This window comes from Hirundo rustica, chromosome 4, assembly GCF_015227805.2.
Source record: "Hirundo rustica isolate bHirRus1 chromosome 4, bHirRus1.pri.v3, whole genome shotgun sequence".
Lineage (NCBI taxonomy): Eukaryota > Metazoa > Chordata > Aves > Passeriformes > Hirundinidae > Hirundo > Hirundo rustica.
Window position 1 is genome coordinate 3,514,678 of NC_053453.1, and position 254,651 is coordinate 3,769,328.

The following is a 254,651-nucleotide window of genomic DNA, read 5'->3' on the forward strand; positions in this document are numbered from 1 at the left end:
GCTCTCTCCTCAGCAGTCTTCCTGACAGGTGATTACTTTGCAATAAAGATTTAGGATAAAACAAATGTTGAGTTGCTGGTGACACCCTCCTTTTCTCCCTCCAGCATTTCAAGTCTGGGTTCATTATCACCTCTTTAATTGGGTAATTATAATAGAGCTGACAATCACTTGGTGCCATCCAACAGCATTTTTGATCTCACCTCTTTTTTTTTTTTTTTAATGTGTATATATAATTATTGTTATGTGTATTTATATATATCTATATATATAGTTAAATGTGTATATAAGAGAAGAACCTTTAAACTTCTTATCCTTTGTCACACCCTTTCCAAGAACACCAGGGAGCCCAAAATCCCTGGATGAGTGCAGAGCTAGGAATGACCCAGTCCCCAGCCAACCCTGAACCCAAGCAGCACCATGGCACTCAGGCACAGATCATCAAAGAAAGGAAGATGAGAGGGGCTCGAGGCGAACAACATTTAACAAATCCAGTGGAGAATGTTCAGCCTGTCGCCAAGACCAGCCCAGGATTAGCTACAGCTCCTTCCAGCTTGGATATGTTTAAAGGGATGTGGTGGATCACTTCACCAGTCTCACCATGGGAAAAGGAAAAGCAGCAAGATGAGGAAGCTCTTGCTAGCAGACTCTTGGTCCCAGGAGTGAGTAATATTAATAGACTGCCTGCAATCTATTAGGAAAAGGAATTAATTAGTATCTTTAGATGAGTTTGTTGTGTGTTTGTTTAATTATGCACACAGGGAAAAAAAAAAAAATACCATCTGCCCTTCTGAAAAAGAATAAAAATGCAATCACACAGGAGCAGATGCCCAAAGAAGGCAAGTGGAACTGTAGCACACACAAAGCTGATGGCAACAGAATCCTTAAGCATCGCTCCATTTCCTGTAAGCACATTTCAAGCGGCCAAAACTTTCTTCTGAGTCCCCAGAGAGATAATTTTATTGAAGAGAACTTTTTCCTGTGATGCAGGAAAATCTATCAATGCTAGAAAATGGTCTGTTTTGGTAACAGAGCAGTCCATTTGGGATAAGCTCTGCAACCCTTGTAATCACAGAAGAACTGAAGCTGGATGAGGGCGTCTATTCCAACTCTGCCCTGTTCAGAGCAGAGTCAGCTACCACAGGTTTGCCCTATTCCAGGTCCAGTAGTTCTTTGAATATTTCCAAAAATGAATACTCAGCCTCTCTGGATAAACTGTTTCAGTGTTTGATCACCCTGACAACAAAAACCCCCACATTTCTTATGTTCTAACAACTTCATGTTTTCCAGTTTGTGTCCCTTGTCTCTTGTCCAGTCACTGGGCAACTCTGAGGAAAACTGAGCTCCAACTTCTTCATTCCCCTCCTCACAGGTTTATACACACTGATGAGATCCTGCTGAGGTTTCTCTCCTCCAGGCTTCTTTTTTTGGCAGAGGCTGTAAACTCTTAATCATCTGCCTGACCCTTCAGTGGCTCTGTGGCTGTTCCTTCCCAGGTGCAGGACTCCACACTCACTTCTGTTGAATTTCACAGCTTGCCCCGCTGACCATTTTTACAGCCTATCAAGATACTTAAGAAAGTAACACAGCTTTCACATGCATCAATCACTTCTTGATGTTTTTCATCACCTGCAGACTTGATGAAAGTAGTCCCTGTCCCATCAGCCAGGTCATTGATAAGGAAGTAACTGTGGTTTCAGTCCTGGCCTCTGCTGCTCACCCTTTGTGCCTGATCTCCAGCCAATCCTCACATCACAGACTGGGACCCTCTGAGTCCAGCATTTCACTTAGTTTTTGACCGAACTCACTGTCCACTTGTCTAACTTATATTTCACCAGCATGAAAAAGAGGATGTTTTGGTAAACAGTGTCAAAAGCCTTGTTAAATGATGCAAATAATCCCTGCTCTTCTCTCTCCCATTGACTAATTATTTCTGTGTAGAAAGCTTTGATCAGACACAATTTCACCTTCATGAATCCATGCTGACTTCTCTCAAGTGCTTTATTGTCTTTAGACATCTGGAAATGGCTTCTAGAAGGACTTGAAAGCAGGATATTTCCTCACAGTCTTCTCTGGTGGACACAAAGTGTTGAAAATTCCTGTGTCAACAGAAATCCAAGGGAAAACTTAGTTCAAGCTTTTCCTCAAACCACTGATGCTTCAACAGTTTCTTTCCCAGGATGACCCAGATCTCTGTCCCTCCATGGGAACCTTTATGGTTCATAAACAAAGCCTCAAACAGTCGTGTTCAACCTGAAATGTAGGAATGGTGACACCCCACCTCTGGAATTATTCAAGGCCAGGTTGGACAGGGCTTGGAGCAACCTGGTTTAGTGGAAGCTGTCCCTGCCCATGGAAGCTCCTGGAACTAAATAATCTTTAGGGTCCTTTACAACCCCAGTCATTTCATGATTTTATGGCACTCATCTTGTTTGAGCCTACAGCAGAAAACCACTGGGTGCTGAGATCCCCATTTTATTTCACTGCTATTTTAAATGGATTTTAGAATTATGATACACACCACAGAAAGGGTTGCTATATATATTTAATGTGCATCATTTATGAAGAGACAATTCCTTAAGGCTATATGGAGACATAGAGGGGCATGTATAAATATGTATGGGTTTAACAAAAAAGAGCTGGAAGGTCTGGACTCAAACAATCTATGCTCCAAAAATGTCTGTTTTAAACAATGAAACAACAGCGGCAGCATTTGTCTTTGTTTTAGGATCATGCTGAGTGGCTTAACTGTGCCAGATGGATTGTTCATGTCTTACGAGTGAAAAGAAATGTCTGTGAGCTCACCCAAACTTGAATTTCCCTCGCTGAGACACTTCTGACATGAAAATAATGAAGATGCTGAGATGAAAGTAACTTACAGGACATTTATGCGATTTCATACTAGATGTACAAAGAATAAACCAGACAGGGTGTCACAGGAGATAGCAGCGAGGAAGAGATGGAAGAGAAAGAATATATGGAATCTGTACAGCCGCTGCAGGAACATTCAGGGTGGGAGCCACGTTATTTACCGCTGCATCATGTGTCCAGAAAGGAAGGGTTCCCAGAAAGGAATCACAGTCCCCCAGGGTCACACTTGCTGCTTTATCCCCTGCTCTGTGCTGCAGTCCTCTGCAGGTATTGGAGAAAGGGGTATTTTATTTCAGCCCAAGATTTCTTATGAACAGCTAAGTGAAACTGAAAAATGTCCCTTCATGGCAAATCCCTGAGATATTTCTCGTCTGTGCTTTTTCCCGGCACCAGGACAAAAGAAATGTGTGCGTTTCTTCTTTACAGAATGGACGAGGGAGCGACAAAGAAATTCAATTTGGAAAGGTCAAAACACAACAGATGTCAAATGCTCTTTTTGACATTTTCAGCTGAAGAGAAATGTTTCGACATGCCTGAAATCAAAACCTTTCCATTTGGGTTGCTGAAAGGTTTTGTTTAGAGCCATGTCAACATCCAACTTTTTTTTCTCACAGCAGCACGTGGTCTTGTGGGAGCTGTAGTTAAAACAGAAACAGTCACATTTCCCCCACTCTCCTAGAGCAGGCTTCCTGCTCATAATAATTACATGCTAATTACTAGTTAATGTAATGTCCATGACAAACCACATTGCCTGGCTGGTGGGAAGTCAGCACATCTCCTTAGAGGAAGCACAATCCTCTGAGGAGATTATTTTATTGGTGAAAATGGGGCTAAAACTACCAGTCCCATCAGGATGTACAGCATCAGGAAAATGCAGTTTAATACGTAGCTAAGGTGTTTCCAAAAGAAGCACATTATGAGCAGCCCAAAAGGAAAATGCAAGTATTTAACAAAATTCCCAAAATGTTTCCTTAAAAATGTAAGTATATATAGAAAAGTTTTTAGACTGAAAAGGTCTTGTTCATCTGTCATTAGAAAGTCTGGGCCCCATCCTGGTGAGCCACAGCCCCCACAATTGTAATGTAGAATAAAGCTCAGTGTTTGCAGGAGAGAGTTTTAAGAGGGACAGAACATTATTATTATTATTATTATTATTATTATTATTATTATTATTATTATTATTATTATTATTATAAATAACAACAACAACAACTCACAAAATTTAACTTTGCCACATAATGGAATATATTATTTAACAGCCCTCCTACACAGAAAAATAATATTACAAAAAACTCTAAACCATAAATCACCCCAGAGCTGACTCCAGCCTGAATGACATTATAAAATGTAGATTTGTGAGGGGTCAGTAATCCTCAAAAACTCCCAGGTACTTCCTTAGCCCTAAATGAAGAGATCCTTCAGCAGATATTGGGGTGGAAGGTAACAGCCACTCTGCATCAGCAAAGATGCTCACTGGATTTTTCAGGTGCGATTTTATTTGCAAGTACAATTACTACTCTAGCCGCAGGGACATAATCCAGGGATGGAATCCTTTAGCCAGGATCAAGGAATCCTAACTAGGGTCTAGAGTTAGCCCCATCTTTGACACTGACCTATTCTGGAAACATTCTCTGAGCTGCAATAGGACCTCAAAAGCCCTCAAAATCCCGAGAATGCTTAGCCCCATAACAGGACACAGATGCTCACAAAATGCCCCTTGATTTCCAAACACCACTTGTAGATAGTGGAATGATCCAGAACCTCATTTCCTATCTTCTCCTAGGGACATTTATTCCCTGCTTTAAGGTCTTCTGGGTGGAAGATGATGAATGGATAATAAGAAATATAATTAGCATCAGGATTTTTGGAAGCAATGGGAACACCACAGTTCTGGCTGCAGTTTTGGCCCCAGCATGAGAGAAATGCCCCTTCCAGGGAATTTCAGGAAGGCAAATGGAAAACTGTCAGTCAAAAGAGACAGTGAAATAATTTCTCCTTTCCTTTCCTTTCCTTTCCTTTCCTTTCCTTTCCTTTCCTTTCCTTTCCTTTCCTTTCCTTTCCTTTCCTTTCCTTTCCTTTCCTTGCCTTTCCTTTCCTTTCCTTTTCCTTTTCTTTTCCTTTCCTTTCCTTTTCCTTTCCTTTCCTTTCCTTTCCTTTCCTTCCACTTGTGGATGCTGCTTGAGTAATATGAGACACACATAAATATAAAATAAATTACAGGAATGTAAAATCACATCCAGAACACAGCTGCTTTCAAGGAGAAAACTGATATTGCTTTGTTTGTGTTGGTGCTCTCCAAAGGACAGATGAATATTTAGGTGGAGCATAGAAAAAGGAGCAGAAAAAGGAAATAAATGTGTAAGAGCTGAGGGAAACACAAAGCGTGGGACATATATAGAGTTTATTTATGGATTTATTCATGTTATATGTAGAATAAAGAGCTACAGGTAACAACAGAGGACAACTGAGCGAGTGAATGTGATGATGTAAGAGCACACATCCTTGAAGGTTCACCTACTAATTTATAGTAAAATCCTTACAATGAGTATTTTTCTGCATTATGATCCTATCAATTGCTGTTTTTTTGGAAAGAAAAGATCTGGAGTGAGGTAGGCAAGAGAAGACACACGCTGAAAAGATAAATACAAATAAATTCCCTTTTCCTAGCAGCTTGTCTTTCACATTGGCAAACAGAGGAATAAGATGCTGCACAAATATCTGCAATTACAGGAATATTACAGGGCAGGTTCTGAGTGAGCCCAGGAGCCTCTTACAAGCCTCACTAATGCACTTGGTTGTCCAGATCCTGTCATGGGGAGAAAACTCCGCTTGGATGTCTTGACCCCTGGGTATCAGAGTTTGCTCTTCAAAATATGCTACCAACAGTGTAAAATAAGGGAATTTTCACTGAAACTACAGTAACTATGGTGATTTGCACCAGACTTGGGATGGGTTTATCAAAGCCTCTTTTTCTCATCATGTTGCCTGTGGGCTGGAATAATTGACTGGTATATTTTCTTTTTAGGTTTTTGTATGAGGTGATTATAGTGTAGCCTCAAATTCCCATGTTCACTCAACACATTATTATAATGTTACTAACATTAACTTTGCTTTCCAATAGACCAGATGGGGTAATAAACAAAACCCCCAGCATTTAATGTAGGCAAACACAACTTTTCCTCCTGTCCTTTCATTCTGTGGAGTTTTCCACGCCTTCAAGTACACTTGGATTTACTTACAAGAATGATACTGCCATTCTGGCAATAGGAATTATCTGGCCTCCATTTGTGAGTTGGGTCTTTCCAGATTAGCCATGATTTTCTAGAATCACAAACTAGTTTGGGTTGGAAGGGGCCTTAAAAATCATCTCATTTCAACCCCCTGCCACTGTCCCAGATTGCTCCAATCCCCATCCATCCTGGCCTTGGACATTTCCAGGGATGGGGCAGCCACAGCTTCTCTGGGCAACCTGTGCCTCACCACCCTCACAGTCAAGAAATTCTTTTGAATATCCAATATAAACTACTCCCATGTCTCCATTTTGATACTCAGACAACTATTAATTATTGTTTGCGGGGTACCTTGTCTTTCAGACAGCTTGAATTTTACGTGTGCACTGAAAAGCTGATAAGAGCATAAGGGGGTTGAAAATCTATACCTGAGAGCTAGAAACACCAAGGCTGGTGTAGGACAGAGGGAAGGAAAGAGAAATGATCTTATGTATCACAGAAGCCTCTCTACCAGCTACATACCTCTAATTTTATAATAGATGAAGTTCAGACAAAAACTCATGTGTCCTCAGACATTATCAGGATTTCCAGCACTGGTACTTCTTCCCAAACTTGGAGATCCATGAAAAAATCGTATCAGTTTCTGGTGGAATCAAATGGCCTTCTTGAATATTGAGCTAAATCAAGGTGTTGCTGAAGACAGGAGAAGATTTTTTCAAGGAGTTCGGGAAAGGCTTTTAAATGTGACGACTTTTTCTGAGCAATTCTGTGCAGCAGCTGGAGCTGTCACTTTGTCATGCAGAGGGGTTGCAAGGACAAACCTGTTCAGAACAACACAGGCATCTGCTGGAATGGTTTATGAGTGCACAGCCTTGAGCAGAGGTGAGGAAAAGTGATTTTATCCTTTCAGAGCTTTGGCTGTAACAATTTCAAGTGGACTGTTGCTTCTCTGAAACAAAGAAACAAAAAAATATCCCTGCAACTACTTTTTAAGATGATTCAGATTTTTTCATTCTATTTATCCTGTTAGGTATGAAAAGATGTAAACTTTCAGCTCTTGTGCTTGGAGTTTTGTTATGTTTTCTTGTTACACAGAAATTAATCTCCCCTTGATGTTTTTGCATGCTTTCAAAAGCTCATTAAAAATTATAAGGAACAAATTGGGTGGAAAAATGAACAGCTGATGAATCATCCTTTTCTTTGTCAATCTGAGAAGACTGAACAAAACTAACCTGTTTAATTAAACTCTTTCAGAATTTTGGATAGAATGGACAGAAACTTTGTCTTGATTGCAGTTTGAGGGCATGTCCTTGCATACACATACATAAGATACACACTTTAAACACCTTAGAGACGGGTCCTTTGGAAGGAAAGCATAATGAGTGTTTGGAAAGTTTGTGGACCTCCTAAAGAGAATGCAACTGCAGCTACTGCAGCTTTACTGAAACCAGAGACACAACCTCAAATGGAAAATAATTCTACTGCCTTGCACAAAGGATGACATTGCCTTGTGCTAAATATGATATTAATAGGGTTCATCAAACCCTAGGCAAGATTATGTAACCAAGCTATCACCATGATGGAATAAAACATAACTCCAAAGACATAGTTAGACTGTCCACAGATTTGCCCAACAAATGATAAAAAGAAGTCAGTAAAAAAATTTTAGAAGGGAATATATCTTGAAGGAGATAATATGCCAGGGAGAGCACTCATGCCTTCCCTTTGCCTCCAGGAAGTCCTTTCTCCTTTCCAGAAAATTCTAGAGTAGATTTCCAACAAGGGATATTTTTTGCTGGGTATTTTAAGCACTGTAATAGTTACCATCAGAATTTTTATCACGCTTTTGTGAATATCCTCAGGATAATTTCCCAGACTCTCTGCATCTCTGCACAGCTGAGGTCCAACATTTTCCAACTGGATCATGTTTTGTGGCCACTATCAGAGCAATGGAATGGGCTGAACAGTTTCAAAACTATGGAAGGAAACCTCTGTACACCTTCAGTAATGAGCTAGAAGCTGCTTAACTTCTTAAAATTAAATAGTAATTTAAATAATTTAAAATAATAATTAACTAATTAAACCCCAGAGCTGTGAGGAGTGTTTGACTTGGATTGCAGGGAAAGGCATAATTTGCCCAATAGTCAATTGGCTGTTCCATTATGTTCCTAATTCCAGCTATTTCCTCTCTTTACTTAACTTGCCTTTGTGATTATAGATTAAATTACTGAGATGTTTATATAACTTAGGACTCCCCTCAAAATTTAATGTATGTAAACATATCTTTAGGGGTAGGCAATAAACAACTGAGAGAATAAACCCATCAGTCACACCATCATAGGCTGCAACACCTCTTCTTGCGGAGCCCATATGTACTAAGGAGGTAAAATCATGTAACAAAAATATGAAAATCCTAATCCAAAGTCATTGTAATGGGCTTCAAATGAGATTCAAAGGCTTTTTGTGGGATTTAATTCTTACATCCCTAGGAAAAGTTCAAGCCTGAAGTAATGCAAAACTCCAAAGGAAATACATAGAATATTTTTTATGTTTTGCATTTGGTTTTAAAGAAGATTAATTTATACCCCTATCTGACCATCTAGCCACCAGCGTCATCCAGCCCTCACATCAGTGAAGAATTCCTTCCTAACATCTGGTCTAAATCTACCTTTCTTCACCTAAAAACCATTAATGAATGATCTCAGGTTCTCCCCATTAAAGTCACTGGCCATATTTGGTCCTCTTCCCTCCCAGCACCTGCCTGAGTAGGAGTAAGCTGAAATTAAACCCTGGTTCACTAAGAACCAAGCCAGACTCACCAATGGAAGATCCGTCTCAGAAAAGAAGTTTCACATCCCCAGCCCTGCCCACACTCTGAGCTGTCCACAACATATCAAAGTCTTGGCAACAGCACTACTCAAACCAGATCCCGTGTGTTTTTCTCTGCTTCTTTCCCTCAGAATAAGGCTGTCCATGGCAAGTGCCACGATATGGGAGAACACAAGGAGAACAGAGTAATTTGGGAAGCGTTTGTTTTTTTGGGCTTTACGACGACGTTTGCAAAACCGCTTCTGACAAGCTCCTCTTCTGCAAGCCTTGTACCCTGCTCCATGAGCTGGCAGCATGATGGAGAGCTCCCATTATCACATCCAGCACAGCGAGAGTTGCTGTTCTCTATCCAGGCCCAGGAGCAGCTATTCCTCGTGATATATTAGTGGGAATGCCAGGAAATGCAACACTGTCATCCTCCGACAGGGAGGACTGCCGCGCTTGCTGGGGCAATCGAGAATAGATGGGGGGAGTGTGCGTATTCAAACAATAAAATCTGCACAAGTAAATCATCTCTTATTGCTCCACACATCTTCTCTGGGGCTGCTTCCTCTTTCTTAAGCAGTGAATCCTCCCTGGTAATGCTGATTTTCTCTCCGCTGTTCCAGGTGGGTTAATGTCATCTATCCAGCTGGAGCTGAAATGAAAAATGCTGAATGTTCCCCCCTCCCCATGACACACCTCCATCCCCCATCCATGTTTATTTCTTGGGATACTTTTTCAAACTAAGACTATGGGAAGGAGTGAAGGAGAGAAATGGACACTATCCATGAAATGGGAACTGGACAAAACCGCATCTCAGCTGTTCCCAGCCAAAGGAATTTTTCAGCAGTTGTCATTATTTTTGTTCTGGAGTGATGTTTCTGGGGTGGAAGCTATTTCTCTTCATCCTTTTGGTCCGTGTTGTCATCCACCATGGAGGAAGTTGCTAAGGTTTGGTGCCACATTTTGTGTTTACTAGGACTGGGAACATCAGGAAAAATATTCTGTCCTCACCACCCACAGTTCATGGTTTCATACATTGCATGGTTACTGCATTATTCATAACAATAATAATAACAGTAATAATAGTAATAACAGTAATAATAACAATAATAATAATACCTTCTATAGTTCTAGCACTATTCAAAGAAGTTTTGTGATCTCAGTTTAACATATGAGGAACCTGAGGTGGTAAATCACAATTTCTTGGTTGTACCAAGGAAAAACTAAATTCCGGACCTTTGCAGACTGGTCCAATTTATAGTCCACCAATTCCTATTGTGTCTTCTGGAGAAACAGCTGCAACTGGATGGTTTTGGTAGTGCCTTCCTGATATGAATATCCATTTTTTTAGGAAACTTGGCAAAGTTTAGGGCAAGGTGCTGAACTATACTTGCTTAGGTTATAAAGGACAAGTAAAAAGGACTAAAAAATGTGAGTTTTCCTCTCCCTGGAATATAGTTTCCCATACATACAGGGAGGTATACTGCAGTAAGGCACGTGCACAGCCTGCTTTGGAGAGCATCTATGCACTGCCCTTCACACCAGCTGATCCTATTCTAATCCATTCATTTGATCATTGCCCTCATTAAACTGGCAAAGTGTGTTGTTTGGAAAATTTCCCATTTAAAACTGTCTCCTTTCAGGTTTTTCAGATTGATTAAATCTTGCTTGTTGTCAGTTATTCCATCTCACACTCTCCTGAGAGCGTGAAACAGGATAATGATGTCCTGACGTGCCTTACAGCCATACAAAGTCTTTCTCTGTTTTCAAATTTATTTTTTTTTCCCATGTTATTTACCTGAATATTAAGGATCTTTGCCTGGGAGCTGACAGATGAAGAACCTTATCTGTGTCCCATTTGCTAAGGTGCTTATATTTGCTGCTTACAGTATTTTAAGCTACTTTAATACATTCACCACAGTTTGTGATGAATGCAATGTAATCAGCAGAAGCTAATAGGAAACTTGAATTTAGTGTCCCACTTTGTCCAGGTAGCAGGGAATGGGCTGAATAGTTCTCAGAAACTCCTTTACTTGGGGTGCAGGGTGTAGTCAGAGGTTGCTTCAGGCTTCACTGAGATTTGGGCATGCAAAACTACATTACCTGTCCAGCCTCTGTGTTTGCACATTGGGAGGGCTGGCAAGATGGGCTGTGGACTCCAGGGCCTTCTTAGGAAAGAGCTCCCTATGACTTTGTTCCAACCCAAACACAGACCCCACTCTGCCTCCCCAGCTGGAGAACTATCTTCTTGGAAGTTCAGCCGTGCCAAAGTGGGATAGTGGTGGGGACAAAGGGACATATTTTATTGGGGAGCACTGGGGAATGGATTGGGAAGAGGATACTGAGGCAGGTGGGGATAAAGAAGCAAGGAGCAGAGCTCAGCCAAGGCTGGAGCCCACAAATGTAATGATTAACAAAGAATTTAGGACATAAATTGATTACAGTGGTGAGAAATAAATGCTTATTTCCCAGTCTCATACAGGAAGGAGCCAACTATAAAGATGTTTATTTAGGTCTTGCCTGTCATTTTCTGTGTCAACAAGATCCAGAGCTGTCCCTTCTCCAGTTCCCCATTCCCTTTCTTCTCTTTTGACTGATGACCTTTGCTTCCAGCCCTGTAAAAGCCACTAGTGCCTAAATTTCTTGCCTTTGGGCAACAAACACCCAAGTGTTTGTTAGGCCTCACAATTGCTGTGGTGCCCCACTGCAAAGCTGGAATGAACTCCTGAAACTTTTCCTCCAGGGATCTGCCAGAACCTCCCGGGGGAGGAGGACACAGACAAAACTTCAGAGCTTGTTGCTTATGTACTGCAGGCAGAATGGATTCAGCCCAGTGGATTTCACAGATTTCAGGAATTGTAGGAACACTGAAGAATGCAGGGTCAGAGAGATCTCTCTGGGATACCCCTGAAAGCACACTTGCCTGAAGACAAATGCTTTTTTCTTTTTCACCTACTGAGATCAGACAGGTGTTTTCTCTGCCTCTTTACCACTCCAGCCTGGCTTAACACCTTTCTATCTTCTTAATTAAAAAATATGGTCCTGTCCCTGTTAAAGGCCTTGCAGACCCTGGAGTTATTGTATCACAATGATCAACAATAGCAACCGGGTTTGGAAAAAAATATTAAAAAAGGATATTTAGTGAGTTTGTTGAGATCTATCACCCAGGACCAGCGACACATCTGCACATTGCGTCAAAAGTGAAAAAAATGCAAAATATTTTCTTTTCAACATCATCTAAGCAGTATTCCAGCATGCAAGAATGATGGGGAAAAAAAATACCCATCCACAGCACATTAACAGAGTACACGAGGAAGCACAGGGAGAGGAGAGAAGGAATAAGGGGAAAGAAGGAGTAGGAGAATGGGGAGAACAGCAGGGTTTACAAGTCCTTTTAGTACTTGACTATCTGGAGGCCTGTTCACTGTTACACAAGGGGCTCTTGCCCATCTCCCTCTACCCCTCCTGGATGTCCCACCAATGTGTCCCACCTTCGCTGATGGTCACAGCCTCCAGCTGAGCTGGCACAACCAAACACCTGCCCATCTCAGCTGCCCCATTTTATGCACGGCCTCCAGCTTCTCACAAAGGTGAGTTTCTCTTGGAATCACATCTGGGCTGTGAATGAGCATTGCTGGGACAGGAGCATATGTTTGTTCCAGCTGCCTCTGCTGCAGGAGCAGGACCTGGGAAGGAGACAGCAAACATTTGGGAGGAGCTGGTGGTGTCACGGCTCTTTGCTCAGCAAATGCCAGTCAAATATCCAAGATAATCAATGGTCAGAAGTGGTTAGGCCCCAGTGGTACCCACTGCTCTGGACGTGCATTTGTATCACCCCATGACAGGTCAGTGTTTTGTCCTTCCCCTGGCAACCCAGCACTGGCTCTGCTCTCACTGAGTATTTCCAGGTACAGCCTCACCTGAAAGTTGTAGAGATCACAGGTGCCTGATGCTCCTGGGGTTGGTTTTGACACCAAAGGTGTTGTCATTGCTTAAATATGTTTGTTACTCCTCTTATTCACAACTTCTTTATAATTTTTATTACCTATATTGTCATTTTTGCCACTTTACTGGGATTTTCCAGCTCTCTGGAGACAGACCTTGGTTAAACATGCACCTTCAGCTCAGAAGTCTCAGTAGCATCAATTGCTCAATCAGGCTGCAAACATTAATTGTTTCAGTTCTTTACCTCCTTTCAGACCACATGGGCCATACATGTGAGGAGCCTATCTGCCCAAGTGACTCTGTACAACGAGATATTTGATAGGCAATAATTTCACACTTACTCAGAATTCATACTGTCACTGTGCAAAGACAAATTTCTCCCATCTCATCATAAAAACAATTCAGTTTAAATCTGACTGGATGGGTTTAGAGTAGATGGATTAGGTCCTGCAGTGAAACTGGACAGGAAGACAACCCAGTTACCAGATTAACTGCCTTTCTCTTCTAAATAGAACCAAATACACCCATACAAAGTAGGAGAGGCATTGTTAAAAATCTTCTATTTTTATGGATAGGAATGAATTTTTATGGAGCTGATAATGCAGATAGAACACACAACTAGCCTAGTCAAAATGAAAGATGAATACAAATTGCAAATCAGCTCCTGAGCTATAAAAATTGGTGTAACCTTCTCAGCAATAACTGATTGTTTAGAAGGCTCAAATAGAGTCACAGTGATGTTTCTTCCAGCCTTATTAAGCATCATAGTTGTCATATTAAACCAATGATGTATGAGTATTTGCTTATTGTAATGAGTTCTGGAGACGGTAGCTGGAGCAGCAATACAAAAAACCTCAGGCTGAAGATTTTGGATATCTTTGTCTCACTCCCTGAAGAAAATATTTCTCTCTTTTATTTCACTAACATCAAAGACTGCCTCAACCCCTGATACAGGCAGAACTCCTCCCAAAGCTAAATCTCTGGGATCTAATGCCCCTTCCCCCTCAATGGACTGTAAATATAGCTCCAGATGGATCTGATGTTCTTCTGTATTTTCGCTTCCCTGGGAGCAAAGGGAAATTAATATTCCTTTGTATATGGTAGGCTAGAGGATCCCAGATGGCTATCCAAGCTTTAGCAAAATTCTCCTGGGAAATAAATTTGGAGGTGTTTAGCAGCCATGCTGTTTGGAGGTCAGATTCTTTCAGCAGGGTGAGCTTTGGAGGAATTTAGGGCAGAGTGAAATGGGGCATTCCAGGCTCAACTAAGAGAGGTTCAAAGGGAGGAAAAAAAAGACCTGTGCTGTCAAAGAAATATTGGAGAAGCCTTTAGGGAGGAAAGGCAGCCAGGTGATTATCTGATATTCATGGGTTTGGTCAGCTCTGGAGAAAGTCCTCTTGCAGGGTAGCAGCACACCAAGGAGGTGCTTGATGTCCTCATGGTCAGATTCGTGGCTGTGGCAGGAAGTGTTGTAATGACATCTCTGGTAGCCATCAATTTCTATCTTCCAGGAGCTCTGTCAAAAGGAATCAGGATGGGAGGCACACTGAGCTTCCCCCTGCCCAGTGTTTGAACTAATAGTGGGAGAATCAAAAAGCCTGGTAATTTCTTTAGGAAATTTATGTTCAACATTCCTTGGTCTCCACCCATGGGCACACATAAAAATTTATTTTGTCCTTTGTAAAAGCCTTGCTAAAGCTTCCCCTTAAGTTTTTCTCCTCTGGCTGAACAACTCCAGCTCTTTCTCTTGTTCTTGCAGACCATGCACATCACACTGATGATCAGGATCTCTCCTGCCCCTGGGAACACTCCCTATGTTCTTTGAAGGCAAAACCAGGCATGGGATGCCATGGGGACAGACAGGAGAATGACTTCCATTGTCTTGCAGGCTATTTCCCAGGCAAGCTGTTGGAAAGAGAACAAGCACATATATTCTCAACTTGTTCTCCTTATATTATGTAAATATTGGCTTGCTCTGCTCTGGAAAGGAAGTTGAAGTCAAACTGAATTATCAGCATTTCCTTGTTTCTCCCTTTTTTCATTTTAGCAGCCAGGCACTTTTTGTCCTTCCCTAATCTTCTGGATTCACATCATTACAGGAGATATTTAAGTCCTCTATCATGCTCAAGACAAATCCCTTTGCCTCAAAATGCATTCCACCTGCACAGGCAAAGACAAGGGGTGCTAATTCAAGTTGTAGACTCAAACATAATCTGGTCTTCCTTTTCCAGTGCTTGTCTTGGCAGCTAAAACCACGTTTACAGGGCTGTTGTGTCATTATTAGAAGAGCTGCAGCCATGAGCTGAATTAAAGATTTGCAAAGCTGGTACGTTTATTCCGTACATTTTGCAGATGGGGTCTTTGTCCTCAGGGAGATAAGTGGTTGCCAGGATTATATAGGTTTCATCTATACAGTGTTTGGGATTTGTCCAAGGAACAGACTGTGGTCCCCAGGCCATGTGGTGGAAGCTGCTTTATGTCTGCATTGTTCAAGTATCAGCAGACTTTGGAGCTCAAGGTGTGTCATTGCAGGAGGGTTTCAGAGCTCTTCCTGCTGTTTTTCATGCCTAGAGAACATGCAGCTGCTCCCAGCCCACTGGGGAAAATTTGAGGATTGCTGGAACAGTCTCAGAAGGCAAAAATGGCCCAAGGAAGCAACATCTTGTGCAACTTGAGTGCACGCTGTATGTGAAATATGGATTTCAGCATGAGTTATTTTCTAGTCTGTGTCATTCATTTCCAACCAGGAAAGGAATAATTTCACACTGGAGTCAAAACTGGGTTGAGTTAACATACACACAGTTACAGTTGTCATGCTAAACGAGGCAGTGTTCATGCTGCATTAAATAGGATAACACACTTCCTGAGTGGAGAAGGGAGAGTGGGACACTCTTCCCTTTTCAAATGCTTCCCAATCCAACAGGCATTTCAGAGATATCTGGAGTAGTTAAATTTGTCACGGTGTGACAGCATCCTGCTGTCAGATAAACACCAACTCAGGCACTGCCAGGATGTCAGGGAGCTGTTAATGGATGCCAGGAGCTGCTCTCTGAAGTCACTCCCAGTGAAGTTGTTCTGGGGGTGGTCCTGAGCAAGGCTGGGAGCTGGACTCGATGATCCTGGTGGGTCCCTTCCAGCCCAGGATGTTCTGTGACTCTGTGACTTGCAGGTTGAGGGAGGGGATTCTGTCCCTCTGTCCCACTCAGGTGAGACCCCAGCTGCAGAGCTGTCTCCAGCCCTGGGGCCCAACAGCAGAAGGACCTGGAGCTGCTGTAGAAGATCCAGAGGAGTCCATGGAGATGCTCCAAAGGCTGGAGTCCCTCTGCTCTGGAGCCAGGCTGGGAGAGCTGGAGGTGTCCAGCCTGGAGAAGAGAAGGCTCCAGGGAGAACTTCGAGCAGTTTCCAGTACCTCAAAAGGCTTCAGGAGAGCTGTAGAGGGACTTGGGACAAAGAAATGTAATTATGGAACAAGAGGGAATGGCTTTAAACTGACAGAGGGAAGGGCTGGACCAGATAATAGGAAGAAATTGTTCTCTGTGAGGGTGGTGAGGCCCTGGAACAGTTGCCCAGAGAAGTCTTGGCTGCCCCTGGATCCCTGGAAGTGTCCAAGGCCAGGCTGGATGGGGGTTGGAGCAACCTGGGACAGTGGAAAGTGTTCATGGCAGGGGATTGAAACAAGATGATCCTTAGGATCCCTTCCAACCCAAACCATTCTGAATTCTACGATTCTGTGAATGTACATCTTGCCCTGAAAACCCCCATACACTTAAACACACCTGGAAAAAAACAAGATTTGTTTTGTTGATGTTCCATTTCAGCTTTGCTCAGTGAAGACTTTTCAGGTATCATAACAGACTTCATGAGCAGTCATTGTGTATTCCTGGGTGAAAATGGGCAGCACACGGTAGAACTCTTCATTATGTGTTTCACAAAACTGGGTTTGCAGTGTTGTATTGCTGCAGTGATTGTTCCACAGAATGAGAAAAAATTGATCCTACTTACCTACTTCTTGACCACCTAACAATGCAGTGTATTTTACATGCAAGCAGCCATAAACCAGATTAAAGATAACATGAACTTGCATTTGAGTTTCAAACCCCTCACCGGAGATTATCTCAGAGGGAATTTCCATGACTCAAAGCACCAACAAGACTCAAAACATCACAACCTCAGTCAGCCTCCTGAAATAAATTTCTGGCTTAAGAAACTGTATTATTTAAAAATAATGAAACACAAGGTTTTATTTCTGTATATTCACAGCCAGGTGCTCCAGGTTCCCACTTTTCAGCTATTTCCTGTAACAAGAAGGAACAAGGAAGATAGAAAGAAGCAACTCTCTTATAATTTCAAGACTTGGAATTTACCAGAGAAAAAAAAAGGCCTCACCAAATTCTATGGTTCTGCAACATACCTCTGGGAATTACCAAGATCATGTCAGACAGGCAGAGCAGAGAGTTCTTGCTGCCACCCTCCCTGGAAAATATTGATTTTAAAAGTGAGCCGAGCCTTTGTGAAGGCCCAGATACATGCAAGTTGGATTATCTAGACAATTAACAGAGTTGCTACATTAAAATCGAGTCACCACCTGCTCCCCTAGAGTCACCAGAGGAAAGGAGCACCTCTGAAATGCACAGTGTAATTCCCTGAAATCCAAATCAAGCCCAAGGGGCTGTGTTTCTCTCTGGTGGTTTCATAGCAGGGGTTTCAATCTCTTCTTTGAGTGCCAGACCCTGGAGGTATTTAACACTGGAGATGAAGACCCTGAGGAGCAAATTGAGTGCAGGTTGGGTTTCCCTAATTATCTTTTTAGGCTCCCTAGAATGGTTTAGAGGTGGCCAGGCTCCTCCCTGACAGGGTGCCCAGGATAATTAGCCATGCCTGCATTCATTGCTGCAGGGTTATCTGGGATGAATCCCGAGATGGTTGCTCCCAAAAGGAAGCTCACTCTGACACTTCCCAGGGAGACCCTGTATGGGAAAATTTACACATTTTTGGATGCTCTTCAGCCATGATGCTTCTTTCCAGACACTGTAGAGCCAGGAAGCCTGGAGCCAAGGAGAGGCTTCCAGGCTGGATTGTGAATGTTTAAGATGATTTTGACATCGACTGAGAGGTGTAGATGAGTCATGACAAAGGGATGCTCACGTATCAGTGGTGAGAGAAGAGGTCAGTAGCTGTCTTGGACGTCATCTAGAAGACAAAGTGAGAGTGCATAAGGGCAGAAGACGTTTCTTGGTTGGGTTGAAATAGGCCAGATTATAGCTAAAATTGGGAAAATCACTTTTTGCCAGGTTGTGTCTGGAGGAAATAAACCATCAGGGGGAAGGGAAGGGAAGGGAAGGGAAGGGAAGGGAAGGGAAGGGAAGGGAAGGGAAGGGAAGGGAAGGGAAGAATTCTATTGATAAGCATGGTAAAAATCTTGATAGCATTGACCCTTCAGAGTCTGGCCTTGAAGACTGGAATCTCTTCAGTGTTGGTGAGATGTTTCCCTGTGCAATGCCTGGGAGCTGTCACTTCAGTGACAGCTGCAGTGCTCCTGCAACAATGGACTGAAGGCCAGGGAGAGCATTTTTACCCTCAAAGCTTGCTGGGTTCATCTCTTCTAAATACAGAAGTTTCCTGGAGGGGAAAAAATGTCATGAGTTCAGTCATGTGCTTTTTATTTTTTTAATAAACCAAGGCTAAAAAGATAGTAGGACCTGGTAAGGAAAGAAGTTGTGAGACCTGACAGCTTAATTCTTGCCATAACTAGAACCCAGCAAAATTTTTAAAACCGTCTGCTTTTGTTAATTAAGTGCAATTTTTTCAAAGGCAATTGGTATAAATATGCTCACAGGCTAATAGGCCTTTCTCGTGTTTTACTACCTCAGCAAAAAGGTGGAAGAGCTTTCCAAAGTTCTCCAAAATTACTGAAAACCTAACTTTTTCATTCAAAAGGTCACAAACAGCCTTTCAGTTCCTCTTGGAGAGGGTCTGACCTGCCTGAAATAAAAGCATGGGGACCATGAAACTTCACCTAAGAAATGCTATTAGCTTCTCTCTGACATGTCAATAATCCCCTTCTGAAGCAATTTAAATAAAAATATTCTTTTAAAAGTCAAAAGAGTAAAAAAGCCATAAGGTAATATAGAGAGTAATTTGGGTTTATTTTTCAGGTTGTATCTGCAAACCTTTTGTTGTTGCATAAACCTTAGGGTATGAGTCAGATTTATCTATTGACTTTGATACTGGCTATTGGGTTGGTATTTATATATTGGCTTGGGTGTGTGGGAACAGGTTTATCTTCAGCAATGCCATTTCTTTTTGGTTTTTAATGGAAGATGCTCTTTGTTAAGATGAAAAAAAATAGGTGGATATGAGAATTTTTCTAGACTGGAAAAGTAAATATTTTGACATGCACTCACTTTTGAGAAGTACGCACCTCTAGCTGGAGTAGCTGTGGCAGCCTCTTTGGAGGGCAACACCTCCCAGTTGTCAGTCTGTTCAATTGCTCTTGAGTTTTATAGTAGAGATTAAAACAGGGGTTTGGGAGAAGAGGTTCTGTAAAGCAAAATCACTGCAACCAGCCCCATTTCTGCTCTGGGGCAGAGAGGGGATGGAAAGTAGAGAAAAGACAATCGACTCTGCAGCCCTGGCAAGGGAGGGGGGAATTAAACTGACTTTAGACAACCAAAATATTCTTTTTTTTTTTTTTCCCGATCTATTTCCCAGAAGCATAAAGCACGGTAGATGAGAGAAAAACGCTTTTCTAGCTAGTTTAATCCAAGCACAACACCTGGAAGTTTCTCTTGACAGCTCGTGTTACACCACAACTGCTACTGAAGGCTGATTCTGAAATCCTTTCCTTTCCATTTTTGTGTCCCATCATCAACAGCACAATTTGCTTTTTTATCACCTCAAATGTTCTACAGTGCAAGTGTACATTCATCCATGAGATCAGCACAGCCCGGCAGGATTATAAAGTCTGTCCAAACTCTTTTGCAACTACTCATATTTAAGGAGAGGCAGGTGGGGGTTGTGTTTTGATTTGCAAACTCTTGGATGCAGCAATTGATTTAATAGTTTAATAATTAATCAGAGAGGGAAGACTGAAGGCATTTGTAAAGGGCTGATGGGAAATCAATGGCAAGAAGAGCACGTTGCTGCTCAGAAATAAGGAGTGCATCAGACTGGTCTGGGAAAAACAATCCTGTGAATATTTAGAGAGGCTGGAAATATTCAGTCTCATGTAGAAAAGGGCTTTGGCTTTTACCTTTGCAAGCAGAAGCTGCTGAAAAGACCTCTGGTTTTGTGGGGTGAAAAGAGGAGGACATTTGGCTCTCCAGTGCCCTGCTGCTGTTCATGGAGGGGAGGCATGGCAAGGCTGATCCTCTCCCATGATTTTCTCTCCCTGTTTCTTGTGCTTGGTACCCTGAGAGACAGTTCGTTCCCAGGGACCCCATAAAGCAGATTTTGTTAGTAGAGAAAGTTCATTATAACTTCAGGAAAAAGCCTCTGCACTGCCTTTTTGGGTAGAACTCACAATCAAATATCCCTGAACTAAATTTCTGCTGCCTAATCCATTGTGATTGGGGAAGAGATTATTAATGAATTTAATTGAAGAAAAACCCAATGCCAAATAAGAAACACAAAGGAAATGCTTTTATAATGTGCTCTGATTTCTCCTTTGCCCAGAGAAAATGTGTTTATCTGACTCATCTGAGCATCTTCAGCTGCCTCTTGGCAAGTGAATTTGACTACAGTTAAATAATTTTATTCCTTTATTTTACAGGTTTGCTTCTAGTTGCACTTTTTAGAGTTAAACACCAGCCAATTAATAGAACATGGGAAGCACCTCCCTGGATTCATTGTCATTTGAATAAGACACCCAGCAGTCCATACACTAAAAAAAAAAAAAAAAAAAAAAAGAGCACCAAATTGTTAATTGATTTTTAAAGGAGAATTATGATGTTTTTAACAAACCACTTATCTTGCTAAGCATTTCTAGGGTAGTGTATCTTCCCCTGAAATGGCTGTTCCACAATGTGAGTCCCTAATTGCTTATAAAGCACACTGTTTATTGAGTATTAGCTCTGGCATAGTTGTTCATTACAGGAGTGCATCGCTTAGTGCTTGTAAACAGCCATCCAACTTAAATATGCCCTGCCTTGTCTCTTACCCTCCGATGAGCACACGCTCTCCCTCCCTAAGTTTGCAGCGGGAAGGGAGGGAAAAGTATTAGCAGAGATGTGGAGAGCTGGAGGAGGTTGCCTGGTAACTGTGAGGAAAGGATCTGACTCGGGAGCGCATTGACTATTTATTATCTCCCGTGCTCTGCCTACAATTAACAGGTCAGTGACCCAAGGAAACATTTCAGATGAAGTCAAACCATCAGCTGGACAAATGTGACTCAAGTACTGCTGTGTGCTGGACCTGTGCAGGAGGGATGAATCAGTGGCACACTGGTCCTGCAGCCTCCTGGTCCTGGGCCACGTGCTGTGTTATCGTCGTGAGATATGAAGCCTTCAGCTCGTGTGATCTACAGGCGGCAAGGATGCATCTGCCTTCCTGTTCCATGGGGATTTGTCACTCCTTTTCCTGGGATGGGTGGTATTTTCAGCTGTAGGGAGGAAAATGCCAGCAGAGAGAGAAGACAAGGGCATAGATATACTGACATCATTTAGTTATAGCTCATTTTTCAGACCTAGAATGACTTCTCCAATTTGCTGCTCCTGTGAGGAGTGAAGAGACAGATTTATCGTCTCCTAGTCTCCTCTGCAAAGCTGAAGCAGGCAGGTAGGAGGATGGCCGAGTCTGACACTCAGCTTCTGATTTCCTCTTCCCCATAAAGTTACAAAACCTTTTCCTGTCAACAGAGCTGCCTGGGCTGTAGGAGTAGCTGAAGAAATGTTTTCTGGCTTTGACTGAAACTGGTGAGCAGCGGGATGGGATTTGCTGAGTGAACAACTCTTGTACTCAGGTTTTATTGCACTCTTTGGCTGGTTTTCTTGATCTCAGGATTCAACTTGCACTGGTTTTGTGGTGTTTTTATCAGTGACCATGTCCTAAGACTCTTCACAAAGGAATGCAACAAGATTTGGGGGTTGGCCTCTTCCCATTGGCAGATAGAGACAGAACAAGAGGAAATGGCCTCGAGTTTCCCCAGGGGAGGTTCAGGTTGGATATTAGACAAAATTTCTTCACTGGAAGAATGGTTAAGCATTGGAACAGGCTCCACAGGGAGGTGGTGGGATTACCACAAGTGGAAGTGTTCAAAACACAAATGTATGCAACACTTTGTGGTATGTTTTCGTGGGCCTGGTGGTATTTGGTCAAAAGTTGGATTTGATCTTGGAGGACTTTTCAAGCTTTAATGATTCTGTGATTCCAGGAGATCAATCCCTAGTTGTATCCCCAGACAAAGAGGGTCTTGGAGGACTCGACAGTGGAGTATAATTTTGCATCTTAGCATCTCTGTGCTTCTTTCAAATACAATTTCTCCATTCTTCTGTCCAATGAAGCCGTTACAACATTTTATTGGGGAAAGGAGAATTATATGAGACTGGCATGTCAGATCCGGGTTTAAAGGTATCCAAGTGAGGTTTGCACAGAGATCTCTGCTGTTTGAGATCTAGCCAAATCTTTGCCGATGAGCTGGATGAATTCTTAATGTTTCATCTGTCTTGTCATCCTATTCTAATGCAAGATTTCTCCCTGCCTAGTCTCTCAGACACTTTATTTTGTTAGCAGCAGAACACAGTATCGTGCTCCTTTGCAGTATTCTCAAGGGCTTTATGAATCCTCAAAAAGACCTTTAAAATTAGAAATTACCAGCCATCTTTGTATCACCAAAGCTATGTAACAGTCAATTTCATAACCGTTTGAAATCAAACACTGTTGCCCCACTTAATGCCATGATTTGGATAAGTTGATTTCTAAGGGAGCTCAGGAAGCTGCAGCAACTTTCTTTTAAGTGAAAGTCGCTTTGAAGGAGACCATTTGGGATTTCAAATGGCCTTAAATGGAAAAATCCAAATCCACAGTAAAACTAAACGGGAAGGTCTCTGGAGACGGTGTGCTTCAGTGAGCTTCACTCACTAAGCTTATTAAGAAAAATGTCAGCAAATACGACACTGAAAAATCCACAGTGTATTTCTGCTACCATCAAAAATGTTACAGTCCGAGACTACACTGCTCTATATTTGTATCAACTGGTTAATTAAATTACACAGCATTAGTTTAACTCACTGGGAAAAGATTTTCCTTTGTTACAAATATCTGAGTTAAATGCTGTGACTGCACCGCAGAAAATGCAAGATTACACAATTTATAAATATAGTTAGATACATAAATAGATATTTAATTTCAGTTATATATAATTTTTACAGTTATCACTGTTCCAGAGCAACAAGCTGTGCTAAACCACATCTCACAGAAGATACAATTCTTGATGTTGAAGTATTGTCAACGTAAGTTTAAGCACCTCATTAAAGTGAAAAAACCAAGTGTTTGACTGTGTACTCTCAAGCTCCCATATTTGTAAATATTCTAGTATTTATTCACATCTTTTTAACATTCTAAAAATTAATTAAATGCCTATTTGTTGATCTGGAAAGGATTGCAGGTTAGGTTGAGTATGAAATCAGCCTGGAGTGGTCACACCTTTCTTGATCATGATTCCTGTACCTACAACCAAACTACATGTCTAGACTAGTTTTACAGTCAGTGGGGTGCTGCACTTTTAGGAAGATCATTCATCTGTAAAATAATTGTCTACAATCAGTCCCATGGATTTTAAAAATGAATATTTGTGTCCATTGGCCCTACTGGGAGCTGGAGGTTTACAGCTCAAATGCTGTGCTGCAACCTGTATAGGTGGAATTAATCTAACACACAAGGATTGCATATCTGATCAGCGGAGTTCTAACCTATGTCATCTGCAGCCACTGAAAAACAAAGGGTTCTTCACAGACAATCAAGTTACCATCTGCTGATAGAACCCTAAGTTGTTGCCTTGGAGGTTTAGGCCTGGAAGAAGAAAAGTAATAGAAGAAAGTGAGGAGTGGTGCTCCTTTGCGCACTCTGGCCCTTATGCAACTGATTCCTGCACCTGTGCTGACAGAATCACCAAAAGCTTTTGAAGCAGAACTCAGAAAACTTCAAGAATCTGGGTAGTTGAAAACATCCAGAATAATTTATCCTCATTGTTTCTTCCACCCACACTTCTTGTCTCGAGCACTTCTCTCTTGACTCTGTGTTGCTTGAGCCCTGCTGTCATGTTTCCTTCTGAAGACATAAATTGCTCCTGATTAAAATCTTCAACAAGATCATGAGACAGGTAAGGAAGGACCTTTTAGACCAGTTTGGTTGCATTCAACCCAGTAGAATTATCTATCACCTCCACTTGTGTAAGAGCGAAGTGTGTAAGAGAGTGTGCTGGCTTGAAGGCAAAACCAGTGAGAGACTCCAAGTCAGAAAAAAAACAATTTAATAGGAGAAAAAAAAAAAAAAAAGTAAAATAAAATAAAATAAAACACATGCAATGGTACAAAAGATCACTGACAGAGTCAGAATACAACCTGAAACCGTGGTGGTAGCAGTCCAGATGAAGTGGTCTTGTTGAAGCAGTGTTCCTGCAGAAAGGTCTGGTAGCTCTTGTCCTCTGGGAATCCAGTGGGTAAGGCTGCCTGTGCTGTCCCAAATCCCAGATTCTATCCAGGTGGGAATGCTTGGCTCCTCCCCCTGGGCGGAGCATCTCACAATGGGCTGATATCATTTTATCAGTTTTGCAATGGGTCCTTGATTGCCCATTAAACAGAGATAACTCCCAGAGGGAGTTATCTATGAGTCATGGGGCAGGGCAATGATGGGCCATTAACAGAAGATAGTCTGGAGGCAGGGGGCAAGTGAAACAGTGCACAACTTAGTTTCAACATTTCATGTAGATGGTGATAGAATACATACTTTGGGCACATCTTACATTGTAACCCAGGACAGAGAGGTTGAGAAATACGTTCTGTGGATTATCTTAGGTTGAAAGACACTCTGATTGGGCTAGTATAACTTGGATAACATTAGTGCAATTACCGTGATCTGCACAATCACTGTTGGATGAGCAGATAATTATCAGCAGAAAAATTAATTACAGGGATCTATTTGAGCTGTGGTCATAATAAACACCACCATGTGATTAAAACACCCATAACCTCAACAAGATGGATTGGGATGGGCTGCAGGTGCCTACAGATGAAATAGATTGTAATTATCTTCTTCCTAAATGTCATTTGGTAGAGTGCCTGTGGCTCTACTGAGAAGTTCTTAAAGCCACTCTAAATATCATGAGCCCATGAAGTTTTTTGGTAAGCAAAGGAAGATCTTTGAGTGCTGTGGTAATACAGGTTGGGTTGTGCTATATTTGCCTATATCTTACCTTGGGTGATCTTTAAGGTCCCTTCCAACCAAACTATCCTGCTAAACCCATGATAAACCTGTTAAACCTATGATTCTACTTTCACCAGAAGAGCATGGGAGTTAAACCACAGATTTGGGGTTTTGTCTTATCATTTCCCCTCGAAAATGGCCAGTCCAAGCCATTCCTGAAATCCTGTCTGGATTAATTTTCACTGAGAGAACAATAATGGAGGTTTCTTCATCTGGACTGGTCACCTATCCTCTTTTCTGAGTGGAGGCAAAGAGAGTTTGTGCATGCCTCATTTCCTCCTAAACTGACCATCCAAAACAGTTCATACCTGAGGAGTATTTGACTCCTTCATGAGCCATAAAAGAGGGTGCCATTTCATCTCTACATTCACGTTCTATTTCAGTGCATGGCAGGACGGCAGTACAACCTTTTTAGTAAAATCCTTTCAGTGCAATATCCTTTTCCAGCACAGTCAGGTGAACAGCACAGAGTTACCAGATCCAAACAAGCTTTTCTCAAACCAATCCCTCTCTTCTGCAAGGCCTTGCTCATGCAATGGGGGCTTCAGCCAAGACTCTCCTTCTTTTGCCTCCTAAGGAGTGGCTGAAATAACTTGTTTAGTGAGTCTGCTGTCAAAATTGTGCTTTGATCTGCCTGTGCTTTACTCTGCAGTGTTTGCATGGATGTAATCAATTTGTAAGAAGGTAATCATGCTGCTTTGCTTCTTTTCCTAAGCCTGCAGTAGATAAATGTATTAACACTGCGATAACAATCTTGGAGCCGCTTCTAATCCAGTATTAACTCTCCCAGTGACCTGTTAGCTGTATTATTCATCATTTTCAAAGGAGGATATTGGAGCCCAGATTACCATTACTTTGCTTAAATCTGGACACACATCATTGAAAAAAGCAGGAGATGGGTCAGGGGAGTTAGTCACAGGATGACAAGGAATGGTGGGGTGAACACAAAAGAAGACAATCCTCACACACAGGGACAGAAAGCAACCAACCAAATAACCCAACCCCAAACTCACCCAACAGAGGTCCATTTTTAAATTACCTCAGAAGCTGTAGAAAGGAAAAATTGGTAGAGCCATCCAGAACCCAGCTTACCCCACCTGAAATGTTGTCCCTACGCATTCATTCAGATGTAAAGCCAGAAGAAAAACCTTTCTATTTACAAAGAGTAGCTTTTGTAAACACACTTTTCTAGTGATGGCTATTTTATTGTCTGACTGATGCACTGTGGGGAGCATAATTTTAAGTTTTCCTGTAGGCTACTTTTTTTATTTTACAGCCAGATGTCACAATAAAATTGTATAAGAAGAAATGATACAAATAAGATGCCAAATTGAGAAAAAATGATCAGCTCAGGGAGAAGGAAAACACATTTCAGTCTTCAAAACATCAGCAGAAACTCTTATAGTTCCATTATAAAAATAGATTACATTTTTAATGTAAAGGTCTGATATGCTCTGTAATATTATATTGTCCTGCATAGAGTTATTTTGTGAAAAATCTCTATTATAAATATTCTCTTGCTAAATCTTTTCCACTGTACCTTATAAATACATGAAATCTATTTGCAGCTCAGTTTTGGTTACCACTTTGATGCATTTTGAGGAAAAGCACCGTAAGGGTTGATCATTGTCCATCATATTTGAGGGGTGACTTTTATGTGTTTACCACATATTTTGATAAAGGGGGCCCCAAGGGCAGCTGAATTACTGAAATTCTGCTGAAGTGAGAGCATTAAGAAGGTGCAGTGTTTTTGGCTTAGTATGTGATATTTATATTGCTTAGGATATTTAAATCCCTTAAGGTGGGTTTTTTTGTAATCCAGCTGTGAGGTGGAAGACCAGGATTCAATTTCCTGGACCTGCAGGAATTTGTAATCACATTCATCCTTTTTAATGGAAAGCCTGAAGTACAGCACAGGGAGAAGTGTTGCTCTCTCTTCTTGGAGCCATACAATGCATCTTGAAATTTGTTCGAGGGAAGCAAACATAAAAATTACATAGGTTGCTATGTTGGGGAACTTTTTTCCTGGAGCCCTGGGCCACCATGAAAACCGAGTCTGATGCTTTTTTATGCAATATTTATATTCTCCTACCTGATTGTAGAAAAACCTGTGAGAGGAAACTACTGGAGAAGGGATTGTCTCTTGTGCTCAGGAGTCCCTGCCCTCTAGGCCACATCTCCAGCCCCTCTCCAGAGAATGTTTGAACATATTGTACAAAGCAGAGAGAATCAGACCATAGAATTACAGAATTCTTTGGGTTGGAAGGGGCCTTTAAAGGCCAGCTAGTCCAACCCTACGATGCAGATGCAGAACATCAGCAATCATTCATGGTGCTCTATGTCCTTGAAGGTCTTTTCCAAACCTAATGATGCTACGATTTACATCCTCCCAGGCAGAGAGAGGTAGTGAACAACATCTGAGATTTTGCAGTCTCCAAAAACTGAGCTTCTCCCTTCCCCAGTTGACAAAAACCACCTCAGTCTACTCTCCTATTGTCATAAATTATCAAAATATAAATGAACCACTTGAATGGAACCTTTCTGCTAATTCACAGGGAAGTTGTGTTAGGTGTCCCCCAAACCTCTTTTTTATTTTTAATTAATACGGGAAAAAATTATTATTCCCGTCTTGAGTTGAACTGGATGTTTGCATTATCTTTTATTTTGAGGGTGGACAAGGGGTAGCCCTCATACAGTTTTTCATTTTGCATAGCCAACAGGATCAGGCACGTGCTGTGAGTTTATAAACCAAAGCAATGTCATAGTGAGTTCTGCATGAAAACCTGTTCTGAGAGAGCAAGAACACATTCCACTCAATAAAAGAATAATAAAGTGTCAGGTAGGAAATAAATATTGAAACGCATTTCCCACCAGGGAAATCTCTTTTCAGTAACTAATTTAGATGGAGAATAAAACAAAAAGGCCCCATATCTCAACCTTGGCAATAACCTGTCACCAAGCACTACTCACCTCTTGTCTCTGCTCAGACCTGACGCCTGCACAGGAAGAAGAAGTGACAACTGCTTTGCTGTCTGCCTTTATAAATCAAATCAAATCATATAAATCATGAATGAAAGGAGTTCTTGCAAAATAATAACAGTGCATTAGGGTCCCTTGGACATTCTTGAGCAGCAAGGACAAGGTTTTTCCTCTCAGTGCTGTCAGTAATAATGTGAGATGCCACAGGTGAAGGGATTGCTTTGGAATTCCGTCAAGAAATTAAACTGCTTCCATGGTGAAGGAAAAGACTTTTGGTTTCTGGTGGTGGTTTTCTTGTTTAAATTTCTCTGGAGATTAAAACTGAGGCTGGGTGAACAATGCAGAAGGGATGGCAAGGTGTTAACATGTTGGGTTCTTGTGGTGGCGTGGGCTGCAGACCATAACAAGATGAGTGATATTTGACTTCCGGGCAAGTTGAAGCTGTGAAGTGATCTCCAGGCCCCACACAGACTGTTCCCAGTGTTCCCTGTGTCTCTGCCCATCCTGGCTTCACCGTGTGCTCCGTCTCAGGGACCAAGTCCCCACCGTGTCCCTGCCTCTTCTCTGCACCACCTCCCGTGGTGACTTTGTGGGTCTGGCTGGCACAGGTGCATCTGTAGGGTTACACACATCCTGGGGGTGCATCCCCCACCTGGGATGGGCTGCTTTTGCAACCTTTCCCTGGAAAACCAGATGTTGCCCCTCTGTGATCGCAGGGAAAGTTCACAACACTTTTTTTTTTTTTTTTTTTTTTTTTTTTTCTGGAAGCAAAAAAAGGGGAGAGGGAGAGCAGAAGAGCAGAACAATGCCTCCACAGCAAATGGAAGGAAAACATTAACAGGAAAAAAAAAGGAAAAGTACAAAGAAGAGAAAGCCAGCAAGGATCACTGTTCCTGCCTGCAAAAAGCCCAGGTCTGAGTTGTCCCCACTCTGCAACATATTTCCTTCGCCCCTGACTACCTGAAGTAAAGAACTAAGACCTTGTCACAGTCCTTCCCTGATGTCACCTGTCAATGTGCAGAATCCAGAAGATTAGAGTGACTCTTTCCTAAAGGCTTGAAAGGGAATTTCCCTTTAAACTCCAATACCTACTCTCCCAGATGCTCTGTAACCTCTTCCTCCATCAGACCCCTTGGATAACCTCTCCCAACTCCTCTGGCGCCTGTTTCTCTTTGCTGTGCTCCACAACTCAGTGCAGGCACAAGGCTGCTGTTCTCACAGAGAGCTCCAGGATTGGCTGTGCCCTCCTGGGATGCTGGAGATGGCCCCTATGGGGCTGGTGTGGCACAGGACAGACAGGAGAAGTTCATTTTTGGGGCAGCACTGATAGTGGTTGGTACATTCTTCCACACTTGAATATTCTGTTTTCTGTATTTTCCTTAAAATATTAATATAGATGTTCATATATCCATAAATATTAATATCTTTCTACCTTAATAAAAATATTAATATGCTTATAAAATAGCTTCTTGCAGATGATACATGCCTGAGTTTCCACAGACAAAGATCAAAGCTCATCCATCCAGTATGAGATAACATATATTTCTACAGCCTGAAAAACAGCCTCAAAAAATTAAGGTGCTCTGAAAAGGGAGGAGAATAAGAAGGAAAGCAATTTCACTGCACAGGTAACATCAGTCCAGAAATGTCTATGACTGTAGGTGGAAACACCTACACTGGAAGTAGTTACAGATATGCTGTTGGCTACCATTGGAAATAGGGAATTGGAAACAAGCCATTATTATCTCACTGATTTTAAACATTTGAACTAGTGCAGAAGAAATCATTCTATTGGAAATGTAGTTTTTTAAAAAAAGTCCAAATATCCCTATCAAGAAAGAAATGTCCTGTCCATTCCCAAATTCCCAAAGTCCCAGTGGTAATGCACAGCAAGAACTGCTCTCACCACCCTCACCCACACCTGGGGTGAGAGATTTCTTCATCTCATTTTTGTTTTGCTCTGCAATCTCATCAATATCTCCTTTTCAGTCCCAGGGATAAGGAAACCTGTCTTCCTGCTACACCTGTAAAGCATGATGTAATTTTATGTGAATGATGCATTAAAATAAATAACTGTGTGTTCCTGTGTCTAAGGGTCTCCAGCCCAGAAAATAAATTGCCCATCTCACTTTACAGCTTTACCATTGGCACCTTGAAGAAGTAGCTCATTAACAAGCGAAGGAGGATGCAGAAAGGGGGGAAATCCAATTTCTAGCTTGCAGTATTTTGCTAAAAACGTTGATAACAATTTCTACTATTAGTCTCTGTCAGAAATGCCAGAGTCATTACTGAGCTGGTGTGGCCACAGGGCACTCTGCATCACAGCTCACTGTGGAGTCTGAATAAACATTACAAAGCATTAAAAAACTGCCTGTGCTTGAAAGTTTTCAAGTCATTAGAGAAATACTCCACTCTGTTGGTAGCAGGTGGTTGAGCTGAAAGGAAATCTCATGTTCTGCTTTCCATTTCTGAGCTAAATCAGCGTGGTTTTGTTGTTGTCCCAGCCTGCCTCTGTGCAGGTGGGGCTGACTGACACACCTGAGTGTCTGATCTGCCCCCTCTGAGCACATCCACTTTGGCGTGGGAATTCAACAGCTTTCTCCACCAGGAGCTCAGGACTTGGATGTGAAGACAGAAGAGTGCTTGGCTGGCATCCACTGAGATGCCAATCCAGATCAAAATTCTTGCTGTCCCAAAGCACAAATTGCGATCTGTGAGTGGCTGCCTGTGCCTCCATCAGGACCACGTACTTGAGAGGAGCAGGATAACACCTTTGAAAATGTTCCCACTATTTCAGACAAAGCACGGACTATCCTGAGTTGGAAGGGATCCACAAGGATCATTGAGTCCAACTCCTGGTCCTGCACAGACACCCAACAATCCCACCATGATCCTTTTTCTGCCTTTTGTGTGGTTTAAAATCCTAGAGTTCAAATTCCCCAAGGATTTTCATAGGAGCTGGGTACTGAAGGGACACTGTGAATCTGGGTTTACATGTTCCAGAGCACAAAAGTACCCATCAGCTGCAGCACCCAAGAGGCTTGAGAGTCTTTACTGCTGACTCTCTTCTGTGTAAGTGAGGCAATGATTCACCTTTTGGCCATACTGCAAGGATTAGTTAATGTTTGGGGAAGCGTTTTAATGATATGAAGTGTGGTAAAAATGCTAAGCATTATTATTGTTCCACTTTGTCTTCCACTTAAATATAAAGAGGGATTGCACAGCTACTTCCCAAGTGTCTCCCAAGGGTGTTTCTAAAGCAATTATGTTGGCTGACACTTTCCAGCCTCAGAAAATGGAAACGATTCAGAAGCTGACCAATCAGCCCCTTTACCAGTAGATGAATCTAACGACTTCAAAGCTATTCATTAAGCAGTACTATGAATTGATTACATAAATTAACATGCTGCTGACAAGGCAGGGAAGGGAGGAGAAGACAGCAGAGGAGGCCGACATAACACATCCCTCATTTGGCAAAGACACTGGTTATTAGGAGCCCAGAGCTAATGAAAGAGACAGATCCATTAGGCACGTGTCGCTGGAGGGGATTGATTGCTCCCCCTGAAAAAGGGCTGCTTCCCTTTCTACTGGAGGATTATATTTGTTCTGGCTTGTTGATCCAGGGACAACCATCACATTTAACAAAAAACCCCTGTAGTTTGTAAAGAGAGGGAAGGGAGATGATCAACTTGCATCAAAACCGTCATTGAAATCTTGCAAGCCCAAGCACTGCAAAGCGGGTGAGTTTGGTTGTTAAAAGGGAAGATGTGTGAGGAGGATTTCCTGTCTGAAGCACCTGTGCTTGGGAGAATTACAGTCAGAACTACTGGGAACAGGAAGTTTTTCAATGGAAACTTTGAATGACAAAATCTGACTGGCACAGAACCCTGCCTTCAAAGAAAACTACTTGTCCAGGTCTAGCACAATGCAGTTTATTGCATGGTGCCCTAAGTTCAGTAATTTTGGACCTAAGGCGGGTCAACCATGAACTGTCAACATCATCTCTCCAGGCAAAGCCAGCATCACTTCACAGTGCAATTGCCTCCCATGAAAACCTCAGAAGGATTAAATAAAATGGTCTGATTTCAATGTTTTATCCTATTTCTACATTCAGGACTCTCTGAACAGTCCTGACAGTATCTCCCTGTTTAGTTTAGCCCAGAACACGTCTGTGTAACTCTAACTATAGGCATATCTTTGTATTTTTTGTCAGAAGTAGGTTTTTCATCCACTGGAGTTGCTTCTGGCTCTGCTTTAGGGGAAGATGAGTTGAGTCATGATTTGAGTTATCTCTAATTAGAAGGGCACAAGTGTGTTGTTCAGCCCTTCAGACCCTCAAGTATATGCTTAAATTAAGCACATGTTGAAGAGCTCTTCTGAACGAGGAGCCTGAGCAAACTCGAGCTGAATTTTCTGCTGCATGTTGAAATTGCTGCAATCTATTATTCCAAATGCAGCCTGGGCAATGAAACCAAACAAAATCTCCTGGAAAAGGAAACTCTTAAGCAAAACTAACGTTCTGCAGACTCTGCTCAGGGAGTTTGATGCTGCTGTTTGTCTGCAGGAACAAACACCTTGTCATTTGGTGACTGATGTTTGTTAAAATATTTTGTTCTCTTTAAAGAAGGAATTGATCTTCTTCAGAGAAGGAATTACTCGGCAGTTTCATTACCAAAGAGGCAGGAATCGTGGACGTGACATCCATTCAGATGTCTTCCAAATTTGCAGGGAAACATTGTGATTTAAAAAGAAAACCTGTTACAATCTGGAGAGCAAACGTCCCCAGAGTTCCGGATGGCTTGCTGGTTTCTGCTGGAGGAAAACCTGGGTTTGATGGATCACCAAGAAAATCCATTATGGCAACTGAATGCTGATGGCAGCTGCACCAATTTAGAACAACTGACTTCTCGTGTTGCAGTAAAGAATTCAGCAAGATCAGGAACTACCAGAGCATCATTAAATCTGGATATTTAATGGGGCAGCTTTGTGCAACAACTGAACTTCAGAGAGGATTTTTCTGTCCTTCACCATCGAAGTAATTTGGCAGATTTGTTATTAACCAAGGAAAAAAAACCCAACTAGGATAGAATATCTTGCTAACTCAAGCTACCTCGGGGTTACACAGAGCCTGCTGCATTATGCAGTTGTTCCTTTGCATATTTCATTGGCTCTGGGGAAATATTAAAATATGTAATTTCCATATTGCCAGATTATCGTACACTCTCCAGTGATTGTTCTCTCTATTTTTTATAATCTGTCAATTTTCACACTATTTAAAAAGACAATTTGAGTGCCTTAATGCCAGGAAAAATCTTACAGGGTATTTTCTTTCTTTTTCTTTCCTCAGCCTAGGACAGGCTATTTTTAGGACTAGACACCTTTCATTACCATTCATTGAGCACTTTGCCTTGCCATTGCAGATAAACACTGAGCTTAACATTTTTTGGCCTTAAAAATAAAATAAAATAAAATAAAATAAAATTTTGAATCTGCTTCCAGGAAGTTTTTTGGTAAATATCATGTCACTGTGGAGTGCCACATTAATAGAGAGTGTGAAATACAAGTGTGAAGTCTACGATATATCTATACCCTGTGCTTTTATATGTCATAATATTTAGTTATCCACAGCTAAGGAACTCACAAGATTCTTGAAGTGAAGTAAGCAACACTTTGCACATTTTACAGACAAGGAGCTGGAAAAAATACATGAAATAGATGCAGTAGCTGGCAGGAGGTGAGGCAGCTTCTCAAGTGCAGCTCCTGGTATTGATTTGCCATCTTCCTGTCCCATGAACAGCCCCGTGCCTCCAGATTTGACTAAAATATGAATGAAATAATAAGGCTGGATGAGGTAAAAGGCTTGAGAAGGGGAGATGGAAAGCTTGTCAACAGATACTTTTTGCACAATAATTAATTGTGGGAATGAAAAATAGATTTTTCAGTTCCTTTTCGAGTCTCAGTGTCAATATTTGCTCCAGATGAATTGCCCTTAAATTTATTTGCACAAGAACATGCTGTTGGGAGGCAGAACAACAGGAGTGGGTGTCCTGAAGATCTGTTTTGGTGGGTTCTGCCCAATCCCTGGAAATGTTTAAAGCAAGGTTGGGTGAGCCTTGGAGCTACCTGAGCAAGTGGAAGGTGTCCCTGCCCATTTCAGGGAGGTGGAATGAGGGGATCTTCAAGGTCCCTTTCAACCCAAACCATTCTGTGATTCTATGAAAATAATAGCAAAATACTCATCATATTGTGGAAGAAATTGAACAATGAAGTGCCCCTCTGGAATGGCTGAAAATACATGGCAAGGTCAGAAGCTCTGAGCAACCTTCTAAACAAAGCTCAGTGGAAAACTCACCCTCCTCCTGCTATGGAGGAAAAAAAGTTGTAGAGCCAGAGAACAATACACCCATCCAAGCTCTTTCAAGGTTGCATTAGCTCCTAATGGAAACTTTGCAGAGGGAGCAGGCAGCAATTAACAATTAACAGCAATTAACAATTATTCCTTCAACTTGCTGGAAAAGGGAGACAATTAAAGTCTCTTACGCTGTCCTTGTTTTTGTCCCTCTCTACCTCGGGAATTGCATTATCAGGGAATCATTTTATTTAGCCAAGTACCTGTTTTGGCTTGTGGTAAATAGTTGCTCCCTTAGGGACAGTTTTGTAGAAGTGCCTGAAGATACAGCTGAGTACTCTCCTTTCAGGTTGTTGGGAAAGGAAGAGGGAATTCTCATTTGAAAATCATAAGGGTTTTTTTTGCTGTTGTTGTTGTTGTTGTTTTAATGGAGCAAAAATATAGTGAGCCAAGTTTCTAACTGAAAATTGTGGATAACTGAGCTGTGTAAGACACAACTCTCCTGCTCTGCATGTGGTGAGAAGAAATGTCTGCCCTTGTCCTTAGGACTCTGGTAACTCCTGTTCCTGATTCCAGTGTAAATCCATGTGCAAATGAAGGAGATGATGCTTCCTTCCTTTCCCTCCCAAGTGCTTCCTCCTCCCCTCACCAAAACACTGATTGAAAAGCTTGTACATCCAGGTAGACAGATTGGGAAAATGAGCCAGATGAGAGCTTTTCAATGTGGGATAATCTTTAACCAGATCAATTTCCCAATTGCCAAAATACTGATGTGAGCATGAGGGAGAAAGGAGGAGGAACACAGAGAAGGGATGGGACCACTCAGTGAAGCAGGAATTGCTCTCTCTAAAGCCACAGAGTAACCTTGGCTTGTGGGTTAAGAGCATTAAATTCCTCCTTGTTTCCTTTGAGCCACAAACCTATATCTAGGCTGTTATGACAAGTAGATAAAGCACAGAAGTTGATACTAATTCCTCCTCCTGTAACTTCTTCACACCTCTCTGCTCAGAATCTACCAACCAGTTTCCATCCAGGACTGGCTGACTGAGGAAGAGATATTGTGGAATAATACAGCGTGACTCACTAATACTGATCTGTGAATGCAAGAGATCCCCCGTAATTAATCATTTAGAAACAGGCCATTAATACTCAAAGGCTGCAATTTATACAACTTCTGTCAGATTTGTTATCCAGATCAGAGGATAAAAGATAGGGGTTGCAAGGATCTGAGGAGGAAGCAGCCCACAAATCTTCACTGCAAGCTCAGCAGTGAGAAAAGCAGCATTAAACTGTTCATCCATCTCAGAGGAGCTGCCTGGACCAGGGTGGTTATCACCCCACACATCCCTTCAGAGACACAAACAACAAAGGGAGTGTGGATCTTGGTTCTCCCAGAAAGGCTAAAGGAAGTCTCCATGTCTGGAAGTATTTCAGTGCCTGTGAATGCAGCTGGTAGAGACAGGGAAGCTGCAGAGGCAGAAATCTGGGTGGGACGTGAATGAGCTGACACAAGGTAAGTGTTTATCACTACCTGAGAGAACCTCAAAATGCCACTTCTGCTGCTCTAAGAGGGTGTGACTTTTCCTTGGCTTTGCCTTCCCATTCATGTCTTGGATGCCCTGGGGTATCACAATCCCCAGCCTTGGCTGGAGTCAGGTGGGAAACTCTCTGCCCAGGCACCTGAAAATTAAGAAACACTTAAAATATTATTGCTCTGCTCTGCATTGGTGGCTGCAACCCTCAGGTGCCCTGATCAGCTCAGAATTCCCTGTTCTCAGCTCATATAAGACAAACCTGTTCTGACTCCTCTCTGGAGTCAGTAGGAGTGAGATTTCTCCAGAAAAATGTACGATGCTGGATCCTCAAACCTTTTTTCTCTACAGTCCCATCAGCCAGGCTTGCCTGCTCTTTTCTGCTCCTCGCCACATCCTAAAACCAGGGTGGTGACAGAATCACAGAATGGTTTGGGTTGGAAGGAACCTTAAAGATCATCCTGTTCCAACCCTCCTGGAAATGGACACCTTCCACAAGTGTCACCACTTGGTGAAATACCTAAAAGAGGCACTACTGGGCTGCAGGCTGGGATATCCACTCTCTAAATTCAAGATTTCCACCAGTATTTAATCTGCATTGTAAGGTGGCTTCTAGGAAACATCTTATGACCATTTCTTTCCATCTTTGTCATTTTTCTGAAATGTCAGTGAATTCTATCATTATTCCAAAATTTAAAGTCTCTTTTTGCCCACTTCTAAAAATTACCCAAATATCCAGTTATCTGAACCAAACCTGTCCTCACATGCCTGTCAATAACACTAATAAAAAATTAATCTAATGCTTTTTTGCTTCACATCTCTAATGCCCTATCAGTAAAAAATTAAAGATAGATTTGTCTGAAATAAGTTATAATTGAGAATGTCTTTTCCTATTCTACATGAAGGAACTCATCTTCAAAGCAATCTGCACGAATCCCATTAGCAGCAATAACAGAATTTGTGCAAGTAACTCCCCAAACAGCACTTTGAACATTAAGCCCTTTACTTAACTCAATATCAGATAAAAAACACGATCTAAGGCAATGCAAAGACTGGATATTCTGGTTTGCATTTCACAATGGAGACTCTCACACACAGAGATACATGCAGGCACATTGATGCCACAGCTTAACAACTGCAAATGAAAACAGAAAAGCTGCTTCATATTAAAGGAATTAAACTGGGGACATGGAAAAAAAAAAAAAAAAAAAAAAAAAGAAAAGAAAAAAAGGAGTAAAGAAAAAGGCCCCCAGCATCAACCTCAAATAGCAACTTCATTCCCAGAAGAGAAGTAAGAGAGAGAACCTTCTTTGAGACATGCAGACAGAGTCTTTCCCTCCATCATCTCATCCTTAACAAATATTTGGGCTAGAACTGGTTCTTTTCTACCCTGCCCTCCCACACACAAATGCAGTGTACTCCCATAAAAATCCAGATATCACCAGAAATGCCATGACTAAGGTACCACCCAGTCACCCTCTTAGGGACACTGTGTTCTGAAGCACTTGAAGGACAGGGAAGGTTAGACATTGACTTTTTAATTGTACTAGAGACCCTGGATCAGGGAGCAGGAGGAAACAGATTCCCAATTTTTCACTGCAACACTGGATGATGTGCAGAATCATCCTGGCTTGCCTCAGTGGTTCATGTGGTAAGAGAGGACAGCAGGACTTCCCCACTGAAAAAGGATGTATGAATTTGTTCCAAGTTCTTGGTTGAAGATACTCTCATTAATGTATTTATCACTTGTACTAATAGAGGTTAAAAATTAAGTCAAGCTCCAAGGCACCAGAAGTTGTAGATACTGAGCAGAAAACAAAAAAAAAAAAAAAAAAAAACAAAAACAAAAAAAAAAAAAAAAAAAAACCCCAAACAAAAAAAAACAGAACAAAACAAAACAAAACAAAACAAAACAAAACAAAAAAAAAAAAAAAAAAAAAAAAAAAGAGGGTTTTTCCCTCAATGAAATGTTATTTCAGGGCTTCAATTTAGGCTTAAATAGATCTTTGGAGGCAGAGAAGTCCTTAGATGGTCCAGGTTTCTGTTCTTCTGTGCTTCTCTCTACTGTATTCATGACAGAGCACAAAAACAAGGTGTCAAAGCCTGGCGCTCAGGAGCAGGGCACTGGGTGGCTGTGGCTGGGGACCCACTGTGCTCAATCCCTCCTTGGCCAGGGAAAGCCCTGCTGTGGAGGCTCTGAGTAGAAAACTGCACTGGTAAAATGCAATTAAGGTCAACCCTATACCCAGGAGCTCAGCAGAGCTTGCAGTTTTCCTGTGCAAACCTGAAGTTTCACAGCTTGGATGTTCGAGGTCCTTCCAGCCATGAACAACAGTGAATTTCAGAGGAATGTTTGCATTTTGATGTGGTGATCTCCCCCAGCACACTCTTCCCTAGAGAAAAGTGTGATCTCACCTTAAACCAGTGGGAACACAGTCCCTGATTCCTGCAAAAGGTCCCCAGGTCTCAGTGACAAGTGCATGAAAGTGATGGTAACACTTCCTTCCCCTAAAAAGTTTCTTTTGCTGGGTGTCATCACAGGAGGCTGCTGATTGCCTAGGCAGGGAATATCTCCTGGGAGCCCTGCACGTGTGGGAGGGAGGTTTATGGACACAGGCTCTTCCTTTTACATGTCCAACAGATCTTCCTTCCTTCCTTCCTTCCTTCCTTCCTTCCTTCCTTCCTTCCTTCCTTCCTTCCTTCCTTCCTTCCTTCCTTCCTTCCTTCCTTCCTTCCTTCCTTCCTTCCTTCCTTCCTTCCTTCCTTCCTTCCTTCCTTCCTTCCTTCCTTCCTTCCTTCCTTCCTTCCTCCCTTCCTCCCTTCCTCCCTCCATCCCTCCAGTCCCTGTTCCCTGGGAGCAGAGCCCGACCCCCCCGGCTGTCCCCTCCTGTCAGGGAGTTGTGCAGAGCCACAAGGTTCCCCCTGAGCCTCCTTTTCTCCAGCCTGAGCCCCATTCCCAGCTCCTTCAGCCACACCTGGTGCTCCAGACCCTTCCCAGCTCCATTCCCCTCCTCTGCTGTCACCTCCATCATGAGCTCTGTCTCCCCACCTCAGGACAGAAATGATAAACCCCAGTTGCTTCCTTGAAATCTAATCCATCTCAACCATGAATTTTCTGCTTTTACTTTTATTAATTGCTACATTAATCACCAGTCAGACTGAGCTCCTCAAAATGAAAAGGGCCATTCCATGGCAACATCAGCTCTGTGGTTTTGCCTGGGAGTATCACGCTCCATCATCCAAATGCCATCACTTTTTTGTTTTACATGCTGTGAAAATGCTGGGAAAAGGCTTGTTGCTGGAGGACTTATTTTGACACCCGTCTGAAGGTCAGGTTAAACAAATGCCAAATAGGAACAAGATTTGTCTAATTGGTCCTGCTTTGCAGAGGGGAAACAGTCAACCTGACACCTCGATGTGTCCTGCAGCACTATTTTCTTCTCTGGTTTTAAGATTTTTATGACATATTAGAGAAGACAGCATAATTACAACTTCGGCTGAGATGTAGTTATAAAATCGACTTACAGTAATTGAGTACAGACACTACAGCAAGAGGTTTATCAGTCTTAAGTAAATATTGTAGCAGTAGAGGGACTTGGAGAATCATTAAATTTCACAGAAAGGCATGAATCTTGAAATTAAAAAAGCAATAAAACTGCTCTCAACAGCTGCAGTAGAAACAACAACATGGTTATTAAAAACAATAATTATTTGCCTTGAAAGTCTGTCTAGAAACCTTGGGAGTGAAATATAACTGCTTGCTTGTTTTGTTCATTCTGCATGCAGGAAAGGAAGATGGTGTTTCCTCAGAGACCTGAAAATGTAACTTTTGCTTTGGTTGGTGTTTTTTTACAGGATGGTTGACTACATGTTGGTGGTCATACTTCCACTTATATGACTGCTTGATTGTGTCAACAAACCAGATCAAGTATCTAAGAAATCTTTCACAAATTAATCACACATGAAAAATACTAAAAAAATGGATGTGTCTTCAAAATCTTGGCCTGTGATACCAGAAGCAAAACTGGTTGTTAGGTATTTTTTCCCTGAGGAAATGATATATGGCATCCATATTTCATGTGTAGGTCATTAATTCCGAGGAACTCAGTTGGAGTATCTTGACAGTGTTTTACTAAAATCACTCCATATTCTCCAAAAATTAGCTCTTTCAGAGCTCTGAGTCTTGCCTGAGCTGGGGCAGAAACTTAAAACCCAAGTGTCCAACCTTTGCATTACTTTTAAATGACGATGTAATGAGCTATGGGGAGATATATGGATTTATTTTCACCTCTGGATCCTGCAGAATATCACAAACCATTCAAGCTTTTGATATTTTGGTTTTATGTCACCATCAGATTCACCTCAGAATTATTTCCTTTGATAAATCCTTCCAATTCTCTACTTCAGCTTTCAGTGAGCTCTTCTCTGGTCCAGCAGGACATTTGTCAACACTCAGCAGCACTCACTGGTCTGATGCTTTATTCCCAAGGCTGTCTGGACAGGTCACTTCACTCTGACCACCTGCCCTTTTGTCCCTCCCAACACCTGGGCTTTAGTACAGTGTCATAAGGAGTCAGACCACAGGATTATCATCCCAACACTTGCTGACATTGTGAAATAACAATTTTTCAACGGCTTGATTCTTTTTAAAGTCACCCTACCCCCATTTTCCTGCCCATGGTTGTGTTTTTGCCTGATAGAAAACAGCCAGTCTTGATGAAATTGGAGAAACGTTGGAACACGGAGGGAGAAATTTTGTTTCTCCCCTTTTGCTGTATCCACAAGAGGTATCTAAATAGGATTGATGGAGGAAAACCAGAAAGAGCCATGCAAACACTCGTTAGCCAGTTCTGTGGACTCTGTGCTCAGTTTTTCCCATGCACACATCATGGATGCTGTCGGGGTGTGCACCACCCTGCTTCCACTGAGGCAGAGGGGATGGGTGAGGAGACCAGAGACAAATGCTTGGTAGCCAAGCCAGCCCAACAGAGACGTTTCAGAGCAGGACTCAGGATGCCATTGAAAGGTCTGAAAGGTGTCAGGACTTGCAAAGCTGGAATTTAAGCTCAGCACAGCCTTTAAGTGCAGGGAAAATGTCACACGAGACACGTAACTCACATAAGGTTTATGTCTGGCAAAGCAGGTACGTTTGAAGCCCACCCTTTGGAATTCACAGCTATTTTTCCCCACTGCAGAATGGCTTCTCCCATCTTCACTGGCTGCTGTGCACCTGGGGAAGTTTTTTTTTGTGTCTCCCCACTCCATGTGCTGCGGCCCTGCTGTAACTCTCGTCCTGCCATCATCAACACCCTCAGTCATTACACCCTCCTTTGCCTGCTGCTCACTGAATTATTTTCATTCCTGTCTTTCACCCTGCTCCCATCACTTTCTTAAAATGTCCTTGGATGCTGTTGTGTCTCCCCACCACCCACCACCTTTCTTGCTTCATATCCTGCTTCTGGGAAGAACTTCAAGATGCATAAACCCAAACTTGGCACCTACGGAGGGCTGAGCCAGGGAGGCCGTGTTGTACCTCTGGAAGTTTGGAGGCTCAGTGAAGGCAAAACTGATCCAGGTAGCTTAGACACAAAGATAATCAAAACACAAGAAAACCCTACCCTGTCAAACAAACAAAAAAAACTACCCTGGAGAGACATATGACTTATTGTTACTTTATTAACAACGTGGCTTACAACTGTTTCAAGTAAAAAGGGATTTCATTCTGAATAAAAATTAAAATATAACTCTGAATATAGATCTTCACTTATTTACATGGAAACATATATACAGAATAGAATCTTACAGCAAACTGACAACATGCCCTTGGCCCTGGGAACTTTAAAAAGTAAAAACACCAGCATTGATTGATTTATATGTATATATATATATACACATACATATACACGCACATATATATACATATATATATATACACACATATGTATCAACACACCAAAGGGATTATGTACACAAACCTCGAGTCAAAACCTTCAGTACAAACTGGAATGCAAAACAATTCAAAGTTTTCCAACATGCACCACCACGAACGGAGCGTAACTGCTGGTTGTGGAGCCAGTTCCTGTTGTTCCACGAGAGACAGGAGGGTTCAAGTGCTTGCCTTGTCCTACACGAGGCACATGAAAAGACTCAACTCCCCTCCAAGGCTGCACTTGGGACTTTCACCTCCCTTGGACCACAGAGGACACCCCTGCCTGTCCACAGGGAAGTGTCACGGTACCATTCCCCACGTGAGTGTTTTCCAGAAAGCAGGTCCCTGAAGGGGAAGGCTGCTGGAACAACTTGGCAAATCCCTGACCAGGTTTGGCAGAACAGGGATTGGGAAATGGAACGCACACATTTACGATCTATAAATTGCAGACACTTATATGTCCATAATCTCCAGTGAGGCTGGAGCAACAAGAAGCAGGTGGGGTGGCCTGGGAATGAGCATTTTCATCCTGTCACATCACAACACAGAGCAGAGTGTTTTGTATCTCCACAACCTGAACTCAGGGCAATTTCACCTTTTCCTGTGGCAAAGAGCTCAAGTTTTAGCCTGGTATTTCCTACAGAGGTCTGGAAGGTGCAAGAGGAGAGTCTTCAGCCCCCAAAACCCAGAAGACACACAGGAGTTGGGTACAAAGAGGAAAGACCGATTTTCCCTCCTATCCAGCCAAGGAGCCTAGAGACATCTGTGAGCCAGATTTCTCTATCTCCACTGGGAAAACAAAATTAAAACCTTTCAGCATTGTGGCTCTGAGTCTATTGCCAGCTTCTTTCCCTCCTCTCACCTGGCCCCTGCTGGGACTCAAAAACCATCTCTGCTGTGAAAAAGAAAAGCTTTCAGGAATGATGCTCACAGACCCCAGCTGTGCTTCTGTTCTGAGACGTCCCTCTCCACAAACAACTCAAGCCCACAACCACAGTCTCTCTCCTCTTGAAGCTCTCTCTCCCCTCTCCCATATCCTCAGCAGTGATCAAGACTTTTTCACTGCAAAAATTAACACAATAGACTAAAAAAAGAGAACGGCCACAAGTGTTTCTAACTACGACCCAGGTTTCTGCAGTTCATGTGACTTCTGCATGGCACCAAATCACTGCAAAACCACTCTTTTTCTGCAGGACAGCTGACATTTAAAGCACTGCTGGGCTATAAAACCCTCATCTTTGATGACTGGCTCATATTCTACATTAACAGCCATTAACACCATTTACACTTCTTGCTGGAGTATTGTACCAAAGAATAAATGAGACCATTAAAGGCTTCTGTTCCTTTATTGGGAGTTCATGAGCACCTAAGGACACAAACCCTCTCCTGCAATGTCTGGCAGAGTGCAGCTGCATTTCTGCCTGCTAGGAGAAGGAGGCATTTAAATTTTCTGTTAATTAAGTGCACACTCTGACTTCTATGTGCGAGAAATTGGTGAAGAACTGGTCCCATAGCCCACACATCTATGAGGGCCCTAATACTAACCTCAGTTATTTCTGGATCAAATCCTGAGTTAAGAGATTCCTTTAGTTCTGCGTCAGCTGATGTGATATAGAATATTACTGAGGAGAAAATATACATGCATCCACATTTTGAAAGTATTTTTACATAAATATATTGTATAAAACATCTCCAAAACACCCAGGATTGTGGGTGAAGGAATATTTGTTTAATGTATCCAAGTTAAAAAGTGTACAATCATAAGAAAAAAACAACCAAATCCTCATATTCAAGATGTTGCAGATTACAGAAAATATTTCCTGGAATAAGAAATCAGCTTTGCAATCCCAAGCAATGGAAAATACAGTGTGAGCAACATCTTAGCACCAAAATGGAGCCCTTGGGACTGTATTTATCCACGCATAATAAAGCTGGTTTCAATGTTGTTCAGTTGCAGCATGTTGTTCTCCTTTGGCACTTGAATTTGGAAATGAGAGGAACAATCTGAGTTCACCATTTTCCAGATGCACTGCACCAGGAAAACACAAAGTATTTGAAGTGCCTTGATTGTACGGTGCTTCTGAAACACTGAGATGGCACAGCAGCTCTGCCAAATTCCATCCCGTGTCCTGAAATGACCAAGGCAGGCTTTAAGGTGTCTAAATGTTGGTTATGGCAGCCCAACATTGCCTGGTTTGCCTCCAAAAGGCTCAGATGGGGACACCACACAACTGGGACTGCAACAGGCTCAAAGTTAAAGCCAAGGAATGCTGACTTTCCAGTTTAAGGCAAATTAGCTGTTTGCCCAGAGTAAAATAAAGGAGCTTAGGTACCCCACTGAGAAACTTTTTTAAATCCTAGCAGGCATCCAAATACCTCTGTCAGGGTGGGTCAGGCCATCTCAGCTAGGACATGCATCTACTGGATACTCCACTAAGGACAGAGTGTGCCTGAGTTTTGGTGTTTTCTGAGGGCACACGGCATTTTTGGGAGGTTTCTACACCCTGCAGGATCAAACTATCAAGGGTTATGGAACATGGATAACACAAAAGAGCTGGAAGCTGTAAAATCCTCCTCAGATCTGAGAAGCCTTCATGCCTCTGGGAGGTAGGAAGAAGCAGGGTTTGGTCATCCTGGCAGCTGTGTTTGTGAGCTGAGAAAGGAAGAAAAAACCCTGAAACCAAAGATCACTTTTCTTGAAGAGTATCCATGACAGCAGGAGGAAGACAGGACAAGCAACGAGAGAATCATGGACATTCCTTAAATTAATGCCTTAATCCAATTTCAGAGATAGATGCTTTGGGCCTGAAAAGTGGGAATTGGCTGATTCTGTCAAGGTAAGGGTTGTGAAGGGAGCAGGGACCTGCCCATGGATCTGTTCAGTTCAGCTCCAAAGAAGCTAGCGCAGATAAAGATGATCAGGCACCATACACTCTTCAGCCCCCTATTTTTGTTCCAAAAACGCCCATCTTTGGTCCTATGCCTGAAGAGAGTCCAATAACACCTGCACAGCCTTGCTGTGTGAACAAAGTGGTCTGGGTCAGTGTGCTGAAGGTCAGCATCCAACAGCCCAGAAACAACAGCAGGGCTGCTCCCCTGCCCTTGGCAATGGCCTTGGGTAATCAGGATTTCAGCACTTCACAGCAACGGCCTTTTGCAGCTGACAACACAATGAACTTCAGGCCTGGATGCCAAATTCAGAACAGGGAGGGGAGATGTGGCTTCATCACTGTCATTAGTGCATCTGTGAAACTGCAGCAGCTCTGCACTTAACTTAGAATCAGTCAGGTCTGGAATAAAAAAATCCCACAAATTTACAGTGGTTTACACTTCTGCATTGCAAAGTAAAGTGGTATTTCACTCTAGCAAGATTGATTTCCATCATCTCCTTTGAAGCACATTTCTCCAAAGCTTTACTGATGTTCCAGAATTGAAACAACAGCCAAGCAAGAGTAATTATTTCCTTTCGATCTGTGCTCAATCTGAGCATATTGTCCAGTTAAACTCCACACCACCCGTTCTCCACTTGAGTAAGAAACGGCCCAAGAAGTTCAGCTCCAGCTTTTCTGGAAAGCAATCAATGCAACAGACAAGTGTACCTCAATTCCATACATTTTCCCAACCTGCAGACTAAAGAAGAACAGTAAAGCATTTACCACTCAAGATAATTTTACCATAAAGATTTCAGGTTATCAGCTTCTCTGAGAGGACAGAAAGTAATAAATGAGGCAACACTGAAGAACAATAAAGTGAAAGACAAGTAGTGAGGAGAGAGAAACCTGTGGAAATAAAAGAGCTGGCGCAAGATAAAATGAAAACTTTTTTGTTGTTAATAGCTGAGTTTTGAATATGATGTAACTTCCCTGAACAACCAGAAAAGATTCCCATGTTCTTGGCTCAATGCTTCACCCATTCCCTGGCTGGCTGGCACTAGAGCTGGTTGCTCTCAGAGTCTGTGTGTGTCTGCTCCGCAGTCATGCCTCCACAAGGAATTAGCTGCCATAGGAATATCTACAGTTACAAGGCTGATGGAGACAAAAAATGACATTTTTGCAGTGTGCCCCAGAAGGCATTAAATGTCTCTGACAAATCCCAGAGGCCAGAGACTCTAAGAACATCAGTGCAGCAGCAGAAGCTGGATTTGACAAGTAAGGGATCAGTGCTGGAGTGCTGTTTAGCAAACAGCCTTTCTGCTTCCCTTCCTTGGAATGTCCTCATGCACCAGTTCTTGTGACAGAATCCTCCCAGGAGCTGTCTCCTGCTGACAGATGTAACACCAGGACGGGCTGAAGTGAGGAGGAGCTGGGAGAAGCAGCCTCCCTGATTTTCTTAGCTGTCCTCTCACTTTGCTGGGTGCAATCCTTCCATCTTCAGCGGCCAAACACTGAGCAACACTTTTAGGGGACTCTGAGAGGGATCCAAAGTAGTTATCAAATCAGTTGCGCTGACACATTTCCCTGCTACTGTCAGTAGGAAATCCAGTCTAAACCGCTGGGTTTTAATATCTGCCCCACTATAGAACCCTGCTCCTCAACTTCTGAAGAACAAAATCCCACCATTTGATGCAAAGACAACTAATACTGCCTTGAACTGGTTAAAACTTGAACAAGATCTTCAGAACAAAGCAACAGCTGAGAACAGATCCAGTCCTGCTCATCTCCCAAGTAAGAACATTTCTGATGAAGTCTCAGCATCTCGTCCAGCCTGCAGCAGTTGCACCTGTCCCACTCCTCAGTGACAAATCAGGAAACTTGCTGAAAAACAAGCTAGGAATTCCCAAGTGATGCATGGCAGAGTCAAATGCTTCTTGCCTAAAACACCCTCTGGGCAAGATCTGGATGTATTCCACAGAAGGTCCCGCTCTTCTCCAAAGAATGTAAGAAGGAAACCAATGAAGGAGAATGCAGCAGCTGCAGCCTGGTGTTGATCAGTAGGTTCTTCTGAGAACAGGGGTCAGCAGCAGTCCCTGATCCCAGTCTGCTGTCACCATATGGCTCAAAGACAGGTCTTTGAATTGACTTGGATTTAAGAGTTAAGATTCTGCCTAAAAAAGCCTTCATTTTCCTGTACAAGAATGGAGCATTGTACAGATCCCATCACAGAGATATTCATCTGATTGTGCAGAGCCAGGGTTGCTCAGGATGTGCTGCTGCTCCATCAGGTCCTGTGTCACCCCTGTCAGTCCACTGCAACTTTGTCTGATTCCACAGAGACCATGGGTTGAGTCCCCTTCCAAAATTCATTCAGGAATAACCATTATATTCCTGGTGTAACACTTTTTCCTTTTGTAAAACCAGAGAGGTGGGAGAAAAAAAAAAACAGCAAAACATTGATCACCAAGATCAAACTTGCAGTTTAACCCTGGTAATGCTACAAATGATGACTTGCATTTCAATATGAAAGAAGAGTGTCAGAGTTGTCCAAAAGAAATATTCATGTCCAGAAATTGTCCTGGACAAACCACGATCACCTGGAAACATCTGACCCTTCTCCTTGGGAATGTGTCTGCCACTGGTGGGTTTGGTTTGGTGACAAAACACCTCATCTGTGCTGGCCTTGCACCACTGAGCAACGGGTTGGAGAGGCTCGTGAGGACAGAAGCCAGCAGTCTTTCCATGTGCTTTACAAGAAGAGAAAAGTTAGTTCCATTTGTAGCTCGTTTTCTTTTTGTGTTTTTCTTCCCCCTACGGATTAATTCCCAGTGCTTCCAATTCCACTTGTTCTCGGAAAACAAAAAAGGTATGGGGGAAGAAAACTCCTTGAAAAGCTGAAATGGTAAAAAAAGACAGGGAAACAAGGAGGGGGACAGGAAGGAATGGAGGAGTGCAGTCAGTTGGCATATTGTGCATAGAAAGCAACTTTTACTCGCTCGATCTGGTGGCACAGTTTGATGGCTGGACCCAGCTTCAGCTCCATGCACTCCTGCACCGTGGGCAGTGTCAGCAACAGGAGGGCCTGGCCATCGATGTCCTAGGGAAAGAAACACGGGGAAAATGTTTTTTTTTTTCATGGACTCTGGAGGGCAGAATGCAGTAGTAAGTTTGGAGGAACAAGAAGGGGAGTTTGCCCTAAAAATTAAGTTCTTTTACCCTCTTCTTTTTTCTCCCACTTTGACACTGCCCATCTCCTTTTCCTGAGATACAACATGGCTTCTCAGAAGTTGTCTAGTGTCTCTTCATAGGTTCTCACCTTAACCCCCAGCTTGGGAAAAGCCTCCCAGCTGCTGAAATGAAGAATCACCTAAAGAACCTCTGCAGAGTCCACAGAGATCTGTTCAGTCCCATTTCATGCCTGAGGAACCGAAAGAAGGGGCAGAATGCAGAGAGACACCAGAAGGCACAGGAGGGACCTGAATGGAGAAACTGGTGCTGGTCCCACTGCCAAGTCAGACCTTTTCCCCACCACCTTTGGCCCACAATTTGCTTAGCCCTTGCAATCTCTAATGTCCCACAATCCCAGAATAGTGCAGGCTGGAAAGGACCTCTGCAGGTCACATCTTTGCCTCAAGCATAACTCCATCAACCAGTATCCCGGATGAGCAATTTTACTGGGAACTCCTGTTGGATTTACAATTCTCTTCTTAATGAACAGCTCAAGTTCTCTTCAATCTTTAATGCACTGAGATGATCAGGCCACAAAACTGCTTTTTACCCTTTAGGGAAGATGAGAGTCTATGCACAGCAAATCACAGCCAACCTAAGCTCCCCAGGACAGCCCTGATTAGGCAGCATTGAACACAAGGAGGATTTAGACACTTGAAGTGCTGCTTTGTCCACAGCTCAGGTCCATCCTCCACTGGAGGCTGATGGCACAGATCGTTGCACCAGGGCTTCATAAGGAAAAGCTCCACTCATCTGTGTTTCATTCAAACCCCTGTAAAACTCTCTGGAAACGGAGAGACAGCATTGGCTTCCAAACCCTGGTGTTGTTCCAGGCTGGTTAACAAATGGTTGGAGCTCGCTGTGACACAGCAACTGCAGCACCCTGCTCTGGAGAGTTTCACTCGTTCCAGACTCACTCTCCACCTTCTCCCAGACCCAGCAGCTGGAGTCATCCATGGCGAAGAACCAGAGACAGTTCAATGAGCAGCTGGCCACACCACTGACTAATTAACCACACTTGCTTCTTCCTAACTACAGCTCGTTAGTGCTGCCCTTTTACCCTCAGCAGTGGCTGCTACTCATTAGCCAAGGAATGGCTCTTTCCACATAAATTTTACACACTCACACTAGCTTGAGATGAAGAACACTGGCTTCTGCTTCTGCAAACCTATCTGCTTAATGGGGAGAAGACTGGTTTCTCCTAAATTTACGTCATCCAAGGCATGACTGGCAGATGTTCAGAGGAACGCAGTTAGGAATTAGGTGTCTACACAGTTGGGACATCTAGGTGTTAATGGTAAAATTCAGACAGCCAGTTTGGGTTTCAAGCGGCATTTTTCTGCTTGCCAGGGCAGTATTTAAGAACAGGGTGGAACCTATGTGGCCAGGAGAAAGCCTGGTATGTACCAGGTAACCACGACCTGTTTTTACACTGAGGTTCCTACCTATAGGACATCGGTATGGCATGGGTTTTATTGAGGGCTATTGAGTTTCTGGACTCCCTGAGGATCTGGGCAAGGCTCTGACTCAAATTTCTAAGGGTTTTCATGCCTTGCCAAAACTGGTGTTGTAACCGGGTCTGACGGATCTGAAGTCTGGTCATGATCTCTTTATCAAACCCCCAAGCCCAGCCAGCAAGGTGGGATGTACTTTAACACAAACAGGCACCACAGACACAGAGGCACAAGTGACAAAAGGACTTCTACCTGCTCCTGAAATATTTTGGCAAGGGGTGCACAGTCGGTGAGTTTAATAAACCTCACGACATCAGTCACAGTCCACTCCAGCGGGTTACTGTCCAGGACGAGTTTCTCTTCCTCTTCTTGCTTAATTTCCTGCGAAGAAAAGAAATAAGAAAGGCCTTCATAAAGCGAACTACCTCCTGTGGAGAATCAAGGCAGGGTGTGGATACTGAAAGCGAGAGATCAGGCAGCAACAGCAGAGTCTGAGCCTGTGTGAAATCAAATCACGTAACTTTCTCACATTGGCCTGAGAAACTGGGAGGAGGAATCAAATACAATCCTTGGAAGGTGGAAAACCGTCAAGGTGGTGTTTTTTCTAACATGCTGTTTACTTGTAAAAAACAGTCAAGGGGTGTTGTTCTGAATGTCCATTCCTGTCTCTTTCTCTGAACTGTCTATATAAAGGAGTACTGAAAAATAAAGATCACTCTTTTGTCCTGGAGAATGGAAAGTCAGTGTGTCGTTATTACCGCCACTCCTAATCAATAACAGCAGGGGTGCCCTCCTCAGACCAGCAAGGCGTTGAAGGTTATTTTAGGAGGAATTCTGCTATGAAATGGGACACACTCACTTCCTTGGCTGACGTGCCCTTCTCTGCCTCGCTGCAGGACTGGGGCTGGGGCCTGCGGCTCCGCCGGGCTCTCTCCGTGGGAGGAGGCCTGTCCGGCTCGGTGCTGCTCCGCAGGGTGACCGCTCGCCGCGGTCTGGCCGAGGGCACCTCGGCCGAGGACGTGTCCGTCTGGTCATCGCGCAGCTCCGAGCTCGTCTCCTCGCTCCCCGTCTCGTCCTCCATGGCATCCGGCTCCTCATCCTCACTCTCCTGCACAGACAAACAGCATCCAGGAGGTGGACAGAGCAGCAAAGCCAAAGACACAAGGTCAAACCGCATTCCCATGGCCATGCTAGTCTGGGGTAACATTTATTTTAACCGAAGGTCTTGTGTTACAACACAAGATGTAACCAAAAGTATGTATTCTGTTACCATCTGTTGAACTGGCTGGGGAGGTGATTTTCTCTTCTAGGACCCATTCCTCCTGACTCTGGGGCACAGGGGGCCGGTGTCTTCTGTTCATGGGCCAGCTGTTTAAACCAGGTGGGGCAGTGCTCTTACCTCTTCCAGGACCCATCCTCCCTCCAGATGGACATCTCCTGCTAATAGGCCATCGAGGCTCACTGCATGGCTGATACAATTCCATCATCCCACTGGGAGATGCTCCACCCAGGGGGAGGAGCCAAGCATTCCTACCTGGATAAAACCTGAGATTCACAACACCAGGACAGCTTGTTTCCACTGGATTCCCAGAGGAAGACTGGACCCATCTCACCACTGGAGAGGTGGTGTTTTCAGAGTTTTGAGAGGAAAACTACACCCTTCTACAGAATCATCTCTGCTCCAACAGAACCACATCTGTCACTCCAGGAGGACTTAACTGGATTGCTACCAACACCCTGACCAACAGGGTGCTAGGTTGTATTTCGACTCTGTCAGTGTTTTTTCTGTTTGTTTGCTTTTTTTTTTTACTACTACATTTTTATTTTTAATATTCTTGGGAAAGAACTGTTATTCTTATTCCCATATCTTTGCTTGAAAGCCCCTTAATTTCAAAATTATTATAGTTGGGAGGAAGGGGGTTTACATTCTCCATTCCAAGGGAAGCTCCAGCTCTCCCTGGCAGACACCTGTCTTTTCCAGACTAAGACACTGAATTACCTCATTTTCATTACAGCACCAAGTGAATTAGCCCACGGTTTAGGTTTGTTACAAAACGCAAAAGAAAAAAAAAAAGCGGCAGGAAATTATTTTTCTCCTCCCAGCTGGAGGTCAACAGCAATAATTCATCTGGCATGAAATGTTCCTCTCTTGGGCTGGTATCTCCAAACTTGTGATGCTGCAGATGCGCAGGAGGAGAAATGGAAAGTACTAAGAGGATTAAATGAAATTCAGGTTGACTGAGTTGAAATAAAATCAGAAACAGGCTTGACTTTAAACTTTCACATTGCTTCAGATTGGTTTGGCTGTTATTGGTAATGAAAAAAGGGAAATTTTGGCACCTTTCAAAAATGTCAAGATGTTCAGGACAGCACTCTTTTAGTGACATTTCTGCAGAACGCAGGACAGAGGATTTCAGCCAGATTTCCCTGCTTTCAGCCCGACACTGAACAGCTGGAGGTGAAGCCCAAAGTTTTATTTAAAGTATTATACCAGATTATTGTTATTTCTGTCACAAAGGGCTTACAAGCACTCACCAACTTATGGAAACTGTGCATTTTGAACTTTATATACGTATTAACTTGCCCAAATTACTTTGACAGCTTATCTCTGATACAAGTGTGAGCAGGCACTCAAAGCCATATGTCCAGGTCTTGAGTGAGAGAGCAATTTAGACAAAGATGAACTGGCTGAAAGGTTGAAAAACTTGACTAATGGTTGATTTAGGCTTAACACAAGTTTAAGTTCCTTTGAAGCAGGTATAATGTAAGGAAATGAAGCAAAACTACACCTAAATGAGGACCAAGCCATGAGGATGCAGGCAATCAACTGAAAGCTGAATAAAATAACCTACTCTAGCTGAAGTAGAGAGAATTTAAGTAAATCAATTTTATTTCACATTGCACAAAGCAGCAATCACTGGCACTCAGCTAAGGAAGTGAAACCACACAAGAGCTCTGTTACTGCCACCATGGGAAAAGTCCCCAGAAAACAGCCCACACAGAACCAAGTCTATTCCAGGTTTAATTTGGACGTGAATCTTTGCTGAGGCTCAGACCCTGTTTTATCACATAGCAAACTGGAAAGACTGAGCCCCCAAATTCCATGTATTTGTGACTCAAAGCACTTGCTTGCATGCTAAGGCCTGATGTTGCGAGCCAAAAATATCAGGAATAGTTAATGAAAAAAAATAAAATTCCTTGAAACCACAATGGCTGTGAGCTATTATTATTTATTACAATACTTGGAGATCTTAGACGGATCACAGAGCTCCTTCACTCTGCTAAATGCTGTGCAAAGCATCCAACAGGCTCATTTGCCTGCCTTTAAGGAAGAAAATAAAATAAAGAGATATTAAGCAGCATGTCAGGCAGTGAGCATTGGGAAGGTGGGAGCAAAAGATCTGCTTGCTACCTCTGAAATGGACAAGGCAAAAATCCCCAATGTGCCCCAATGAAACCAGTCTGACCTTAGAACAGAGCAGCAAGGAAGGATCTAAAATAGAAACTGTAAGTATTCAGGTGTGCTGATAAGCCCCCCAAAAGGAAAATGCAGAATGGGGGACAAGAAGAAGGCACCAAAGAGTTTTTGCTGATTTATCCCAGTGCGACACAAACCTCTGCAGAGCCTGCAGCATTTGAATCCACAGCTGATGATCTCCTTTTCTTCTGTACAAAGATGGATTTCCGCCTCTTCCTGCGTCTGGCTGGCTTGACATGGCCACTTTTCATGTTGTTATTTTCCCCAATTGGTGGCTTAATGATTTTTTTCCTCTTCCCATAATAATAAGCTGGAGAAATGAAGCACAATGCCCATTAAAAACTTTAAACACCCAAAGAAGGGAACCTTGGCTTGCTCCTTCCTCCTTGCTCCAGGTTCAAGACTGTACTCTAAGTGCAATTTAAACTTTAAAATACATTGATTTGGAAAAAAAAAATGTACACCATTAATAGGTCATGTTGGACTAGCACAGTGTGTTACAGCTCTTACGCATCCAGATTTATTGATGAAGACTTCAGAATTTAACAATGTGTTTAGGCAGAACTGAGCACTTATTTGGAGGGAAAGAGGCCAACAAGTTCCAGACTTGATCCAATGCAGTTCTGTGTGAAGTAACAGTCTCAGACACCCTTCCACTTGCTGAAGTTTTCAGCAGAGAGGAGAGAGGACCAACTATCCTCAACTGTTTACAAAGGAATTGGTTTTTATTACTTTCAACTATTTTGTGGCCCAGGTTGAAATTAAGGATGTGAGAGTCCTCTGACCTTACGTTAAATGTTTGTATTAAGTGCCTTTTGACACACTCCGGGGATGAAAGACACTCTGTCCTTGACCAGCAAGGGCATCCCAGGACAATTAAAGCAGCACTTGGTATCCATGCCAAAATTCATAACTGAACTGAGCCTTTCAGCCAATCTATGGAGTTGTGATCAAAAATAAAAAATTATCATCACATAAACCATCAACTTTGAGATGAGACAACCTCAGCTGGAGCTCCCCCAGCTGCCCTCCTCCAGCTTTCCATCTGCTACCAGTGGGAGCCAGGACTCCAGCTCAGGTGTAGACTTCTACAGAAACCCATCCCCAGAGATCTCAGTATCCCCCTGAGCATGCTCCTCCTACTCTGGCACCAAATTCAAGAGAATTGCTTTAGATCAATTATGCTGCTTTTTGAAACCTTTGTGCAAGAAGGACAACACCACTTCCACTTTCCTGACCTGTTCAAGAGCCAGTAATACCTGTAATATTGTCAACAAAAAGCACTGAACACTAACACCACCTTCCTGAACAGGCAGGGTCATGTTTAAATATTAAACCCTCTGAGTAGAGAGCCAGTGTTCTCAAACCTTCCAGCACCTCAGCACTGTGGTTCTGGCCTGTGCTGGTGTGTATGCCAGGAACTCTTTATCAAGAGGATTCATCTCACCTAAAAAAGCTGTCTCAGATGTAGCAAGTTAAAATCTCAGCTTCCCACTCCAGGTTCCTTTTACATGCTCCTTTTGTTAACTTTAGATACAAAGAGAAGTGAAGACATCCAAAAAGTCATGATGTTCAAACAGATGTATTTGGACAGAGTGGGAGGGACAGTTTTCTGGTAGAGGAGGATTCTAAGGGAACCTGTGGTGGCCTCAGGATTAAATAACTGCTCTTACATGAGATGAATCCTCATGAGTATTAACATATCACACAACTCCTGTTCTTCGCCACATGTTCTCTCCCACTTCTCTGGTTCCCAGCCAGCACCAAGAGGCATTTTTCCAATACTCACTGTATTTGGTTTTGGTGTGGATGGAGCAGTTCTCAGGGCAGACTTCAGCCACCAGCACAGGGCTGAAGAGGTTGGGGCAGCACTCGAGCTTGGCACAGACCCTCCTGCAGAAATCTGCCACCTGGTCCGACGTCCGCACGATCTTCACGGTCGCCCTGTACGTCTTCCCTCTGTACCTAGGGAGGAGCACAGGACCTCACGTCACCCATCCAGCAAAATCCTGTGGTGCTACAGACCAGACTCCCCTCTGCCAGGGAGAAATCCTCCCCAGGGACTTTTGTAAGCGTGTCTCTATTGAGAATGCGGGCAGAATAGGTGTACTTTTTATAGTGACTCCATTTCAGATGGACTCAAGGAAGAAAAGGCTTAAATAAAATGAAGGTGCGGACCTAATTTGGGAAGGAATCTATGGGCACACTGGATGTATCTGTAGATATGGCAAGAGAAGGGAAAAAAAATCTCAGTAGGCTTGGTGAGGATACTACACAGGACAGCAAGCCCTTATTGTGAACTGATGCAAAGTTTTTGGGAGAGGGATGCAGTCTCTCTTCATATATTGATCCATGATCAGATGCTTATACACCCTGAAGAGCTTTCTGGCCACCTCCCTGTGTTTAAACTGAACTCCCTAAGACCCCAGTGCACTTTTGGTTTTCTCCACAGCCATCTCTCCTGCTCCCGTATCATGTTCCAGTTCCCAACAATCCCCATCATGGTGCCAGCTGTGGCTATGAGGACACACTCACTGTGAATAAGTGTCTGGGTGAAACAATAATTTCTGCTACCCTGGGACCAGATGATTTCCCCACTTTGAGATGTGGGCGCTACAAAACCTGAGGAACTCATCAGGAGTCGCTGGAGTTATTTAACAGGGTTGCAGCAACAGGCCCTAAAAACTGATTCCTACAGGGAATGCCTGGAGCAGAAACCCGCAATGAAAGGTTTGTCTTAAATTTGCTACACCACTGGAACATTTATTTTGGTGTTTCATATGAACTCTTCTTGAGCGATAAATGGATGAGAAAGATACAGTTACATCCCTGCTGTACTACATTGTAGATGTGAAACCCTGGAAAACCAATTATCCCTGTAATTTATTAAACAGCAGCAGCAAGCTGTTGCAAACAGTGAGATAAGGTTTTAAAAACATCTCTTACGCATCCTGAGGAATGCAACATGAGAGACAACTACGCCAGAGCCCAGTGCTGGCATTACAAACGTGCTCAGAGTCGGGAAAAGTAACACACAACAGAAGAAAAAGAGGGAACAATAGTGGAAAAAAGATTATTGGATGGGAGGCAAGTAAAGAAAAAGATATAGGCACCAGGAAAAATGAAACAAAGCATTTGTCAGTGTATGAAGATCTGCAGTTTCCTAGCAGCTGCTGATAGATATGGGAGAGGAAGAGAAGGAGGTGGTGAAATAAAGATGTGACCAGAGAGTTAAAACATTCAGACAGCTCTTTCTGAAAAAAAGGGGTGTGGGAAAAGGATTTGAAACTGTGGCACATGAAGTGTTATAATGGGGAAACCCAAATAAAACTTGGCTCTGAGAACAGTCCAGTCCAAACATCCTCCGGTCGCAATCCAAATTATCACCTCAGCATAAAACCTAAATGAGCATTCCTGCAAGGTGCCAGGCTCTGATACGCCATTTTGTGCCAAGACAATCCTGAATTCATTCACCTGAATTCATGAATGACTCAATGAGCCAATTTTTCACACACCCTGAAAGACCTGGACAGATGATGTAAAAGGGAAAAGCATTCCTTCCAGGTACAGAGCACTGTTATGATCCCAGCTTCCCTATGAAACAGCTGCAGAGGCGGGCTGGCTGAGGAGGGTTTGGCAATACCTAATACCAAAACCACCAAATGCCGCAGGCATTTAAACACATCTACTTATAAAAGCTTTATATTTCTTTTCAATGTGTTTGAAAAGACTCCTGCACTTATTACTTCTCCAGGAGCCATTAAAGTTTAATGACAGCCTGGATCGTTGGGCCATGAGTCTGTGACAGGCTGCAGGATTTCACTGCGCTGCTTTCACCTGGACACAAATAACTCTGCTTGGACTAAACCAGCACTTCCAGACAAGCACCAGCCTCAAGGGTCTCCACAGTGGAAGAATCATGGCACAGGCAGCACCTGTACCTACACCTCATGTGCCTATACCTCATTTTATGTCTGGATGCATCTGAATTTAACTCACATTTATTTGTCCTTGTTCTGACTTTCACCACTAGGATGAAAAGACTGCATCTGGTTTTGTTTCCCTGCAAAAGCATTCTAATCAACTTGCCTCTTGATCTTCCTTCTTAGAAGCTAAGAAAGCTGCCTGATGGGTGTTATTCAAGGATGGCTGACTTTTTCTAACTGTGTGCTTCCTATTGTGTTTGGCTGCCCAGGCAGGACCCATTGTACTATAGTGCCTGCTGAAAGGAAAAGATGAAACTACGAAAATGAACAACTGTCTGATTTCATAGTCTGCTTTGAATGCAACACACATTTTAATTAACAGAGAGGATGGCAAAATGGAGGTCTCCATGACTGCAGCAATCAGTCTCAACAACCTAAGGTGTTGGTACTGGCCACAGCAGTATTTTTTACATCATTTTGGTCTTGGCAGCACCTCTTTCAACTATAAACCAGGTTCTACTAATATTTTCCATACTCCTCACACACTAAAGATTTTTAACACAGGCTCCACCAAATGTAATCTGAGCTGTTCCTAGGACAGCCATGTGGAAGGAGCTCCTTTGTCGGAAAACCTTCTCCATTAGCATCTCTCAGGAAGTTACCAACTTCTGATGCTCTTATTTATGTTTTTATACCAGGGGTCCTACCTTCTCAAGCACTTGCCAGCAACAAGTATCTGCACGCACAGCATGGCAGCACTGGAGACTTGGAAAACTGCTGTGTCAAGGATATTATTTTTGGTTTTCTTAGGAATTGCTGCTCTTTTAAGAAAAAAAGGTTTTTCAGCTAAAATGAAAGGAATCTTTCTTTCCTCTTCCCCCTTCTCTGCCCTCAGATACCAACTTGGAGAAAACCTTAAGGCTGGAAGCATTTCCATGAAAAATACACTTGCTAATCCATGAGCAAAAATCTAAATGAATAGCACTTTGCAATAGAATTTATCTATTGAAGCTCCCTAAAATAGATTAGAGGTCCATGAGAACACAGTGCCTTCTAGAAGCTCCAGTTAGGGACTGCTGTGTGATGACACAAAAAGTCTTGCGCTGAAAAACTTCAAACAGCAAGAACATTGAGAACTTCCTTTTCAATAGTCCTGTTCTAAGGCATTCTGACAATTCTTGAGACTTATTTGAACAACTCAGAAGATAAAAGTCTCCATATCCTTTTCGGAGACTGAAAACTCCTTTCTCTTCTTTGCAAGAAATTTCTGTTTCTTCTTTCTACCTTAAAGTCTGCCAAACATAAGGAGTTAACTTCCTTCAAAGCTATTTAATCATCCAGTGGCATTTTGTACTCTTGAACACAGGATTCAGAAAAGGCACTGGAATGTTCTGGTTGTAAGGCATTGTCTCATTAGATTTCCATCTGATTACATAAATAAAAGTTTTAAGTTCCACTGATCCTAGTTTGGAGAACCTTGCTCAAAATGAACACAAATTGATTTCCACTGTTTCTTCCTCTATCACAAACCAGTTACTTCATCACATCAGGCACAACTCACCCTTTGCTTCTTGCCAGCCCCCTACTGGTCCAGCATGTTCTTGGAAATGGCTTCCAAGAGGATCTGGCTAATAACCTTTCCAGGAAAGTTAAGCTGACAGCCTGCAGTTACTTGGATCCTCCTTGCCCTTCCTAAGGAGGAGTGTGATAATTGCCTTTTTCCAAAAGTTAGGATTCTTCCCTCATCCTCATCAACTTCCAAACACGTCAGAGAGCAGCCTTCCAATGACATTGGCCAGCTCTCCCAGGCAGAGCTGGCTGCATCCCAAATGCTTCCATGCACTTGTGCACATTCAGTGTCCTTAGATTCTTTTCCACCCACTGTCGGTAACACTTCTCTCCCTCAAACACAATCAGGGCCCTGGGAAGCCTGAGAGCCAACCCTCGCTAGCAAAGGCTGAGGCAAAGAAGATTTCAAGCACCTCAGCCTCATCTATCGTAAGTTAAAGGCAGTCTTCTAAAGCAACTGCAGTGAAAAGGCTTTCTTTGAAATGCAGCCTCGTAAATAAGCAATGATGTCTGGCAGAGGGGTAAATATTCCTAGAGTTCAGCTAGTGGATTTGAGCAGTTCTTGGAATTTCATTTAATGAAGGAGTCCAGGAATACTCATCTTTATTATTTTGATCAACAGGGCTTCATACAAGACCCAGGAGATAACTTTGTGCACACACTGCTTTTGTTTATGTCCAAAGTCCTGCAAAAATGAGTAAATCCAAACAGCCCCATTATCAGCCTTTAGAAATGAAAACCCTTGAAAAGCACAGAGTCCCTTCAGCATTTTATGTAAAATTGGGAAGGCAAATCAAGATGTAGGCACTGAATTTCAGACCATCAAAACTATAACGGTTGAACGCCAACAGCTTCAACTGGCCCTCATGGGACCTCAGTAGGCTCAAGCCTGACATTTCTAACTCATCATCACCAATAAATCAGGTTTGACTCTTCTCACACGGAGCCAGCAGCGCTGATGGGGAACGCCTGCCATCCCACACTGCAAACACATCTCTCTGGACTATCTAAATTGTTTTATCTTCTTTGCAAGGTGAGTGCAATTGATTCCACAGTGGTCACTCATGACAGCAGAGTGAACTAAATGCAGGCTGCCCCAGGACTGAGATAATGCATTCCTGGCAGTGCAAAACCTTGCATTTGGGACAGTGGGAAAAGCAGCTTTCTCTTCAACAATCCCTTTGCTCTACCCTACTGCAGGCACTGCAAACAAACAGCACTGCCAAGATCCAAGGAGGTGCCGGTCCACATCAGAAAGAAGGCAGTGACACGATGTGTCCCATCACAGCTGGCTCTGGAACTGTCATCCTCAGCAACAGGCACCATCCAGAGCCCATGGAGCTGGAAGCTGCTTGTGGCAGGTCCCTGCTGCTCATTACAGGTGTCTGTTTAAGATTCTGGAGCACTGTCACACCTGGTGGAAGGTGTCATGTGCTGCCTGCATGTTCCATAGCATCTGGTTTCATGAATGTGTTTTCTTTTCTGCTCCTGAACAACCAAACACATTAAAACTTCTGGATGGAGCAACTCAAGCAAACTAAAGGAGGAAAAAAGAAGGAAGTCCTAGGGTAGCCAGAGAGTCTTGGGGCACATCAACCCTCTGCCACCCACTCTTAAAAGTACTCAAAATACCCACAGGGAAGCTGGCATGGGCACCAAGCACTGCTCTGTGAAGAGATCAGACGCAGAAGCCAGAGAGCTGCATGAACAAGGTGCTGTCCAGCCCCAAGAGCTTCGTCTCCCCAGGAGCCAGAGGGCAATGCCACACCGGAGGAGAATCCTTTGCTGATATCAGAAGGCACTTGAAAACTTGCTGTCTTGGCTCTGAGCCTGTGATGATCCATTCTGTGGATTAATAAAGCTGAAAGATGGAGCCTGACCCCCTGGAGAGCTGAGGTTGATGCCTGCTGGGGCAGCCAGCACACAGAAACATGTACATGGACTATGACTGGGGGGGCCAACATAAAATATTATCATGGATGGTCAGTTAAACATTTTCCACACTCTCTCCCATTAGAAATATGGGTTACAGCTGCCTTAAAAAATAGGTATTTCTGCTTTTGCACAAGGCAGATCCCCACACCCAAATCGGAAATCCCAACAGAATCCTCCTCAAGATACTGCTAGTAGGAAAACTGCCTGTAAGCTCAGTTCTTTGCTGGAGAGGATGTTAAGTAATACAGGGCATTACAACTTGATTTCACAACTGCTAAGTACCTGCAGGAGTGAATTATCTGATATTTGTCGCACAAGCTGTGGAATCCTGGAATCAAGGAAAACCAGGTCATGGACAAAGACCTGTTTTAAATGGAAATCTGCACGTGGGAGGCTGACTTTTAGACTTCCATTCACAGCATCTCCACTGGCAAACACAAAAGCCTGACATTCCACATGGTTGAAAGAAGCAAATTAAAAATAGGATGCTTCTAGTAGATTTTCACTTCAGTTTGCAATCCTCCTTCAGGAAAGCATTTTAAGCATAGGCAGAGCAGAAGTTTCTCAACTCCCTCCCTCAACCATGAGCTCTCTGCAATATCTGCATGGGCAAAGATCAAATACAGTAGCCATCAATAGTGATGTGTTTGGCAGCTATTCATATCAAATAACCAAGAGAAAATTGCTTTTCTTTGAAAAGGAGTTACAGAGTTCAGTACAAAGGGTGAGATTCACTGCATTTAACTACAGTACTTAAAAAGTCAAGGTGACCATTAGTCAACAAAGAGAGCTTTCTTCAAAGAATTATTTGTTGACATCCATCTTCAAGTGGGAAGAACTATTCTTCAGAAGGACTCTGAGAGAGTTCAGGTGAGAATCCCCTCTTTCACACAGACAATGGTTGTTGAAATACATCCTAAGTATAGTGCCCATTACATAAAGAAGACATAAACAGGTAGATTTTAATGCTGGAAGGAGGAATTCAGTATTCTTTGATGCTGTTTAGAAGAGAATTGAAGAATACGTTCTAGAAAAGCATCAAATCTTGATCTGAATCTCTAATCTGCTAGTATTTTGCCCTAATCACACTCCTGCTAAAAAATGTGTCCCTTCTAATTTGTTTGAACTTTTTTTGGTGCTATTCATTCTCACCAGTTTTTCCTGCATTAGCCTGACAGGCTCTAATTTAAAAGTAGCAATACTCCTCCATTTAGAAAGCCAGGAATTGAGTTCATTCAGTAATAGACAAGCTTATAAGAACAGCTTATCATAAAACTCAGGACTTGACTTCATCAAAAACTGGATGGCTGCTTGGAGAAAGACAATAGAAATGAACTGTTCAGGTGAATATTTCATTTCTGAAGTTGCTATGGAATGAGTCAAATAATTCAATGAAGCAAAACGATAACTAGAAAAGTAAAACTCTCACAATAGAAAAAAAAACCCCTTCTCTTACCTTTTTTTTTTTTTTTTTTTTTTTTTTTTTTCCCTAGTCAGTTCCCTTTCTGAAACCTCCCAAATAAAAGAACACACATTGAAGACTTACTTTGCTTTAAGCGTTTCCTCCTGGAAATTCCACTGAGGGTCTTCCACAAGCTGCAGTTCTCGTAAAACACTCCCTGGCTTGTAAGCTGCATTGATCACCATGCTGAGAACCTATGGGGAGATAAAACCAACAACAATGATGGGTTTAAAAGAAGTCCTTGACCACACTGAATATGGTCCCAGATGCTGCACAGGGAGAGGCTTGCAGGTGCTTCCTTCTGTCCTGGCTGCACAGGTTAAGTGCTGGATGCAAGGAGGAGGGGTGCAAGAATGGATCATTGTTTCCATGTTATAGGTAACACCTGAGACTGATAAGGTAACTGCATTAAATGCTGCTGTTTAACCCCAATAATCTGCTAACCAGTAATTTTGTCCTTGTGACAGACCCTCTCACCCAAAGCAGATTCCACAGACTGCATCCATCATGGACCAGTTTAATAAAAAAAACGAAAACAGAAATAGTTCTGAAGGCACAACTAGGTACAGATCATGTGCCCCACCACAGAGTGAACACCGAAGCGGAAATTCACACATTTCAGGTCAGCAATGTGTTTAAGAGCTTGAGAGCTGTGTGCCTTGACTGTATTAACAGAATAGTAATGAAGTCTCCACAAAAAGAGTTTGCAGGAGGCGTGCCTGGAACCCAGTGTGTGTCCACTCCGCACAAGAGAACACATGTGCCAATCCCTTTAATCCAAAGTCACTGAGAACAAAAATGATTCCCGCTATTGGCTCAGGAAACCCAAGCTTTAATAGCCTACACTTGGCGTAGGGAGATAAACACAAGGAAAACAAATCTCCGAACAGCACCAGACTGTGTGTTTGAACACTGCATTGAATGCACATGAATGATCCCACAGTGAGTCTGGATTGGTTTTCACCTAATTTAGCTCTTTACCTAACGCTTGTTCTTAGTTCCTTGGGGGCCTGCAAATGATTTCAGTATGATGAATATAAAGTTTATCCAGCACCCACGAATGCAGCTCATCAGAAATGAAAAAAAAACTAGGTCATACTGCAGTGACCAATGTGTTTATGTTTATTTGGTTGGTTTTTTCTGGGTTGTTTTTTTTTTCCCCTCTAAATCCAGCAACCTGAGGATTTGCTAGCTTTTTGAAAACCCTACAGGATTAATCATTTTCACGCAAGAGCTTCACTTAATGCTGCAGAGCACTCTGTAAAATGGCACTGGCTGGAGTTGCTTGGATAGGCTATCTGCTAGAAGCAAAATTTAATTTATCATTGGGCCCTTGGAAACATTACTCAAACCACTCTTCAAAAAAGTCCAATTAGAGACATCAAACACTGACAGAAGGTAGATTAAGATTGGATATGAGGAAGAAATTCTTCCTTGTGAGGGTGGTGAGGCCCTGGCACAGGGTGCCCAGAGAAGCTGTGGCTGCCCCTGGATCCCTGGACAGCTTGGATGGGGCTTGGAGCACCCTGGGACAGCGGAGGGTGTCCCTGCCCATGGCAGGGGGTGAAACTGGACGATCTTTATGGTTCCATCCCTGCAAACCATTTTAAAATGCTGTGAAAAGACAGTTTCTGAGTGAGCCCTCCCAGCTGCTGACCCACATCTACTGTTGTCGTTCTCTCCCCACACAAACTGAGGGGTACTGGCCCCTGACAGCTGATGTCAGGAAGCCAGAAGTGGGTTTTCAAAAACATCAAGTGCCTGGGGAGCTGCCACACTCGTTCAAAGCTTATCAGGTGCCTTGATCAGCAAATGCAAGGAGTTACTTAACCCTTATGCAGGAGTTTGTTGGGAAAGCTCTCCTTAAACACACTTCCATGCTCACCCTGCTGGCTGGTGAGACAATTGGTGCAGAAAGCATCTTGCTGACCAATTTCCACCAAGAGTGCCGCCCTGCCCCCTCACCAGTGTAATGGTGCTTGTAGGAGTTGTCAGAATAGCTGGGAAAAGAGCAAGAAAAGAAAACCCAACCCTGCAATACCAGTGTGGCCCTGTCTGGGCGTTCTCCCAGGCACCTAATCAACTCCAGCCCTGCACAGACACCCACAGTGCCAGGACTTTTCTCAAAGCTGGCTTGTCACCAGCAGGACTCTGTAAACTCCTAAACTCAGTTCAAAAAACAAAACAAAACAAAAAGACTGTTTTGTAAGAACACTCCCCTTTCAGGGAAGGAAAAAAAGAAATTAGAACCTCTGGCTTTTACTCTTCTTGTATCTCAAATGAGTCACTGGGTTTGGCATTTTACCCTACAGCAAAGGTCCGTCATCACAATAACTAGTGGTACTTTCTAGCAACTTCTAGCATCACTTCATATTACACTCTATTAAATGTAAACAAACAGATTTTTGGAAAAAAAAAAATTAACTGTGATTTAAACAAAACCAGTGAAGAAACCTAGACCAGATTCCAACTTTCTCTGGAGATGGAAACTTACATCAACCATTTCAGACTGGTCAAATGTCCTTTAGCTGGAGTGTGACCAGACTGAGATTTTGGCGGTTTAACTTCAGCCCTCTGCATCAGGAATCGTTTGGGTGCAGCCACCTGTGCCTTGGAGCACAGGAGGGGATTAGGCAAGCCCAGGCTTTCTGTTACCCATCAGTGAGGTTTTATTTTGATGCTGCTGACCTTTGGATTTTCAGAGCTGAGTGAGTTGGAGTCACACCAGTGAACACAATCATTCAGCACCTGCACCAGCCTCTGCCCAACCTCACAAGCACCTGATATTCATAAAGTTCTCCATGTCATGTATTTTCACATTCAGAGGGGCCCTTTTCTGAGTGTATCTGGTGTGCCTGATGCCACTGGGCACTTCAGTACTTTCCTTCCCATCACAGCTCTTTGGTGTTCACACACTTCCAATCTCCATCCCCCCTGAAACAGACTCAACACTGGATGAAGTTTTCTTAGAAGATATCCCTGAAAAGGTACAGCTAAAAATATGATCACAACTCCTGTTCAAGACCTCAATGATCAGCATTCTTATGAGGAGAAACTCCATTTCCCTCCTCTATCTGATATATAATCCCACACCTCCCATCTAACAAGAGATGCTAAATCCCAGGGTGGCCTCAAAGCAGGGCAGTAAACTGTTTTTTTGTTGGTTTTTTTTTTTTTTTTTAACTTGGAATACTGATGTGTCTATGGGACAAAGAGAGGAGAGCAAAAGAGTTACCTGGGATTCTTTCATTAGATGATCAAGGATCTAAAAGACATCTTTTGTCATAGTCCATTTTCTTTTTAAATGAAGAGCAAAGTGCCTTAAAATAGTAAGAGCAGTAAGCAATGAAACTAACTAATCTTTACAGCGTATTTCTCTAAGATATAGGGGGTTATAGATCACCTGGTGTCTTAAGAAGACACCTAGTTTTATTTTACAATGCTGCTGAGGGGTTCTCGGCATATATGAAGAACTGTTTGTGCTTCTTAGATATTCTGATCCCAGAACTAAAACTAAAGCTGACAATGTATTTATTTTAATTTAACTCCAAGTCAGCCGTTATTATACAGAACAGCTACCTTACAGTCACCACTTTTCAGCCCAGGTGCAATGTGTGGATGGCAGTAGCTGATGTCTCCATTGTATCTGGTTCCAAGTCTCAACTTGTTTTCCATGAAAATACCTCAGAAATGATACAAACTTTGCAACTGATGTAAAACAGCACGCATTTCCACCTCACTTGCCTCTTACAGTGAAAGAAACCACAATAAACCAGTGGTTCCAGCAGAAAACTTCCAGCAGCACTGGAAAAAATGAACAGCTAGGCTGTAGAAGTAAGTTTAGTACTACACTGCACAAGAGTTACTTGTTACTCACCAAAGACTTTGGGATTCAAGGGTACACACAGAGGACGATGCTTCACTGCATCAGTGGTAGAGGTAAGGACAAGACCTTGGGTGGAAAGGGCTGAGGAGCATCAGGAACTTCAACTGCACTGCAATTGTTACCTCCAACCTGCCCATGGTTCTCCAAGCTGCTGGAACCTCTCTCATCTCAGCAACAGCTACCAGTAATCAGATGTTATCTCCCCAACAGCAAAACCCTTAATGCTTTCTCTTCACTCCTCCCAGAATTTGGAACTGGTTCCCATGGCCAGAATGAACTTGAGTTTATGGCCGTAATAAGCCTGAATTTTTTCTGCAAAGTAACACAGACCAATTCTGGGCCACTGCCTTTGCCCTGCTCCTTGGGAAGCTGTTTATGTCTCCAAAATGAGATGTCCATGTCTCCATGACACTGTCATTTGCCTCTGTGTTGATGGCAACCCACATTAAAGTTGCTCCCAACCAAGAGAACTCCCCATTGTCCAAAAGCATCACCTCTCCCATCAAAACCCACCATGCAAAACCTGCTGCCCCCTCCTCCTGGCTTGCAGTTTTGCCTCATGGAAACCACTCCAGGACAATTTCAGGTGCACTGTTCACAAATTCTGGGTCTGGCAAGCCATGGCTCATACCTTCCTCTGAAATCCCCCCAAAAGAGAGCTGGGCCATACCTCCTTGAGGACCAGCACACACTTGCCAGGCCCCACTGACTGAGGTAGCTCTGCGATCCTGCCTTTGTTTAAATATGGACCTGAGAAGCAGCGGTGGTTGATGTAGAGCTGGGGGCAGCAGTATCTCCCATTGATGGTGCCTGCAAGGAGAAAGCAGCAGTGAGGCGCCTGTAGCACTTTTATACCCTAAATCAAGGGCACTTCTTCCTCCTAGATGTGGGAGAAAGGGGAGGAGAATAAAGGAGGCACAAAACTCTACCCTGCCATAGAGGATAGGGAAGTCTCTGCTATTCAAATTTGTCCAGCATGGGGAAAGGAAGTGTTTTTAGTAGTGACTAATTGGGCTGCAGACCCTGCTGAAAGGAAGACTGGGAAAGGATTTAATCCATGACATGAGCCAGGGCTCTTCCAGAACTCACACTGCAGAGGGACATGAGAGACTCACTGCAACCTGCCAGGAGAGGATGCAGGAGCTGAGCCTCAGAGACAGGGAATCAGCTCAGGGAGAACGTTCTCTCAGTGAAGAGCCTTAGAAACCCTTCTTCAGCTCCTGTCCAACCCCACAAGCCCTGCAGTGCCATTCCCTGACCCAGCACAGATCTGTAGAGCAGTTTTTCTCGTCTGGGCTAATTACTCTGGGCTCCTTTATAGTCCATGGAGAGAAATAGGAACTTCTAGATGTGGTTCATGTGCCTTCCAAGTGGTTATCCCCTTTTTTTGGTTATCATACCCCAAAAGATTCTGATTCTCCCCTTTTGACTGTAATGGGGTCTTGGCTGCCATGCCAACGTGTGTCCCACAGCCTGCTGAAATAAAGTGAGTTAAATCCTGTCCCTGCTGCTGGGTTTACACCATTAATTGAATGAATACAGCACTCAGAGCCCCCTGGCACTGCTAAAGGGAAGAGGAATCTGCCTTTAGCAGAAGCAGCAGCCACACCACACAGTCCTGACGTAACACATGGGATCCATCAGGTCCTGCTGTACCCAATTTCATCGGTGTCAATTAACAATGCACCCATTTCCACCAGAGAGAATTCACTAGCCTTAACATCATCATTTGAAATGGGCAAGCTCCAGGGGAACCCTGATAGCTCCAGCAAGACACGTGGAGAACCAGACCCTCACCTGCTGTACATCAGGTGGGTTCACTCCACCTTACACCCCCTGAGAATGTGGTTCCATCTCCCCACCCCTGGGACAACTCCCTGCCTTTCTGGGGTCCTCGCCTTACATACAGGACGTGGGTCTCTGAAATAAGGAGCCTTACCTGTTGTGTCTAGCTGAGGAACTGGGCAGAGGTCATGAGGTATTTTCTCAACAGGCACTGCGGATGGTAACCTGTTAAAGGAGAAACTGGGTGTATTTAATAGAGTATTTGGTGCATTTAATAGTGCAGACAGGACAAAGGGCCAGAACCAGTCCTCAGGCCAGACCAAAAGACACACCAGCAACAGCCTGGGAATGAGGAATGGAGATACCTCCAACACAATTCCATTTCCACATGGCTGATCACAGACCAAGGTACTGCAGATGAGGGAGCCAGATGCACCCCTTCTCCAAAAATATTCTCTGATGTGTCAGCTTTAGACCTCCAGGCTTCAAATATCCTCCCTTAAATTCAAGTTTCTACAAACAGCAAGAGGTAGACATGGAAATGCCCTCCTGGTACGTGTCCATCTTCCCTAAGCATCCCTTGCTGGCCATCAGACAGGGGCTGTACAGCCCCAACCAGTAAAAAATTGCTGTTACAGAGACTTTCTAATATGCTAACAAATATTTCAGACTTAAAAGAATCCTCTTGCTGGCTGTGCTGCAGTATCTGGGCACTAGCTACCAAGCCACACAGTTGCTGTGTATTATCCCCCCTGGAAGACCTGATGCATTCCTGTAAAAACACCACCTTAAATAACAAAAAATCCAAAACAACTTACTGTTTTTCTGGTTGCACAACTGCGATTCTCCTCTTCCTTCGCACTGCAAAAACGAAGCAGGGAAGATAAAATAGTTTTGTACCCTTCTGTCCTGTTAAGTGCCCCCAGAATGCATAAAAAGCTGTGTAAATACACTGACTATAAAACGACTTTGAACACAATGAAATGGTACTTAATTACTATCACCATATTTTCTTGGCATTTTTTAAGTAAGTCACTACATCATTAAAACCTACTTTAAGGATGTAATAATACATTTAATCTTTCCTCTGGAATGCTAATATTGTGTTTTATGGGATCAGCATAAAAGAAAAAAAAATAAAATGAAAACACAAATATTTTTCCATACAGAAACACATATGGATAAGATTACATTTTACAAGCATGATTACCTCCAGCATAATTTATCCCCAGCTATAAATTGTGATAAGGCTGCATAATGTTGCCATAGCAGTATTCTCCTAAATTAGGCTCTGGCTGCCTGATTTTTAACTTAAGCATATTTAACTCTTCTAAAGGGCTGATACATTTTAAAACTCGCCTTTCGGATATTAATTAATTTAAACAGTGAGGCCAATTTTTCACCTGGTGGCTTGAGATTGGATATGTTGGAACAGGAGAACAACACCAAGCCACCGTGCTCTCATGAACTGCCTTCAAATGCAAACAGAAAGGAAAGAAATTTGTCTTAATATGCACCGGAGGCAGGACAAAACACTGTGGGCTTAATTGTGCTGTGGGGAGATTTAAACTGAACGCTACGAAAATCTCTGAGCTGGCAAGGGCAGTGATATAAGGGACAGATACCCCGGGAAAGGGCAGAAACTCAATCACAGAATGGCAGCAACTATTTCTCCATTAAGATGGAGCAGATCCTGTTTTGGAAAAGGGCATCTGGATGCCCTCTGTATGTCCATTTCACCTGATATTTTATGGGGGTTTTTCTTCCAATTTGAGGTCTTTGTCCCTAATCCACTCAGCTGCCTGAGTGAACCTGGCTCAGCACAACAAAACCTGGTTTCCTCTGACAATCCCACTGACCAACAACCCCTCTGCAAACCCACAACCCACCGTGCAAACCCAAACCATGGAACAGCTTTCCCCAGTACAGACAACTCCATTTTTGGAGGGGCTGATCACAGAGACAAATATAAACGGCATTAATTCCAGTCTGGTCACTAATTAGATTTATTACCATTTATTACAGTACACTTCCAGCCTGGTTATTGGTCTGCTGGGTAGGTTGACAGTGTCAAAAATGGGATTATACACCTCAGGAAAAATCCCTGATATCTCCACTGATGTACCATCTGCACTGCTCAGGTCTCCATGTACTTACTAACAGCTTTGTGTGGTGGGGTGAGGTTGTAAGCATTTGCTTCACACCAGCCAACAGGGAAAATGTCCATAGACTCCACATCAACAATGTACTCTGGAGAGGGCATCTGAGAACCTATAAAAACAAATTTATAATGGGGCTTAGGCATGGGAACACCAAGCTCAGAGCCATCCAAGCATCCATCACGAGCTCAGGGAAGTGAATGATGGAACATGTAAAAATAAATCTGCTGCCCTGCACCAATATCAGTCACCATTTTATCTTCAGTTTTGCACAGACAGGGAGGATGGGGCTGCTGCACTTACTGAGCAACATGGTTCAGAGGAAAACCCCATTAAGAGCACTTTGAGGGTGTGCAGTGAAGCAGCCAAAAGCCAGGGAGGTTAAACATACTTAACTTCCCTCAACAAGATGGCCTGGCTGACCCCTGGATGTTTTGTAAAGTTGCTTAAGTGAGTTAGAAGGACTTGTTGAATGCTTGCTCTTAATGGTAAGAGCTTTTCCAGGGTGGTAGCTAATGTGAGAGAGGCTTTTATGCCCCAGTGCTTCCCTGAAGCTTTTTTGCGCAGCTCTGCCCTTGAGTCCCATTTTTTAAGGGTGAGAGGTGGCCGCTCTTCTGTCCAGAAGTGCCAAGAAATCTCTTAGGGTTCCCCACATGAAACAAGAGCTGATCACCCAACGGAAGAAAAGCAGTATAAAAATCCCAAGTGGGACACAAGCACCAAGGTCTCTGGCACGATGCTGACTCCAAAACTTCACCTGAAGTCTCCATTTAAAGCAATTATCTTCCAATTTGGTCATTATATCTCCTTTAGAAGGCAATATCCTGTGTTCATTTATGTGAGTCCCACACACAGAACCAAAGAATTATTTAGGTTGGTAAAGACCTACAAGATCGTCAAGCCCAACAATTAACCCACCACTGGCAAGCCCACCACTAACCCATGTCTCTCAACACCACGTCTACGTGACTTTTGAATGCTTCCAGGGACAGTTATTCCATCACTACCCCGGGAAGCCTGTTCCAGTGCTTGACCACCCCCTCAGTGAAGAATTTTTTTCCTACTTTTTTTCCCTAATTTACCAGATTTCCACTCAAAGTCCAATGAAGATATTCCTGCTGGCTTTTGAGTTCTTTCAAAAACAACTCTATGTCCTGAGTCAAGGCACCATTTAGCTACTCCAATTCAAGTTCAACTGCGCTGGCGCAGCTGGGCCAGCAACTTCACCTCCTCCCTCTGCCAATTTCACCCTAGGACAGACAGCTCCAGCACCAGCATGGGGTGATCTCCTAATAAAAGGGACCAAAGGACCAGCAGCTTTCCCTGCATCACCCTTGCCTTGGCATCTGTTAAAACATCTTTGCCTCCTGCTTAAGGCAGCAAGTGTTTGACTGTGCACAGCCAGATGACTACAGGGAGCTACCCACTAATGCATGTTCATCAAGGGCTTGTGGTGTAATTGAAACAGTAATTGAACTTTGCGATGGGAACAGCAGCGAGGCGGAGGTGCAGCATTTGGATCAGTAATAAACCTGCTGCTCCGAGAGCGTGAGGCTGCATGAAAAAACTGAAGGAGGCAGGGAAAGAGGTGCTGGTGATCACACTGCTGGAGGAAATAATGAAAAAAATGTATTCACAATGTCTGTGGAGATTCATGGATCTCCTCACAGTGTTTCTCTGAGCCCTTTATTGTGTTCATCACCGTCCATTGAAAACACAGTGTCTCTTTCACTGGGATATGGGATGAAGGCAGAGGGGAAGGACACAGCTCGCTGAATACAAGATTTCAGCAGCTGAAATTCCCTGAAAAACCATTTTCCTCCACGAGATAATACCACGTGGTCACTGCTCAGTTTGAACCTGATGAAAGCTCCGGTGGGGAGCTCCATTTTCACCTGACACCACAAACCCAAGCAAGGAGCCCACGTGACAACAGTGACTCAGTGGCAAGACATTCACACAGTGAGCAAGCCATGGATCAAGCCCTAAACAGAGCAAGAAATCAACACTGAAATGTCACCAGGTCTGGGAAAACCAATTACTTCATTATTGTAATGTTGTCCTTCTGACAAAACAGACTTGATTATCTTAGAGGTCCTTTCCAATCTTAATTATGCTACAATTCTAAATTATCATAAAGTAACCAGATCAAATGTACTTTCCTGCTTACAAGCAACAATAAATGAGACATGAAGGGTCTTTTCCAACCAAATCGGTTCAATGAACATTCTAGTTCTGAAGTTTACAGCTGCAGCCACCCTGAGGAGCAAGAAAGCAGCACAATGCCCATTCTCCTGCAACACCCTGCTCCTCTTGTAAGACATTCACAGCTACTCTGTCCTCCCTGGCACTGCTTCTGCCCTTTGGCAATTGATAACCTGACTTTCCACTTCCAACATCTTACTGCTTCCTTTGGCCTCATTCACAGGAGTGGAAAAATAGCTTTTGTGAGACTCATTAGTTTCATCTGTTGCGTTTTATGCCGCTCTCTTCTCAGAGCAAGAAATGTCCATGGGAATTGGGAGGTTAAAGGAAAAACAAGGAGACTGGAAACAGGGTGAGGAAAATGTCTGTGTCCTGCTATGAATCTTACAGGACGGGCAGAACAGAGCAGCAACTCCAGAAAACTGTAAAAGGGGAAATTACGGGAAACCTCTCTGGAGAAGTGATTAACCAAAGGGTTTTCCTCCAATTTCTGGGCTGTGCAGGGAGTGTGCATTATTACTTGTATAAATTCACACCAGAAAGCTTCAAGCTCTAAAATCTAAAATGAACCAGTAAAAATTAACAATGCAGATGATGAGTAATAAAGTAGCAGATAGCTCAGAGCATCCCATCAGTCCTGAGCTTCTCCTCCACCACGGGGGAACCGCTCTGCTGCTCATTAAATGCTCGCCCTCGAGTTTAGGGTTTTGCTACTGTACGAAGTGTGATTTATCACACAATGTTCCCTCACGTCTAATTCAGCCCTGCTTAACTCCTGTGTTCCTGGTTTATGGCTGCAGCCTGGGCTGTCAAACTGGGGAAACTGGGAAGGCAACAATGAGAGCTTCAGAGGCGCCTGTGATAAATGGTGGGACCTGAGGTCTTCACTGAGGGGCTCTCGCGGTAGCTGGGGAGCCTTGCTGCTTCCAGAATATAAATAATCAGTTAGAAACAACACTATATTAATTGAGTCAAAAAAAAAAAACCCATGCCACACTTCAAGGCACATATATTTTACAACTCTACAAGCAGGGGTTTTCTGGTTGTGTTTTTTTTTTTAATGCCTGCTTTTAGCATAACACTGTGCACACTGAAATGATGTATTCCTACAGCAGCAAAGAATTCTTTCTATTTTTGCAGTCTTTTGCATTTTTTCTGTTTACTACAGATCATTCAATTCCTGGTATTGAGATATAAACCAAGCTTAAAGCATCTATACATCAGAATTCAAAAGAAAGAAGATGCACACAGGGGTTTTTTATGGTAAGTTGTAAAAAAACATCCTTTAAGAAATTAAAAGAGTAAAAGGCAGGGAGAAAGAGATGAGGGAAGGAAGAAAGGTGGGAGTGTGTTGCCCTCTTCCTGCATCTATCCACATCTTTGGCATACACAAGGAAAGGCACCTGTTCATTTAAGAAAAGAAGTTGCCAAAACGGGTCAGATTCCTTGATCAGTTGGGTGTAAATACAACAAGAGCCTTAGTGAGAATGGCATTTCAAACAATTGTTGATCCCAGCAATTAAAACAATATTTGCCCTGTGTCCGCACCAGGTTGCAGATGAGGTGTTGCTACCTTGAGCTAGAAGGGAAACAATTATCTCAGAGTTAAAAACCCAAACCTGCCATTGCACACAGCTCTACCAAGAGCAAACACTGGGGAGGAACTATAATGCTTTGTGTTACCTGGCAATGTTTTCACCAGCTTTAAGAGCTTTGATTAGAGACCTCCCCTCCTGTACAAACTGTCAGGTTGGGAATCGCTGTAGAAGTCTCAGCTGCACAAATAAGGCAAACTTCTGTTCCTAGGATGAGTGTGTACGATGATGGCAGTTATTATCATGGTGATAAAGACCACGTGGATGGGAGGGTGGAGGAACTTGCAGCTCCCCCAGAGAAAGGACAGGTAAATGTAACTCCTCACGACACAGAGCTGGTCAACCCGTATAAAACTGAAAAGCTGGAGAGAGCAATTCTGTGCAGAGGATGAGGGATGAAATTAAGAGAGTGAGTGAGTGAAGCAGACAAACACAAGCAGCCTTTATAGCATGTACCTTCCAGGTGCAGCCACATCAACCTTCCTTTCACCGAGGTGATGGAAGCAACACAAATCTCTGCAGGGTTCCTGGGGTTCACTGCCTCCAGCTTCATGTTCTTGGTGAAGCCACGGCTGAAGGATGTCTGAAAGAGTCAAGAGACAAGGCTGAAACATGGCACTGCAGCACTGCACAACCTCAACCAGACTGTCTGCCGGGCAGCATGAATTCAGCATGGTTTGCTTTCCACTGGAAGGGCAGGATACCCTGAAGAATGCAAAGGCATCCAGAGTCAAATCAGAGCTGTGCTGGTGCAGCCCATGGTGAGGCAGCTGTGCCCCTGCAGCACATGGAGGTCTGCAGGGGAGCAGGGACCCACCTGCTGCCCCTGGAGGACTCCTGTCAGAGGAGATGGATACCCAAAGGAGGCTGTGACCCTGGAGAGAGGAGCCCCTGCTGGAGCAGGTTTGCTACAACACCCCTATGAAAAACCAGTGACAAAATGCATGCCATGTTCTAACACCCATATGAAAAAACAGTGACGAAATCCATGCCATGTTCTACCCCTATCCCTGACTCTTAGGAGACTGGGAGGAGGTTGCTCAACATCAGCTCCAAGTATGTTTGGATGTTTGCCAATGATGCGCTTCCTGTTAATGCGATACTACCCAGAGGGATCCAAGAACTCCTGTGCTTAAGCATTTCTCCCCTTGCTAGGAGAATTCTTATAAAGCAAAAAACCATCTTGCCTGAGACCAGAGAAACCTCTTCAGACATTCAGTCACCCAAGCAGACTGAAGCTGAAGATATTTGAGTAACAACTGCAAGTATACTTTCTTTCATGGAATTTTCACAGATGGGCCTCTGAGCAACCCAATCTAGTGGGTGGCAGCAGTGCCCATGGGATGGGGGGACTGGAATTAGACAGTCTTTCATGTCCCTTCCAACCCAAACCCTCCTATGATTCTGCTCTAAGCTCAATGAACAAGGCTTTCAGGTACACTGGCTGGGGTGTAGATGGATCCAGTTGTGCTCATTTCCACTGTTTCTTCCAATGTCCTCCTCCTGTCACTTATTCTCAGCTCCTTCCCAGTAACTCCCCCACCTCTATCCGTGAAAACCCACCCATGCAATACCTGTGTCCTTATCAGGGCTTCCCTTCCTTGGATTTCCCTCCCATCTGTTCCACCTGCTCTGCATCTCTCTGCACAGAGTAGCACAGAAAGGGTTCCCTCACCCTCTCGGATGAGATTTTTTGCTAATAATAATAACTGGGATGGGTAATAATTGCCACTGACTCAAAATAACACCAAGCCCTCATCCTGTGTGAGAAACTGGAAGCCAGGCTCAAATTCAACCCTTCTCCTATTGGTACAACACCAAGGACTATGGGCACTTCACCCTGAACAACTATTGAGAGCTCTTTGAGAGACTAAAAACTCATGGCTTTGGTCTCTTTTCCACCCAAGAACATGCTGCTACTCTCAAACACAGCTTGGACTGCCTCAAGCCTTGCTCAGCACACAGATCAGCTTCACCCTGAAAAAGCTGCTAATGGCCAGGGCTGGAGGAATGCAGGCTGAGTTTGTCTAAATGCCTTTTATGTTGCCTAACAAGGAAACGCCATTTATCATCACCCCGGCTCCTTTCATTGCAGTTCGGTGCTGGAGGCTCATTTATACAAAATCAATGGCAAAACAGTTAGGTGGAGTTTATTTTACTAAGCATTTGGGCACGTCAATCCATTTCATAACTGCCTCTCCTTGTTAAAAATCCCTCCTAGGGAAAACAGCTACAGCACCTCCGCTGCCAGAAGCACGTCTGGCTGCACGAGGTGGGAGATGCAAAAAAGCTTCCATCAAAGAGCCCCTCACAGCCACAAATCGAGCCAGGAGGCTGCACAAGGGACAACGGAGCAGCTCCCTCTAAAAAGAATCGTGTTATTAGGAGTGAAGGAATAAGAGACACATGTTCATCTGGTGAACACTTCCTTAAAAAAAAAGGACCAAAAAATGCTCAGACCTGACTTAATCTTAGAGGATATTATATGGAGACTTTTCTCAAGGCTGCCAGTGCTGACAGAAGAGATTCACTACTTGGCAAAACAAAAAGAGATATAAAGAAAAGGTGGGGATGCTTGCAGAAGAGAAATGCAAAAAGAGCCCCACTGTATTGGTGTGATGCAGCACCATCCAGCTTCCCTCAGGACTGCTGGAAATCATGGCTTTAAGTCCCTTCAGTAAGAGGGTCTTTACAGGGCAAAGAAATCCTTACTTTGGTTTGACTCCCAAGTCAGACTCTGCTCATGGCACAGATCCTCTGAGTTCGTCAACAAAAAATTCACCAATTCACTATCAAAGCTTCCAAGCCAGGCTGCCCCTGGGCCACCACAGAAGAGGAAGGCCGTGGAAAACCACACCTGGTGCCTGTCTCCATTCTGCTTTCCATGAACACCCCATCCCTCAGGCCTGTGACTTCTGAGCCCAGTGCAAAGCTGTACAGTTCCTACAGAAACCTGTGTGTCCATCATTCACACCCCCACTTTATTTTGCAAAGCCTTCTGTGCTGATTTTAGGTGCACCACTAACATTTAGGCACCAGGATCAGGAGTATTTTCAGTTATTGATGGGATCTCAACCTCCATCAGCTGATGGGCACATGAAGCACCAGGTTACTGGAAAAGGCAGAAGGCTAAATCTGCCTTTCCCCAAGTGATGAATACCTGTCAGATCAAGCCACACAGGAGTGTCATTGCCATAAAACAGCCTGCAAAAGATTATTGCAGAAGCTGTGAATCTTAACGGCATCCATCACTCTCATGTCACTGTTGCTGCATCAAGGAAGGACATGAACCAAGGACCAGAGCATCCATGAGGGTTAATCATCCTCTCATACATTTCCAACATTTAGAATTTTAATACATGTGGTTTGGTTAAATGTATCCCCTCTGAGATACAGAGAAAACACCTAAAATGTAAAATGGGGCAGGTAATATTATGCAATATCTTTACCTAAATTATCTTTAGTAGCACTTGAAATAATTGCAATAACCAGTTGAGATCCTTTTTGTGCTGTACAAAATCACAGAGGGGGTGAAGAGCAGGGTAATTACAGATAAAGCCAAGACTAAAATAATTTTTTTTCTCTTTTAGGGACGGACGTCTGGAACACTCTCCAGGTTCCTTCCTAAGGCAGCCTCATGGTGCTGTGGGGGAACCTCTCAAAGCCTTGCAGCACCTTTTTGGTGCAAGCTGTTTTGTTTCACATGGATGGACAGGAGCAAAAGGAAGAACTTACATTTCTAAAGCAAAGGTGAGGTGCTGCCTCAGCTCCACACTGCTTCTGATAGTCTGCCCAGTCAAAGTCCTGGCCAGAGTAACCTGCAGGAGGAGAAAACAAAAAGAGCCATCAGCCACCACTCACTCCCCACCACAGACAGAGGACAAAGCAGGCCCCAAGCAGATGAACATCTGTGCTTCAGCATCTCATCCTGCCTCAGTGACCTGCACAGAGTCAGCAGGACTCCTGCTCACACACTGAGAGAGCCAGTGGCTTCTCCAGCCTCCCCACACATGCCTCCTGCATTTCACTGCCAAGTCTCCATTGAGAAGTAGCAAGACATCATTATTTTCCCTTTTCCGTCAGCATCTTCCAACTTTTAACAAACCCTTAACTAATGAGAAGCTCCATTGTCCCAGATTTCTGCATGGGGCCAGTTATGGACTTCTTTCTGCTGCTTTTAGCTGTCTAAGAGATGGGGTTATGGAGCTGCACATTGGTTATTTGCTGGTCCCTGAGGAGTGGACAGGGAGAGGATCAGCACAATCAGAAGCTGATCCACCCTCTCTTCCAAAGCAGGAGATAAATTCTCCTCTCTTCATTCATGTACCCTCCCTGACTGACTCCACAGCAGCTCAGGGTGTGTGAGCTGAATCCCATCCCAGTGAGAATGCTACAGAAATCTGGAGCAGAGCAGGAAAATGAACGCAGATCTCCCAGCCTCAGCAAGCACATCATCCCTTCTGCCTCTGCTTCTAGGTAAAATAAAGGGGTTCCTTTATACGAGCATCCCTCAAGGAGTCCCATCACAGAAGGACAAATCAGACCTCTGCTCATCCACTATTCTTACTTTGAAATTTAGGCAATAAATTCTTAGGACAGAAATTTTGTTTGTTTGTTTGGGGTTTTGGGGTTTGTGTTTTTCATGGGTTTTTTTTGGTTTTTTTTTTGCCTGTCTCTTAGTCTCTATTTTTGCAGTGCTTGAAACCAGCGAGTGCTAATCCTGTCCAGGGGCCTGTGCATACTCTAATGCCATTACTGCAGAACTGCTCTTACTGGGAAGTTTCAGGAGTCACCCAAAGGCCGAATTCCCCCCTCAATCTCCATTCCTGGCATCTCAGCCGGGCCTCATTTCACAAAACATCCCTAAATGCTTTTTGCATTGACAGTCAAAAAGGGACACTCAAGATCAAATGCGAATGAATCATTTATGACAATGAAAATTGTGACTTTTTTTTTATAGGCACGGACTGGAATACTGAGTAAGCCCCTATCAGTCTGCCAGATCCCAAAGAAAGGAGGCAACATTTGAAAACAATGTGCCAAGCATCCTGCTAAGATCCAAGTATCTCAGATAAGATGATTTCTAATCCTAATAATTGCATTCATGACAAATTACTGAGATAAAGCCTTGAGCTAAGATGCCTGTCTCTGTGGGGCATTAACGTGCATAATAATTAAAAAACTAAACATGCACAGGGAAGGAAAAAAAGGGCAGTTACTTATAAAGAATGTTCTTTTTTCATACAAAAAAATATCCTTGCGCTGTCTTCTAACAATTTCAGCAACAGTATTTTCCTCACACTTCTTCTCGATCTCTTTTTTTATCTCCAATTTAAACCCCTCATGGATGGGTTTTGCATCTCCATTTTAAGCTGCTCAGATCTTGTCAGAGTGGACGGAAAAGGCCCATTAGAGGTGTTTTATTGAGGAACAAAAACTTGACTGTGCTGTCACCACACAACCACCCGTCAGCTCAGCCCTGCACCACTGGAATCACTGGAAGCTCTTTTCCTTTAGGCTTCAGCAGGAATGGAGCCCAGGAGGGCAGCTGGGGAGTTAAAAATAACTCACTGCAGCACCATAAGGAGGATTATGAGAGGGGAACACACAGGAATTGACTTCAAATAAGCCCTGACTTGTCTGTGGCCTTTTTCAGGGTGAGGCTGCACCTCCAGGGCTGTGTCCGGTTCTGGACATTCATGGCCAGAGACACTGAGGTCATGGAGGGTGTCCAGTGAAAGGAATGGAGCTGGGAAGGGTCTGGAGCCCCAGGAGCAGCTGAGGGAGCTGGGAAAGGGGCTCAGCCTGGAGAAAAGGGGGATCAGGGGGGACCTTGTGGCTCTGCACAACTCCCTGACAGGAGGGGACAGCCGGGGGAGTCGGGCTCTGCTCCCAGGGAACAGGAAGAGAGGGAACAGCCTCAGGCTGGCCCAGGGAAGGCTTAGATTGGATATTAGGAAGAATTTCTTCACTGAAAGGGTTGTCAGACTTTGGAATGGGCTGCCCAATGAAGTGGTGGAGCCCCCATCCCTGGAAGTTGTCAAGAAACAACTGGACACTCAGTGCTGGTTGACAAGGTGGTGATCAAAGGCTGGACTCGATGATCCAGCTTGACTGGAGGTCTTTTCCAACCTCACTGAGTCCCAGGTTCTGTGATTCTGCTCTCAGCTGCCTCCATCAGCACACGGCACTCACACCCTGCCAGGCTGGAAGGCTCAGCCCAAGTGACAGCACTGGGAGCTGTGTTTGCACAACTCAGCTGCTGGTCCTCAAACATACAACACCTTCACCATATCTGCTCCAGGCAGCCTAATCAGAAGCAAACATAACAATACAAACGTACTGGAGGTTTGGGAAGTGGCTTTTCCTTAGTAAGCTTTACAACTAGGAGTGTTATCAAAATGTTTTTTCCCCTACTTAATAGCTCATAAAACAATGATTGTTACTCTAAAGGAAAGTGGTCTATAAATCCTGCCCTAATAAATATAAACAGAGCTTGTTCAATGTTTATACAGTAGCAGCTAATGGGTATTCATTTTTGGCACTGTACAAGAAAACACTGCTCTCTATTTCGAGTAGCAAATATTTGCACCTCCTGTTCATGACCCATTTACTCTTTGTTTGTCTTCAATAAAGCCCTGATAGGCAAAAAGGCAAGAGAATGGATATCAGACAAATAAAGGACTCCAAACTCCAATACCCCACAACCTGGCACATTGTTCTGACAAGAAAACATCTGTTCATTTTGGGATCAGAAAACCTCTTTGTCAACCCTTAATTAACCAGGGGTTTGGATGCTTTTCACTTTCTGTCCGCTTTCTGATTTGGTTTATGGGTTTTTGTTGCGTTTGTGTTTATTTTCAAATAACTCATTCTAATAACTGATTTCATTTTAGTAACTCCAAGAACGTGTCTTCCAATAGAAAAGGTTTTAAGGTGCTAAACGTCAATTTGGACATGCAGCCCTTATACACAGTATAAAAAATAGAGCAACACATAGAATGCATCTATCTGCCACTGGCTTTATACCTTTTTAATACCTTGTCCCCAAGATTTCTGATCTCACAGCAGAAAACAAATTTGATTTTCACCAGGGGAATAAGGAGAGACTTCCTGCACTTTTTCAGGTGATCCAGGTGGATCCCAATAACATGAGATCATAGAACCACAGAATGGTTTGGGTTGGAAGGGGCCTAGAAGGTGACCCAGTTCCACCCCTCTGCCATGGGCAGGGACACCTCCCACTCGACCTGGACAAGGTGAAAAATATTCACATGACGGATGCTTCAGATATGCCTTAAAATGTTGGCATCTGAAAGACAGTTCACACACACTTGACCCATAAAATACCATCTCAGACAGGCTTTGTATCAGCATGGATTGGATATTTTTAAGCCTATGGTCTCCTTCAGTTAGTTATCCTGCCTGGGACAAGCTGCATGTGAATTTGGGCGGGAAAAGACCCAAAATAGTCAATTTACTTTCATTTAGCAACTTTTCTGGCCAGTTATCAGTGAGCGCTCACACAGGCATTATCATTACACCTGGGTTTCAGCAGGAGAGAGCCAAAGCCCCAGACAGAAGATTTATTCCAGCAGATGCAGCAGAGCAATCATGGACGCACCGCATGCAGCTGCACGCACAGGGCTCCAGGACTTTGGTGGGAATTTCAAATTACATGTGCTGAAGAAGCACTCTGGATATACATAAGAGGATTCTGAATCTGGTAGGGAATAACCCTTCCCCTCCCAGGGTTTGGCAGCATCGTGCTCTTTCCAAAATGAAGACTAAAATTCATACACAAACCTTAGCTTGATTTTTTTTTTTCTTTTTTTGAGGCATTTCTTTCTCCCAAGCAACACTGATTTTTGGCAACAGACCAACAACCCAGCCAGCTTCAAAAACCTGAAAATTCCAGGGAATCAACGCGTTTTGCAAGCAAAGAAATATAGCTAGGGCACCACAGGTGGTTGTCTGAATTTGGGAGTAATTAACAGCACTGCTACAAACTTGAGGAACAGCAGGGCTGGAGGCTGTTTCTCCTGGCTCTGACCTGAACACTGCTTGCAGTGTGCCCTGGGATTTGTTGAGACAGCCAAGGAAATCCCTCCACACAGCTGGGCAGGCAGCTGTTTTTAGCTCAGACATTCAGATTTAGGAGCTTTGCTTGGCCTCGGTGTTGTACCAAGGTGGATGAAACACTGTTTGCCACTAGAGTGATTGGATTTTTAATGCTCCTTTTGCTCTCCACACACACAAGGAACTGCTGGGATTCATGAGGATTTCACAAGCCTGGATCAGACCTCAAAGCACAGGGCCATCAATCTACCAGCAAGACACACTGGTTGAGTTGTTCATGGGCTGGTAAGAGCCAGAACACCCCCAGTCACCCCAGAGAACTACTCTGGCTTGAGATATTTCATCTGATGCCCTGGAGCAACCATCACCAGTTTTAAAAGCAATAATAACAAGCAAGTATCCCTCAGAGTAAACTCAAAAATCACTGAGAAGAAATACAAACCCTTGGGAGGTGTAAGATTGACTCCGTTTTTAAGGCACCACTGTATTGGCAAGATTCCCAAGGAATCTGCATGGCAAAGCATCGAAATTTTGCTGGGTTCAGGTCTCAAGTCATCAATGGTCACTTGTAAATAATGATTGTTAAAAACCTAAGGGGTGAAAAAGAGACCAAAATGAGGAGTTAGATTTGCCGCAATGTCAGATAACGTGGAAAGCTGAAACAGCCAAACCTGGGGATCAAACTACTGAAAACGATCTGCTCTCACCTAAAGCTTTTCATCAAACTGTTTCTGCCCAAGAGATCAAAGCCTGAGTTTTAAAGATGGGTGAAATGAAGCAATGGAAAGCACTGAGGTTCAGGGTCTCAAAGCTGAGCAGCGACTGGAGATGATCCTGAAGACCCCAGAGACATCCTCTCTCTTGCATTTGAGTGTGTGGATTAAATATCCAACTACCACCTCCATACAGGTGTTTTATTTCAAAAGGCTTCTCAGATGTGCAGGGAAAATAATAAGGATGGAGGGGAGACAAAGACAGAAGAGGGATCCTTTTTTTTTTTTTTGCATGTAAGTGGGAGATGAACATGCTCATTCCCACTGGTTTTAAGTACATGAAATCAGCTGGCAATGCTTGTGGGAAAGAAAGAATTAATTAGGAACATCCATGGATTTTAAACCTATTTCTTAATGTTCTCCAGCCACTTAAGTACTGCTCTTGGTTTGCTTTTTTTTCCTAAATGTGGTGGAAATCAGGGGTTTCCCAGTGAGGCTCTTTCCATCCTTTCTTTCTGAGCACTCACCTTGGTCACTGATGCAGGACAGATTTGAAATGGCTCCCTCATATTCACTGCCTCCAGCTTCATCCCCACAGTGAAGAAGTGGTTTCGCAAATCAGCATGGTCCTGTGGGAAGAGGAACACGTGGTAACACCAAGAAGGAGCCAATACATCTGAAAACCTACTTGAAAGGCGTCCACATGGGATTTGTCAGCTTAGCTGGTTCCATGTTCTTTCCATGCCAACCCAACCACAGAAAGAGAGGGGACAACCTCAGTCCTAGAGGACTCATCTACAGCACCAAGCCCATCATACCTAAAGCACAGGGTATGTCCATCTCAGCATCAGCATCCAACCAGACCTTGCTCCACAAGGAGACTGCGCTCACCAAAATGAGGACCTGGCTGAGAAACTGCTGCTTGAAAATCTCCCATGGGCAGAGCCTCTCCACCTCTGACAGCCACCACCCTCTGGGAGCAACTGAGAGCCCAGAGGCGCCAAGACTCAAACTGAAGCCCCCAAGGGTAATGCACAAGATGCTCAGCATGGCCCTGATTTACCCTGATGGATGTCCAGCACCTGCAAGGCACCAAAATAAGCAAGAGGGCTGGTCTCCAAGACAGCAAGATGGAAAAGCTTTTTTTTCTTTTCCAGCCAGGAGACTGGAAATGGATTAAGGCTTGGACAGTGAACTCAGACCCAAAATGTGGGCAACCAGAGAGCATGATGATAGGAAAACAGGCAGCTGTGCTCAAGGACATGCCCAACATAACACTTCCACCTGGGATAAAACCTGACTGCATACAGGCTACACACAGAGGGTTCCCCACAGCAGATCTGAGGATGCATGATGCAGTCCTGAAATTCAGAAGCAACCGAGATTCAACTCCCCTGTTTGCCACCAGTTTAGCATTTAACACCTAATTACTCCATCCCTTGTGACCGCTATGTAACAGTCACACCAGCTGCCACCCTAATTCCAGGGCAATTTTGTGTTCATTCAATAAAAATGTCCCACATTATTTCTAAACCACTAGTGCATTAGCCAATACAAGCATAAAAAGAGAGATGATGCTTTATTTAGCACACACTCACAGACTACTCCAAAATACACGCAGAAAGCTTGCTATCTAATAAGTGGTTAGCAACAACAATCCCATCTACATTCATTGCTACATGTGGTATTCTTGTTCTAAAATGATTTTCTATTGATCTGAAGTTGTGTTTCATTGTACTTTCTTTTCCCAAGAACTGTCTGCACTTGTAAGGGCTTAACAACTTCTATTTTGGGATCTCACATTCCAACTGCTGCTAGAGATAAGGATTTTTACAAGCTCCAACCACAGCTAAATGAATGGTTGTTTTCCTCTTACCAACCTGCAGTGTTACGGAGCCCTCTTCAGTGAGAACCAAAAAGCAGGAAAAAACAACCAATGGAACTATAATGAATTTTGTCTCAAAGCAGAAGAAAATACAGATGAGGAGACTGAGGAATATTTAAGAATAGTGGCCCAGAGACCAAAGAAACAATGGCTAAGGAAGGAGCAGACATCCAGGAGTTTGAGCATTCTCCTCGTAAGGGCATGCAATGATAGGATGAGGGAGAATGGTTTTAAGCTGAAAAAAGGCAGATTTAGATCAGGTATCAGCAACAAATTCTTTACTGTGAGTGTAGGGACTCCACAAATGGAGTCACTAGGGACAGGTTTCCATGAGAAGCTGTGGATGTCCATCCCTGGAAGTGTTCAAGGCCAGCAACCTGGGATAGTGGGAGGTGTCCCTGCCCGTGGCAGGGGAGTGGAAGGAGATGAGCTTTAAGGTCCTATCAAAACCTGCCACCTTTAATGCTGAAAAGGCTTCAGAGGGAAAAGATGATAGCTCCAAAGCTCCAATCTCACCAGCACTGAACTTCAAACCTCTAAAGGAAAAATTGCTGCCTCCTCCTGCCTGAGGATCCTCACTCCAAGCCTCTTACTCCTTGGGGCGAGGTTGTAAAGAAAAGGCAACTTTGCAAAATGTGCATCTGGAACCAGCATCTCCCCACAAACGTTCCATGATTCAACTCACGCTCGGATCCAGCCGCAATACATAATAAGCCAAGATCCACCAAAGTACTTAATCATGTTTATCTTTAAACACTCAAGTAGTTTAATCAACTTTTAAAGTGATTTGTTGATTGAGACCAAAATATACTGACACCAAACCGCACTGCTTCTCCTATTTATCTGAACGATTTTCTTTGGTGTTTCTCCTTCTATTTGTTTTGGCTTTTTTTAAAAGGGGAAAAATAATTAGACGGGGGGGAAAAGCACTAGTAATATTTGAAGGTATTTTATTTCAAAAGCACTGTGTACCTAGGGATCAAATCTCCCTTGTCATGCAGCAAAGCAAGTAAATATTTTCCCCATTAAATTAGCAGCAAGAATGAACTCACAAGGGGAGTTCATGGGATCTCAAGTATGTCTCCCTTCTGAGGGTCAAAATCCTCTTTGAAGCAGGAACATGCATTCCATTAGAGAAATGCTTTGGAAGTAAAAACCCTTTCTGTGTTAAATGTCATTTCTAAGATGGAAAAGCTTTCATGGAGAAAAAGCCTTTGTATTGTACCTCTCTGGAAAATGGTCAGGGTCTGTATATTCCATCTCTCTCGTATACTGCCTAAAGAGAACCATCAAAATTTACCCAATCAGCTTTATATTTCTGCAGCCACAAAAGGAAAGGAAAAAGATTCCTGATGCCATTCTCCAGTTCCAGTGCTGGAGCTGCCTCAGCCAGCAGGGAATTACTCAGGATTTGGCATATGCTCCTCTTCAAAACTCCAATTAATTTACATAATTTCTAAGAATAGGTTCCAGAGAAGTGATGGCAAAGCTTTTAATTAGTATTAGACTCAAAGTGATACACTGGATAATGAACTGCTCTCTCTTCCCTTTATTCACATTGACAGGAACGATGCTTGTTTAATAAAAGCAGCTACAAGGAAAGGACTGGAGGGGTGAGACTTTCTCCTGGTCCCTGCCAGTCTCTGCAGCTGAACAAAAGAAATGCCTGAAATGATAATGGGTGGCAGAATTCGACCCTTTGCTGCTATTTCACAGCATTCAATGCCACCAGCGAGGATGTCACCAGCCATTATTTTCTAGCAACTTCTCCGAGTGACTTTCAATTTCCTTTGAAATGGAGATCAGCAGGCAGAATAGTTTTGACCAGCTGGAGCATTTTAAAGCCTCATGCATGGTGGGCCTTTATTCCTACCGGCAGTCAGTGCTTCCCAGGAGCAGCCTCGCTGACCACACAAAGTCTGGGTTGGATATAAGGAAAAATTTCTACACTGAATGGGCTATCAAGCACTGGCACAGGCTGCCCAGGCAAGTGCTGGAGTCAGCACGCCTGGAGGGATTTAAATCCCATAAATGTGTAGATGTGGCATTTGGGGACACGGTTTAGTGGTGGGCTTGGCCATGCTGGGTTAACGATTGGACTCGATCTTGGAGGTATTTTCCAAGCTAAATGAGTCCACAATTCCGTGATTCTGTAATTTATATCAGTAGATTGCTTGTCTTGGGGTTCACGAGTCCTGAGAGGGCAATGGAAACACCCTCTGGCTGCTGAGGAGCAGTCAAGTAACCTGGACTGACAATCAACAAGGACGTGGGAGAGTCCCTTACAGCAAAGTCAAAAATCACGCCACAAAACATTCAACAAATTAACGTGGCACAGGGGCACCACAGCTGCTCACTCCAAGGGTCACAGTCTCTAACATGATGGATTACAGCTCATGGGTAATGACTGGAGCACTGCAAAACTCCTCAATGCACGTCTGTCACTCATAGTTCAAACCCACTGGCAACAGCCAGAGCTGTCAAAGCTCTCACTATAATCCCAAAAAAAGCAATTAAACCCAGCCCTACGCTCACAGCTTTAGAGCTGGGGGTGCATTTGCAAATGCACATGCTGTGACCCTCTGGTCCACCTGAAAGGCAGCCCTGCTTTTATATACATCTGCACCATGATTTCCACCTTTACATGGCTCGTGTTTCTGTAATTATTCCACAAAAATTACAGATGGGCTTTGCAACAGCTCACTGCATCCAGCATCACACCAGGGCTGGGGAACTGCAACATCTGGAGGTTAAGTAAAGAGTCAGCCACAGTGCTGGGAGCAGAAACAGGCTCCAAATTCCCAGCCTTCTTTCTTTAGGGTCTGAGATAGCCACGTAATTATCTCCCTCACAGCTAACAAGCAACCAGCAGTGCAGATTTCAGAAATGCAAGGTGACATGGCAGCCTCAATGTCACTCCAAAAGAGATCCACAAACAGATTTAGAAAAGCATTGCAACACTTAAGGATGTGCGCAAGCCTTAGGGAAGTACCAGTGGTGGGTGACATGCTTAAGTCCTGATAATTAACTCAGTAAGTTTAGTTTTAGGTGATGGACTCCGAAATTTCAAAATCATCACTGCCGTTTGCCCAACCTGGTTGCTAAATACCAGGTCAAAAACCGTAAATTCTGCTAAAAAAATGCCATTTGGGTGTAAATAAACCCAATTTTGTCCATGTCACAAGAGTGGAGCTCAGGTAATATTACAGTGTGCTGAGTAAAGCTGATTGAACAGGGGCACCTGGCTAAGCTGCTTTTGTCTGCGACACTCAGGGAAGCTGCACTCTGGGCTGGTTGCTCTATCTGTGTCCCCAAATCCAAGAAAGGGCATCACTTTCAGATTGTGAAATATCTATTTTTAAGCCCATACTGCTCAAGACCACAGGTACAATATTATTTTAAATGCAGCAGCTTACACAGTGTATAGAAAAGAGCAAAAGGCTCCCATTTGGGTCTAATTTTCAAATTTCAGGCTGATTTTCAAATATTCTTAAAAGTCATGGCTCTTTTGGTCCAGGACAGTCAAATTACAAAACTGCAACTTCATGCAAAATTCAAACAAAGTCTGAATGCTGAAAAGTTGCAAGGTTGAGAGGCTGATTAGAAACACAATAAATTATTGACCTGAGCCCCCTTTAACCGTAACAGTGTGAAATATCCTTGCCTTCAGTCCCATCTCTCCTGGTTTACCCTAATAGAGGACACACAGAAGCTGGCCCTATTTGGTATAACTGGGAACGTATTAGTTGATTTGGATTTTTGTTTTCAAAGATAATCACTTCCCCTCTGTGTTTTCTCTAACTTCTCCAAGAAACTGGCTGTTTCTAATAGTCTAATTTTAATCACAAAGCTCACGCGTGGGAACCAGTCACAAACACAGCAACAGCAGTGGTTAAACTGCCTCCACAGGAATCTGGCTCTTTTTTTTTTAATTGAGGGGGAAAAAAAAAAAAAAGGAAATAAAGAAAGAAACACTACCAAATGCAACCCTCTGCAGATGAATCAGTCTTGTTTGTGATTCATCAACTTCCTTTGCTAAACAGCAATTTTCCCTGAAGGTGCACTCTCTGCAGGGAGACAGAAATCTCCTGTAAGACCCAACACGTGCAAATTGTCCCCTTGTTCTGACGAGTGCCATCAGAGGAGGACCAAAATGTAGAGATGTGGGGTGGGATGACAAGGAAACGGTGCTGGGAGGGAGGTTTTAGAGACACCACGACCCCGAAGCAACAAGAGCCAGCTACAAACTGCACCTACTGCAAAGCCCCTTGAAAAACTGCAGACGCTTCTGCCGAGGACTGGATTCAGCCCTACGGATTTTAAGCTCCTCTTGTTGAATAAAAAATAGTTACCATAGAAACAGTAACATTGCAGAGTAGCCGGTCGAAATCCAAGCACACCTTCTCCGTATGGCTCGGGCCGCCGCAGATGGCATTAGGGCAAAGATCCCCTCCCACACAGCGCCTGCCTGGCTCTGCCTGGGTGCTGGAAGTATGGGCAGAGGTAAAAGGGATGGAGATTCGTCCACTTGGGGGGTTTTTTTGGCATGTTTGCTTTGGGCTTTTTAGCATCTCAGAGCCACAGCGCTTCACAAGCATTCGCCGGTGAGACTCAGCTGTGTCACACGCCCACGTCCCACTTCATGGGAGGTAAAGTCACAGAGAAAGGGGGGCACAGGCGGGAACAACTCAGAGTGAAACCAGCAGTGTCTCTGCTCACACCGCCTCAACACAGCCCCTCGACTGTGAGGAGGGACTGAGGCTGCCCTCCGTAACATCATGGCAGGAATCGTTACTGAGAAATCAATAGGAATTTGTAAGAGCAGAGAGGATCGGGAGCCAATTCAACGCACATTGTGAGCTGCAACCACCCTGAAAAACAGCTGCGGACCACAGCTGCTTTTGTTTTCTTTGAGGACATTAATTCATCTTTAGATAACAGTAGACTCATGGAATGGTTTGGGTTGGAAGAGACATTAATGATCATCTCATTCCAAAGCCTCTGCCAGGAACAGGAGCACCTTCCACTAGACCAGGTTGCTCCAAGCTCCATCCAACCTGGCCTTGAACACTTCCAGGGATGGGGCAGCCACAGCTTCTGGGCAACCTGTGCCAGGGCCTCACCAACCCCACAGGAAAGAATTTCTTGATAATATCTGATCTAAACCTTCCATTTTTCAGTTTTAAGCCATTCCTCCTTGCCCCATCACTACATGCCCTCACAAAATGTCCTAAAATGGGTGACTTTTGGGTATCATCCATCCCATACATGGGAGCAGATGCTGTTGCAGGTGAACATCAGCCCCTCTCAGTGGAAAACACTCCCCAGGGATGTGGAAGGCAGGAGCTCAGGATGTCACAAACTCCCTCACACCAAGCCTGGATGTAGTGATACAACTAAACCAGGCTCTTTTGCCGACCTCTCCCCGTCCTGAGAGACCCCCGCATGTAATGAAGAAAACTACACATGCCAGAGGGACGAGGAAGGCTGAGGGACCTGGCTCTCACTCATCCCATCTGCTTGGCTTGAATGGTCTTGAGCATTTCTCTCCCAACCATGACTTTCACATGGGGCTGCCAAAGAGAACCTGGGGGAACCTCAGACAGAGCTTGGCTTCACCCACCTCCTTGGATTACTCTCCCAACCCAAATCCTCACACAATCAGGAAGGAGCTGGAGAGGGTTTGAGCTGTTCAATGCTCACAGAGGCATCCCCAGGCTCCATCTCACCCTTTGGTGTCAGAGACAACCTTCCTCCATCCATGGTGTCCCTTGGCTCTTACAAAGATAAATGGCTTCAATGGAGCTGAGGCAGAAGCAGATCAAGAGGCAGCGGAACAACAGAGGGACTGGGAAGCCATGCACATCTCCCAGCCAAGCAAACAGCATCCATGGAAAGGGGCTGGCAAGCCCACGGATGGGGAAGAACAGATGGAGTATAAATAATCTGGCAGCCTGCAGACAACACGGCAACTCGCGGGTTATTAAAGCGCAGCGTGCAGAGCCAGGGCCAGCCAAGCCATCAGGGCATGAAGGAGCTCGGGACTGGGGTTTGGCTTCCAAGGGAAAGCAAAGGCACGCTCCTTTTAAGCTGCTGCATCAGCACGTGCCCATCAAATGAGGGGGGAAATGACAGAAAAATCCTGTTGGACTTCAAGGCTACTCATGCAGCCAGGTCAGGATTGAAAGTATCCCACGGGTTTCTTTAATTTAAACTCTTCCAGAATACAAAACACTGGAAGAAAACACTGTAAAACACCCACAATGTTTACTAAATTCTGAGAGATGTTGTTTCCTGTGGGGTTGTGGGTTTTTGTGTTTTGTTTTGTTTTTTTGTGGTTTTTTTGGTTTTTTGTTTGTTTGTTTGTTTTGTTTTTTTTTAAATCAAGGTGTTGTAGAAAATATCACTCTTACTCTCACTACTAAAATACACAGTTCATATAATGAAAAAAACAGTATTTTTTTGGTAGGAAGGAGTCCTTTTTAGTATTCGTCTACAGGCTTGTGAGTGTAGAACTAGAAGCACCACTCTGTCCTGAAGTTCAGGCGCAGCTCTTGCCTGGGTGGTGGATGGTCCCTCCATCTGTCTCCTTAGGAGAGTTCTGTCCCAACTGATTCCTTCCATGTCATTAGTTTTAGTATTAATTAACATGATTAACTGGTAACAGAAGACATCCAGAAGCTCCAGTCAGAAATAGGGGAACACTGGGCTGGGCATAACATAGAGGGGTTTTTTGCTAGAAAGATTTAGAAAACAAAAAACAACTTCAGGACTTTAAAAAATGGAAAACAACTTCAAGAAAGGAGGAGAGGAGGGTAGAGGAATGGGACCAAAGGCTATAAATCAGGAACTTCCACCTGTCTTAGATAACACTTCTCTCTCCCAGGTGCTCTTCAAGCAGTTTATCAGGGTTTGGTTTAGGGATGAGGCTGGTAACACCTCCATCCAAGCCATTCAGCAGGATTCCCTTCACAGGAATTGGGAACAGGATGCCAATATACAAAATCCATGGAAACATGATGAGCACCCCAAATCCTGGGGAGGATTTAGTTGCCCCAACAGACGTGTCTGAGGTGAGGATCCACAACATCTGCATGGGACCCACAGATGTGGCACAGGAGACTAGGAAAAGCAGAATGGGAGGTCAGAGAGGATATCCAGCATCTCCTCTCTGCCTCTCTCCAGGAAACTAAACCCACTCACCTCATACAAGCTGCTGGGCTCTAACTCTGAAATATGCACTGATTTGTAGTATTAGGGCTGTGTCTGGAGCACAGCTCCCTCTTAGAGAATACCAGCAACGCCAGCACTGAAGCAAACCACTGAAATTCTTCCATTTAACTTGAAATCAGGCCCCAGTAACCCTTTGACCATTTTTATTCACAACAAGCCCTGACCATTTTATCAGGTGTCCCCTGAAGCCCAAGCCATCATTTATGACCAGTACCAAACCAAGTGTAGGGGCATCCCAAGAGCACCCTGAAATCACAGCAGACACAGCAAAATACACACATCCTTGAGTTGTGGCCTTTTGGAAGGATTTGTGCTCCTAAGCCATTCAAACATCCTTGAAAACCCTGTCTGTATTTATTTTTCTTCAAGGATCAACATGTTTTCTGAAAAGCAGGGAACGACAAAATAGCAGGTGTGTTGCAAAAAGCTTTTGTGAGGAGGAAAATTTATTCCAGGATGTGCAGTTTGCAAAACACTATGTTTAGTAGCTGCATAATAGCAGCATTTTCTGGCAGTTAAACATCACATTCCTTCCTCAAAGGATCCTAAAGCATTTTACAAACACTTCCAACATATGGCCAAGTGTAAAACAGCACCAGAGGAAAAAAAATAAAAAAGAAAATCCTGTTTGCAGCCTTCTCCCTGATTTTTTGCAACCAGCTCCTGTGGTCTGGTCTCCTCTCCCTGGATGCCAAGAGGGGATCAGGGCTGTGCTTCTGCAAGGGGATTTTGGAGATGCTGCTGAAGACCACCACGTGCCAAGCTCAGCTCTGTCACACTTTTGAGCATTGTTAATTCAGGCTCAAACCCATGGTTTTTGAGTTCCAGGGCAGAACCCAACCCTGTGAAACCAAAAGTGAGGAGTTCTGACAGCAGCAAGGGGCTGACAGACCCCTGAGAGCAGCTACTTCTCACACAACAAACGCGGCTCTGCTCTGCCAGTGCCACCTCCTGGGGACAGCTTGATGGCACCACCGCGACACTTCCCTCAGTCATGCAGAACTCTAAGGACAACATGGATTTAAGCCATAATCCAGCCCAGGTCACATGCTCATGAAGAGCAAGTACATACCTACACCCTGCTCAGCCAGGGAATTCTGCAGGGAAATGTGGGAGAAACAGAATGTAACTGCTCAGTGTGCAGTTACCACGTCTGCCAAAGTAGACATTGTTCAGCTTTCCAGAAGATCTCTAAGAGTTGCCAGCTGTCAAACCTTGTGTTTTTTATCTAACACACGACAGCTACAATAGCAAGGAGCCCCAGGCACTGTGTAGAGACACTACTTCTGTGCTGGGTTTGTAAATAAAATTTAAAAAAAATACAATTAAAATGAAGTTATAAAAGACACCTTTGGATATGACACTCTTTGCTGGGATCTGGGATTCCACTTGCAGGCCCCACACGTAATCATTGGCTTTCTTTGCAAGATCAGTCGAGTTTACTCTCAAATAGTCTCCTAAATCCTTAACTCACATTTAAGTCATTACTAAAGGAAGACTTGCTCACGGGCACAGATGACATCTCGTGTTTCCCTCTTAATTAAGATGTACAAAATGGGGTTGGTTCACCCTAAATGGGCAGAACAAAGTCATGTCCACATACAAAGAATTTGTTCAGTCTCCTGCCTCCCCAGCACCAGAACCAGGGCTCAGACAGCACCAAACTCTGAATCCTGCTCATCAATGCTCACCTTCCACTTATGATAAACTAAGAATCCTACTGACCTAATCATGGACCTAAACACTGACATTTTTGCCACATTTGGCCCCAAAATAACTCTCCTCTTGGGCCATTCAAGCATTCCAAGGTTCTAGGAGGAACCTCTCTGCAAGCTCCAACCATGCAGCACGGCAACTGGGATTTGCTGAATTCAAATTTATGACCTGCATGCAGTAATTAAAATACGTGGGTATAAGTCTGGCACGCTGGGAAGAGGCAGCAACACAGCTGTTAGTTATAAACTTCTTTTTGAAAAGGATGTTTCATGAGCCTCATCAGAAACATTCTTCACTCTTTCAAATAGACAGGAATAAAATTTACACGTTAGACATTCTCTTTTGTAATTTAATCCCTACCCCACACAAAGCATTTTTGATCTTGGAGCTGCCAATGCAAACTTTTAATGGAGTTGGCAGACAGAAGCCTTGGATGAGATGAGTGGCGAGACCCAGAACTCTCTGCACACTACTTCCATCCCAACACAGGGCTCCTCAAGCCCACATCCGTGCCCAAGGCCAACACAAATCTTCCCCTTCTCCCAGCAGAGCAAAGCTCCCACACTACCGATGAGCCACTGCCTGGGCTTTTAGCAAAGTGTCCCCAAATTAACGCTGCTAATTTGAGCGCATCTCAGCTGGGCGAGGAGCCTGGATTCCTCATGGGAAGCTGCTGGCATGTCCCTGCAGGGAGGGTGAAGGTGGCACTGGGGTTTTTCCAACTAGAATGGGACATGCTAAGAGCCTTATTCCAGTTACAGAGGCATAAAATCATTTCAGTTAGAATAGCCCTCTAAGATCGAAGTCCAAACATCAACCCAGCACTTCCGAGTGGCACAACCATACATGAACTGCACCAATTCCATGGATGTTCTGGAGTATCCCAGGGTAGTGCTGCTTAAGGGCTGGCAAGGAACCCAGAGGGGCCTCAGCCTGGTGGTGGGGAGGGCAGCCTGGTGCACCAGGTCCCCAAGCAAGAGGTGACACCAGAGACATGGGGACACTGCTGTGCTCCCTGAGCATCCTCTCACTGCCCATCCCACTCCAGCCAGGATGTAACTGTTGGAAGCCAGCTGTAAATCAGGATTATCTAGAGCCAACATGGTGAACAGCAGAGCAGATTTACACCAGAAATTAAAGCCAGTGCCTCCAGGCTGAAGCACCAGAGTGAAAATTTTAAAAAAAATTTAAAAAAATAAGACGTTGGAACAAGATTTTTGCTCACTTCCACTACAGGTCCCTGAAGGAGGTTTCTCTACCTTGTGGCTTGTGATCAGGTGAAAACTTTGGTGCAAGGCTCACAGACATCTGTCCAGTTTGTGTCAACTTTTACATTCATAGCCTTACTTTTTCACAGTTGCGTATTATGTCTTTGCACACATCTAACAGAGTAAGACACATGAAAAATAACTGGAGAAATCCCCCCTGGTCACCCCCAGCCCCCAGAAAGCACCGACCTGGAAGTAAGTCCACACATAAAAAGCGTTTTATACAAACATACAACTTGTGACCTTCCATTGTTATGTTTTATAGCAAAGGCCTTTCCAGAAAAAGTTTAACATAAGCTGATAAAAATGGCATGATGTTTATTCATCACAGGTTCCACAAGTGAAGGAAAAGTATCTTTTACCTTGAACACTTCCATTGGAAGAGGAAAATTTGCTGCATCATTAAGGGATTTTTCCAGAGCGCATTTCCACTCAGTTATAGTCTTCAGAGAATAGATATCTAAAGAGATGGCAATAACAAAAAGAAAAAAGAACAACAAAACCAAGAGGTGACTGTTTGGAGATCAAAATTCTTAAGTTATATGAATGGACAGAGCAAGTGAAATGAACAGTGTCTATATTCCAAGCTGGATAAATTCAACACAAAAGCAACTAGCAGGGGCACACTGGAGGAAGATTGTGTTTTATATCCTGGAGTAAAACCCAGAAAAATTCACATCCTTCAAATACTGCTGAAGGAACGAGAACCATATCATCTCATTACTTGAAAACAGTAAAAAACCTCTCCTTTGATTTTCATTTCTCCTGAAAAATACCTGATGTTTCCTAGCTTGAGGAGCCTCAGGTCTTCAGCAAGTATTAGGCATATTTGAACAAAACAAAAATTATCATTATTAAGGCACCCGTTCATCAGAAAGCGTTTGGGGTTTGTTTGTTTTTTTTTTTTTAATTGCAGGGTTGGGGTGGGAAGAAACATTTCAGCTAAATATCTACTCAGACACATTTTTCAGCATCACACTCAAACCAGACCATCACACCAGAGCAAGGATTTACACTTGTGAATTTTCATCATTATACTTTTAGGCAACATCTTTGCGCAGTTTCACATTGCTTCCAGTGAGTTTCTTTACACAGGTTTAATATTATTAAATCATGATATTAACAAGCCCTTTATGGTTCAGTGCAGTGAAATGCCTATGAATCATCAAAGGGAACAATGTAGGAAACAATACTGTGACGAGGAACATTATATTGGATTTACTCCTGCCCTAGAAAACACATTGTTATCTTGCACGTAACAAGTTATTGCAGAACATTCATATCAAGGCCTCAAAGAGAGAAGATAGGTAGATAGATTGCAACAATTATTAAAATGGAAATGAACATTTGCTCGATAATAAACTCAAACCTTGATACGGAGTGAAGAGTGTGGAGCTTTCCTTTGGCCTGGCTTCCCACATTTACATCAAGGTTCAATTTGGCCCAATTCGCATTTAAATCCTGTACATCTAATAACCATATATATTTACTAGCTAGCAGAAGACTTACTGCTGTATCTTACAATTCTGAAGGAGGGAATAAAAAAATATGTGTTTAAAAAAAAAAAAAAAAGGACTTTTTTTTTTAACAAGCACTGTTTCCACCTAGCACTGATGGTACAAGAGAATTTTATGCTCTGAACTCAGTAGATTTAAGACCTTATCTAAACAGGATTTGCAGAATCACTCACTGAAGTGGATGTATTTATACTTCCACGATATCAAATCTCACTACTTCAGAACAGACGTCAAGGATATGCATATGAATTTAAACACACTTGAAGGGGAATGTTAACCTTTCAGGGCAGTATATTTAATTCCTCAGCTGGCTGGTTATTAATGGGAATATAGATTTCAAGTCTTTGTTTACAGCATGTGCAGCGGGCACAAGTGTTAAGAAATGCACTCTTTATCTAATTGTTCATTATTTTAGAGTTTTGTTGCCTCGCTTCTCCTTTGCTTGCAGGAATTCTGACCAGCATGAAGTGCAGGGAGGGGGACGACTCACCTTGTTTATTTCCTTTTTGGTTTAATTTACAGGGAAACACTCTAACCCAATATGACTTTGCCCCACGCTGCAGCCAGCCTGTTGTTCCAAGTCTTGAGTTCACAAAAACTGTGCCTGATGCTTCCCTGCCGGAAACACACCCTCATTTTCTATTGCAATGCCAGTGAAGCACAGGAAGGATGAAACTGGCATTTTGGGCAACTCTGGCCAAGTTTTGGGCAACTTTGGCCAAAATCAGTGAAAACAAGGAACAACTTCTCTGGGCAATGTTAATAAAATTCAAGATACAGAGGCAAATCCAGTGGTTTCAAGGGCCAGCAAGGAATATCATGTGCATATCTAATTAGTGGTGTCTCACTTGTGCTGGCAAGTGTTTGGACACTGAATTGCACGGTTAAAAGAGCATAAAGCATTTCATTTAAGTGCCAGGGCTGCAGGTAATTGAACAAAGTGTACTGTGTCAATTTGTATTAGGGTTCACAAGTAGTGAGCAATTAAAATGACTGGCAATTTGCCTTTAAATAGAAAGTAGCACAAAACGGGATGATCTCGTCCTGCATAAACAGCTGAGCTCAGGCCATCAGTGGCTCTGTGTCAAGCAGCCTGTGCCAATTTGCACTAGCAAGGAGGCTTATTCCAGACTCAGATATACATCTGAAGGGAAAAATAAGCTATAACCCCTTTGCTTCAGTTAAATGGGCTTGTGAGATACAGAGAGTCTGCTTGGAGAAGACAGCTGGGATGCTGTTTCAAATCATAGAATGGTTTGGGTTGGAAGGGACTTTAGATATCATCTAGTTCTGAGCCTCAAAGGACCCTCTTTCACATTAAGTTAGGATGCGGGTAGCTTCAGGAAAGAGACCCCTCCATCCAAAATATTGTTTGGGTCCATGGGATCTCCTTTATCTGAGATGCTCTGCATCCTGAAAGACTGACCTGGAAGTGAAACCTGGCAGGTGCCAGGGTTGGATCAAGAGGGAAACACCCCAGACACAGAGGGAAATAAAGCTCAGGGTGGGTATTTAGCATCCCAGTCGACGGCAGGCAAAGCACTGTCACAAGCTGAAGATGTAATGTATAAAAACACCCTTGTTTGATGGCAAGGGGACACGCAGCCTGATCTGGGAGCAGCTACACGTCCTCAGCATCTCTTCAGAGGAGATTCGTGACAGCTTTGATACACAGTCTAAGGCTGTTCCCTTTATCAATCAAGGAGTTGCCTTAACTGGCTTCAGATGTTTAAAATCTAGGAAAACCAGGTGTGTTCACTGGTTTCAATCCCTGTGAGCGAAAAAAACAGGCTTAGAAAGATGTCTCTTCATCTTAGCTATATTAGTTGTGTCTTAGCACCCTCTTTTCCCTGCTCATTATAAAGAGAGAGCAATTTCTCACGCAGAACTGTCTTTTGCTGCCTGCAGCATGGCAGGTGAATCTAATCCCTGATGTATAAAGAACAAGGTACTGCCCACAGAATCTCTCCTTCCTAAGAAGGTCCACACCAGGTTTTTCATACAACAGACATCTTCCTAGTCCAGATGCTCTTCCCTAAAGAAGTCACTAGGGGATGTACCCCTGACACATTCTCCAGGCCTCAGGTCCTTAGGAAACGACGTTTTTTGAGTTTGTGGTCTAATAACCTCATCCCTGAGTTTTGTTAGAGCTCTCTGCTGCCAGCATCTCATCCTCACAACTCACAACTGCTTCCCTGACTGCTCCAAGAATCCTTTTGCAGAGACTTTAATTGGAAGCAGATCCCATAAGACCAGCCACTTGGGTTTTTTTCTGTCTTCTTCCTCTCAGTTAATGTCTCATACACTTTATTAATTCATTGTGCCTCATGGACATGTCAGATGGCTGGACAAGAAGATCTTAAAAGTTTTTTTCCAGCCTTGATGATTCTGTGGCTCCGTGTTAGGTGGACATCAAATGATCAGGAGTGGAACAACCAACATTCCTGCCTCCAGAAACTCCTCAGATTTCCACTCCAGACCGGCTACTCCCTGCAGTGCAGAGCCTGACAGCTGGGTCAGAAGGGGGATAACTGAAAGACCACAGAAGCAGTGGTTGGGAGAGGATTTGGGCAAAAAAAAGAAGAGTTCAGACCTGAAGGTATTTTTTTTCTCAGCAAACTGCTACAAGGCTTAACTTTAGGAGATGTAAAATAATGAAAACCTATTTAAGTCAATATAGTTCAGGAAGATCTGGGCATTGAATCCATCAATAACAATGTTGACTAAAAAGTGAATGACCAGAGAAATGAAAGGAGAGGAAACAGCTGTCAGATGAAAACAGCTAAAAACAAGAGACAGAAATTTCAGAAATTAGATCAAGGAGAGGGAAGAAGAAAAGTAAACAGCTCCAGCAAATAAAGAGTCCAGCAACAAATTTAGAGAAAGACAACTGAAAAAAAATGAGAAGAAAGGCATGAGGGATGGGGAATCCACAGAGAATGAAGTACAACTGGATAAAAGGAGGAGAGAGTAGAAAGCAAATGGAATGAAAAAAGAGGAAGCACAAATTTCCTCTGGGCCATTTCTATAATCACCAAACCTATCCAGGCCAAGAGGGTTCAGAGATGGTCAATGAAAAAGTTGTTTCTCTGTAACACAAAGACTCTGTAAAATAGTAGTGGGTGATATTCATGCTCTCCAGCATTCACATCTAATTTAGAAGTGATGGGGAACATTGATTCCTACATACCAGTGAAGAAAAACACACGGTTCCAAAAAGCACTCAAGACCCAAGCTCCAGACAAACTTGGGAACACAAGATTTGAACATATTGGGGTCAACTCTCCTCATCAGGTGTGAGGGACAGAAGCCATGTCAGAAACACCTTCCCAGAGGAGGGGAATTTAATACTCATGGAAAAACTTCACCCACAGCACAAAGAAAATGAGGCACAGACTTGGACACGTTGTTAACCTACACAGGGGAAAGTGGATCAATCTGTGATGCCGGACTGGGTTAACTGCAGTCCCAATTCCTTTCCGTTTGAGCTGGTCTGAACACTAAACTGAACCCTAAAGAGCCTCTTCTCCAAGCTGTAATATCCTGGTCTTTCATATGGTCTGACAGACTTGCAAAGACTCCAACTGAACTTATTCAATAAGCAACAGAGTTGAGAAACTACTGACAAAGCAATGTGAATGCTGGAAAAGTTCAAACATGCAGCACAAGTACCTCAAAACATCAGTGAATGCCACAAAGGGAGACAATACTTCAAGGAGGTTCTTTACCTGCAGGTGGGTCCATTCTGTATTTATTCTCTTGACACCAACCGACTGGTCGAAGTCTGCAATCCAAGTAAAACAACCACTGGTCATAGGATTCAGTCTCCTCCAATCCCACATAGCGAAGGCGTAATCTTCCTCCAACATTTTCAACCACACTAACTATCCAGTACTGAAAGGGATTCTGGGAATCCTGCAGCTCTATTAAGGAATCAACTGTAATGAGGTCTACAGGGTTTTTTCCTCGCAGAGGCTGTTTGAATAGAAGCAAAACTCCTTATTTTAAACTTTATTTGAAGACTTCTCAAGGAAACAGATGACAGCAGAAGATTATTTTTGTTTTTCACACCATCATCCAAGCGATCAGCAAACAGTCTGTTCTTCTTCTATTTTACCCAATGTCTTCCAAGTGCAAATTCAGAAGTAAAACAGAAAACAACAGTTGTGCTAATTTCTCAACTGACATCATCAACAACAACAACAACAACAAAGAATAATAAAAGGTGGAACAGCTTGTAAGGCACATCCATTCAGGACGCTCCTGAACTACTCAAAGCCCAGTTGTATTGGAGGATTTCACACAAATTCTCATTGATTGCAGCTGATAAGAACCAACCACAGGACTGAACCCTAGTATTTACCTAAAAGGTAAATGCACTACTTTGTGCATGACCCAGAAATTTCACTCTGTGTGCTGATTTCTTTCACCAAAGATCAGCTTTATCCTATTGCTGCTGGCATGGAGAGCAAATTATCCCCCCAGGCATGGATGCATGAGCCTGTGGGGGTTATTCCCAAGCTCAAAGCCCACAGCAGGTTTGGATTCCAAGCCCAAGACACACAGGATTTGTTGGGTCAAGCCACTATGCCCAAGAAATCCCAGTGACTGAGGTTATCTGCTTCCCCGTGGTTATTTTCTGGGATCCCAGTATTGCAGCCATTTACACATGTGTGAAACTTTCCACCTGCAAGCACGGGCATTAAAAAACCATGAGATGCTCTGCAGAACAACCCCTTTGGGGCTCAGTGTTTTTATTTTGTGACTGTGAGTATCTCTGTGTTCTCAAGCTTTAACATAATGGTTCGATTTCCTATTTTTTATTAAGAACAATTTTGAATTCTTATGCAATGCCTCAGTTCCGGGGTTTTAAGAGCAGCATTAAAATGACCCCAAGACTTGGAAGCACTGGCCCCCAAAGGAGATGATAAGCAAAGGCAAACAACATTAAAAACAAAGACATTTTTTTTCCTGCGTGTTTGTCCCACTTTTACTTAATTAAACCATATAAACATCTCACATTACTTTTTAAAATATTAATTCTGTAAATCAAGAGTCAGTCCAGCATGGTTCTTTCTAACAGCGGCTACAAAACAAAATAAAGAGAAAGTCTTACTTTCCAAAAAGTTATTTTTCATACTGAATATTGAAAATACTCAAATTTTGAGATGCAACTGATTTTCACACATCTCTCTTAATCCAAAAAGCAGATGAGAGAATGAGAATATTGTTAAAAAATGCAATTAAAATTACCTAAAAGATTATCACATGTACAATTTTAAACAGCTTTATAATTAATAGATATTTCTTAGAACAATGTATTTGCCATAATAAGCTACTTTTCCATAGTGCAAGCTGCAAGCATCTGTATAATCTCTTCAAATATTACTTCATGGCAAAATGCAGTGTCAGAATTCAATAATACAACAGAAATCCACTTCAATGTGGATTTTTTCCCCTCTCATACAACTGCTTCATTGCAACAAAATATTCTTTAATATGAAATGATGGTGTAATGATTTAACTTATTATAATAAATCCCTGGCTGTATCAAAGTGAATATTGCTTCCCTGATTTGTGTGCTAAATTTTAAGCCAATGGGCTGTCACTTACCCCATGAGAACTGAATGACTAGGATTAATAATCGGCTTGCATGAAATATTAACATTTACCATAATGCAAGAACCCTTCACATGCATAGCTGGCATGTAAAAAAAAAAAAAAAAGGATTTAAAAAGTAGCACTACATATTGATTTAACAGTCTAACAACAATCTGCAGCACTCATGAACAGCAAATCTGTCAACAGGGGCCAACATACATTGTACGACACAGACAGCACTAAGCACACAGAACACCAGAAAAAGGGTCAGGAACTGTTTCAAGCCAACACAGTGTTTTTTCCTCTCTGCTTTTCTGCCTGGGGCTGCCTCTCTTCCCTGCCTGCAGAAAGGGGAGGTTTGGCACACACCAGAGATGGGGGCTGGACACCATCAGATTTCTGCATATGCCACCTGGGAGTAGTCCAGGAATGGAGATGCAGCAGGCCTGAGGATGTGGATTGCTTGGGGTCTGCAAAAGCTGTTTATCCCTCAGACTGGTGGAGAAAAAATCCCCTAATGGCACAATATTAATTCTCCCTGCCAGGTACATTCATGCTGCTTGGGCACGTGGAAAAAGGATGCAGCTGTGGACGGTGGAAGTGACCAGGGACAAATGATCAAAAGCGGTGCCTGGATGCACACTGGCTTCCCCAAAAGCCAAAGTGAGTGCTTTAACAAAGGTAAATTCCTGTATGCCCTCGCTCTCAGCCTAAATACAGAAGGACAAAGAATGAGGGGCGCTTGCAGGACCATCTGACTCCTCTCCAAATACCCCCACAGCACCCACGTGAGAGCAGGGCAGGCCCGGATACAAAAGCTGCCAGGGGTTCCAAGATGAAGCTGTGGGGTTTTTATCCAGGATCTCAAGGCACACTGAGGCTGTCCCAGGTGCAAGTCACCCCCGTGGATGTGCTGCACAGACAGGGCTCTTGGCTGAATGGGTGCATCTAAAAAATGGACCCTTCCGCTCTTTCGAGGCCACCTCACCCAACAACACGACTGCCGGATTTAGATGGAGGGAATGTCCCTGAGGGAGCACTTCCCATATAAAGATAAACCTGACAGTGCTCCCAATCAATCTACTAAACCTCCTCTCCAGCCTGTGCCACAGAATCACAGAATGGTTTGGGTTGGAAGGGACCTTTAAAGATCACCCAGCTCCAGCCCCATGCCATGGGCAGAGACACCTTCCACTGTCCCAGGGTGCTCCAAGCCCCATCCAACCTGGCTTTGAACACTGCCAGGGATGGGGCAGAGACGGACTGGCAGCTCAGGTCACCAGTCTGATGGATCTAAAGGGGCACTGAAGGGCTGAGTTCTCCCTTCTGTGGATCCCCTCCAGGCTCCCCTTTCTTCCCCTACCAGGCCTTTTTTGAGCACCCAACTTCCTAAAGAACTAAAAAGGCAAAAAAAAACTCCCCGTGACTGGTTCAGAAGCAGAGCCAGCAGAGTCCAGGCATCGCTGCATCGATTTTGGGGCAGGGCTGGCACACAGACACTGCAAGCACACAGTCCTGTGGGCCAGGAACACACACACACACCGAGGAAAGAGGAACTGCAATCTAATACATACACCTTCCAGCAAATTCGCAGGGGCCGTCCTGGCGCCGGTCAGATCCTGGATGAGAAACTCTGTCCAGTCCATGTATTTCTCCTTGATTGCTGGGGAAGGGAAGGGAAGAAAAGAAATGCTTAGCACAGCAGACTGCAGAGCCTGGCCACCTGTCTGCCACACAGTAGACCTGGTGTATTTATTAAGAGGAAATTCTTCATTATTAGAGGGATGAGGCACAAGGGTGCCCAGAGGAGCTGTGGCTGCCCTTGAATCCCTGGAAGTGTCCAAGGACATGCTGGACAGGACTTGGAGCAACCTGGGATAGTGGAATGTGGAAGGCGGCCCTGCTCATGGCAGGGGGTGGAATGAGATGATCTTTAAGTTCCTTCCAACCCCAACCATCCTCTGATTCAACCATTTTAGAAACAGCTCCTTGGGATTTACCAGCTCTAAAGTTTTGGATGAAACTGTGACTCAGACCAGGAAAAAAGCTGGTTTGTTGTCCAGATCTTTGGACAAACTGTGCACACGGTCAAATTCCAAAAAAAGGGAAGGTGTTGCTCCACTGTAGCCACTGACAATGATTTACAACATCGTGGCTTATCATCGCCATCTGTCCCATTCAGAATTGGCCACTGCTCGTGTAACCGCTCGTTTCCTGCTTATCACCTGGGCTCAGATGTGATTTATAAAGTCTCTTTGTACGTTCACTAATGACCTCTGGGAAAAAAAGAAGCTGTACAAACTTTCGATTCCTTGACAGGAGACCAGAAGCTCCAGGTGCTTTTCCAACAAAATAGAAAAATCAGCCCTGAGAACATCATACATCAGCTTCTGAGTCAATATACTAGCAAGAAGAAAGACTTAAAGTCCTTCCTTTATCAGGAACTTCTGTTTCATTTAGGAAAAAGATGAATAATTTCTGAGGTAAACACTGTGACTCAGTGTTACTTAAGACATGTATGCAGTTTTACAACATTTGAACTGAAATATATATAAAATTTTGCCTCTACGATTCACATTCCGGGTCACTTCTGGTTGAAATTGGTGGACACATAAAGGTAATAATTCATCAGATCTCAGCTTCAGAGAGAGAGATGCCTCTTCAAATGCACTGTGCAGTTACAACCAGAAATCCAGACATCAGACTTTGTTTCCTCCCCAAAATAATTTTACTCATATGTGAGTGAATCCTCAGGAATGCAGTTATGTTACTAACTTAGAAATACCTATAGGAGGGAAAAATCATAAGCCTTTGAAAATTTAAACATTTTGTCTGAATAAACAACTAAATATGCTGTTTGAAAACCGTTATCCCATGGTAATCCACAGGACTGGGCATGGATAAAGACACAAGCCATGCCCAGTGCACCTTACCTCAACCTCATTTCTGAGCCGTGCTCCTTCCCCGAAAGCCAGTTCTCCCAGCTTGAGCTATACATCCAGTTTAGGTAACTAAATTACTTTCAATGTGCATTTAAATGTATTTAAAACCATCAAACCTTGCACTGCTGGACTTGAGCCTCCATAAAACAGTGTTTGAACTTGCCTGGAACCATTCTAAGTCTTTTGCAGCACTGATTTTGCAGGATTCCCAGAAGATTTACGGCCTTTGCATTATTTAAGACGAAAGAACAGCCTGGGAAGAAATGGTTTAGCGATGACACTTTCTCTCTCAACACTCCTGCTGCGTACACCTCATCAGTTCCTGTCCACCTACCTCAGGATAAAGAAAACAAGCTGAATTCTGGCATCAAGGAGAGGATGGTAATTGTGGTAATGAATGAGACTGGAGTCCCTCTAGCTCAGACTTCTCCCTCTCCCCGAGAAGAGCATTGGGTGCAGCACAGAAAGGTGCAAGTTGAACTCGATTTTGGCTCATTCCCACAAAGTTGTCAGCCAAATTTCTGAATGCCAGAGCTTCACTACCAAGGAATGACAAATGTGATAAAAAGCACACAGTTTGAACTTTCAAAGCTGGCAGGAGTGGGGTGGGGGGGGGAGGGGGGGAAGAACAGGATTTTCAAAGTTGACAACAGATTAACAGATTTCAGGGGCTTCCACTTCCAGATGCCCAACTGGAGATGTCATAACGGTGCCTGATTCACAGATCTGGCTGGCTGTCAGTCAGTCTCCCTTTCACAGAGGAAAAAAACCACAAAATCCCCTGTTTTTTTTAATAGACTTGCACCCCACAGTTTGACATCTAAATAAACTGATGCCTCTCTCCCCATTCAGATCTGGATTAGAGGCTTCTGAAGCCCCAAAGTCCCAAGGTGACCTCTGTTTTTAGCCTAAACAGGTTCAGCTGAAAAAAAAAAAAAAATGAGCTACTATCAGTTTCTAGGTGGTTTCAGAGCCACCCTTCCCATACAAATCGAATTTCTAGTGTTTTCCTTTATTTTATTCTGCTTTTGTGGCATAGATGAAACGACTCTGAAAACCTGAGAGGCAATAAATTGCACTGGAAATTGTAGAAACAGGGATTTGTACCTTCCTCTGTGCCTACAGAGCACAATCAGCCTTCTCAGTTTTACAGTTCAAGTCACCCCAATGCAAATATTAATTTTTAGTAGTAATGAAGTGAATCTGAATGATCACGATGGCTGCAAAAGCCTTTGTGGACCAGGCAAAATGTTAAACAAATATATTCAAACTAAGGAAAATCTGCTGGTTAAATGAGAATAGCTGTAAGTGCAATGCATGGGTGCCCAACCTGAGCATCCCCCTCCAGAAATGCTGATGCACCTCTGGCATATCAGACTTAGCACCTGTGGACTGAAGCAGCGAACTTTCAATCACTATTTCCCATTTTCCCTCGTTAGCCATAGGAAAAGGCTCTGCTGAACCTCTCCTACTCCTGGACAGGCTGGGAGAATTCTGCCTTTTTTTCTTTTTTTTTTTTTTTTTGCAGCTGGCTGGCCAGCTGGTGGGAAAGGGAGGTGGCCAGGATAAAGAATCCTGCTCCGTGGTGACCTAAACTCCACTAGTATTCCTGTTTTCAAAGCATTTTTCCCTGCCTTAAATAAATTCAGTGAGTCAGGAGGGGTCCAGCCATGATTTCTTCACCTTTCAATAGATCCATTTTCCCAGAAGACCCCTGTGAACTTCAGATTGAGTTCATTCAGGACTAGGAGCACACAGAGGAAAATCCATCTGAATCCAGAGCACCACAGGAACACCTGAGAAAGATCCCACATTTCCCGAGGAGCAGATGTAAGGATGCACCAGTTCCTCAGTGATGGGCTGATGAAGGCTGAGCCACTCCCAACAGACCCCAGTGGAATTATCCACACCTGCAGAAGTAAAACCCAGGTCCTTGCAACTCACTAACCCCTTCCATGAAAAAATAATTAGTTCAGAGTTCACCTCTTAGTCTGGCAAATAACAGCAAATTCTTAAATGAGAAAGAAAAAAGAACCTTTCTAACATTAAGACTCGGGCTATAAAATTGCGTGACCCTTCCAGAGACCTGAACTCCACCAAAAATGGATCATATCCAATACCCCTCAAATTCTTCCCACTTTACTCAATTCACCTTGCCCAGAGCATATCTGACTCCCATTCCTCTCTTCCCTTCTGACCCACTGCTATTTCCTCACTTTTTCTTGTTGGTCTCGTTTTCCTAAGCTGCTCTTTGGACTCCAGGCTGCAGCTGGACCTGGCATCACCTGAGGAGCTGCTGCCAGCAGGGTCACTGGCTGAGTATTTATCATCGGGTTTTCCTGATTTTCCATCAGCTGCTCAAACCCAGCTGTTTTCCTTTGCTTTGTGTGTGCTGACCATGAAAACCACTGCAAGAGCAGCTGGAAATGCTGGAGCAGTGCAGAGCCCATCCCCTCCAGGACAGCAGCTTCATTCCCTGCAACCCTGTAAATCTCTGTGCCCTGCCTCAGCCTCTGCACATAATGGGTTCAGATTTATCTGCCCCTCTGGAGAAATAAGAGATTAAAAGCACATTCGCAGTCCCATGACAGCACTGAGGCACAGGAACTCCATTCAATGAATATGAGATACTATTATCACATTAGCAACTCTTGGGATTTTATCTAGTTTTCTAGTAGTTGCTGTTTTGCTGAGAGCCACTCCTCTCAGGTCATGGGTTTACATGGAAATTCTCATTTTCCTTTTTTTTTTTTTTTCTTTTTCCTTCAAGAACAGGACACTGCAAAGTGCAGGAAAAACCTTGAAACCTGAAATACTGACAAGACAATGGGAAGAACGTGGTTGGGTTTTTTTTACTTTCCATGACTGTTTTTCCCCCCCGAGGCAAAAACACTTTCCCCCCACTTGATTGGCAAAAACTACACTCAGGGATCTGAACTGCTACATTTGTTAAAATAAAGGAATGGTAGCATAAATAACTTACAGGCATGTAGCACCTAAAAATAAACTACTACCTGGAAACACCTCAGCATGCCCCATGGATACATGTGCCCAAATTATGCTCATTTTTGTCCATATCTAAATAAAAACAAACAAACAAACCAAACCAAACCAAACAAACAAACAAACAAAAAACAATAAAAAAACAACACTCTTCATGTTGGGTTTCTTTTTTTTTTTTAAATAACCCAGGATCACCAGCAACCTGTCAACACCCCTACTGGAGAATCTCCACTGGAACCCAACAACCTCTAAATTGCAGAGTTTTAATTTTCTCATATGTAAAGAACAGCATCTTAAACAGCTTTATAAAATGGTTTCAGATCTTTCAGATTAATCTGCTAAGTGACAACACTCTCAGTGTGGAAACTATTTCTATCATTAAAAATTTAACTCTTTCCTAGGACTGGAATGAACAAAAGTAGTTAACAAGGGGAATTATAGCTGGGCAAGACCCAGGCAATTCTTCTCCCTCCATTGTGAAATGAACTAGAATACCAGGATCTCATTAAAAGATTAATTTTCTAAACAAGTAACTCAGGATGTTCAAAATCTAATATAGACATACAAATTAGATATACATATACATATATATATATATATATAAGATACAAAAATCAGATATGTATTTAAGATACATTAAAGTAAAAGCTGCTGGTGCCAGAAAGAAATGCCCAGAGCTTGGAGAGAACGATTACAGATCAGCAGGAGAGCACCTGAAGGGCAAAACAAAGGAATTCCAGGCACTCCATCCAGCAGGGATGGGCGGCATTATAGTGGAGATCTGCTACATGTCACCCAGCCAGGATACTCTAAGGCTGGACAGGGCTTGGAGCATTCGAGGTCTAGTGGAAGGTGTCCCTGCTCATGGCAGGGAGGTGGAAAAAGATGATCTTTAAGGTCCCTTCCAACCCAAACCATTCTGTGACTCTGTGACAAGATATGCAGTTTTTTAAAAGCAAAACAGCATATTGCTGAACTATAGAAAGCTTACAATATTGACATTGTCTTTTAATTTTAAGGTTGTCACACATTAGATGCGGTATTTGTAAGTTATAAAAATATTAACATATAGATGTTGTAACTATGTTATAAAGGTCTAAAATGATGGAGTCTAAATGAGATGTCTTTATAGCAAAATAACATAGAATGCTAAAACAATTTGTTTAGACTTCACCCATCAAAACAATTTGTCAAAACTGACATGTTCTCACAAAATATTTCCATTTTGATAAAACAGCATTTTGACAGGAAACGGTTGAATCCCCACATTTTCATTCATCTTGCTGAACTATTTACATCCTTGTGAACCAGACTGGATGTGAAAACGGGATGGGGATTGAGTGCTGTCCCTAAGCAAAAGGCTCAGGCTGTTTCTGAACCCTCCCCAAGACCTTCAGGGCTGGGAACACACTACACTGCATACCTTACGAAGCCAGATCCCCTATTAGGAATTTCCAAAGTAAATTAAGTAAAACCAACATTTTTAAAAAAAAAAGACTTAGTGCTTTAATGGCATTTTTAAAATAAAAATTATTGTTTGCTTTGAATTCTTTTGTGCGCTCCCTGAAAAAAAGCCAAACGGGGCTAAAGACATCTTCAAACAAATTTCTTACTTAAAACTTCAGTCTTCTGTTCTCACAGCAGCAGAGTTCTGTGGTTTGAACTGGATCACAAAATAATGCAAATTCAGTCCAGAAAAGAAAAAAAAAGCGCATCAAAAGCTGTTGATCTGATTTCCTTGTGGTGTGGCCACAAATATCATGAGACCCCAACTTCAGAGCTCAGGCACTGCCTTCTGCACACTTATCTTAAATAAAGTGTTCAAGGAAAATATTACATAGAGAGGATTTTCATGGAAACCAGAAGTCATAAGCAACTTGTCCATCAAAGAATACAGGTGCTCAAAAGACACTTCTGGACCAGCAGTAGTCTGTTCATATGAGTTTGTATGAATTTACTCTATTCATGTGAATTTACAATGAACAGATGCTGGAAGGAAGTGTGAGGCTTGTAGGAGAATGTGTAACTCTTGTATTCTCTAAGTACATAATCCTTTAAGCAGCTGATTGATTTGTTTGCTCTCAATCATCTCACTTTTTAAAAAACAAAACTGAGTAAGTGCAAACGTCAAATTAAGATCTAGCCCATGTGAACTACCTAATTTAATAACAATATTCTGCATGTTTTCTAAATTTTCTTCAAGATATTTGGTGCCCTCTGTTTTTTCAGGCTGTCCAAACCACCCTGATCTCGTTTCTAAGAGAAGATGATGCTGCAGTTTCTATGGCCTTGACCCAAGAAAGGGCCAACACACAGACTTTAATCCTTGCACACCCAACTCTGCATGAAGAAGCACTCCTTGACTGGAAAAAGGAGAGAGAGAAAAAAAAAAAAAAAACAACCAAAAAAAACCCCAACAAAACAGAAAAAGGCAGGAACACACACTTTAGGTTCTCACCTGAATAACTCCCTTACAATTTTTTCTATTCAACTACACTGATTTTCAGTACAATGAGACTTTTATCCTTCCTGCTGTCATCCAGGGTTTCCAGAAATTTTATACTTACATACTCTGGGACAAAATAAGAAAGTTCATGAGCAAAAAGCTGCCTCACTGTCCACAGGACACTTTGCTTCCCAACATCCTCTGAGCCCTTCGCAGACATGCACACCATTCCCCCTGGGTTTCTCTAGTCCTTAATTAACTGCTATCTTTTTATCAATAAAAAAGCAGTGGGTGGTTTGGGAGTTGCTTTTTCATTTCTTAAAGCTTGCACTGGCTAAAAAAATCCAACCCAGCTGCAGGAAGTATGAGTGGAAGAGGTGGATGTGGGATGCTGTGGGAGAAAACCATCAGTGTTTGCAGACAGGGTGAGTGGATGCTATTATACTGATTTTTTGTTTTCTTTTAAATGATGCAAAATTTTGTAAAAATCCCCTCTATTAACCCACTGCAGCTCAGGAAGCTGAATAAGACACTTTGTCCTGGCAGAAAGGTCACCACCAACTACTGAAGTACTCCCATCCAGTAGATCAGCTGACTTCACCCTAAACACAACATTATGGGTACAGACATTCTTCTGAGATCCCAGTGCTGTGGATTTCTGCTTCCAAGTCAAACTGCCCAAGATCAGAGGAGAAATTTGCCCCATAGATCCCAACAGCACAGTGTGACACAAACCCAGATCAGCCTGCCCTGACTCCCTGAGCACCGAGCAGTAAATGATCTACTCATAACTACTGTGATTAATTACTTCCCTTCAGTCAAAGTCAATACTTGGCTTGTACTGAAGTATTTAAAATAAATTTTTTAAAGAGGAACAACAAGGAGAGGGGTGCTGATAATGGGAAGTGACTCTGCTCTGTCTTGGTGGTGTTAGTTATCAATTGCAATCAGATTATGTAGATAAGGAAGAGCAGCAAATCCATCAGCTCCACTTGCACTTGTCACATCCCTTTGTTTCAAGGCTTCACCCAAGTGTGATCAGCACCAGCCAGCCTGGAATCACCCAGACACAGCATTGCCCTCCCTCAGGATCTGGGAATGGGGGAAGAGGGGACAGATTCAGCTGGGATATGGCAAGAGGAGTAAGGAATTAATCCCTTCCTACCCTTCACCTTGCAGAGATGCAACCAATTCCTTCACCTGGTCCTTCAGCATAACAAAAAGTCACCTGTGGCCATCCAGCCTCAACAGGTTGGAATTTGAGGATGAAGCATTCAACTGTTTAGAGAATTTACCACCAATTTATAGCCTAAGTTATGGGTTGGGCTCAATGATCTTAGAGGTCTTTTCCAACCCAAACAATTCTACGAGTAATTTATATTTAACGTGTCTTTACACTGATTTCGCTTGGAACACAATTCAGCAATACTGTCACCTAGACTAAAACCTACCAAACCTACCAAAACCCATCCTTATTAACACCACCAAAAAACTGGGAAGAGAATGCAAAAATATCTTCTGGACATGACCATTTTTAAGTGGGTGTCCTGGCTACAGCATATTCACAAGCATAAAGCAATGAATCAATGCAACCTCTCACTGCTCTGAAGAGAGGGCAAATTCAGAAAGTCCTTGTTGTGGGGTGTAGCTCGGCTCACTCAGTCTCTCATCAGCCCCTCCTGCACTGGAATTCCACGTCCCAGGCCCTGGTGGGTCACAGGTGTGAGCTCCTGATGTTTTTCTGGGTTTTCAGTCCAGAGTAGGCTGATCAGTTCCAAGAAAAAGAAAAGCCACTGTCTGGGGAACTCCTCTGCCTCACATAGCTAAAAAAACAACTAACTGAAAGCAAAGGACAGTTCTCTCCCATTGTCTATGCTGTGGACAACACAGTCCAGGAGAAGAAAAACTGAAGGTCTTATCTGTTTTTGAATACAGCCACCTCAGACATTCCACCACTATTCCTGCTCCCCACCTTTTGCTCCCAGATGTAGTTTAAAAAGCACAGAACTCAATATCCAGCAAAAGCAGAACAGAAGATTGGGGATACAAGCAGAATAAATTCACCCTAGGACAACTAGTCAGTCATTTTCTCTCCTGTCTCTGCAGGCATGAATGAAAGTTGATTATTCTAATTTTGTTGCAGAATCCAACGTGGCAAAAATGGGCTGATTTTAGTCTGTTACCTCTGTGATAAATTAGGAAAAAACCTGAGGTGTACCTACAAAGCCAGAGTGCTTCACCCAGAGCAAGTGGTTTGTGCTCCTCCAAAATTCCTTACCTAAACAGAAACTGCACACTCTTTAAACACTGCAATAACACTGCTCTCTGCCCCATTCAATTCTAGGTACAAGGTACTTAAATTTCATTGTTGCCAACAACAGTCTTAGAAACAAATCAGCATTGGCTGACTTAAATGATCTTGGATGTGTACATAGAGCTCCTGAAAGGCATTTCTGAGAGCCGGGCAATGCCTGGATTTTGAAAGCTCTGCACACACCACATAACCATAGGGGTTCTCCCATCATTAGTATCAATGTCCATTAGGGTGATGGCTCACTGTGAAAATGAGCATCCAAACCCTGCAGCTCCTGGCACTTAACCCCAAGCCTCCACGCACATTCCCTGATTATTTTTTCCTTCCGTGTGCATTAAGCACCGTGCCCAGGGCTCAGAAGAGACGGACCACGAACACTGAGAGCTCCGACTCCCAATCTTCAGACCCAGGAGTCTTAATGAAGGCCTTGTCAAATCAGCAGTTTAGGAGCTTTCAGGGAAAGGAGGGGGGACCTGGTATTGTGACTGTAATTACTACATCAGTTTTTATCCCATAGAGAGAAAAAAATAATAACAATAAAATTGCAAGAGTACTGTTATCCAGGGAAAATCAGCATCTTAACCAAAGTGCTCAGAAGCAAAACCAGATTACAGAGCTCAGAGTGTGACTGTATTAGAAGTTATGAATTCACCTATATGAGACACAAGTACATACACCAGATTCCCTGCACTCAGCAAGCATTTGTATGCTTATTTCCTTCCAAATTGTAGCCCCTCTGGGTGAAAACCAAAAAAGTATTTAGCCATCTTGCCAGACAAAGAGATTTGCGACTGCAGGTGGGCAGAAATGCATAGACAAATGCAACCAAAAATAGTAAAATCTGGATTTAAAAGTTTTGAAAGCCATGGGGGAGGATATTTGTGCTGCTTGCCCAGCCATCAACCCTGGTAAAGACTTCCTGTAGCATTCCAAAGCTCCTTGTGTTCTAGTTCCACACCAGAAATGCAGAAGGAGGAAAAAAAAAACCCATGTCTACAAAGCAAAATGCTAAATTCCTAGATAAATCCCCATCCAAGTCAGAATCCCTAACCACAGCCAGAACTACCGCACGCCAGCTTGGTTCAGACCTGAATCAGTATTCCTGGGCACACACTGGCCCATGCCAACACCTGGAATGAACTGAGGTCTTTCACAGAATATTGCACTGCCCCAGGTGATGCCACACAGCGGAAGAAAGAACATCTGCAGGTTTCCTGAACACCAAACACGCTCCCCTTGGCTTGCACTGGCAATGGACACAAGAGGCAGCTCCATGGCCTGGATCTTTTGGGATCTCACAGACTGGACCCAAATATACTTTGTGGCATAACAACACCTGAAATTTATGGGCCGTTCCATCCAGGGATGTCACTGCAGTATAAATATCCTGCCAGGGCTCTGACCTCACACCTCCAAACTCCTTCCAATTATCCCCCACACTAAGTGCCTCTTCTCACTCCCAAATCCCACGGTCACTTTCTGAAGGATATTCTTTGGAGACAGCCCTGTAAAACACAACAAATTTACAGCAGCACAATGTTCTTACATATAAACCAGTTCACTGCACAATTATGTTTTTTTCTTTCCCCTGGTAGTGGCAACAGTCTACAGCAAATATCCACTACAAATAAAAGCATCAAAACATAGAAGATAAACAGAGGGATGTGACGTCCAAGAAATCCATTCTGATTAGGGGTTGGGATTTTGGGTTTTTCTTTTTTTTTTTCTAATTTTCTGTATTCTACAGAAAGAGGAGAATGAGTAGGGATGAAGCTTGCAGTTTATTGTATGCACTATATTGTTTAATAAACAACAGAGTAAACAACAATTGAAAAAAAAAAAAGGTACTAAAGTTTCGGTTAATGCTTAAAATTAAGGAGGAGTTTTTTTAGAATCACAGAATGGTTTAGATTGGAAGGGACATTAAAAATCTTGTTCCAACCCCCTATCATGGGCAGGGACACCTTCCACTAGACAAGGTTGATCCAAGCCCCATCCAGCCTGGTCCTGAACACTTCCAGGGATGGGGCAGCCATACCTTCTTTGGGCAGTGGGTTCCAAATTTTTTCCAATTTTTTTTCCTCTTTCCACCAGCAGCGGTTTCAAAGTAAAAAGCAAGCCATTACTACTTTCAGCTTGACACCCTCAACACAAAGATGCATCCCAGAGGCAAGAGGAAACTCTGGAAAACTCTGTCAGGATTCGGGGGAGGCTGGTGCCACTGTGCTTGAGTTAGTGAGGTACAAACAGCAAAGATGGACTTGTAAGGTCTAATTTAAGGATTGGCTTGTGACTCTCCCCAAATCTCACTGCTCACACCCAGAGCTTGGGACAACAATGGAAATCGAACCACTCCCATGACCCAGCACACTCTCAAATTATCATGGAAATAGCAAACAAGCCTCATTCACCACAACTCCAACTTCTGACACCCCAGGAAGCCGAAACATATGTTTAAAAAAAAAAAAAAAAAAAAAAAATTCAAACTCATTTCACAATTTACAGCGCGTTCTGTAATTAATCACATTTGTATTGCCAGCTCCTAATGACTGAATCCCGTTTAATCACTCTGGAGCCTCTCGGCTGTGTGATGTGAGCACCACAAATCAGAACCTGGAGGGCCTGATGAACATTCATCACGCATCCTTCCAGAAATTAATGGTACAGTCAAAGCACAGCCAGGCCCCATGAGGTGCCCAACATCCTATGCACAAAATGTAAATTCATAACCATCACCACAACACCATCAAAGAAATACTCCATCAAGGCTCATTTTGAGCTTGCTAAACATGTGTTTTCTTCACTTGGAAACAGAAAAGGGGCTTGAACTGTAAATCCCAGGATCAAAAACATCCCCTGAAACTCTGAAGAGTTTAAATCTCAATCGGAGATCAACGTGGAACATTACGCAAGGCAACATCTGAAATGCGAATAATAATGTGCTACAGGACCTGAAACGGGAGCAGCTTTTCCACAGTGCTCCAAATTTCCTTTAAATTGTAAAACTTTAGCTTCTCCCATCAACCTGGGATATTCTGACTGGAAATGAGATGCTCCAGTGAACCCAAATGCCTTCACTGCTAAACCAAATATTAGTGGAGAGCCAGGGTTCATTCAAATGGTTTGTGAGCCCTTATTCTCATCTTCATCATACAATGCTTCCTCCTAAGTTCTTCTGGCTTCTTTCTAAGTGAATTTAGATGCTCTGCATGAAGAGGCCTTCCCAACAGATCCACCTGCTGATATCCAGGTTGGAAAGGTTAAGGGCAACAGTAGAACTGCTGAAAGGAAAGCAGGAATCTATGGAAGAGGTAATTCCAGCAGTCAAAACATTCAGGGTGTAGATGCTTCTCATGGGCAGGGACTCCTCACTGACCTTCCCAGAGTTGTTTGGCACAGGAGAATTGCAGGATTTCCCCCCTCTCTAGCTTCTGTACTCATCACGGCAGAGCCTCTTCAGTAAAACTGGCACAACACACAGCAGGATGATTTCCTGAATCTGGAAAGGTTTTCCCTGGATATAATTAATCTTCTACATCAATTCCAGCACTTTAGCTACATTTTTACACCTAAAAACGCCGGCTTTCCCCTCGTTTCTTCATTCCCAAGTGACAGCGTGGGGAAAAGAGCTTTTTTTAGTGACAAACGCAGGAGGTGGATGCTCTGCCTCACAACACAAAATAAACCATCAATCAGGATGGGTTTCAGCATGTCCTTAAGCTCATTTGTGGGTCTGGGTTTTACTCCTTCTGTGACCAAAACCAAATGGAAGCGAGAGCATGCACACAGAGACATAAAAACAGATTATTCAGGAATTTGGAGCAAAAAGTTTTCAGTGTCATGCAGAAGGGCCAGAACTGACCCAGAATTGGACAGCTGGGTTAAAAGAATTGATTTTCAGTTGTCATCAGGGAAATGCTTCAAAGGACCATCCCTTAAACCTCCACACTGCGTTATCAGCCACCTCCACGGGCTCCAGGAGCATATGGTCTGCTTCAGGAATCCAGCCCCTTCCACGGTGACTGGGAGCCCACATTATCATGCATAATGAAGGAAAAATCAAGTGCAAGTCACAGCTGGCTCGGGATCATGCTGGTGCTTGCATCTGCCACTATCAGCTTCCCAAATTCACTCCGTGCCCGTTCCTCACAAATCCAAGGTGCACCTGAAGGAAAGCTCTGCTGAAGACATGGCACTGGACACGTTGGTTTGTCCTTGGCCTAAAAAAGCTCAGAAAATCCTCCCTCAGCTCAGGACTAAAAGACATAATTTAATCTTCAAACTGATCAAAAAAAGGTCCAGTGCAGAAAAGCGTACTTCAGCTTTGTCATGTTCTGGATCCAACCCCTTGTGCTACTCACCCTTCTCAGTTCCTAGCCACTGCACCAAAAAATCACTTCCTCCACTGCTATAAACACCAAAAACCCTGTCTAACTTAGAATATCAAAGACATAGGGTTTTTTAAATCTCCACAGATGTCTCCAATAGAGATTAATTAAGTTTGACCATGCTCTACCTATTATATCATTAACTACCTAAGTCTAGTCTTACAGTTGAGGTGGCATTTCCATTCCAGAACTCCTCTGGGGAAAATTACAGGAGACTGGGGAAGGGAAATAAAATGCAATTATCAAGAATGACTATTTAAAAATCTCTCAAACTAATAATTTTTAAAGAGTATTTTATTAAAAATGCATTCAGCCAGACATTAATTAAATTGACAATTATAAAAATGAGTGGTCTGCACCCACTGTTATGCTTTCAGGGTCAATCCTCCCATTTTTCTGTGGTTTCTGAGCTTTTTATCTCCACAGCTTCAGAGCAGAAGTCCAGGATATGGTGTGAGTGTGGAAGAACAACTGTGGATATTCACTGCTGGATATTCAAGGTGTGATCCCCAGAGTCATGAGCAAGGTGCACATGTCAGTGTTTGCTTGAATAATGACACTGTACTTTCCTCAGTGACAACACACCAAGCCTACAAATGGGACTGCAATTCTTCTGTTCAATATTGAACAGATTCTCAGCTTTTCTGCATTTTGTTTCATATTCTCATGGTCTGAACCAAGGAGCTGGATGATGTCAAACACTGGTTAAACACAGAGCAACATGGCCAGTAGTTCTTAAACTTATTTTTCTTTTTGAGGAGCCTCACAGAGGCTGATTATGAAATAATTTCCATCTTGGCACTTAAATGTATTGGGAAGAGGATTTTGCTGCTTCATTCAGTGGATGGAAGAACTTTTCTGCAAGAATTGTCAAAGGGAGATTTTTTCTGAAACGGTCTCAAAGGCACCATCCAAAAATCCACCTTGTTCCACTCGCTGATAAAGGAGGAAATCTCTACTTACAGAAAATTCTGCTGTGTGCTCACAGCCTTTTCCTGCAGTATTGCCTTGGAAATGCAGCTTCTCATTCACAGTCTCTGCCTCACGCTGCAATTACTCCTTTCCTGCCCTATCTCTGTCCCTCCAGCACAACCTGCACTAAACATCAGGCTCAAAACCAATGGTTTGGTCACGGTGGAGGCTGCAGACTGTGATCAGAATCATGAGCAACAGAAGGCAAAGCCATGGGGTCTCAGCTGCTCATCTCAAGTGCTCCAAGCATCCTGAACAGAGCCTGAGTCCCACTGAAATGAGCTTTCCTTGCAGGAGGGTCAGGGGCTGCCACAGAAATTGGTTCTGCCAACATTCTGGGCTGGATAAACCAGCTGCTGCAGCTCAGCATCACTCCCAAGGAGTTCTGCAGCACCAGTATTTGCTGAAGTTTAATGCTTTTGCTCTGCAATGGGCTTGAGCCTTGATCTATAGAGACAGAATCACATACACTGCCTAACAACACTACCCAAAAAATGGAACCCAGATCTGGGTGGGTTTGGACAAGCAAAACTCCCTCAGTTTCTAATACAACCTCTCTTCTAACACAAAGCCTTGTTCCTATGTAGCAGAAACCTCATGGGGCCACACTCCATCCAGCCAAGAGGGACAAATTTCAATTCCGAAAGTTGCCCACTATAAAATCAACTGATTCCACAGGAAAAAGAAAGAAAGAAAAAAAAAAAAAAAAAAAAAAAAAAAAAAGCACTCTTGCTCCTTCTCATGGCAAAAGCAGCTAAGAAATGCCTCATTCCAGGCAACACCAACCCCACCACTCCATGCAAGATGTGGGGTTCAGAGGATTCCCAGCTCATGCTGATGTCTTCCCGAAGTTACCCCTACCCCTCCAATCACCCTTGCTTTCATCTCCCTACTGTGCCTCATTTGCTTTTCACTTGCTGGTCCAGCTGTGAAAACATCAACTGGCTTCAGTCCTGCTGCTCCCAAGGAGAAATCACGTCCCCACGGATTTTTTTAGAAATTATTGCAAAAGACATGGAACACAGAGCTAACACATACCCTGATTTCCCCCTGGCCATTTGTCATGACTGCCAACCATAAAGAAACTTCACCAGCACACCCGAGCCCCAGCCTCACCAGGAGCCTGAGTTTGAAGAGCATTTCCATCTCCCTGCATAAATCTGAGATATTCAGTGCAGAAGCATCCAAGCCTCGCTGGCCATATGGGGCCAGACTCCAGAGCACTTTGGGCCAGTTCTAGTCCTTCAAGCAGCAGTGAACTGGGTGCTGAAGGCTTCCAAAACCTCAAAAAATCCTACTTGCTTGCAATCAGAAATGACCAGCACGCTCAAGTGATTTTCCAGCTGTATAATGACCTCAGCTGGAGCCCTGTAACCTCCAGCTGTGATGGTAGAGGATGGATGGCTCCTCAGGTTTTAGGAAAAGGAAAATTCAGGACTGTGCTCTCTGCCTTGAAAACCCAGATGCACCATAAGGGCAAGATGAAATGAATCATTCTCAGATATTCAAGCATCTTCCAAACAGCAGAACAGGTATCAGGAGAAAACAAACAGAACCGAGTACAGAGCTGTGTACAGAAATTAACTAATACCAAGCTTGACTGAAAAAGTTGATTAAATTAGTTTAATTTAAAAGCCCAAACAAACCCTGAAGGAGGTTCTTTGTTTATTGCTTTTTACCAACAGCAACTTTACAGAAGAAGCACCATGTGGGCATGAAATATTCATTCATTAAATCTTTCATAAAGCTCCACACTATTGGTTTCACTCAGGATATATTTATAACTTGTCAAAGTCCCCAAAAATCACTGCTTTTCTTTCTCCCCCTCCCCTCCAGACTGTTTATAGAAGGATTAGGCTTTCAGTTTTCATTGCAATATCCCTGATCCTCAGCTCCGCTGTTGCTTGTACACAAGGTACTGCTTCTTTAGTGAAAACAGGATTCATCGTTCAGCCTTCCCTGCACCACCCCAAATGAACCCTTTTACCATGCTGCAAACCATCCAGCTGCCATGGGAATGGCAGCATCACTTCTTTATGGAGGAAGGCAGCAGAACGTGGAGATAAAAGTCACAACAGAGAGTCCACCCAAGCGAGGGAAAAGCAGGCAGAGAGTGGATTCATTTCAGCAGGGCCATGTCTGAGTCACTGGCTTTCAAACCTCATCCATTGGAGAACCATTTCTTGAACCCTTCCTTGGCTGCCAGCCAACCTCCAGATTAAACCCATGCTCCGAGCTGGGTTAATAACACACTAGAGTAAACAGTGCTGCATTATCCTCAGTGTTAGCTGTAAAACTAAGTAATATTTTTTTTACAAGGTTTGCTGACTACACGGCTCAGTCCAGTACAGGAATGAGGACAGCCTTTAGTTATGGATGAAAAGTATTTTCCACCCAGAAATCTGCAAAAATACAGGATTTGCATTAGGACACAACTGCATCAGTGAAACTTTCAACCCTCTAAGGCCCTGCACTGATACCTAATGTAGGTGTAGGCCAAATCTTATTTTCCAAATTATCCTTAGCAATACTCTGCTCCGTGGAAGGTGTCCCTGCCCATTGCAGGGGGTAGAATGCGATGATCAGTAAGATCCCTTCCAACCCAAACCATTCTTGGGTTCCATGATAAAAAAAAAGCACCCTGATACAGATGCTGAACAGGCACGTGAGGTGCACTGCAAGGTCCTGAGCAGTTTTGGTGCCCACAGTCACTGCACACATCCTTGCCTCACTGGAGCATAGGCTGTCTGGTCAGGCTCCTCTTTCTCTTCCTCCATTTGTTTGTGAGCATAAATAAATATAAATACAGTATAAGCAGATGTCGTTGTCCCTGGAAACGAGGCTTGCTGGGCATGTTTCTGCTGAAACGGCTTCTTACTGGAAAATTAGGTTTTGATAAAAGTGTGTATATTTTCTTGCTTTTAATAAACAGAGCCCGCTTCATGTGCGAGCTCTGAGCTTTCTTTTTTTCCACTGGAAAACTAAACAATCTTGCACGGTTTCAGTTTTTCAAATGCCTGATCCTCAGCAAGGGCTGGGTTCCCCAGGCACAAGTGCATCTTGTGGGGCATCAGGGACAAGAATCTCAAGATGAACACACAAGGAGAGGCCAAAACCTCCTGAGACAAAACCAAATCCAGGCAAAAGGGCAAGGAGGGACCAGCACCCACTTCTGGGGTGCTGAGTCTGCTGCAACTCAAGACAGTTTTCGGGTGCTTAAACCCCAAGACAGCCATCCTGATGTTTTTGAGTGGAAAAACGCTGAAGGAAAGTACCGAAGGAAAATACTGGTGAGTACAAACCAGAGGCTTTGAATTTATGGCTTTATGAAGAGGAAAAAGGAACTTTCCTGAGCCAGTTCCACCAGATTCTCAAGAGAAGCACAAAGAGTGACCCCAGCTGATGAGACCTGGCCTCAGGGAAAACTCTCCCCTTAGCAGAGAGCTGCGAGTGCCCCAAGGCGACGTACCTGAGCCACAGATCCAAGGCTGCGAGTCTTGTGTACAATCCTAAAGACCACTCCTACTGCACTCCCAAAAGACTTCCAACAAAAAGACCTGTGTTTTACCAAACATTGGGTTTTCCCGTTGATTTTCTCCATCCCTCACAGGGGTCCCAGCCAGAGCCACAGCAGTGCACACCTCGCATTTCCCATTCAGGAAGTGTTTTCTTGCCTGCGTTTCAGAACTAAAACATCAGGATAAGTCATTTGCTCCCCACTCCACCTAATAAACCTGCCAGCATCTCATCCCTCCAAGGCTCTCTGAAGTTATGCCTCCAGACCTGAAAAATTATATTAGAAGGAAAACCAAACCAGAAAATGTTGACTTCAAGCACAGCAGACCTGGAGATAATCAAAACCCTCTGCATTTGATAGTCTGCAACTCAAACCTCTTGCAAAGCCTGACCTACTGGCTAGGCTATGCCACATTTACACAGTAGCTCAACAATTAATTAATTACATTCCCAAAAGACACGCGGGGGCCTGTCATGCTCAGTTTGCCCCCAAAGGGCCTCACTTGGCAATTCTAAGTCTTTTGAAAGTAACTAAAGCCAGTAGCACATGCAAAAGATTTGCAGTTTCACACAACAGTGAAAATACCATTTTCCCTATCAAGACAACATTATCCTGATGCCACAAAAGGCAGACTCTTGAATTTTCACATTCTGGGCTGAGAGATCTGAGTTACGCCAAGGAAGGGAAGGAAAAACTACCGAGGTTGCTTAATGAAAATGTTTTTCTCAAGAGCAAGTCTGCAAGGGGCTATGAGGGGCTGGGGGGAAATGCCAAGCCATGCCATGCTCCAGTGAATTGCAGCTCCTGGAAACTCCCAAGATACACCAGAGTCAACTGACTTGACTCCTACTACAGCAAATTTAAGCCAAAGCCAGCATTTTTACCTCCTCTCCTCCCCACTGCCGTCATCAGGAGAGCTAAGAAAAAAAAAAACAGCTATTTTTTTATATGCTCGTTAAGTATAATCTGCTAAATGTTCTATGCCAATGCATAAAGCTGCCTACTATGCTAATAGAATATTTAATTGACATTTATTTGCTGACTAGTTATTTATGCTAACGTCATCCCTGCATAATTAATAGTCTGCTAAAGTCGACTTGAAAAGCACACATAAAACACTGTACTCAGAGTCATTTGCAGCATTTAAAATAAAGAAATCCTGCCATCTATTTACATTAGGTTAGTCTAAACTCAGTTTTGATGGAATAATAGGATAAAGATTGGGCAGAGATTTTAAAAAACAGCCCTGTATACTGCTTTAGAAACATCCACAGGCTTTGACAGTGCAACCTGCCAAAGAAGATTTCCGAGTTTCATTTTACTTGGCTCGAGGGCCCAATTCTTAGCTGATGTAAAACAGCATAAGCTCAGTGAATGCCTACTTATTTTCTCCAGCCTCAAGCTCTTAAGAAGTAATATTTCAGGTGAAAGAGCTAAACTGGGGGCAGATCAGCTTTCCATACCAGGAAAAAAAGCCAAAGAAGTCCACCCTGCCCATCTGATCCCTCTACCTGTGCTGCAATCATAGTTCTGTAGGCACAGTTTAATTTTTACTTCCTCTGGGATGAGATTACCAGGGGGAACATGCCTTTATTAAAAAAAAAAAAAAAAACAAAAAACCAAAAACAACAACAACCAAAAAAACCCCAATATCCATGACTATTTTCTGAAAGGGAATCCCTGAACACCCTCATCCATTGTCAGAAACATTAATTCTGATCTCCCTGTCCATCTTTTAAGAACCTGCGGACAAGCTTTGCATTCAGCAAGACAGCTCCGATAACGACGCTGAAAACCAAGGGTATGGGCCACACCACCACCACCCTGAGCTGTGACCCAAAAAAAAGCCTTCTGTGTGCCTTGGAGTGACATCAAATCCACACCTGCAACACAGCAGACCATCTTCTGGCCATTCAGAACCCATTCAGAATCATCATGCAGTAAATCTTGACAAGGCCAAGCAGACCCATTTCTCTCCTCCTTTACACTAGTGACCTCAAAGACCGTGATTTTGCTCTGTGATAGATTCACGTGATATATAAAACCAGCCTAACAAAAACAGGAGTAAGTTGTCATTTGAAGGCAAACCAATATGCCGTGGCACAAGTTTTAACTCCCTTTTCAACTATATCCTGCCTAGAATCTGAACCAGCACTTGGAATCACAGTGAAAATTTCCCTCCTTTGGTCTACATCTCGGATAGGAGTCAATCTCACCTCAGAGAAACACGAAAACCCATCTCAGACAGTGACCAAATGATGGTGTTTGCCTTCACAGAAAGCCCAGGCAGGCAAAATACTTGAAGTCTACCCCTCTTAAAGGTGTATTTGATGATTAAACTTTATAAAGCCCATCACCGTGAAAGAGAAGGTTATTTCACCCCAGGATCAGACTCCTGAACTTTAATCCTGCTTGTATTGACACAACAGGGAACTAAAAGCTGCTTTCCTATACAGAATCATGGTGTGATTGATCATCTTGGTCACCAAGCCCAGGTACAGCCAGCGTTCCGAGGTTTTCCCATCCATACCAGTCCATGGCAAAATCAAAATATAGACCTGGCTCTCTCCCTGCTGCATTTCTTTCCACCTCCAGCCTCCCAGTCAGCACGGAAAGCAGACTCCAGCTCACAGATCTGCACGCAGAAATGCCCTGTTTGACTTTCCATCTGTCAGTAACATTAAAGCAGAGCCACTGCTGCAATTACAAGTGTACAAAACAATCCCGTCATCCGGTGTCTTTAGCTCATTCCAGGCTGCATTAGAACAGTGCCAGGAGAGACTGGGCCCTGTCAGCTCAGCTGTAAATCTGCAATCTGTACAAAAACCCCCGGGTGTCAATCACAGGGCGTCCCTGCTCTTTCACGATGCATAATTTAGCTACTACACTTGTCAGGTTCTCCACGCCGCTCCTGCGCCCGATGGTGGATGTATCCATGAACTCAACTGTCAGCAACACAGGAAAGCAGCACATGGAAATGAACAGGCTACAGGACACCTCTCTTCCTTTCACTAGTCAGGAAAGTTTAGTTAGGCTTCAATTTCTTTAATGCTCAGTGGGTAAAGCAGCCCAAGGGACGAAGGATGGCGACAAACAACTGCACTCTGAGGAGGAAGAGAGCGCCTGTGTAAGGCACAGGAGGCAATAAATGCTATTCTAGTTTCCATGCAGCGTGATACAACGGGGAAATTTTAACTAACTGATGGAAAACCTACTTCACATCCCACCTTTACAGTGCAGGAAACAAAGCCTCCCACACCACCCACAGCCCTGCCACTGCCAGTGAACTTTGAAGCAGGTTGTCCTTCCTCATATGAATTACAATTGCTGAAGGGCCTCATCAGGAAGGATGGAAATTTTACACTCAGCTACATCAGGCAGTAGCTATCCACTGCTTACACCACAGTTAATATGCAATAAAGAAGAAATCTCCGTCCCAGGACATGACATTAGAGCTGATCAGTGCCAAAGCTACAGACCATAAGGACAGCTTCACACTTGCCTCAGATAGTTCATGAATAAACATCCAACTCATTCAAATGAGTTCTATATTAACTAATTTAAATAATTTTCATTTTGCTTTGAATGGTAAACAGATCTATTCTGCCAGGATAGTTGAGTTTGCAATTCAAATTACACACCGATTTGTAATGAGAAAAATATAATTAATGGCAAAGCTTGAAGTAACTACAATTTTATTCCTTTGATTTCCTGTGGAGGAGGGGGTTGGGAGCGTGAAGCTCACAGGCACACGTGCACTCCCACCATCCTGCCATAAACCAAGACATTTTATTGCCACCTCAGGTATTCCTGATCTGGTGACTGCACCATCACGTCACAGGAGGACAGAACGTGACTTGACATTTTACTCACAGGCCACAGGCACCATGATGCAACTAACGTCACCCCATAAATAATAGTGCAGCAGTCTGTAAATTAATCAACTTCCTTCGATGTGGATCATAAACTACAATTATTTGGCAGCTGCCTCTTAAAAGCTCTGTGTGTGCTGGACTTTAAATCAAGTTCTATTGATCTGCTGAACTGAACCAGCCCATTTTGTTGCATCTCTCTCCAATCTAATGAAATTCTTTGTCCCATCACTCTACGATTCTTGTCTGGCATCACATTTACGAGATGAGCACCGATCAGTCCAACCTGACTCGTAAGCAGAAACAAAGCACTGTCCCAGTGCTGTCATTCTGGCTGTTAAACAAGTCCATTTTGGCAACTCTGCTTTTTAACCAAAGCCTTCAGCTCCTGATTAAAATCACAGCCTAATGACAGACAACCAGCCCCAGCAATGCTGTTTGCCTGGTCCAGCCAATAGATACACTCACTGTAATCAAGATGTGCAAACTGGGTCTGCCTTCAGAACCAGGTCCATGCAATTTAAAGCTGTTTTTTGTTTCTCCCAAAGGTTAGACTACAAAATAAAGTGCTATGCTAAAGATGTTTATAAAAATCTCCACAGAGTTCATCAAGAACATCAGTTTCTTTTTCCAATGCAAACGTCCTATGATTCTGTAAGTCCTGAAGGCTCAGATCCCCTTGGGCATTTTAGCCTAATTCTAAAATATGAGGCAAGCTCTTAAATGCTTTAATCTCTTTTGAAGTAACAACCCATGCATTTAATTTATTCCTTTTGAAAATTATACCATGACATATTCAACAAAGTTTATTCACTGAAAATGGGAGTGGGCGGGGGAAAATAAGCAAACAAAAAAACCCTCAAACTAACAGAGAGGTTGCCCACATTCAACAACCTGGTGTACACTTACATCACCCACCAGAGAAGAGTTGTAGGACACACTGCACACCTGCAGTCACTCAAACCAAGGCAATTCACACAGAGTGGCCACGACACAAAGGGCAAACTCCAACGGATCCATGAAAAGCAGTTGCCTCAGGTTATAAGGGAATTGTTATTTTCTATTATGACACTCAGTAAGTTCTCTTTCCCCCCTGACCCCCACATTTGAGATTTAGTCTGTAGCACTATACACCTTTCTGGTAACACTGATTGTAATCCAGATAATAAAATGTAGTTTAAGAGGCCAATAAAATAAAATACCTCACCCCTCTCACATCAGCTTGATTTACTGGTGCTAAGCCAAGAGATTTCTCAGCTGTATTTATCTTCAAGACTTCTTTTTTCTTTTAAGCAATCAATCCTGTGTTTATTCAAAACACACAGACCAGAACAAAAAGATAAGTTTAGCTCACAGTCGGGCATTTGCAAGGCAGGAAGGTCAGCTTTGATTCAAAGACTGTGTCTACAGCTCACTTCAGGGGGAAGTCAGGGAACACCTCCTCCAGGAGAATTCCCACGTGGCACACAACTGGCACATGCAGTTTTCAATGGCCACACGCAGCAGAAAGGGAACGAGTAACCTTCAGCAACAGAACCCTTAAATGAAGCTTTCCTTAAACGTATGCACAAGCTGGAGGCTGAATACTCATCTCTTCTTCCCCTGACCCAGAATAAATGGCATATATGGCAGGAAGACTTAGGAGCAACACTGACAATATGCCTCTGCTTGGAGCAATGTAGTAGCAAGGATACACCACAGCCGCTCTCTTGATACACACAGCCTATATATATATATTTACATTCTTATACACTGGGGATCAAATTGTATTATTAACAAACTGCTCCACATGGGCCACTCAGGAACTTACAACACCTCCATTCAGCTTTTGTGCACCCAAGAGCTGCCCATCAGCACACGGTCTAATCAATAATAACCAAATTCTGCCACCTTTAATCACATGGATCTGCCATCAGAATTAAAAGCTGCCAAGAGCCTGGCAGGTGGAAGGTTTTTAACTTCCAGGGCAAAACTTTTGAGTGCAAAGTCAGCTTCTGATTTTGGTTACACCCAAACTGATCTTGCTTATTTTAGTTTGTTCTCACTCTTGAATTTCACCCCTTCTTTCTACAAGAACAGGACAGTCTTCTCCCCGAAGTGAAAGTCACAGCATTACAGTTCAGCAGTAAGAAGACATCTCCCTGTGGAAGTGCCTTCTGTTGCTACCAACTAGGGCAAAAACGCCTTTGCGCTGGAGGCTGATGGGCAAACTGAATCCTGTGGGGACACGACCCTGCCCACATCACCCAACACCAGCTGAGGACCTGGAGTACCCATTCCAGACCAACCAGAAATCTGGAGGTGAACCCACAGCCCAACACCAGAGCAGGACCCGAACAAACCAGGCAGAACTCACCGTCTGGAGGCATCAGGACCTTGTTGTTCTGCGTGCACCAGCCCACAGGGTGCAGGTCTGCTGTCATCACGTCACACCAGAAGTCTGCCCTGCGGTCGTCCCCGTAGCCGCAGTAACGGAGCAGCAGGAGCTGCCCGCAGGTGGTGATGATCGTAGCCACCCAATACGTGTCTGGGTTGCTCTTGTTGGCCACTTCCAGTTTCATCCCTGGCTGGAAGCTGCTTTGGAGGCTGATTTCGACCTTGCAGAATGAGAAAGGCACAGTGTTACTTTTTGTGCTTTGCAGGGAGACCGACCCCACCCCCCTCCCCCCCCTTCCCTCCCCTGGAAATGCTGTCCTTGAAGAGCAGCCCTGGGATAGGACACGAGCTGATTGTGCTTCTTATCCAACCATCTCCTTCTCCATCTGTCTGGGCAGTTCCATTCCTGCTTCACTGGCTCATATCCCATCACGCAAGGTTCCAAAGAGCAGGAGTGGTACCTTCAGCTGTACTACACCCAAGAGAGGGCTGGCACTCATCTTCAACCCCTAAAAGTCACTAATGCCTCGGATACAGTCAGCATAGCTCAAATGAAGTTTCATTTCCCACTGCACAGCTCCACCAGGCAAAGCACAGGACACAAAAAGACAGGTATGAAACACCTCTAGGAAGGAGTTAAGCCCAACTACATTAATTAGTCACATAACGACACCAAAGCCCCTCTAGAGGCTTGACAAGCATCAAGGGCTAAATGCTGTACCAGGCAAACCAAGGAGAGAATTTCTACTTCACCCATCCTCAGCAGCTCAAGCCTCAACTAATTCCCCCTCCCAGCACCCTGGAAAATGAGGTATGACCTGTCACTGAGAAGAAGTAAATTGTCTGGGTGACTGTCCTGCCATCTGATGGAGATGTCACTTCCATTTATCTCAGCACTGACAGGCCACCTGTAACTTGCCTCAGGACACTGGAGATGCTAGAGCATCTCTTTTGGAACACTGCTGGCACTGCTGATGAACACCAGGGCCTGCTGTAGCACAAGGACCAGTGGGATGCCTCTAGTTGCTGTTGATAAAGAAGAGTTGGATGCCAGTGCACTGGTCAGGTGCCAGCCTTGTCGTCACAAAACCGTCCAAAATGCAACCTGTCACTCCTCAGGAGATGTTTAAGGACAGGTTACAGGTTTCTTAGAACCCTATCAGCTACTGAATCCAGACGGATCATAAATCTAGGTAAGCCTGTCTGATTGAGGTCCAGTTGAAATGGCAGCATTAAAGTGACTCTTTTACTTACAAAGATAAACATAACATGGTCTGCTTGGTCAACTGAGGATTTCACAGGCATGGGGATGCCAAGCTGCTGAGAAAACGCTCCTCTGGCCCATCAGCAGTAATCCCTCACTCATTCAACTCCAGCTTCCAACCCCAGGGCTGCTCAGCCAAACCCCTTTATCATTTATACTCCATGTGCCTTTCCTTGTGTGGGCACTTTCAGCAGAATCAATGCCCAGGGTCACAGAACCATTGAGAGGGACCTTTGGAGATGGCCTAACACTGAAGGTGATCTGTGACAGGCACTGCTTTACTTAGCACAAGACAGGATATCAGCAATGCTCAGAGTCCTCATAAATAACCCAGGGTACAGACTGGCCCATGTCCCAGCACAAACTGGATGCCCTGGCCTCCTCTCAGTACAGACTGGCAGCTGGAGCTCAAAGCATCTGAGCCTGATGCCTGCAGAATATGATTTATTTGTTGGTTTTCTCCCTGTGCTCACCATAACACTAACAAGGTGCTCCCAAAGCCAAGAGACTGGTGACTGGAAATCACATCAGGAGTAGAATCAGACAGATAATAAATAATACAGTCTTCTCTGGCAGTGTTCAGGGTTTTGGCCAGATTTTGAGGATCCAGTTTCAGATTGTTTCAGATTGGTCACCAAGGACTGTCCCCAGCACCCATTTGTCCCACATTAACATTCCCAGGATTGAGGTGCTGTGAGACACTGCAGTCAGCAGAATCAGCTGGGCACCTCCACACAACTGAAGACATCCTTAAGGGTTTCATGAAGCACAAAGCTTTCTACTCTGAGCCTGGAGCAGAAATCTTGGACAAGATGCTCTCTCCAAACAGCCGCTGGATCAGGAATAAACTCCAGAATAAGCACTGCCCTGCCAATCTCCAGTATAGAGAATTATGGTCCTTCACCTTGTAATACTGATATTAAAATGAAAACAAAATAGTGAATACATGACTGTACTGTTTTTTCAGATCTAGATAAAAGAGAGGATTTTTCATCTCTGCAGCTCTTTTAGCCCTACAAAATAAGTCACAAAATTACCAGGAGACAAAGGTGGTTTTGACCAGGTGATCTCCAGAGGTGCATTCAGATGCTGCTTGTGCTAACACAGAGCAGAGCACAGGCCTGTCACTACCACAGCTGTCTGCATGCTCCATGTTCGCCCAGGAAAAGCACCACCAGCCCAAATCCCTGCTTCCCACACTTCTGAGACAGCATCTCCAGGCAGGAGGCTGAGAGATTGTTCCATATGAGCCACACCGAACTCTAGTGCTGAGTGACTCCGCCAGTCAGTAAATCAGGCATTAAAAGGAGCTAAAAGGAGCTTTGGGGAAAATAAAGACACTCTTGGGAGATTTATCTCTACAGGCTGGCATGGAAAACAATGACTGTAGAGGGGAAAATAGGTGAAGAGAAAAAAATGAGCGCATTACAAGCAAAAAGAGAGCAACATGAGCCCTCAACAATGGAAAATTTGATGCTAAGGCAGAGGATAAGGGAGTGGCACAGAAACAGAACTCCAATCTGTGACTGCAAATATACCAAGGTCACTTAACACTGGCTGGGGGGCTATTCCCACTCAGGTTGTCCATGTGTGGAGGGTCAATTTCTGCCCAAAATGGTAAGACTCCACTATAGTTCTCCAGGGAGCCCCTGAAAACCAGAAGAGGGAATGTGTACAACACCCACAAGGCTCAGAGGAAGCACATACGTGTTTGAAGGAGGTGTGGGGAGCAGCACTGGCTCCTGTTTCCTCCAGGAACTCATCCCAGTTGAAGTCTGCATCCTCAATGCTGGAACCCTCATCTGCTCAAAAGGAAAAAAAAAAAAAAAATTAAAAAAAGAGAGAGAGAAAAACAGCCTAAAACACAGCCAAAGAAGGCAAAAGTTGTGTCAAAGAGTTCAGGGTGAGAATAGCAACCAGTATAAACATCAACAGAAGGGAAAACAGAAAGCTTGCTTTAAGGATCTGTGTTTTGACCAGCTCTTACCATGCTTTCAGCAGACTCTGGGGCTTTAACAGCCAACACTGAGACCAGAAATGACTCTGCTTCCATGGCAGTGGGGGCACAAACCTGTCATACACTGCAAAAGGCACTTGAGCTCTCTTATTTTGCATTTGATGACTCCCTGGCTGCAAGGAAGGTGGCTGCCTGCCCACTGTCACCAAGGTGCCATGTCCTTGTGCCCTCAAAGTGCATCCCCCAGCACTGTTAATTACAGCAGCGCCCCAGGGATAAATTACAAGATGCTTCTGTTGGTTGAGCTGTGTGCAGACCAAACACTCCAACCCCTGGGCTGAGCAAGACCCATTTTCACTCCTGCCACCCTTCTTCTCCTTCCTCAGCATCACCTCACCCACAAATCTCAGGTAATCCCCCCATGCCTCCCTCCTCCCCCAAGGCTACCGATGCTTTCCCCAAACCCCTCAGCACACCTCACTACACCCCCACTGCCTTCTTACTCCGTGCTCCCCCCTTCAGATTTGGGGCTCTGTATCCTCTCTCCCCCATCCACACCACTGCCCCACACAATCCCTCCCCACAGGAAGGGCTGGACATGACCACTCCTTCTTTTCTTCCTTTATAACCACACTGAGGCAGAGCCAAGGCCCCAAACAGCACACAGCAATAATTAAAAATAAATCTTCTTTCACTTACAGAAAATCAGCCAAATCTGATTGTTTTCATTTTGTTCCCAAGCAATCTTGCAGGCCCAGTTTCATCCCCAGAGCAAAAATATTTACAGTCCAGCAATGAGCTCTCTGCAATAAGCATTTATCAGGCAAACTCTGCAAGACCCTTTACCTGCCCAAACATTCATCAGTGTGGTCATGATGTAATTAAAGTGACTCATGACAAACTGAATTAAGAACCCTCCCCAGACAGTTTTATGAAGAAAAAGGCAGGGTTAATTTATTGCAATTATTGCTACAGGTCTCCAGTTTCCAGGACTAGAGAAAATTATGTTGTGCAAAGGGAATCTCTCATTATTAAAAGGGGAAGACACAATTTTTATTTGCTGCCTGTGGCACCAGACCCACGTAGGTGAGGGGGGGGGAAAAGGGGATCAGAAGAGGGGTTTTGAGACAGAGCTGGTGGAGGGTAAAGATGTGTCTGGGAGTTCAAGGCTGAGCTGTCAACACTGTTAAACACTTGCACACTGCTGCCATCAAGTCTGACTCCTTGCCCTAAACTCAAATCATCTTTTTAAATATGGAGACGCAAATCAACGTTTACTGCAGTGATAAAAAGGCTACCAGATGACTCTTCAACTCAGCAAGAAAGAACCCAATCCCATGATTACAATCCAAATACAGACAAATCCATCGCAGAACAAAGAATGGGCTTTGTTTTGATTTTTCCAATCCCTGCGAAAACCTTCAGGCACAGAACCTGGCTCTGCTTGAGACATCTGACCCAGAATGAGGGGTTTGTTCAACCTTGGCTGAATGATAAGCCACAACCACAAGGTAGGAGCTTGGTGGAAAAATTCTGTATCATGCAGGCAGGCAATTTAGACGAACAGGGATATTTTTCAGCCTTCATGCCTGCAACCCTGCAGAGTTAATGTTACAGAGAAAAGCCGTGTGCAGAGATTTCAAAGGCTGAGCCTCTAAAACCAAATATGTTAGTCCATCAGTAGATGGACAGATATGATTATCCATTCCAGGCTTAAAATTGCTTAAGCAACCTTTTACCCTGAGCACAACCAATCCCCATCCCACCAAAAGTCAGAAGCAGCTGACATGGAAAGCTGAAAGTGCATCACCCCCTGCGCCTCATCACTCCCTGCTCCTGCATCCACCTGAGTCTGTGGGGTTGGGATGGGCTGGTCCAACAATCCCAAGGGCATCTCCACCTCAGGACATGGACAGGACATTTGGAACAGGCTGCCCAGGGCAGCGCTGGAGTCACCATCCTTGAGGGGGATTTGAAAGACACACAGATGTGGCACGTGGGGACATGCCTTAGGGTGTGGCCTTGGCACTGCTGGGGGAATGATTGGACTCAAAGCTCTTAGAGGTCTTCTCCAACCTAAATAATTCTGTGATACTGTGACCTCCAGGTCAGCCCTGGGCTCTGTTCTCTCCTGGTCAGGCACTTCCATCTCAGAGCACGAGCCCTTTCCCTCAGCCATGGATGCTCTCAGTGTACTCTCAGCAGTTATTCCTGGTTTTCTCTAATCTGTGTGAGTCAAGGCAAGTGTCTCCTTCAGCACGTGTCTCCTTTTCCCCAGCCCTCCTCAGCAGTCTTATGGGAAAGATTCATTCCAGAGAGCAGTAGGAGCAGTAGGTTTTCAGTCAGTTCAGCGTAACTTCCAGCCCTTGCAAGAAGCAACGTCTCCAGGGTGATGCATAAACAGAGTCTTCTGCAGAACTTGGAAAAAGCTTTTTAACAAATATAAATAGATGCTAGTTATGAATGCATCAAGTCCTTCACAACCTTATTAACCCTGAGCTACTCTGCCATGGTCCAGCACAGAGACTCTCATTGGCAGGTTCTTTCACACGCTGCCCAAAAAACTCCCAATAGCACCTGTTTACAAAACACCACCCAGATCTCTCCTTTCTAAACCCAAATAAAGAGGCTTCAAGGCCTGGAAGTGAGGCAGAGTGAGAGCTGCAGCCTTCCCTCCCTGTCAGCTCATTCCTCTCTGACACTTCACCAGCCCAGCTCCTCTACCATGTTTTATCTGCAGACTTTATCAGGAAATTACTTTTACAAGGTCTGTAAAAATAATGTCAGAGTACTCATTTATCACAGCATCAGTGGTTTATTTTGCTTCGTTTCACCACAACGAATTCTGAAGGGACTGTATGTTTTCAAAATGGTTTTTTAACGGACTTTGTTCCCTGCTGGAATTCTGGCAGGGGGGCACCCAGAGCAGACCCAGAGTGGCAGAGGGGGTGAGACCAGCCCAAAGGACCCGACACCACCCACACATTCAACAGGGCTGCACACAAATGTCCTCATCCATCACAAAAACCCAAGTGCTCAGGAGCACGGGACACCCTGAGAGGTGATAAATCTGGCATTAAACCTATTTTACATACCAGCTCCCTTTCCAATTATTGGTACTTAGGTCCAGAGCCTTTTCTTAATGAAAGAGTCAAGGCTGGCTGGTTTACAATACGGTGATGTATAAACAAGCCCAGGATGGCAAATAAAATCAACAAGTCATTATCTGCGAGCCTCTCAATGGCTTTAAAGAGCTCATGCATTGACACTATAAAAATGCAACTGTTCCAGCTGTTAACAGCCCCCTGGGATGTTCAGCTATGGAAAAGAAAAGAGATAAAAGACCCAAACCCTGTGGTTCCAGAAACACAGATTTTTTTTTTTATTTTTTTTTTTTCCCTAGGCTACACAGTAGGAGAAAGTATTTAAGGCAAATTGCTTAGGCATCTTATTTGTAGCACCTAGATACACATAAATGACTTTTTGAGTGAATAGAGCACTGAAATTCTCCCACAACAGGAGTGGGGAGAGGGAGACACACACACACAGACACCTGAGCAACCTCTGGCACAGCCTTGGGAGAGCCATCCTTATCCTCACTGAAATTTAGGCATTGCAGGCCAGTTCTTCTCATTCCCAAAAAAAAAAAATGTCTATGGTTGGCCAATTGAATATCATCTTAGAGGTTCCTAGCTCTCTACCACAGATAAAAATAGATCCAGTTGTGACTGGATCAGCCCAGACACGTCCACTCTGGAAATCCAAGGATCTGGTGTCCAAGGAAACAGGAAAATCACTAAGCTGCTGCAAGAAGTGAGGAAGCTGAAGGCTGAGTGGTCAAAATTCTGACATGCTCAGGGAGAAGCAGGGAAAAGCTTGACTTCAGAAATAAAGTAGGTTAGGTCTAGCCATAATGCACATTTTCATCATATGACACAGTCTCCTCCTGCTAAGGCCGGATATGGGAAGTTAAAGCACCTGATTCCAGCAGAAATCACCAGAGGGTCGCATCTACTTTTCTTCATCTACCAAAGAACACCCAAATTTAGCACAGCAAATCCTCACACCTTCAGGAGCCCATCCCAGAGCGTTACAATCCAGTCGTGAGCACAAGGACAACATGTGACCAGTTCTCCTCTCCTGAGTGTTTGTGAAGCCCCCACACCTGAAACGCTCCAAAAAATAGCGAAGGAAAGAAGGGAGGAAGGGAGGAAGTCAAAACAAAGGAGAAATGCTGTAAAATTCTGAATTATTTGTTCTGTTTCTCTTAACCACAAAACTTCAACAGAATTAAAAAATGGTGGGGAAGCTGGGAGAACACAGTATGATGCCTTGGGAAAGGTTTTCCATGGCTGTTTGTTTAAATTTTGAATAGCTGATACATACCACAGATGAGGTCCAGAAGAAGAAAAGCTCCTGTTTCCTATCAATCATGGGACACAGTCCAATCCATAAGACTCAAAAAAAAAAGGCCTTGGAGCTGTACCACCATTCCCAGTGCCTCCCTGGCTCCCAGCTCTCCCTGTGAGGAGCTGCAGCAGTGACAAGGACTCGTGGGGGTGAAGACGAGCTCACCTGAATCAAACTGCTCCCCATCACCATTGGCCGGGCTGGGATCCTTCTCTGGGGAGAGGTGCTGGGTCTCTCTCATGCTGGCAATGAAGGATGCCCTTGTCTCCATGGCTCAGAGGAAGAGGCTCTGCCTTCCTAATTCATCCTGCAGCAACGAGGACAAAGTAAAAGGAAAACAAAACAAATCTATGAGCGATTTCTTCTACCTACAACAACCCATTCCCTCAGCTTTCCTGTCATCCCATCTTGATACAGCTGGAATGAAAGATCTTAGACATTCTCCCCAGCCTAAACATTCCACTCTCTGATGGTGACCCTTCCATCCTCCTCCTGTCTCCAGCCTGAAGCTGGGGTTGGATGAAAACCACAACAAAGGACCTTAGTGGCAATAATATCATAAGAGCAACAGCAAAAATAATAACAGAGAAGATAATAAGGTAATAAACATGATCCAGAGGCTTCACATCTCAAAGCTCTCTCCAGCTCCCACTGCCACCAACAGAGAGAGAAGGATGAGCCCACAAGACAGCACAGCCCATGCTAAAAAAAATCTCCACTATCATCCAGCCATTTCAGCCCTTGATTTCCAGCTTTCTGATGGCTAACACTGTGTGAGATGTATCTCACTCCACAAATATTCAAACTTCCAAAGGGGGAGATCTGTGATAATGAAACAGAGGAAACAATAAAGCAAAAATACTCAGAGAGATTGGAGTAACTCTTAGAAAACAAAATTGAGCAATGCAGATACCCTCATGAAATAGCGCTGGCTGCAACTGCTTTTTGAGTGAGGACCGACCTAAGGTAGCTGTACCAGTTTTAACATGCAGGGCAGTAAATACTGATTTTAAATTGGGTTGTGTTAGCAGAGGAGCTTGTTCTAGGAGTGACCGTAGTAAATTCGAAGTGGAATAAAAACACGCAGAAATGAAAAACAATATGAGGAAGGGCAGCCAGGCTGACCAGATCCTGCATCAGACACCAGACTAAATGAGAGCTGTATTTCCAGTCACACTAAGCCATCTCAGAAGCAATACCCCGAGATACACCTTTAGGAGTAGATTAAAAAGAACTCCAAAGTGAGCTTTTCAGTAAAACTCTGAGATGCCGATGAATAACAAGGTGTCAAAGGACGACTGAAAAAGAGAAACCAAGAGCTGGGGTTATGGGCACAGAGGGAACCAGCTACTCACACAAGATATGCTAAAGCAAAGACAGGCAGTAGGGAAGGCGTGTGTCCTGAATATCTGATGGGGAGGACTGGTCCTGCTTATTAGTGGAGCCTCCAAATCCTGTGTGACAGAGAGGACTGTGCTGGCAGCACCAGTGCCAAATGCTCTGTAAAATGTGTGACTAAAAGTAGTAAAGAAGTTTACTGACAGAAGCCAGGAAAAGCAGGATGTAATAAGACTGTAAAAATATATGGGATTTTTTCAACTTTTACTACTCTGGAGACATATTCTAGAAGACTAGATATGATGGTTATAAAATAGAAAGGAGGAGAGCGTTCTGCCGTGGATTTCTCACTTCCAGATTTTAAGGCCGCTCCTATGGTAATTTAAAGGAAGAAATGGACGTGTCTGAGCAGTTATATTAGAACTGAAGAAATGAGGAGCATGTCAAGTGTCTGATATCCATTAGCTGGACCATGGTAGGACTGTCTGCTGGAGCAACCACTGCTGCAATTAAAACCTGCAAAAACCACGGGTGTTTCACAAAAAAATCACTAGTGGAAGCAAATTACCAAGGCAGGTGATTCAAACCCCCACTGAAGGCTGTTCAGGCAAAGTTAGAAAATTTTGTTCCCCACCTCAAAGGAATCTGCTAATGAACGAGAAAAAAAAAAATTAAAAATGAAAATCATAAACCAGCTCAGAGCAATATGGTTGTTGGTCTCTTCACAAAGTGCTTGGCAGACTTTAAGTATTCCACAAATATGACCCTTTTCCCACTGCCACTACAGCACTTCATCTTTATTCTTTGTTGACATGAAACTTGCTAATGAATTAAGTGTATTATAGACTCCGAGTATTCTGAGTGCAGCTAACCTCAGAACATACACATCACTCATCCCCAGTGTATATTAAGTTTCAATTAACCATAAAACTAGAAGCAATCAGTTTACTGAAAGCCAAAGAAAAAAAAAACCACTTCTCCTTTGGTAGAGAACACTTCCATAAATATCATTAATAATATATTAGCTAAGTATCAGGACTTTACATCAGGCTTGTTAAATGTGAGAAGGAGGGGAGATTCCAGCTGAAGCTAAACCTTGGGTGGATGTGGCTATTTTAATTTTTGCCAGGGACCAGACAACGATGGAAGATAGCCTGGGTCTACTAAAAAGCTTCAAAGAGTGGAGAGAAACAGAGAATCAATTTAAACACAACAAATCCATCACCTTAAAGAGAGCTCAGGGGTAACAATATAAATACCAAGAAGAAACATAATCTTCTTGGTATTGTAGTTAAATCTTGTGACGCCTCTATGATGATGATAAAACAAAGTTATGAGCTGATAAAAAGCTGAAGGTGCCCAATCAGACAACAACAGTATTTGCTCCTTTTTTACACAGCCAAGCCCCAAATCTGCCACCAGACCCATGAGAGGGACTCAAACCCCCAGATCATGGAATTTCCCATCAGAAATGGAAAGTGGATGGGCAAATCAGCAGGAACCTGCCCAAGGTGTCTGCAACACAACTGGGACCCAGCTGGGACTGGGTTTGAGCCCACTTCAATTAAAAAGAGGGAAATACAGAATCTCTGAGGCACATTCAACATCATCATCAACATTTTGGGGGTTTTAAACTCGATTTTAATTTATTTTTTTGCTTAAACTATGGACAACTTGCCCATTTTGAAACGTCATGTCGAGAGCACCCACATCCCAAGAAAACTGGATCTATTAGAGGCCATTACTTGGCTTATTTTGGGAATAACAAGTTTACCAGTTATGGTAGGAGAGCACTTCGGTATTTTCCCAACACCACGTGACAACAAGACCAAACTCTTATGCAAACACCAGCTTCAAAATAGCTCTGAGCTTTAGTGTTGACATAACTAACTAGCAAAGAAAGCTGACACAGGGTACTAATTTTTCGCTTCTTATTAATTGCTGCTAATTAACACTTCAAACAGAGTCCCCAGCCATACTGTTAACAGTAGCACTCAGGCTGGCCTGCAATCATCAACATTACACAGGCAGCACACACCACTGCACTCCAATTCCTCTGCCAGTGTGAAACCCACTGGAAACCAAATCCAGAACCACAAGCCACACTGCCAGCCTGGGAACAAGGTGATGGGAAACAGCGCCAAAAGAGGCTCAAGGTGACAGTACACCAGGCAGCAGCACAAAGAAAAATTCTGTGAAATGCATCTGAAAGAGCAGGGAGGGGGGAAATTCCCTAGTTTCAGATCCCTTGCTCATTGTTGCTGCACAGTGGTGGTTCAGACTGATCCGATTCTTCCCCCCACGCAGCTCCCATTCCCTTGGTATTTAATTCAGATCCAGGCTCTTAACTCACAGGCAGGAAAAGCCAGGCAATATAATAAAGAATCTCTTTTATTTCCTTCTTCCCACGGCTGTCAGTCTCAGCCCTGCCTTTATCTCCAACGTGCTGCCTTGTCATCTGTATCAATATTGGCTCTTTGTAGAAGCACAGCCTTGGCTTCCTCGCACCATTTTACATTTCTCATCTCCTGTCAGCTCCATCCTGGTTTTCCTTCCTTTGGAGTAATTCCCTGTAGGGAGAGGTCCCTTATCCACACACAAATCCAGCACCCCTAGGGCTCTTCCTTAAAGCTACTCCTGAAAAACTTACTTTCTCCCTCCCAGTGCACTCCTGGTTAATCGGGATTGACACAAGGAAAACAAAAAGGGTCCTGCATCCTTGAACCCTCTTGCTTGAACAGTGAACCAGGTGTGCCAATGTAATGCTAAGTCCTGAATGGTGGAGAAATAAATTCCACCGCTTTCCGAGTGATCTGGGATTGATTGTGGCCCCTCCAAAATCCAGACACTGACTGGAGATGGCCCCACCTCTCAGCATGGTGACACTTGAGAGTGGCAGCAGGGCTGGAGGGCCAGAGAACCACAGAATGTCCCGAGTTGGAAAGGACCCACCAGAACCATCAAAGCCCAACTCCTGGCCCTACACAAGACAACCCAAACAATCCCACCGCATGCCTGAGAGTGCTGTACAAACACTTCAAGGTCTCTGTCAGGCTTGGAGCTGTGACCAATTCCCTGGGGAGCCTGTTCCAGTGCCCAACCAAACATCCAGCCTAAACCAAGCCAAGAAAAATCACATCCAAAGGATGACAGACTTAAGTGGTCCAAGCCAGACACCAGAAATTCAGGTAAGATGAACAACCCTCAGGGGGCTCCTGTTCTTGCACAGCACCTGCTAATGCTTTAAATATCCAAATTCCCCAGCAGGCAAGCTGTATCAGTCACAGAATGGTCTGGCTGGAAGAGACCATAAAGATCATCTGGTTCCAACCCGGGTGCCATGGGCAGGGACACCTCCCAGCAGATCAGGTGAAGGGAGATGCTCAGATGCCATGTGGTACTGGTCCTGCTTGTGGGGCAGGATGAAAGGGATCTCATCCCTGCGGGACACAATCCAGGATGCACGGCTAGTGGCAGCCTGCCACAATATTTACATCCCTGAGCATCTGCACAATGCAGTGGAAGCTCATTCAAAAGGGCTATTGAACACATCAAGTAACAGTTTCACCTCCTAGAATAAGGGCCTGCCTCTCCTCTCAGACAAAGTACCAGTTGGAAACCTTTTAAGGAAACTTTTCAAGGAAACTTTTCTTCCAAAGTCCTGTGAGGGATTTTTTTTTATTATTTATTTGAGAGCTTCCCTCGCCAAATGTTTTCACTTACGTCAACTGACAATTTCTCTTTCATATTGAAGACCCCACCGGATTTTAATAAGGGAAATTTACTGCTTTGAACAGCACTGTGTTGTACTCTGGGGTGGAAGAAAAAAAACCCATGTACTCTGGAGAACCAGGAATGTTCACAATATTCAAATACATAAAAAACAGCTGAATGGGGAAAGGATATAATCTGTTTTCTGTGTTCCTGGTGGATTGAAGAAGGCAGCTTGGTTTAAACTGCAGGAAGGGACATGATTTGGGCAGGAGAGGAAATCCTTATGATGAATCTGGTGAAGAAGTGGGATACACTGTGAGAAGGGCACAGAGCACTGCTTTTTGGAGAAATTAGGATGCTAATCTGTCCAGAAACTGATCTCGGTAGAGTTAATCCTGCCCTAGGGTAAGGAATGGTCAGTCCAAGACCCCTTCCAGCCACTCAACAGGGCTCATCTTTCTGCTCTTCAAGTCAACATTTGTGCAGCAGCAGAAAATAAATGAGTAAGCCTGGAGGGAAAACATGTAAAAACAGGAAATTAGGGAACCACCAGAGCAGGGATGGTCTGGATTGTCTATCTCAAAGTCAGGGAAGGATAGGAACTAAACTTCTCTAAAGACATGGTGGAGAAGGAATTGTGCAAGGTGGTGGCAGCCCCTGTAACTCAGCTAGTCCTTGCTCTCCTCTCTTGCACTGGTGCCAAAAGCTTCACACTTTTGCTGCCAACAGAGACAAACCTGTTCCACAACGCAATTTTCTCATCCTCCCTACCTGGCACACTCCTGAGTCTGGGATACACACAGATATAAATGGTAGTAAGATAAGATAACAACAAGTAAAATAAACCTAATTAGAGACTCTTAACTTGTTTACAGCAAAAAAAGCCCTGCAGTATTAAGAAAAAAGAGAGAGTGAGATGACAGGCAGACAACCCAGGCTTAGGTACACATCACCCTCTTAGCTGCCCTGTGTGTAAATAAAACCTAAGGATTGAGAGATGGACTTCAAGCCAAAACCTGCCACAAACTTCTCCAGGGACTAAATAAAACCTCAAAAATTGAAGCACTTTTTCATTCGTTTTTCCTTCTCCTGAATGTGTTGGACATTTTATGAGCAGGCGCAAGGGGGCATTGCTGCCCTACCTGTACTCCTGCCATTGCCAGGACATCCCCGCCTCCAGCACCCCACCAAGCATGTGTCCCAAGGAGAGGGAGGTCACCACACACTAATCTTTCCTGTTTCCAGCTGTCCTGTCACTTAACAGGTGTCTGTCACCTTCTTCATGACCCAAGAGGCCATTTCAATGATTTTGACCCCCACTTTGGTAAAGCACTTCTACCCACGCTAAGCACCTAACACACACCAACTACTTGCAAATATGGCATATTTAAATTTGGGCATCTTCTAAAGCCCTCAGCTGAACTAGGGCCATGAAGAACACTGGGACAATGTCCTTGATGCCCTTTATAACAGGTAAAAGAACTGCAAGGAAGAAGCACAGCAACAATCATGTGCAACACCCTGTCTTTTCCCACCTCCGTGTTTGAAACTGATCTGAAACCAGGAAGGCTTTGAGATGGGTACCTTGAAGACACAGAGCCGCTTTATCACCCTGAGACACCTCATCTTGTTAGGCACAATCACAGAACAGAGTGGTGTGGGCTGGAAAGGACCTTAAAGATCAGGGAGTTCCAACCCCAACCATGTGATGCTTATCACCTCCAAACATCAACCACATGGACCAAATTAATCAGTCAGCCCCTCTGAGAGGGACCAATCAGCCCAGCTACAGAAGTCACCCAGCAGGACACACAAAACACTGTTTTCACCGACTTAATTTAGAGCCCAATTCAGAAGCCTCTCATCAACCCAACTCCCACTGTCCAGGGCAATCAGTTCTGCCTTCTGTGTCTTTGTAGCAGTCAGAGCAGTTTTCAAAAAAAAAATACAAGATGCAAACCAGAATCCAGGAAACATCTGCCATCTGATTCCAACACTTTTTAGGGGAGGAAAAAAAAAAAAAAAAAGATTTTAGATCTTGGCACTGTTTGGCTCATCTAAACAGCACAGCTGATCAGCACTTGGGCTTAGTCCTACAAGCACTTACATCCCTGTCAGTGCTTTACATCCAGAAGCAGCTTCACTGACTGGCAGGATCTGCCAAAAAAAGAAAAATTTTAAAAAGATCCAGCCCTCACAACCATCTCCAGCCACCTCACAGCACAACAGCAGGAAGAGGAGGACTCTTCCCTTCGCCAAGCACATGTGAGGGCAGCCAGCAGAGCCCGGCCAAGCTCTATCCAGAACCAAATTGCACAAAACATTTTAACTCATAGAGTCCTACAGGTCACATTTACAGAGCTAATTCCACCCAATTTCTCCAAGGTAAAACGAATCAGGCTTCATTTCACGTGAACATGATAACTGCTGCAAAACATCCAGGTTTAATCCCTCACCACCATCCCTACAAAGCATCTTGGAGCCTGATCTTGCACTGAGCTCCCACACTCAAAACACCACCCAAGAACCAGTTAATTTTTGTTTTTCCAGAACTTTCTTTAGAGATGTGTTTTTGATGCACCTAGCAGAGCTATGGCTTTCTACCCAAAAGTCTCCACAAGGGAATTACGACCCTTTAGACTTCAAGGATCCTCACCCTGTGGTTGTCCTGTCTGATCTCCTACACAGCAGGGACAGGCACAATATCACCTCCTTGATTTTAGGAGGGAATTCCACTTCCTTGCCAAGCAAATAAATATAAGACTTTCTAATTAACTTATATGCAAACTGGGCCTCAGAACTTTACCCAAGAAAAGGTGGCTCCTTTGCACAAACTCTCCAGTGATGCTAAGAGTATTAGTCATGAAAGCAGGAATTGGGAGTAAAAATAGCAAGGATTCTGACATGCTTTTTTTAAGCCTCACACCTACTCAGAATTGATCTCTGGGTCAGCTGTCAAGAAATGCTTGGTTTTGGGCTTTTTTTTTTCCCTTTCTTTTTATTACTATTTTATTTTAGATCCACACTTCTGATTCATGAAAATGGGAGTAGCTGTGAACACATTTTCCAAATCAGCCTTCACAAGAATGCCTTGTTAACGTCTTACAAAAGGGCAATCTCAAAATAAACTTTTTCAGGAGTTTTTAAATGTCAGTGGAGAAGTCTTCAGTCTTATTTCTGTATTGCCTTATTTTGCAACTCGAACTTTTTTAACCACTGTAGGAGTCATACACCAAAACACAGAAAATAAAGGAAAGAGAAATCTTTTGGCAAAAAAAAAATCCCATAGGACGGATTTGACAGGTGTCATCAGGGTTTGTCATGCAAAGATCAACAGTTTCAAATGATGAGTTTTAAATATTGACAAGGTATCATCAGCTACTGTAATCCTAAATAAAAAAAAACATTCCTGCTTCTAGGGACCAGATGCTACAACGACAGAGCAAACTCATATTTGCAGGTGGCATCACTACTATCAACAGCATTTAATTTTCAGCACTGAGGATCCTGCTGCACCAGCTGATAGACTCTGCATCAATATTCATAATAATAAAATACTTCTGACACATTCAAGTCATCTGAAACATGGGTCCCATGGTCACCACAGGAATTGTTTTCTGTGAACTCTCATGAACACACCTCTGCCTCCTCCGCTTCAAGTTTTGCTTATGTGTCACAAGTTTTGAAGTTCTGAAGTTTTTCACAACTGCTTTACTTTATCACTTGGACACAGTGATATCACACAAGCCACCTCCTCCAACCATCACCATCCTTGTAAACCTCCTCAGACACTCTCCGTGCCTCTGCTTACCCCACACCAACATGAATTTTAACAGTGAAATACCCCTGAAGACTCACAGAAACACAGAATGGTTTGGGCTGGAAGGGACCTTCAAGATCATCTCATTCCAAGCCCCTGCCACAGGCAGTGACATCTTCCGCTACTTCAGGTTATTCCAGAGCCCCATCCAACCTGGCCTTGGACACTTCCAGGGATCCAGAGGCAGCCACAGCTTCTTTGGGCACCCTGTGCCAGGCCTCCCCACCCTCACAACCAAGACTCCCCAATATGTGTTGGAGAAACAAGGTGGCACCTTCTCTACCATGTCCTGTCCTTCAGCAAGGGTAACATCACATCCCCTCATTCATCTCAGACCAGCATCCCAGGGCTCTGAGAGGCCAGAAACAGTGGCCCAAAACACACCAGCTGAGCACAGCACAAGCCAGGAGTGGCAAAAAAGCATCCCCAGTCTAAAGTGTTGGCAGTTGTGGTGTTTACCCTATTTCTAGTAACACTTCCATAAAGTTTTAATAAATGCCTCATTAAAACATCAACTGTCTGTCCAGCCAGTCAATTATCACTCATAATCACAGCTATATAACTGTATACTGTCTTCCGCAGATGTTCTTACATCTGTGCAAAACACATTCTCCACCTCTGCCACATGCAGCATCTGTTGAATATTTGCAAACGTTTTCTCAATATAGAACTGAAATCATACTGTATTTACTGTCCCACCACCCTGTGTGCACCCCTTAAAAATAATTTCAAAGGTACTTCCTTGCTGTGTACAAGGTACAAATCTCTTGACAGCTCTTCGCTGCATTTATTTAAATGGCTTTTAGATTTTCACTTAGTAACAGATTACAGCAAGCCTCCATCTTATCGCAGGAGTTATTAGGACCTAATCCTTTATAAGCACTGAAGTTATTAGACTTGTGAGGATATTCTCATAAATAATGCGTTGGCGAGAGAAAAATAAAAAAAAAAAAATTTTAAAAAAAAAAAAAAAAAAGGAGGAGGAAAAAAGCCACTTGCAGCCCTGCTCACCCAGGCAACAATCCCAACCTCAGAGAAAGAACCTGCCTCACCTGCTCTTACTTTGCCAGCAGCAAAGGAAATCAAATTTGTTTTCACCTAAAGGCTTCTAGAGAGGGAAAACAAATTGCACTAAATCCTGTCCAGCACCCTTCTCTGCTACTGCAGGAAGAAACTCCTTGGAGTTTGGCCCAGGTTCAGAGGGATCTCCAGGGTCCTTTCCAAATCTCTTCCATCTCCACGTTCCATCACACAACCAGGTGAAGCTGCCTCTCTGCTCCGACAGAAGGTCACCACTCTGCTACCACACTTTCTCTCCCAAAGCACCAGGGGCACAAGCTGGTTTTAGAAGCTGTCCTGCCCAAGGGACAACAAAGTTGGGGATGGGGAGATGCAGGGGGGCAGAGAGGGAAGATACCTTCCCCTTCTGCAATGGCTCCATCCCTTCCCACCCCAGAGAAAACCCCACTGGCACCTCTTGGACTTTGCCACCCAAATCCCCACCACAGTTTGCTAACTGCCTTCCAAGCCTCTCTGCTTATAATTAATGCCCTTTCTTGCTATTTTGGTAAGAAATCACAATTTCACCCCCATCTTCTCCTCTGCCCCGCTCCCCACCACCACACCCATCCACGCGAGTTTGCTGGATCCCTGAGCCAGCTTGGTCCTGGCAGGGCTGGAGGAAGGAGGGGAAAATGGACGGAAATTGATGGATCAGAGCCCTTTTGGAATGGCAAACCTCACCCTGCACAACAAGGTGTGCAAACAGCATCTCCAACCGTTCCTGCCAAATCAAATCACAGCAAGGATCTGGGGAGCATCTCCAAGAGACACAGGGAAACGAGCAGATCAGCTCTTCAGGCACTCCTGGATTCTCCCTGGCTCCTCCATCCACACCCAGGCACTGAGAGCCTGCGATGCTGGAGCATCCCATCACTTCGAAACACGGATGCCCCAAAGTTAACATCTCTACAACCCCGGGGAAACAACCCCAGAGCAGCAGCACCGAAAGCGCTCCCCGCACGGTATCGGGAAGTTTTCCCTGCCTCTGAGGCAGCCTCACTCCTCCACTCCCCTGGAAATTACGTTTGGAGAAAGCAGCCGGGAAGGGCACAAACAACTCCCTGCGAACTCCCTGCAAACTCCTTCTCTTGCTTTGCAAAAGCTGCGATTCGCCTCCAACACCGTGGGGGTTTTTTCGAGGTCTCTCTGCAAGAGAGATGCAGCTCGCACTGCCCAAGCCGCCCGAAATTTCCGCGTGGGGCAACTCCACAGTGTTTCTGCTAAACAAAAACATGCAAAAAGGAAAAGGAAAAAAAAAAAAACAAAAAAAAAAAAAAAAACAAAAAAACCACCACCCCAGACATCCCCACCTGACTGCACCCAGGAAGGTTTGACAGCTCCAACAGGACATCTCATCCCACGACACGTCTAGTGCTAATGCAAAATAAACCAGCGCTCTGTCTCCCGGCGCTTTCTTTTTTTTTTTCCCTTTTTTTTTTTTTTTTTTTTTTTTTCCTCATGGCACGCCTGCGATTTTTGGCATTCAAAGGCAAATCGGCCGCGGTTCCAACTCCACACGTCCCTTCCCAGCACACACAAATGTCCCAGTACTTTTCCCACCGCCGGGTCCTGCGGGGGGAGGACCCCGAATTGGGATCCCATCCTCATCCCTCCGCACCGAATTCACCAGCGCACCTCTCCGAGCAGCTAAAGAGAGTTGAACCAAAAGCGTGGCACCCCGCCTTCCCTCCTTTTTCTCCTCTCAAAATGTTTATTTGCAGTTTTTTTTGAAGACACCTTAACCCGCCATGTTGAGCAAGCTTTATAAATATTCATTTACCGCAGTTCGGGAGCGCTACGGGAAAATACGTCTAGATCAGGGCTGCACGTTTTGGCACAGCTGATTGCTTTCTTCTCTTTTCTTTTTTTCCCCCTTCCCTCTCGCCTCCTGCAGCAGCTTTTTTTTTTTCCCCCCTCCTCCTTTTCCCCCCGCAGATTCAGAAGAAAACCACCCGCACACCCAAAATAACTCTTTCCGAGAGATGTGCATCAGCCTTGTAAATCCGAAAGGAGGTCGCACGAGCGTTTGGCAGGAAAGCAGAAAAACGATAGGCAGAACTTTAAAAAAAAAAAAAAAAAAAAAAAAAAGGAAAAGAAAGATGGGGAAATGGTAATAATATGGGAATAATGGGAAAAAAAAAAAAAAAAAGAAAGAAAAGAAAGGGGGGAAAATCAAAAAAAAAAAAAAAAGGGGGAGAGGAACGGGAGGAGAGCATCTAAAATGAGATGTGTCGAGGTAAAAAGAAAGCCCCGCACGCCTGCGGTGCTTCCGAGAGGCAGCGCGGACCCTCCCGGCCCGAGGGGCGCAGCCGGGGAGCGGCAGCCGCGCTCCGAGCGCCGGTCCCGGCCGGGGGCTCAGCCCCGGCACCGCCAACACTTCCAACAACTCCACCGCGGGCTCACCCTCTGGAAAACGGGGCAGGAAAAATGTCCACACCCATCTCTCACGCTTAAAAATAAAATAAAATAAAATAAAATAAAATAAAATATTTTTTAATACATCTTGGAAAGGGGAGAGCGACTCTCTCCACCCAAGCGCTGCCAAACCCGATAAATGAAATAAAGGCAAATGCCAGCCGGGAGGGCTTGGGAGGGGTGGCTGCCGGGCGCGGTGCCTTACCTGTGCGAGTTTGGTTTATTTGGGGGTGTTTTCCCCTTTTTTTCCGCCCCCGCGGAGCGGTGCGCGGAGCTGCGCGGAGCGAAGCCCACCCGAGCCTGCACCCGCGGCAGACTCATTCCAATATGGCATCCGCGCAGTGCGCATGCCTGCCGCTCTTTTTAGGGATTTTTTTTTTTTCTCTTTCTTTCTTTCTTGCCTTTTTTTTTTTTTTTTTTTTTTTTTTTTTTTTTTTTAAATATTTAGCAGCCAACTCCTCCGTTGGACCTTTTACAGCAGTTTCAAGAAGAGGATTTTAAGGGAAGACCAAAAAAAAAAAAAAAAAAAATCCGTAAAAAAAAACCAATCAGGCGAGCATCTCAACCCACGCCGCCCCGGCTGCGCCGCGCTGCGCGCCCGCTGTGCCCCCGCGCCTTGAGCCGCGCCTCCGCCGGGGATTCGGGCTCAAAGAGGCGAGGGCAGGGATGGAATCCACGCGTGGAAGTGATGCCGCGCTCCGGCCGCGCTCCGCGGTGCGGGACAGCGCTCCGCGGCATCCCGGGCTGGCCGCCCGCGCGTCAAATGCCCTAAAATACCGAGCCTTCGGCAGCGGATCGCTGCCTCAAGGCTTGCCCTCCCCACCGCTCCCCGCAACCTTCAATTTCGCTTTTCCTCCTCATTTCGTGTCGCCAAGAAACTTCCAGGGAGGGTGGTGGGGGAAGAAGATGGGGAAAAAGAGGGGATGAAAAAAAAAAAAAAAAAAAAAAAAGAAATTCTGCGCATCCCTCAGCCCGCCCGTTCCCTCCGCTTCGCCGGGCTCCGGCATTACCTGTTTATTCCCTGTTGCAGAAAAGAAATAAAATAGATCAAGGAAAGCCGGCGAAGGCACAAGGCAGGATGCAAAATCAACTGGTGGGCACCCTCCGCCCTCCCGGCGCGCAGGGACACGCACAACTTTCCCTCCTTTGCTCCTCGGGTTATTGGATTTTTATTTTTTTTTTTATTTCCTTTCTTTCTTTCGGGTTTTTTGATGGTTTTTTTCCCTTTCTTTGGCGAGCGCGGGGGATTCACGGCGGAATCGCTCAGCACGCTGCTGATGCGCGGCTGTGCTGGTGCGGGGGTGTTCGCACGTACAGCCACACTGCGGGGTTTTTCAGATGCCATGGATATCCTGTTCTCCCCTCTGGAGAAAATCAGCCCCGCTGCAGGGCTGGAAAATCAGGCCAGACACCACTGCCCGTGCCCTGCTCTCGGGTGGGGGGGTCAGAAAAATCCCCTGGGATGGGGATAAACCCGCATTCTGCAGCCGGGATTTCTCGGGATGCTCCGACCGCCCGCAGATCCCGGAGCTTCCCCTACCCCGGTTTGCTCAGCAGCGGGGCTGGGGGTGAATTTGGCAGGGTTTTGACCCCCCCTCCTCTTGCAGCCCTGCTCGGGGACTGAGTAAAGCATCTTTGACGGGGATTTTGGGAGCCCCAGCTCCCGTGTCCCTGCAGGCAGGATCGGTACTATTGAGGATTCGAGTGGATGCTTTCGGAGCATCCCCCGGCATGGGGGTTGGTGCAGGGCACACGCATTCAACAGGTCTGGAGGAGAGCAGAGGGAAGAGATATCTCGGTCTTGAGGCAGCAAAGAGTCCTGGGCTTTGTCCTTTCCACAAATTAGTCTGGAATTAACCCAAACCCTGCCGTGTCCATCCCCACACCTGGGCTTCCAAATTTCTGTCACCCCTCATGCTCCAGATGCAAGTGCTGTCTCCACTCGCCTTTCTCTGGTCATTCACAGCTTGATTTTGTGAGCATCCTTTCTTGCAGGAGCAGGGAGGGTGATCTCACACCTGGGAAAGAGCTGATTTCCCACGGGTGAGCCCAGCTCTGCTCTGCCCCATTGCGAGCACCAGCACCCTTTTCACTGGTTCTTGCTGGGGATTCACCACTGAACCTCCCAAATCCCTCTCTCTTCCACTCTCTCCAATCCCTTGCTCTTCCAACCAGCCTCTCACGGATTTTATGTGAGAAGACAAGTGAGGAGTGGAATAAAGATGAAGAAATATTTTGATTCTGGAATACATTTGGGAAAATAGTGAAGACTGGGGGGAAAAAAAGAGCAACTATTTCAGACAGTATTTCTTCACCATGATCCATGTTCTCGCCATTCATGCTCCTAGAGGCCATGGGCATGGGCTCAGCCTCTCCTGATCCAGCAAATTTCCTGGAAAACATACAAGTTAGGCAGTTCTTGTTTGCAGGCTTTGGGCTGGATGAGATTTGAAACCAGCAAGGGAGCACTGTCAGAACTTCAAAATAAAACCGAAAACCCAACTAGATGCCAGGAGAACATTGAAGTCCTGTTTATCCAGGCGACTGTGGAAGCGAGTGACATTTTCAGCAAGGTGACATTTCAAATTTTCAACGTACTTTTTGAAAGGAAGATGCTCTGCAAATACCATATCTGTGTTCTCTGTCCTTTCAATCTGCTCTGAATTAGGTTACAGAGATTCCTCTGGCTGCAGCTTCTCTTCATCTAAAGCTGGTGGCATCATGCAGTTTAGGGACAGACACAGCCACAGTGGCTCTCACAGCACTTTAGGTGTTTCTCCTTCTCCTTTCCTTTAGCACCAGATGCCTTTGTGCTTAATTTCCATTCAGCCTAAGAGGTCTTCTCAGAAGTTTGGGTTCCACTGTCTTCTCTGGAGCTTCTTCTTCCCTCTTCACCTTGATTTTCTCTGTCCTGGCCTCTTTTAGTTTTATTTAGAGAGTGTTTCTGAAGCACTGACGGTTCAATTGGCCCTGTATGGAGAGATGTGGAAGAAAGCCTTCTAAGAGTTTGTGATCTAAATTAGGTCTGTGGATGGTGTCCAAAGAGGTGGTTTGGGGAAAAAAAAAAAAAAATCAATTAAAGCTGAGGAACAGAATTCCCTTGGAAGTTTTCTAAGTGGCCGCTACAACAAAGCTCTCAGATATGAATGAAAAGGTGAAGATTTAAATCAGGTCTGAGCTGGAGATGACTTTAACAGCTCCTGTTGTCAGCAAAGGCTTTGCATCTTGCTCATTGCTAAGAATACAAATTGGTTCAGTGGACATAAACTGCAGTAATTGCTGAGAGATTTTATTTTAATATTACCTTTGAGAGCAGCACTGTGAAAAAAAAACAAAAAGTGCTTTGAGAAATACTGAATTGTGCCAGGGTAGTATCCCAAGATGTAAACTGGAATTAAGCCCTGGCAGGAACCCATACTGAGATCAGCTCCAGTTTCAGATTCAGTGATGCTCAGGGATGTATCTTCCACTGATCTAAAGCAACTCCATTAATTTCACTGCTGTCCATGTTCCTTAGTGCTACAATTGTTGGCAACCACGATGCGTGACCTTGTATTTCAAGTTGGGAACGGAAGTTTCACTTCTGAATGTTGTTGTTGTTTTTAACTAAAGCACTTTTCTGTGAGTAGCGCTGATATGAAAGATTTACCTGAGTACCAAGTACCCAAATTGTAATGAGCATCCATCTGCTGTTGCCTCTGACTCCCAAAGGATATAAGTGTTCACATTCCAAATTTTCCATAGCTGGACACAATAAAACTGTCCAATCCAGTGCAGTTCAGACAGTCCCATTACCTTAGATCAGATTTTAGCAGTTCCTGATCTGCAGGATAAGATTACTAAGACACAAAATTTTTCCCATTTTCCAGGCAGTTGCCTGCAGCAGGTTCATGTTTTTGGAGGATGGAGAGGTTAAAAGATCCCCTACACAAGGAGGCACAAGCACATCCACAAACAGAGATGTTATGGCATTAACTGTCCCAATTTTTCTCTCTTCTCCTGGCTTGGGAAGCTAAATGCTCTGGGGGACATTATGGGATTTGTAGGTGATTGTGTATTTGGTTTTCCATTTCTGGCCCAAATTTAAGCAGGTGTCTGAAGGACTCAGAGAATCCCACAAGATTAACGTGGTGCTGAGATGACATTTGTTTTCATAAATGAGTAAATGGCATTTTAGCCTTGCAGACAGAGCAAATGGGGGCATCTGAGCCAACTTTTCTACAGGTAAAATGGCAAAGCTCAGACTCTGGAGCTTCATCTGTGATAAACATTGTGAGACTGGGCAGAAGTTTTCCTTGGTAGCAGCCATGTTTCCTTTTAACCCAAAGAATGTGGTTATGTTTACTTTTGGAGGTATTTGCTTGCTTTTGGGATGGTGACACCAAGCTGCCCTGCCCTGGAAAAGGGGCAGGGCTGTACAGCTGGCACTGGGGAATTATTTGGGGCTGGTTAAAAATGCCCAGCCTGAGTGAGCTAAAGGATGGGAAGTGTCTAACAGGAGCTTGGTGTCAGAGAGGAGACACAGGACATCACCCGGGGCCACCTCCACAGTCAAGTGCAGTTCCTATGTTTTCCTCTGCCATACTCATCTTCTGATGCTTCTCTGCGTTTTCCCTCTCCTCTCAACAAACTGTGGCCTTAGGCTTCCAAGTTTTCAACCCACCTTATCACAATCTTTACAGGAGGTAAAGATACCATCAGGCTATTATTTCATGACAGCCCCTGGGCCAGGGATTTCACTTCTACCTTTGTCTTCTTTCTATCCATCAGCCCGAATTCAGAGAGAAGTTGGTCCCCGAGAGGTGGCATTAGGATGCTGAAAGACTTGTTTCACAGTGCCATCTCCTGGAGATCATATTTAGGCTCAGTTTCTCTGTTTTTTTTTTTTTTTTTTTTTTTTTTTTTTTTTTTTTTTTTTTTTTAATGTATCCGAGCTTTGAAGGCGTGTGTTTAAGGCATGATCTAAAGAAGAGCTTAGCATAAGTGAAGTAAGTCCAAAATTTAACTCCCTCTTTATGCTTCACAGTAAAAATCCTGCCTCTTGAATGCCGGGAACAGCAAAGAAATTGCTGGCTTGGGATTCATGAAATATTCATTGGGTTATGGTCTCCCAGGCTTTGCACCTCTTAGCAGCACCAGCCCTGTGTGCAGGGATTGCAGAGGCAAAACGTCCCCTGGAGAAGTAAAAGGTCTCTTGGTGCAGCCCTTCTGCAGGAACTCAAGGAATACCAGGGAAAAGGGATCATCACCTCTCAAATGGAAGGTGTCAGGGCCAGGCACCCCACACCCCGCCCCAGACACAAACCCTTGTGGAGACCCACACACCAACTCCATAGCCCAAAGCACTTCATTTACCCAATTTTATTTATTTTTATTGCCTGTTGATCAGAAATCGCTGCGTAGGGGTTGTGGCTATTCAGCACTGGGGCAATAACTGGCTTTAATATTAACTGGAAAATCTGAGCCAGTACCTGATGGCTGCAGCTCAGGAATGCCCAGAAAGTGTGGTCTCTGTGCTAAACAATAGCTCTTCCACCTTAGCAGTACATGAGAAGGAAGCACATGTTACACCCAATAAATCACAGCGCTGAGGTTCATAGCCATGAGCCTTATTGATTGTGCCAGCACTACAGGAGGGATCCACCCTCTTCTCAAAAACTTGCTCATTTCTACTATTTACCAACAGCTTCTTTATTTATTTCAAGTATTTACAGGCTTTGCCTTGGCAGGAAAACTCCTGTGTTTTAGCCTCTGTGAGCTGATGTTGGGAAGGGAGGCTGGGGAAACTGAGGCAGGAGGAGCTGAGTTCTCACACACAGATATGAAGTCTCAGGGAAAGGCTGTGACAATGGAAATGGATTTAGACCTCACATGAAACACTGTGGTTACAACTTTCACTTAACAGTGTTGTCAAACAAGTAAATTCTCTACTTCCCTCCTGTCTCATACAGGAATATCAGTAATGGCAGAACAAGACTGAAATCTCTGACTGACAAGGATGACCAGGAGCTCACGTTTTATTAAAGTGTAAATTATGCATCACATCTGCATTTCTCGACACTGCTGCATGTGGAGTGAATTCTGTATCATGGTCTGCAAAATACTGAGTTGGTCTGGCTCTCTCAGTGCCCTGATTGCATGGAGAGCTTAAAACCCAGCTCAGGCATTTCCATGGTTTTGGTACCTAATAGGATTTAGGGGCCGGTCAGCTGTGAGCAGAAATGCCCTGGCAGATTCCCACAACAGCCCAAAAATCCATCCACAATACAATTTGTGCCCAAAATTTCTCTGGCAAACATCTCAACGTGCAACAAAACCTAATCTTGCAATTACCCTTTTGACCTTCCCCTCCCTCCTTCCAGCCCCCACTCAGCACCACCCCCAAATTCACAGCAAAAGGTATTTAAAGGTCATGTACTTTGAGGGATATTTTTTTTTTACAGTGCTAAGATGAAAATGATGCATTTAGAAGTGCCTCTCTGAGGCTGACTATGAAAAAGGCTTGTGGATGGCTTTTGCTCTTTTAATGGCTCCTTCTGTATTAAGGAGGAAGATTAAGAACAAAATGCCACTAATTGCACATAAAGGCCCCAGCTTCCACAACAGAGTAACTGTACATTGTATTCAGCTTAATCTCCATCTGCCCCTAAGAGCATAATTGATTTTTTATTTTAATTTGAAGAGGCTGACACTTCTACTTCTTCATTACCAGCTTGCTAAGCACAGTTAATAAGGACGCCTATGAGTGGAGGAGTCTACAATATGCCATTAAAGGTAATAGGTAACATATTTAAGGTCATAATGAGCTCAGGACTGAGTCTCTCAGTGCAGGGATCAGAAGGGAAGGTGTATAAATACTTTTCTTACTAGAAATCTACTGAACAAGGCATGGCTGTGGGATTGTGAGTGAAGAAGGAAACAGAGGGGGTTTTTTTTCATGAAGTGGATTTTCTGATCTCATTTCAGACCATGCCCCCTTGGTAGTTCATGTCCTGCCTGCAGGTGACCATGGTTTTACCCTAGACTGGCTGACCCCTGATAAGTGGCAGCCTCTGTGCCTCAGTTTCCCCATCCCTAAAATGAAAAGAGGATTAACGCCCTGGGTTTATAAACTGCTTGAAGAATTCACTGCTGAAAACTGCCGTATTCTGTACTTTATAAGTTTCCTGTACTTTGTCTTTAGAAAGGAAGCACTGTACAGATGGAACCCTTAAATCTAGGCAAATTAAAAGCCAAGTCCAGAAAAATATTTAAGAATTTTAATCCCTCTTGGATTTCCTATTGCAAATAATAGGTTTTAGGAAAATAAGGAACATTTGTAAGCAACCCAAAAAGCTACAAGCAACTTTGGATATGACTCCAGGATCAAGTCAGTTCCTCAAAGTCCTTAATTATAATATGACATTGACACCTTTTTCTCCACTTTCAGGCTCTCAATAAGCCTGGTTACCTTCAGGCACCCCCAGGCTTGTAGGAGCCTTGGGAAGATTTGGTCCTAGAGCAGCATCTGCTCTGTTTGAAATTCACACTGCTCTGAAATCCTGCAGGGAGACTCAGCTCCTACGTCTGTCACAAACTTGTAGCCACCCCCACCCCGCCCCCCCCCAAAAAAAAAAAATCAAGCTTGGAAAAAAAATGTAGCTGCTGCCACATGTAGAGAGGATGAAAATCCTCAGCATCCATCCTGGCTGCTCAGAAATTCCTGCTGAGGGGATGAGATACAGCTTCTGCCCCCAAACCCAGGACTCTTTCCTGAGTATCCCATCAGTTAAAAGTGACTTGGGTTTTGCTGGATCCCAGAGGGCACAATAAAGGCTGCACTGTTTCATAATTCACATGCAGGAAGGATCATGGGGAGAAAAACCTGGATTTTGGCTGTGTGCAGACACCCTCACACAGAGCCCACAGTGCCAGGAGAAGAAGGTGCCCTCAGGCATCTGAGTCAAACACTCTGATTTATGTGGTGGAACTGATCTGAAACCCTAAAACACGGCATGGGGCGTGCTCAGCGAGAGCTGGTGACATTTAATGAGACAGAGATTTTGTGCAATTCAACCTAATTGCTGATTCCTTTTTGATTTTATAAACTGGCACTGCTGGAGGCCAGGATTTACAGTCTGGACAGGAGTCTTTTCCAGTGGGCATCTCCTGACATATCCTAACTTTTGACATTCATGCCAGCCCTATTTTTCTATGTGTTCAGCTATAATGGGAAAAAAGCTACTTTCCCAGCTTAATCCTGTCACGCCCTATAAATATTAATTGTCTTCCAGGTTTTCTTTTGGATTGAACCATGTCACTCCCCTTGAGATGAAACCTGGGTGCTTTCAGGGGTCACTTGAAGGATTTCCCTTTGTTCACAGTGTGACAGGATGTCACTCCTGCCTGGATTTCCAACCCCATCCCAGAACCACCCCTTAGGAGATTCTGCCAGGTTCCTGAGGGAGGGATGTGCCACCATCATGGGCTGTACTTTCAGCCTTTTTGTTCTGCAAATGACCTCATTTCTTGGGGATAGAGAGATGCCTCATTAACCCCAGAAGATACCAAGGTGGACATGGCCAGTGGCCTTGGGAAGGGGCCAGCCATGAGCAGAGTGGACAAGGCTTGTCCTGGAGGCTGGAGATCTGCCCTTACAGCAAACAACGCCAGCAGGAGAGATTCAGGTAACATTTCACCAGCCCTGGACAGGATTTTCAGGATCTTGACTGGGAAAGGTGTGTTTCCAACAGCTAAAACATTTTAACATGAAAAAATTCTACTCCTTCCTTGCTTTTTAATCACCTCTCATTATAAATGTAAAAGCTTCTTTGCATGGTGTTGAGAAAAGTGTAGGTTTCAGTACTCTAAAAAACAGGTTTTGTCTAAGGGAACACAACTCTTCACATTGGAGAAAAAAAACACATTTTTTTTTGCTCGGCACAAACAACCGCTGCTTTCTTGCTCACACCTACAATTTCATCATGTAAAATGAGAGAAGGCTTTACCCTGACAAATCTTCTTAGTCTTAATCTCAATGTCCTTTAAATTGCCTCCTTACAAACAAAAGGATGTTGCACTGTCCTTGCACAAGAGGAAATGCTTGCTGACAAGCATTGGATTTAGAGTGCTCTTTAGGTAAACAAATCATGATTGCAGTCGATTAATTGATTGTGTTACTGTCTATGAAATATCCTATTTATCCAAGATGCACAAAGGCAGCTCATTAGCTATTAGCATAAACAAAGAGTGAAAAGTAGGGGCAAAGGCAAAAGGGGGCTTTGGAAGGGATGCCAACAGGACAGGGCCACAGAGAAGAATTTCTCTTTGAAAAGCAATGTCAGAGATGAAAGTTTGTGTGAAAATGCCTTCTTAAACTGGCCAGTGCAGTGTCCCTGTCACATATTGGAATACCTCAATGGATGTACCCAAAACTGCATTGTGAAAGACGGAATTGTTGGGTTTTTTCCAGTGGAAATGTCAGTATTTTGAGGATGTATCTATGCTCTACCCCTGGAAGTGTTCAAGGCCAGGTTGGATAGGGCTCTAAGCAACCTGGTTTGGGGAAAAGAGTCCCTGACCATGGCAGGGGCTTGGAATGAGGTCCTTTCCAACCCAAACCATTCTGTCTCTCTGTGACCGTTATCTTCCCCTGTTCCTATGCAATGACTTGTGCCCAGTGTGTGACGGGAGCAGTGAGAACTGTCCATGGAGACTGATCCAGATCTGATCACTGTGACAGCACAGGGCACAAAATTCACCTTTCTCCTCTGCTGGGTAACAACAGGTGTGAAGGTAGGAAAGGACTTTGATTTCCCTCATGACAAGCTTTAAAATGCATTTGATTCTCAACTCAGCTTTTCAAAACCTGGGGCCAGTAGAAGCTTTTTGGACAGGAATAGGACAGCACTTTCTGGCAGAACAGGCTCCAAAGTCTTTTCCCAAGCTTTGTCGTAGAAAAAAAGGCAGAAAACTCAGCATGCAAAGTCATTCAAAGGCATTTGCACAGCAAAGGCAGCACTTTCAAAGGAGACCGAGGAAACTCAGACCCAGTGGGAGGAGGTCAACAATTCCCTTGGACTGCTTGGAAATTCCTCCCTGTGTGCTCTCAGAGAGGTGGCCCTATGGGGGAAAACCACGCAATTACAGAGAAATATCCCCAAAACGATTAGTGCCAGCGCTTGCAGGTCGGAGGCACAGAAAGGTGACTTCCCCATGTGACTGGTCACAGTCCAAGGATCCACCATTAGGCTGTTCTGCCTCCCCATTTTTCATCTCACCAGGTAGTTTTAATGCTAATCTGCTTAACTGCCTTTTTATAGCTGGTAGCTCGAGGCTGGTTGAGTTAAGAAACCTTTACAGCTGTACAGTCATTTACAGGGCTGCTTTAAGACATGGCATATATTATGTATGAAGCTTTATAACAACCATCCATATCAGAGCTGATGGAGAACATGAAAGCAATACAGCACCGCTCCTTCCTACAGCACTTTGTTACAGGTGACAAGAGATAGGAGATCCAAAGGCTCGGTAAAACCGGGAGCAGGAAATTATTTTCCTAAGAGACTTCTAAAGGATTTAATGATAAATAAGACTTTTAGAGCCATGGCGAAACAAAGGGCTGCTTTAATTAAAAAGAAATCTGATCCCATGAAATGTTGAAGGTTGTATTCATCTGTCTGAGTTAGGAGATGTTGAGATAAGTGCAGCTGAAGTATTAATCCCCTTTGTAACTGGGGGGAGAAATCACTGCAGGGACCTGGAAAAGAAATTCATCTCCCTCCAGGGTAAATAGCAAATATTTTATCTATGCTTGAGACTTCCAAACTTCCACGTTTGAGTATTAACTATGATCTGTCTCAATGAAGGAAAACTGGTTTCCAGGCCCAAAGCAGCCTGTGAGACACCTTGGTCTGGACCTTTGGGTGAGCAGAGTCTCAAATCCAACCCAAAGCCAAGAAGAAACCCTGGTCCCACAGGTTCCAGTAGGGAGCAGAGATTCCCCACAGGATAACTACTTGTATGACAAAATTTTGCAGGTACTTATGAGGTTTGCTCCGCTGGAACTACACTGTTTTGAACTTCTTTGAATTAAACCCTGCATGAGTGTGGAAACTGGGAAGATATTTTCCTTACAGAGTATGAATCAAAATCTGAAAATCTGTGTTAAATTCACTGTCACTGTAATCCTTCCCAAAGCAGATAGAAGTTTAAATCATCCTCCCCCCTATCCCAAAACAAAGCTTTCAGCTCCCATCTCCATTCCAAGGCTAATTATAAACAGAAAGTCTTGCTCCTCCTGGCGTTTAATCAGTTTTGCTTTCATGCCAAAGACAAGCACAATAGCTGAGTTTCATTCTTAGTGATTTTGGCCTTTTTCATTCTGGAGAGCTCCTGTAAATAAAACCACTTTCTAGCACTAAATACTTCTCATTTACACCCACAGAGCACCTGGGGCCAGCTTTTCCAAGAAATCCATTTGCGTTCTCTGTCTTCACCATGGCAGAGCATAAACAAATGCATATAAAGGCATCATAAGAAGTTCATGAGAAAGACACATGGTGTAATGAGACTAAATGAAAATATATGTAATGAAAGCTTGGAGAAAAACCATTCACACACTGGTTACAAAGAGCTAATGTCCACTTTAAGTGGTATCAAGAGCTGGAGGAATTGAAAGATAATAAGGAGAAAAAGCTAATAAGGAGAAAATGAGTAATGAATCAATTTTATTGTGTGCCGTGGAGCAGTCCTCGCTGGAAGAGAGTGTGGTGATACTGCCTGATAAAAGGGATGGATGGGAACTGACAGCAGCAGGGACAAATGCTCCCACACTTTCTGAAGAAATAAATGATTTCTGGAATTATTTTTGCCTCAGCCAATAGGATCCCACTGAAAGAAAAAAAAAAAAAAAAAAAGGGATGTCTTCTTGTGGAGATCAGTATAGGCTCAACAATTGAACAGCACGATATTTATGGAGAGCGAAAATTCCAGCTTTATTGGAGAGACAAACTCACTTTGCATTTTTGTTGAAGGTGGCTGTGCTGGCTCCCCCAGGAAAAGGGACACCCACCCAGATCGCCCTGTGGGACTCATCTCTGCTGGCACATCTCCCTTTTTTATGCATTATACAAAGCCTGAGCCACTGCTTTCCGCTGCACCTCTTTGGTTTGGTATGGGTTCCAAGTTCACGCTTGCCTCCCTGGACTCACAGAATGGTTTGGGTTGGAAGGGACCTTAAAGACCTGGTCTAGTTCCAACCCCCTGCCAAGGGCAGGGACATTTTCCACTAGACCAGGTCTTACAGCCTGCTTCAAGAGGTGAGGGTAACTCAGGTTCTTGAGTTAAGTTCTTAATAGAATTTTTGGTGCAGGTTAGAGTGAAATGACACCAGAAACTCTCTTCCTCCCCCTCTGGGGTGCAAACCTGGCACCAGCAAAACACAAAAGGGCAAATGTTGGAACCATCAGCCCTAAACATTTCAGTGTCTCACCCCAGGCTGCTCAGAGCCCCATGCAGCCTGGTCTTGATCCGTGCTGCAGACACACTTATCCAGAAACCACGAAGCTGCTGTAGTACGAAAACAGAGCAAAATTACTCCACACAGGCATTTCTTCTTGCTACAGCAAGACTGATTCCTGTAACCAAGCTGATTTGGGTGTCTCCCCTTCAGTCTGAAGGGTTGAAATGCATTTGGTAACTGTTGTTTTACTGTTTCCTATGTTTCAATTTTTTCATCCCTGTTTAATTCCCCATCAAAGCATCATTTATGCCTAATTGCATAAATCTGAATCAGCTCTGAATCTCACTGACTAATATTATTTCATCCATGTGTTAACTTGCAAACATCTGTGACGGCAAGCAGATGTCTTCTGGCCTTTGGAAATCCCTGGGCATTCAGGGGTTTGTATTTCAACTGTAACATCCAGAAGTGAAGAGATGGGGAGGAAAAGAACATATGGCCTACATCAGCATCAAGCTAAGGGGTCGCCTGTTAAAACAGCAGCCCTGGATTAGGGCGAGGCTGAAAATAGAAAAAGTACGGTAGAAGAAAGTAGAAACACCATTTAGGCTGAGTTTGAAGTAAGTATTGGATTAAAAATTATTTGTTATTGAATGGTTCAGGCCTATTCCTCCCAGGCAAGGTGGAAATGTCTCAGGCTTGGGACCCCCACTTTGAGCTATGCCAAAAGCTAAGAACACTGCAGAACTCCTGTGAATCACTAGGCACAAACCTTCTTGAGAAAATTAGCTTTTTCAGCCTGTAGAGTTACTATTCTGGTGCAATAAGTAGACTTTAGGCCAGTTAAAAGCCTTTTTTCAATCACATGTACCAAAGGAAGGTGCTTGTAAAACTCCACCCTTTCTCTGGTGCAACACCGTCAGAAAAACTTTTTAAAGAGCAGATCTGGTGTCAGACATACAGTGACTGGCAGGTTTGTAAATCACTCTGCAAAAAAATTTCCTGACCCTTCTTGTTATAAAAAGAACTTGTAGCTGTGCTTTACTCATAGAATCACAGAATCATTCGGATTGGAAAGGTGTGTCTTGCACACGCAGTTACGGAAAGCAAGATCAGGGCTGCAGGGTGGGATGGATTTGTAGGATCATCTCTAGCAGCTGCTGTCTTGCTCTTTCAAATATTTTTCTCTTCTGCAAAAGATGGAAATGCAGTGAAAATATGACTCCTCTGGGATGCAGCTGCCAGGCATTTTGTACAGCTTTGCATCCACACAGTGCTGAGCTCTGGAGCCAGAGAAAGCTTTGTCTGCGAGCTGTGCTCATGTGAGCACTGGCACTTCTCTGTAAAGAACCTCAAGGATCCTAAGGAGCTAAGTTCAGGCATGGGGTGAGGAGGCACGATTTGAGGAAGCCTAGAAAGCCAGTTTTGGCTGCAGGGCTACAACTCAAAGACCTCAAAATCAACAGCCCCAACTCCCTGCAGTTACAGCCTCCCCTCCGCTGCTGAAGGGGAGGCTGAGCTCAGTACAAGTACAGATTTATGCTGCAATAATTCTGCTTGAAAAGAAGTTGTACATTGTGGTATGTGTCCAGTGTTTGGGAGCTAAAATGTGAAAACACAGCTCTGGTAAATGGATTCTTTCAACCGAGATGGGTTTTTTTTGTCAGATCTTGTCTAAAGTGTGAGGTTTACGCATCTGATCTAACGCCAGCTGGAATCGGGGAAAAGATTCCCCTTGAGTTCATAAAATGCAGGGCTGACCAAAGCAACCTCACCACTGTGCTTACTGCTTTGGAAAACCGCTGGATATCATAGAGAAAAAAAAAATAACAGCAAAGCTATAACTTTAGATGAAATGCATATTTTAGAGCAAAGTGTTTTAGTAAATACCACCAGATCTGAGGCTACAGGAGAAATGAGCAATCTTCCTCTTGGTGTTTTCTTTGTGACTTTTCTTCCTTGCTTAACTAGGTGAAGTCACTAAGAAGGGATTAAACCTAAAATCGAGATTTCAGCAGGTTTTCAGGAAGAACACGTTTAGCTGAGCAGTTCTCTGTGCCTCCTGCAGTGCACACCCAAAGTTTGCATGTTGGATAATGAACTGGGGTGGGACTCAAATTGTCTAATTTCCCAGGCAGAATCCTAAGGATGCTCAGGAAAGTAATACACATCTCCTTGCTTTAATTCCTCCTCCCATTTAATATCCAACAGGATCATTATGGACTTGTGCGAGCATGTTTCTCATCAGAGAGCAACTAGGTGAGTAAAAACCAAGTTTTATGAGAGTTGATGGGGGTTATTTAGCAATCCCTGGGGAAGAAACACTGTGGGTAGCACAGGGGCAGATTTGACTGAGGTTCCTAGGCTGAAGACAATCTTCTTCCTGAACCTTGAGAGGGTTTGTTTGTTGCAATACTTGTTATAACATTTCTAATCCAAACACTGTTAACAACCCTTTTCTTCCACATCCAGGTGTTTTTTTTTCATGTGAAATTTAGCCAGGGTTGAGCTCTCTCCAGAAAGGTTGGGGTTTTTTTTGTACCTGTAAGGATCCATCAGGCTCCTGACCTGTAGTTCTGGAGCTGAGATTGCACAGTAAATGTGAAATTGAGTCCTTGAGCAGGTTATTGGCTTAATGTTAGGTAGCATGTGCTGTTTTGGGATCACCTCAGGAGAGGTAACTGAGATCCCTTCCAGGATGACTCTTTGCAGCCTGAATGGAAATAATATCTCTGCTGCAGCTGTACAAAATGCATTGAAAGCTGATGTCTCACTATAACATTTATAAAACATCAAGGATGGCTAGTGAAGGAACCTGTGGTTTTCAAGTGCTAATGGAGAAAGGCTTGGGAGCTGGGAATATTCGCCAGGTCTTGGCAAATTAGCATTTTATTTCAAGGCTCTCAATGAGCGATAGAACTCGGGGGAGAATAATCAAGGTCCTCTCTGGTTCGTGCTACATGAATGCTGTGAATATTTAACATTTCTCCAATAGGATAGGGCTCCATTTCCTATCTGATCTTTTTGCATAACTAGTTACCCAAGCTGTCAGATTCCAACATCCAGCTAAAAAACTGAAAGGATTCACCCAAACCCACGACTGTGCAGAGAAAAAAGCTTCCTCTTTCCTGAGGCAATCTCGTGTCTGCCAGAGAAACAGAAGAGCTGTGAGGAACAAACCCCTATTTGATTGGATTGTTTTCTCTTTACCCTTTATTATTATTTTTTTTTTTTTCCTGAGGAGGAGTCTGATCCCCCTGAACTGGAATGATGTTGAAAGGAGTGAGATCTCCAAAAGCACAGGATTAGGACACTTCCTGTCTGTCCAACAAACAGCTGCAACACGAGGTCAGGCTGGAGATACAGGCTGGCAAAAGGAAGCGGGGCAGCCAAGAAAATGCAGTTCATGGAGAATTTAGGAGATCAGCTCATCAATTCCCAGCTGTCCCTGAGAGAAGACTATTGCTTGGTCTCAGTAGTTGGACTTATCTTAGAGGTTTCTTCCAACCTACATGATTCTCGGTTTCTAAAAATATGTATATTCTTCAACTTATTGCACTTCTTAACTAGCCTTAGTCCTGGAAAAGGTGTCCTGATGCCAGCCTAAATCCACTCTGTTGCAGTTCAGACCCAGGGAATCTTGCCCAGGTCCCAGTGACCATAAATTCAAAAATATTTTACGCTTGAAGGAACTTGTATCTGGCCACTCTTACATAACGACAACACAGGTTTAATTTCCAAGAAAGAAATTGATTGAAAAGGCAAATGTTGAGCCTTTCCAGCAGTTCTATCCTTGTCCAAATAGTCACAAACCTAAAGATCATCTTAGAACCATAGAATGGTTTGGTTTGGGAGTGACCTTGAAGATCATCTGGTCCAATGCGCTGCCAGGGGCTCACCTCTGCAGGAATGTGGGTGATACATGGCCTCAAGAGAGTCAAACCTGAGGCAGGGACATCATCCCACAGGGTTGGTGGGACCTGTGAGGGTTTCCTCAGGGCTGTTTAGGACTTCCCACTTTGTCCTGGGGGAAGGGATGGCCATGCAGAGGAGTGGGCTGTGCTCAGGGGCTGGCTTGCAGAGCTGAGGGGTTCTGAATGAGGGCAGGGGGAAAGTGAAGCTGAAACCTTCCTCCTTCTGCCTGAAGGCCACTGTCCCCTGCCCCTCTGGCTTACACAGCCAGGGTGAGCAAGGCTGGAGCTCCAAGCCAAGCACAGCCAGCCAAAAATGCCACAAGCCCCGCAAAGTGGGAAATTATTCCCATCCATTCCGAGCACGACATTGAACATCTCATAATAACACAGCTAAAGCGCTTATTGGAAATAGAAAAGAATTACCTTGACAATTACTCCTTGGAGTATCCTGCAATACAAAGTCCTGGCTGATACAAAAATTGGTGTTGGCCTCTTGCTTATGAATATAACCTGGAACTGATTGTTAAATGTGCCAGGCCTTGTAAAATGGGTAATTCAGCAAGAATAAGGTCTAGCTACTATTTAATCAGCAGGGATCATTGCTGCTGACAGCATGAATAAAGTCTGTTCCAAGTATCAGCTAAAGGAAGTTTTCTCAAGAGACCTTGTTCTCTGAAGTAATTTCTTCACCATGTGATAAATAAAACCAGATGAATAATTTACATGAGCATCATCCTGGGAAGGGCAGCTTCGTGCATCCCCCTCCAACTTACCACAGCAACCATCTGCAGACCTGACACTGCCTTTCCCTCATCCCCACCATCAAGCTGGGGACTCTGGGGGCACAAAGCACCTGAGTGTTTTGGGGGCAAATGAGTTGAAGAAATCAATGCTGTGGTGCTATAAAAAAATGGACATTTGTGCTTTTGTGACTCTTTTCTGACATGAGGCCATCACTGAACTGCCTGGAGCTGGAGCAGATTGAATTCATCTGACCAGGACGGTCAAAGAAAGATGTACTGAGAGAGGTTATTCCCCTCCACTGGCAAAGAAAGGAGAAAGGAGATCTCTCAAAAGGAGACATCTGAAGCCAGGTGAGGTGGATCCCACCCAAGAGTAACTTGTGCAGAACAGGGGTCGGATTTCTCATCCAGGACTCCACTGAGGGCATCCAAGACCATGGCAATGTTACAAAAAAGAGTAGACATAAAAAACCCATAAATTATCCCTCTGGATCCCAAGCCAGTAGCTTTTCACAAAGTGAAAATGCCCTTGAAGCGAGGAAGCCTTGAAAAGCCTTGTGCTCCTCTCACTCTCCAAGGCTGTTTTGAACCCAGGTCCAGTCACAGCAGAGGCAGCTGAGTGTGAGCAGGGACCTGTGCTGAGTGTCAGGTATGGGCTGGACAATTTTCCTGCTGCAAAACACTTATTTTTAATTTATTTTTTGGAAAAAAAAACCCAAAACTGACTTGTCTTTTTGAGGCAGAAACATTCCAATAACTTTATTAACTTTTTATAGCTGCACTGGAATAGTTTTGCCACAAAACCTGTTCCTCCTATGACAGCTACTATTTCTGCTGGGTAGCAGATTTTTTCTGGAGGAGAAAATATCCCTTTTTTTTTTTTTTTTTTCCCTCAAATGCTTGTCATTCTTGTTTGCTTTCTCCAGTTTCCAGCACATCTTGTGTGATGGCAAAACTGGGCTGAACCCAGCAACTGCCCAATTAAAACTCTCCAGATCACCTCCCAAAACAGGATGTGCCTCCTTGCAACACCTTTTTTTGTTATCCACTCACATTTTGTCTGCAGGACATTTACATCTCCTGATGCTCTTTCCAGCCACTTTCTGCCTCCTTCTTTCCCTATCACTCACTGCATTTCCTTCTGTTGACTCTGGAACCATCCCTGGAGTTTAAAGAAATAATTCTTAATTTTCACCCTGATCTCACAAAGGGTTGCAGACTCTTCTAGTTTGATATCTTTGACCCTCTCCTAAGGGTTTAATTTACCTCGCCCAGCTTCAGATGCTCACCTGGAGCCTTCACACTGCTCCTGATGCAGCAGCAAACAGCTTTTGGAGCAGATGCTGGGGGTTTGTCCAGAGGTGGTGCTCCTGCAGAGCTCATGGAGTCCCGTGGTTTTTACTGGGGCAGCCACACAAACCGTCCCCAAGTCAAGACACACCCAGTCACCCTCTCAGAGCAGAAATAAAACTCCCCTGACATGATCTATTCTAGTCAAATCCACACTGGCGGCTTTGCATTACCTTATTAGCTGCTAGGTGCTTATAAATTGATTATTTGAGGATTTTTACCAGTGTCCTCCTGGCTACTGGAAGAAAGCTGGTGGGTTTCTGGTTCCTCATACCCTCATTCCCCTCCTCACAGCCAGGCACAGCATTTACCCTTCTCCTGTGATACACTTGAGGAGCCAGACTTTACCCTGCCCACTTCACAGCTGCTTTTGCTTGGGTTCCTTCAGGTCCTTGAATTCATCAGTCTTCATTGCTCTCATCTCAGTATTATCACTGCTCGTGCTGTTTTAAGTTCATTTAACTTACTAGTCCTTTTTGGAAGGATGGGAAAATTAAGGTATCTTCTGCGGTTTCCTTTATTTAGTTTTCCATTCTATCATAGAGTAGAATACTTTCCTTACAGAGAATTCACAGATTTCCTCCATCCTTCATTTTTCCCTTGTACTTTCAAAAATAGCCTGGGTTAGTTTTTACATTCCCCATCCCTTGAAATCACTTTGGTATTTCTGATTTTATGCTTAAGCACACAGCCTAGGTTTTCAATTCCTATTCCTTAATTTTTTCTTTTTCTTTAATGATTATTTTATGAAATTCTACTTCTCACATAAGTGTTTACTTGACTTGCTTTTCCTTTTGCTGAGTGTTTTTCAAATGTTAGAAACACAGAACGGTTTAGGTTGGATGGGACCTTGAAGATTATCTCATTCCACCCCCATGCCATGGGCAGGGACACCTTTCACTATCCCAGGGTGCTCCAAGCCCTGTCCAGACTGGCCTTGGACACTTCCAGGGATGGGACAAACACAGCTTCTCTGGGCAACCTGTGCCAGGGCCTCACCACCCTCACAGGGAGGAATTTCTTCCTAATATTTGATCTAACCCTGTCCTTCATGTCCTTGTCCAAAATCCCTCTCCAGCTCTCTTGGAGCCCCTTTAGATGCTGAAAGGGGCTCTAAAGTCACCTCAGAGAGAGAAAAACCTTAAGGTTAGAATTTAATAAGCAAAGCTCCTGGACTCTACTTAGGATACAGACAAAACTTCAGGACTTCTTGCATGGTTCAGAAAATACAACTGTTTTGAAGTGCAAGTGGTGTTTTTGATAAAGCAAACCTGTGTTTTCACGGAGGAGTGTGGAGCATCCAGGGCCACTGAAGGATATCTGCCTCTTCCTGCAAGGAGGGGTGAAATCCAGGAGTTCTGTTTATTGCTCTCCTGTAGCCTGAGTGTTTTCACACATGGGAGGCACTCTGCTCTCTTGTAAAACTATCAGCACCTGGAAATAAGGCCTCAGACAACTTTGTCCTGCCGATAAAACAGCTGGGAGAAATCACCATTAATTGGGCTTGAGGAAAGGTGGGGAGGCAGCACTGGCTCTGAAGGAGCTTTTGAAAAATTGTTCCCTTGGGGAAGTGCCTCACACATCTCAGATAATTTGCAGGTTATTCATAGAAAATGAAATTTTGCTTAAGAAATACACATCTTGTTTAGATGTCTCTTTTTTTTCCCCCTTTTGTTTTCTCCAGCTGTTGTGCTGCACCTGGGCAAGTAAAGTCCAAGGCACCTCTCAGGGGAAAAATTACCATCCAGCAATTCCTGAAAATGCCTTTTTAGCAGCAGCCTAGGAAATCTGAGAAAATGCAAAAAAAAAAAGGAAAAAAAAAAAAAATTAGAGCCTGAAGAAATCTCTGTTAAAATGTTTACTTGCTTAATAGATGCTTCCACATACAGTGTGTTCAACTGGCTTATATAAAAGTATCAACTTTAATATTTGATTTAGAATTTAATATAAAGGCAACTGACTGCAAAGCACAATCAGATTTACCAGCTCAGGGGAATGAACCTTTTTATGGAGTTAACAATTGCACATACAAAATCAGCTAAAAATGAGTTAGTGAGATGAAACTTCCACCTTCCTGACTGAAGACATGATTAAACCATGATTAAAGTCAGTGAGCTAAGTGAACAGCTATCTACCCAAAATTCAATTCACCCTTGGGAAAAAAAAAAAAAAAAAAAAAAAAAAAAAAGACTATTTTTGTTTTTCTCAGTGATGTGCTGACTGAGTTGAGGTGGGACGAGGCTCCAGCCTAAACTGCCTGGCACTAATGACCTCCCCAGAACAGGGGATTCCCAAGCCCAGGAACAACACAGTTCCCTCCTGTGTTGTAAACTCGACCTGTTTGGGGAGCAGGCCAGCTCCCATGATTTTCTTTCCTCATAACATTTACTGCTGGTTCTCAGGCCATCCCTCAGAGTCATATGACAGGATAAGATTTGCAGCCTCTCTGGTGTTGTAACGAAGCACAAGCTCCTACCCTGTAAAATCAGGGAGGGAAATTTCACCCTGTGACCCCAGTGCTCCCTGAAGATGTACTGAAAAAAAAAGAGAGAGATAATGAATCCTGGCCTGTGGGGAGGAGGCTGTAGAGAGGGATGGAAGCAGTGGTACACAGAGGAGCAAAAAAGGAGATTTGAGGCTGCAGTTTGAGAATCCAACCTCATCAGCAGACCCAAAATCCCACCAGGACTACTCCCAGCCCAGCACTCTAAACCCTGCTGGGATCCCCTCCAGCCTGGTACTCCAAACCCCACCAGCACCCTGCACCCCAAACCTTGCTGTGACCTCCCAAACCCAGCACCCCCATCCCTGCTGGAACCCCTCAACCTGGCAACCCAATCTTCACCAGTGTCCATACCAACCTCCCCAGTTAAGCATCCCAAACTTTGTGAGGACCTCTCCAGCCAGGGCAACCCAAACCCTGCTGGGACTTCCACATCCTGGCACCTGAAACACTTCTGGGACTCCTTCAGTCTAGCATCTCAAACCCCAGCAGGACCCCTATCCACCCTCCCAGGACGCCCTCAACCCAGCTCTCCAAACATCAGCACGGTTTCTCCAGCGCAGCACCCCAGTTCCGTGCAGGACCTCACATCCTCACCTCCATAATCATCCCCACCTCTATCTCTCTCTGTCCTCATCCATAACCCTGTCCCCATCACTGTCTCTGCCTCCATCTCCATCCTGATTTCTCTCTTCATCCTCTTCCCCATCTCCATTCAATCTCCAACCTCATCTACATCCACGTTGTCATCTCCATCTCTGTCCCCATCCTCATCCCCACCCATTTCCATCTTTGTCCCCATCACATCCCCACCTCCCACCCCTTCCACATCCACATCTCCATCTTAATTTCCATCCTCATCTCCATGCCTTTCTCTGTCTGTCTGTTCCCACTGCATCCCCATCTCCAACCTCTTCCACATCCCCATCTCTGTCTCTGTCCCCATCCTTGTCCCCTTCCCTTTCACCACACTCATCCCCATCTCCACCTCCATCTCCATTCCCATCCCTGTCCCCATCTCCATACCCATCCCCATCTCTGTCTCTGTCCCCATCCTTGTCCCCTTCCCTTTCACCACACTCATCCCCATCTCCACCTCCATCTCCATTCCCATCCCTGTCCCCATCTCCATACCCATCCCCATGGTTGTCGCAGTGCCTGTGTCCATTGCATCCCCATCTCCAGCCCTTTCCACATCCTCATCTGTGTCTCTGTCACTGCTCCTATCCTCATCCCCAACTCAACTCCATTTCCATTCTTGTCCCCATTCCCATCTTATCTCCATCCCCATGCCTGCCTGTCTCCATCTCTCTCCGTCCCCTTTGTATCCTCATCTCCAGCTTCTTCCACATCCCAATCTCCGCCTCTGTCCCCATCCTTGCCCCCATCCCCAACTCAACTCCATTTCCGTTCTCATCCCCATCTTCATCCCCAACTCAACTCCATTTCCGTTCTCATCCCCATCTTCATCCCCAACTCAACTCCATTTCCGTTCTCATCCCCATCTTCATCCCCAACTCAGCTCCATTTCCGTTCTCATCCCCATCTTCATCCCCAACTCAGCTCCATTTCCGTTCTCATCCCCATCTTCATCCCCAACTCAACTCCATTTCCGTTCTCATCCCCATCTTCATCCCCATCCCTCTGTCCCTCTTTATATCCTCATCTCCATGTTCTTCCACACGTCCGCCTCTGTCCCCGTCCCCATCCCTGTCCCCCGTCCCCGTCCCCATCCCTGTCCCGGTCCCTCCCCTCCCGCCCCGCCCCGGGTGCTGCTGCTGCCGGCGGGGCGGGCCGGGGGGCGGGGGCGGCTCGGGGCCGCCTTTGTGCGCGGCGGGGCCGGGGCTGTCCCGTCCGTATCTCCGTCCCAATTCCCAGCCCCGCTTCCCAGCCCCGCTTCGTGCCGCTTTATCCCGCGCCGCTCCGCACCTTCCCATCCCACCGCATCCCGCCGCTCCATGGCCGCCCCCCGCCCGGCGCACGGCTGCGGCAGCGGAGCGCTGCTGGGGCGCTTCGGGGTGCTGCTGCAGGCGCTGCTGGCTCTCTGCGCCTTCAGCACCCTCATGTGTGAGTACCGGGGGGCTCGGGGCACCCCCTGCCCGCGGGGAGAACGGGGAAGGACCGGGGGCACCTCGGCGCCGCTCGGAGCTGGATGCCCGTTCGCTTATACAAAACAAACCGCCGAGTTTTGCGCTAAGTCCCGGCTGGGTTTGGGAGGAAGGGACGCGCCGGGGATGCTCCCGAGCCGGCGGCTGCAGCGCCAGATGCTCCTTCTTAAAAACTCCCGTCCCCAGCCCTAAGCTGATGGTAATGAAGCTCCGCGGAACGCGCGGCTGTAATCTGCTAAAACTGGCTGCGCTTGTGTGAGCCATTGCTCAGTGGCTCAGAAAATTTTAATGAAGGGTAAAGAAAAAACCAAAACACCGACTATTGGTGTAACCCTGGCGGAGTTGCCGGGGAGGAGCTGACAAAAACGGGGCGGCTGCGTGGTGAGGGTGATTTAATTGCGCTGTGATACTGTTTGGTTTGATTTTCGCTTCGGCTGCGCGAAGTTTTAGGGCTTGGGCGGCTGGGGAAGGAGGTTACGAGAGAGCGTGTTTTGCTGGTTACTGGGAAAGGGTGGTGGTGGGAGAAAACAGTTGAGGAGTGAGAAAAATCACCCCGGGGTGCGATTTCCAAGTCCAGAGAGAACCGGCCTCAAGTTACACTGTAGAAAATTTAGAGTGAATATTTGGAAAAGCTTCTTTCCCGGAAGGGGAAGGCACTGGAACAGGCTGCCAGGGGCAGTGGTGGAGTCACCGTCCCGGGAGGGATTTGAAAAACGTGTGGATGTGGCACTTAGGAACGCGGTTTAGTGGAGGACTTGGCAGTGCGGGGTTAATGATTGGACTTGATGATATTAGAGGTCGTTTCCAACCTCAGTGGTTCTGCGATCCCGTGAAAAGGTGGGGAACGCTAAAGCTGGAAAAAAGTCGTGAAAATTTACTGTTGTTTTGTGCTACAGCTGTGTTTTGCTCAGAGCAACGTGTGTTGCTGCTCTTCAGGGTTAAGTGGTTTAGCACAAGTTGAATCAACATGCCAGAACTCGATCTGTTTTCCTTGTTTCAAAGCCTGTGGTGACAGTGAAGCGAAACTTCCAAGTTTTCTGGCTAAATAGCTGCAGATTTTGAGGTTCTCTTGCCCCCCTCTGCCTTTTGGAAAGCACTTTCAAAGGCTCCAGCGCTGCGGTTAACGCCAGGCTGCCAGGGAGAACTGCAACAAGTTCTTCCAGCGATAGCTGATACTTTCTTCCAGCTGGAGCAGCCCAAGTGCAACATGCCACTGCTTGCGCTTCATCAAGTACTTACGGTAAAAATAGTGTTATTTTCTTTTTCTGTTCCCGTTCCCCCTAGTGATGTGTGCGTGTGGGTTAATAGTCCCATAAACTCCATGGCGTGTCCCATAAAATCAAGGACTTGGGTAAATCATGTTGGAATGCCTCTGTGGGTGAGGCTGCTTAACCCCTGATAGAAAATCAACCCAGGGCTAATATTCCTGTGAACATTAACAACCTCTTGGTTAATGAAGAGAAACCGAAAGCTGATCTGTGTGGTTTCGTAGTGACTCAGCTGCAGAGGAACTGCTGGCTGAGACCCCGAGGGCAGATGTGTTTACAGCCCTGGGATGGCAACCACAGCACCTCCTCTGGCTGCAGCTGGGCTGGTGGTCCCTAATCCGCCCCAGCTGGTCCTTATCAGTGCCCCAGTCACACATTTCCAGCTGGAGGCTTCCTTGGATCTGCTGGAGGGGCTGTTTGTGTGCTGGCTCCTAACCCGCCGTGGTTGTGGTGGGCTCACCCACAGTTTTATGTTGGGCAGCAACTTGCAGCTTTTGGGTTGTTTCTGTGGCACATTCAGCTGGAAGCCTTCTGGGAGGTTTGGAAGCCTCTGGAGCTGAGGCAAAAAACTTTGGTTGTATCTTCATTGCATCCAGCCAGGCAATCCCCGCTGGGTGACTGCCTCGTGTAAAATTTAGGATGTTGCTGTTGTTGGAGTCAGGCCTTCGACACTTCTTTCCTTCAGTACTGTGACATTCGTGGTGTGTGTTTCTGTTGGTTTTATTACTGATTTCTGCTTTGCTGGGATGTTGCAGGCCACGAGTTAATCAGTGGAAACAAGGTCCATGAGGGTGGTGAGGCCCTGGGACAGGTTCTTCAGAGAAGCTGTGGATGCCCCATCCCTGGAAATGGCCAAGGCCAGGTTGGATGGGGCTTGGAGCAGCCTGAGCTAGTGGACGGTGTCTCTGCCCATGGCAGAGGTTTAAAACTGGATGTTCCTCGAGGTCCCTTCTGACCCAAAACCATGTTACAGAATTCCTATCCAAACCCAAACCAATGTTCTTTTTATTCCTTCTACTTTAAAGTACCAGCTCAGCTATAGGAACACCTGGATTTGGATAAATAAGATTTCCAGATGGTGCAGGTCCTGTTCAGAGCTCTTGAAAACATGTGGAGGAACTCAGACTAACAATAAGGTGGTGTTCTGCAAAGTTTTCCAGGTGTGTGTGCATGGGATGTGCTCAGAGTATCCCACCAGAATTTGGGTCCCAAGCGTGGCCATTGCAGGGAGGATAAGTTTGTTTTTATCAGAGCAATTTGTGTTTCTTGGGCCTGTGGAAGGAGTCTCTCCTGCCACCCTGATAGGAAAACCTAATGGAGGAGGAAATTAGTCTTGAATGATTGAGTGGGATGAGTGGGGTGGTTGCTCCCCATTGCTGTGGATTTTGTGAAATGTGTCCTTTGTGTGGTGAAAACAGGACCCAGAAGTGAATGATGCCCAGCCTTGGCAGGGAGTCAGGACAGCTGTTTAGTGGGGTTTTATTTTTCTGTCAGCTCCCATGAGCAGTAGTGATGCCAGTTCATTTCAGCCTACAAACACTCTCTTGCTTTTCCAGAAAGGTCTTTAAGGTTGTAGCCAGGCCTAATCCCAGTGTGACCAGGCCTTGCTCTGGTTGCAGCTTTGCCTCATTTGGGAGTGAAATGGCAAAGAGGTGTTACCCTTTCTATATGCCTGGGCTGGTTTTGGAGGTGCTTTGGCTGTAAGGACAGTCCTAGAACTGAGGCACAAACGCTTGAGAGCAGAGGCAGCGGAGCCCAGCAGCTGTGTGCGTGTGGCAATCTGGATTCCTGGGCAAGAACGTCCCCCTGGGGAGATCGTGACCCTGAGGAGTGTGGATAATTGTGTAACCCCATCTGAAGCAGTTTGTAATGCTTTCCCTTGAGCATCCCTCAGCTGAGTGGAGAAAGCTCGTTGCAGGTACCTCAGCTGCAAGGGCTGGGTGTGCTTTTGAGGGCTGGGTCCCTGCAGTTGCTGCTATTGATTGAAACCTTTGTTTGTTTGGGTTTTTTTTTTTGTTTTGTTTTGGTTTTTTGTGAGGAAGGGGTTCTAGACTAGCAAAAGTTGTCCAGGTTTCCACAGAGGACAGCAAAACTCTTTGAAATGAGGGAAGATCTTTTGTACAAATTACATCAATAGCCTTCTTTGTGAATTAACTAGAGTGCAGGAGAAATGGATTGGGGAGTTGAAGAATTTTTGTCTCCATTGTGAATGGAAAAAGTTTTCCCTGGAGCTGGTATAGTCATTTTCTGCTCTACCACGAGCAGCACTGAGGACATGCATGAACATTTGTTTCTCTTCCAGCTTTTTCTTTTTCTGAAACTGTCTTGGCAGCCCTCTGAGCTGCTGAATGAGGTGTAGTAGCACTTGTGATGTTGGTATGAAAATAGACTTTGCTCTTGGAAAACATTCATACTGCCAGGCAAGGAGAGCTGGACTGGACTGAGCTCCCACAACCCGGTGGGAAATCTGATTTTCAGCTTTACTTTTGAAAATGTCTTGATCCTGCCTACCACGTGTCAGCAGTGTCCCTCTTTCCTCTTGCATGTCACTGCTGGATACACTCTTCCCGTGCATCTTGCCTTTACTCTTAAGAAGGCAGAGTTGTTTGCAGTAGGGACCCTGGTGCTGACCCCAGGCAGGATTTGGTGCTGGAGGTGCTCTGTTAGCACCTGGGGTGGTGCTTTAGACACTGGTCCAAGTAGCTTGTCCTGAGGCAGAGCCACAGAATAGGAATTCACCAGACTTCCTGAGAAGGAAAGAGTGTCTGTGTGGTAGAAAACAGTTGTTAAAGAACATCAGAAGTGTCCCCGTGGTCTGTGTTTTCTTGATCTCTGTGGATTTTCCAGCTGAGCTTTCAATACTGATTTTCTCCTGGCTGGTGAAATGGGAGAGAGCATTCTCATGTTGAGAAGCATCTGAACTTTGAGAAGGACTCATGGAAGCTGTTGCACTCATCTCCACGAGATAAATCAAACTTAACCCAGATTTTGTGACTTTTTACTAGGCCCTGCAGTGATAGGAAAAGGGGCTTTGGTTTTAAACTGAAAGAGGATAGATTTAGACTAAATACAAGAAGAATTTTTTAACTATGAAGCTGCTGAAACACTGAAACAGGTTGTCCTGTGAGATGATCCCTATCCCTAGAAACATTCAGGGTCAGGCTGTATGGGTCTCTGACCAACCTGGTGTGGTGGAAGCTGTCCATGGCAGGGGTTTAGGAAGAAGATGGACATCAAAGGACCCTTCCAACCCAAACCATCCTGTGATTCTGCCCCAGTGCTACATTCAGGGTGATTGCTGCAGATAGTTTGAAGTGAAGTGCTGTTTCTGTGCTTTCTGGTTTGTGTTTTGACTTTACTGAAAATACCTCATAAGGGTGAGTGGAAGTGTGAGTCCACGTCAAGAAAAAGAAGAAATAAATGCTAGAGTGCTTGATCTGTCCAGACTTCCATTCTGTCCTGAAATACACCTGCCCAAGACACAAAAGCACTGCATGCCCAAGACAGGCTCTGCTGACTTCGCTTGCTATCGCACAAGCGCATAACTGCGTGTGATTTTAATTATTCACACACAAGAACATTTAAATCCCAACTTCACCTCTGTAAATGCTTTTCCCTGAAGAGAGAAGAACAAAGCCACAGAGGTGAACTGTCTGGCAGCTTGGGTCCTTGCTGATTTACATGTAGGTTTGTGGGTTAAGCAAGGAGCAGCACATGGCAGGGCTCTCAGCACGTTTCCCTTCTGCTTCAGTACATCTGCAAACTGGATGAGCTCGAGAGCACATGTTGCACTTTGTGGGCTGGAAGGTCTGTGCAGCACTCGGTGTGCTTCATTAAGCTGCACACAGCTTTCCACAGAGCTTTTGAATCGCAGCTGTTGATTGCTCTGACCTCTCCTTGGCCGTCACCCCTCGAGCGGCCAAACCCAGCGGGGTCTGGGAGGCTCCTGGTTTCTGAGACAACAAAGGGGTTGGGCAGGGTGAGAAATGAGCTGGCAGAGCAGAGCCTCGTGAGAAGTTACCTGTGATCCACGGGCAGCTGAGCACCTTGCACCTGGCTGAGTTGGTTCTGCAGCCTGTGAGCAGTTGATGTTGTGGGTGACTAAAGGTGACAAGAATCGCACGGGGAAATTAGTCATTTATAATGATGAGGTGGAGCGTGCACAGCTCTAAGGAGTCTGGTAAATTTCCAACTTTTTTTTTTTTTTTTTTTAAACAGCATTTGTAAGAAAGTTGTATGGCAGAGGGACTTTAATGATAAAAGCTGGGTTTGGATAAAATGTTGTCTTTTAATGCTAAAAGGGAATGGAAAGTAGATGATCGTTAAGGTCCCTTCCAACCCAAACCATCTGCGATTCTGTGGTAACTGCTTGTGCATCACTTCATTTTTCAGGTGGTGTTCTCTTAGTGATCTTGGATTTTATGGTCTTACTTTTATCTTTCCTTGTCTGAACTCCTTTTTTCAAAGGACTGGCTTGCAGTGTAGTGATGCTTTCTATGGAGGGAGTCACAGCTACCTCCTCCAGGATGCTCTGCGTTTGAGTTGGAGCCTAGCCTCAGTCCAGGTGTCCTGTAGGACCTACTGCTCCAGCAAAGAGTATGTTCTGCTCTCAATGTGCAAAGCACGACTGATGCTTGTTACCTGACAGCTCTGGTTGGTGACCACCTGGCACTTGGCTAAAATAATTTTTTTAACTTTAAAAATCTGTGTAAAAATAAGACACAAAGGGTAGAGCTCAAAACTGAGAACCATGCCAGGGGACTCTGTGGCCTTCATTGGGGCAGTTGGAGACTCCGGAAGGATGAATGTTCCAGCTGAGGCTCCTGAACAACCTGATCTGGTGGAAGGTGTCCCTGCCCATGACAGGGAGTTGAAACGAGATGTCTTTAAAGACCCTTCCCATCAAACCATTTGGTGATGAATGAAAATTCTCAATTTTTGTCCCTTCCTCTGCCAGTTTTGCTAGAGGTGCTTTCATTCTCGTGGGCTCTTTGGGACAAATGATTAAATTCACCTAGTGCAGATCTGAAGATAGAAGTCAGCAGCAGCCCGTGTCATCAAACCACTGACAGCTGTTTTGAGGAGGAAAACCAGGACTTTTGCTGCTCCTTGAAGTGATGGGGGATATAAGTTTCACGCTTTTCTGGCCAGCAGCACATTGGCTGCTCTCTGCAAACAGTGGCTGCTGCTTCCTCCCATTGTGTCTGGGGTCGAGCTGTCTGAGTGGCTGCATGCTCGGGCTAAGAATAGTGCAGACCCCAGGGTTTTGGCTCTGTATCCTGCATGTTGGCTTCTTTCCTGCCTGGGGCTTGGAAAGAGCCTGGGAACGGGTGTGTCCTGCAAAAGAGGTTGAAATGTGTTATTGGAGACTGTACTGCTGAAAATAACACAGAGGCTGGGCAAGGGAAGAGCTTCTGTTTCCTCCCTGGTACAGTAGCTCTGAGTCCTCTTTGGCACAGGCCAGAAATGACGTCCTGACCCTCTTGCTCGTGGGACGTGGCCCTGGAGGTGGGGTTTGTGGCAGTATATTTAATCCCTTCTTCAAAGCAGGTAGCAGCATCACCAGTTTGGGGCATTTCAGACTTTATTTTTGGCGCACCTTTCACAGTTTAGGTGTACTAATGCATCTGTAAGTGCTTCTCATGTCAGGTTCATTTTCAGTATCCCCCATCCCCCAGGCCTGCTGCTGAGCTCAGTGGGGTCAGGCTTGGATCCCTGTAAATCAAATCCCAAAAGTTCTGCCTGTTGAGTCAACACCTCCCTCCCAAACCTCAGCTTCAGAATCCTGTGGTTGATTGCAGTAAGATTTGTCAGGGAGGTGGTCTGGCTCTCAGCCAAGTGTGTCTAACCATATCCTAGGGAAATAAGATTCCCCCTATAATTTTGTAGAAACCTGACTTGGTAGCTTGTTTAGCTGATCAGCAGCTGGTTGATGCTGCAGCTAATTCTCCTTAAATTAGGGGGTTTGTACCTGTGCTGATGCACAAATCTGCAGCATGTCTGCCTGAATGCACTGTGGGGTCAGTGGGGAATGCAGTGGGGATGCTCCAGCATGGGTGAGGAACAGCACAAGGGAACAGCTGTTGTTGCTACTGTCCTTGTCTTAATCAATTTTTATAATGAGAGAATTTGTCTAAAAGCAGAAGTAGGCTGTGGGACATGGACTGTGGTAAGCTCTGGTAACTTCACAGCTTTTGTCTTTGTCTGGAGCAGGCAAAGCTGTCTGTCCCCTTTCTACTGCATCAAGAGAGCACCATAATGAGTATTAACCTCTATATTACCCTGGAAAAAGAATGAGGACAGCTGTCATCATGCTTTTATCTTCTAGCTTTCTGACTGTTTCCAGATCTATACTGAAAGACTACAGCAAATCTTTTTTTTTTTTTTTTTTTTCTTTTAACATTTCACAGGTTCCCATTCAGATGTCAGCTTCCCCCCAGCCTGATGGTTCTGAGGGAATTTCAAGCATGTATGATCTTTATTGTCCTTGACTGAAGAGGAAGGGCTGGGAAGTATTTTGTTTCCTGCTCTACTCTTTCTCAGCCCTGGGCAGGGGATCTCCCAAGTTGTCACTCATCTTCCTTCCCTTTTGGTTCAGCTTCACAGCTTTTTGCCTGTGGCAGCTGGAGCCAAGTAGGGGCGGAGTGGGAACTTGGGAGGGCAAACCCTGATGAAGGTAGGCACCATTCCAGTGGTGCTCTGCTCATGTTTGATGGGATAGACCTGGGTCCCCTTCTCCTGGCTCTTACAAAATCTCAGAATCACAGAACAGTTGGGAGCTCAGAGGTTGTCCAGTTCCACCTCCTGCCGTGGGCAGGGAAACCTTCCAGGAGACCCAAGGTTGCTCCAAACCCCTTCCTACCTGGCCTTGGACACTTCCAGAGACGGGACATCCACAGCTTCTCTGGGCAACATTTGCCAGGGCCTCACCACCCTCGCAGTGAAGAATTTCTTTCCAAGATGTGCAATGGCATTTCTTCCTTGCACTGGGCAGCTCGCTGTGCACGTGGACAAAGCTGAGAAGGGAAGCAACATTAAAGTATTCAGTACTCTGGTTGGGAACACTGTTGGGAAGACAAATTCTGTTCAGTACTGTCGTTGGGAACACTGTTGGGAGGACAAATTCTGTTCAGTACTGTCGTTGGGAACACTGTTGGGAAGACAAATTCTGTTCAGTACTGTCGTTGGGAACACTGTTGGGAAGACAAATTCTGTTCAGTACTGTCGTTGGGAACACTGTTGGGAAGACAAATTCTGTTCAGTACTGTCGTTGGGAACACTGTTGGGAGGACAAATTCTGTTCAGTACTGTCGTTGGGAACACTGTTGGGAGGACAAATTCTGTTCAGTACTGTGGTTGGGAGCACTGTTGGGAAGACAAATTCTGTTCAGTACTGTCGTTGGGAACACTGTTGGGAGGACAAATTCTGTTCAGTACTGTCGTTGGGAACACTGTTGGGAGGACAAATTCCTGATGCCTTCTGGTATAGACCAGGTACATTCCAGTCTCATCTTCAATGTAGTCGAATGGAGTTTCTCTTCCATCTTGCCCAACTCTGTGTGTGGTAAACTACATTTTTAATTTGTTTCAGGTGTTTTTATGGAGCTTAATTTGGTCTTGGGTGCTAGAACTCAAATATCACTTTTTTTTTTTTTTTTTTTTTCCTGACACATGCATAACTTTCCTTAAAGTAAATACATGGACTGATCTGTCTGAGCTGGGGTAGCAAATCCACCCACAGCTGGTGGAAAACTGGGTGGACTGCAGTGAATGGAAACACATTTTGAAAAGAACAGAGGAGATTTTAGCCTTTCTCCAACGTCATCCAGCTGAGCCTGTGCTTGTGCATGCCTTGGCTTGGCTCTCTGTAGTGTTTGGAAGAGGAGAGGGAAGCTTTGCAGTTGCTGCTCAGTCTCCAGAGCCCTGCTGTGCTCACTAAGTGCAGAAGTGGTGCTTCATGGAGGGTTCCATCATCTCCTGGAGTCTTCAGAGATGTGCTGCTGCTGCTGTGTGGATTTAACAAACCCCCCAACCCCGGGTCACAGCTACCAAACAACTCTGTTCCCTGCTTAAGCTCTGGTAATCTTGGCTGGATTTCTGGTTTAATTTGGAGACAGCCTGCTGCAGCTCTGCACAGTAAATGCCCTATTAAGCAGTTAATTATTTCTCTATAATACTAGCTTTTATCTTTGATACAACAGTTTTACTGTCTCTGATAATTACACAGCCTCAGATAACTCTCTTAAATCTAATGAGGCATGACAAGCTGTGTTCAACAAGGCACCACACCATTAACTTCTTACCTCTTACTTGTCATCTTATCACACTGAATTACTGTATTTCTAGCCTGAGTGGCTGTGGATACACAACATGTCACTTCTCATTAAGAAAATAATGAAAACCACCCCTGGTGCTCCTGTGGTTGGGCTGGTGGCCTGAAGACCCCTCCAAAAGCTGCTCTGCAGCATTGTGCTCTTTGCCCCCATGAGCTGAGGGTTGGTTTAAGCACTTTTGGCCACTAGGTTGGTCCATGGATCTGATGCTTGTGGGTAGGTGAAATGAGAATTGGCCTTTGAAGGGCATCAGTGGTGATGGATCTTGTCTGTGCTGATGGAAGTGGTTGCTGCAGGGATATCTCATGGTGGGATTCAGATGGATGAGGGAAACTAGGGGATTTTTCTGGAGGGGGTAGGATAAACTGACAAACTGCTGCAGCAATGTCTGGTGTCACTTGACTGATGCCTTGTTACTCATTACTGGCAATAACGGATCAGGTCATTGTGGTGCTGGTTTTTCTGTGGAACTGAGACTGACACCAAAACCCTGCATGGGCCTGACTGAAATCCTGGGACTGGGGGAGATCACAGGATTGGAGAATGATTTGGGTTAGAAGGGACCTTACAGACTATCTTGTTCCACCCTCTGCCATGGGCAGCGACACCTTCCACTGTCCCAGGTTGCTCCAAGTCCTGTCCATCCTTGGCCTTGGACACCTCCAGAGGTGGGGTAGCCACAGCATCTCTGGATAACCTGTTCCAGTGCTTCACCATCCTCACAGTAAAGAAGTTCTCCCCAATATCCAATTTAAATATCCCTTCTTTTAGTTGAAAAAAGTTCCTCATTTTCTGTCACCCTTATCTTTTCATCTATTGCCCTGTCACCTTGCCAGTAAAAGCAGTACAAAGCTGTCCTTTTGAAATGTCAAGGCTCCTGTCATGGAAGTCCCTGCATCCTTCTGTGTTGGATCAGGAAGGCATTTCCCAGGGGAAGAGCCCAAGCTGCCCTCTGAGGGCAGCCTGAGTGCTCAAATGCAGCTGGAGAGAACAGAGCAGTTCCCTGACCTTGTGTGTTTTCAGGGAATGAGGAGTTCCTTCACTGTCACTGCTACAATTTCCAGTTGCCTGGAAGGATTTTTAGGGCTGGTGGGCAGTGATGACCCCTCTCTCAGCATTACCTAGGTCACTTCCATGGTATGGGAATGCTGTTGCTGAGGGATTCCAGAAGCACACACCTCTCTCCAAACACCTCTGCTGTCCCTCCTGCCCCGTGGGTGCAGGCATTGGTTTGCACCCAGGCCAGAGAACAGAATCATGGACTCATTATGGTTGGAAAACTCATCCAGGATCACCCAGTCCCACCATGAACCCAGCAGTGCCCAGCCCACCCCTAACCCGTGTCTTTTGGACACTTCCAGGGACAGTGATTCCACCACGGTCCTTTAGCTTTGCTCAGCTTTAAAACTTGCAAGTGCTGAGGGTCCTGCAGGATTTTCTGGCTGCTTTTGCAGTGAGGGTGGGTGCAGGCTGCACACATGGAGTGCTTCATCTGGGTGATGTAACCTCTCCAATTCTCTTTGCAGTAAAACGATTTAAGGAACCAAAGGCAGAGAGGCGTCCCTGGAGGATATGGTGAGATTTTTCATTTGAAACTTCTGAAGTCTTTGTTCACAATTTTTTTTTTTTTTTTTTCCTCTTATACTAACAATCTTCTAGGGCCCCCTGTGTATCCTGTATGACATTTAATTGTTAAATGGAATGTGCTGCTGCTTCCCAAGGAAACCTCCATAAAGCAGCTGGTGTTCCCTAGAAATAAAACTCCCTGCATTACTCCTCCAGAAAATCATGGTTTTTCCTTCAGGTTTTATGATACCTCCAAGCAAGCAATAGGTGCCCTCTTCATCCACTTTGCCAATGTTTTTCTGTCTGATCTCACTGAGGAGGACCCTTGCTCTCTGTAAGTACACATGGTGCTTGCCTTCATGCCCTACATCTGTCAAAGGGAGAATTGTGTTGGGAAGGGTCATAAAAGGGGGAAATGGATCCATTTGAAGCACTGCATGGGGATAAACCCTGCTGAGCTTGTTTTTGTGGTCTCTGTTGTCTTCTTTGCTGGTCCTATTTGAGGGATTTCCAAACCAAACTTCAGACTTAATGTAGAAGTGCCACCTTTACTTGTGTCACCTTGCAGATAAAAATTTAGTTTCAGTGTTAACCTCATCTCATTCTGAAAAGCTCCTTTAGGCTTCAAAATGCACCTTAAAACCTTCTGGCCCATCTTTTGTTGTTGTTGTTTTTTGGTTTGTTTTGTGTTTTTGTTTTGTTTTGGTTTTTTTTGTTTTCATTAAAGTGCTGCACCTTGGTGTGTTTATTTAAGCAGACACAAGTTTGGCTGGGGCTGCACATAACCTCTCAAATGATGTACAGTTGTTTTGTTTGGTTTTTTTAAACAGACAGTGTTTCAAAATAAACCCTTTCATGCTTATGCTGTGCCCTTCGGGTGTGTTGTTTATTTTTGATGTGTGTTTTATGTTTCCCTGCACTGCCTGACATGTCATACTGAACCAGGCAGCTCAAAACCCTCCAGCCCTGTCCCTGGGCTTTGAGGCTCATACTCTGTGTCCTGCCCAGTAGAAACCACCAGAGCCTTGTGTTTGTGTGGAATGCTCTGATTTCAGCAGCTGGAAGCTGTAAAAAGCCAGCCTGAGCTTTTGGATGTAGAAAAACTTAATGTTATGCTTTCAAAGTGGATATCAAAAGCAGATTTTTTTTTTTTTTTTTTTTTTCCCAGTTTCTTGGTTCAGAGGCAGTATCAAGTTCTGGAAAAGGAAATGTTCGCTGCCATAGCTTTGTGCTTGACATTTTCTTCATGCTGTAGAAAACTGGCAGAAAATATTGCAATCATGGAAAATGGCATAAAAACCCACTTTAGTTTGTGTGATTTTTTTTTTTTTTTCTTTTTTTTTTCTTTTTGGAGTTCATTGAAATACCAAGCCCTGGATTAGAGCTTGGACCCTGCAATCCCCAGAAGGTCCCTGCAGGTCTCCTGCCTCTGGCGCTCTGCCCAGTGACACTTCCACATCCAGAGCTCAAATCCAGTGAGCCAAAATCTCCTAGCAGGGATGGGTTCAGCTCCTGGATCTGCAGTGGGACCTGAATTTGAGCTTTTTGAGACCTCAGGGTTCTTGCTGCTGAGCCAGGGCTCATCACCTCTCCCAAAACCTACCTCTCAATCTGTGTCTCTGTTTTTGGAAGCCTCTTGCAGCTGCTCAGAAAAATGGACTTTTTGCCTCTTCTGCTGCACAGTTTGTAGAGCAGCTGTGGTGCCCAAAAATCTGCCATTTTCTTGTGTGAAATTCAGGAACAGTTTGGTTCTTTTCCTCTGAAACTTGGGATTTCTTTCTTTATAATAAGAGGAAAAATAAAAAAGATGCTGCAAATGGAAAGCCTCCTTTTGGGGGGGAATCTTTTTTAAAGTATTTATTGCTATATGAATAAATGGGTTGTGCTAGAGAGTTGGTGGAGCCTGTCTCTTCTCTCCTGAACAAGCTTTTAAACTAAGAAATTGCTGGTAAGACTTAGGAAAATGCAATAAAAGAGAAAGGAAGAGAGTTTGGATTGTTAAGCAGGATCATTTAAAATCTTGGGGTTTTTAAATTAATTGCCATTATGAAATTAAAGATTTTTTAATAAGACTTAAGAACACAGCTGAAACCTGAATTTTCCTCTGCTTTTAGCTACCTTATTAATTTCATCCTGGATGCCACACTGGGGATGCTGCTGATCTGGCTGGGTGTGAAAGTTGTCTCCTGGATCGTGCAGCACAAGAAATACACATACCTGGTCTTTGGGGAGTATGGTAGGTGTCACCTGCTCTGTCCTGAGGGGGTTGGTGTGCTGGGAATGGGGACAAGGAAAGGGCAGGAACTACAGTCTGGGGCTGAAATGGGAGCAGCTGCCTTCTCTTATCCCTTCTCCAAGGAGCTCATGAGGGTGAGTTAAATGCTGGAACCACACTGGAGTGTGGCAGGGTGGTGAGGGAAAGCTGAACATTTCCTTGGATGTAGAATATATTCCAGGACATCTGTATAGTAAATTAAGGTGTGAAGAAGTGTTCTTTTGTGGGGTTCTTCCGTGGGTTTTTCCCTACCATCTCCATTCAGAATATGGAGTTGTTCTTGCATTTGCTTTGAGCTGTGCTAGGGATCAGCCAGGCACGGTGTGACCTCAAATCTTGAGTTCTCAAGTCTGGCCTCTTGCTCTTTAAATTCCTGCCTTGAGATGGAAAATGCATTTCCAAAAAGCTGCTCTCAGCCAGCCCCACTAGAGGGTGGCAGTTCCCTTCCAAAAGAGCAGAGCCAGCTTGCTGAAGAAGCTGCAGGAAAGGGAAAAAATAGTGCTTTGCCTATTTCACATTATGTCTAATGTACAGATGAATTCATCTGTATTTCAGAAAATACATCTTATTCATAAAAATTGCAGTCTTGCCCTTAAAATGTAAATCATTCAGTCTGGTCTGCAGTTACTCTTGTCTCTTTGTGTTTTTGGTAGCTGGCATCTGAGCAGGTGAAACTTGGACCCAGCTAGGATTGGTTTGGAGACCCCACTGCCTTGTGAACTTACTCAGCCTGTGCAGATGGGTCATGGCAGAGGATGAAGGGCCTGGCTGGGTTTGTGAGCAGCAGAAGCAGCTACAGGCTGGGAATGGGATGATGTGATGTGGCAGGGACAGCTCTCCTCAAACCTGAGAGTGGCTTCAAAGGCTGATCTCCAGGGCAGTTTCAGCGTCCTGACAGCAGGCATTTGGCGTGGGGAGCAACCTTTTGTATTTTCCCTAAGAGCTCCTCCTTTATAGTAGATCCCCCAAGTCAGTCAGGTGGGACAGCAGAAGAATCCAGATATTCTTAGTTCAGGAACTGGAGTTTTTCCCTTTGAAGCAACAAGGACTGGAAGCCCAACCACCTCAGGACACAGCTTCAGCTTCATGTGCCACGTCTGCAGTTGAGCAGAAGCGAAAAAACATGAAAAGTGTCTTGGCAGAGCAGTGATGAACTTCTGTTGAGCTGTAGCTGGCCCCTCATTAGGGCTGGCTTAGTCCACAGAAACAGCTCACTCCTTTGAGAAAATCTTGCTTTCATTATTAAAACAACAAGTTAGTGTTGTTGCTTGAATTTGGTTCTTGGATTGGGGGTTATATATCTCATCCATCAAGTACAGTTTTTGGTGCAGGTCTCTGGCCAGAGTGACCCCAGTGGAAAATGCAGGTGGGAGCCAAGTGACATGTCCAAGGCAATCCTGTGGCAGGGCTGGGGAAGGAAAACACTTCTGTCCTCATCTCTGGTGTTAAGTAACTTCCAAAACAGTTGGGAAGACGCTTGTAAACTTTGTACAGTTTGATGCAGGCTCCAGGAATATGATTCATTTTCTGGGCTAATTGCTGTACCAGACTTTTGCTCCTCAGGAGAATTGAGGGAAGCAACGTAAGTCCTGCAGAGGAGAAAACCAGGGGAGCACCAAATCCATGTTGCAGAGAGCAGTCGGTGCCATTGCTCCAGTCATCAGAACAGAGAAGTTGTGATTTTTATGATTTTGTCCACTAGAGCCAGTGCCCATCTTCCTATATCTACTTGGAGGAAAAAAAAAACAACTCTGTCACAGCTGTGTCCTTCCAGCATCCCTGCAGCTGATGCAAACCACTGCAGTTGTCCTTTGGTGTGGGCTGCAGCAGTTCCTCCTGCTCTATGGTTGCTTCTCCTGCCTCTGCAGCCCTGGTTGACTCCCCATGTGCAGCTGCATTAATGGAGAAGGAAAGGGGAGGGAAAGCACTTAAATCTTTGCTGCTATTTTAAGCATCCAGCTGTCCAGAATTGTTTAGAAAAATCAATTACGTCCATATTTCCAAAAACCCGGGAACAGGCATTCTGAGATCAGCCTCTCTTGTGCCTGAGCTCATGGACAAGCACTGCTGCAGCCAGGAATGACCTGTTTTACAGCTAGTGGGGAATCAAAGGCTCCTGTTTGCTTATGTTCCTCCATCTTTTGCCCAAAAGCTCTTGATTACAGAATCACTGGGTTGGAAGAGACCTTCAAGGTCATGGAGTCCAACCCAGCCCTAACACCTGAACTAAACCATGGCACAGAGTGCCACACCCAGTCTTTCTCTAAACACGTCCAGGGATGGTGATTCCACCACCTCCCCAGGCAGATCATTCCAGTACTTTATCACTCTTTCTGTGAAAAGCTTTTTCCTGATATCCAACCTATATTTCCCTTGACGCAGCTTGAGACTGTGTCCTCTTCTTCTGTCATTGCAGCCTGGAGAGGGAGACCAACCCCACCTGAGCACAGCCACCCTTCAGGGAGTTGTAGAGAGTGACAAGGTCACCTCTGAGTCTCCTTTTCTCCAGGGTAAACAACTCCAGCTCCCTCAGTTATTCTTCATCTGGCTTGTGTTCCAAGCCCCTCACCAGCCTTGTTGCCCTCTGAATTGCCTCTTAAGCATGGGAAACTGCATTTTGGAAACTGCTGTCTCTTCTCAGAGTGTCTGGCTCCTAAGATCAAGGACTGGGGAAGTGTTTTCTTGGCACAGGTGGGCTTTGGGGAATGAGGATTGCCTTACACCTCCTCAGAGCTGCCAAACTCCTACCCCTGGAGGTGTTGAAGGCCAGGTTGAATGAGATCCTGAGAAACTCCCATGGCAGGGGGTTTGGAACTAGGTGACATTTTTAAGGTCCATTCCAACCCAAACCATTCTGTGATGATTCTGTGAAATTCCATAACTGTGCCATTGCTGTAGCAGCTCATGGCTCTAGGAGCTGTCCATGTAGGGAACCATCACAGGGAGGAGAACAAAGGAGAGTTTAAGCTTCAAAAGATGTGGGAGATGGATACCCAAGTTCTTGGAGGTGCTGTTGGGCTGGAACAGACTGAGCAGGGGAGGTGCTGGCTCCAGTCAGGGTGTGCAGATCAAGCCTGACTGAACTTTGTGCCTCGTCTCCAAACTGGTCCAGCTCTCTTCTCTTTCCCCATGGCAATGAGCAGCTCCCTAGAGAACACCTTTGAATGGCTGCAGTGTCCTGACATCTTAGTTGTTTAAGAATTCCCCAGGATTACTTTAGAAATACCCCAGTATTTCTTTTCAGTAAGCAAATGCCATGAATTTGCATTGAGAGAGATTTCCTGCAATGTGCAAGTAAATTTTTCCAGAGGAGCATGAAGAAATGAGGGGGAGGAAGAGTGTTCTCCCTGGAAAATGTCCCTCTGGATGCCCATCTGGATGTTGGCTTGTGTATGACTGTAGCTGTGGTCACTGGCTATCTAAGCCTGATGCTTTGTGCTCGTTCAGTGTCTGGAAATGGAAAGGCATCTTTGCCTTCAAAGTCTGTTTAGTGGCCTGTTGAACTCTGCTGGTCAAATTTAGTTCTAAGAGAATATGGTCTGTGCCAGCTGCTGAGTTTAACTGAGGACCTGTGTAGGCTGCTTTTGGCCCCGTGGTGATGTTGTACAAAATTTCCATAACAAATATTCCCACGTCCTGGAGCAGTCAAGGGAGCTGGCTGCTAGTGCTGGAGGAAATATTGCTGGAAATATCTCTAACCTGAGGGGCTGTCCTGTCCTCAGCCTGCTGGGCTTTTCCACCCCTAGGGCCAGGGGCAAAAGGTGAGGAGAGGGCTGAGATTCCTGCTCAGGGACTGACTTTGTGGTTGGGTCCCTTGCTCTGAGCAGGGGTGCAACCTCTGAGCCTCCTGAAACTGGATGACAGCAACACTGATCCCTGCAGTTTGAATATCCACAGGGACTGAAGATCCAGAGCAGTGACACTGCACACTGAGGACAGATTCCAACTGTGCACTCATTTTTCTCTGGTTCAGCAGTGTGAAAGGTTGTCCAGAGGAGTTGGGAATGCCCCGTTCCTGGAAGTGTCCAAGGCCAGGCTGGATGGGTTTTGAATAACCTGGTCTAGTGGGAGGTGTCCCTGCCCGTGGGGTTCCTTCCAACCCACACCATTTTATGATTCAGTCATTTTAGCTCAGGTGTAGAAAATGCCCGAGGGGGTCTGGGGTGTCCACTGGACGCATCTGGCTGCTCTGATGCATCACATTTCCATCTCAAAAAACCTGGTTTTGCCATCCAGGTGAGCATTTCACACAATTCAGAGCTTACTGCTATTTCCTACCCTCCTCTGTACTTGGCACCGATAATTAGATCCCTTGGTTTTGGTGGTACAATTTGAGTATCTCCCAAGAAGTTTTTATTGACTTTTCCAATCCCTACCTTGTCACTCAGTACAATTTACAGTGCTTTCAAATACTTGCTTTCCCTCAAACCCCCTGAACTCTTCATTTTGGCTGTGCCTGAGCTTTTTTCCTACCTGCTCTGTGCGCACAAGTCCCCAGAAGTCTGTAAATAAAGCTGTCTGGCAGTAACGTGTGGGCTGTGCTGACAGCTCGCTGCATTAGGCAGCCTGGATTAAAACTAATCCTGCTGTGTGGTAACAGCTCAAAAACCTCAAGCACTGCTGCTCTGGCTCCCCAGCTGGGCTCCCACGCACGGGTGGAACGCGTGACACATTTGTGTGAGGTTGCCACGGCCTCCAGAGGTTCTTGGGCAGCTCCAAGGAAGTTTTGCTGGTGGTGGGGAGCACCAGGAATGCTGCTGGAGGAGAGAAGTCAAAATTCAGTGGGTGCATCCTTCAGGGTGAAGGAGGATATTCATTTCTACAAGGATGGGAGATGGCTGTAGGAAGGTGTTGGAAACCTGGAGGCTGAGAATTTCAGGCTTTCTGTGCTAAAAGGCATTGACCCTCAAGCAAGCACTGCATTTGACCTGAGGCTGTAGAACAGGCTTCCAAAATTGTGTGATGGCGCTGGGGTTGTGGGTGTGTAATTTGAATGGTATTGTGAGATCTCACTGGGTGAAAAACATAGAATTTAAGGTTTTAGTATATAGTACTATATATGGGGCAGGATGGAGGATTTAAGGTGTTGGCTAAGTCCTTCTTCCTCACCTTCTTCATAGTTTTGGGTGTTTTTTTCTAACTGGGTGAAAAAGGTCCACATTGCAGACCTTGGGTGGTTGATTATTGGGTTAAAAGTAAAAATAATATAGGTGTCATCTCATTATTAGATAGTTTGTGTTTTAAAAAACCTTAGAAGAGTTAAAAAGATCAATTTTCTGCCTTATTAGTTAGAGCTCATGACTCCTGAGACTGTACTATAGATAAAAAATAATAAACACTAAGTCCAAACACAAAAACTGCATCTCCCATGCATTAATCCCAACTCTAACAAGAAGAAAAAAAAACAAAAAACCTCACAGGAAGGTTTTAGCAGAGGGTGTTTATTAAGCTAGATGGAGAGGTTTGTGGTAGTCTCCATGTGGTAGAGCTGAGGTGTCCTGGTTTCCCCCCGCAGCTAGAACCAGGGACAAGAAACTAGAAGGCTTCAGAAGGGAATGTGGTACAAATAATCACCCAGCAGGTGTGATTTGGAGGCTACAAAACCATTCAGACCAATTCCCTGCTCTGCTGTGTTCAGAGCTTTCGTTTCCTTGTTGGAAAGAGTAGGACATCTATTTTATTCTAATTTTTCTTTAGCCTCCAGGCAGCAGATTCGTTTTTTCTAGGGGTTTTTTTTTGGGAACATGGTGTGGCTGAAAGTCTTGTAGGCTCTCCTCAAGATTTATGTATAGAAACACTTCCTGTAAGAACAATCCTTTCCCATCCACAGAGCAGGGCACCTCTGGGCAGCACTTAATCCCTCAAAGACATCAGGCTGATCTCAGGATGCCTCTGACCAGCTTTCTGTAGGAAACCAGCACTTCCATGAGCTCAGCTCCAGTCTTCCAGCCTTTCCCTACTGTGGAAGGAGAAGGGGCAAATCTGTCTTAGGGGCTTGTCCAGGGACCACACCAAAAGTTCCCCTGATGAGACACCAGAAAATGCCGACTTGAATGTTCCTGTTATTGGTCAGAGTTAGGTGAATTGGTGGTGTTAGGTGGTGGATTAGTGGGTGATGGATACTGGGGTGGATCAGTGCTCCTTGGATGACTCCACACCTGCTGAGGTAAGAAGCAGACAGCTGCATTCCCTGGTGAAGTGGAAATGAGCTGCTGTCTCTAAGTCACCTCTGCAGCCCCTAAGGCCATGCTGCTGTTTGTTCTTCACCTTTGTCTTGAATCATTTTGGTACAGAGCAGCCTTCTGTGCTTGGGAGATCAGGATGCAGTAAAAAACAAAGAGTAGAAACACCCTCTGATCTCCCTGCTGGGCATGGAAGTTAAGTCCTGAATACCCAGGTAAGTCCATGCCTCGGGTGGGTTGGAAGCAGGTTGTCTTTCCTAGGGTCAGTGTATCAGCCTGGTGAGCCAAAACCTGCCTCAAGCTGTCCAGTGCACAGAATGCAGAACAAAGAGCCACAGGCCATTGTTGTGGTGGTGAAAGGTAGTGTCTAGTGATGCACCCCTGCCTCAGTGGGTGTTTCCATATTAGGAAAGGTTTAAGACTCACCCCTTGCTGTTCTAATAAGGTGAAGGACCCAGAAATTTCCATGTTCTTTCCCTGTAACTGGCCAGGTGCCAGCACAGAGGTGCTGGTTGGGCTTTGGAAATGCACCTCAAAACCTGTTGCCAATTTCATTGTGCAAGGTGCCAAAAAGCCCACCTGGACCATCAAGTACTTAAAAGACTGCACAGAACTGCTCAGTTGCTTTTTTGGACTGCCTTAGCAGTGTCTTCTCTGCACTGTGTTCGACTTGCATTTCTTTTGTTTGATGTTAGTTATTTTTATCATTATTAAAGCCTTTTCTTTTACAAAGCATGTCCAGAGAGGTTGTCTCACTGTTATTTAGCCACTCTGAGAAGTTGCAGGTCAGCCCTCAGACTTGATACATCTTTAGGGATCTTATTAAACTCTGGCCACGTGTAGTGACCTGTCCCTGCAAGGGGGCAGGTATTTAGGAGAGATCTCAAACTTGCTGCTGCTTTTTTTGGGGGCAAGCTGAGGTGGCAGAGGGAGGTGATGTCCCAGAGAGCCGATTCACAAAGGGTGCTGTGGCTGTTAGTGTTGTCCCTCCACGGGGGACAGAGCACAGCTGACAACACAGAGCAGAAGGGAAAGAGTTCAAATGCAGGAAGGATTCAACAGATGTGTTTGTTTTCCTGTTTTGTTTGTACTCAGAGCTCTGATGGGTAGTGATAATGTGGGGGTTTCTGGGAGAATTGGTTTGTTTTGGGATGTGGGGCAGAAAGGTTCACTAGACCCACCGTGTGTGCCAAAGGCTGCCAGGCACCCTGATCTATTGGCAGAGGCTTTTAGGAGGATCAAAGCCTCTCTGACACCAGCCTGTAGCTGCCAGCTGCCTCTGACACTGCTCCCATCTCCTCACAGACCACCCATTAAGCTGTTGCCTGCCAAGAAAGAGATTCCTCTCTCCAAAATCCTCCACGGGCTCTGCTGGGTGTGCTTCCACATAACCTTCCTGGCTTCTTCTTCCTGCCCTCCTTCCATGCAGTTCCTGCTGGTTTGGCTCTCTCTGCTTGCTCTCCTCTTCCCTGCACCCTTGGCCTCCCAGCCCTTCCCTCTCCTCTTCTCTGCTTCCTCCTCAGTCATGGCTCGAGCAATTAAGAATTCAGGGCACAAGGTGATCCTACCTTGGACACTACCAGGATGCCTCTACTTTTTAGCTGTAGCTTTGCCACGAGGCAGATATTCTGGTGCATTGCCAACAAATAACAGAATAAGGACAAATGCCTGATAAACCTATTTTGCACTTGCTGGGAAGCTGATCCCCACGGAGCTGGGGCTTGGTTGGACACCAGCTCTTACCAAATCCCGGTATGTGCTGCTGGTTTTTACGGCTAGAGGTTTTTTGTGGGCATGGATAAATGTGCCTTTGCAGAGTCTCTGCCACATCTCGACAGAATTGTGCTGAGAAGTGGGGAAAAGTGGACAAAAATGAAGCAGAGCTCCCAGCCTGCTGCCGCCTGGCCACATCGAGCATTGGCATCTGTCAGTGCCAACTGCATGGTTTCCCTTGCAGGGATGGAATTCCAAATTCTGGCCAGATTATGCTGAGAACAAGTGTTCCCAGGGGTTATCTTTGTCTTTAAGTGGTAAGAGGAAATGCTGCAGCTTTCCTGAGCCGGATACAGTGGCTCAGTTTTGCAGACCTGAGATATTTTGGTGAGCCAGGAGAGGTGATAACCAGCTGGCAGGGTGCTCACAGAGGGCTGAAGCAAGCACGTGTAATAGATACAGAACCATTATTGTTGTTAACAGTACAAATATGCTTTTCCTTATTTCTTGCTGAGTACCCCGTTGGAAACATGCATATTTAATTAGCATTGATTCTTTTTGAGTGGATTGCTTTAAATCCTGGGGTGATAAAGCCCTGTCTCTTGCTCAGACAGTATCACATAGCCAGCCCTTCACTTCATCAGCACAATGAAATAATTCTGTTCAGGCCTGAGAAGTTATGCTGCTTGTAGTGAAAATGGTTTGAAATTTCGAACTGTTTCTCGCAATAATGTAACTATGTGGGTAAGGCTTGGCCGGGAGCACGTTACAGGTTTTATCTTTAATGATTTATTTGCATCTACTTTATTTTACGGAAGAGTGTGTATGTACTGACCGGTTCTTGTAGAGAGGAGGGTCAGTATCAAGCATGAGGCAACTTCCCTGCGAGGCTGTCTCCTCCTGTCCTCTGTCCCAGATTTAATATTCTCTTTTTACAGGTGACCCCCCACAAGCTGCTGCCTGGATTGGCCAGTGTATCCTCTACTTGCTGATAATGGTTTTTGAGAAGACTGTGATTAGCCTTGTCCTGCTTATCCCTGGTTGGACAAAGGTAGGCAGTATTTTTCTAGCTGTAGCTGTTGTGGGGTTTTTTTTTGTCAGCTTTTCCTGGTTCATGATTCCCATTATTGAAATCCTTTAATCCTCACACTTAGTGACATCACTCTCTAATCATTAGCTATTACTTAAATTTTGGGAAACATGACTTTCATAATGGTTTGGCTTTTGGTGCATTCTCTTGCTAGTCAAAAGCTAATGGAATAAGATGATGCTTTAATTTTCTTTCCCATTCCTGGAAGGCTAAAATGGGCTGGGCTGGTAGCTGAGCTCCTTCAGTTCTGCCAGAGGATTTCTATGTTCTTCTGTCAAGTCAGACCATGTTGGTGTTTTGTGATCCCATGCTTAAACCAGGGGGACTCTTAGAGATTAATTTGGAAAGTGCTGTTCAAGTAGTGTGTTGTCTTTTCCTGCTCAGCTGCTTCTGTATGCCAGCAATGTGAATTGTGTTGATCAGAAGTTTATCTTGATAAAAACAAAAATAATAGCCTGTGGGGCTTTTGGCCACATTGCTGTTGGCAGCTAGGTGTGATGGATCTGAAAACCTAATTCTGAGAGTCAGAGGTAACTCTGGTTTGGAGTCCACTTTTGCCAGGCTCTGAGGTACCAAGCACTGTGTGTAACTTGCTGGAGTTATCTCCGGCAGTCTGGGAGCACTTACCTCTTCAAGGGTTGTCCTTCAAAGCCAGTAGCCCACAGTGCCCACAGCTGGATGTGAACTTCTTCAGCAGCAGCAATCCAGACCCAGAGATGCTGCTGGATTCTTCTCCATGGTTACTGTTCATGGCTGGTGTCCTTGTTCTACAGATGAGTTCTGGGGAGCCAAGGAAAGTCCCACCAGTTGTTGTCATGGACAGTTACACTGAAAGACTCGCAGCACTGGTTTCTGTACAAAATCATGTGTTTGGCAGCTGGGCTAAGGGAATATCCTGTGTAATCTTTTGAGAGCTGGGTTGAAGCACAGGCTGCAGAGCTCTGGCTGCTCATGTAAGAAGACAACCAGTTTCCATCAAAGATCTTGCAACAGAGCTGTTCAAGTAATACTTCTAAATGTTTCCTCCTCTGCAGCTTCAGCAGATCCTCCTGGGTTACATCCCAAGCCCCCAGCTGGAGCTCGTCCTGGTGATGTTTGTTGTGCCTTTCATAGTCAATGTAAGTGGTGCTTCTGCAAGTGCTGGCTGGGCTGGGTTGGAAATTACAGAACCCTCATGGGAGTGTCCACAGGGACTGGCTGGGGGCAGCCTTGAAGTGGCTGGGACAGGGTGGAGGGGTGTGTAAAGAAATCTATCTGTCACAAATCCCTCAATGCCACAGTCTCTGTTCCCAATTCCCGTCCCTTTCTCTGAGCTGCCGTGTGGCTGACTCTTCACCTCTTGGAATGAAGCTGGGTCTTGTTAGGTGAGAGCTCATCTCAGGAGCAAGCCATGAGCATGTAGATGCCCAAAACCCTTTAATGTCCTATAGGATGTCTTGTGACCTTGACAGTCAGTCATTTGGGTGGATATCAGATTGTTTACAGCAAGACAAGGTGCTCAGGGTTACCCAGAACTGTTGTTCTTGTCAAAACTAGTTTGACAAAGTTTTGTGAAAGCTCAGCTCTTTCTTGGTTCCCCTGATTCTGGGTAATCCTTGAGCTGCTGCTCAGTTCCTGCTAAGGTGGGAAGTGGAAGCATGGTGTTAACACTCAGATGCTCCCTGGACAAGCAGGGAGTTGAACTCACTTCCAGCTCATCCCATGCACATTTCAATGGGTGCAGCACTGGCAAATTTGGATTGATCTGCCTCTCTCCATCATCCCAGGCTGCATTTCCACATTAGAAAGCAAATTCTGATCCTCAAAGAACCGACCAGGGACTGGTTCAGGAGGATGAACTTTGGGTGGAGCTTGGTTCAGTGGTTATGTTCTGATGGAAACTTGGCCTAATGTGGTCTTATTTAATCTGGGTCTTCGACAACCATGGAAACAATAGGACTTGTGTAAGAAGGGACTTAAGGAATTTGACTCATCCAGTCCCCATGGACACAACTGATGCAGGGCTGATTTAGCTATGAGGTTGATCAAGGCTGGATGTCTGGACAAGCCAAGGGGAGAAGGAATATCTGTGATTGAACCACTCTGTACTTTTGGTCCCTGCAATCTGTTGATGTAATTTCTTTCTCCCCAAGGCCATTATGTTCTGGGTTGTGGACAGCTTGATCATGAGGAAATACAAGCAGAAGGATACCCTAGACATCAATGGATCCACAGAAACTCCTCGGGCCAGAAGGACTGAGGAATCTCAGGTAAGACCAGGGATGCAAACTTGTGTTTCAGACCAAGCTGAAGACTTGTGGGATGGTCTGTGTGTTTTACCACAACCCTGTAACAGAACATCACATTGCCTGGACCTGGGGTGGTGCTTTGAGAATGTGGGTGATCACCCTGCAAAGTCAAACTCACTCTTAACTATGAGCAGTGTCACAGCCCAGGAAGTGCTTCTGAAACACTGCCCTGAATGATGACTGAATATCTTGGGGGGATGAGCTGACTTCTGCACTGATCTGTGTGTGCAGGCTAAAACTGTCACCCTGAGCTTTGCTGTATTCAGTTGTAATTAATTTTGTCTGGGAAGAGCTTACTTTCCTCTCTGTAATTGTTAGCATCCCTTTTAGAGGACAAGGCTTAGCTGGGAATCCTATTTTGGTCAGCATTTGGTATTTTTTCAACCAGATTATTGTCCCTTAGCTGGAGGAGGCTGTGTTTTGTGTAGTCTGAACCTGACAGTTTAAAGTTATGGTGGGGGAGGAAATGCTGCAGTTCCAGCAGACTTTGTTCTTCTTAATCATGTGTGGTTCGTTGGGTAGGTGGTGTCTGCTTCTTACTGACCTTTGGGCAGTGTCCATGGTCTTGGTCTCTGGGAGGAATTCCCATCCTTCTCCTGGCACCCAGGCCTGGTTTCAGTGTGTTCTGTGTATGACTGCTGATACCCTGCAACTCACTGGCGAGACTTACCGAGATAAGATAATTTCTGGCAATCACAGCCTGGCTTCTGGAGGAGCTTCTGCTGAGGAATTTGGGATGAACAGAAATAGCTCTTGCTCTCTGAGAGTTCTTTCATAAGGAGCAGCTCAGCTCTTGTGCTGACAGACGGGATGGCCCATCACTGGTGACATTAAAGCACACAGAGAGGCAGTGATGTTTTAACAGTGTGTGCTTGGCAGCCTGCACAGCATCCAAGGCTTCTGTGTCCCAGGGCTGCAGTGGGGAAGTGGCCACTGCTCATGCAGTGTCAGAGGAATCCTCACTCTGGCAGGGAGGGCAGGCAGATGTGAGCAGCTGTTGCCCCAAGAGAGTCACTCCTCCAGGCCCTGCCTCTGGATAAACAGCTCTGGCGAGGTCACTGGTGGTAAAGCCCTGCCCTGCTCACTGGATGTGTTCCTGAAGGCCCAAGGTCAGTCAGGATTACACCAGCTCAGAAGCAGAGCTAAGGAGGGGACATCTCTGTTAGAGACAAGGACCTCCTTCACAGCTTTTGGAGCCAAACCTTGCAGTATCCAGGCTCACGGATGGTGGCTGGGCAGATGGTGTCACAGGTACTCCTTCTCCATGAAGATAGAGCTGCACCTCTGCTTTCTTCCAGTGTTTTGTGACCTCTCACTCAGAGAGGTCTTCAGATTTGGATAATCTGAAGGAACAACCTGCTAATTTCCAGATGCTAAGAAAGCCTCTTCTGGCAGGTCAATAGACAGGAGGTTTCAAGTAGTGGAAGCAATTCCCACGATCTGCCACTTTCTGTCAAAGGTTACTCTCATCTTCCAAGTACCTGATGGCCAAGACCTGAAGACTTCAACAAAAATTCAACAATGCAGATCATCTGTTCATTCTGAGCACCTCTGATCCATCTCTACAGTGGAGATACCAAGGGGACTGGTTTCTCCTTGGAGCAGTCTGCAGGGATTGCCTCCTTTATGCTCAGACATGTTCCTGTGCCTCTAGCCTGACAAATATTTTGGGCAGAGAAGGAAGTTTATGAAGAAATACAGAAGTGGGTGACCTGTTTTCCAACTCTCTTGGCACTGGGCCTTGAGGAATAGCCTTAAGCTCCTGCTTCAGGTGTCAGCTTCTTAAGCTGTGAACTAAAGATCATGTTGACTGGCTGAGCCCTACAGCTGGATTGACTGGAATTTAACTCAAAAGCAGAAAATGAGCATTTGCTGGGCTTGTTGCTGCTAATAACCTGTTCAAGTGGGATAATTCCTTGTTTCCCTGCTGCCCAGTGGAGGAGGAAGGGGGGCTGAGGGGTGTAGGGCAGAGCTAGTGTGTCCCACAAGTTTATCAGGGTTCATCAGGGCTGTCTCGCTGCAGGCGCCACCAGCTCCCCATCTCACTGCTGACTTGAATTTCAACCCTCTGCCTATCTCACCAATGGAGTGTCATTGTTTTCACATGAAACAGCAGTTTGTGTTTGGAAAAGGACGGGGGCTGAAGTTAACCTGTTAAAAGCCCACGCTCTGAGGGGCAGCAGGAAACCTCAGCTCTTGTCCTTGGCTTGGTAGAGCAGCTGGGCAGCAAGAAGAAAACCCAACAACAGCAATCCTGCTTCTGGTGTCACTTACTGACTCTGTGGCTGCAGCCAAGGAGGTGGCAGCTTCTTGTTGGCTTCAAAGCTCCTTTGGTGAACCAGAGGATGAGCTCTTCCTACTTCTTTTGCACTGAATCCCTGAAAAGGACAAACTCCCTCTTATGGTTGGAAGAATTTCACCTTTCTATTCTTCCATGCCAGTCTTCAGCTTTGTGTTGTTTCAGTCTCCTGCCCTCCCTTGTAAATGTTCAGGGAATAATTTTTTTTTTCCCCCTCTTGTGGGATAGAAAAGGATCTCTTGAATGCCAGTTTGCATCCAGTGCTGGTCAGCCTGGGGAAATGAATTCATCAGCAGTGCCCTTATTTTCGCTTTGTATGTGTCCTGCCCTTGACCCGAGGCTCTTTTCCCTTGCCCTTGTAACTCCCAATGAACTTTAGATCTTATCAGTGATTTCTTTGTTTCCTCCACTCTGGAAAACAAGTCAGTTTTAATAATGTTTTATTTGATCTTTTTTCAGATGTTGTTTTTTTTCCCCCCAGGGAGGTGGATGAGTTTTTGTTCCTTTCCTGAAGGTTTGCATTTTTAGAGACAACCCTTAAAGCAAAAGTCCAGTAACACTGGTACTTGTGAGAAAAATTAAGGTGAAATTAGAGGCTTCTATGAGGCTGGAAGGAAAGTTAATACACAGCATGAGGGCCTGCCTTTGGTCAGGATGGAGTTCAGCATCTGTCCTAATTCCCTTCACAAGGGACTTTGTATTTTGGCATTCATTAGATGAAGATGCTGATAGACACCAATACAGAGCTGCTTACTTTTCCACGTTGAAACATTTAGAAAGTCCAGGAGCAAGCTGGATTTGCCTGTTGCTCAGCTGAGAAACAATTTTTTTATTATTATTATTTTTTAATTAGCTCAAACTCGTGGTGAACTCAGGGGCCAGGTCCTTAAAGGGAAGATAAGTGAAGGTGGGCATAGGGGTGCCTCTGAAAGGAAAATGTCCCACCTCACAGTCCTCCTGACCCATGGCAAATCATGCTGTGGAATGTGTGAGGTGTTCGAGGACTGCTGGGTGGGACAGCAGCACATTGTCCCAGGACTGGGAAACCATGTCCCACTCCCAGATGTGCCACCAATCTGCTGTGATCCTGACCTGGATGCATCTGCAGGGAAAGAGCCTTGTCCAAGGTGTTCTGAAAACTCCCAAATTGGAGTTGGGCTTGAAAATGATATCTGAGGATATATCCTGTGGCTGTCATGGCAACGAGGTGCTCTCTCATGGTGCTGCTTCCTGGGGAATTGTGGAAAGGTTGCTGGGGGACTCTTGGCTTATGTAGTTCCCTACAAACTTGTGGTGGGCAGGTAGCAGCCTGGATGGGTCTGGATGCACAGCACTGTGTCACCATCCCTGCTTGGCTGCAAGGGGATTTGAGTTTTCAGCTGAAACCCACCCAGATCATCAGTTCAATAGGCCCAGTCTGTTGCAGCCTGTCAGAGCTCAGTGGGTTCACAGTGCTGCCTGTGAGTAATTGCCCACACATTTCTTCAGGTTCAACAGCATCACAATATCAATGTGACAAACAGAGGAAATCTTCACGTGAGAGAGATGGAAACGTTCCAGCGTGTGTCCTGAACCAAAAAAAAATTAAAATTCCTTGAGTCCGATGAGGGGGACAGCAAGAGAGCTTAATCCAGTCTGCTGCTGTCCTTTGGGTGTCTGACTGTGAAGAAAACACTGGATGGAGGGGCTGGGGTGTGTGTGAGGGTGGGGAGCAGGAAATCTTCCCCTGTGGCTCTTCTGCTCCTTTGAAGTCACTGACTCACTGGAGCTCTGTTTTTCCTGTTCAGTGGTTTGTTGCTGTGGTGACTGGCCCCGTGGTGCTGCCTGAGTGCGAGCAAGGGGAGGGCATGAGAATTCACAACTTTGCGTGGAGATAGACAGAGATAGGAGAGATTCCTCCTGCTCCTGGTTTTGCCCAAGGGATCCTGGGCTCTGGGGCTGTTGGGAATGTTCTGTGTGTGTGCGCTGGGATGAAACTCCATGAGCCATCCCTTGACTTAGGCCTTTGGGCTGGAAGGCTGCTGAGTCAGGCACAGGGAGACCTCACAGTGACAGCGCAGCTTCTCTTGGCCAAATGGGGGTGTTTGAGGAGATGGGGGTGGACAGGGTTGAGCTAACAGCCTGGTCTGGAGCACAACTCTGCTGAGGAGCAGCTGAGGGAACTGGGGATGCAGGAGAAAAGGAGGCTCAGGGGTGAGCTTATTCCTCTCTATTAACTCCCTGAAATGAGGTTGTAGCCAGATGGGGGTCAGTCTCTTCCTCCAGGTTACAACAACAGAATAAGAGGGAATGGCCCCAAGTTGCACCAGAGAAGGTTTAGATTGGATATTAGGGTAAATTTCTTTACTGAAAGGGTGGCCAGGCCCTGGCACAGACTGCCCAGAGAAATGGTGGAATCACCATCCCTAGAAGTGTTCAAAAAAACATGTGGATGTGGGACATTCAGGTTTAGAGATGAACTTGGCAGTGCTGGGATATAATGGTTGGACTCAGCCTAGGAGGTCTTTTCCCACCTTGAGGATTCAATGGTTCTAATCTATCCAGCCATGAATATTACTCATGCACGCTGCTGGCTGGCTGGCACTGGGTTTTAGCTCTCCTACAGTCAGTGCAGCCATCTCCTGGATAAAATCCAGCCTTTCTCTTCTTCCAGAAGATGTGGCTGGACAATGCCCACACTGGCTCCATCTGCATCTTGCAAATGCACCAGGCTGATGGCAGCCGGTTTACAGCAGCCCATGGTAGCCTCAGGTGTGGAGTTAACTACTGAGGGTACAGGGGTTCCTGGGGACAAAGGGCAGCTTTTGGGTCCTGCAGCAAAAAAAAAGTGATTTTTTTACCTCAGACATCAGTGAGAGGTGTCACTGCTCTGCCTTGGCTCCCACAATCTGGACTGAGCTAGGAGCTGCTGTGCCAGGCAGAAATGAGGTGCTGCCAGGCTAGGACACCACTCCTGAGCTGGCTGGCCATGGCTGAAGCTGAGCCTGTAGCTCTGCTTGCCCTTCTGGCTGAGCTGTGGAGGTGATAAGCAGCTGGGGGCCTGGGAAAAGCTCTACATGTGGTACAGCTGTCCACAAAATATGTGGCCTCGTTTTTGTACATCTCCACTGAGGCTTCATCCGGGCCTGAACATCCGTATGTGAGTCCTGTCCCATGGGGAGCAGAGCCTTCAGCTGCTCATTCTGCTCCCAAGGAAGGGGGGCTGGGACACCACAAGGTCATGGTGCCTGTGCCCAAATCCATTTGGCTGTTGTTGGAGAGGTGCTCTAGCTGACCTTGAGGCCTTACCCATCTGCCAGAGAGGATTGGATCTGGCAGCAGACCCCTCTAGGAATGCTTGGCTCGAGCAAGCAGTGCTGAGATCTGAGATCTTTGACACCATCAGCATCTGTCTGTTCTCCTTTCTAGGTATTGCTCTCCCCAGACATGGATTTTGATCAGTCTGAAAGCGACCAGGACGTTTCAGGACTCCGGGGGACCAGCCAGAAGATGAAGCAGCCCAGCTATCAAGTGGTCATCTGACAACAGCGGGGCAGGGGAGGTGGAGGAAGGAGCAGCACTGTGATCCTTGAGCTGGCCAGGAAAGGGAGGGGTGGGGAATACTGAGTGACCCTTGTGGATCTACAGAGATCCTTTTGCCTGCCCCATCTTACACCTATCCTGCAGCTGTCTTGTGGATGTATCTGTGCATCCTGTACAGGCTTGAGCAGTATCTGCTTTGCCTGTCTGCCCCACATGCAGACACATTGAGGTTGTGGATACAGGGATATATTTTCCCTGGCTGGACAGCTGGGTGTGACTGGGAGGTTTTTTGGTGTTTTATTTTTGGGGGTTTTTTTGGTGGTTTTTTTTTTTTTTGGTCAGGGCTAGAGGCCGAAATGAAAAGATTGTCTGGGGGTTTTTTTAAGGAAAAAAAAAAAAGCTCTATTCTGTACTACCTGAACTTTTATATGCACAATGCTCAAAAGAATTGGTTTGTAATATGTATTTAAATGTCTTGAATTGGGAAGATTGTCCCAGTGGATCTGATTATTTTTTACTGTTTTATAAGGAATCCAATAAATATTTGACCTAGGATTGCTTCATAGATTAAATGCCTTCACGTGCTTAATGTTCTGCACAACCCTAATGCTATGAAAGAGGGAAGAGGAGCTGTTGAAATCTTTCCTGGCCGGGGAAGATTGTGTTTCTGCAGCAGGGCTGTCCTGCTAAACCTAGAGATGAAGAGCTTGAGCCACAGAGCTTGGTTTCTATGGTTGAGGTGTAAGGGCTGCTTCAGTGCAAAGCCCTGCTGCTGCAGCATCAGCCTGTGCTGGGCTCCAGAACAGGCTCAGAGATGGATCCCAGTCACCACCTTACAAGGGAGTGTTTACTGGAAGCTGACAACTCGTGTTCTGCTTCATTTAAAATAAACAACTGGAGTGTCTGCAGGGTCTGATTCAAACTGAATCTGGAAGCCCCATTAGCTAGCCCTGTTATGGGGGTAAGGAAGGACCTGGTAAGCAGGACTGCTGCTGGAAAAGACTGGGTCAGCCCAGGACTGGCACTTTCTGCACCACGTGTGAAGTGCAGGGCTTTGCCCTGTTTGCTTTTCTCTTACCAAACCGTATTTGACTATAAACACAAAAATGCAAAACACTTTGCAGCTGTCTTGGGGAGAGAGTGAGCACAGAGCAGCTGCACCACCCCACTCCCAGGCTGGGTGCAGAGACACAGCTGTGGAGAGACCCATTCAGAGTCCACATGGGGGATAGTCCTTGGATCAAGGATCCAGGATCCACTGGGCTGGTGTCCCTAGTGGAGCCATAGCTGGGCTTTGCTTCTTGCAAGACAACTCCCCTTAAGTGATGGACTGGAATGATCTTTTATTTTTCCCTTGTCCCCTTGTATTTTTCCCAAGAAAACAGCCCTTATTGAGTAGTAAAAAAAATAAAGGATTTGGATTTTCTAACTTGGATGGATTTAGATGTACAGGCTGAGCTTGGAGCATGTGAAGATATTTGGTGGGGGCTTTTGGGGGGCAGTTGGTTTATTGTTTTTCTCCTGACTTCAAAGTGGTTTGAAGCCTTAGATGCAAATCAAAGTCTCGGATGCCCCTCAGTGAACTGGACACGCTTGGCTACGCTTGCAGCTGTGCAGCTTTAAATTCTTTTTCTGGAAATTAAGTCCTTTTTTGTTTTTCTTCCTTAATGAAGGGTCAGAATCCTACTTCTTCTGGCACATCAAAAGGCTTTTGGCACACATGGCACACAGCACTCTGAATAGATTATTTATATTGCTCAGTGCAGTTGGTTTCACAACATGACTTCTGCTTGGCTGGGGAGTTCTGTACTGGTAAGGGCTGGTGTAGGTCCTGTGCTGTGCAAGGTTTTGACTGGAAATAGATTAAAACAGCTTCCCTGTTAGAAACCTGCTCCCTGTTTAGAGGAATACTGGTATTTTGGAGTTTTGTTCTTGCTGTGGGGCTGCACAGTGCAATCCTGCAGTAGGGAAGAGTGCAAATTTGGCCAAAGCAATGTCCTGATCCTAAACTGGACTGTGAGTGACGTGACCTTCATTTTAGCCCTTAGCTGAGGCTGTCAGAAGGTTCACAGTCAGCAATAGCAGGACTAGTAAGATGTGGGGGAAGGTTCTCCCTCTCAATCCTTGTGTAGGCAGTGCTGTTCCAGCAGCTCTGTTCCCTTTCCATCTCTGAAATGGTGCTGTGCAATTGTTTCCATTGCACTCCAGAGTGCTTGCTCAGCCTCATTCCTGAGCTGTCTGAGCAATGTGCAATCACTAGACACAACCCTGTGAATCCAAGTGCTCTGTGACACTCTTGGAGATGAGAACAAATGCATCTTCACTGCAATAACTGCACAGAGGTCTGGGAGCTCTCTGGGACAGCGTGAAGGGCTGTGAGGATCAAGCCTGAACATATTCCCCATCATGAGAGAGGGAAGGGTGATGCCTACTTCAGAGCTGAAAAATGAGATTTACAGTCCATGACCTGCCTTTGCTCTTGGGGAAGCAGGAGCACAAACTGTTTTCCCATGTCCTATTCCACTGTATTTAAAGTCTGTGGTTAAACTCTCATTTCAATGTGGGAGTAGAACCCTAGGGTCTGCTCTTGCCTCCTACCAAGTGCATAGAGACTAAAGAACATCAGTGACCTTTAATTTTCCACTGAAAATACTTTGGTTCCAAACTTATTGTTAACTCCTGAGTGGTTCTTTCAGTCATCTGGTAACATGAGCCTGTCCAGCAGCATAAAACACACACAACTTTATCTTCAAAGCTTGTTTTATCTTTGCCAAATGAAAGCTTCACTGCAGCGTTCACTGTAAAATATTTATTGTGAAATGGATAACTGGAGCCTTAAGGAGACCTTGAGTATATTGCTCCAGGTGCTTCATATTGCTGAGAAGTTGGGCTTGATCATTGTTATCTTCAGGTCCTGAAAGAAATGTGTTTCCTTGGCTGGAGAAGAACGAGGAGCAATGATGCACCCAAATTATTAGCAGTAGGTGTGTGTCTATATATACTATATACATATCTACATACAGAGGAGATTAGGGGGCAGTCTAAGCCAATCACTCCCCTTAGCAATGCACATGGACAGCACAATGTGGGAGGAGAGGGAAGGTTTCAGAAAGGACAGTATGGAAACACCTGCCAAACCCGGGGTGTCTAGAAATCCACTGCCACTTTCCTGTTCTCTCTCTGCCAGGGAAAACATGGTCTGTGGGTGATCTTCTTGGGCAGAGAAGTCAACTTCACAACTGTTCTTCCTCATCTCTTTCTGGCCCACAAGCAAACTGCAGAGCCTTAAACCTCTGTTATTATTCCACACTCAGCTGAAGGTCTTGCCTTCAGCCCTCCCTCGCAGGAGAGCTATTTCTCAAGATAGCAGGGCCCAAAGCAGTAGTTTCTTCTTGATGTTCTGTTCCAAAGTACGAGCCTTGGCATGAGTTTTGTGCTCACTGAGCTCTCTGTAAGGATCTTTCGGAGTGCAGTTAAACCTTGCTGGTTGCTTTTGGCTGTTTCAGGCAGCACACAGTGTGAGTGAAGAAACCATGCTTGCCACCTGCTCTTCTGCCATGGTGCTTGCAGCACTAACGAGCTGATCAAGCAACCGGAAAATCACCACCCCACCCCCAGCAGCTGGAGCTCCAACAGCAACAATATGATTTAATTGGTAAATATGAAAAAAAAAAAAATCAGTCAAGATTGAACCTATTTCTGTAGGTCTCTGGCAACTGTTTTCTCCTAACACATGGATATAATTTAATTCCTGGAGATGCTTCCACACCCAGCCTCCCTCCTTTTCAAATCTGGAAAGGCAGAGTATTAATGAGCTCAGTTTGGCCTTGCCATATAAATGCCTTTGTGGTTGTCAAGTCCCCTTTGGACAAGTTCTCTGCTAAAACTCCCCTGTGGCTGATGTATAGCATTGCTCAGTGATGCCTCACTTTAAAATACACCACAGCCTTGCAGTTTTGGGTTTGGAGCACCACCTGCAGTGGGGGTGGCTGGCAGACCCTTCTGTAACCTCCTGCTGCCAAATTCCTGCTGCGCACAAATTCCTGCAGTGTAAGGAAGGAGAAGAAGCCAGGGGAAACTGGGATGAAAATTTTTTGACAATTTGGAATAAATAAAGACTTCCTCCCTGATTACAAAAGCAGCTAGAAACGTCTAGTCAAAATTCAAGAGGCTGCTTTGTAGGCTCACAAGCTGTCGTGGGCTCTGGGTTGTCATTCCTTAGGAAATTTTAATCTTTGCTGAGCAGAAGGGGTGTGATGCTCTAGGACATCACGGCAGGTCTGTTGGAAGCTCATGGTGGAACTTTGTTTTTTTGCTGAGGGAATCAAGACTCAAGAAATCACTAACCATGCAATGTTATTTAAATTGAAATGTGTTGAATTAACTGTTCCATGGAATGGGAGTCTGCACCATTCCTGCTGCTGCTGAGGACCAGAGGTGCTTTTTAAACACACAGCCTGTGCAACAAGACAGCAATAAACCCCATCAAGGTTTTCACCACTGTTTTAAGGGTTTGTAGTGATTCAGGGAACATCATGTTTAGTGGCAGATCCAGACCTCATCCCACTAGCCAGGAAAGCAGTACTCTCCTGTGGCCTGTTGATTTAAGGTTTTGATTTTGTTTGATGCTAATGGGTCGCTGCAGATGAATATTCACCTACTTCTTCTCTTTCTGTCTTTCTCTCCTTTCCCCATGGACCAAGGTTTGAGCAGGAGCTCCAAGTCACTTCTTTGCAAAGCCTATCACCTCAACAGGCACTGTGCTGTATGATCTGCCTTTCTGGGGTGGCTCACCAGCCCCAGGGGATATTTCACAGATCCCTGCATGGGCTTATTTTAAGGTCAGCAGCCTGTGCACTGTTCACTGGCTTATTTCTCCCTCCCTTCCCACTGTGAGAGCATCGATCATGCCTTCTACCATGTCCTTTCCCCCAGCCTTCTTTTTCTTCAGGAATTTGAGGAACGTTCATTTAGCATAAAGGAGAGAGCTGATTTCCAAGGACAAAGTCCCTGGTTTCTTTGGCACCGAAAAGTAAAGAAATATTAATAAGTTGCCCAGTGAAGGCTTCAGGAGGGACCTGCTGTCACACATGCTGCTGCAGTGCATTGCTGTGACCGATCTTAAAGGCTGTTAATTGTCCCAAATCTGCTCCTCCCTGTGTCGAAAGGATGAGAAGCCAAATAGTCCTTATAGCTTCCATCGATCAGTTTGTCCGCGTTGTTTTTGGCAAACCAGCAGTCAACTTCTTGTTGGCCATTGTAGATCCTCCTCTGCTTCCACACCACGGGAACGAGCCGCCCCTTCACCTTCAGGGTGTTTGTGGGGTTTGCCTTCAACACCTCAGTTTGGGTCTGCCTGACCTCCCGATGACTTGTGTTTAGGGATTCCTGAAGAAGCTTAACTTCGTGGTTCAGGAACTGACCTGCAAGGCAAGATGAAATAAGAGTCCGTGACTGGATAATTTGTGCCTGTTTATAAATTTTTTGTGAGTTGGTGGTTGGAGTTTGGTTTTTTTTGGTAGGATGCATTTGAGTATTCTCAGCTTAAGAATCTATAAAGGGCTTCTCTGGAAGAGCAGGATGAATCTTGTTCCTGTGATTAGTTTCTAAATCCTACAAACATAGAGGTTAGAATAAAACCTTCTTTTTTTTTTTTTTTTTCTTTTTTTCCATGGATCTCTAAAGAGCTAAAGAGGTTTTTTAGCCACCAGTAGTAAGTTCCCTTCTGTGGGATGTGGCTACTAGAGGTTAATAATCCACACAATGTCCACCAGCAAGCAAAAAGGCCTAGGCCTGAAGATTCAAGTTCTGTTCCCTTGTCTTCTTGAGAGAAAGTTCTTCTAGGCCAAACCTAACTATGAATTTCGAGGTTTCCATGAGAGTGACCTGAGTCCAAAACCCCAATCCTAAGGGATCATCTCCTGCTTCACCTGGGGCATCTGAGTGGCACAGAAACTATGGCAGAAGTTTTGGAGTTCTGCACCTGTTCATGACCAAAAACCTCAATACTTCTCATTGGCTGAAAGAACACAACCATCTGGTCATTAGCTGAACCTTCCTAAAGCCTAGTTCCTTCAAAAGTTGGGAGTGGCTCTTCTTTCATTTCACATTTGAAAGAAAGGAGCCACAAAAAGTTCTCATGGAAGATTTGGATTCTGTCTCTGTACTGGGAGCATCGAACACTTGTATTCTAATAGTAACGGTATTGAACAATCATTAAAAGAGTGGAAATGTGAAAGCCAGGCACAGCTGGGATAGGGAGAGTTAGCTCCTACAGGAAAAGGCATGAGAGGAGTTGGAGGTGCTAGAAAGAGAGAAGTTGTTTGAAAGAGGATGTAAAAGTCCCACCTGGGAACTTAATCCCCACCCGCCTTTTTCCTTCCCTCCTGTCTCTGTTCAGAAATATCCTTTTTGTCTGATTTACAGCTCTGAACCTGAGAACCTGCCACCTACCCAGTAGCCCGTGGGAGTCAGAAGAGAGGCCTTTGCTGTTGGAGATGTAGAACCCCAGGTGATTCCTCTGGTAAGGGGCCGGCTTCTTGTAGTGGTGGATGAGGATGACAAAGCTGATGGAGTCCCGGATCGTCACGGTGATGTTGGAGTAGGCAGAGATGGATACCTCAAGGCTCCTGCTTCTCACGACAGCACTCCGGCCACAGGACAGGACAAGCCTTTCCCCATCATCCAGGATGACCCTCCTGGGTGTGATCTCCAGGTAAGACCTCTCTGGCTTATTGCTGAGGATGGTGATGGTGCTGAAGTAAGTCCGATGCTTCTTGTGGCCGTTGGGTGGTGCAGGAGCTCCAATTAATTGCCCATTCACGGTTACACCTTGCAGGAAAACAATCAGTAAATGGAAGCTGGAACCCAGGATCACAGAATCACAGAACAGTCTGGGTTGGAAGGGCCCCAGCAGAACAGGGCAATTGTCTCAATGACAGAAGCCTTGTGACTGAGGACATGCAGGCTCACCACCTCATGCTCAATTATTTCACTTACCAGTACTCAAATGAGTATAATCAGTCTGTTATAAAATTATGACCTCATACAGAGCACATAAATTTACCCAGGCTCAGAAATCCTGCCCTTCTCTGCAGGCAGGTGCCCCCAACCCCATTAATCCTAACACAATGTATGCAGTGCCACAAAACCAACCACTTTTCAGTGTTCTAAAGTGCAGATCCCACTGCGTCAATTAAAGCCTAAATGTCCACAGTAAGATTTCCAGTCATTTTAATAATTTTTGTGACCTATTGTCCATAAGACAGTGACTCACTTCCCACAAGCCTCTGAACACCCACTGAAGAGTGACAATTAAGGAGAAGGCTTGTTACTAACCCAAGCTAATCCCAAGACATTAACATTGAGATGAAATGTCTCCATATCCCATTATTCCTGATGGGATCTCTCATTTCTGTCTTCAAAGACTCAAGGTTCTAGTGCTACAGAGTCTGTTTTCCTCAACCTCATTCTGCGTTTGAGACACAAAATCATTCAAGCAGTAGCACAGTCTGTGAAAGAAGTTGAAGGGAAACATTGCCTGGAGCTCTATCTTATTAAGGCAGACATGAACACAGAAATATGGGGGCCAGAGCAATGCCACACAGAACAGAATCTTTACAACTTTATTGTGGGGTTTTGTAAAACAAGCCTGTGAATTGTCTCTGGTTTTGACACCCTTTTCTCCCACTGCTGTGCTGAGCAGGACATAATCTGCTTATTAGCTGCCCTGCTTAGAATTCCAGATCAGATCAGACCACACTTTGAGCCCCTGAGACTCAGATTGGCTTGGGTAAAGCAGATCCTGAATCATGTGGGTTTTCCCAAGACTGTCATGACTCTCTAGCCAGTTTGGTGGTTTCTTTTCTAAAAGAGCCATGGTGCTTGGTGAGCCTGTTTGGGTAATTTGCTCTGTCCTAAACCAAACAGTACTGTAAGTAAAGAGGGAAATTCTCACAGCAGAGCAATTTTGGTGAGTCCAAACCTTGTATTTGCAAGTTATGATTTTGTAACTGGGTGAAGCTGAACCATAGAGAAAGTTTTTTCTAATTTCCTATCACTTTCTTGTGATTGGCAAGCACCTTGGTGCTTGGTCTGCTGCAGGGCTGGCCTTACACTTTGATTGTCTTCCACAAGAAACTGCTTTACTTGGCTGCTCACCAGATTCCTTGTGATCAGAGACCAGCCTGAGAATGTCCCCTGGTTCTCCATCAATATTGAAGCAGACAGAGAACTTGCTGGAAGGAAAATCGATGACGAAGTGAGGGTCCCCATCCGCTGAGAAGATGTGGAAAAAGATATAAATGTGAGAGGGTCACATAAAAACTGCAGCATCCAAGATTGCAACAAAACTGCTGTTTAAAGTGTGTTTGTCCCTGTTTTTTCTAAGTCCTCCTGGTTTGTTTTTTTTAGAGGGTCAGATGGAGTTTGCCAGGAAATGCCAAGTTTTGCTTTGTTTTTCACAAAGATTGTTTTGTTTTTCTCACAGAAGAGGTTGGGTTTTCAATGACAACTCAAAATCCAAAACAGTCCAGATGAAAATCAGGATATTTTCTTCCCGGAATATGATTTCAGTGATTTATGGGAATTATCATGTAGGTGTTTTGAACTCCTCCATTCTTTCTTGGCAAGCTACATCCCCCACAGCACACAGAAATGTACTTTCTGATCAAGAGCTGCTGCATGTGTCCACCTCACACTGACCCCTCCTGGCCCTCAGTGTCAGATTGGAGCAGTCAACAGCAGCTGTTGATCCCAGAGTTTTAATTTTTCAACAATCCTTGACCCATCATCAACTGTCAGACTGCTGCCATTAATAAGGCAAGCCAAAAATGCTAGTTTCTAAGGTAAAATTGAGCCTATTAAGAGAAAGTCAGAATTCTTGATCTGGACTTAATCTTCAGTGTTTATTGTATGAAAAGTTAAGTAAAGGTGCAGGACTGACAGGAAATTGTAAAACACTATAGAATTTTCTCTTTTTTCCATCTTCAACAACTTTTTTATATTTCAGCATTCTTATTTATAAAAGGTTTTATTGCTATTACTAGTACAGAGAGAATGTGTTTCTGTTCTCCCCTAACCTGCAGAAGTCCCAAACATGATGATCAAGTGTTGTAGATCATCTGCCTTGCTCACACTCCTCATTACTGATCCACTCAGTATTTTGGTTTTGTTTTCATTTTCCTCCCTACTCTGTAGGTCTGACAAACAGAATTTTGGCTGGTCACTTGGATGGTTATACTACAGAGATATGCATCTGAGGTTTTGTAAATCAGCCACTATTTTTTTGCATTATTAGAGGCGTGAAAGCAGGCACTGACCTGAAGTTTTGGAGATTTTAATTCTCTGTTTATCTTGCCCTCTGCGTATACCTGGAAGTGGGGAAGGAAGGCTGTTACAATTACTTACTGAGCAAAAGAAAGAGACATGTTATAATAATGTTCCCCAGATATTATTTTGAGAGATTATGGGATATATTCCTGCAACCACTTTAAGTTTTATGTAGAACACCAATTTTTCTCCAGTAGTTTCTACAGAGCAGTAAGTGCTTCAAGGGGGTGAATGAGGGGCCTAAAAGGTTTGCTAAAGGTTACCCAGTCAACAATTAGCAAAATTGGTGTGAAAATCTCAGCTTTATCACTCAGTTCACTGTCTAAATCACCTCTGTGCCAAAGTCAGCCATGAGACATAGCCCATGCAAGAAGATTTTTTACCAGAACAAAGTTATTCTTCTCTCATACCTGGTGGGGCCTTGTGCCCTTGCAGGCTCTGCACCTTTTCCCCGATGCCATCAGTAGAAGGGCTGATAAACTCCTCCTGAGGTGGCTCTGAGTGGAGCCCAGCCTCTTTCATCTTTAGAACCGTGAAAGGGGTAACAAAATTGTAAGCCAGGGCCATCGACTTGGCTTTTTCCATCAAATTGTCCTTTTCCTCACTGTCATCACTCTTCAGCCTAGAGTTGAGCAATTCCTTGATGGTGAGGTAACTCCACGCCCTCTCGATGTAATTATTGCCACCTTTGCCATCCTCCAGGCCAGGGACACCACTGATGTCATTTCTGCTCGGCAGGTCAATAGCCACGTCTGTTTTGAGGAGGATGTACTTCTTGGAATTGCTGGCAGTCACCTCCACGTGGAGTTTATCCGAGGTGCGGTTGATGAGTTTGCCTGCTATGATAATTTCAGAGCCGTTGAAGTAGTTAGGGAAGAAGTTCTGGGTGACCTGCTCCACGTCATCTTCAGGGTAATCAACACGGATGTCAGAGAGAAGAGGTGTCCCTATTTCATCATAGAACCTTAAAGCAAGACACATTTTTCACCATTAACACTGTGTGGACACACTCTTGCACTTGGACACCAACAAAGACACAGTTGGGTTATCTGAAATGGCTCCTAAATAATTCAGGGGCAGTTTGAGCTATCAGAAACCAAATTTAACTACCACATCCACTCTAACTTGGTCCAGAAAAAGAGGGTTGGGGAGGTCCCTGCCCTTAGGGCTTTTCAGAACCTGAGAAACCTCAACTAAACTTGAAGTTAGCTCTTCTCAGAGCAGGAGGTTGAAATACAGGATCTCCAGAGGTCCCTGTCAACCAAAATTATTCTCTGCCTCATTTTAGTCTTCACCGTTCCTTAGGCATCTAAACAGAGTTTCTTAAGTATGTTCAGAACCATCTCAGCATGGCCTGACAGTCATCTCCCTTCCACTATGGTTTCAGATCTCTGCAAGGAGATCACTTAAAAGATCACTTTAAGGTAAATTATTGACATCTCAAGATTCACAGAAAGCACCCCTGTTATTAAAAAATGTACTTAGATGAGATGCTATAACCCACAGGTTTCTAGAGGTGTTATGCATGGTATCCCAGAGCCACAAACTGTAAGGCCAAAGTGTTAGGTCCACCAAAGCTGAAGAGATTCCAAACCAAAGCTTCTGAATCTCTGAAAGACCCCTAGATTGGGCTGGTCAGTGTAGGACAGGCAGGAATACAGTTTTCTGAGGGCCAGCAGAGAAAGAAAATCAAGAAGGGATCTCACCACGCCCCCCCATAAATGAGGACATTCCAAGGAATGGAGGAATTCTATATAGAATTATGTGCACAGGAGCTGCTATATACAGGCACCCTGGTACAAGAGAACTCACTTCCTCATGGCTGATTTTCTGTTGAAGCAAGGCATGGCTTTCATGGAACCAGGGAGGTCAACCCTTTAATGCCTTGTTAACATGACCAACCGCACTTTTGAGAACACCTCACACCGGACAGCCCAGAAAACTTTTACAAGGCTCAAAGCCCAAGTTTACAATACTGTGTTTTCCCTACAGCAATGTGCTTTTGAAGGTTCCTCCCAAGCTTCTCCAAGAATACCATATTTCCCATTTAAATGCCAAACTGCTCATCTCTTGGCAAGATATTTGAGTTTAATTTGATAAATAAACAAAGAATTGGCTTCAGCCTTTTTTTTTAGTTCAAGCTGCATTTATTTGACACATCTGGTTAAACAGACTGTCTGGAAGCTAAAGTCACACTTTCTGCTTTATTCTCTCTCCAAGGGAACCCAAAGCCTGAATTGGTTGACTTTCTTTTAAAGTCTGTCTGAGCTCTCATTGTCTTTCGTGCAGAGACCTTTCCAGGTTTAAAAACATGACCGAATTAAACTTGAGAACTCTCTGTAAATTAACTTCTGATCTATAACAAATGATGGAGACACGCAACCTGTCTTAGAGTACAATTCAAGGAAGTATCTGTATAAAAATACAACCCGCTGAACATTAAAAAAAAAAAAAAAAGAAAATTACACTGGCACCATTTAGGTTTTCCCTCCAACTGAGGTTTGAATTGGCCTCCAGCAGTGATTGTGCTTTTCTGTATAAGTCTGGCACCAGGTGCCAAATGGGTTTGCCATGACTGAGCTTGATAAACAGTGAGCGACTCATCAGAGAGAGGCGTTTGAACAAGTACTTACAGCACTGGGCTCCCGCAGCCCAATCAATCAGAATATCCTCTATTTGCCAGGGAATGCCACTTGCTATCCAAAATACATGTCCTGAGGAGGAAATGATGTGGGTGGAGTGACAGATGGATCTGCAGAACTTAGTTTAGAAGGAATTCTTGTCCATGCGTAACTGCCACAGAAGGCAAAGCCCTGGTGGAAAGTGCTTGGATTTATTGCTCCAGAGGAGTTAGGCACGAGCCAGGAGAGAGGTCAGTACTCAATATCTGTCTCCTTTTGGTTTCTGTGGTTAAAACACTAACATTTTGGGAGCGAAAGCCAAAGATTTTTATTTGGAAGCACTGACACATTGCCAAACATTTTGGTCAGAGCTGTGGTCACATATCTTTCTGCTTTTCTTTACCAGAGTCTCCCCTTAGACTACACCTCCCTTATCACAGAAGAGGAACATAATCTCTGGGATTATGTTCTCATAATCTTACTGAAAGATGAGGATTTCAGGAAACTTATGAGGAGTTTGGGTCACAAAGAATGAGGAAATTAAATGGCTATATGGTTATCCCAGGAATGGTCTCAGTGTGTTTTTTAAAATCAAATATTTTGAAACTTGGGAAAAGGCTACCATTTCCAAAAAATAAAGACTTTTTTGTTGTTGTTCCAAATTGGAATCTTCATTCCTGATCCCCTCCATGCTTTTTATATTGCTGATTTGATGTATGAAATTCATTCTCTTCTCCCACCATCTACCTGTGAAGAGTTGGGACATGTGCCCCCCAGTTCTATGGGTTTACATGTCCAAAACAATGATCTGAAATAGGGAAAAAAATGCTTTGTTCTGAGAGGCTAGGAAGGTCCAGTACATCTCAGGGGATTTGCTAAGGAAAAGGAAATTTCTGGAAATTCAGAGTACCTGATCATCATACTCTGCCTCTCCCAATCAGAGCCAAGCCTCAGGGAAACTCCAATTTCTTGCCATGTCTCACTAAAAGATTTTCCATCCCAAAATGCTCTCCCAGAGAATCCAAAGAATAGAAAAAACAGAACAAACCCCTTGAGATGGCTGGCTGCATCCTCATCCTCCTGGAAAAGCCTCGTCATGCCGCAGTTCTCCAGTGCCATCCTCTCCAGCAGCTTGTGGTCCACGTCGTTGCCAATGCCGATGGTGAAAAGGCAGAATTTATCCCGGATGGCATCCTTGGTGTTGCTGAGGATTTTGGAGGACTGTGTTTCCCCTACAGTTGGCCTCCCATCCGTGAGGAAGATGATCAGGGACACGCTCCTGGCGTCAATGTCATTCTGAGCAATGTAATCATTCAGCAGCTTTGCCCCGGTCTGCAGAGCCCCGTTAATGTTAGTCCCTGGGAAAGTACCAGAATGATTACAGATCATTTCTCCTTCTAGGAGTGATATGAATAATTTCCCTGAGCTCCTTTTAGTGAGGTGACAGCATCTCTGGACATCAGGGTGTCCCTTTTCTCCACATGAAGTTGCTCTAGCCCTGTACAGAATCCCAGAATCACAGAAGGTGTAGGCTGGAAGAAACCTTCAAGACCATCGAGTCCAACCCATGCCCTAACACCTCAACTAGATCATGGCATCAAATGCCACGTCCAATCTTTTTTTAAACACTTTAATTTGGCTCAGCTCGGTTACTCATCACCAGTTTGGCACAGCTGTTTATGGTCTTATGGATTGAATTATGAACTTCAGTGTGTAATGGGAAATTGCTGTAGAATGTCTCAATATACAACAATCAGCCTGGAAAACAGTCATACTATGTCTGGCAGGTACGAGCAAAAATTGTTAGACTTAATTGTGGGACTCTCCCAGATGATATTTGAGCTAGGTAAAGTTCTGCTCTTTTTTTTTCTGAAGGGCACAACACTTGGAGTCAGGAAAAAAGCCTTCAAATGGGAAAACAAGTGGATGGGTTTGTTCTTCACACCCCAGGGGATGCAAAGTTTAAAGGGAAGAGCTTGGTTAGCTGGGGAGTGTGTTTGCACAAAACAACTGGCTAGTGAAGAATAGAACTGCCTGAAGTGGGGTGGGAGGGAGAAAACAAAGTAAATGAGGGAACAGATGTACATTAGAATAGGCATGAAAAGGATCCAAGCCCACTGTGTGTTTAAAAAAAAAAAACAAAAAAAAAAACACAACAGGAAAATAGTAAAAGTATTCCCTTTCTCCATGTATTTCTAGTCAAAGCACAGAGGGATTGGCTGTGGGACCTTTGCAAAATCAGCACGTCGGGGTTAAAAACATATCCTAGAAAACAAAGCAGGTGAAATGAGTTAAGAGCCATACACAGCTGACTCTTCTAGGTCTGGAAAGGGAGATCTAGGAAGGTTATCAACAGGATGTGATAGAAAGTCAGCCCTGAGCCTAGAAACTCAGTGTGCACAACTCCAGTGACTGCAGCAAGACAAGGAAAAGGAAAGCAGCAAAGACTTCTGAAAAGTCCTCAAAATCCTGACTCTGTTATCTGCAAAACAGGTCTTAACCAAAAAACCTGTGCCCAGATATCCTAACTCTCTCAATCTCCAGGCAGATCCAAAATTTCAGAAAGAACTTTTTCCCCAAAATCAGAAAGAAACCATGTCACATAACTGTGTAATTTTACACTCAGTTGTATCATAGAACTACCAAGCACTAAAAACTGCCTTTTGCCGCATGCTCAAGTATTTAGCAGCAGGATTTTTCTCCCATTTCTTTGGTGTGTAAGTACAGCACAGGGGTGTAACCACACCACGTTCTTTGTGTGTGTTCATGTTCACTGGAAGGTACTCAAGGAATAGCACCTTTATAGGGAAAACACAGGGTTAGCCAAAACTGGAGTACCTGTGGTGGAGAATCACTGCACCTTCCTGTTGAGCCACAGTCAATCATTTCCTCTTACTTTTGTTCTCTGGCAGGTTCATGGGCAAACCCAGCTGGTTCCTGCACAGCTCTCTTGGCACTTCAGGAGTAAAAAGCTTTGTTCTCTGAGTTTAGTCCCACTTTTGATAATTGTTTAACTGGGCAGGTCCCTTAACCACTTCCTAAGCAATTCCTCTCACTACACAAAGAGCAGAGCCAACCATCCTGTTTGCTGTGTTTTTCCATCAGAGGGTTTCCTCTGCTAGGAGTGGTCACTGCTCAGGGGCAGCCATGGGAAGGCCCTCCCTGACCTTTAACCAGCTGTGACTACTTCCATGGGGAAGGATTTGAATAGGTCATTTTGCAGCTCTCTAGGCACAGCTGCTGGAATATGTTTGATTACAAACCTCACTGTAGCTGGAGATTTTTTCACACTGCTGTCCATAGCCTCACAGGAGGTCTATGAATCAAATTAAAACTCCTGCCTGCACTCTGCCACTGCCGTGGGGTTTTCTGTGCTCAGTTCCCTCCAGGCAACAAGGCACAAGCAAAAAGGGCAGAGAAATTCTTCAACATCACTTTGTCTGCTCCTTGAAGTACTAGAAGTACTGTACTAGTACTGTACAAGAAGACAGTACTAGGTGAGAAACTAACTCCTGCAGCAGGCAGTCCCACATCCCACAGCTTGTGCTCCATACCTGGCATTTCCAGCCCAGACAAAATCATGAGCCTGCTTTCACAGAGCTTTTCAGAAACTACACAATACTGGCACTGTGTGCCCTTTGCCGGGGTATGTTTTCATCTGTGTCCTCAAGAAACAACCTTGGAAGCTTTCCCATTCCGAGGGTGTCACCAGATAAACAAGAGAATGGAAACAAAATAGGTTTAATAAGAATAGAATCACAGACTCATTTTGGTTGGAAGGAACATTTAAAGGCCATTTTGTCCTAACCCCCTGCAATGGGCACAGTCTGAGGAAACCTTCCCATCATGTATGTTAATAAAGAACACATAACCCTGAGTGGAGGTGAAGGGACCTTTGTCCCAAGACCCTAATCCCAATGTCTTTTTTTTCTGTGTTCTCCAGCACCACGTTCACCACTCTCTGTTCTGTTGTAGTTAGTTGGTAACAAAATTAATCCCACCTGTATCCCTGATCATACCTCCAGTAGGTGACATGTTATGGATGTACTTTTTGGCATCCCTGATGTTATTTGGGGTCACTGGCACCAGCCGGTCCTGCTGCCACACCTTTATTCGGTTGGAAAAGCCAATGATATTGAAGTGGTCTTCAGGCCTTAGGTCCTGGAGTATTGTGAAGAGAGCTTCTTTGGTCTAGAAAGAGAAAAGAGAGCAGCAGACACAGCTGTCAGTGTTTCAGTGGGCAAGAATTTAGTTTTAAGATGTTTACTGGTCTTTTAGATATTTCTACACTGGCAGTTCGGCTGATTAAGAAAATTGGGATGTCCTTCTCTATCTCAAGGTCTGATCTCAGTGGTGCCAGGAGCTGGGCAAATATGAGATGAAAAACAACTCTTGCCTAAAAGGTCTTGTGAGGCACATCTAGACCTAACTAAGCTTAAAAATCAGGCATCACAATTAGGATAAAAGCTCCCAGTGACTGGGAGAACCATGTTCTGAATTAAGAGACAGTGAATAATAATGACTAATAACAAATTTTTAGAGTTTGTCTAATGCTCTCTAGACTGGCATTAAGCTGCAAGTGGCATATATTTAAAATAGGCCACTTATAAGTTAAAAAACTCTAAACATGTCAAAGGATGCACATTCTCTGTTCATAATTAGGATTCTATTTGCTACATATACACTCTAATGAATAGTTTCAGTAATTAATAAATGTTTATGTTGATATATTCAATTAACTAGATATAAAAAGAAGTCCTGACTAGTCATTGCAGATTCTACCTGCCAGTCCATTTTGTCCCAGGAATATTATTTTTCACCAATATGCCAACTGTTCATCATCCTATTTAAACACAGGCAACAGTGAGGAAAGCTGGTCTCAAGATGACTTCTTAAAGGAGGTAAAGGATTCTAGGTGCTGGGAAAGCCAGACCACTGAGGGAAAGGCAAGAGGAAGACTGCAAAGGTGTCCAGATCCCCTCAATGAGACCAGCTTGGATTTAGCAGCCATGAAGCTGTGTCACGTGGAGACAGACTTTAGCAGGGTGAGACTCTGAGAAGTCACCCAAAAGCAGCCTCTGTCCATGCAAACATACCCTATATTTGAATGCAAAACGCATGGGGTAATATTGAAGCAGAGGAATCAGCTCAGCCCCTTTTTGGCCACCATTAAGCCTCCCAAATTCCAGGGAAAGCTATGCAGGAAATAATATGGTGGGCTCACCAGCATCTAGAGGTTCCTCTCATGCCTGTCAGGAAAATATGTGAGGGGCTTGTCCAGAAAAAATGTAGAAGTAATCAGCAGTGCTGGAAACCACATAAGCCTAGCCTGATGTTGCTGTGTAAAGACAGTTTGGGAAAGGGCTCAAAGGACTGATCAAGCTGTGTCATCAATATCCCTCTGGATTCCGCATGGCAGATGATGATGCAATGATGCAATTGCAAACAAATCTAATCCTCACAGCTGGTTCCTTGGCTCCCAGTCCACCTGAAATTAAGAGGAATATTTCCCATAGCTTCAAACATTCTGGAGCCAGGTCTGGAAACTCTCCCTGCCTGTTTCTGTCCTCTGAACAAATCATTTTCCTCTGCAGGGATCTCAGGATTAATCCCTCCATTTGCTTAGCTGGAACATTCCTCCACGTCCCACCACCGTTTCACAGACAATGATGTTAAAGGAAATGCTGGTGGAAGAGATTCTTTCAAAGAGGAGAGAACCCCACTGTGACTGTGCACCAAACAAACCTTCACAAAGGTGAATTCCTGCCCCAAACATGGAGACTGTCTTCAGTCTAACAGTTCCCAGAAACTGGCAAAATTGGGCTAAATAATCAGCTGTTTGAAAAAGAAGAGAAGGTTTTACTCTCTCTCATCTCCTCTTTTACAACATCCTTTGAACTGTAAAAATGCTTCAGATAATGCATGACATCACCCTTCAGAGACACCCTCTGTCAGCATCCCATTTTACAGAGAGGAAAACCAGGCTACTTTTGTAATTATGGCAAGATCAGAAAGTGAGAGGTTCCCAAAACTGGGGGTTCCCAGCCCACAGTTCAGTCAGCAAAACCATCCCACAAATGCACAGGCAGCAACCACACAGCGGAGAAAAGGACTCCTGGATTTATTCCATTATAAGGCTGGCCTGAGTATTTATCCTCAAAAAATGGATGAAAGTAAGCAGAAAGTGAAAATAGAGAACCTTCCATCCCGTGTGTGAGCAGGCCTTCATGCCAAGCTGTGCTGAAGGGAATTTGGGCAGGGTGTTAAAGCGAGGAGCGGCAGGACCACAACAGATCCCTACGTACACGATCCCCTCTACTCCCACAAAGGAGAGAAACAGAGGTTCCTAGAGGCAATGATTCAAAGAAAAACTCCCCAAATCTCATTATCTATATTGCAGCTCTGATTATAATTAACATTGCTTGACCTCTCCCATTACAAAACCCCTCTTTTCATTTTTTTTTTTTTCCAATTCTGCAAAACTGCGCTTTTCTCAGAGGGATTTATTGGGCCCAAGTAAGCTCTGCTGTTTTCTGAGAACAAGGCAAAAGGAGAAATAATCTTGCTTTGGCCTACTTGCAGAAAGGCTGCATCTCACTTTCCTTGTGCTCACAAATTCCTTTTGACATTCTTGCCTGTGTTCAGCCAAAAGAAAAGGAAAGGAAAAGAGCAGAAGTAGCTTGGTGTACACAGTATCCAAGCTAGAATTGCAGAGAGGATCAGGAGCGAGCTGAAACAGACGTTCCCAGGAAACCCAGCACTTCCCCACACCCTCATACAGGGGCCAAAAGTGGGGCTGGGACCATCTCTCTCCCCTCTTCTTTCATTTCCTCTTTGCTTTTTGTCTCATTTCTGTCCCTCCATGGAGTTTGAGTCAATTTTTCCCAGGAAAAACTTCTGCCACATTTTAATGGGTATGCACTGACAGGCTGGATTCTGGCATCTGTATCCCATGCTTTTCTCTGCAACTTAAATTAAAACCCTTTGAATTCATGTAACATGCACACAAACACATGTACAAGTGTGCGTGTGTGCACATGGTTCTGCTCCAAAGCAAACAGAGAGACGGAGGCCATGTGGTTCATTCTCCTGCAGCTTTTACTACATCCACAGTAAAAATAAAGGGTGGGATTCAGCTTTCCTCATGCAGTCATCAGAAAGCTGGGCATCACATCTAATCCTGCTCGAGGCAGGGGAAGCCACCTCCGGGGAATAATCCATCCCATCTGTTTTGGACAGGTTTTAGGATGGGCTGAGTCACTGTCAGGAAGTGCCTGTCTCCAGGCATTGTCTTCAAGCAGAGGAGGTGGGACTCACCTCAAGAACTAATCCTGCCCCATCCTGAGCATTCTGAATCTTGCTGGAACCAAAAGGAGCTGAACTATCTCTCCAGCTCTCCCAGAGCGCTCTGAATCCCCTGTCTCTTCCTATTTCCTTCTCTCTTCCCAGCTCATAAGGACTCCCAGGTGTGTGCCAAAGACTGCAGTCCTCATGGGGTGGGAACAACACACTTTGTTACCTACCAGCATTCCTCATCCACTGATGGCTTATGAGACAGATGTGACTTCCCTCAGAGTGCTGGATAGGATTCAGGAGCTGGTAGGCAAAACCAGCTTTTAATAAGAAGAATATCTTGATAAAAGTGCACTGCTTGAAATCCCGAAGGACTCAGCCATGACCAAGGACAGTTGGTGCCCAGCACTCTCCTCCCATCTCCCCCAGACCCCAGGCAAGGCTTTGCAAAGCTCTTGTGGCTGCAGCTTCAGCTGGGACACAGCAGCAGGTTTCTGCTTCTGTCCTTGTAAGACCACAGCTGGAACTTCTCCTGGATCCAAGGAGCCAAGGGCTGTGGCTGCCATGGGATTCCCAAACTGCTCTGCTGCCAATGGGGCTCTTGCACTTCCACTCCCACCTGGCCCCAGTGAGTCATTCTGCTGAAATTCCTGCCAAAGAGGCAGAAAATTAACCATTTCTACCCTGCTGAGGGCCAGGTTGTTCCTCCCTGGCTGTGCACATGACACTGGTTCATTCTGGAGATAAGCTGGACCCACTCACACTGAGGAAAAAGACTTTAGGGGCCCAGTGCCTCTGTGCCAGGTGCTGCAAGGTGAAATACTTTTCCCAGCTTGTTTGCCTGGGTAGATGCATTTGGAGCAAGGATTAAAGCAGAGGATGGCAGGAAATAACAATACAGAAGAGCTGAATAAAAATCCTTTTTTACCATTTGGGGATGGTTTGTACATGTCAGAGTCGAGTTTTAAATGAGGATTTAAGAGGATAACTTGGTGGGGGAAGATTCCTCCATTTCCCTCAAGTTAACACAGATCAAACTGAGCTGAGAGATGGAGACTGAATTACCACTGCATTTGAGATGAGGAATTGTGCCAGTGAATGAGCTGCCAACATAGCTGGAACCTTGGGACGGAAACAGCCAGGGCTACAAAATATCACCCCCAGACCTGGAGCAGGACAGCCCTGGTGTACAGCTGGGGACAGGTGGCGTGACCATGACTGCCATGGAATGACCACAGTTTATGTCTGTGCATCATGAATGAGGGGAAGGGGAAAGGAGAAAGGGGAAAGAGGGAAAGGGGAAAGGGGAGCTCACACAAATGACTGATGTGCAGTATCTGCTCAAGCCTACAAGCCAGAGACAAGCCAGCTCCCGGCCACCACTCTGACCTTCCCTGTCACCTCCACACTGACACCTGGACATGTGACACAGCTGCTGCCTGTCTGGCTCTTGCTTGCTGCTTCACAGCCAGGGTGATGCAGAGCTGTACCAGCCCCAGCAGCAGCAGGAAGAGCAGAACTCCCCCAGCTACACTGGAGTTTGGCTGTGATTTCTCACCCTTGTACCCAGCCCTTGGAGTTAGCTCTGACAGACCTCATCTTGCTTTAACACTGGTGGAGCAAAGCATGGGAAGATACACACTCTTATGGGAAAAGCTTCAGCCTTTTTTGGGGCCAAAGATCTGCCTCAGAGACATCTGGGATGATGTCAGACCATCTGGGCACCTTTTAGGAGGAATCTGAGTCCTGGTGACATTTCTTTCACAGTCCCTTGCTTGTTTGGAGAGTGGGGCGAGGGTGAGGCCTGGCTACCCTGAGAGCTGTGCAGCTCACAGGGACACAATATGTGGCTGTTAGGAGCTGTGGCACTGCCAGACATTGGCCCTGCTGGGCAGCAAGGGGAGAATTCAAACACCTCATTAAAATGCATATCCCAAGCCCACGTATTCACACTTTCCATCGCCTTAGGAGCACTTCTAAGCGTTCCATCCGGCCACCCTCGCAACAGCTGGGCAGCAGGACTTCACCAGCCGTGGCACAGCCTCTTCCAGCTCAGCCAGCACCAGGGAACTGCTTGGGCTCGAGATCAGCCAGTCTAAAGAACACTGCTAGCAGAGAGGAAAGCATTCCCAACCACAGCCTTTGGAAAACAGGACACACTGAGACGAGGAGATGCACAAGAACAGCCTGCAGACAGCAGACCCAGGGCCATGTGCATCCATGTGCTAAAAGATTCCCCAGCTAGAAGACAAAATTTCAGCCCCTTTTCTCTTTCCAGATCCCTTGTGAGAAACCAAATTTGACAAGGAAGGAGCTAAGGCACAAGATGCAAGCTCAGAGACAATTAGGAAGACATAGCTCTGCCCAGTAATGTTTCTGAGAGTGCAACAGTGCAGGGAAGGACTCAGAAATGAGATCTCCTACAGCCAAAAGGAGAAAAGTACAAGTGAATGTATTGTTTGGCAAAAGATTGAAAGGAAATATAGGGAGAAAAACCAAAGGGACTCCTTCCTCCCCTTCAATATCCCTTGTGCTTTGGTTCTTCTCTTTCCCTTTGCAAACATGCAGAGGCAGCTGATAAAAAGGTCCAGAGCTGGGTTTTTCAAACAGCAGCAGCCAAAGCTCATCAAAGTCCCCATGGTCTGTCAGAAGGATTAATTAGTACAGTGACTTGAGGAAAGGCTGGCATCAAAGTCACACCTGAAATAGTGCCAACATGGTCAGACAAGGTGCTGCCATAGGTTTGGTTTGGGTCCAGAGCCAAGGGGAAGGTAGTGAGAGCACCATTGCCACATAACAGGGAGCAGCCAAAGCACAGAGAGAGCAAAGGTTTGGGCAGTGCTGTTCCTGCTTAGGTTTGAAGCCACATCACGTGAGTTTTACTTTCCTCTGTGTCCCAGTGTCCTTTCTGCCCACATCATGCTGGTCACATGTCACCTGCGAGCAACAGGGACTGCTGTACCAAAACCAGAAGTGTATCTTTGGATTGTTTTACCTCCTGCATCCCACTCTCAGAGAGGACAATTGGCCCATTTTGCCTCCACGGGGAATGTCCTGCAGCTGACGAACTGCAACTGCCCCTCTCCCTGTCAATTAATCTTTGTGCTTTCTTCCTGGCAGACAAGAACAGCGTAACCGGGGAAAACTCCTTCACAATTCTGGACAACAAGCATTTTGTTCAATGCTGACACAGGCCTGTGATGGGAGGGAGTTTGAATATAGACTTCTGGACAATAAAGGTCTGTCTCCAGTCCATGGTCCAGTCCCCCCCTCCTGAACATCCCAGATCCTTTGCTGGTCACTTGAACATTGCTGACTCCCTGTAGAGCCTTTAAAAATGTTGTTTTGTAGTTTCTCAGGCTGAAAAACAACCATCCTTTAGAACAAATGTTTGTTCCTATTGCCTTTTCTCAAAAAGTTTTTTTCCACTTAACATTGTGTAAAACACTTAGATCCACATCCATCCAGGACACTTAAGCACTGCATTTTTGCTTAGTAGAGGATAAAATTGTCTTCAAGGACTGGGGTAACTCACTTGCCTAGCACCCAGCAGCATGGTGAGGATAAATACATGAATAACTGTTCTGATGATCAAAAGTTGATCTGATTTCTCAGGAACTGGAGTTCCATGGGTCCAGAGGGCAGAGTGGATGCTCAGTCTTTGCAATCCCACTGCAGCACTGAGGATGTGAATAAATGCCAGTGCAAAGATTTAAGGAGGTGAACTCTGGTCAGCACCAAGCACAGTTGCTTGAAGCCCTTATCCCAGGGCAGAATGGGTTGCAGCTGGAGCAGTAAACAACTCTGTACAGTAAATAAGGCAAAGGGAAAAGCTTAAGGACTGCCCCCCAGGGCTATACTGAAATAACCCCACTGGAAACAATGGGGCTGCTTGGGCACACAGCCAGACTGACACAGCAGTGTCTGAAGGCCACATTCTTCTCTTGTGCTTAGCTCATTTTAAGTGGAATCAGATCCCATAATGTGCCCATCAGACAGTCAAAACTCCACCCTGTCAGAATGACGAAAAATTTCCATGGAGATAGCAGCAAAAAGGTCAGCACCAAGGGAGAATTTCCCCATGCCCTCAATGCAGAGCTTGACATCTCTCCGTCTGTCCATCCTCAGAAGATGGAGTTCATCTCAGGGCGTGAAAACTCTTCCAATAATTGGGTACTGTCATTTTCTGTTGCACAGATCAGCCCCAACAGTGCTGGGAAGAGCTGACATGCCCAAAAGCTGTCCACAGCACATCTCAATTTCAGCAATCACCAGCTGCTGTGTTACAGAGAGGAACTGAGCTGAGACACAGCTCATCATGCTCTTCATACAGATTACCCCCATCCTTCACCCTGTAGCCGCTCTCACAGAGTGGGTGTCTCAGCACCCAGAAACCGGCCAGGTTTGAAACTTTCTAGCCCCTACTCAGAACATTCCATCCATGGGTGTAACCTGCTAGGAGAGATCCCTAGAGAGATCCCTAGAGAGATCCCTGCTCCTCCCTTGTGACTTCCCTGTTTTTGTTTCTTTTTACCGGACATGCTGTAGGGACTTTACGAGAGGATCCTAATGACAGGACAAGAGGGAGTGGCTTTAAAGTAAAAGAGGAGAAATTTAGATTGTATATTGGGAAGAAATTCTTGTCTGTGAGGGTGGTGAGGCCCTGGCACAGGCTGCCGAGAGAAGCTGTGGCTGCCCCTGGATCTCTGGAAGTGTCCAAAGCCAGGTTGGACAGGACTTGAAGCACCCTGAGATAGTAGAAGATGTCCCTGTCCATGGAAGGAGGTGGGACTGGATGATCTTTAAGGTCCTTCCCAATCCACACCCTTCTAGGATTCACTGGTCTCCAGTGAGTGAGGGATGGTGACAATGGTTTGTTGGCTGAAGCAACAACCCAGCACTTTTGCATTAAGCAATGCAAGAACACTAAACAGTTCCTTAAAAAAGCAAACTTGCCAGTTCTCCTACCTAAGAGTCTGCCAGGGGAACCTCACAGTCCTCCAACACCAGCCCCCATCCAATTTTCACCATTTCCAAACCCCATAAGCATCTCCAGCTCCAAGTTCCCTACTTCCTCCTGCATATCTCTGCCTCCAGCCATTCCCCTGCCCATTTCCATCCTAAACCACTGCCTCAGGCAGGAGAAGAAGCAAATTCTTTGCCCAAAACTCTGCAGAGAAGGGATCAGATATTTTGGAGATTATGTCACTACATCAGGGGTAACTATCTAAGCAAAAGCTCTCTCCTCATGACACAGCATCATATCCCACACTTCTGAGGGGCCTCAAATTACATCATGTGCACCTCAGAACTGCCTGTGAACACTGTTTGATGACAGTAATACAACACAGAAGACCTCACTCCTGCAGGATTCCATGTGAGGTGCCACAAGCACTTCTGAACTTCAGCTGCTCTCCACAGCCAGAAACAAATTGTCCCAGTTGAGCAATGTGTAGGACACACCCTGATTTAGGGTGAGAGGGCATTTGCTTGGAAATAGCAGTGTTGCTGCAAACAGTGCTAATCTAATAACTTCAGTCTTGACAAAGATCTGGTGTCTTTTAGACTTGGGGGATCTTTGTACAGCCATAAGTCCAGACATGGGTTTGCCAGCTAAAGAGACAAGACTCTGCGAAGAGACAAGCACAGGCAAAGAAAATAACCTACCTAAATTCACATAACAGATCCATGATGAAAACACACACAGAAGCCAGGCCTGGCTCACAGGTGTTGCTCCAGCAGCTGGAAAAAAAACCCCTTAATTCCAGCTTGGAAAGGACTACTAAAGAAAGATCTTTCACTTTACTGACTTTTATGCATTTGCCAGAGCTTTGAGGATACCAAGAGGCTTTAATGGCTCTGCCCAGCCCCAGCTGGGGCCTCCACCCACTCTCCTGCACCAGCCTGGGCCCTCATCCCAGTCTCAGACCAAGCTATGCTGTCTGTAGCTCTGGTACATAAACCTCAATGACCCCAATCCAGGGATTGTCTCCCCAGCTTCATCTAGCCCCTTCCATTTCACTACAGCTTTGTCTGGTGGTCACTGGGCTATGTGTGGCACATCAGCAGCACCTGTTTCCAGTTCATCCTTCCATGAACTCAGTGATGGTCCAATTGAAATGTTCGGGTCAACTCTTCATGAGTTTTCAGTTCAAGCCTCAGCAGCAATTCCATGCAAACTCTACCCTCACCTTTGCCTCCTGTTTAATTCCAAACTCAATTAGAGGACTTGGACTTTATAGGTGGTCTGGGATCTTCCTGGGAAATTTTGTCTCTGCTTCTACTGCCTTGGCATGAAGCAAAATTGACTGTTAGTCCTGAGACCAGAAGCAGATGCTCCCCTCCTGAATACCTGAGGGCATCTTTCTCTGAAGGCTGGTTGTTTCTCTGCATGACCTTGTCATTATTTAAAAGTTTTAGGGTTAGGCAGATTATTTTCCTGCCAATGACGAGTACTTGCATTTCTCTTGGAAGAGAAATTTTATCATTATATTCTTAGAGCAAATAATGGATCTGATGTCTTATTTACTGTAGTATTTCTTACATCCGATATTCACACCTCCAGAGAGGACTGAGATAACACTGCTGTGGGGTATTCTTGAGCAGGAGGCAGCTGCATGGGGTTGTTGGTCCTGCAGAGAGCTCTTCTGCATTCTCTTGGGTTGTCTCTTTCCAACAGAAATGGAAAACCTGACAAAACTTTCCTCATGTCACAGGAGCTTTGAACGCTCTGAGGGCTGTCATTAGAATCAGCATTTTTTCCAAAGTTCCCTGGTGATTTAAGGTTGTCCTCCTGGGCAGCAGCTGTTATTTGGACTAACAGTCAACAGGCTCACAGCCAGTTCTGCAGCAACCAGCAGAAGTCAGAGGAGTTTGGAAGGAGGGCATTGAGTGCTCAGGTTCTTGTCTGCTCCTTCACCACCCCGAAACTCCTGGGGGGTGTCTGTGATGAGGCACAGAGGTAGAGGGGTTGGGCACACAGAGACCTCAGATGGGCTCCAGCAGCGTGGGTGACTCAAGGGTACCAACTGTGTCCCTTGGACAGGCACAGGCAAATGAGCTGAGGCCCTTGCATATCCCCAGCAGGTCCCAGTTTCAGCTGGGTTCCTCCTAGAGCAATTAACCTTAGAGAAAATTACAGTCTGGCACGCCACCATTGACACGTTGCCAGGCTTGCGGTGAAGCCAACTGCTTAACTGAGTGTGTGGCATTTATTGCCTGTGGGAAAGGTAAGGTGAAACAAATCAGTGGCTGAAACAACTCTTTTACCACACATCTTCAAAATAGCTGCAAATTCTTCCTCTTGTGGACATATTCACAGCTTGGAATGTTCTTGTTCTGTGACAAGGGTCCTTTCTCACCACGTTCAGTGAAGCTGGGTGCAGTGGTGGTTATCACAAGGTGGTGAACTTTTATCTGGCCCCTTTTTCTCCTGGTTATACCAATGTAAAACTGCTATATCCCCTTCTACCTAGCCAAAAGGTATCATAAAATCATCAGGGTAGACTGCTTAAAGGGCAAATCATTTTGCTTCCCAGTAAACCCTGCAGGTATAACCTCTTTCCCCAGGCTCTCCTGGCTGTTAAAAGCAACTATTCCACACAGAACTTGCTGCCTCTTTGCAAACGAAGGAACAAAGATCATGGGGATTTTCTTTGCCAGTGGGACAGCAGTAATGATGTGCAAAGCCTTGAGCACATGAATACTTTTTTCTCATCGTGCTCAAGAATTCTCTACTCCTGAACATTATTTCCCTGCCAGTGCTAAAAGGAGACTGTAGCAAAGACTCAGGTTCTCAGAAGAGTTTGGCTGTGGCAACACCTCTGAGTCTGCTGGACATCACCAGAGCTCAGGGGCTTTGAAAACTGAAGAGAAATATCTTCCCCTTGAAGCTAACACATAGCTAGTGATGTGAAGGGAATGTTTCAAGGGTCTGAATCACAGAACCAAAGAACTGTTAAAGCTGGAAAATACCTTTAAGATCATCAAGTCCAATTATTAACACAGCACCACTATGTTCATTACTAAACCATGTGTCCAAGTGCCACATCCACACTCTTTAAAAGACCTCCAATTATTTGATTCAAGCTGATCAACCAGCCTCACTCCATCTGTTTGCAATGGGACATTTGTTGCTTCAAAGACTGAGATAACTTAGGAAAAAAGGGATGGCACAAACAGATAAAAATTGTTGTAAAAATGTTGAAAAAGGAAAACCTTGGGAGAGGAAAAGATAAATGACTCACAATTGAGTTGTAGAAACTGTAGGATGCATGAAATCCTGACCCAACTTTGCCATTTACTTCATGAAGGCAGGTGACTGAAGAGTACAAAATCTCCTCCAGTTGCTACAGAAGAAGGTGCACAGCTGATGTTTTCCATCCTTGCTTATATAGTCCTAAAAACTGTCTTTTGTCAGAGTCACTGCAGCTGACCCACAAGAGCACTCTTAACAATTGCTGACTGTATTTTTAGCTGACCTTGCATGTGACTCACTAGAGAGAAATGAGGAAAGACAGTCCCATGGGGTATCCCAGCTCTCTACACATCACCACAGATCACCACAGCTGTGAGAGTCCAAGAGAAAAGACAAAAAAGAGACATTTCCTCTGCTCAGATGTATCCTGCCACCAGGGAATCTGTTTGTAATTCAATAAACTTCTTAATGACATCAACAACTGGGTAAAGAGGACACTGAGCAGACATGGCTGTAATTGATCACACTTTTCTAGAGAACCAAGAGAGGTTTATTTTTCAGCCAGCCGTAAATTTTGGTCTTTTCTTGATTAATCTATGTGGGAGTTTTATGATTTTAACTCCATAAAGTCTGGGGGTTTTTTTGAGGAGCTGGAATCAAAGGAACATAAGAGCTTCCATCCATAGCACTCCTCCAGAATGTACCAGTGGTTCTCCATAAAAAGAATACACTGAGATAAAAGACAAAAAGTTGGGTGCAGCCTCAACCAAGGTTCTGGATAAACACTTCTCTCACTTCAGGCTCAAGGGGAACCTCTCTGTAGCTAATTTGCCTGAGATCCATGTTTAACAGCACGAACTGCCTAGGCTAGGAAGTAAAACTTTAGGGGTTAATGACTATGTTGTTTTTAGTAGGTGTAATGAAAAGAAACTCTGATAATCAGAAGGAGAATAAAAGCTTTCATGGTTAATCTGCTGACTACTCGTGCAGCTCACAAAAGCACCCAAAGCCCTTTGGAGTTTTAATCTCCCTGGCTCAGCACTTGGTCACTGGCTGTCTGCTTCCAGCCTGCAGGACTGGGGGCATTTGTGCCAGATCTCTTAATTCTGAGAGGCAGGGTGGTCATTTTTCAGCAGGAGGATAACAGAAAGCCAGGCTGTCTGTCCACAGGGCTTTTTAAAGATTCAAAGGCATCCTGATTTGAGACCTCATTCAGCACAGGACTAAGATTGCTTGTTAACAACTCTCTTGATGAATAATCTTCTTCCCCAGTCATTAGGGAAGATAATTTGGATCCACAGAATCCATATTCCTTTTATATTTGATGTGCCCTTCAGCTTGGTATGGTGGCTCACATTAAGGTCTGTGCCCTGGAAAAACATCTGAGATTTTTTTCTGAAAGACTCAGATTCCCAAAAAGGAAAAAATGACTTTTCTTTCAGCAGAATCTCTTGAGTTATACTTCATTAAGTGTTTTGCCAAGGTAATTTAAAGGCAGCAGTGTCTTCTCTGTGCTGTTAGACTGGATACAAGAGTCTGCTGAATTCACTTTGCTGGGGATTCTGCCTGATCTGCCTCTCTTCAAACTTCTCAGAACAGAGCTTCCCCAGACAATCCTATGCTCAGTTTTGGCAGCACTGACCTTTACAGAGTGATGAATCCTTCTACATTCCTTGTTCCCATCCCATTCCCACTAACATGACCATTTCTCATTGAGGTAAATCATCTCACCTTGAGGTACCTTCAGAGCCACCTCCTACCTCAGACACAGCAAATATTTTGCAGAAGAAAAATGGTGAGACAAAGCTTGAACCAAGCTTTACCACCTCAGAGCCGAGCAATCCAGAACAGACACAAGGAACTCACCTGCTTCAGCTTCGTCCCCACCATGGAAGCGCTGCTGTCCAGCACAAACACGACGTTCTTTGGCAAGGGAGGAAGGTCTGTGGGGGCGAAGTAGTGCACGAAATATCCATTGAGGATCTGTGGAAGAGCAAGGGAGTCAAAGGTAAGGTCATGGTGCAATGTTCTACACACATTATTATGGGATATTTGGATGCTTTCAGTGACTCTGTCTACATTGGAGGACAAAAATGCTCCTTGGCATTGATGCCTTGAGAAGGCTGACTTGGAACAGAGGCTGAACAGAGCTAGAGAATAAAGCAGGTATTTACTGAAAGGCCATTAAGGGTACACCTTGGGCAGTACAAGGGGCTGACCAGGGCTACACCCAAGATGGACTTAGAATGGTCACAAAATGGATGACCAGTCATAAGGTCTTACACTTTTATAAGTTTTGGTCTATTTGCATATTGAAGTTTAATTGTCCAGTTACAGCTTCAGGGTGTGAAATCCCATCCTTCTTTCTCTCTTCAGCCCACTGTTATTTAAGCTTTTGGGCCTGAAAACTTGTACTTGTTGTCCTTGGTCTCCATCTGGGAAAGGATTTGTTTTTTCTCCCTGCTCTGTGAAGAGAGCTGACCAACACTGAATGTGAGGCTCAGAACTGCACCCCTAGGCAGCACAGAACCTGAAAAACATGGAAGTTAAAACTTAAGGCATCAGTATCCTTCTTAATTCTGCTCCCCTGTTTATCCAGTCTGGATAAGCCAGCTGGAGCTCTCCACATCTCCATCCATGGCTGACACTGGGGTTTCCTTCCAAATACAGCAAGGATGTAACATATGTGCCCACAGATCAGAACCACAACATGCACCTGAGGAACTGGCCTTGTATCCAGATACGTACAGCCAGTATATTGAGAAACTGAAAAGCAGACACAAAAAGGAAGCTCAGTGAAACCAGGGTTTAAGTCCATCTTGTGGCTGCTAATTGTCTGGTTTTATTTTGGATAGTTCTTACAAGATGGAGGAGTAGCCCTCACTCAGAAAGCATTTTCTAGGAATTCAGAGCAGGAAAAACAATTAAAATATCTCAGGTACAGTTAATAAAACAGAAAAGATGAATCATGTGTACAGTACCTGAACATCCCCAACACTCAGCTCCCTGTTGACATCGTATCTAATTATGAAGTCTCCCAAAATTCCATTTCGGGCGATCCTGGTTTGCTCAACAACACTGGGGTTGAATGTAACCTTAGCTAAGGTTTTGGTGTGCCCAATGACAGTAGAGGGAGGAGGAGACACATCACCTGTTGAGATAAAACCACAATATTACAGGTTTTACCCACTGCCTTAGAGATGTCAAAGCACAGCACAGGTGGTATTGCAGTGGAGCCAAGTCAGCCAGAGTGACTTACAGGGATTGAAGATTCAGCTCTCCAGTGACTAAAAAAGAGATATTTAAAAAAAAAAAAAAAAAAACAAAAATAACACCACCCAAAAAACCTCCTCTCTTCTAACTTTAAACTGAAACCCATCTTGCAATGCTCTCAGGGACATAACTGTTTAGAAAATTCCTGTATTCAGTTCTGTTTGGTCAAACACAAAACCTCAGGCATGCACATGCTGTTCATTCCAGCGAGCTCTAGACATCCAGGATGCAGATCCTACACCTGAGATCCTAACAGTCAATGCAAGTATGATTCATTTGACCTGTTTAAACATTTCTTCAAGGATTAGATGAATCACACTGTAGATTTTTCCTCATTGATTATAAAGAATTCTTGAGGTGGCATGTTCAGACAGAAGGCATGTGAGGTGGGATTGATCTGAGTGACTGATCCCTGACAAGTGTCTTATGTGTAATGTCTACATTTTAAGAAGTCACCTTGGCTGCCTTTATGTTCAGCAAAAGTTATTACAGTCACTGCAATTTCAGTCTAACTACTTCAGACAAAATCCAACACTGCCTGTGCAGTCACATAAATTGCATGCCTAAGATTTAACTCATCCTAAACTCTGAAAATCCTTCCTAAATCAATAAAGAGAGATGTGCCTGGCAGAGGGCACCTCAGATAAAGACAAATATTTTGGTCTGAGTCACCTTGTAGGAAACTCTTCTTGTATTGTTATCTGTGCTCATTCTCTAAATGTTGAGGGGTGTGGAAGTTCCCTGTTGCCTCTCTATGCAAACAAAGACAAAAAAACCTTACTGGGTAACTTTTTTGATTTTCCAGCTGTTCTTTCCCTCTGGGCTCCATTTGGACCCTTACATGAGACTGATTTGGCCCCTGATTTTGAGGGCTTTCCCCTTTTCCTAACTGGTTTTTGAAAACACAGAGATTGTGGATTGAAGTTGTTCCTGGGTGCTTTAGCTGTCACAACACTCCCCTGAGACACAGAAGTTCTATCAAGTCCGTTCCTGGGATGGTTAGAATTGGTAGGAAACAGCTGTTTAAGTATATTGTGAGGGGAAATCTCATACTTCTGCCAAGAATGCCGAAAAAATCTGTTGTATGACAGGGAAATTAGGGATGGGAGAGTTTCAGTTCCAGTTCAGGTACACGAAATGCAGATACCTACATCTAAGCTAATTTCCATTATTCAACTGGAGATCAGGCCGAGAGAGTCAGAGATTAGGGTATGATACATCTGGCCAAATCGACATGTGCTTTAAGATAATTTTAATTAACAATAAAATAACAGTACTGATCCAAATGACAAGGCACAGGCAGTATTAGAAAGCTCCATTCCAGGGGGTCTGATAACTCTGTTTATGTAACGAGCAGTGACCTTTGTAAAGGGCTTTGAGCAGCATTAAGGAAAGGCAATGTGACATTTGTAAGCAACAATGAACACAGCCTCACATCCAGACCCCACAGTGATTTACAAAACCAGAAATATGTGGTTACATCCTGTTAACAAGTGGGAAAATGGAGGCACGGGGTGGCTACCTAACTCACCTCATTTCTCACAGGTCAAAGTCCATAGAAATGCCAGGATTAGTGTCCTTGTGGATTTATGAAATGATGAGCCAAATCTGTAATTTTTACTCTGAAGTGCCATGTACAATCTAGGCTTCTCTAGGCAAAGGAATGAGAGTAAGATTCACAAATCAATAGCACTCCAGGATGTTACTCCCAGGACCGTTTTGCTTTACTTTCACAGCTGTCCTGTGAGTGCATTTGAAAAGACAAGGCACAAGACTGTTCTACTGAGAAAGGGAAGGGTTTTATCATAAGCCAAATTTTACACAAGCAAATTATTGTTAGAGAACCTGAACCATGAAACAAACTCCTCAGCAAAAGTCTTGTCCAAGGAGACTGAATGATAGATATCACTCAAGTCCACTAAATTTAGGAATTGACCCCTTTCTCACAGCTTCTCATTCCAGAGCTCCAATCCATTCATCCTGATGGAAACAGAGAGGGAGCTCCCAGCCAGTACACTGAAATCACATAAAGACACTAGTTTTGTATTTTAGGGGGTGCTTATAAAATGATTACCCAGAGCTTTGACAATTTTTCTAAAATCCATGTACAGCTCAGATTTCTCCTGGCAAAGAAAAGTTATAAATCAACATCACTATAAGATTTTACTTCAGTCTTGATCTGTTTTTACTTTTATAGCTGCCCTTTGATCTGATTAATCAACAGATACAATATGTTTTAAATAAATATTGCATCAGATTTGCTTATATCTGCCTTCTTGAATTTTCCCTCTGTATTCAATTGCTTCCAGAAATCCCATTTAACTGCCAGTATGCAGGAAAAGCCTAGAACACATAGAAATGGCTTTAAAGTTCATTTATAATTTCTGATCTGGGGGTTTCACCTTACTTCTCCTCAACTGAAAGGAAAGCCTGCTGTGGGTTAGGCTGCCTGGTTGTATCACACTAGGGACAGTGAGGATCAGTCAGAAGCTCCTTCCTTATTCCTCCTGCACGTCCATGTCCGGGGCCTTTAGGCAGCACGTCCATGTTTCTCTGCCATAAATACAGTGATGGGTGAGGACAAGATGCTCTGCCACAACAGCACGAGCTCCAGTCTTAACATTTCTATGGACCATTGGAAATCAGTTTAATTTGGTAGCAACTCCATGCCTCAGCTTCCCCACCTGTTAAACGAGCATAATCACACGTAACCCATTTTTTAAAGCAATGTGGAATCTAAGGAGCATGTGGATCACACTGACTCCCTCTATTACTCCTCAAAACACTCTCTGGAGGTGATAAATGCCATCCTTTCTAACACAGACAGTGCTTTAGGGATCTCTGGAGAGGAATTTTCCAAGGCTGTCTCACAAAGCCATTTTAAGTGACAAGAATTGCTGAGGAATCTCTCCTATCCTCTTCATAACCATTCACCTCCATCCCTGGGACAGAAGTTAAAAAACAAAAAAATAGTCTGATAGAAAACGTCCAAAAAAACTTTCTTCTTTTTTTTTTTTCCTGGAATAACAAAAATCAGGTCTGGAACGTAACTTATCAAATTCATCCCATGTCCCCAGACCGAATCCCTTCCTACTTAGCTTTTTGATACAATCAGGAAATACTCCAGACCCAGTAATGGAAACTCAGTGCCTGCACTTGCCAGTCCTTTCCAGAGCTTCACTTTTTTCACTATTAGACTTTTTCAATGTCTAATTTACATTTTTTCTTGTGGATTATAAACCCATGACTTCTTGGTTTTTTTGGTAATTGACACAGAAAGCACAGTATCCTTTTGCTCCTTGCAGAAGCATTTTATATTCTTGAACACAGTTCCTGTATCTTCCCCCAGGTTTCTTTTTTAGGCAGCACTTGATATCTGGATCACAATTACTCTCCTCTGTTTATTGGCCCCGTTCTTTTTAAACAAATGACAGAGAGAGAAAAGTCTATGAGATATTTCAGAGTCCAGAGCATGGATGAGCTCCAAATGCTTGGGCTGGTTTGTGCTCACACTCAGGGAGTTAGTAGAGCCTTCAGACAAACTTTTCACTAAATTCAGCTGAAGAAGTAAACAGAGCAGGAAAAAGCATTTTCCAGATGAAATTGTCGTCCTCACAAGAGGAACAGTTAAACCTAAATTATTTTGGAGTCTGGCAGATTCGGGATTAGAGTTCAAATGTAAAGTTCATCCTCCACTGACATGTGGAAACTTCCAGACAGCTGTTCTAAGAAATTAAAAGCTTTCTGAGACCTTTGACCTCAGAAAGGAACAGTCATCCTTGAGCAGCCTGGTGTCTCCTGGCCAAGCCCATGGGTAGCTCTCACACAGCTATGCTGGAGGAACAAGATGAGGACAGCATCCAGGACATCATTCAGAAAGTGCCTCTGTTCTGAGGTCGCCACAGAAGGTCAGGATCACTGGCCTTGATGCCTCCTGTTTTAGGGTTTGTATGTGACAGAAGATGACACCTGAATATGCCAAAAGATCGTTTTCCAAAACTTACATGCCGAATGCCTTCCTTTGGGAAAAATGTCACTCCCAGATGGAGCCATGTGAGCAGGAGTTACTGTACAGGGAAATATCCTAGAAAGACCTGTCATCACATTGTCTCTGCTCCCCATTCCAAGAGGATGGATGCAGGACTTTCTAAAGGACAAGAAAAGGACATATCCACAAGTGAGACTGGAAGAGACACTGGAGCGCTGGTGGCTCAAACACTCAGGGGAAGCTGCTGATGGGCAAAGCATCCACCCAGGTGCCAGCAGAGCCCAGCTCAGGCTGCAGCTGGTGTTGGACCAGATAAGGAAAGAGGAAAGTCCTGGGAGGTGGGAACTTTGTCCTTATCTAGTGAACTCAGCTGTGATAACTCCCCTGCCCAAGAGACATTCACACACACCCTGTAGGTGCTCAGGCTGCTGATGGGCCATGATGGGACATAAGTGACAACAGCCCTGATTTAGTAAGCAGCTCTGTCGTCTGAGAAGGTGTCAAAGGCTCCTGAAGTGTCCCATGATCCACAACATTCCAACATTCAGGTGCCTTCGATCCACAGCATTCCAACAATTATTACAAGCTCCCCACGCCTGGGCATTCCTACCTGAACCTGAGTGAATATAAACCAAATAGACTGTGTATTCTGTGGGTTTCCCTAGGATTTCCCTCACCACATGATGGATCTATCCTGTGATCACCACTTTGACCAACAGACATTGAAATTGCAACAACCAAGTCTCATCACAAGTCTTCCAGGTGGAGATATCTTTCTACTCATACATTTTCTTAAGTGACATTTTTACGGTCTTATATTGTCATATTAGATAGATAATGTAGATATTATTATTCTTATAGATAATAAGAACTAAAATATATCTCTTTTCGTGTGCAACCAGGTCATTCTAAAGTAAACCTTAGATGTGCATTTTTACAAACACTGATGAGTCACTGTCATTTCAAGAACTTGGGTTACCCTCACCTTTTGCGGTGGGCTGTAACACCTTGATGGCACAACATATTTTTCATCCACTACTCTCAAGGTAATTTATTAATACTTATCAAAATCTCATATTTTATCATTATCTGTGAGATAGTTTAGACAGAGGAAATAGAGGAAGAGAGCTTTCATGACATACTCAACCCCAAACCAGTCAGGCAATAACATTTTCCAATGCTCCAGTGTCCAGCCAAGTGGTACTGAAGAGTTTTAAGCCATGGTAATCCAAGAGAAAGCAGACACATTTTTCTGGTTTACTCCCAATACATAGACTGTGTGCCAAGCAGCCCCTTTTTAAATGTGAGATTCACAATTCACCTGTCTTTCACTTAAAAACTCACTGCCTTCCCTGGGGGTCTTACTGGATGTGGAGACCCTACACTTTTTGGGTGTCATATGAGCAAGAGGACTTCCCAGGGAGCACCTAATGGCTCTGGTGGTTTGTTTCTGGATCCACCTTGAGAGATGAGAGTCAGCTGGAATATGGTGGACAGCCACGTGGGATGATCCCAGACAGAACAGGTCTGTAATTGAATTCTGAACACAGATAAAGCACAGGGAATCTGAGCTTGAGTTGCATTACCCATCCTGCAACCTATAGGAACACCTATTTTATATCCATTTTACTGGCTAAGGGAGGATTACAGAACACGACAGCTCAGGCCCATTTTTATATGAGCTCTTTGAAATCTGAAGCATGATGCCAAGAATATGAGTGCTCCCAGATTGCCATTTGGATAGTGAGTTACATGAGTTTTCCCTGTATGTCACTTACATATAGGAATTTCCATACTGTGCTGGACCAAGAGTGTGTCTGCTCTGCTTAGCCTGTCTCTACCCTTGATCAATGCCAGATGTCTTGCAGGAAACCACATGCCAACAACACACTGCGATATTCCCTGATAGGTGAAAAATGTTTCCTGCCTCTCCTGATGAGGAGCACAGCACATTTATCACTTGGCACGTGGATGTACGACACAGAGACAAATGAGGCTTGACCTCAAGATAATCCAAGTCACTGAGAGCCTTGATTTCATGTGATTTGGATGAAATCAGGAGGATCCCACTGAGCAATCAATTTAACTCCAGTTCACATGCATTAGGATCTTTCTGTGGCAGATACGAATAGCTCCACTGGTTTTGCTGAAAATTTCTCACCAAGCAAACTATTTTATGCTTGTTTACATGATTTTACTGGCACTGTGTCACTTGGAGTGACTGAGAGTCAAGTCCCAAGAGACTCTGCATCCTCCTTCCATCCTTCTTTTTTTGGTGTTTTTTGACAAGATGTAGCAATCACAGTATACTGAGCTGCTGGTTTATGCTAGAAAAAATTACATTTACACAGTCTGAACAGTGATCAAGGACAGTTAGAGCTAAGTGCAGATGCCTAGGCAGTGCTTAGTGCTTTGGCAAAATATGGATTTTCCTCTTGGAATTTCCCATGTTCTGAAGTGCAGGATTTCCTATCTTCCTTGACATGGATGGATGGGAAAAACAATTCACTTGAGTGAATAAAATAAACAGCTCCCAGGAGATGTGGAGGCCAGGGAAGAGCCAGCTCCAGTGCTGAGCACAAGGCCTGAAGGCCCAGTTCAAAGCTCTTAAAGACAATAGCAAAAAAAAAAAAACAACAACCCTATTGAGATGAATGGGATTGGCCCTGTATCCATTAAGCTTCAAAGTCCTCACAGGCTTAGGCACAGATACCACACAGACACAATCATCCAGAGAAAATAAGTCCAACGCTGCCAGGCCACTTCTTGAGAAGTGATCAAGGCCCCACAGATAACAGAACCACAGGTCAGAAAAATCTCTCCTTACCTTCAGCTTTCCCATTGCCTTTCTGCTTGCTGTTTCGAAGGGGAGGCACCTCCAGGTTCACTATCCCTGAGTTCTCCAGGATGTTCACCTCCACTCGTAGCCGCCCCACCAGCTGCTGGGGCCGGACGCTGACGGTGTACTCGTACTTCCCCAGCCGCCTTTGTAGGAGCTCTTCATAGTGCAGTATGAACCTGGCCTGCATCTTGCGAGGAATGAAGACGGAGGCCTTGAATGTCTCGTAGCCATTCTCCCTGCAAGAAAAATCCAAAGACACTTCCACATCCCATACGCATTGCACATTACCTCCTTCCCCTCCCCCCTGATAGTTTTTCCTGACCCTGTTCCCTGGAAATAATCAACTGAACCTTCCTGTTGGATCTTGTTGAACACCTGTAGAGAATGGTTTCCCTGGGGAAGAGGAAAACCTCAGCTTAATGCCCTGGGAAACCCCTAAGTACATTAAGCAAGATGCTTACTCCCATGTTCCCTCAGTTCAAGTATGCAAATCATTGCTAGAAGGTTCCTAGTTCTTTGTGTTACCATAGGTTGATTTTTTGGTGCAGAAATTTTAATATTTCTAATCGTTCTCCCCTACTGGACCCTTCCCTCAGACCCTGCCTTAACTCCTCCCCATACTGGGATGTATAAGTACCCCCGTCTGACTCTGGACCCTGCCTTTTGCCCCTTTTTACTGTCTTTTGCCAGTTTGCTCCAAATATACTGTGCGCCTTCTTGTTTGTTATTTTTGCATTATTAAAATTCTGTTTCTGGACAATTGGATCAAGGCTGCCTCTCTCTATCAAATTGCCATCAGGGCAGAGTCCGAGGAAACTCAAAGGGGTCTGATTGTCTGGGCTCAGACCCCTGGAAGTTTCAAACACCTGTTGCATTGACCACTGAACTTTGTTGATTTACTGCTTTATATAAATAAAGTATATTCTTGCTTCCCTATTGAGTGAGTTGGATGACTCTGTCTGTGACAGCACCCTGATTTTCCTTTCTGTTATTACAAGAATTCTTTCCCCCAGCAGTACATCCTGGACCATCTTGGAATTCAAAAAGTTGCATGACAGGGTTAAAAAAGGCTACATGCAATTTTTCATGGCTTGGAGTATAGGAATGACACCAGACAGTGCAGATAACTTTCAGTTTAGTTGTTCCTTCCTATAAATCCATAGATGGGCATGCCAAGGCAGCCAAGATAAAGATGGCAGGAGAGTGCATCCCTTCCCAGAACACAGCCAAATGTACAACACTCACCTTCCTTCTGTGGGGCTTGGGGGTTTCTTGTGCCTTTCTTTGTCATCGGTGTTATTTTTCTTTTCTTTCCCCGTGACTTCTCCATAATAAGTCTTGTTGCCAATGCTCCTGGAGAGATCAGAGATGTCAGCATGGTCGCTCTGCACCCAAGTACAGTGACAAGTGTACATTTGCCGCAGGTATGTTCACAGACTTTGATGTGAGAAGAATCTCAGAGTGCTGCTGGGGACAGACTCCTGAGCGCACCCAAGTCTCTGGGACAGGAGACAACTCAGAAGTCCCCTGTCTGGAAATATCAGCCCAGTACAAAGGCAAAAGTCTCTTATTCTTCCTATTCACTCTGAATGGAAGTATTTCTTAAAGAGTGGGTCCCCTATCCCCTTTGGTCAAGTCTGAAGCTGTGGCCCCAATATCTGTATGCAGAGAGGCACTGAGCATGATCAAACCAAATATGTTTGAGACTAAGAGTTCAATTTATTAGTCATTTCACTATGAGTTTTCTCTTTATTTGGTTTATCATTCACACGTCCAGCAGACACTGAACCTATCTGCTGGTTGGAGTTGACTTCTGCTCCATTGACAATGTGGAGAACATGAAATAACAAGAAGATTCTTAGGCATTACAGTTAGTCAGGTGAGATAAATGTATCTGCCAGTGCTGCTGAAACTTTCTCTGGGAAAGATTTCTGAGGTCTTGAAGAGAGTTTTCTCATTCAAATCAGAGAGAGAAGGAAGTGGATAAAAGACGCTCAGATGGAAATAGAATAGTTCACACTGAGGATTTGAATTTAGAATCGTGGCATCCATAGACTTGGTCTGTGCATTACTTACTTACATGGTAAAGTTGGAGATGAAAGCTGCAGCTGGGATCTGCATCTCAAACACAGCTTCCCGTGCCTCGGAGCCGCTGTTCACCATGGTGCAGGACACGGTGGTGAAAGCGTACCGGGAAATGATCGTGGACCTCACATGGAACTCAGACATCCGAGGCCTGGTTTCCTGTGGGAATCAAAAGGTCACCTCTAAACATTCATCCGGATAACTCACCCCTTCAGTGTTTTGGTGGATCTGAATTTAATATGGACTAGCAAAGTCCCACCCAATGGGTATTAGATCTCCTGACAACAACAGGCAAGGTGGGTTTGTCCTCAAAATTTCAGGTGAGCTGCAAACGGTAAATCAGGAATGTGGTACTGCCTTTGTTCATGCACAGAGGCCACAGACATTATCCAGTGCTTGGGAAAGGTCTGAGAGCTCTGCTTACGCCAGCCTTTAAGTTGTGAAACACCCTGACAAAATCCATCTTTGTCCTAAACTGAAGCCTTCAACTCTGACTGTGTGAGAGGATCAGGATTATTCCCTTTTGGCCTGGGAAGAGAAACCCAAAATATGTCTTCATGAGGTCCAGAACTGTGTCACAGACCCTGCCCTACGCACTGTGCACAAGAGCATATGGAAGACTTCATGAAAGACTGACATCACCATTTTATGAAGCAGCACCCTCAAATTCATCCAGTCAGATCCCTAAGCTATGTAAACAGAGAAACTGCTGTCAGTGGAGTCAACTGAGTCCTCCTCTGCTGAGAATCCATCCTGAAAATCTGCACCAATGGATGAAGAGACTTAATAAAAAACACTGACACTGTGACATCTCCAGCAAAATATTTTAAGCTTTTGAGCCCACACTGGACTCCTTCCAGCAGAGAAGAAGCAGAGACAGCAGTGAATGACACATGATGTAGCAATGGAAGCTGAAAGCCAATTTCTGCTTCTTGGGAATGTGTTTTCGTGCACAAGTCCTGAGTTGGAGTATTTCTCCAGACTAATGTGTTTTTTGACAGCAACATCTCCATGGAGCTTAAATGTTTTCTTCCTGGAATACTTCAGTGTACTTAACTGTAAGCAGCCTTTGAAAAAGAAAAATCTGTACATCATCTTTCACAATCAAAGACCAAACCCTCAAAAGCAGAAGAAGATAAAGGGTAAAATACACTGTAAATACAGAGCAACCTCACTAAGCCAAATACCGTGAGACTCTTCCTGCTGAGGTTGGTAAAAGCTCACAGTCACGTAAGAGTTGTGAGGACAAGAACAGGCTCTTCAGTTGCATGTCCAGGCTTTTTCTCAGAACAAAAATAATTTTGGCAAACACCTTAAGAAAGGGAGCAAGTGTTTGTCTGAGTAGGAAACAAGAACATTTGTGCAGTAGCTGATGGCATCAGAAGCAACTGAGCTTCCAACCAAGCTGCTAGGCTAGTGAATTCCAGGCAAATGGAAGAATGAGGATCCACTGGAAACACAGATCTACCAACAGACTTGGCATAAAGCCTTGCCTGCCTACACTTGCAAGGCTTGGAAACACAGATAATGTGTCTCAGATGAACCTGGCCATGACTGATATTTTTAACTGGGGAATTTGCTCTGTGTCCAGGATCCTGCTCAGCTCACATGGAGCACAATGGCAAGAGATTAGATCTTCCAGGGTAGGATTCACCTCACTGATTTTAGGCAAATCAGTGCAATGGATCTGTGGATCTAGACTAGAATAGCCCTGCACATATCTAATGTCCCTCCCTTAGATCACTGCATAATTAACTGCTGTTAATTAGAACTAGATCCTGTTGTTCTTAAGATCTTCCCTGATACATAGGCATGGCTTTCCAGTCTCATTATCCTGAAGGTGGAGAAGATGGGGAGTTTTGATTGAAATAGGATTGTCGGAATGTTTTCAGATATAATGAGCTGATGCTTCATTAAGTCTTCGATGCCATTAATTGCCTGTGGCATAGCAAGGTAAAGAGGATTTATTAACAGAAGTTGTAGAAATAATCAGAAACTACAGCAAATTCTTTGGTGCCAGACCTTCTGCATTCACCCCCATGTTCTGCAGTTCATCAAAAACTCTGGGTTTATATGTAGCTGACAGATGATCAGCAAAAGAGGATCAAGCCCTTTGCCTTTCACTTGAGATACAAGTGGCTCTGCAGTGACCTGTCTGACACTGTGAATGCACTGATGGATTCACAGGAACTCAGAAAGTCTTTCAAATGTGACAGAGGGCACAAACTTGTCGTTGTTAGCACAACAACAGCAGAATGGTTGTGTTGGGTGAGAAAAAAGCAGTTCTAACCCTGTAGCCTGTCAATGGCAGAGACCAACGGCACATGCTTAGAGGAGAGTGTAAAATCAGTCCAACCTGCACTGACACTACCCAGAAATATTCTCTCAGGTTTCAGTAATTTGTGGCTGAAGAAACTCCCAAGTCAAGGGTGTATTTTTTGTGGTACATTTGTATTCTGCGGATTTCTTTTTTGTTACTTTCCACAGCTGTTTTTAGATCCATGTAAACTTTTAGCATCTTCAACATCCTGCTACAAGGAGTTCCACTGCCCAATGGTGTCTTACATGAAAAAGAAGTCACTTAGGGGTTGTTTTCTAAATCCACTCTTTGCTGGCTTCAGCTGATTTCTGTTATAGAATCAAGAATGGGTTGGGTTGGAAGGGACCTTAAAGCCCCCTCAATTCTAGCCCCCTGCCATGGGCAGGGACACCTTCCACTAGACCAGATTACTCCAAGCCTTGTCCAACCTGGCCTTGGACACTTCCAGAGGTGGGGCAAATATCTCTACCCCATTGAACAAGCTCCAGTTCTGATATCCTTACAATCTGAGGGAAAAAAAAAAAAAAAACCAAAAAACCAAAACAAAACCAAACAAAGCAAACAAACAAACAAATAAAAAATCAAAAAAACACCACAACAGCAACAACAACAAAAAACAAGATACTCAACATCCCTCTGTCTTCCTGGTGGATCTGAGTTGCTGTTGGGGAAATCAAACACTGAATAAGGGCATCTTGTAGAGCTGAGGATGAAAGAATTGGTTCACCTTCCCATGGCTGGAAGGGATCTGCTCTTCCCTGTGTATAGAAAATAGAATTGGTGGGGGCACAGGCCATTTCCAAACAGGTTGCTCAGTCAGGCTGGGCAGGCAGCCCAAGTTCCACTCTGTGATTCCTGTGCTGCATTCCCTGGAGCTCTTGCACAATCCATCAGTGCCTGGTGCTCTGGCTTACAGCTGCACAAATGCCTGTTTGTTTTTTGCACTTTTTATTGAGGATTTCAGAAGATGAGAGGAAGCTCAAAGCAAAAAAAGAATAAAAACAAAACAAACCATTTGTTTAATGTTGTTATTACCGTGATGTATCATCCTGATTAAAAATTAAGTGAGGGAATGCCAAGGCAGCAGATTAGCACACTGCTATGAGGCAGGTTGGCTGGATGGTTTTTGGAGGTGTCCTGGTTATGATGATGAACTGGCAGCTGAAATTTTCTCACCAAACAAATTATTTCATGCTTGTTTACAGGAAATATTTGGAAGGACAGAAAAAGACCTGAATATAAATGAAATCCATTCCATATTTTTGCCTTTATCAGTTACTTTCATCAAAACAATTTGACTGTCTCTCAGATTAGAAGTAATAAACTGGTAATAAGCCTGAGAGTTTCTTTCTAGGCTTCTGATTCTAATCTGTCAAAGATGAAGGGGACCAGAAACTGTTAAGGTGATGGCTGCTCAGTGTGTGAAATGAGTTCCACCAGTTCTCAATTGGGCAGTGCCCCAGAAAAGCCAGAACAGCAATTCCACTGGCTCCCTCTCTACATCTAAATTTTAGATTTCTGTGCTGAAAGAAGGATATTGGCTTCCTTGTTTTCTTCCTTTCTCCAGTAGATTTTGTCATAGGATGACAGAGATCTTCAAATATCAAAGCAAACTCCCTTTCTCTTCAAATTCAATGAGATTTCATCAGGCTTATGTTCACTGCGTTGTTATGGTTTGTAACATTAGAAGTTCTTTCTGTAAATCTGGGTTTGAGAAGATGGATTGGGAAATATTAGAAGAACCTGTACCTGTTGCATTGATCAAAATTAAGATTTCCCTTTTTTTCATTACCCAGAATCTCACTCTACCATCAAATATTTCATTCCTGGGCACAGGGATGCACAAACACACACGTATCCAGGGGAAGTGTAATTCCCATGAGGTGAAATAAAGACAGGGTGTGATACGTACCAGCCTCTGCAGGAACTTGGCCTGTCTTGGGACACGGCGAGCAACCTGCAAAGAGTTAAGTGGATTCTGTTCAATTTCCAGCAGACATGTCACTTGTTTAATCCCAGACATGGGGCTGTGTGACTGATCACCCGTGGCCAGGTTCAAATGTTGCTCTGGTTAAAATTAAAACCCAAGTCTCTTCTGCATTAACAGACCCACTGATCAAAGCTCAGCAGTGGAATGTGGCTGTCTCAGGCAAGGAGGTTCTGGGTGTTTTAAAAATAGTGCTTGGCAAGGGACCCTCTATATGATGGCAGGAAGGTCAGCCTTTAGCCCTGACCCTGGATGCTGAGGACATCCCTGGAAGTATTGAAGGCCAGGCTGGATGAGGTTTTGAGCAGCCTGATCTCGTGGAAGATGTCCCTGCTCGTGACAAGGGTTTGGAACTGGATGCTTTTTCAGGTCCCCTCCAACCCAAATCATTCTATGGTTCTAAAACTAGTTTAAATTAATGCTACAGCTCCAACTGTATAAATATTAGTTCAAGAGCAGTTCTAATGCCTAAATACCCTCCACAGGTACTGTGTATTTATTGTGCAGTGACAGAAAAGCACTAGTTATGTGCAAAATGGGAATAAAGCTATTTAAATTCAGCCACAGGCCTTATTATGAAACAAAGTGCTTCACCTGTGGCAGTGCAATCGTACCCACTGACTCACGCTTCTCATCAGCTCTTCTGACTTCTTCTCACATGGTGTGAGACTCAGCTCAATAACCTCTCCAAATCAAGTCCCTCCCCAAAGCAAGTCTTTTGTCAACAAGGGAAGCCAAGTGCCATCTTAAAATGTCACTGGAACCCCAGAGAGCAGAAGAATGCAACAGTATTTTTTTTACCTGATTTGCCCTTTCAGTTGATTTACTCTGAAAGAGCAGCAGCCCTTGCCAAAGAGATGATTTTATGTCTGTTTATATCATGCATTGAAAAGCTCAGGAATGCCCAATGGGGAAATTAAAGTTTCATCCAAGAGAATCTGTACTATTTCCTTCTGCATTATTTTAGCCAACATCTTGTAAGATTAGAACCAAGGGAAGACAGCTTCCTTGAGGGAGAGGAGAGGAGAAGAGAGGAGAGGAGAGGAGAGGAGAGGAGAGGAGAGGAGAGGAGAGGAGAGGAGAGGAGAGGAGAGGAGAGGAGAGGAGAGGAGAGGAGAGGAGAGGAGAGGAGAGGAGAGGAGAGGAGAGGAGAGGAGAGGAATTGTTTGCATCTTGAGTTTTGGAAGAAACTTTCTGTCTGGGTCTGTTATATCAGACAAATCAATCCTCTCAGGAGCCCGCTATGAGCAAGAGGCAGGGATGAGAGATCAATAGTCCTCAGTGTTTCTTTACTGAAGATCTGCCTTACCTTTTGGTAGATCTTACCTGTTGTTCTGTAAGGAATCGTCACGGGCTTTTCACGACTAATCAGTGAAACTGGAAACTTGGTTCTTTTATCTTTTCCCACCAAAACCTATTTTGTTTGCTTGCTTAATTGCATAAGAAGGCTCTGTGTGACTTGGCTCCTGCAAGAACTACCTGCTAAAGTCTTGGGGACACCCATGGGCATCAATGAGGAGCTAAGGATCACCAGATATCAGTATCCTGTTTTCTAGGGCTCATGACTACTGTCAAAACATTGCTGCAGGGTTTGTTATCAGTCCATTGGACTGTTCCAATCAGTCAGCTTCACTGGCATCATCAAAATGAACAATTTTCAAATTACCATCAACCTTTAGCTTTAAAGCTTTCCAACACATTCATTAAAGCCAGATAATTGCTGGTAGTGACCCCATAACTTTTTGCCATCTGTTAGTCCCAGTGTGGTGTATGGGATACAAGCTGTGTAGTGGGTTTGTTTCTAGTGCAGTGTCTTGATCTAGGGAAGCACCTGCCTGTTCTCAGCCTGGCTCAGGTGTTCAGTGAGGACAGACAGATGTCCTCTTCTAGATCTGGCTGTCCCAGGGCACAAGGACACCACACCTATTTACACATCACAGCTTTTCTGGTGGAGGTGACTGCTGCCACTGATCTGCCAGCAACACAGCTCCTGTGAAAACACCCTCATGTGCCTCAAGCAACATCCACTTCAGTGCTGTGAGCCAGTTCTTGGAGCTTTGCAGCTGATTTTCCTCCTAAAGCAGGTGAGTGATCCCAGATACCACTCCACTGGCAGTGGTGGAGATATTCTCTTCCACTTGGGCAGGTGTGTTTGTAAAACAGCATTGGTTTGTGTCTGAATTCCCCCCAAAAAGGAATATGCATCCAGAGTAATCAGGACTGACAACAAAATTTTTGGTGTCCCCACAGGGGAGAGATGTGGATGCTTCTGGAGGGAGATTCTTTCTGTTCTAGGTGGGATAGATACAGATACACATGAAGAGTCTCACTCTTCCCAACTTGCTGCATGGCAGAAGTTGCTAAATACAGAAAAATACTGACATTTTAGACAAACTGGATTATTCCACCTGGAATGCCAGGTGCCGTGCCAGCAAGGCACAGGTATTCCATAGTTCCTGCATTGTATCTGCCACGCCCACATGGGTGCCTCAGGTGCTACAGAACCTCTCAGATCTGATCCAATTTAGATAAATGACTGATGCCTTAAGTGACCCAAAGTCACGCATGTTATCTCTTATGGACCTGATAGATGTGAGCACATACCTGAAGCTCGGGATTTTATAGAATCCGAGTGGTTTGGGTTGGAAGGAACCTTTAAGGTCATCTAGTTCCAACCTCTCTGCCATGGGCAGGGACACTTTCTACTAGAAATGGGTCATGGCCTCCCAAACCACCACCCAAACTCTTGCAAGAAGTTCATTGCTCTTTCAATCCCATTTCCTCAGAAAATCTAAGCCACACGATAACACAGCATAACAGCCCTCACTTGTAGATTTCTTTTTTTTTTTCTTTCATTGTCAAGAAGCGTTTTAGAAGCTGGAATTCGTGTGGTTTGTTTCATCCAGCACGAGTTAAAAATCGAGTACAGTAACAACATAGGCAGGAAAAAAAAAAAAAAAAAATTAAGAAACCCCCCAAAACTATCCCCCGAGTTTGAAATACTGGGAATTACTCAGACTGGAGTGTGGCCAGCACAAGGCATTAACTCCTTTGTCGCTGTGAAGGGCCTCGTTGGCCCATCCGAGGGGATGGATGTCAGTCCGAGCCCGTCCCGGGGCAGCGGCAGCACCACGGGAGGGTGATCCCCTGCCTTAGCACAACTCCGTGCTGGCTCTAACACCTCCCACGGGGCTGAGCCGCACGGACAGGTGGGATAAATGCATTTTTATCACACCGCCCCGCTTGTCAATACCGCTGGCGAAGAGGGGGCGAGCACAGCCGACGCCACCTGATGCTCCCCGACAAACCTCCGCCTTCAAACCCACCTGCTCGGCGATGCTGTAGTCCGCCAGCAGCTGCTCCTCCAGGTACCTGGCCATCAGCTCGGAGTCGGGCTGTCCCGCCGAGGGGGAGAAGCCCCAGCAGAGGCAGAGCCAGAGGATCATGGTGGAGAGGAGCTCCGGGGCTCCTGCCCCGCCGTGAGCGCGCAGCCCCGCTGCCTTTCGCTGCCGGCCGGGCTGCGGGTGCCTGACAGGACACACAGCGTCCCACCCTCTCCTCCTCCTTCCCGGCTCGGGACCGGCCCCTTTTCCACTCAGGGCGGCCTCCTGCGCTGCGGGAAATCCTTGCGGGGATCGCATCCCTCGGCCGGGGCTCCCTCCTCGCCCCGCTGGACTCCGCGATCTCCGTCAGCCCCCTCTTGTCTCCTGCGGGGCTGGGGCCGTGGTGGGGGTCCCCGAGGGGCTGCCGCTTGTCATTTCGGCGCCCGCAGCCCCTCTCAGCGAGGGGGATGCTGAGGGGAGGGTTCTTACACCTGGCTGGGTGCTGAGGAAGGGCAGGGACGGTGGCACAGTGCCAGTGTCTCCTCCTACCCACGCCCTTAGGGAGCACAAGCCCAGGAGATGCTTCAAGGTTGGGGCTTTCCTAAGGGGAGGGGTGGGTAAAACGCTCTGGTTTCACCCCCTGGGAAGGGAAAGATTCTCCTACACCGCATCAGCAGAGCCCTGGCTGGTTTAGGAAAGCTGCCCCCAGGGCAGGGCAGGGCTCCCTCCGCACCCTCACCTTGGCAGCCGCCCGACAGCGAAGGTGGCCAAGACACGTAATTCCACCTCCCTCTTGCCATCCAGACTGTGCTTCCCAGCTGGGCAAAGCCGGGGTGACCTCCTGCTCTTCTCTCCATCTCCCAAAGACATGTGCTCTCCTGCCAGAGCAGCCCCGGGTGAAGGTGGGCACTTGTGGGACAGGCTGGATTCTGCCTGCCAGCCGCCAGGGACGTTCCTGGGGCACGGCACTGCCAGCTGGCACCGACCCGGCGGCTCTCACCTCCAGGCATTCGGGAACTTGTATCTGCAGCGCTCACCTCACCCCAAATCAGGCGTATTTGCTACTTTGTTTTTCTGTGACAGCAGTAACTTCTTAAATCTAGCAGACTCAAACTTCCTCTGTTTGTTTTGTTGGGGTTCTTTATTCTTTTTTCTTTTTTTTCTTTTCTTCCCCCCCCCCCCCGTTCCCCCCCCCCCCCCCCCCCCCCCCCCCCCCCCCCCCTTCAGTGCCTTGTGCTGCACACACAAACCTGGTGAGATACAAACCACTTCTTTTTCCTCTCCAGCTCTGGGCCACCAGGGACTGGAGCTGTTGTGGTTCATCTCCTATCCATGGCAGTAACAGTCCAGTGAGTGGCTCAGTGTCTCTCTGGCTTTTCTGAAGCTTTGTGTCCTCCAAATCTCACATGCGTTTTTGAGATGCTCCCCTAAGAGAAGGGAAGAGGGCAGCTGGAGATGGAGCAAAGGGAAGGTCATGGTCAGCATCTTTTGGAACTCCTTATTAGCAAATTGATGGTTCAGGCTGAGGCTGAGGTGACACACACAGGGAAGAAATCAAAACCCATCCTTTTCCCACTGGGACCACTGTCAGGCTTCTGTAGTGGCCACACCCTGAATGGGAGCTGCAGAACTGGGCAGCACTGCAGGGAACGATGGAAGGCTGATGTGGATGGGGAAGAGAAGGTGCTGGCAGAAAGCTGGAGGGAGGCTGGGACAGGATCCTTCAGGCCCCTAGAGACACCCCCAAGTAGTTCCTCTGCTGATTTGATCCCTGCCAGAAGACAGATGAAGCATTTTGTTCAGCTTCTTACAATTTCAAAGTGCTGTAGAAGAGGTTTCAGCCATCCCTTTGGAGATCAGTGAAGACACTGTGAAGGTTGAGACTGAGACCTGGCTTAAGAACACACTAAAAAAAAAAAAAAAAAAAAAAAGGTTTTAAGTATTTTTCATCTGTTTCCAGTTAGTTTCAGCTCCCACATGTCTTGCCTAGCTCAGACAGAGCAGTGAGTGGGAGCAGCATGGGAAATAGGACTGCAGCTTCCTGTGCCCATTCTACTGATGTTAAGATGGTCTCAGCCTTTTCTGTGTTTCACTATAGAGACACAGATGTGTAAAAGTGTTACACCAGATGTTTAGAAATGCTGAAAACAGGCATCCAAATGAATACATATAGCATGATTTTCCTACTGTTCTGGAAAACCTAAAGGGAACCAGGACACCTCTGTAAAAGCAAGTCAAAAGTAGCCTGCTAACCCTAGGGGTAACAATAGTTTCTGATCAGAGGAGTTGTTTGCCAGTTTGAAATGACCATTGCGCAGTCAGGAGGCATTTGGAATACCATCCAAAACTCACCAGCTGCAGCATTTGGCCACTCTGCATCTCCTACTGCCCAGGTGGGGATCTGAGGGCCAGGGTGTGTCAGAACAGTGAGACTCTGCAAAGATGCTGCAATAAAGCTGAACCTAAGCACACCTGGTGAAAGGAGGGTATTCAAGCCAGAACAGGATCCTCCAGCAGGTACAGGATAACCAACAGGCATGAGAGAGCAAGCTGGGAAAAGCACTGCCCTTCCTAAAGGGATTAGGAACAGCCAGTTCTGCTTGTGCTCCCCTCAGCGAGTGCACGTGAGGACACGGCACGAGGGTAAGGCCAAGGTGTGCTTTAATGTGGTTCAGATGCAGTTAGGTTTGCTGAGTGAGCATTGAGCCTGGGGTCTTTATTGTTCACATTATCCCCTCTTCCTCCTCCTTGGAATACATTTTCCTGGTTTGGGGTGTGAACACTGCAGGCACAGTTCCGGGGGTGCTGCCGGTGTCTGAGACAAGCAGTTACTCAGGTGTGTTCACATCAGACATGTTTGGTGCTGACTTTTGCAGACTTAGCAAGATGAGCAGCTGTTCTTTGGATGGGGGCTCAGCAAATTAAATTTCCTGCCGTGCCTGCAGCCAGCATGAGCAGAGACAGCAGAGAGAGAGGCATGATCCAACAGCTGAGCTTTCACGTTTCACCTGGAACAGATCATTTTATATCAAGGAGTCTCTCTGATATAAACACAGGCACCTTGGTGACCTCATGCAGGGTTAAATGCCCAATCAGAAGTGTCTGAACCAGCAAATAAATGTACCCAAAGCACCTACAAACTGCACCACTTAGTGGCATTCAAAGCCAGCCACTGGATGGAGAAATTGGCAAGAGTCCCAAAGGGCTACACAGGTGTAGTCAGAGATAAATGTCCAGAGGTAAAATTAATTACCATGAAGTTCAGGGAATTGCATTCCATATTTTCCTTCAGGTCTTAATCTAAGCAATCTCTGGAACATCTGGATGGGATCTGCTGATCCCCAATTCTGAGAGGTGCCTGTGTTCCTGGAAGAACCACAGAATGATTTGGGCTGGAAGGGAGCATAAAAATCATCTAGTTCCAACCCTCCTGCCACAAGCAGGGATGCCACCAGGTTTCTCCAGACTGGACTTGCACACCTCCAGGGATGGGGCATCCACATCTTCTCTGGGCAACGTGTTCCAGTGCCTCATCATCATCTGCAAAAAGAATTTCTTTCTCATATCTAATCTAAACATCTTCTCTTTTGGTTTAAAACTTCTACCCCTTGTCCTGTCACTAAATGTCCAGGTAAAAAGTCAGTCTCCCTCTTTTTTGTAAGCTCCCTGTAAGTACTGAAAGGCTGCAATAAGGTGTCTCCAGAGCCTTTTCTTCTCCAGGCTGAATTCCCCAAGCTCTCCCAGCCTGTCTCCATCACAGAGGTTCTCCAGGCCTCAGAGCATCTTTGTGCCCTCCTCTGGACTTGCACCAGCACATTTTTATCATGCTGAAGGCTCCAAACCTGGATGAAGCTCTCCAGGTAGTGTTTCACAGGGCAGAGAGGAGTACAAAGGTATTTCCTGGGGTCCCAGTGTCTGCTGATCTCCCTGCTGCCATTAGCTGTGTGCACCATGGCCCAGCAGAGCATTTCAAAACTTCCAAATCTGGTATTATTCTGATGAAAATCACCCAAAGTCTCTGCCAAAGCACCTTGGTGACTGTGTCTGGGGCACTGCTGAACATCCATATATATCATTTCCCAGAATGGCAGGTTTGTGATGGGATTAATGTCAGGGCAGTCACACCAAGTGTGTTCCTTGCAGGTACACCCTGTCCTCACCTGGATCACTGGAAATTTCCAGATGTGAAATTCAATACAGGGAGAAGATGCTGGCTATCTCATCGGACACAGAAATGGGGACATTTCTCCCCAGGTGCTAGCCAAACTAGCAAAATTTAATTATTCTGGGGGACAGGCTCTGGACAAATTCAGGTGGTTCAGGGCAGACAGTGCAATGAAAACTTCCTTCCAGAAGAAGAGAGAGGACAGCTCATGGAACAGCCCAATGGACACGTAGCACAAAACATCTTACTGAGATCCTGTCCTCCTCATGAAACCCTGGGGAGGTTCACCTAAACTGATGGAAGGGCTCTGAGCAGCGTCAGCACTTGTTTCTCCCGTATCCTGTCTGTAGTTTGACGGGTTTCAGGGTTTTGGGCTCTTTTGGGCAATATATTTGAGCAGTTTGTGCCATCTAGTGGTCACACTAATTTCCCGAGCTTGGTATTTGTACCAAAAACACTAAGCCGCATTTAGTGTTTGAGAAAGGACTGAAATGAGTAGTTACAAACTTGTTTTTTAAAATGAAATTTGTTCTAAAATGGCTTTTGTAATCTCATCATAACAGCTCTGATTTTTTTAATCTTTCGAGAACAGCTTTAAGTTTCTGACGAGACAGGACTCGTCACCCTAAACTAGGGGCACAAGTGTGAACAAAAATCAGTTTGTATACAAAATTCAAGCTAAACTAGGTTTAGCCAAGCAAAGGCTGGCTGTCCTGTCCTGCTGCTCTTGCAGCCCTGGAGGAGCCCTGTCAGACACAGCTCCAATGCCACCTGTGGAAGATTTTCCTAAGCTAACTTTGAGGTAGTTAATTTAAACACTGCCAGATTGTACCACAAATGATGGGGTCAGCAGGACAGGGCAGTGACCATCCCCCTGAATTTGTCAGTGGTGAGGCCACAGTTTGAATCCTGGGTTCAGTTTTGGGTCTCTCACCACATGAAGGAAATTGAAGCACTGGAATGTGTCCAGAGAAGGGAAGAGACCTGGGGAAAGGTCTGGAGCACCATCAGGGAGCTGGAGGAGCTCAGCATGGAGAAAAGGAGGCTCATAGGTGAAGTTCTCATTCTCTATAACTCCCTGACAGGAGGGGGCAGCCAGGTTAGGGCCAATCTCATCTCCCGGGTAACCAACAATGGGATGAGAGGAAGTGGCCTCAAGTTGCACCAGGGGATATCCAGGTTGTACTTTAGGGAAAATTTCTTCACCAAAAATGGTGTCAAGCACTGGAGCAGACTGCTTAGGGCAGTGGTGGCATCACCACCCCTGGAAGTGTTCAAAAAACACATGGATGTGGAACTTGGGGACTGCTGTGGTGGACATGGCAGTGCTGGGTTAATGGTTGGACCAGATGGTCTTGAAGGTTTGTTCCAACTTAAATGATTCTATGATCATTGAAAAACCCTTCTCCCATCCTCTCTATTGCCCTCCTGTATGCTCCCCTTCTCCAAAGACCTCACTTCTCCCAGCTCTCTTAACTAGCAGCGAACAGACTCTGCTGCCATTCCTTGTGAACTTCTGGGTGTAAGTTCTGAGAAACCACCTGTGGAAAAGGTGGAGAAAGAATGAGTAAGAGCAGACTTGTGCACAGAAATCTTTTACTGAAACATCGAAGCGTAACATAAGGTAAGAGAAGAAAACAGAACATTATTAGTGTTGTATAGTGAATATGATATTACATGGTCTAGTGAACAAGAAAATGTAATGTACTGTAATGGGATATAATATAATATAATATAATATAATATAATATAATATAATATAATATAATATAATATAATATAAATAATAATATCTATTTGGCAGCTGTTTTGCCCCAGAGTTCACACAGTGATTCTGTCATTTGCATTGAAGCTGCTCAGATGTGTCCAACAATCCTTTCTTGTGGAAAAGTGGAAGGGATAGCCCAACAACATTTTCCCAAAAGGCGTCTTCTTCCCTTCTTTCCCCCTTTTGCTTTGCTCTCTTTATCTCATTACTTTAAGCACCCAAAGATCCAGGGAGGCAAAAAAAAAAACTGTTTCAAAACCACCTAGGAGCCATAGAACGTGCATCTGAAAATATCATCAGATGTTCTCATGTGACTAATTTTGGAAAATTAGAACTATCACGTCATCGGCTATGATTTTTTTCCCAGCAGAATGGAAAGAAAGGATAGATTTTTTTCCCAGCAGAATGGAAAGAAAGGAT

General features: G+C 44.6%; 3 protein-coding genes and 1 long non-coding RNA gene across 7 annotated transcripts; 1 reads left to right on the forward strand and 3 right to left on the reverse strand.

Annotated features, from left to right (window-relative positions):
- Positions 1–17,025: 17,025 nt before the first annotated feature.
- LOC120752211 (uncharacterized) lies at positions 17,026–17,582 on the reverse strand. 2 transcript variants are annotated; one of them, XR_005700636.1, is made up of 3 exons: positions 17,443–17,582; positions 17,269–17,330; positions 17,026–17,152 (listed from the first exon to the last, which is right to left on the reverse strand). It is a non-coding gene; the product is annotated as an uncharacterized LOC120752211 (long non-coding RNA). The 2 variants fall into 2 exon arrangements; XR_005700637.1 differs by having other exon boundaries at positions 17,105–17,152; positions 17,244–17,330.
- A 24,214-nt stretch (positions 17,583–41,796) lies between these two features.
- SFMBT2 (Scm like with four mbt domains 2) lies at positions 41,797–147,772 on the reverse strand. Of its 2 annotated transcripts, XM_040062724.2 has the most exons (21): positions 147,649–147,772; positions 135,260–135,401; positions 130,435–130,529; positions 127,444–127,684; positions 103,208–103,296; positions 99,761–100,007; positions 94,878–94,975; positions 82,941–83,042; positions 82,143–82,290; positions 77,357–77,439; positions 74,078–74,204; positions 69,820–69,933; positions 68,481–68,523; positions 67,817–67,887; positions 66,548–66,687; positions 62,076–62,185; positions 54,889–55,064; positions 53,237–53,409; positions 50,481–50,729; positions 49,874–50,002; positions 41,797–48,036 (listed from the first exon to the last, which is right to left on the reverse strand). In XM_040062724.2, exons 2-21 carry the CDS (start codon positions 135,363–135,365, stop codon positions 47,896–47,898), a joined length of 2,682 nt encoding a protein of 893 aa, XP_039918658.1. In that variant the 5' UTR covers positions 135,366–135,401; positions 147,649–147,772; the 3' UTR covers positions 41,797–47,895. The 2 variants fall into 2 exon arrangements, with proteins under 2 accessions (XP_039918658.1, XP_039918659.1); XM_040062725.2 differs by lacking the exons at positions 127,444–127,684; positions 130,435–130,529; positions 135,260–135,401; positions 147,649–147,772 and having other exon boundaries at positions 99,761–99,816; positions 103,208–103,297.
- Positions 147,773–170,192: 22,420 nt separating this feature from the next.
- On the forward strand, positions 170,193–201,611 carry LOC120752112 (store-operated calcium entry regulator STIMATE-like). The gene is made up of 8 exons (XM_040062775.2): positions 170,193–170,462; positions 181,631–181,679; positions 181,909–182,004; positions 183,785–183,906; positions 192,779–192,891; positions 193,965–194,048; positions 195,063–195,179; positions 200,926–201,611. Exons 1-8 carry the CDS (start codon positions 170,354–170,356, stop codon positions 201,037–201,039), a joined length of 804 nt encoding a protein of 267 aa, XP_039918709.1. The 5' UTR covers positions 170,193–170,353; the 3' UTR covers positions 201,040–201,611.
- Positions 201,612–203,781: 2,170 nt separating this feature from the next.
- On the reverse strand, positions 203,782–248,605 carry ITIH5 (inter-alpha-trypsin inhibitor heavy chain 5). 2 transcript variants are annotated; one of them, XM_040062772.2, is made up of 14 exons: positions 248,302–248,605; positions 244,901–244,945; positions 240,664–240,827; positions 239,829–239,936; positions 238,569–238,819; positions 231,462–231,631; positions 230,347–230,463; positions 217,010–217,181; positions 214,039–214,348; positions 210,780–211,333; positions 210,360–210,410; positions 209,200–209,316; positions 207,493–207,870; positions 203,782–206,462 (listed from the first exon to the last, which is right to left on the reverse strand). In XM_040062772.2, exons 1-14 carry the CDS (start codon positions 248,419–248,421, stop codon positions 206,161–206,163), a joined length of 2,859 nt encoding a protein of 952 aa, XP_039918706.1. In that variant the 5' UTR covers positions 248,422–248,605; the 3' UTR covers positions 203,782–206,160. The 2 variants fall into 2 exon arrangements, with proteins under 2 accessions (XP_039918706.1, XP_039918707.1); XM_040062773.1 differs by lacking the exon at positions 248,302–248,605 and adding an exon at positions 246,302–246,437.
- Between the last annotated feature and the right edge of the window lie 6,046 nt (positions 248,606–254,651).

What these genes read in the sequence shown, in the direction of transcription:
- SFMBT2 (XM_040062724.2), bottom strand. Translation starts at nt 135,365, where the DNA reads ATGGAGACAAGGGCATCCTTCATTGCCAGCATGAGAGAGACCCAGCAC. An exon ending in TGGGGAGCAGTTTGATTCAG is followed by an intron (nt 130,530 to 135,259) that starts GTGAGCTCGTCT and finishes CCTTTTGAGCAG; the next exon opens with ATGAGGGTTCCAGCATTGAG. An exon ending in GTTGTGCAACCAGAAAAACA is followed by an intron (nt 67,888 to 68,480) that starts GTAAGTTGTTTT and finishes CTCCTTTAACAG; the next exon opens with GTTACCATCCGCAGTGCCTG.
- LOC120752112 (XM_040062775.2), top strand. Translation starts at nt 170,354, where the DNA reads ATGGCCGCCCCCCGCCCGGCGCACGGCTGCGGCAGCGGAGCGCTGCTG. An exon ending in GAGGAGGACCCTTGCTCTCT is followed by an intron (nt 182,005 to 183,784) that starts GTAAGTACACAT and finishes CTCTGCTTTTAG; the next exon opens with CTACCTTATTAATTTCATCC. An exon ending in GAAGGACTGAGGAATCTCAG is followed by an intron (nt 195,180 to 200,925) that starts GTAAGACCAGGG and finishes TCTCCTTTCTAG; the next exon opens with GTATTGCTCTCCCCAGACAT.
- ITIH5 (XM_040062772.2), bottom strand. Translation starts at nt 248,421, where the DNA reads ATGATCCTCTGGCTCTGCCTCTGCTGGGGCTTCTCCCCCTCGGCGGGA. An exon ending in AGGCAATGGGAAAGCTGAAG is followed by an intron (nt 231,632 to 238,568) that starts GTAAGGAGAGAT and finishes TTATCTCAACAG; the next exon opens with GTGATGTGTCTCCTCCTCCC. An exon ending in TAAAATCTCCAAAACTTCAG is followed by an intron (nt 209,317 to 210,359) that starts GTCAGTGCCTGC and finishes ACATCTTCTCAG; the next exon opens with CGGATGGGGACCCTCACTTC.